The sequence below is a fragment of the Dermacentor variabilis genome, chromosome 1, assembly GCF_050947875.1.
Source record: "Dermacentor variabilis isolate Ectoservices chromosome 1, ASM5094787v1, whole genome shotgun sequence".
NCBI lineage: Eukaryota > Metazoa > Arthropoda > Arachnida > Ixodida > Ixodidae > Dermacentor > Dermacentor variabilis.
Window position 1 is genome coordinate 11,902,565 of NC_134568.1, and position 243,793 is coordinate 12,146,357.

The 243,793-nt window shown below is 44.3% G+C and overlaps 4 protein-coding genes across 6 annotated transcripts; 3 read left to right on the plus strand and 1 right to left on the minus strand.

Moving 5' to 3' along the window:
* Nucleotides 1-12,426: 12,426 nt before the first annotated feature.
* Nucleotides 12,427-41,296, plus strand: LOC142577386 (uncharacterized). Its single transcript, XM_075687236.1, has 6 exons — nucleotides 12,427-12,921; nucleotides 14,573-14,682; nucleotides 27,565-27,686; nucleotides 37,870-38,004; nucleotides 39,376-39,473; nucleotides 40,193-41,296. The coding sequence occupies exons 1-6, from the start codon at nucleotides 12,521-12,523 to the stop codon at nucleotides 40,650-40,652; spliced, it is 1,326 nt and encodes a 441-aa protein (XP_075543351.1). The 5' UTR covers nucleotides 12,427-12,520; the 3' UTR covers nucleotides 40,653-41,296.
* Nucleotides 41,297-57,629: 16,333 nt separating this feature from the next.
* Nucleotides 57,630-78,145, plus strand: LOC142575418 (large ribosomal subunit protein uL1-like). The gene is made up of 5 exons (XM_075684780.1): nucleotides 57,630-57,814; nucleotides 58,082-58,237; nucleotides 65,768-65,916; nucleotides 66,641-66,813; nucleotides 77,872-78,145. The coding sequence occupies exons 1-5, from the start codon at nucleotides 57,810-57,812 to the stop codon at nucleotides 78,040-78,042; spliced, it is 654 nt and encodes a 217-aa protein (XP_075540895.1). The 5' UTR covers nucleotides 57,630-57,809; the 3' UTR covers nucleotides 78,043-78,145.
* Nucleotides 78,146-118,534: 40,389 nt separating this feature from the next.
* On the minus strand, nucleotides 118,535-197,872 carry LOC142575424 (rab-like protein 6). The gene is made up of 16 exons (XM_075684792.1): nucleotides 197,701-197,872; nucleotides 189,008-189,310; nucleotides 186,438-186,575; nucleotides 183,604-183,695; nucleotides 175,581-175,721; nucleotides 169,920-170,025; nucleotides 162,627-162,730; nucleotides 152,317-152,441; nucleotides 146,008-146,321; nucleotides 143,795-143,870; nucleotides 140,455-140,626; nucleotides 138,936-139,114; nucleotides 131,218-131,252; nucleotides 125,132-125,273; nucleotides 121,492-121,619; nucleotides 118,535-120,465 (listed from the first exon to the last, which is right to left on the minus strand). Exons 2-16 carry the CDS (start codon nucleotides 189,260-189,262, stop codon nucleotides 120,232-120,234), a joined length of 2,241 nt encoding a protein of 746 aa, XP_075540907.1. The 5' UTR covers nucleotides 189,263-189,310; nucleotides 197,701-197,872; the 3' UTR covers nucleotides 118,535-120,231.
* Nucleotides 197,873-198,046: 174 nt separating this feature from the next.
* Nucleotides 198,047-240,365, plus strand: Surf1 (surfeit locus protein 1). 3 transcript variants are annotated; one of them, XM_075684870.1, is made up of 9 exons: nucleotides 198,047-198,086; nucleotides 203,733-203,858; nucleotides 207,350-207,471; nucleotides 212,498-212,707; nucleotides 218,008-218,080; nucleotides 224,360-224,407; nucleotides 233,847-233,961; nucleotides 238,246-238,327; nucleotides 240,157-240,365. In XM_075684870.1, exons 1-9 carry the CDS (start codon nucleotides 198,081-198,083, stop codon nucleotides 240,224-240,226), a joined length of 852 nt encoding a protein of 283 aa, XP_075540985.1. In that variant the 5' UTR covers nucleotides 198,047-198,080; the 3' UTR covers nucleotides 240,227-240,365. The 3 variants fall into 3 exon arrangements, with proteins under 3 accessions (XP_075540985.1, XP_075540976.1, XP_075540993.1); XM_075684861.1 differs by lacking the exon at nucleotides 198,047-198,086 and adding an exon at nucleotides 198,263-198,325; XM_075684878.1 differs by lacking the exon at nucleotides 198,047-198,086 and adding an exon at nucleotides 198,897-199,055.
* Nucleotides 240,366-243,793: the final 3,428 nt, after the last annotated feature.

The following is a 243,793-nucleotide window of genomic DNA, read 5'->3' on the forward strand; positions in this document are numbered from 1 at the left end:
TTAAATGATTCCGCGGTATAATTCAGGAAATGAAAATGACCGCCTTCGTGTCGTCGAACCAGGGATTCTGCTCAACAATGCACGGATGCTATACATCACTGCCTTCCATTCAGCTTCGCACAGCATTTAAGTGTTATTGTAACACAGCACATCGCACGTATCTTCCTTTTCCCCCTTGTTCCTCGTTCTACGCGCATTTTCCAAAATGAACCGATACAAACTCGCCCAGTTCACTACTATTCTCAATGTTTTAATAGAAAATTTCTGGGCTTTTAAGTTCCAAAACCACGATACGATTATGAGGCATGCCGTAGTCGCGGACTCCGGATTACGTTTGACCACCTGGGGTTAAATGGGCGTTTTTCCATCGTTATAACATACCGACCGAATCAATTTATCGTTATAACATACCGACTGAATCAATTTATCGTTATAATATACCGACCGAATCAATTCATCGTAATAACATACCGACCGAAAAATATCTACAGCGTTCTTTTTTCTACTTGGGAATATGACAAGCATTCGCGCGCAATCGTCGGCCTGAGCGAAGCAAACCTCCCTATGGCTGGATCTCAGAGTCGAGGCTTCAGAAGGAATAACAGGATCTGTCAAGTCCAGAAGGGGAAATTTATGAAGAAAATATTGTGAAAAGCCTACGCTAGGCACGTAAATGCTGCTTCCGCAGGTGAAGCTTTATGCGCTCCGCCAGATACAACCTTTGCGCAAAAGTTAACAAAATCAGAATTAACGAAAAATAACTCAATACCCTTTTAAAGTGTTGCAGTTATGGTACACGTTTATATCAGAAACTTGAAGAAAGTGTTATTAGAATACAACTCCATTTTGTTTTATACTTTCGGAGATGCGTCTGTTCCCAGATACACGCAATAACAGTTGACGCTCAATATACAAGCCTCGCATTAGTTGGCGGCAGTGTCGACATGAAAAGATTGGCCCCCTCCTCCTCTTTCTGTGACGCAATTGATTGCAAGCATGAGAGTTTTTCTTTTTGCTAGCACAGAGCAGAAAGGCAACTGTAAGGCAGAAAGGCAAGAAAGGCAACAGAAAGGCAGCTGTCGTCACAAGCGTACGAATTTTGGCTGGTTGGTCCAAGACTTTACAACGCAAAACGTAACGGGTCGTTTCTATGTCGGACAAACGGGGCTCTGTGCGAATGGCCGCAAGCGTGAAGACTCAAACGTGGTCCGAAAGAAAGCAAGAGATAGACATTAGTGGTTGCATTGCGTTGAATGTGGCTGCGAGGCACTTTTTAAAGAACGCACCATACCATCAAAATACCACGATCAGCGCGCACGAGTGTTATCTGAAACATTCCACCGGTAAGAGTGACGAGGCGTTCAAGTCCTTCCATATTTTTCAATGGGGTTTACACAGTTTGATTACGATTGAACCCATAGCCGTAAAGCCGTTGTACGGGTTCAAGGATATAAACAAAACTATCCAAATATGTGATAAGCAGTACTCTCACATCTCAAGAGAAAAACAACTCGAAAAAATAATGTTAAAATAGCAAGCATTCATTAAGTAACATGGGATACTGTTTCACAAACGCAACTCTATTTGAGAATTTAACAGAAATATCTTAAACCAAACAAATCAAAATACTTTTAGTTTTTGGATCAGTCGGGTACTAGGGATGGTAAAATTTCCGGAAATTTGGAGTGGGAGAAAAAGAACCATTTTCCCTTGTTTTTTTTACCAAATTTTGGAAATTTTAACAAAACTTGAAACTCCACTAACACAAACTTGACAGTGACTTTACCGTATACGCTGAAGAGGGTGAAGGCGAAAGCCTGCGGGCTCACGAGACGTTCATTATATTACTTGACATTTTCGTTCGATTGCGTCGTTACTTCTGATTACTGTACCTCAATTAATTTCGCCCTAATTAACAGCAAAGGTCCCGGGTTCGACTTCCACCGAAGGTCATGGGTTCGAGTGCCTTAGTTAAGCATATATTAATTAAATGTTTATATAACTTCCGGCAGTGACGTAGTGATGACGTCAACGAAGCAAAAATAAAAGCTAGTCTTGCGCATTGAAATTCGCCACAAAGCGTGTCCCGCCGGCGTTATGAATATTCGTGATAAAGAGCGGCCGCTCGTCGGCTGTAAATTACTTCTCATCCTAAGAACGTTAAGTCGCGACGAGGCAAACGCAGCGGTGATTGATTCCGGGCTTTTGGGAGGCTTCCCAAAAGGCAGCGACGTTTCTTTTTTTCTTTTTTTTTTGAATGCTGCGAAATCAACTGGCTAGGATAATCGTCGGAAACCCTTCCGGAAGCTTTAGCTCGGGCCTAACTACGATGTTCGGCCTCCTCCTCATGACGGAATTTGTCGAGAGAACAAATACATGAATAATAACTGCACTGCAGTTGCCAAAGATGCTGCAAACTAATTTTAGAACGCTACGCACTGCCAAGACAAGTAAAATGTGTATTTTTCATCAAAAAATATGCTCGTATGTCCCAAAAGTTGTGCACGAAAAAAACTGATATCAATGCTTCTTATTTGCCTTTTAAAATGTAAAGAAAATATCACACGAAGTTTAGAACTATCTCAGTTTGAAACCAGCAAAGCAGTGCATGCCGCTGATATGAAGAATGTAAAGACCGTGAAATGAAGAAGTTGAGGACAAATATTTTAATGAAACTTTGTTATTCAAGAATCTTGTTTACATTTCGTACATATTGCGCAGGAGGAGCTGTCACCGGTTGTGTATTGTGAGTAATTGCAGTGAAATTATAGTCGCAACAGAGAGCACACATAAAAAGCAGTAGTTCTGGAAAATATATGAGGGCGAGTCAAATGAAAGTGCACCAATGCGAATGTATGACAAACGGGGCACTTTTTAAAAGTAGTCTCCATGAGCATTCAGACATTTGTCCCACTGACTAACGATTCGGGTGATTCCCGTATCATAAAGCTCGTTGGGTCGCTGCTTCCTAAAGTCTGGAACTGAATCTTCACGTCATTGTTCGACATGAATCTGGTTCCCTTGAGCTGTTTCTTCAATTGCCCCAAATTGTGGAAGTCTCAAGGCGACAGCTAGGGCTGGCCTGTGTGGCGGACGTTGCAGAGTTTCCCACCTGAACTTTGCCAGTTTTGTGTTAACCACATCAACGACGTGGGGACGGGCATTGTCGTAGAACAAGATGATCCAATTACTCAATTTTCCACGTCGTTTGTTCTTGATTGCGACAAGCAGTCGATCCGGCGTTTCACAATACCGGAAACGATTGGTAGTATCTCCATGTTTAGCAAATTCGATCAGTAATGGCTCCTGACGAACGAAAAAGAAGTCAACAACACCTTTCCGGCGGAAATGACGGCCTTTGCTTTCTTCGTGGGTGGTGAATTCGAATGTTTCCACTGTCAGCATTGCCATCGTGTTTCAGGCTCGTAATATTGACACCATGATTCGTCCACGGTGACAATTGCAGACAAGAAGTCGTCACCCTCATTGTGATACCGGATCATATGAGTCAAGGCAGCGCCAAACCTCTGTCTTCTGGCGGAGGTTGAAATTCTTGGGCATCCATTGCGCACACAAGAGCCGATAACTGAGATGTTCATGAATTACGGTGTGACCGAAACCGTGACTGATGTTCATACGCTCTGCCAATTCATCGATGCTTATCCACCGTTCATATTTAATCAGCTCATCAACCTTTGTAATTGCGTTAGGGGTGATTGCACGGTGGCTGTGGCCCGTTCTTGGATGGTCTTTGCAACTTTCACGTCTTTCTTTGAACCGTTTGCTCCAACGCTTCACGGTAGCCAATAAAATACAATGTTTAACGTACACGGCCACAATACGGCCACTAATTTCTTTTCGGGAAACACATTCAGCGTACATTATGTCATGCAACCATGTTCAACCCAGCGTATGAGAGCATTAAAGAACATTTATCCTTACACCTACTTTTCTAACTGAGAGATATCTGTGTGCTACGCGCATGCCTCGCAGATAAAGAACCGAACCATAATTGCGCGGTGTAGGCTGGCTCACTTTCATTTGACTCACCCTCGTACATTAGAAATGCGAAGATACAATTGTATATACAAATGCGAAAATACAGCTTAATAAAGGGCAAAAAGGTGTCACTGGAAACGACGTTCACTGCCTGTATACACAAAACCTCGCAACAAGATATGTAAATATAAGTATAAGTCTCCAATAAATCTACCTATCTAAGAAAAAGTCAGTGTATATAATGCGTCAAACAAGGGAAATAAATATGTTGGGCAATCACAGATTCCCAGATCACAGAATCCTAAGGACCGCCCACCCGCCGGCCTCCCTCCACTGCCCCCGATGTATCGCACGCGGCGGAAGGCGGCACGCTTCCTCGTCGCTTTTCTCCCTTGCGCACAGAAGACTGAGCCACCATCGTCGGGTCACCCATGTCACTCTCCCCCTACTCTTTCACTCGCACATGCAGTATGCGGTGCGCGGTCACAATGTTATCGCCCTTGGACTTAAAACGGAGCATGACGGTGACGGCAGGAATGCGCCTGGAGTATCCATATAATTGCTATCGCAATAATAAAATAAGAGAATCCGTCAGCTGAAGCGTCATGACATGGATGCTTTAGCGCAGGTGAAAAAAATGCTGATATTCTTTTCTGTGACATGACGCCACAAAGGAACCACCACAACGCATCGTCTCATCGGACCTCGCTGCTTACTTTGTCAACTTGTCTGATAGTGTGTTGATTTGGTTTGTCTCATTGTATGGTTCGATGTACGACCTAAGAAAAGTTAATACACCTTTGGCATCAAATGTTTATAACAATATTAAATGCAAAAAGTTCCGGAATTGAAAATCTAAAGCACGTCATTGGAAATGTCAATGCACCTTTCGCATCAATAGTTTATGAGAAATATTTCCCATAAAGTTTCGGAAGTGAAATCCAGGCGCTCCGTAGATTACACGGCCTCCGCGAGATGCCGCGACGAGCCCGCTCGCCATCAAAATGTCCTTGAAACTTTGTGCTTGGATGCGGCTCCTTGGGCGTTATCAGACTTCCGGAGTATGGGCGTTGCCGCGTCATCCAACCCGAGTTTGCAATGTTCACGCCGAAATGTTTTTTTCGAGATCGAAAAGGACATTCTAGACAAAATGCAGAATGATTTCCGGCGCGGGGGGTTGTTTTTGTTGACAATGCATGACTGCACGAAAAATTTTGGAGGGGTGGAGCTGAAGCCCCATAAGCACCCCTCACCCCCCCCCCCCCCCTGGCTACGCCACTGGGCATGACATATGTAGTACTTGCATTGTCGAAGCACTGCCTTGCCACGGTTACTCACATGCGTGAAAGATGGCTCCTATTCAAGATTATTGCGCAAGATTCTACATCCAGGATTTGTCTGTTCGCCATATTATCTACCATGTTGCCGTTCTGCCTTTAAATGTAGCCGCAATGTAGACTAGCAGTTACCGAACGCCAAAAAGGCTGCTCACGTACTCAGAAGCCTCGAGCACAACTCCTCACACTTAACTGCATTCAAGAGTTGTGCGACTGTCGACGACATCATTAAGGAATTTTGGTAATTCGAGGAAGGTGACAATCGACACTAGACACTTTGTTCGCATTCTCATTTTGCGGCAATCGGTATCAGCTATCGAAAAATGACACCGTAGAATGCATTGTAACTAATGTGATGGGGTTTACGTCTCAATTTTCAGACCTATGCCTCACCCTATAAAGATTCACCCTGCAAGACGGATGACTAAGCATCTCACTTATATGTGTAGTCAACAGATAGGTGCCGGGCGCTGGCGTCGGCCATAGAACATACTGGACTTCTCTTCAACACTTGTCGACATTCTCCTATTTGGTACCATCGGATTTCAACTCAACTCTTTCAACAGCCCATTTATTTGTCCCGAAATTTGGCCTTCCTGCCAACGTACGTTATGGTATTTTTTTTATCTTTGAGTTACCTTTACATTCACGTTAGTGCTATCCTCAGATTTCCATCCATTTAACCTGTCCCAAGATGCCGGTATTTTTCTCGGCCTCTGTTCATATTTTGAATTATTTTTAATAGATGTTGAAAGCATAGCACGGCCCCTGTGAGGATTGGGAGGTCAATCCCATCGCTCGTAATCAGTTGTCAAGATTGGAGTCCGGCATGAATTAGATGGCAGCTGCCCCATGCCGTCGTCCAACTTATCCACGCTGAGGATGTTGTTGAAGGGAAGGACTGCTTCTCATCGAGAACGAAGAATATGGGTTTATTTACAGTATCTACATCAGGACGTTGCAGTTCATCAGTCTAGCATGACTGCGAAAGAAAGTACACTGAGCAGCCGCACAACAGCGGTTTATATACACTCGGTCCTCCCTCGATCCCTAGGTGAGGGAAATGTTCGACCAGTAGACGAGCCGCCTCTCTGCCGGAGGGACACGCACACACTTCCGCACAGGTTCACGGCCCCCACCGACGTCAGACGGTCTTCGCAGAGCTCGGGGCTTACGTCAAGAAAGGAGCATTTTATTCCCCGAGCTGACCCCCGCAGCGCGGCCGCCGTTTCTCCATCGTCTTGCGTCTTGAACGGCGCGTGGGAAGGGGGCTCAAACTACGTTCCCTCGGGCACTCCCCCGCTCGCGGCAGACCAGGTCGGTGGTGGCGTGTTCAGTCATAAAGCCTGGTTCGTCGAACTCATCTCGGCACCCGCGACGGAGAGGCGAGTACGCGGCATTGTCCTCCGCACACAGTAGATTTAGTGACGCCGTTTGGCTAGAGCGTAACGGTGACTTTCCAAGAAAATTTGACGCCGCTGTCGCAACTGGCTGGCAAAACTTGCACCTCAGCGGGCCGTTCTTAACATCCCCTGACTATGCTGCTCAAGAAGTCATTTTATTTTCCTGAGGCCGTCTTGCCGTTCATCAAGTTCCTGAATTCCCTATCAATTGTAGCCCATTTTGATGATTACATTTCCACGAAAGTCGGCCATTACGCAACGTCCATTCGATTGAAGTCGTTTAAATCAAACGTACCGTGGACACGACAGCTGCTTTTTCCCACTTCGAATATAACTATTTCTTTAATGAACGTGATCGTTAACCGTATAACTTCAGTCTAGAAAATTATGCGGACGCCTTGCACTGTGGTAATCGATGTAAGTGAAGCTATCAGTGCTGTTTGCTGTGATAGGCAATATCTAGCGATGATGTTGACTACGAATGTTTCATTTCTTCAGCGTTTGTTGCAATACGAGAGTAGTGAGTTGATGATATATGTTACCTTGCGTTTACCACTGCTGTTTGTCTGCGCAGTACACAGAAGATACAGGGAGACGTGTTTGCTTGAGGCGTTAGTGTGCCCCATTGCTTATAACCTATGAGAGGCTTGAGCATTGTCATTGCCTCACATGGCACATCGCATCGGGGCAGAAGTGTTGGCAGGATCACTGCGTTTGTCTCTTGTGGATTGTCTTCTACAACATGTCCGTCACATGTATTTTGCAATAATCGACCTGCAATTTTAATTATTCGCGAAAAGCCGCTCGCGCTTTTGAAAATGCGCCAGCTTCGTGCCACGGCCGCTTGGGGCGCTAGTTGGTACGGGTCCAGAAAAGCTGAATATGTGCAGAGTTCATGGGCACTCTCGACGGCAAGCGCGCGTCACCGGTTCTTCTTTTCCTTCTTTCATTCTTTTTCACGACGCCGGTTGCATCCAAACTTGTTTATGCGCTTCTTTATGCGGCTAGGGCTCCAAAATAAACAAAATAGAACACGCGCTTTCCTGGCGAAAATCGCGATTTTAGCACCGCATCCCTCCTGGGCGACAGGTGTGGTGGCCTCCGAAATGTGACGCCCACTTTGAGATTCTGTGTGCGCTTCAGGAGAAGGGGCAAAAAAATCTTAAGTTAAAAAGTGCCAAAGGTAAACAATAACATAGTAGATAGAGCGGCCTGCTCTCTACTTCAGATAGAGGCGGGGGCACGACTTCCATGCCCCATAGTTGGCGCGGTGATGCTAAAGCTGACTCAAGGTCCTTCGGCCTCCTACGGTCTCTCTGCGCTCTCGCCATCTTTCATCCCCCGCTGCGCTCCGTGTTGGCTCTTTCATCCATCGCTGTGCTCGTTCACTCGGTTACACCGACACCGACGCTCAACGCAGGAACGGACGCCTTAAGCGGGAGACACACGGTCCGATTCGCCGTCCGATCCGGCGTCCGACGAGCCGGAACGGCAGCCGGAATCGAGGTGTTTTGCCGTGCCGAAGCGCCGGATCGAACGTCCGGCGTGCGGCACACCGGGCAGATTTTCATCGTCCGACGCGACCGGCGACCGCACCGTCGTCTGGCCACAGCCAATGACAGCGCGGCTGGCATGTGACGTTCTCCGACGTTCCCTCCACGGAGGCGGCGCTGGCTGGCCGGTTTCTCGCAGTGTGCTTTTTTTTTTCCTTGCCTGCTGCAGTTTGTTTCCGACAAGAAATAGTTACCAGTTCAGTGAAATTATCTCGAACGTGTGCCTGTTATGCAAAGCAGCGCCTAGTACACTAGCACTAAGCTACTGGCGAGATCGGGTGCCGCGACGCGAGAGCATTTCGCGGGCAGACATCCCACACCGACCGTCTGAGCGACGCTGTTCGCTTCGCTTGCACGTTTGCCCTTCGCAACGACTGCGCCGAGTAAACCAATTGTATTTAATTACGCGCTACCTAAGTGTACAGTGTTAATTGTTTTGGCAAACATAGGCGCTCTTCGACGAGCTCGGGTTGGATCGTAAGCGTCGTCTGCCTAGCTAGGCCTACCGGCCCTATCGCTGGCTGTTGGAGTCGTCAGTGGACAACGCGCCGTCGTGAAGTGTTCTGTCACTTGCAGGGGCATGATTTTATTGACAGTGTTCGTGTAAAGCGAAGCAGTGTTGTGCAGAGTTGTTTATATTGCGTTTCTCGACGTGGCTATGAAGTCGAGCTGGGGGGCTGGATCTGGGCGGAGCTTACGCGCCGCTCAATCTTTCGGATGCACGCAACGTGTGCCCCGAATCGTCGTATGCCGCATGCCGGAGCATGCGGCGCCGCACGTCGGATCGGACGCCGAATCGTACCGTGTGTCTCCTGCTTTAGAGCTGCGCTCTGAAGCACTCGGCATATCATACCCAAAGGTGTAACTGGCCAGATGGTGAGTAAATGTGATGTAAAATTGTTTGCAACATCGGCCCCAGCAAACTAAGGGACGATCAATTGTGCAGTTTGCATAATTATTTTGTGGTGCCTGCGTCAAGGTGCAGTGCAGAACAAAATTGTTCATGTATCCATCTTAATACATAAACATATTTTCTCTATTTACAGCTGCTGCGGTAGCTCATGAATGCAAATAGGAAAACTGTTCGGGAAATATATGGGGGCACCTTAACGAAACCGATCAGTCAAAATCAAGAGCCGTCCACAACAGCGTCTCTCATAGCCACTGTGCGACGTTCAGGCGCCGAGTCTTACGAACAAATACAGAAAGTGTTCCGACTGGAGAAAAGCTGCCGCGGAGTGCTTCTGACGGTTAACCTAGCCCGCCATGGTGGCTTAGCGGCTCTGGCATTGTGCTGCCAAGCACGAGGTAGCGGGATCGAATCCCGGCGGCCGCGTTTCGATGAGAGCGAAAAGCAAAACCGCACGCGTCCCGTGCATTGGGGAAAACTTAAAGATCCCCAGGTGGTCGAGGTTATTCCGGAGTCCTCCACTACGACGTCCCTCATAACCAAATCCTAGCACGTTGACTTCATAGTGTTAAAAAAAAAGCCATGATTGCCTTTCGGGAAGCCTCTGGAAAGCGCGGACTCACTCACCGCTGTGTTTACCGTGTCGCGACTACACGCATCTACTGGTGATAATTGATTTTAGTTGACGAGCGGCTAGTTTTTCAGCGGAGCTGCTATACGCTAGCTTCTGCCAGTTTGTGAGCGTAGGCAAAAAACATGGCGACAACCCCACAGCTAAAAGAGCTGAAGCATAAAGCGAAACCGTATCGCCGGGTATGCCCCAGCTGCGTTTAATCGCAAGAAGCGTCAAAATGTATTCTGCTAAAAAAATATCATAACAAAAAAGTAAAACCAGAATAGACAATGTTTGTATGGATTGCGATTTGACGTCACTGGCTCTTTATGCAAACCACGTAACCTTATCTCAGTTCCCTCCCACCCTTGCAATGGGCAGACCACGTGTGGTAAGGACTGCAGAAGAACAGCACGCCTACGAAGAACACTGCCGTGGACAGAAGCGGGAGTGCGCATGGCGACGGCCGATGGCACGTAACACGAACGAAGATCGTGCCGCGAACGCCATGCGTATGCACCTTTGGTTGAATCACCCCCACGCACTCCCCTCACATCTTAATTGTGGGTGATTTCAACATAGACGTGTTTGGGCCAGATGGAAAGTGGTTCGTAGCGTTTCTCTTGGAAAGCTTCGGCACTCACCGTTACACAATCATCAGTGTGCCCACGACACGTCATTGGGCTTGTATAGACCTCACATTGCCCAAGAACCTTCCTAGTGTCGCCACAGAGCCACTGGCCGTATACCATAGCGATCATAAAGCGACGACCAAATAATACATTCAAAAAAGCAAACAAAAGAACGTTAAGAATAAGAAAAAGCATTGAGTAAGCAATTGAATAAAACAAATCGTGGAAAACGAAATTAATTGTGGTATATGTCTTTTATTTTGTATTTATCACCATATTTATCACCATATATACAGCTCCGCTGGTCATCAATTGTGTAATGGCTCTGAATTTTTTCGTCATGAACAGTGATAACGCCGGTGGCACAAGCTTTTTGGTGAAGTTCAGTGCGCAGGGGTAACTTTAATTTTTATGTTTGTTTAGTTTACACCATCACTACGTCACCACGGGAAGTTTGAAAATTTTAAGCTCAATACGTCACGTGGTGGCACACACGCACATAGAAAAACTGGATATGTACCTGGCGGAAACCGCCCAGTAGATATTGGAAGAGGCACTAATCAGAGTCACACTATATAACTGGGATACATAGTGCAAGAAAGACACAGGGACAAGCAGGAACACGGAACGAGTGCTAAAGTGCATTTCTAGTACCTTGGGACTTTCTTATGCTGTTCCTAGCACTCGTCCCGTGTTCCTGCTTGTCCTTGTGTCTTTCTTGCGCTATGTATCCCAGTTTGTACGTATCCCACAAACACGCCCAAAATTCTTCCCTGCTCACACTAAATAAACATCATGGCTCAAAGCACACAACGACCACATTGTGAATTGCGAGATAAATCATCAATTATTCAGTGGAATTCGGCTGCAAAGGGACAAGGCAGCGATAAGTTCTGGTTCATCAGTCTCCTTTTCAATATTATGAACCACCGAACCTGCAGCTATGTGCAGGGAAAGCAAGACCGATAACAGGCGTGCAAAACAGATCACAGGCAAGCGCTGACGGTAAAGTCACCGCTTGCCTGTGATTTTTTTTCGGCGACTTCGGGTTTATCCATGTTTCTGGCTGTTCTCACGGCACCATGTTCCCCTAAATTATGCGTACTACTGCCGGCAATATGTTTCATGTGATACCATCAAAATTTCTTTTGTGAATGGGCATTCTTTTCAACCCTTTGTGAACTAACGTGTGCGGTGGCGCTTTAATCATGAAGGACGTCAACTCGCTTGGATAACTTGTCATGTTTCCAAGTCAAATACATTTCATTGGTGGCGCTTGCCCTACATATACACTGCGTGAACTGCTCCGAGTTTGAAGGCAATTCATCGGTTTCTCTATCGCCTTAATTACCTTTCTCGTGGTCGAGGCTCTTTCCTCACGGCCGCGTACTTGTGTAGAAGAGACGAGGACGCTACGGCAGTACAGAATATGTCGGCGCTCTTGCTTGAGAACACCTACAAACTCTCGCTTATCAGGATTCCCCCTTTTATGGATACACAATTTTAACGCCGCATGCTCTGTGCACAGGTGTTGATCAGTTCATTGTGCCCAACAGAGAAGCGAGACCACGAAGAATATATGGCGTGTAACTGCATGAAAAAGATGTGACAGCGAATAGATATAGGAACCGATGTCCCCAGTACGTTACAAATCAACATACTTCCGACGCATACCATGGGAATTTTCTTGTGTCTTACATAAACTACGGCAGAGCTTCTCGCCATCGCTGGTTCCCCGTTGCCAGAGTTACCTTGAAACGTCTAAGGCGTTCTCGCATTGGCGTCAAACTGGCGTCATATTTAAGTTTAGACTACGTTGCATCAACTTGCTCAACTCCTGGCCAAGTTCACTGCGTCACTATTCGCAAAGTGACGTCACGTAACTGAGCATATCACTTTTCTTCGCGCCAATTTTTGGGAACATATCAGCATTCGCGACGGCAGCGCCACCGCATAACACACTGACACATCGAGCGCATCGAGGAAAGAGCAGCAGGCTACTTTAGGCATCGAGCGCTTCTTGCTGCAACGTGTTCACCTTTAAGCGCTCCGCTTCGTGCTCGTGAAGCGCTCATGGAAACGGCAATGCTCGAGAGCGGGGCGTCGCCGAGGCGTCTACTGTGGGCGTCTATTAGCAGGGCTACAGAGCGCGAGCGTTCGCCGTCTTTTGATGATTCTGGCCTCTTTAAGGAAGAAACGGAAAGCCTCCCACGCTACCTTAAGAAACTTCCAGGCTCCCGTGACCACGAGAAGGGCGCAATTACGCCGTTAGCCCAATCTTCAAGAAACTTCGTGCGACCGTGTCTCACGTCTGTGCCCAACGTCATCGCCGAAATCGTGACAGCGGCTCACTATAAGCTGTTGCAGGATACCCTGATATGTTGCACATATCAAAATGGAATCGACTGCAGCAATGGGAACGCCGAGACTATCGTCGGCAGCGATGGCCTTCTGTCGGCTAGCGTGGACGCAAGGTATACTCTTATCTCAAATGGCCATTTAGCTATTCCTTTCGCTGTGATATTCCTGCTTAAGCGTTGGGCGTGTTCGGACTGCTTCAGGCGACAGATGAAAGTTCACTAGAAAGCTTTCAATCAAGGCTGAATGGGTGTAAGGGCGAACGATGCACTACCATTGACTCCAAGGTATCAACTAGAAACTCTAATTGGTGAGCTGCTCAGTGGCTCGCTTTGCATTTTTTACAGCGAAACTGTTAGTCTCTCGATAGACGGCATTTCTTGTCGGCGTCCGTTAGCAAAAAATCTGAAGGATGCTTAAGCTTCGTCTTTAAGAGTGGACCGCGATAGCATTTAAAGATCCCCGATGGCTTCTCACGCTTCTCGGCAACTGCAGCTTATGTAACCGTAATGTTCACAGCGAAACGCTAGCGACGAACGCTGTGCACGAAGTGAGTATTCCGGTATAAACGCGGCCTGTTGCGTGAGCCGATCCCGGAGGTTGTGCACAGCCGCGCCAAAAAATTACTCATTTACAGGTTTCTTATATTGTTTCGCACTTTTATTTCGGTCTGAAGATTTAACGTAAAGGCATGCGCTATGTCTCGTTAAATTTTTGTGGCCTTTCATTCTCAAAATTTCGAGAAACAACTTTGTCAAGAATGAGAAACTTTAGTGGTATAATGGTGTGGCAGTATAACCCCCATATTCAGCATGTCATAAAGCAAGGCGTGGCGTATGCATATGCCTAAATATCTACGTAAATTCTCGCTCACGGGCGAGTCCGCCGACACCGGATTTTCTGCAACATGAGGCCCTTAACACTATCGCGCTGAAACGCGGGCCTATCCCGGCGACAGTGCAGGGCAGGAGCAGTGGTTCGTACCCCCGTAAGGCAGAAGCTTGAAACACTCGACGGAGTGAAGCGGAACGTGCGTGCTTTATATGCATTACATACATAACACAATTCGTTTCAATGAAGAACAAGCACCAAAACAAGCATCCAAACAACATAATTGATAAGGCGCTCCTGATAAGGACAAGCACGTAGCGCTCCCCGCATGCGTTTCCCTGTAAATATTACTGTTGCGCAAGCTGCCGCGGCGACCGCAGCTTGGGAGGTGCGGAGTGACGTCTCTAGCCTTTCGTGCATAATAGAACCAGCCTAGCAAATGATTTCATTCTTGTTGTAACACCGCTATGGGTACGCAAGGTATAGTTAGGACTCCAGAGCAGCAGCGTGAATGTGAGGAGTGTTAACGGAAAAAAAAAAAAAAAGGCAGTGCCACCAGCGGCGGCCTGGTGCCAAAATTGCAATTACTCCCTTTACTACCTTTACTCTAAAGCATTGCGTACCCCCTCAGCTGTTCTAGTGGTTTTCATCAGCTTCGCTGGACATACTTTCGCAGGGCTGGTATGGCGATTCAGTTCAAGTCCCTCTTCGCACTGTCACCATCCCTTGTTGTCACATTTATTGGTGCCAGTGAGGTCTTCGAAGACCAAGGTATTGGTTTCGGAAGGTACAAATGACCCTTTTACAGCTATGAACAATCAAATGAAGGGAACAATATACAACAGTCCTCAATCCCGCCATTGGTTGGATGCTCGACCGTCGGTTCCCATTAAACGTTCAATTTGGTGAAAGAAAATGCTTTTTTCCCTCGTGCAGTTCCCGCTGCCTTCACGTGCAACTTCACGGCATGGAGGTGCTGCAGCGCTACTTCGTCTCCGCGGACGTTCAGATTTATGAAGAGACAAGTGCCTCGTCTGACGACGTCTGTGAGTTCGAGGGCGCGTCTCATCCCTGTTCAAAATGTTTGTAATATTTTTTTAGTCTACGGCCCTAGAACCATTCTGGCAGGAACAAATTTCCTGCAGCCAAGGTACATAGTGTCACGTAGTAGTGACGGTGAAGAAAGAAAAACCATGGCAAAACTGATTGACGGAACTAGCATTGCATTCAGCGAACTTGTGCCCTCAAAAGCAGGCTACGCTCAAAGAACGATAGCGGCGAACACAGTCGACGATCGTCGAAGATGATCTGCCGGTCAAGCGCGTCGGCTTTTATACACGAGCCATCGAACGTTCCAAGGAAATCGCTGATGCCCGCGTGTCCTTCAGAAATTTCGACACCATTCGCGTCGCGCATACATGCCATCAGATTACACATGGTTCGGTGACAAGAGACAGCGCTAGAACCATCGAAAACATTCCAGCAACTTCCGATACATGCAGGCGCGTCTCGCGCTGAGCAATAACATTTGCAAGACGGTGAAAAAGCACTCACCCAAAAAATACAAATAAGTTCGTCTCAAACCGCTCCTCTCAAAAAGCATCGTTCAAATGCTACAAATAACAGAGCGAAACACAAAAGGAAGCTTATCAAAGAAACAGTCCAAAGATAAACAAGTCCGCCTGTCAGTAGCGTAAAAAAACACAAGGCTCGTGTGACAGGGGCTGGTCCACGCCAGTTCGAGCCGGGCGTACAAGCACTGGTGACTTAGGGAGCGTTTATAGTCCGACGTAATCGGCGCGCGGGCGAGAGTCGCTCGACGCCGGGCGCATCAGAGTGCGTTCGCCGCGTCAGGTTACGTTGGCTGCGTCAGTGCGTCAAGCCATCGGTCGAACCATAGACACTGTTCTCGCCAGCGTGACGTAACGTGCGTGCGCGCTAACGGTACGTCGGGCTATATTTAGCCCTTTACTGAGGCACGCTGTTACGTCAACCTCGTAAACTGTTTGATATGCTATGGTTGTGAGCAAGGCTCGAAAGTACAAGCCCAGCATGGGTGAGGTGCTCAGTTGAAGTTAATAAGTGTAAAAGCACTCGCAGGAACAGACTGCTGAATGCGCAAGTGGTATAGCTAGGGCACCTCACATGCGAGTAAGCTTTTGAACGTGGCGCTCAAAAGGAGGGCGGACAAAGCAAAGCCGAGCACGAAGGAGGATGGATAAACCAATGTCGTTCAGTTTACAGGGAACGGTGGGGCAGTGTATAAGCCATAACTGTCGTCAATGTGAAATCAAGGTCATATGGATTCTGGAGTCAGCCATTGCTGAAGTCGTGCCTATAATTAATGCATTCTGCTAGAAGTGAAGTAAGGATTTTCTACTTTCACGAACGCTTTTTTTGCGTCACATGTTCAGAAAACAGTGCGTTTGTTTGAGTAACAGTATCGGTGCCTTATTCTGTTAAACAACGTCCTGCTGATAAGCACGAGGCCGAAGTTTCCATTTCCGGCTCGAGCGTTACATCCGGAATGCAGACTCATGCGCTTCAATGTGTTCGAGGAAGTGAGGTTATTTTCAATTCGCTGGCTATCAACCGTAGCGAGCGTGTTCATGCTTTTCGACAAGTCAGATTGAAGTGGGAGGCATGAGTGCCACCGTGGGCGTTATTAGAAAAAGTTAAGAAAAATTATTTACGTTTCTACATATTTTTTTGCCATTACTCCTCCGCTATTGGTCAGTTTTCCGGGATGAGCCCACTTATTTTGTGTGAAACGCGATGTCACAAAATTGCGAAAGCTCACCACGTTAAAGTGGCGTGTGCGCATTAAAGATGCATTTGTATGCTGCATAAAACTGGTTTTGAGAGCGCAGCTTTTATGCCCCAACCACTGGCACGCGTCGGAAAGCTACGGCACGCGCCGAAGCGTCGAAAGCGTCGGTCGGGAGCACGGCGAAGCGTGGCGACCCGCAGCGATTATGTGTACTGCCGATGCTAGAACTTTGCCGACGCGAGGCGAAGCTGCGCCGGCGTGCACCAATGAGAGGCTGCGACGCGTCGCAGGCGTCAACCAATCAGAGGCTGCGAAGCCTCCGGCTGCTATGCCTATGATGGCCGCCCATGCGGAGGCGCCGGCACCAACGATCGTCCAAATTCTTTGGACGCACGACGCGCGCGACAGTGTTCCTGAAAGACAGTGTTGTAATAGTAGGCCGACAACGACACGACCGACGACCGTTCGTTGTGGCAACGTGACGTGGATCCGAAGCGACTTCGAACGACGCCGACTAATCCAACCTGCCGACTGGGTTGACTGGGTTCCGCCGGGCTCAGTGCGATCGTCTGCTAAAACAGCCAACCGACTCACGATTGCAGCAACGTCTGCGCTTGTTGTATGTGTATATTGTTGTGCTCAAAACGAATGGAAACATGTTTACGAACTCAGAAGTTCGGTTAATCAACACTCGCCTATCGCCAATGTTGTTTACGTTACGCGTAGGCCTAGCTCGTCCATCGAGTTCGTAACTGGCGGGTGCACGAGCCCAGCTGAGAAACTCTGTTGAAGGAAATGAATTCTGAGTTCCGTTTGTTGCTGCAGTGATTTAAAATATAACACTCCTGACTTCGTGTGATGTGTGATGTGGCGAATTAATCGTGTGGAACTTGAGGTGTTCAACCGCGGCGTGTTTCGTGTGGTGTCGGGTGACTCAAGTTTAACGGGCAAGCTCTGCGCTGTTTCCAGTGGCAAAGATAACTTTCGAAAGCGAAAGATACAAGTAGCCGAACAATGGGAAGTACGTACATAATCAGCCATGCCGCCCGTTTCAGCTGACAGTGCGCTCTTCTATTCGGCATGTGAATCCAGTTCAGTACAAGTTCACTGTACACCTTCACTCACTTCTTTCAAGTGCATGCGTCTTTTGGGCTAGTTGGGGATAAATCGCTCGTGCAGCACTAAAGAACACTGACGCACTGGAGCATACGTGACAGCGCAGTCATGTTTGAGTCAGTGTGTCCTTATACTTGAGCACTGCAAAAAGAAATGATCTGTTTGCAACGTGTGCAGTGCATAGCAGGACCTGCATCATGCAAGACCTATGCATGTAGCAGCGTATACCAAAATTGCTTCGATGCCTGCTTCAGAAGCAGGAAGTACTGAATCAATGAAACTGTAATTCATTTTTATCTCACTTTTTGTTTATGGAAAGTGTAGATGGTGTGAGTGCATTATGGGGAAGGTGAAAAGATGCCATCAGTGCTTTGTGTAGTCGGTATGCTTAAACTGCTCGAATCCATTCAGCTTCTACTAAAATGTTTCTTGCTGCCATACTATAAATTGTAGTCAAGGATCTACTCAAAACCAAGTTACTAATGCATCTTCGCAGAATGTGTTTGATTAACAAGCTAAGGCTGCCGCAACAACCACTATATGCCGACGAACAGCGTATCTGCTTGAAATAGATGCATTGCGTAAAGGTGAACGACTGGGCCTACAATAACAAACTTTGTAGTAGCACTGCAAAAAGTGCTACTACATATGCATATCAACCACAACAAAACTGCTGCGTGTCCAACCTACTTCCTCGGAGGTACCTCTATAAAGACTGTTCGGGCCCTTCCCATTCTGCGTGTAACATTCAGCTCTTCTCTCAACATTTCCGCATGTCACCAGCACTGTATCTAAGCATCGGCCCATTCTTGGGTTTGTGTCCCGCGTCTCCCTTCCCTGATGACCTGCTTTTCCGAGCACTCTACACCTTCTATTAGTCTGTCACTACTTGAGTACTGCTTATCAGTATGGTCCCCGTACCGAACTCGTGACGCTAACAAACTTAAGCTTGTTCAGCACCGGACAACACGCACCCTCTACTCCCGTCTTTAGGGTTGTAACAAGCTCATGCCAGCCTACGAGGATTGTCTCAAAGCCCTCAAGTGGCACACCCTGCAATACCAGCGCAACATTGCACTAGTCTATATTGCAGGGTGCTCGACGGCTCTCTGGACAGACTCATCTTTCTTCTGTCTGAAGAAGTGGTCAGCACAGCCTGAGCTCCCATCATGCCTGTATGGCCCGACACCACAACTCCATGATTATATCTGGCATACAGAGCTTTCTTTCCACCCCCCTGGCCATTTGGATTCTCCTTGCTTGCTCAGATATGGAGAACTGTGCGTGGACTTCGCGTATCACCGCAACAGCGTGTTCCTTTCAAATCCCTCGCTTTGCACCAAGGTCGCAGCGAAATAGACATTGCTGAAGAATTTTGCTCAAGACTTGCCAGCTCGCAGCTCCAACGTGCACTTACACCATGTGCCACTCCTGTGCCATGGGATTCCCGCATGGATGTAATGTTTACGGTAGAGGAGCTTGAAGCGGCACTGGCGACTTGCAGGCGCTCTTCGTCACCTGGGCCGGACGGCGTTAACTATACGGCGCTCGCGAATCTTGGGCAGAAAGCACGACTCGTGCTACTAAACCATTGCAACGAGTCTTGGCTCAACGGTTTGGTTCCACGTGAATGGAAATGCAGCCGCTTGGTTCCACTTCTCAAACCTGGTACATCACCGTTAGATTTGTCCTCATACCGCCCCATCGCTCTGGCCAGTTGCATAGGGAAAATAATGGAAAGAATGATTTTCACTCGCCTGGAATGGTACCTGGAAAATTACAACGTGTACCCAGATGCTATGGCTGGCTTCCGGCGTGGGCGCTCATCCATAGACAATGTCATCGATTTGGTCACGTTTGTTCAACATCAAAAACGTCTGAAACGACTCACTGCAGCATTATTCCTTGACATAAAAGGCGCCTATGGTAATATAGCACATTATGCCATTATAGAGGCTCTAATTGAAGCCGGAATCGGTGGCCGCACTTTTCGGTGGCTGTGCAGTTATTTGACCGACAGGCATTTCTTCGTGATGACCGAGGATGGCGCCTCAACTCAACACCAAACGTCCCTTGGAGTACCGCAAGGTGGAGTGGTTGAGCCCGACGCTATTCAACCTAGTGCTCATTGGCTTAGTCAGATGCTTGCCCAACACAGTTCAAGTTTCAATCTATGCCGACGACATCTGCATTTGGGCGTCTGCTGTAACACGACTGCAGGTACGAGCCCGGCTACAAAAGGCAGCTACCTTAACATCACTGTACTTGCGAAAACAGAACTTAGAGCTGTCTTCAAAGAAATGCTGCCTTGTTACTTTCACTCGGAAGGCAATGAAGCGTTACTCTGTAGGTGTCAACGGACAAGCAGTTGCAAATGCACAGAAACACCGCTTTTCAGGTGTAATTATCGACCGCGACTTATCATGGAGCCCGCACGTTTCATACCTAAAGAGGAGATTGATGACAATAATACATCACCTCAAATTTCTCGGCGGAAAGTCATGGGGCATATCGGTGCGGTCAATGCTGCAGCTTTATAACGCCTTGTTGCTCGGTTTCGCAAGATACAGCGTCCCTGTGCTTGGTAACACCTGCAAAAGAAACCTGCGTGTACTCCAGGGACTACAAGCTCAAGCGCTAAGGACGTGTCTCGATCTTCCTAGGTGTGCGTCTACAGCGGCAACGATTGTCATAGCTCGAGATCACCCAATTTCAACGTACTTGGTAACCGACGCTCTCAGGGCGCATATTCGACACGTTGCCCGACTACTTTCTCCCCATCTTGCAGCTCTACCCACAGAAAGGCCACACGTAACTATCAGTCGCATAATTGTTGCCTATCGTACCTCATTGCCATCGAACTACATGCCCGCAGCAAGACCATCCTCACCTTTATGGCGTCTGCACAGACCTGAAATACGCCTCACCGTCCCAGGAATCACGAAGAAGGCTAACATGCCGTCGTTTGCCCTGAAGCAGGCCACATTAAAACTTTTACTTGAGGTGTACAGTGGCCGCGTACACGTTTACATTGACGGCTCAGTTACATCGGCAAGTTCAGCTGCTGCTGTGGTGATACCATTAGATCCTTCAAAATACAGCTAAAAACGTCACATGTATCATCAACGACAGCTGCTGAACTGGTAGCCTTGCGTGCGGCTCTTCATTTCATTCAGGAGGAACCACCCCATGCATGGTCCGTCTTCTGTGATTCCAAGGCAGCCCTACAGAGTGTACTCTCAGCACTGCGCCATGGATCATATGATCAGAGAAGTACACCATCGCATAGTTGACGAAGGACACGATATCCTGTATTAGTGGTTGCCTAGTCACTGGCATACATGGCAATGATCGAGCACACGCAGCTGCCCGATCTGCCCATGATGGCGTCAACTGCGTTGCCATTCCTCTTTCGACAGCCGACGCAGCGAAAAAACTTGCCGTACTTGCACATGATCTGACGTTAGCTCAGTGGAATTCATCCGATTTCACAAGTGCACGCCTTCATACCCTGGACCCTAATTTACAACTCCGTATTCCGCCCGAGCTTCCACGACGCGACTGCGCCCTTCTAATTCGTCTATGGCTTGGAGTAGCATTTTCAAATGCGTACTCTTTTTTCTTATCGGAATGTCCAACAGCCCACTTTGTGACTTCTGCAGGTGCAATGGAACAATCGCGCACCTTCTTTGTCAGTGCTCTCGTTTCAACCCGCAAAGAGCAGTCCTCTCAGCCACCCTTGACAAACTCGACAAGCGGCCACTGACGGAAAATAAGATCCTTGGAAGCTGGCCTACGCGAACATCAGCGCGATCGGCTATGAAGGCGCTGCTGCGGTATTTAAAAGACACTGGACTTTCTGACAGATTGTGACTTCACTGTGTGACGCAGAATTGTGCGGTGACACTGCATAACACAAGGAACGCCTTTGCGGGCTGCGTGACAGTACCTACGGAAACAGTTTGTGTACGTACATGTGTGTGTAGTTTTTTGTTTTAATTTTTTATTTTAATCCTTCTCTCTCACCTATCGCATCCTCTTGCCCCTCCCCCAGTACAGGGTAGCCAACCGGAGATAGTCTCTGGTTAACCTCCCTGTCTTTCCTTTGCCTCTTTCTCTCTCGCCCTCTCCCTCTCTCTCTCTCTCTCTTGCAACCAGACTGAATTGGCACTCCTGTGTGTTGTGCACCTGCCGACTGTGTGCGTGTGCGTGTGCGTGTGCGCGTGTGTGCGTGTGCGCGTGTGCGCGTGTGCGTGTGCGCGTGTGTGTGTGTGTGTGTGTGTGTGTGTGTGTGTGTGTGTGTCCTTTCTTTCAGCCTTCTTTTTTGTCTAGAGTGCCAAGTTACCACTAAGATTATTATTATTATTATTACTACTACTACTACGACCACATTAACTGTGTTGAAGCCAACGTGACACATAATTCAAAATATTTCTGGAGCTTTGTGCGCCCTCACTGTTCTAAATAGAGTGCCAAAGATGTACGTCTTCTTCATGAAAACAGTGGTGTTGTCTCGAACACTGCTGATGCCTTTGCAGAACATTTCTGTTCGATATATATCATGTCAAAGATGCTTCAAGTAACCTTCCTTCTCAGTCTGGCACAATGTTTACGCTATCGGTCAATGAAAACCTTGTTTTCAAGTGTGAAAACCTTGTTTTCAAGTGAATGAAGTGCCTTAAACCTTCCCTTTCTTGTCGTGTTGATGGTATTTCTACTGCAGAGCTTAATTAAGAAGTATGGAAGCATACTTGTTCCCTGTTCTCACAAGTACCCGCCGTGGTTGCTCAGTGGCTGTGGTGTTGGGCTGCTGAGCACGAGGTCGCGGGATCGAATCCCGGCTACGGCGGCCGCATTTCGATGGGGGCGAAATGCGAGAACACCCGTGTGCTTAGATTTAGGTGCACGTTAAAGAACCCCAGGCGGTCAAAATTTCCGGAGTCCTCCACTACGGCGTGCCTCATAATCAGAAAGTGGTTTTGGCACGTAAAACCCCAAATATTATTATTCTCACAAGCATCCTCAATAGTTCACTAAAGTGTAGTACCTTTTCTAGCACTCGGAAAGTAGCATCGACATTGCCCATGCTCAAATCAGGTGCTAGATGGGCAGTTACTAACTGCCGACCTATATCTATCCTCTACAGTGCGTCAAAAGTGTTCGAATCGATATTGGATTCCTTGCTTTCTGTTAGTGCTAAGAGCATTTTAATAAATGAACAGCATGACTTTGTGTGCCTACAACTATTTGAGACTGTCAGCAGTGTTCACCACTGCATCGACTTCGAAAATGACATTTTTTCACTCTCAAACTGGTGCAGAAACAATAAGTACTCTTATATGCTTCCAATACTATGACATTAAGTTATATGCAGAAAATGCACCATGTGAAATTTTGATACACCCTACCTGATGCTCCACTCCATAGGGTCGATGAAATGAGATCTTAGTGTGTACTTCGAGAGAATGCTAAGCTTCTCTTCACATAGATAATTACACAACATGCCCTTCACGTTCTTGGAATTGCATGCCGTATATTGGATGATTTCCACTCACCTGTTGGGTTTCTGAAATTCTGCTGTGTGCCTCCAACTACTAGAGTATGCCTCTGTAGAAGGGGGTGCAACGAGCAAATCTAATTCTGACCTCATTGAACGCATCCAGAATAAATTGATATCTATCTTAAAGCACCACTTTTGCCATTCTGGCGACCACAGTTGAGCCTTCTCAAATATACTTCAACTCGCACCTCTAGATTCAAGACTTAATTAATCCCACCTTTTGTTCCTGTATAAGGTGGTCCATGACATTATACATTCCCTAAAGCTTCTTGATCATATGCATTTGTTTGTGCCGCAACAGTATACCAGGTAGCATTCCACATTCGCTGCCTCCTTGTTGCACGATTGTGCTATATAAGACTAGACTCCAAAACATACTTCAGAGTTAATTTCCTGTGTTTTGTGTATATGTAGATAATCACGTAGGATTAACTCCCTTTTACTTTTCCTCGTTTCCTTTTTTCCGTATTTGTTTCTCTATCTTGCATTTTTTGTCTACTGCATTCATGTTTTCTCTACATTTTGTCACACATACTGCTCGTTAAGTGCACCAGTACAAAGGCGCTCTAGCTGTTCCTGGGCACTATAATAAACATTTGAATGATTGATTATTATCGTAGTATAAAATCGTGCTTTTTAAGTATGTAGTAGTATACTATTTCAGTGCAGTAGTTTTTGTGCAATTAAAAAAAGGGCATGAATTAAGAAACTACAATAATAATATTCTATGTACCTAATCATAAACATTGTGCTATTAATTTCTTCTGAGTTTTAATAATGGCAGGCTACTGTATCCAGTGTTGTACAATAAAATATGCTACAGCAATTATTGCGTGCCTCGCAGAACAAATTGAATATATCTTTCTCAGGCAAAACATCGTAGCAGGCTGAAAACAAACTGCAATTTTTTTTTGTGGTAACGAAGTGTATAAATTGGGAAAATAACCTGTTTATATATTTCTTATACTATGCAAATGAGCTGATCCCATACATTCGAATAAGCGCTTCAATAGTACGACTTGGCAAAGGGCAACGAAAGACCCCTATTAAAACCCTCCAATTCTCAAACTTGTATTATCTGACGGTATGTCATTTCATTATTGTAAAAAAAGACAAACTTGACATGTGGAAACCAGTTACAATAGAACATGGCCCTTGCACTGTGAAAATGCTTTGTAGCAATTCACACAATGTGAAAGCCTCCGGATGCGGTGTTGATGCATCAAAACAACCTAGAATAATAGAGGTGCTCCATGGACTAGATTTGACAGAATCAAGAATCGGGAGGAGACAAGCTACGAATTACATAAATTTGAGCTATTCTAGATTTTTTTGTGAGTGCTGCAGGTGTTTCAATTCTTCTTTTGCTGATTTTCTCAGAGCCCACTTTTTCACGTTTCTTTCATGCACCAACAAGCATAATTATATTGACACGGATGCTTTATCTGTATCCAGTGACCGTATTTCACCGGCTAAGAAATGTTAAACGTTTTCGCTCGGTGCAGGATGCGCCTGAACGTATCGGAATTTTCACGAATGTTTTCGATGGTAATGTCTGTTGTCGACCAACCTTGTTAATCTGATTGCATACGCGACACGAATTGTGTAGTAGTTTCTGGAACGCGCGCGGGCACCAGCGAATACGCTGTAACTTTCGACGACTGATGTATGCAAACCGACGCGCTTGACCAGCAGATGAGATTTTCGACGGTTGCCGACATTGCTCGCCGCTATCGTTGCGAATAAGTCTGCACTATTTCTTTACCGTCCCTACTACTTGACAATATTTCCAACAGATTTCTTCAGTGATATTTCGCACGTCTAATTCTCACATAGTTGGCTGTGCAATGAGCTACCAAAAAAATGAAATGGTACAACAGTTTTTATATGATATGGCATCGTCGTGCAGGTGTCTGCAAAGCGATCTTGCAGACAGACAACGCGCGAGCGCTGGTGTCGATATTTTGCGCACTATTGTTACTTAAAAAATAAATGACAGCTGTTGCGGCAGGCGTATATTCATTATGCAAAGGTCTTTTTTTATATCTAAAAGCGCATACAGATCACTAATTTATTGTTTAAAGCTTAGTTTACAGCAGGCTGTTTTAGACCGGACTTTGACGGACGCAGACAAAATAGCCCAGCAACAGTGCGCCGCAGCCAAGGAGCGAGCTTCGGCGCGCTTCAGAGCTTCTGTCCAGTGTTTGCGTGCCCTCTTCCTCCCACCAACGCGAAGCGAAGCGTTCGCTTGGCGGCGCGCGCCGAAGCTTGCTGACGCGTACCAGAGGTTGGGGCATTAGGCTTCCGATCCTGCGTCGGTGCCGGCGGCGCAACCGAGCGAACGAACGCAGCGAAAGATGAAATAGCGAACGCAGAGCAAAAGACGAAAGACGCTAGACGCGAACGGCGGAGACCAATGACAGCGGCCGCTCGTACTCGCGGGAAAATGGCGTCATGCGGACCTGCCCGACCGCTCGATGCGAACTCGTATCTGGTCTCAACCAGACCGCTCGTTTCGTACTAACGTCTGCTTGAGCCAGCTCTCGCTCGCGTTTGTTTGGTTTGCGATTGTTTTGTAGCCTGATTGTACGCGCGACACGAATTGTGTAGCGCTTTCTGAAAGCCACGCGGCACCAGCTATTACACGTGAACCTTCGGCGAGTCTTGTATAAAAGCCGGCGAGCTTGACCCCCAGATCAGATTTTTGATGACGGCCGACTCTACTACATGTCTTTCTCAAATTCTTTACCTCAATATATCGCGAAATGCACACATATAGAGCTGCGCTCAAATTCCGCATTAGGGACTCTCGTAATCGTCGGTGAAATATTATATCGGAATAGCCCGAAACCGACCCGTTCCGGAAAGAATAAAAACTGTCTGCCAACAGATCACTCGAACACTGGCTACTCGGAGCTTCTGGCCAGCATCAATTTATTTGCGTCTGATAAACATTTTTTCTTGTAAGTATAACGTTGTCGAGCTCTTGCTGCATATTTACGGCATCACTCTGCCAACTTTTCTTCGCTGAGGATCCGTTTTCGCTCCAATTTTAGACTTCTATTGCACTCCGCCTCAATTTTCTACCAGACACCACAAGCTATAAGCAAGGGGAATCGGGCAAATCAGACGCCAGCACCACCCTCCTCATTCGATGTCTACTTGTACTGCACTAGCTCGGCCCCACCGAAACCTTTTATACTGCCGCGTGCTCCTCTCATCTTGTCAGGCAATTAGAAGAGAAAAGCCGGTCAAGGTAGGCAGCGCTACTTTTTTTAAAGCAAACAAGACGGACCTCCTATAAACGAGAACAGTTTCATTGGTTGGTTCAAACAAAGCTGCGGGTCACCGCACGCCCGGAGCCTGCGTCGGCGGTTACGTACATTTGACGTCAGGATATTGGAAAAGTTTTACATTATAGGGCCCATGTTTGACGTCATTTTTTAGCGTTCATGCGTTCTATACTTCGTCTAACACAGCTTACGTAAGCCACGTAAATGCTATGCCCTATAGAGCACAGTGGGTTCGAAATGCAGAAACGCCCGTGTGTGGTGTATTGGCTGAATGTTACAGAATCGCGGAGGGTCAAAGTAATCTGGAGTCCCAGTGTGCCTCATAATCATATCGTGGTTTAGGGAGGTTACACCCCTGAAAGTAAATTCTGATTCCTAATAAACATTTTGGTAGGCATTTTCTGCTGCGATTCGTTAGCCTTTTTGTGTGTGGCTGGATAGGGAACGGCCACGAACGGTGATAATCTTGAACAAAATGAATAAATGAAAGTCAGTTGTAAAGAACGCTCTTCATGGAAGGTGTAGGATCTCTTCTCTTAGTATGTGTAATTTATCCATGTCTTGCATTAGAATTAGTTTTTTTTTGCCTCCTTTGTTACTAAAAGAAAACCCGAGCAATCAATGACTGCTGTGACTTATGATAGATCGCATGCTAAATAGTGCGCGCCCTCTTCTGTTCAGCAGCCGGAACTGGAAAATTTGGTTGGCGTACTCCCGTTATCACTCACGGCGATATTAATGCTCCTTGGTGATATCTGGGCGCTTTTCGGCCAGCTGAGTAGAGCTTGATCACTTGAATTTCACCAGATAGCGATAACGTGGCCTAGAACTCGCGCTTTTCAGCACTGTGCAGTTGCGCGTTGGCGCCAGTTTACGAAGACTTTTGTGTTTTTAAAAACGAGGGAAAGCCCACAATAGCACTTTTGTTTGGAAAATGCCTTTCACAAACATGCACAGAATATTTTTGCAAATGGTATATTTTTCTGGATAAGTCATTGGGCAAATAGACCGCAGTTTCAGCTTTCATTTCTAACTTTCGATGCTTCCTCCCGGACTCGCCGATTCTTAAGTTTTCGAAGTCTCTCGCTTATTTTTGAGCTTTACTGCTGGCGTTATTATTCACCCCCTATATCCACGAGTGTGTAGTGCTTTGTCTTGCTTAAAATCGGTGCCTTCACTTTTCACGCAGCGTCGTATGTAGCACTGCAGCCAAACCTGCTCGACGGTTTCGGTTGGGCCAAGTCCACACTGCACCTCGACTTGTCTGCGCACCTCAAGAAAAGGTTGCGGAATTCGTCGGTGAGTGTTGCGGCGCGTATTATTTACACCATAAACTACGTGAACGGAAAGGAACGTTTGCGATTTCAATGCACGCATTTGGCTGCAAGCTTAGGAGGGCACTAACGCTATACGGCTTAGGTCACCTAATTCGCGTGCGCCAGTCGAATCTTGCTGTAGCTGGCTGTGATCAGTAGTAGTAGTATAAACTTTTATTTTAAAAAAATCACATTCAGGTCCAGTGGGTGGATCCCTCAGTCCAGGGCCCCACTGGCGATCGCGGCACGCCGGGCTTGGTCGAGAAGGGCCAATTGGTCCTCCCGCACCGTGCTGGCTAGCCACACCTCCCACTGCCTACTGTTGGAGTTTTGCCCCATAAGGGGTGATTGGATTTCTTGTGGCCGACTCTGGCACGACCATGTGATATGGTCAAGAGATGGCCGCCCTCCGCACCAAGGGCAAGTGTTGGGATACCGGGTGGGGTGTATGTGGTGTAGTAGGAGTAGGTGTGGGTATGTACGGGTTTGTAGTCGGCGCCAGTCCCGCATTTGCGCTGAGTCCAAGGATGCGTCTGGAAAGCTATACCGTTGCCTTCTTCGTCTCTGTGCCACCAAGATATCTTTTGCTGTGATCGGAGATTCTACGAGAGTGCGTTCCGTCTCGGATGCTATATTCTCGAGCGAGGCGGTCCGCCCTCTCGTTACCCCTCACTCCGGCGTGCGCCGGACACCACGTAATAGAGTGGTGTTCCGTGAGATTTTTTCCTAGGATTTTGATGGTGAGTTTGGGCAGGGTGCCTGCCATGAAAAGGCGACATGCCGACTGCGAGTCGGTTAGTATTAACGCAGAACGTGCTCTATTTTCAGCGTCACGTATTCAACAAAATTCACCAGAATACAAGAGAACCTTAACAGAATACATAATTACGTAATTCTTTTTCAAAATGCTCAGTACCGAGGCTACGCAGGGACCCATGCAAGTTTATTCCATAAATCCATCGTGCGCGGAAAGAAGGAAAACTTAACACAATCAAGATTCGACCTGAATGGCACAATGTTCAGGGGATCAGATCTTCGAGTACAGCGTGCAGAAGCTGCAACAAAAGAAATGGGTGCCAGAACACCCAAGCCGGTGTGAACTACCTTATGCAGAAGGAAAACGCGATCACAAGTGCGCCGATGTTTTGTGTGATCCTCTAAATTGCACGACTCTAGTAAGATGGAGAGCACAATTAAAGCTAGCGCAATAAAACTCGCATAACCAAGGATTCGGGACACCAACAACTACTGTCGCCAAGCGGCCGTGAGTGCTGACAGCCGTGGTTTGTAAGGGCTGCTTTTGGGCGAATTATCAGTGGGCATCCTTTAGTGACGTCCGGAAGAAAAATTCTGCGGGTTGAGCTCTCGATCCCAGATGCGCATTACTGTATTCCGTTGCAGAAAAGCGTCCAAATTTAAAGAGTGGGAGTCGACGGTAACAATCAGAATTCCGAGGCAATTTTATAGGCGGACGATTTGCGGTTGAATTAGTGTCGCTTTAAATATTCTAGGGCATCTAGAAGTTCAGAAGACCTTATTGTCGAGCCGTATTAACCACGTCTTTAAACAGCCCGAAATTACAAAATTGCCATCATCGTAATATAAGCGTGACGCAATCAATGGCAAAGTGATAGATGCGAGCCTGCAGGAGAGTCGCTGCTGTTTATCGGGTGGTGGCCGAGCGTTTTCATCGAAGGGAGATCGAATTCGTTGATAAGATTAAGCTCTAGTCCACTGCTTCCGGCACGCGTATTTCTTCGCCTCGACAACACGCTGAGATACAGAGAAGCTCTGGCACTGGCCAACGCACTTGCTCTGCACCCTTGACAATGCAGCGAATCCGCTGGCCTTCAGCGTGTGCAGCATGCCGCCGCGCTATCTGCTTCAGCTGCTCTCCTTCTTCACAACAGACCTTCGCAGTTTTTTCGTCTAGCGCAAATAGCACAATGACATGGAAGAGAAAACACGGGCTTACTATTTGCGCTACAGGATAAAACTGCAAAATATTACACCAACAAGCCCAAATATCTCCACTGACAGGCCTAAGTTAGCGATTATCCCGTTCTCTCATCCAGTCTGGTAGCCCTGACTGAACGCGTCGTGTGCCGAAGAAATCGTACACCAGCCAACTTGAGAAGCCGCTGTTACGCGGCCGCGTAGCAGGCATGAACCGAGCTGCGTGTCAATGTCTGATTTTAAAAAAAGACAGGCTGTTCATTGCTCCGTTGTTCGAGGAGTATTGCAAGCTTAAATCGATTGCTTTCATTTTTTGTTTGAAATACTGCAGTAATTGGTTAGTGAAAAAAGTAATTGAATTACATATTCTCCAGTTTACAAAGTGATTGTTGAATTACAATATTACTAACAAACGTAACTGGTCATAAGTAAATCTAATTTGCCACGTACAAGCCTAATTACTATATTATTTTTATATTGTTACTGTTATATAAAAAAGTAGCCCTCACCGTTGGGGGACTACACCCTTCACATTTATTTATTTAAATAGGGTGGGTGGGGGGAGACCTAAGAGAGAGAGAGAGAGAGAGAAATAGCTTCGTGTAGTCGCCTACAGAACGACACCATGACTAAATGGCGCCGTGACGCGGGCCCTGACGTCTTCTCAGCGGGTGCTCTCTACTCAACTCCAGCGCGTGTTACTCCCGCGGTCGGTCACCCTGAGGGGCAACGTTCCGTCGGTTTCGCTCGGCCTTTGTCTTTCAAGAGCCGCCGAGACCTGCTGGATGGCCCAGGTTTGACTTTCGTGGTCGTAGCATTCCGCCGCAGCCGCGAGTCGCGGCGGAATCGTTGTACTTGTCGAAGCTTCGTCGGGGAACTTGGTGCAATCCCATAGGATGTGCGTCAGGGTGGCCCTCTCGCGCTGGCACAAGCGGCACGCATCACTCACATATAATTTTGGGTATGGATGAGTCATTAACACTGGGGTGGCTAAGGAACCAGTTTGCAGTTGTCTGAACAGCACCGCCTCCGCTCGGCTCAGCCCCGGGTGCAGGGGTGGGAAAGGCCTTCGAGCCAGGCGGTGGAACTGTAAGCTCGTTGAACGTCGTCATGCGGTCCTTGGCACTACACCACGTTGGACGGTCGGTTGCAGCGGCGCGGTTGGTTAGCGCTCGCGCCACTGCGTGTGCCGTCTCGTTGTGGTTATCGTGCTTCTCCGACGCATCGTTGCCCGCGCGCGCGGGGAACAATTTGATTCTGATATATCGATTCTCTCGTTGCAGGTCAGCCGAGCACAGAAAGCGCACAGCCTCACCACACACTTTGCCCTTTGCATAATTCCGCACAGCACTTCGCGAATCGCACAACACCATCTGGCACCCGGGGTTGGCAATGGCCAGGGCAATGGCCACCTCCTCCGCCTGACAGGCCTCGCGGACCCGTAAGCTCGCCGCTGCCCTCGTCGCGCCGGACGACGCCTCGATGACGGTAGCTACGAACGCCGCGCAGTCTTCTTGGTATTCTGTCGCATCCACGAACCTTGCGTGCTCGTCCTTGGCGTGAAAGTCGATGAGGGCCTTGGCCCTAGCAGCTCTTCTCACCTTGTTAAACTCCGGGTTCATGTTTCTCGGGATGAGGTCTACCCGAATCCGGCGCCGGGTCCCGTCCGGGACAGAAACGTCGCTACTCGACTTTTTCGCCCCGGGCGTGAAGCCTAAGTATTGAAGTATGCGCCTGCCGGCTTCGGTCATAGAGAGCCGCTCCAGCTGGGCGGTCCGTTGCGCTTCCGCAATTTCTTCGAGGGTATTGTGTACCCCCAGGCTCAGGAGCTTGTTGGTGTTCGTACACTCGAATAGTCCGAGCGCCGCCTTGTAAGCTCGGCGTATCAGGGCGTTGACCTTATTCTTTTCACACTGCATCCCGTTGTGGAAGGCTGCAACGTAGGTGACGTGGCTGATTACGAAGGAGTGCACAAGCCGAATCAAGCTTTCCTCCTTCATCCCGGCCTTGCGGTTGGAGACCCGTCTGATGAGCCGTATTGCGTTGGTAATCTTGGCTGTAAGGCGGAAAATGTTCTCGCCGTTGCCCCGTCGCATGTCTATAATCATGCCGAGCACCCGGATTTTGTCGACCTCCGGGATCACTTGGCCGTTCCTCGTCACGATCTTGATGGCCTCGTAATCCCTCGCTTCGCTCTTGTTACGTCCGACGTACTTCGGTGGTAACACCAGCAGTTCTGACTTGCTCGTTGATCAGATCAAACCGGAACCGTTCAGCTGGTCTTCGATCGCGTCGACGGCTTCTTGCAGCGTGCTCTCAATGTGACCATCGCTGCCTCCCGGAACCCACAGCATGTCATCGGCGTAGATGGTGTGCCGGACGCCCTCGACGCGAGAGTCGTTTGGCCACCCCGATCACAACGAGGTTGAATAGCAACGGCGAGATGACCGAGCCCTGGGGGTCCCGACACTGCCGAGTCTCTTCTCTTGGAGCCGTAGATCGCCGGCGCATAGCCCGGTGGTCCGCCCCGTCAGAAAGTCCTTGATGTAATTGTACGTTCTTGCGCCCATGTTGAATCTGGACACCTGAGATAGGATCGCAGAGTGCTTCACCTTGTCGAAGGCGCTCTGCAGGTCCAGCCCCAGAATGGCCTTGTTGTCTTTCGTTAGGGTGTCATCGTCAATTATATCTTTCTTCAACAGAATCGTCGCGTCTTGGGTGCCGAGGGAACGCCGAAACCCGATGATCGTGGTGGGGTATAGTCCCGACTCCTCCAGGTAATCTTGCCACCTACACATGAGGACGTGCTCCAACACCTTGCCCACGCAGGACGTGAGTGAGATGGCCCGGAGGTTGTCCGTGTTCGGCGGCTTGCCTGGTTTGGGGACGAGGATGGTCTTGGCAGCTTTCCACTGCTGGGGCAGTGACCCCTCCCTCCAGCACTTGTTGTAATAACCGGTGAGGTTTTCGATGGCCACATCGCTGAGGTTCTTGAGCGCTCTGTTCGAAATGTGATCCGGGCCGGCCGCGGACTTGCTGTTTAGTTCGTGCAGGGCCGGTCGCACCTCCGCATCTCCTCGACGCTGATGTCGCGGTCGAGCTTCTCGTTGGCTTGACCGCCGTACTCGGGATGCCTTTCCGTGGGTGTAACCGGAAGGTACTTGCTGTCTATGCGTCTCATTACTTCGGTTTCCCCGTTTTCCTTGACTGCTCTGTGAATGATCTTTGTGAGGCGGTCGCGTTGGTGGGATTTTGTTTGTCTCATCGAGCAGATGTCATATCAAGTTCCAGGTTTTGCCGCAATGCATCTGCCCGTCCGCAGCGTTACAGATCTCGTTCCACTGTTGCGTGCAGAGCAACCGACAATGAACTTCGATGGCGCGATTCAGCTCCGCCACCTTCTTCCTTAGGCGCCGATTTAGTCGTTGCTTTTTCCACCTATTTAGGATAGATTGCTTTGCTTCGAATAAGTGCGCGAGGCGGCTGTCAACCTTGTCGACCTGCTCATCCGTTTCTATGATTTTGGTCGCCTCCTTGACCTTCCCCGCGATGTGGGCTGACCATTCTTCTATGTTCTCGATCTCCTCCATCTCCGTTGGTAACAGGCTACGGAAGGCATCCCAATCCGTAAAATTATGTTTTCTGGTATCCTCCGAGGCCTTGACCTCCTCCTGTATGATGACCTCTACGATGAAGTGGTCGCTGCCGAGCTCTGACCCCGTGTTGCGCCAGGAGATATTTCCCTTTTCGTCGTTCTTCATGAACGTGAGGTCCGGCGTCGTATCCCTGGACAGAGTTCCAATCCTTGTAGGATCAGTCGGGTCTGTGATGAGAGCGAAGCCCAGGTCTAATGTGTCTTGGAACAGGTCTCGCCCCTTGGCCAATTGCTTGTTATGTCCCCATGCCGGTTGCGCCGCGTTGAAGTCCCCGCAGGCGACGAGCCTGTGAGTCCCCGCCACGGGGCTGGCTCTGTGAATGAGCGTCTTGAATTTTTGCTTCCAGTGTGAAGGGCTACTATAGACGTTAAGCAGAAAGGTGCTGTTCTTTTGTTTCTTGCCCGTAACTACCTCGATGAGAGTATTCGATTTTACTGTTGTGCAACTCGTGCTCAATGAAGGTGAGTCCCTTCCGAACCAATGTGCATATCCCTCTACCGCCGCTGACCTTCGGAGACTTGGCGTATACCCGATAACCGGGTAGTGACACTGCATCAGTGCGAGTCTCTTGTATCATAATTATATCCGGCTTGCGCGCTACTTGTGTTATGTGTTGCTGCAAGACTGCCTTCTTGCTAGCGAAACCGTTACAGTACCAGTGCCAGGTCACGAAATCCTTCACTGCTGTAGTTGTTGCTGTTGCTGGAGCGGCCATGATTGTTGCTGATTGTACTGCTGCGTTACTTGCTGTATTGCGTTCGTTAACTGCTGACACGTTCGCTCGATGGCGGTGAACCTGTCGTTAATCATCTTGGTGAAGGCTGTCTTAATATAATCTTCGAGCCCGTCGAGGTGTTCCTCGATTTGGTCGACCTTGTCTTTCAGGTTGTCCACCCGGTCGTTGAGCTTGCGCTCCTTCAGGTTCTCGATCGCTCGTCGCTTGAGTGCCGGTTCCTTCTCAGTGGATGTTGGTGGTACAGCGCTGCTGATGCTGGGTGTGGGTTCACACGATACCGCTTGGGGCGTTTCGTTATTGGTGGAACAAGTCGTCAGAAGCTTCTTGATTTCCACGATCTCGTTTGCCATCTTGCTAATAGTGGCCTCTTGCCTGCTGACTTTCGTCTCGAGCTCGTTTTTTTTTGCGCCTAAGTGCCTCGTTGGCTTCCTTCAACGTCCTCATCGCCTCGTCTTCCCTCGTCTTGCTGTTGTTGTTGCCATCGACGGTCTTGCTGGTGCTAATGGTCTTGGTCGTTGCGGTGGTATTGGAGGTGATGGTGTGGTACCCCCCTGTGCTTTCTTGGCACCGTGCCTTGCTGCATCGGCCCGGCTCACGTGGTCACGTGACTGTGATCGCTTGTGGCTAAGGCTATGCTGTCTACTCTCGCTGGCCCTGCGCTTCGAGACGGAACGTGACGCGCGGCGACCAGCTGGGCCGGCAGATGTTGCGGTTGCTGACATCAGCGATGGAAATTCCTCAGCTCTGAGAGACGCTCGTTGTTGCTGCTGTGCTTGTTGTTCGGCCATCTTGCGCTCCCATTGCCTCTTTGTAACTACGTATGGGACCTCGTACCTATTCTTGCAAACCTTGTCACCGGTCAGATGTGGCCCTCCGCACAATCTGCATGTGGAGGTACATCTATGGTCTTCCTTGGGGTCAACGGCCCCGCAAGCAAAGCAAGCCCTCACGTGAGGGTTTCGACAAACGTCGCGGCGGTGGCCCACCTTTCCGCACTGCTTACATACATCGAATTGTTTCGATATAGGCTGCACTTCGTGAGAACGGGACCATAGCACATGTAATTCGGGACCTTCAGGCCCTTGAAAGCCACGATGACTGTGCTCGAGCTACCAATCCTCTTCGCGCCAAGTGCCAAGGGATTTCTCGAGTTAACAATGTTCCGGTCGATTGCGGCCGTGGAGTCCTCTATTGGGATGCCTCTAATAACGCCTTTAACGGTGCCATATGGCGCGGTTTGACATGCGCCAACCACGTGTTCCTTGCCACCAATGCAGATAGATTTTATCTCGGCGTAACGTGAAGCACGTATATCGTCGGGGGTACTCACCACCATGATGTTTTGTTGCAAGTTGGGGCAGAAGGTGTCCGCTGCTCCGTCCTCCCTTGAAACGTTCGCCGCTGTTATGATGGCCGATGCCACGGTGGCGGTCTGATTCCTCGCGATGTTAAGTCCTCCCCGAGGCCGCACTATCACCTTCGTCTCCTCCCTCGGTAGAGCGTCCGGCATCCTTGCTGCCCTCGTCACTGAAGCTCTCACGTTCCTGGCAAAGTTCTTCGTCGTAGGTCTTGACTGGCGAGCGGCAGTCCCCTCGCCGGCCAAGGTCTTTATACGCCGGCCTACGTGCGACCCGTCTGCATCGTCGTTGAATTTCTCGGAAGAAATTTCTTCCCCTTGAACTTCAACACACATATCGTTGAATTCATCGGAATTCATGGTCGTTGAATTCCTCGGAAGAAATTTCTTCCCCTTCAACTTCAACACACATCTGGCTAATACCGGAATTCGCCTGGTCCCGAACAATGGACGTCACCATCTCGGTCGACATGTTTGTACAGCCGCCGCCCGAAGACGACGACCTTTCCTCGCAGAGGTTAGGCCTGGCTATGGGCAGTTCCAAGCTGTTCGAATAGGCTTAGTGCAACGGTGCCGGCCTCCACGGAAAGTCTCGGGAAATTGGCGAAAAAGCGTACCTTTTGGTAGCCACCGGTACCGGTTGATGACCCGCACTCTCACGGACACAGTGGTAATTGTTATACCGCGATAAAAAATAATTAGCGTTGCGAAATTGGTCATAAAATCCCGAGCCGATGTGAGCACGTCAGCTCATACCATGGTTCATACCCGCAGCCGGGGGAGACAACAAATTATCAAATTTGTGCCAATTGGGGTTGTGCCCAAAAGTTGTCGCAGGAATAGAACGTTTGCAGTTCTCGAGCTAAGTCGCATCCGTATAGAGGAACTTTACAGTAGCAAATTGGGTGTTTGTCGATCGGTTCACCTACCCGCATTCATAATCTCATTTCTCTCCACCAAAAATTCAATCAGCATTGGGAGGAACATGCTGCGAAATTTTCAGTATTTAAGCGCGTGAGCAGCGCCGTAGTAAATTTCTAAGCTGGCGTGAGGGGCCTTTAAAACACTCCTTCGAGCAGTTATGAAATTTTAGAATCGTAACGGTAAAACAATTGTAGCAAATTTCTACTTAAATGTATGCGCACATGTGCAGGAGACCTTCTCGCAGCTTCGAATTGGCCGTAAGAAGGTAGCTTAGTTGCAGTGTTAATCTGAGAGTGTTATTTTTAAGCGGTTTCAAGAGCACCTGATCAACAGCTGTGGCTCTGCTCGTACCCAGACCCAGTGAAGTGGGTGAACGAGGCCGGTGAGAAATTTTTACGGGAAATGGAATAACTACTTTGACTGGAAAATTATCGTGCAGGTACCTCCTGTCTGTCTTTCTGGTGCACATTAATTTGAGTCGCACGTAGTCCGTCGCGAAAGATTACCATAGTGTTATTTTAAATACGTTTCTCTTTCTTTCAAACCCGTACCTGTTTTCTTTGTAGCTTCGTGCTACATTCCGGTGGAAGACAATTTTTTCCTTTCATACGCTACGTCGAAGCACTGCCTGATGCTGTCTTTCATAGAACTTCCTTTGCCGGTTCCTGTGGTTTCCGAAGCTCGAATTTTTCTTTCTCCGAATTATGTCCATGCGTCTAACATCCCCATGACAGCATTTCTTCCTTTGCAGGAGGATATGGAGGTATTGCTTCAGTTTAATGAAGAAATGCTCCGAGTGCTACGCATTCGATGATTCGATGATTCATAAAGGCATATTTCTATAAATCAGTGGCAAAGTTATTCCTAAATATTTCGTTCTGAAGGATATATTGTGCGGTGTACGTCACGTTGGAAATCTGTTATCCCTTCTCAATGTTGTCTGTATTCCAGTAGCAGTACTCCTTTTTCGTTTGGTCGTTCGGGCAGTGGCGACGCATTTCTGCGCAATTCAATTAAACTAAAACCAATATTTTTTTTCTCCTTGTAGGTTTCATACCTAATCCTTTCTGTATGGGTTACTTATTGAACTATGTGTAGGCCGTATTTTAAAGCGGCCGAAATGCACAAGGAGCACTCGTGTACCTAGATTAAGGGGCGCGTTAAAGAGTCCCAGGTGGTCAAGATTTATCCGGAGTCCCATCACTGTGGTGTACCTTGTAATGAGAACGTCATAGCAATACGTAAACAACCACCATTTGTTTTTTATGTGCGTGTCAAATGTTACGTAAGATTAGGTAATCAACACTTTCAAAACGATCGTGTCTTTAGCAGCCCTAGAGTATATTCAGTTTAATACTTTCCCTCAATGGCTGCACAATGAGAGGGTGTGCTTCTGGTAACCTTCTCGATTATTTTCCAGTTTCTCGTTTCGTCGGTTTTGTTTTCTTTTTTTTTTTTCGCTACGCTTACGTTGAGTTTTTTATCTGTTGCTCTCGAGGAAATTTATACGTGTGCGTCATTAACCGTCACTCATTTGTCGCTTCTCTAGATTTCCGACATCCGCTACCAGACGACGGTGCGCATACTCAAACTGTCGGAGGACTGCTGGCCTGTCGGCGCGAAGCCAGTGTTGATTCACCTCAAAGAGGGCTTCGTTCACGAACTGCTTTCCGACAACCCCCAGGTGAGACCATGGTTGAGAAGGCAGCCTCCCACCTTTGTTTCGGCGAGAATCCACTGAAAGCAACCTCGCACAATGGTAATACACAAGCTTGAATGGGAAACAGTGTAAAGTTAGTCCCGCCAGAGAAATACACACATGTCGGTTATATTATGCTTCCCTTGGAATCGGTGACACAGCTGTCCTCGCATAAACTGAACGCGGAAGTAGCAGCTTACATTTCGGTTTATAACCTTCCGGCACTTGTATTATCCAGTTGAACTTACTGCAAACTCTAACGCGATAGCTAGTTGTTCGCAGCCTAAGAATAATTTCGAGGACTGCGTTAGGCAAAGTTGCGGTGACAGACACGTGTCGGTGTCTTTCCGTGTTTCGCGAGTGTACGTTCACGTAAGGCGTGGCGAGCAACGAAAGTATGTGATCCAAAGTGAGGAAGCACATAACCTCCATGTATAAAAGGTATCACTCCGTCCTCGGCACCGTTACTGTTGCCTGTGACAGCTAACGTTAACGGCGCCGACATACTCGGCGAGGGACTCTTAAACGGCTGCTCACCCAGGTTGGGACATCGCAAGCAGTCAAATGTGGTGCGTGGATCCCGCTAGAAGCGTCCCCGCACAGGTGTTGCTGATCGAAGCTGCAAACACAGCTGAAATTTCGTAGAAATGTCCGCACCTTTCTTAAAAGATTCTCCTTGGCCTCTCTAAATAACTTCACGCGTAGAGCGCTTCCGCGTCGTGAGCGTTGATTCTGCAGTGAGGAGTTCCAGTGAGGAGTGCGAACGACTCTGTGGCTTTCATGAAAAGCAAGGAGCCCGAAACCGCCTCTGCAAGTTCGCCGCCTTGAGAGAGAAAAAAAGGGAAACGGAAAGAAAACAGCAATTCCAACTACTTCATTTCTATGCAGAAGCTACGACCACCAATTGTGTGGTAGTATCTAGAGTGAAAGTTGTTGCAAGTAGGTTTGTGTCTGGCACATGCATTACCTATGGAAGAATAGCAGCCGCCGCGGTTGCCGAGTGGGTATGGCATTGGGCTGCTGAGTTCTAGGTCGCGCGTTCGACTCCGACCCGGGCGATCGCATTTTGATGCGGTAGGAACGTACAACGCACTCGTGTGCTTATATATTTAGATGCTCGTTAAAAAAATCACTAGGTGGCCAGAATTAACCTGTAGTTTGGCACGCAGAACGCCAGAATTTAATAATAGGCACGTTTCCGTACTGTCGTGACTAAGACACCTTCCCAGCGTCAGAATTATTGATAGAGCAAATAGGTACTACCATAACTAATTCTGTCTTCTTGAGTCAGTGCAATGACCAATATGGGTATATGTCACTGAATACTAAGTTTTGTTGGTCGATCTTCCTTTGCAGACACTGAACCACCCAGTTGTGTTTCCTTGTCGTATTCAGGACGTCGCATCTCTCGGCGACCACACACCGGTCACTCTCGCTTCGTTGGGACCCTACAGGTTGGTGAAAATACTATCATACTTTAGGAAATGACTCATCTTTTCTTGTGTGTGCGTGTGTGTGAAAACGGTTTCTTTTTTAGCTGATACTATTGCTGCCTCGTACTACTGCGTCATACGAGGCCTGTAAGGACAGTTTAAATAAATAAAAACAAAAGGGCTCGACAGTCCAATTTCGTGACGTGTGTTGAAATTGGCCGATAGATTCTTTCGTGAAACAGAAGTGAGTAGCCTAATGGGCGTTGAAAATGTTTTGGTATGTAACCACAACACTAAATAACGACCACCCTTTATTGCATTACCACGGCATTTAAAAATTTCTGAGGTAACGGCAACAATAGGTCGTATATAGGTAAGCTTGACAAAAGAACGATATTCTGTACCATAAACCATCTGTTTCTCAGCTTATACGGCACAACTATAGAAAGCGTTCTGTCACGTTTCATGAATTCACTAATCTTGCCATCCATTCGCTTGTGTCTAAAACACTGGTCACGTACTGCATTGCGGTGGTAAGAATTGACGACCTGTAGACGAACAGGGGATGCACCAGTCTGGACGTAGCGTTTCGAAAGGGGAATTCGCATTCGTCAGAAGCAAGTCTTAGCCCTGTTGAGCGCAACGTCTTCACAGGGACGCTGGCTCGAGGCTGAGACTTCCCATGTTCTCCCGCCATTAATCAATGCCTGCTTGAAAAAAAATCACCTTGCTTGTTGCAGCTTCCCCTCCCCGACGACGGAATTTCGCGACAGCTGTCCGTGGCAGGAAAGGTTCGACGCACGGGGCACGCGTGGACAGGATTTGTTCAGACATGAGATCCTGGCAGAACCCGTTGCGGTACGGTTCGGCCACCAGGAAAAAGCTCAGCTTCCTCGTTTTCATAGCGTAATTGGGAAGGGCTTCACGTCTGAAGTCGCCCACTGCGACGACGATTTCCCTGTGGACAGGGGCCAGGCTACCTTTTTCCGGGACCTGGACAGTGAGGCCCTGCTGCGCCTAATCCATCTGGACCAGCGCCGTCCTCCAACCACGCTGCCTCCGGGGAGTCGCTGGCCGCAGCACCGGCGTTTTCCCTGCGACGAGGGGAATCCGGCGGTGCGGTTCGGCGTCGGTACCTGCGAGGAAGATCTCTTCGCGGGGTGCAATGCTTGGCCATGGGCTGAGCCGAGGTTTTTTTAGTATTTGTTTTACGCAACTTTTATTCAGTTGTAAACTTCTTTACCGGCAATTTTTTCGTGTAATTATTTCCTCTACTTTACTTTTAACGTTGTTCTAATTGTCTGACCTTGCGCCATTATGCTCGCGATAAAACGAATCGTAGTGGCGTTTGTACGGTGTCAAATAAAACGCTGGCGCATGGCCGAAAGTAGTTTTTTCCACCTTCTGTAGTGATCTTCGGTGTTTGTCTGCGATGATGCGCACTGAAGAGGGTTGCAATTACTTATTTCTTTAGCGGTCGTTCTCTCGTTTAGTCGCTAAAGCGACACGTCATGCAATGTTCCGAGCTGTCTATACTGGTGCAGTAGCATATTGTTTGCAGCCGGTGCAGTTGAGGTGAGAGCGCTTGGCATCCAAAGACACCACGGTATGCCTTAGAAGCGCATCTTCGATCCCTGCAGCCAAACGGAATATACACGGCTGTCTCTAATGGTCACCGGTAGAAGGCTCACGCTACCTTTGGCCACATGCTAGTTTTCGCATTCAGTTTCAAGATGATTTGAGTATCTCTTTCGTTTTACATTCTAAGTTGACCTTGGTCTCAGGTCGTTGACTATTCGGTCTTAAATTATAGCTTTTTACGTTTTGTTGTTTATGAGTTTATCTGAAATAAAATAACGGCATGTTATTGTCTTATCGTTTATCCAAAAGTGCCATGCACAAACGTTCGTAGCTGGCTGATGTTCGCCGGCACAACGGTAGTGTGTAAGCGCTACCCGCTGCTGCCTGTTTCCGACGTAAGGAATGCTTCTCGCAAAGAAAATTCCGGAACCGGAACTTACTACAAAAACCACGACCAGGTCCTGCACATGTGGATCCCCCGTAGCAGCTCTCTGCCTATCGACAAACTGAGAGCGCACGCCTCAGAACCAATCGTCGCTGTGCGATCAAAACCAAGCTCGGAGCAATGCTAAGCGAAGCTGGACAGAAATGTCCGCAAAATTTTCTAGCGTTAGATTGCAAAGACTTATTTCCGTTCCGAATTGTTTCAATAGTTTGCTTCAGTGCACTAATCGTTTGAAGGCAGAGCAGAACTGCCTTCTTCTAAACTTTGCCTTCGAATTTCAGCTATTTTCTTCCTCTCGTATAATGTTCAAATCCTTTTGCCTAAAAGCATCGCCGCATTGCGCGCACCTGCGAAAGTAGCAGGCACATGCGGGGCGCAGAGCATCCTCCTGTTCGACCAACGACTGCGTATATAGCCTGTTCCATTGAGCTCGACGTAGCCCTTGCTGCTTATTCACATCAACGCTGATTCAAATGCGCACGCGTACTTCTGAGTCAGCGCCGCGTAACTTTCATGAATGTGCTGCGTTTGATCGTCTCCCACGACTCGTGCGCGCACGAGATGGATACAATAAGCGGTGGCAAGATATAGATGAGCTGTTTAGCATCAGCTGCTATTTTGCATAAAATTGAAAGCCTCAAAGGCTGTGTCTGGGCAGGATACTCCGTGCGCATGCGCATACACTTGCGGCTTTCGCAATGGCGCTCCGTCATAAAGCGCTGATCGGTCGGTCCACACTCTCGTGAGATTATTAATTTGAGAGCAGGAAAGCTTTGTCGGAAAAAACGTGGTCAGTGCTCCAAGAAGGGGCGGGAATTGTACTCGCATGTCTGGGAGAAACTAGACTGATCAACGTTACGTGACCTATTCGACACTCAAAAAGATGCACAGGCCTAGCGAAGTCCAATCACGCCTGTATCGACACCACCACTACCATCTTCATGGAAAAGTTTCAGAAGTTATTTTCGAAATACCTTTCAGTATATTCTCATTGAACAGACATGATCGCTGCGTATTTTCTCGTAATACAGAGAATTCGCGTCTCACTCACGCGTGTCGATACTATATATGCGAATTAGCTCTTTCTCATCACGGCAAAATAGTGCGAAGGAAATTTGGCGAAGCCGTTTCTCACTGTTTCCTCTTCAACTCGTAATGGTCATTGACCAGAACAATATCTTCCGGTCCATTGCATCTAATAACCTCTAGAGGTTATTAAAGAAAGCGTCTCAATTCAGGCAGGATGTTTTTGCCAATGTTGCCTCGTACGAAGAACAAGATATTGAGTGACTTGCATCGCACATACCTTACGCCCTCTTTTCGTGGCGGTGTGGTAGACACCCCGGATGTCACGAGGACAGCCTTCCCGTAGGTGCAGTGATGACGGCAAGGTGGCCAACGCAGCACGCCTTGTAACGTACTCTAAACACATCCGAAGTACCGCAATAGACAAAATTGTACTATAATTCTCTGTACCGGAAGCTGATGCAGCAGTTTAATCGTAAACAATATCATTTTCCTCTATATTTACCCTCGATTCAACTCCAGCTGGAGCGTGCCCATAATCACGGTACGAAGTTGAATGTATAGCCGTTCCTCCTAAATTTCTGTTGCGGCGGGAAATTCGCAAAGCAGTCCTTATAAGAGCTTCGCCGTAGCAATGGCATCCTCCATAGTCTCAAGTTGTGAAATAGCCGCTAATATATCGCGTGTTTGCGCGAGAGCCAGAAAACATCCTGTTGAACGTGATGAGGCAGTATAGGTTCTTTCGGCGACAAGCGCTCGTGAGTGGTTTGTAGCCGTAACTGAGCGGCAGACGATCCCGCAAGTGCTTTAGGTGCTCCCTTCTGGAAAGAATCCTGGTTAGTGCCCAACTTTAACTTGTTGCGGCTCACTGGGACTCTTGGCAAGATCAGCAACTGATCCGGGCCCTTTGCTGCGCTTTTTTTCATTTATTCGCTTCTTTCTAATGCTTGCCCATTTCAACGAAGTGACGCCCGTTTAACGTTCGCCCTTTAGCTTCTGCCAACTTCGCTTCTTTCGCGTTTGCGTCTTGAGAACTTCGTACACAGTGGACACTGTGCGACAACTTGAGCGTCGAGGACGTATCTCCCTTATGCCCCCTTTCCCAGAGGTAGTGGCTGTACACGACGTCTATGCGAATTTCGGGTGGCCCATCGTCTTGAGAAAACAGGAGTGTCATAAGGCTTACTGCAGCAGAGCTTGCTTTTGACGAGATGCTGCAGCGCCACTGGAGCGCTTGTCCGCGCATTGTCGAAGATTTTGTCAATATTTAAAGAACAAATGCTTTCAAGTAAATGCTTTCAAATAGCCGGAAGCCGCAACATATCGTTGCCAGCCTTAGTAAATGTAGCTATCGCTGCTTCTTCGTTTTGTTACCCATTCACACGGCGATGCTCATAGCACTGAAAAAGGTAAGTGTTTGGCTCCTGAGCACGAGGTCGCGGAATCGAATCCCGGCCACGTCGGCCGCATTTCGATGGGGGCGAACACACCCGTGTACTTAGATTTTGGTACATGTTAAAGAACCTTAGGTGGTAGAAATGTCCGTAGTCGTCTACTGCGGCGTGCCTCATAATCAGGAGGTGTTTTGGCACGTAAAACCCCATATTTATTTCTTAAGTTCTTCATGGAACCAGGAGGCGAAAAAAGGGAGACCGGGAGAATTTGCAATGCGCGTGCTGGTTTTATTTGACACCCCTACATGCTAATTAGTTTAGCTGTGTTCGGTGGTTTATTTTTCAAACTAATATTCAGTTACGCATACTGTATGTACTACCACCACCACGCCCCTTGTGTAAAAGTATCCCCAATGACTCCTAAGTCCCATGTCAATGCAACTATGTTAAGTTGACCGCTATTTTAGGCCAAGATACCTCGCTCCGGCCTGAAGTCAATTGGATAACACTCTCGCCATGAAGTTTCATAAATTGGCCTCCGCGCATTGCCGAAGGCTCTAAGCTGCACACACAATGCTAAGCGCGCAAGGCAAATATTTGTGTTACAGGGCTTTTGAAGAATCTCGAATAACATAGCAGCGAATAACAGTGATATTGACGATTCCATGGTGTAAAATTTCTACAGCGCGAAGCACCGAAGTGTGGAAAGAAAGCTCAAAAAGGACGAAGGAAGCGCTCGTGTTTGCCCTCTTGAAATCCTTCTTCCTTCGTCCTTTTTAGCCTTTCTTTCCGCAATTCAGTGTTTCCCACTGCAGAAATTTTACACCATGGACATACAAGCGTTAGAACTGCGATTTGTACAGATTAGAAAGCACAAACATCCAGGAGCATAGTTTTGTTCGAACGTGTAGCAGCATCGACGTCGGGGAAAATGAGAACGGCGGCTGGCTAGGGACGGGCCATTCCCTAGGAAGCGAAGCGGGCGCGTGGCTCAGATCACGCGCGGCCGGCATGAGGTGGCCGGGAGGTTTCTTCCACCAAGGAATGACCTTCGGCTATGGCCTTCTGCCCAGCAGAAATGTGCTCCTGTTGATTGTGGCTCATCTTCACCACTGATTTTGCACGCCACGAGTGCGTCATATAAACTTCAAAAAATGTTCGAGCTTTCAGCTCGCAAGCTCAGCGGCCATGGAACTTGTGCAAGGGGAGGGTAGTTCTTCAGCTGCTATTCGTTCCAGATGTGAGTGAGCTTGCAGCGAAGGAAGCTCATTCCTTTGACTTTCCTTAGGTTGGGCGTTATTATAAAAAGTTGTAAAGGAGCTCTGCAACGCAAACATTTTCGGTTTCTTTTGTTTCAGTAATTTACCCTCACCTTCACTAGAGAATCAGGATGCACGCATCGGTCTTGCTTAGACGCGAACGCGACCATTGGTGACTTTGCTGGGCCGAATGAATGGGACTGCTTGTCGGTGCAAAAAAATACTCTGCTACGTTATCTGCAACATTCCTAGCACACTTGGCTTCTGCTTTGCTGTTCACGTGCTCTCATCTCATCGTCTTTGCAATTCCACACCACCCACCCCTCATTCAAGTGGCATGCTGCTCATGTGACTTCCGTGATTATGAGTCCAAGGACAAGCAGGCACGGAGCATTGAAAAACACGCAATAATAGGAAATGTCTAGCCCTCTGTTATCCACTTTCGTTTCTTCTTCCGAATTTTCACAGGTACTTTCGTCACGAAAAAAAGTTTAAATTCGCGCATGCGTTCTCCCCTTGGAAACCACCACACGGGTACTGGCGAGTAACGGTAACCACTGGCCAAGAAGTAATCTTTCTTCTACTTTGCACACGGCTTCAGGCATTCATCAGTCTCTCTGATACGGATAGTTCTTACTTGCGCCCTCTACAGTTTCTTCTTCCGGCAGTCGTGCTTTTCTTGCTTGACAGTCTCGGCTGCAGCCGAGACTGTCAAGACTGCCGCAGAATTGTCGATTTCAGTGTTTGTGCGCTCATCCTGTGTGACCTGCGGGGGTTTCGCGTTCTGCTGACATTTAGTAGCTGTCGCCCGTGCACTTCGGTGTCACGATGAACTATAGCGATTACTGGCTGAGATTGTGCTAAGCAGTAAAAGCAGCATGAGCGACGCTATTCTTCGACGCGAGGAGGGATTGTACAGGAAATAACAAAGTAGTAATTTTATACACTGTCGTTAGATGGCACCTCGTTCCCGGAAAGCAGAAACCGCGGCCACCCACTCGCAGTGATCGGAGCGAAATTTAGAGGGAAGTGAGTGGAACGCGCAGAAAAGTGCGTACAACGATCGTTGCCTAATTTTCTAGAGGATGACATGCAATAAAACAGCAATGGAGGACTCGTCGTCGGTATTTCGCAGCTATCGAATGGCCTTACAGCGTCCTAGGAAAGGAAGCTGAACTCTTGCTTTTAACTCGTCCATCTAACGTAGCTTCTATGCGGAGGTTTGGCCATTCACAGCGATAGCTGTTATGCGTTCGCTGCTCTGGTCGCTTTTGTGTCCGCCAGTGCCGTCGCTGGAATCACAGAATGCTTCGTGACAAAATTATAAACAAATTCTCATTCCGCCGTGAAGATTGGAAGTTACAACCAAAGGATTGGCAGTCCAGCGTTATACCTCTCGGGCACTAAGCCGACGCTACAGCTTTGCAAAATATTGGTATTGGAGAGCGCGATCGCGCCAGCAGCTACCGTGACTGGCTAACGCCCGCTCATCACATATGTTATTGGTAGAGCAAGCCAGCGCGCCTTCTTCCCGTTTTAGCAAGGCGCCTTCCCCGCTACGTAGGCGGTTCTAAGTGAAGCTTTCCTCTTGTTCTCGCGTTTGTTGTTGTTGACCTGAATGGTAGTGGCGCATGCGCACTGTATAGGGGATTGGCCATATGTTGTGTTCCAAATTGTTAATTCGCTTCGTATCGTATGCCTTTCTTCCTCTATGTGATGGCAATGATTGATGGTAATAACAATAATAATAATATTACTATGAACAATATGAAGAATAAAACACTTTCAATATTTCTTGTAAAAATACATTCACCAGGCCTGACATAGCCTCATTGGGCTTGGCTGGCAGAGTTTGACCGGCAGCATACAAACTGTTACAATATCAATAGAGGGAAAAAAAGAAATGCCAAAAACGAACAAATGTGTATACATAAACCAATACGCACGTTATACGCATCTATAATACATGCACATATGTGCACATCTACAGGTTTTAGAAGCACATCTGGCGCGTACAATTATCACCATGGCACACGATTATTTTTCATGACACAATAAATCAATACATGATTATAAACATCAAAAGAAGTTGAAAAATAGTAAACGGACCCATTATGCTTAGCAACAGAGTACAGAGAGTGACACCGCATTGCAGTCTCAAATCAAATGCAAGTATAGTCTCGTTTTCTATTTCCTTTTCAAACTATTACGGCAGTATGCGCGAGTCACGAATGGCAACCGTGTTAAAAAAAAGAAATTTATTAGGACGACCACCATTTAGAGAACCTATATATTCCAGGAAAACAGCATGTATCAAGTGTCGCTAAAGTTCAAAAGCACTGCGAAGCTGTTGAAGAACCGACACTGCAACTGGCCATAGGAACCCTCCACGCCAAATATTTATTGATCAAGAAGTTTCTACGTTAGAGCAGTTCGTCTGAACACAAATAAAATTTACGCTTCTCTGTGTGCAACACTGCAGGCAGCATCTATTATCTTGTAAATAGCCGAATGAGTGACTCCAAACTTTAATGGGACGCTCGGCGACATGCGAACTCCGAGTAGACAACGATGGGGTGCCTGCAATAGTTCGTGACCACTGCTGTCTTTACGCACACGCGTCTAGGTGATTGGTCGCCGCCACCTTATCGAACTCGGCGGTGCACTTTGTATTCGCTGCCACTGGAAGCAATCGAACGAATAGCAACATTGTGCACTCTTGCACGTAACCTTTGCGACGACACGCTCGGAAACGGAGGAGCTAACGGCAATGGACCATCGATGGACCTCTACTTGTGATGAAAATTATTGATAATAATAATCTGAAGAATATTATTAACGAATCTCATTGTTTCTAGAAAATATGCATTCACCAGGCCTGCCATAGCCCCATTGGGCTTGACTGGCAGAGTGTGACAGGCAGCATACAAGCTGTTACAATATTGGTGGAGGGAAAAAAAGAAAAAAATACCAAAAGCGAATAAGTGTGCACACGTACACCGATACGCACATTATACGCAGCTATAATACATGTACGTATTTGCAAACACAGTGGTTTCAGAAGCACATCTGGCACGCACAATTATCACCATGCCGCACGATTAGTTTCCATGGCACAATAAATGTGTACATGATTATAAACAACAAAATGAGTTGAAAAAAACTGGAATGCTCCAATGAAACCCTTGCAGAAACAAACTTTGTCGACACATTTTTAACCAAAGTCACACTTAGGCGTAAGATGATGATGATGATGATGATGATGATGATGATGATGATGATGATGATGATGATGATGATGATGATGATGATGATGATGATGATGATGATGATGATGATGATGATGATGATGATGATGATGATGATGATGATGGCCTCGTATTATGGCTTATACCTGTACGGTGGGATAGGCCAAGAATTGCATACTGAAACATTTGCTTCCTCTTTTGAAGTATTACAGATTCGATTAAACCAATTAGAAAAGCATACACAGACAAACAAGTAGCCAAAGAACATTGAAACAGTTATTCGTTTGGTTTATTGTAAGTAACCGCAAACACGTCTCGGTGGCTGAAACCTATACATGACGCACCGAAAGGTAGTATTATTTCTGCTAAGATTAACCCAAATTTAGCAAGCGGAATTTCTAGGTTTTTTTTCTTAACAATTTGTATCGGCGACATAAAAACTAGCGATCCAGGGATTCTGTGGGATAATGTCAGACCAGTCCTGTGTAAATATAGGTTTAAAGGAGGGACAGCGTCAGCGTAATCTGCTGATCACTACTTCTGATTGTCGTGATGGACGCCACTGGATTTTCCACGGAAACTTTAGGCGCTGAAATTTTGTCCATGTTATTATTGATTCAATTACATCTCTATGAATTGAAAATTGTCGATATCTAATTGCTGTTATGTGCGTCACTACTTGAAGAAACCGCATTATAGGTCCACTCAGGTACGCTCTCGCTGATGAGTCTGCCATTTCATTTAAATCTAATCCACATTGACCTGGTAACCATAATAGTTTAAGAAAATTAAGCCGCGGAGGAACTAATGTTAGAAACCTCTTTAGAGTTGGCGAATTGGATGAAGCTGCGAGCGAAGTACAATGAGAAAGGGAATATGTTGTAGTAACCGCACTTATTGCGTTCTAAGAGAGCTTCCAAAGCTCTCAAATTATTGCTAAAAGATCGGCTTCAAAAAGGGGAGCGAAATCTGGCAGTATCGAAGAGGGTGACCAACCAAGTGAAAACGAGAAAATGCCTACGCCCGCCTTTTCGTTGTTCACTGAAGCGTCTGCAGCTATTATATGTTCGCACGTGTGCAAGGTAATCTGACATTACTGATTGAACCTTAGGGTTTCGGGGAAAGTGTATTCAAATTCCACCTTAATACTCTGGTTTGATTCCGTTGATGGAATTACCCTTAGAATGTTCACGTTTAGAGTATCTAAATGTTTTTGAACAAAGACAATCTGTTGAGTGTGAAAACGAGACCAGTTAGCAAGAAAGAAGGTGAATTTGGACCAGTAATAACGGCGTATTCAGATCGCCTAAGCGGCAAGCTGCGAAATGTCTGAGATCTGTTTGGATCGTTAAGATGCGACATCTGCAGGGCAATGCTGATAGGCGCGCTTCTTGATAGATAACATTGTTAGCCACAAACCTGGGGATTCCCTGACAGAGGCGCAGGGCTTCACTCTCCAACAGAACCAGAGGCTTCGTTTTATAAGCAGGGCCGCCGGAGATCAATACACACCCGAATCCCAATATTGGGCTCATATGCATTTTGTAAATCATTAGCAGGTAATCCCTACGTAGTTCATATTGGCGGTTACTCATTCTGCGCAGTATACCTAAAGCACTACACACACATTACACACACATTACGCGCTACACATTCTATGTGTGGACTCCAGTTCAGTTTTCTATCATAGATGATTCTGAAATATTTTAGACTCAACTTGGGGAATGAGATCTTTCTATTAATATATAGAAATTGAAATCAGATCTGCGAGCGGGAACGCTAAGATTGCCCTTTAACTGACATTTATTGACATGCAGATTTGTCTGAAGCCATACATCAAGCATACTTATGTATCTTTGTAATTTTTGGTACAGAGTGTAAATGTCACTGTTAACCGCCAAGAATGCAATGTCATCTCGATACACATAAACTTGCACGTCCTGATGAGTAGGGATGGAGCTCATAAATATATTAAATATTACTAAAGGAAGGTCTGCTCCTTGGGGAACACCGCGAGTCTGTGTGAATTTAGACGAAGAGTAGCCGTCCTTGAAGCAATAAAATTCTCTTGATCGCAAGAATTCTGCCAACCACGAGATAACATAATTTCGGAAGTTGCGACTCTGCAGAATATCCAGTAAAAGTGAATGTTTAACGCTGTCATATCCTTTATCTATATCTAATGTCAATAAAGCTGAATATTGTCTCTTTTTTCCGAGCAAGTTGGATGCAGCTCTCTAAATCAGCATGGGCACACCATATTGAGCAATCAACTCTGAAGCCAATTTGATATGTACTTAATATTAATTTATCCGTTATCCAGATAGTAATTCTGCAATGTAATACCCTCTTCATGAGCTTGACCATATTAGAAGTAAGAGAAATAGGCGTGATATTTTCCAGGTTATAACCTACTGCTTGTTTTATCAGGTATCGTGATTACTTTGGCTACTTACCATTCGTTGGGTAAGCAGGCTTTGTTTAATGAATATTTTATCATTTTTAGAAGGTCACCGGGAGATCGAATAAATTTTTTATCATGTGAACGGCAATTCCATCAGCACCAGGGGCTGACAAGGGTAAGTTACGAATTACTTGAGCTAACTATGGCAATATAACTTCAGTAAACACTGATGTTGGGGCTGGTTTTCGCAAATTATAGGGCATCAATGATGTGAATCTACTCCGCAAGCCTTTAGCAATGAGTTCTAGAGATTTTATCATTTTATCAGACGACCGATTTACATATTCAATATTAATTGGTGATGGCGAAATGTTTCAATATCTCATAACTAAACGACGCTTTTTTTTAGATTTAGAAAGGAAATTGTAGTGTTTTCTATCATATTCTGCTTTAGCTTGAGCGACTGTGCGTTTAAATACAGCAGCGGGAAATTTCTAATTATACCAATTTTTGTGGACTGGTTATAAAGAAGCTGCTTCCAAGCTGTCTGTCGGCGTCAATGGCCTCGGCGTGCAGTCTGTATTCCATCAAGGGCTATAAGATGCTTTCTTTGTATATGTAACACTAAGTTTAGCTTTTTTGTATGTTCTTTTGATTGCAGCGCAAAGTTTAATAGCTTTGGTGTCTTCACGCTCTTCAGAATAGCAAGCGAAATGTACCCTAATAAGATTGGATTTAAACTTATCAGCATTTACAGATACGCATACCTGCGAGCATGATGGCATTATCGGGCAAGCAATTTCAAACATTCCTGGAAAGTGGTCAGTGTTCGTGGCACAATCTAAGGCTATCCAGGATGATCTAGTGAGAAACGAAAAGACGAAACTTAAATCCAAGGCTGAGCGAGACTGATTGCAAATAAATGTAGGAATTCTTGAGTTCAAGCAAGACGTACTATTATTGTCCGATCCCACAAGCGCTTATCACATTGGTCAATTCGAAAGCTCCTACACGCGTGATGGGAGTTGAAATCTCAAACAAGAATTTTGTCCTGACACCATGGAGTGACAGCGGAACCCAAGCATCGAATCTTCTGCACACCCGAAGGAAAGAGTAAATTTACTAACGGGAAAGGTAGGCATTCTGGTACAGTTATATCTTAGGCAAAAATTTCACTTTCGGGAGAAATATTTTAGTATGAGATCTTTGCATTGAGACAAATTCTATTAGTGACAAAGCTAAACATCCGCCTTTTATGGACAGTCCAGTCGGAAAGATCGGTAGTTATTTAATTGAAAAGACTGATGTCTTGAAAACCATGTTTCTTGCAAAGTAATAATATCCGGGGAGAATTTCGATGATAAATACAATGAATCTGTTACTGCAGAGTGAATTTATCGGCAATTCCAATGAAGGGTTTTGAGGACCCTATGGGCGCGAAAGAATTGACTCAGTAACTACCTTACTTAAAATGCTTTCCTTTAAAAAATATTCCCTTGTAACACTGTCTTTCAGATATCTTTTGGTCTCTGAGTGAGTTAGTGTCGTAGCTTTTCTTGACAAAGGGGATCTACATCGTTTTATCGATCCAGGATCCATGTACATTTCATCTGAGCCCTGCGTGTTATCACTGATGCCTCACCATTGACTCTGGTTGACATCTGCATACAGGCCTGCAATTTGAGCATCTTGGGGCGTGAAATTGGGAGTTACTTCATTTGAAGGACGCGGACCATCAATTGTTTGAGAAGGTATACCAATAGGTGGTGTTGTACCGAATATCTGTCCCATCAGATTAGTTAAGATTTGTGTCAAGGACTCCGAAAGGTTTCCAGCTAGGCGCTTCATGGCTTTTCCATTGCCCTTTCCACAGCATCAGCAATAGAAAGAGAAAGATACGCGTCCGTTGTTGCAGTCTAACGGGCTGTGACACCGGTGTATCCCTGTTTCCTAGCCCGACTTTCAGCTATGGCTTCTCTACGGGAACAACGTCTTCGTTCAACGATTTCTAGGATTTGCATTTCCCGTGCCTTTGCTGAGGAATTAGAATAATCAGCAGCATGCGCGTCATTCCAGAGGCAGCTCCTTCCTTCTTTGCTTTTGCACTCGCTGGAATTGTGCTCCTCAGCACTAATTCGGAACCTGGGAGCAGACCTACATTCTTTCAAGGTATGTCCATAATGCCAGCACTTTAAACATTGGAGGGGACGAGAGGACAAGGGTTACACTATGCAGATTAGGGGATATGCCTTAATTTCTAATGGTCGAATTGTCCCAGCAAATGTAACTATGACCGACTCAGTAGGTATCCTCTTTTTGTCGACCACACGTCCACACCGATAAACTGAAATTACACCGGCCAGTGGAAACATCTCCAATACATCAGCCGGTGTCATGTTCACATCGATGCCATGGACAAGCCCTTTCAAGCATGCCGAGTGGGGAGGAATAAATGCTCTCACCGGGTTAGCACCAAACAGCGAACACTTTAGAAGCTCTTGTAGACAGGACTGGTCTGCGGAAAAGCAGAGAATACCTCTTCTGCCAAACTGGCGGGCCTCAGTGATCTTCTGTAAATGGGAGGTCACCAATCGTAATTCCGCCTGAATGGCTTTTCGATTCTTCATCCGTATGACGCCGCCACGGGTTGGAACAAGAGCCACAGGAACTGATGTGCCACCGTTGCATAGAAACAGATCCACAGGTAACTCCTGCGGAGGAATAGGAGTGGACCAGAGGAAAGCCCCTTGCCCTGGTGAAGAAACGGGTACCTGGCTGGTCTGGTTAGCACTAGCTAAATAATGACACTAGTAAAACAGTTGACCAACAGTTGGTACCAACAAGACGGCATGTCCTCGCTGTGGAGGTGACCATGAAGAACGTAGTCGTGCCGTAAGCATGCTGAGGTGCTCTAACTGCAACGGGCCCCATGCGGAAAAATTGAGCGATTGTCCTAAAATGAAAACTGGATGAACAATATTAAAGAAAGTGGTTAGAAACTGGTCTTCTCATAGTGAAGCAGCAACGCCCTCGTAGGAAGCGTGCGCGGAAGCCGAATGAGAGAAGAGCAGATCTGTGAATCGTCAAACATCTGATCTACCTGCATGTCTAGAAAGAACGTGAGGCTTATAGCGCGTGAAAAGACAAGGACGAAAGGAATACGTGACACACACGTCTTTGTCCTTGTCTTTTCACGCGCTATAAGCCTCACGATGTCATACCAACAAGCCCAAATCACTGCATTCTAGGAAGGACAAAATTTCCATTGTGTGGCCTCCTTTGCCGTTATCGAAGTCCTCTCCAGCAATTTCAAGCTTGGCCGACAACGATTCTGGTGTGTGGCTTTCCGTGCCGTCCGCAGATCCTAGTGCACAAGCGTAGCCGCTACCGAACGGACCTGCATCTTTATCATTGGATCAACTAATCAAGGTGATGCTCAGGCAGGTGATTATACTGCCGTGTGAATCTTGCTCGCCTCTTCAAAACACCTCTTGCTGAGGCATCGGATCAAATACTTGAAGCTCTCGAACCACTGCTTGCTGCTAAATACGTAATACCACACAAATGTTTTTTTTTTTCGACGACTCTGGTAACACATGCCTGTTTTTATACAGCACTTGTTTACGCGGCACCAAGAATATGTATTATCCGCTCATGTACTTTATCAGTGTACGCTTTATCTAGGGTTCATTCGCGTATGGATTTAGGACACCGTATAACATGGCGTTAATTGCAATAAGCTGAAGAGTGTGAGTGTACTACGGTGAGTGTACCATACTTTGAACTGACAACTCCCATTTTCCGTAGCATTACATCGTCACCTCATTTTCCTCGTAGCCACTGAGGTAACTTAAATAACCATCGTAACTGTTCGCTGACACATCCGGTATATATACGCATACAATAAAAAGCTGGTGTGACTCGGAGAAGAATGCTTCGCATTAAAAACGCCATAAGTAGCACGCAGGCGCGTAAAAAAAGAGAAGCTATCTGCGCAGTTCACATGCTGCGGACGTGTGCGTGCGTGCGTGCGTGCGTGCGTGCGTGCGTGCGTGCGTGCGTGCTGGGAGGGGTTGAGACTACAATACATTTCTAGTCGTTCGCCTCATCATCAAGGGGGGGGGGGGGGGGCAGGGCGGAGGGATATGCTACAAACAGCGCGGTAATATCATACACGAAAAGATGCAATTGAAGGTGGGGAAGAAATCGATAATAAATGAATAAAGCAGTGTACAATAACACAGGCAGCCTTGCATAAAAAGGTAGAAGTAAAAAGAATAAAAAATAATAACACATCACGCAAAGTAGATGGTCGGGATGAATAAGTGAAATATTGACTGTTATTATTATTATTATTATTATTATTATTATTATTATTATTATTATTATTATTATTATTATTATTATTATTATTATTATTATTATTATTAAATCCTAGAAAGTGTGCAGAAAAATTCGCATCTATGTTTAAACATCGATTCTGTCAAAAGCCTTCCATTTCTATAGAGCTAAGACAGACACTCATGTTACTTAGCCTCACCTTTTGCGACCCTGTATCCAGAGTGCAGGCGCCATATAACGCCCATTCAGAGTGCCTGGATATCTCCATGCCTAATTGTAATAATTTACTGAAAGGAGTTGCAGGAGATTTCAATAAATGAAGAAGAACTCTCATATCTGTTATTTGTTCCGTCATTCTGTAATCCTTTCTTCTGTTTCTCCACTTTTGCTTTGTATTTTCTTCGTGTACACATTTTATGCTTAGTTAAAATCTGTATTCGCAAAATTAACTTATTTTTATGTGTGCGCGCGTGTGTATGGGCACGCACTGTTTTTCCTGTGTACTGTTTTGCCGAGTACGCTAGCACCAAGACCCACGGGGTTGTTCCTAGGCACTTTAATAAACACCTTTGATTGATTTATTTATTTTATTTATTAATTTATGTATGCTGCAGCCCAATTGGGCTATCGCAGGAGTGGGTTTGTACATTGGATATAGGGGGGGGGGGGTAAACTTTATTGTAGAACGACATATTGGATATAGCATCAAAATATTTCTCTGCACAAATCAACTTAACACCGTAGGAATCATGATTGTTTCAAAACAAAAGATACAACGAGTAATAATAAACACAGCATAAATCAAGTAAATTATACAAAAATTTCTCTAAACGCAGTGACCTAGTTTCCCTTGGTAGTAAGTTCCATTTGTCAATTGTACGAGGAAAGAAGCCATACTTGAATAGGTTTGTACGTGGTTGAAATGGTGCAAGGTTAAGTTTGTGGCTATTCCTGGTAGGTTTCAATTTATCAGGAGACAGATAGTTGCTCTTTAATGAGTAGCGTGGAGTGTTAATGAGATTATGCAACAATTTAGGGCATTCACGATCCCGCCGCTAGGACAGAAGTTGTAGACTTAGTGCAACATGGTGAGATGAGGGTGAGAAGTTCTAGTCAAGAGGATTGCTTTTTTTTTTAACTGATTCGAGGGCGTTATAATGCCAGGTACTTTATGAGGGTTCCAGATGGTGCGTCCAAATTTGATAATGGTTCGAATGAGCGATTTATATGTTAGCAATTTTGTTTCACGAGGAGCTTTTCGCAATGTGCGATTTATATGGGCTATTTTCTTTAGTGCTTTACTGCATGTGTATTCAATATGCCTTGACAACGACATGTTAGGTGTGGAGATGAAGGCAAGGTACTTGTATTCAGGCACCCGTTCAAGGAGAGGGTCAATAATAATAATAATAATGGGGTTTTGCGTGCCAAAACCACTTTCTGATTATGAGGCACGCCGTAGTGGAGGACTCCGGAAATTTAGACCACCTGGGGTTCTTTAACGTGCACTGGAATCTAAGCACACGGGTGTTTTCGCATTTCGCCCCCATCGAAATGCGGCCGCCGTGGCCGGGATTCGATCCCGCGACCTCGTGCTCAGCAGCCTAACACCGGGGAGAGTCATTAAACGAATAAATAAACAAACAAATAGAAGTGCGCTTACTAAAAGATAAAGTGACTGTGTTTGCAAAGTTTATATTCATTCGCCATTTGTCGCATGAACTGCGAAATTGTCTAAAAGAATCGTTAAGTGAATGGTGAACAAGATTCGTGTTAATTACGTTATACAGAGCACAGCCATCAGCACAAAGGCGGATTTATGAATTAATTAATTAACGATATATATATATTTGTTTATTTATGTATGAACAAATATATACAGGACTACGGGTTGCCGCCAGCGGAGGCAAGCACGTGAAACGTCGCCGAGGAGAGAGGGAGCAGCCGCCCATCACCGATCGGACTCAGTACACGTCACGTGACGTTGACGTGAGCAAAATCCCGCCTCCGGTTTTAGCAGGCCTATTTAAGCGGCCCCGCAATGTATTTTTATTATTATTCTCTTCCTTTATATCTTTCACCAACCATTGAATAAGCAGTGCAAGTTTCGCACTATAAATCGTCTCGCCCCTGCCTGGTCGCCATGGTCACCGGACGCCTGCAGCCTGCCGACACGGCAGGCTAAACACGGCTACACGACACGGCAACTCACTAAACTAAGAACGACAGAAAGCTGAGCTAGTTGGTAAGGATTCATAATGCAGAAAAAGGTAAGGCGTGCAGACACGGACACAAGAGAAGTGGACAACACGAACGTCGAATATCAACTGAAGGAGCACTGAGGCGAAAAAACAAGGAAGACACAAAACTCATCTGCGCATGCTCTGGAATGGTAGCGCCGCGTGTCAATCGCCAACAATTATCACGTACAATCCGTGCTCCCCCCCCCCCCGACACTGCAGCGCTCCTGCCGGCAAAGGGATGAAGCCCGAACAGAGTTGTAGTCAGCTCGTTCTGCAGACAGACGGCGCCGTTCATACATCCGTCTGTTCTACCGTAATCTAGCCGATCCAGCTGTGTTGAAAGCCTTACGAGTGCTTCCACTTCCGCAAGTTCTTTTGGTCGTCTGCGGTGTTCGCGTAAACGTCGAATCTCAAAGATGAGGTATGTAATCCTTTGCAATCTTTCGGTGCATTAATATACAGTGCTCTGAGTTGTGTAACGATCGATAGTTAGATGCATAACAGTACAGCACATGATTGTATTTTAGTAACTACGGTCGTTTTATTATTGTGTGTTTGTAAAGCTCATACCTATGAGTAGTGCCCGCGCATTCCTTGTATGAACACGAGCCTGCAATCGCGCCCCGCCCGCACTTTATTAAATAGTCGCTGTGACACTCATTGACGTAATATATTGTTCATTCTACAGCTCCAAAGTGACCCGTGACATGCTGTACGACTGCGTCAACGCGGTCTTGCGAGAGTCGGTGCGGAACCGCCGCAAATTCGTCGAGTCGGTGGAGCTGCAGATCTCGCTCAAGAACTACGATCCACAGAAGGACAAGCGTTTCTCTGGAACCGTCAAGTAAGCCTCGGCGCGAGCACGCCGTCTTTGTCCGCCCCAAGCATCGCGCAAAGCTGACCTGAAACGGGCAGCGTTTGGCCGCGTCGTACAGTGCCGTGCACTGCTGTGTAGTCCGTGTGAGTGGCCCGTTTCACGTGCACTGTACGAGGCCACGCCTGGCAGCGGCTGCTCGCTCTGAGGATGTCCGCCCAGAAAAGCATGCGAAGCCTAGTAGACGTGCAGAACGGCATTTCGTGAGTGGCGAGGTTGATAAGCGCCTTCGTTTAACCGAACATGCGCTCGGCTTCGTCGCGCTCGTGGTCTCGCTGCGCCGCGATGCCATTGAATGGCGCGCATGGGCTGATAACGAGCGAACGATCCTTTTGCGGCAAGTGGTGTGCGCTCACTGTTCGATATACCGTTCCTCTACCCCTGTCTGTCAAGGAGCCATGCCTAAAGTGGGCATACGGTAAAGGTGTCGGGTATTCATCGCACGGGGAAAGGTTTCCAGCAGAAATCGCTGACAAGGACAGGAGGGATGATGACACACGCTGGCTCCAGCGTGAGTCGTCGTTCCTTCTGTCCTTTGCCAGGGCTTTCTGTTGGAAACTATTCTTGCTATGTGAAACCTACGGGTTCAGACAACCACTGTTCTGAGGTATTTAGTTATTCTAGCTCCTACATGCGTTATATATAGTCGCCTTATTGGCTCATGACATTATGTTGAATCGGTAAAGACAAATGCTGTTTTTTTTTAAATATCAAGTGACGTGACGAATCGCAAAGGCGCGTACCAACATCATCGGTGAATAAAGGGACACTAAAGGCAAATATTAAGTCAAGCTAAAGTGATAGGTTAATGTTGAGAATCTCTAAGGTATCAATATTATCGCGAACAGAGCCTTAATAATCGAGAATTCGAGCGAAATGCCGGACATGATTAGACTCCCCCGGGCATTCAAGTACTTGCGCGATGACGAATGCACTCCTCAGTTAAATTGTCACTAGTACTCAACCACTCGTTGCACCAAACATCTTTGCATTGTATTATAAGATGAAATGAAATGCTACTCATCCAGTTCTATTTTACTTTTACAAAAACGAACTCATTGAAATAACCCTGACAACGATGTGGTCGGTCGGAAGGTTTCGTTTTCGCTCGACTCCGGGCCGCCCATGCTTTCGCGTTTCAGTAGTTATCGTGTGGTGCTGCGCTGGTTTTTCTGGCTCACGAAACCCGCACAAAGTGCAAGTAGCGAAGAATTCCACTTCCATGTGTTGACGCGCGATGCCCGAACGGTCTACGCCACTTGACCAAAAAGCAGCTGCAGCGGCGAATCTGCCGCTCTGTCTATGCTCGGTACCGCCGTCTGTCGGGCGCCGTCTTACTCACCGACGGCAACAAAGGGTGGCGATGGCGTATGCAGCGTCACCACTCCCCCGGTTCGGTGGCAGGAGATTTGAATTCCAAATAGGTATTCGGTCCCTTCACTTGCAGTTTTCTCGTAAATTAAGGCTTTTTCTTGCTACAAACAAGCGTTGCGAGGTTTCAGGAACGGTATTTAAACAGTCCACGTCGACTTCATATTTGCCTTTAGTGTCCCTTTAATAGCATTGCTCGCATATCTTCTATTAGGCCGCGCATGGTCCTCGGCGCACTGCCTCAGATCCAGCAACCGTCGCATGGCGTGGTCCCGTAGGACGAAGTGGGATGCTCGCGTGCTCTACGCAGTGGACGGCGCGGTACGCTTCTCCAGAGCAAACCATGCCCTTAGACCAAAATTTCATTGTAGCGTGACCAATAAGACGGGGCGGTTTCTCTGCAAACTTTAATGTAAATGTTTCAAAGACTTTGGAGTTGAAGAGATAAATTGGAATTGGCACACCTGACCACCTACAGCGCATGCGCACCTATTCGTGATGGGCTGTGGTAGTGTACTAGAATGGGGAGCGGGTCCAGCGAACACCTTGGCAAGCGCCGAGAGCGATTCGAAAACGCTGAAATTGCGGCGGTGCTACCATCGCCTCTGGCTCTGGCTTTTCGGCAGCGCCCATTGGCTGAGGGGAGCTCACGGGCTGAGGAGCTGTCGTCTGTTTGACGCACCGTCGTTGTTGCGTCATTTGCATCGTTTTCATCGGTCTTCCTCCATTTTATTGGGTGGTGAATATAATCACTGTTCAGGCGCCACCGAGTATTAAAGCAAGATGCAGCAGAATGAAATTCCTGTCAAAGCTCCATGCAGCTGCGGTAGGGTTTCCTACGTGACAAGTGCGCCGCCGGATCGCAGGGCCGCTTATTCAGGTGAAATCGACGGTGGCGCGACCAACTTTTCAACAAAAGCCTCAGCGGGGAGCCCGCGCTGGAGTCACTCCCCCTATGTAGTACTCTAGCCAGGGAACGCTGTGCTATAGAACCACGGCTATGTCAGCTGGTATACCCCCCAGGTAAACTGGAATTGCTTCACAAGCACCAATTTATACCCTGGTGGAAGGTAGGCCATGCTTCTAAGAAAAAAAAGTTAGTGACGTTTCACTTCTTGTACGCGGGTTACGCGCAAGCGTATGGACGCTAGGAACATGCACAGCGAGCACCACGGCGTCGAGGCACAAACGAAAAGGGCGCGGTCGCTACAACTGATCTCCACGGTGCTATACGCCTGGTTTGCCACAAGGAACGCGCCATCGCTACACATGCAAAGAGCACGAAGGCAAGATTTCTGGTAGAAACGCGGCTTCTTGCGTGGGCCGCTTCTTCTGTTATTGTTTCGCACTTTTTAATATTTCAGTTTGAGAAGATTTAACATAAAAGGCATGCGCTGTCGTTGTTTTGTTTCATGTCATTTATTTGTGGGCTGTCATTCCCGAAGGTCCGAGTAATAACATTGTAAAGAATGTAAGACAAACCATAAGCAACTTTGGTGGTAGAACAACTTTAGTGCCGTATAAAAGGGTTCACGGCCTCGGACTAACACTGCTGATTCGAAGGGCTGACCAGTTACGCTCGTGCGTTAAACTAAATAAAATCAAGCGCGCTGTCATGGCAACGGTTCTGTTGGTGCGCGAGTGGGAGACGCCATCCCGCTAGTCTTCTATGAGTTCTCGTCAGACACAAGAGAAGACGAGCGCGGGTTGTTTGCTTTTGCAGTCTGTTTTGTTCCGACAGCTTCGTTCTTCTTGAGATGACAATTTTTTTGTGTCTGGTTGTTCACGTACTATGTGCCAGCAGTGCCAACCGTACTTCTTAAAAGTTTACCCTATGGTGCTTTATTTCGCATTTTTATTAGCAAATTTTGCAGAGCATGAGATGCAAGACACAAAATGATATTACAGAGCTGAGTATCTCGTATCTACAGCTCAAGCTACATTCTATATGCGCATCAGTACATAACAAGGCTTCGCACAATTTTTCTGAATAGCAAAAAGTCATTTTCTTTCTATTTGCATGTGACAATCCTACGAAAGCAAATTGTTGGTAGCAAATTATTTTTGATAACTTGTGCAAAACATCAGTAAGCAAGACCGGTTGAAAGGCTGAAGACAGCACATTGCGCATACCCAGACACAGGCGAGACAGATTCAGGGTAGGTGGAGCTCGCGCTGGGGGCTGCCGGCTGGAAAAAAAAAAATAGGTAATAAGTTACATACTTACACACAACACAATTTCTGGAGCAAATTTCAGCACGTTTATTGTGGTATATTTGCGCTAAAAATATAACCCAAAAATCTAACAAGCCAAGTTCTAACTTTAACTGCTCCTATATTGAAGTAACAGGTTTGGTAATGCTTTCTCAACGGCTGCATGAAAATACTGGCCAGTTTCTGACAGCGAAATTATCGTGATCCATTAATTTCTTAATTCAGGTTGTAATTAAGGCACTGACGGATGAGTTCGTTCAACCTTTTATTTACGCCCCAGATCTTGTTCTGCCGAATGCCTGTTACGGGAACACTAGCTTCCAAAACTTGTAAGCCACTGGTCAGCTGCCTACGAGCATGCCCTGCTCTAGAAGAAATCGTTTCACAAGGGAACAAATCTTTGCGGGAACGCGCCGGGGCGCGCGGCTCGCTAAGCGCCGACGTAAGCACTTTCGTACGGAACGCGCGTCAGCGCGAATTGTCGTGAAGTCGCTCGTTCTTGGCAAAACCTGCTCGATTGCTTAGTTCTCAGTTAACCGCGAACATTAAACATCGCAGATGAATATCTGATAAAGAACAGATGAGCAGGCTGCTTTTCTTTGCGACACGGAAAGTTTCGCTCAGTAACGTAAAATGCGCCCTGCGGTGCTTAAAACAGCGCTTGCGGGGCTTTTTTGCGCCTGCACATTGCTCCTCCGATTGGTTTCCGCACCTCGCGAAGCTGCAGGCGGCTTGCAATATGTAACCAACAACAGGCAAGCACAGCGTTCTCTAACTCAGCCATCTCGTCCGTGCCGCACGCATTCAATTATCTTCAGCAAAGGTTAATAAAACGAAGTATTTGTTTTTTCAGGAAAACAAACAGCAGTCGACGAGATAAAACGAAGCGCAATTTCCGTCAGTGGTTTAGCTATCACTGCACTCGACTCAGGAGCTGATGCCGATAGGTAGCTTCAGTGCCTTTACACACGCACAAATCTACCGCGTACGGAAGACAAACCTTCCTGTCGTCTTACAGCCGTTTCAATAAGGTGAGCGGCTATTCGCTACAGAACTACTGCCTGAAAATCGTGCTTGACTTTCATTTTCATAGAAGCGGAAAAAAGAAGCCCTGCTGTTCGTCCCTGTGTTGGCCCAAGATATAGAGCCGCGCAGAACGCCCTGCGGCCTTTCTTCCGTTTTCCTTGATTTGCTGGAAGCACTGGCTCGTACAGAAACAATGTTGCAACGCACAGTTGGCGTCAAACACGTGTGCTATCGGCGTCAAATGAAACGCGAACAGCGGAGACCCCAACTGAAGGTGTACACAGTGCACGCCGTCCAGTCATGACCATTGACAGGCGTGCACTTCCGGTTTGGCCGCACTTCGCGATGGTGTTCCCGCTATACTGCAATATTTTTGGCTCTTCTGTTACTTGAAAGCGAGAAAACATGACGGCGCACTAATGATTACTGTGCAGACTGTACCACCAGCACCGCTGTTCGTGTTTCATTTGACGCACATAATGCTTGCAGTTTCGCCGCACTGAGCCATAATACTCGCCATATACTGAGATGCTTTAGCTTCTGCTTTCTTTGATGTTTTTTTTTATTTCTAGCTTCTAGGGCCAGGACACAAACGAAAAGGGGGAGCACCATCGCGCAGTGCGGTCAAACTGGATGTGCGTGGCTGTAATGAGTGGACGGCGCGCACTGTAAACCTTCAGTTATGCTCTCCGCTGTTCGCGTTTCATTTGACGCCGATAGGACGCGTGCAGTATGTGCCAGGAGCAGGCGAACTGAATGACAGCCGAAACTATAACCACGGCTTTGGCGTTGCGCTGCTAAGCCCGAGGGAGCGAGATCAAATCCCGACCGCGGAGGTTGCATTTCGATGGGGTGAGATGCAAAAAGGCCCGTGCATTGGGTGTGCGTTAAAGAACATCAGGCGGCCATAATTAATACGGAGTCCCCGTGGAGTCCCCCACTACGGCGTGGCTCATAATTGTAGTTTTGGCACGTAAAATACCATAATTTAACTTGTAGCGAAACCGAGATAGTGCCGCCCGTTAGCGCAACGAATGAAGCGACCAAATACAAAAAGTACGCCAAAAAAGTAAAATGTGAGCAGTCACTTTTTTGTCTACATATAATTCTGTAGTTTTACTTTAATCATTCGTAGGGTTCATTGTTAGAGCTAAGTATATATGCAAAAAGTATTTCATTTTCCGTTGCCTAACAGAAACATAGCGATACCGATCAGCCAAATGCGTCCCAGTCCTAGGACCGCTATTGTTTTTAATTTATATTAATGATATCACATAGGCTAAAAAAGATGTCGAAATGCGTTTGTTTGCTGATTGTCTTCTATTCCGTTCTATTGATTCTGTAAATGACCAAATAATACTGGACCACTCTGTCGATGAAATCACTACCTGGTGTGACTGCTGGGACATGAAATTAAACCCTGATAAAACTGTATTTATGCGTATCACTAATAAGAAACAACCATTTATTTACCAATACAGTATCCAAGAAACCCCTATTTTACTAACAGACAGTTATAAAAATCTTGGCGTCACTAGCCAACTCACTTGGTCCTCCCACATTGAAAAAATTTGTTCTTCCGCACGCAGGAAATTAGGCTTGCTGAGGCACAACTTAAAAGCGCTCCCCCTAACACAAAACTCCTCGCATATAATACAATAATGCGGTCTAGCTTGGAATATGCATCTAAGGTTTGGGATCTGCGCACTAATCTAGCAAAATCTAGCAAAAGATGTATTCTAGACCTAACAGACATCCTTGCTCCGTTATATTCACGTCCCACAATGCGAAACCATTCACACAACTTCACCCCTATCTTTGGCCGTACTAACAATTTTAAATACTCTTATTTTTTCTCACACGATAACAGGTTGTAACAACCTGCCGCATCAAATTTTTTTCCGGAAGCATACTAAAATTCATTGATAATTATTGTGAACTGTGATTTTGATCTTGTACTTTACTATTTTACATACCTTACTATATTGCATACCTGTTTGTTATTTTGCCAAGCCTGTATTATGTATTTGGTTGTGCGCATTTTTTCTGTAACACCCCCACTCCTGCTTGGGCCATTCCTTGGCCTGCAGTCATTTCTAAATAAAAATACCGAAACTAGCCTAGCTGTTTACACAGTGGTAGAACGCTCCGATTTATGAATTCATTGCCAATGCGTACTCGTTGAACGTAGCGGGAAATTTCGCTGGTTGCGATTCCCGAAACGCGAAAGGCTTGTAACGCAACAGGTAGCTCAGTTTTCTGTTAAGGGAAGCCAGGTTGACTTGAATTCAGTCTTAAAACTGCGAAGCTATTGCGCTGCGCCGGCACGAATAATGGCCACCTGGTGGCTCCTAGAAGCCGGCCGTTGTATATGTGACTGTTGCGCTTACAACATACATCAGTTTCTTCGGAGAAGTCGCAGTAGACGGGCGTCCTAAGGCCATATTTTGTAACGATCCATTTTTCGTTCTTTTGAACCCTCGTACGATGTCGCCAATAACGACGTCCAAGTCTGTGACGAAGGGTGCGGAAAATGAAATGGATATAAGGTATGGCTCCCGCACTACTCGCTAGCGCTACGTCCGGAGTGGACTAGTAAGCAAGAATTTGACGTTTTCTGCGTCTTTTGCTTCGTTCAAAGTGTTGTGGCTGTCGCTTTTATGTGATTAAGAAATCTTTTCGGAGTGCTGTGCTGCGACTTAGCTTCAAAATATGCTTCGGTCGTTATAAACTAAAGGGCTGCTGGAGTTGTGTATATGGCTGCTGCGGTGGCTCCAGGATTGGGCAATGAATTACACTGATTGCACGTGCATTTCTGTGCAGTGTGACATTTTCGTTGTGATTGATTTTGGCAATTGCGATGCTAAAGGTGTTCCTTTTACCTCACAGGCTGAGGTACATCCCTAGGCCGAAGTTCCGTGTGTGCATTTTGGGTGATCAACAACACTGCGATCAGGCCAGAGTCAACAATCTCGACTGTATGGACGTTGAGCAACTGAAGAAGCTCAACAAAAACAAGAAGCAAGTGAAGAAACTTGGTGCGTGCTTGCTTGTGCTTTCCGGGGCGCTTGGTACGCTAGCATTAATTTATCTGTGACCTTATGTGTTGAAATTTGACACATGATGTGGTGCTCTTTAAAGTCAAATGTGAACACTGTTGATAGCATGCACTAAGCAAATATGTGGGATGGCTAGTTCAGCTGCTACCAGAGTGATTTGATGAAAACTGCATTTGTCACCTGAAGTTAGCGCAAACCCACAAAATGCACACCCCACCACACAAACGTTGGGTGTTGCGACGCTGTCAAGCGTAGACTCCGGTGACCAGCTCGATCTGGTCAGGAACACGGGCCGGGCGCCCAGGACTATTGGGGTCCTGGACTGAGTGCTTCGCCCACGCCCGGGGCCCTTGAAGGACCTTGCTGTTTTTTCTTTAATTCAATAATCTCTCTCTCTCTCTCTCTCTCTCTCTCTCTCTCTCTCTCTCTCTCTCTCTCTCTGTCTCTCTCGTGATTGACACAATGTAGCCTGAACTGGTAGCTGGAACTGGAAGCCAGCAGCTAACATATGCCTGGGCTAGGTACACTATTTGAAAGTTAACTCGTGTTCAGCGGTAGCATGAAAAAAAAATCAAGCTGTTGTGTTTACCTTTGGTTTAAAAGCTGTTTGCTCTTTTTCTGTGGGCATCACCTAAGCCTTCCTATTGGGCTGCCTTTAGGTCGGGTCCTCCTTACTGATTTCTTTCCATTCTCACCACTTCAGCCAAGAAGTACCATGCGTTCATGGCCTCTGAATCGCTGATCAAGCAGATTCCGCGTCTGCTGGGTCCTGGTCTGAACAAGGCGGGCAAGTTCCCCACGCTGCTTACCCACAATGAATCCATGATGGCCAAGCTTGACGATGTGAAAGCCACAATCAGGTTCCAGATGAAGAAGGTATGCCGTGTAGTCCTTGTTCCGATTTGACAGGATTAGCTTTTTAAGCTGAGTTTCTATCATAAAATTTGTTTGCCTTGCAGCATACAGGAAAGCGCGAAGAAACAATTGTTTTTATTTCGTATAATATTCAGGAAGGTGATGGTAGGGCATATTGTACAAAACTCTGGATATTGACAGATTATATCGATTATATACGTGGTTATACTCTAGTAGACAGATTATATCGGATTTCAAGCAGTCACTCTGGATAACTGCTGTTAGTTGTGGTAGCCCGGTTCGCTGCCTATATTTTTGTTGGTGTAACATACTTGATGCATTGTTCTGTAACATATGGCTAGGCCTTTTTATTGTGTTATAGCAGTCTATGACAGCAGTTTTAGTGAGCTTTGATAGGGAGCATCCTGGTGTAAATGAGTGTGAAATATGTCGCTCAAATATTTATTCAGTGTGGAAAAGTGAAGATGCGAAAGGGGGGGGGGGGGAAGAGATTAGATGAAAGGCAGCATTCATTTTCTTGGTTGCTTGCAGTGGACCAAGAAACCAGTGAACCAAATGTATTTTCCAGTACGGTGAGGTGGTTATCAGGAATTAATGTGTACATAGGACGACGCGCCTGAATAGGGCTCTTGTTGCGGTTGTAATAGTGGCACCTCGTTTCTGCAGGTTTGTGAGCAGTGCTGCTTCCTCATAGCCGGTGTAGTTCGGTGACCAGTTCTGTAATGCAAAGTGTGCCTTGCTCTGCCAGTCGTATTGTCAGTGCGCAAGTTTGTGCTACCGAATGAGCTGCCTTGACATTCCCACAGTTCATTCAGCATAATTCGAATGTTGTGCAAACAGTAGAACGCCAAGGATTAAAGTCTGCATTCCTTGATTCATATTGTGGCTAGTAGGAGTGTGCGAATAGCAATTTTGAGACTGAATACGAATTTAACAGTGTCAGAATGGAATCGAATATTGAATTACAATCGAACGCCTCTACAGCGACATGACAACGAAGGCTTATGTCCCGGCCGAATTCCTACCTTTTAAACGTATCTTGAGCGCCTCTTCAGCGAAGCTTCTACAACAAATTTACCTGTACAACGAAGGAATTTTGGGATCTGCGACGACAATTTGTTGATTTACAGCGAACGCCGCCTATTTGTGTCGCCACTGCCTTCCGCAGACGTCACCGAGGTGTGCTCTGCTCTAGCGTTTACGGCAAAGCCAGCGATGCGCTCGACGAACGTGTAGATGTCAAAAATATAGTTCGTTCGATGACAAAAGTCGAATTTCGCGGCCACACCGTAAACGGCAGCACGATCGAACTACAGCCGCACCTCCTCTGTCCAGAGGCGAGCTTTAAGCCTATTTGCCGTATTCTCTTTTATGCAACGCGCAAATACTTGGACACTTTAGTTTTGCTCACTGACGTGTAACGTAAACTAAGCGGCGTTTGCTCTGGGTCGTGAGTGGCAGCGCCGACTATAGTTGCGCCGGCGACGCTGCTCCGATGTCGAAATGCGGCAAAACAGACAGCAGAAACGGTGTGAGCTACGAAGCCAACGATTCGCCTCATCGATCCAATTCCGCATCGAGGAATGCTTCTGCACCGGATCGTTGCCAAAACTTGCGCAGTGCACTTCGACCCAGCTTTATGCCGCCTCAATACGGGACGTGGCTCATTACGTTTTTCGCTATGTCCAGAGTTTACCAAGTTGTTGTAACACCTGAAAATAAAACATTAATTTCTACATACCGGCAATAATAAAAAAATAAATTAATAATTAAAATAAAAGTAAGCGATGCAACCAGAAGTTCGATAAAGATACTACTCCAGAGGCTTTTATAGCGTTTGCCTCTGCAGCCAGAAGGTGCTCGTAACAGAAAAATCGGCCCCATTGGCTCTATGGATATGTCACTCCCCTAGTATAGACCTGATGCACTGCTCCAGGAATCGATCCATTGCTACAATGCATGTTCTAACGCATCAGTGGTTGCGACGACTGACGAATACGTCGTAGTTGATGATGACATGTGTAACCTTAACTGACGACAGACGATGTCATTAAAGGCATCTAGGGCGGAAAGGACGCGAATGTCACCGTAGGCAACAGTGATGATCCTATAAACGAATCAATTCTGACGGCAAGGCAGGCGATATCAGAGTTCGACTATCTCAGCTTTACTTTGGGTGGCTCCTGCATTTCATCGCGGAGCATATTCTGAAACTCGGTGCAATAACCTTGGCTACATTCGCACATACTGTCAGACGAAGTGGGCAAAAAAATGGCGACTTAATTCACCAAGTATCTATGAATTCGCGTTAAATGTTTGATTGAACGTGCCTAATTAGTCTACTCTATTCAGAGTGGCACGTTTCGCAATCTTTACAACGAAGTCACCCGTATAACGAAGGATTTTGGAGGTCCCGAGCACTTCGTTATAAACCCGTTTGACTATTGTTTGTATAGTTTGTGAATAATGTACATCCTTCTCACCATTAACACGAAACAATTTAAATACTTGGTACTCACAATAAAAAATTTGTCATTACACTCCATATTATAAAGCAGGTTTTATTAAAAGGATGAAGGGATCATTTAGAGCAACTAAACAGATTGTTCGCAAGCTCGGGGTTCTTAGGAGAATACGCGGTCATGTATTAGCATTTTAGAAAGGTAATCTTGAGGACCAATTAATATCTGAGTATTCCGTCTCGACCAGACATGCATGTCGTCTGCGGGCGACGACATAGTAAAAAAAAAAACTTTCTGTAGATTGTCGCGGCAGATAGTGCCACTTTCGTATAAAATATGGTGCAATGAAACGTATTCTGATTTAATCCGCTGAGGACACGGGGTCTGCATGTATAAATAGTACCAAATACCGACTGCCGTATGCTATGTAACATTTTATTGCGGGTGACTGTGTTTAGACGAAAAATTGTGGCTGACTGAACGACGTAGTGTGCTCTAGTACGGTATGTCTACTGTGGATGAGATGAAAACATATCACATTTTCTACTTCAATTTCAAGTTTGATCGTGTATAGTCGACGACGCAAAGTATTCGAAAAGTATTGGACAGATATTCATATGTTCAAATTATGATTCCCTGGTCAGGAATGGCAGCAGATGAAGTCAGATAACAAGGCTGTCAAGGAAAATGGGACGAAGAGGATGATAGAAGAGAGACCTAATATGGCGATTAAGTTATTTTAAATGCTCAAAGGCTCCCAGCTTTCGGGGATTTCTACATTTTGGCGCTGTCGGCTACGGACTTGGACATATGGGTGACGTTCTACGGGACACAGCGAGAAGGCGAGCCAGGCTACAAGCCGGATGGGGAGGACTTGTCTTGTGCTCAAGACAAGACAAGATGGCCACTCCGGTTCTGCTCGACGTCATCGCTAAAGGGGTTGCAAAAATCAACGTGGAACTGCGTGAACTCGTCCTCTGGCCAAGTCGCGGTCTTCCTGCTAACTGCAACGCAACCGTAAGCGTGCCTTACTCTTAAAAAGCTCTTAAAAACCGCTACTTTAATACAAGCACCAATATTCCTCTACCCGTTGCTTATACCGGAAAAGAAAACAGGGAATTAGACAGCGAAATTATGGAATCTGAAGTACGCGCTGTCCTAAACAACCTCAACACTACAGCGGCGGCTGGCGAGGACCGCATCACTAATAAAATGCTACGGAACCTAGACGATCAGTCGGTTACCGAAATCTCCAATCTTTTCAACACCCACTGGAAAGAGGGAACTATACCCACCAGCTGGAAACATGCAAACGTAATTTTCATACCCAAACCAGGCAAGAAGCTGGAGCTAGAGAATCTCCGCCCTATCTCCTTAACCTCTTGTCTGGGGAAGGTTATGGAACACGTAATTTTTAACAGGCTAAACGAGTCTATTGAAAGCAATGGGCTGCTGCCCCATACGTTAATAGGCTTCAGATCAAATCTGTCAACTCAAGACATTATGTGGCAAATTCAGCAAGATATCCTACACCCGTGCCCTATAAAAGCCACCCGTACAATTCTAGGGCTGGACGTGAGTAAAGCGTTTGACAATGTGTCACATGCTTCAATACTCGCAAATCTAGCCCAAATTAATGTCGGGAAGCACACTTATAGCTATATTACAAGCTTTTTCAAGGATCGCATTGCAGAAATACATTTTGGGGACATTAAAAGCGGACAATTTCGATTAGGTACAAGGGGCACCCCTCAGGGTGCGGTCCTCTCCCCTTCCTTTTTAATGTGACTATGCGAAACCTGCCTCCATTACTGGAAAGGATCCCACATATCAAACACTCAATTTATGCCGATGGTATCACCATCTGGACCAATAGCGGTTCCGATGGAGAAATCACGGAAGCATTACAAGCGGCCGCGGATACCGTACAAAATTTTGTGCGACGGAATGGTCTAGCGTGCTCGCCGAAAAAATCGGAACTTCTCGTCATCCGACATAAATCAACCAATCACGCCACCGAAAGGGACGCCACCGAAAGGGACGCCACCTCACCTATACGAGTCAGTATGGAAGACTGCCCAGTTCCGCCCGTACTGACTATAAGAGTTCTGGGCATGCTAATTCAACATAACACATAATTCTGAGGCGATTGCCCGATTACAGACGACAGCCCGCCAAATATGTGGCCTAATCAGACGAGTAGCCACACGGCACCGCGGTATGAAGGAGGCTGATATCTGCCATATGACGCAGGCTTTCCTCATCAGTCGAATTGTGTATTCCTTCCCTTACTATCACCTACGCATTTAACAGCGTCATTCGCACAGCTTATAAAGCTGCCCTTGGTCTCCCGAGGTACGCGAACACCGAACGATTACTTGAGCTAGGTATATACAATACCCTAGACGAACTCGTGGAGGCCCATAAAACAGCCCAACGTGAACGACTCTCCAGCACCGCAACTGGCAGGGTCATTCTAAGTAAACTGGGCTGAATCCCGTTATGAATTCAGCAGGAAGAACAACATTACTCGGTGCGGTCAAACGCCGTTTGGTTATAAAACCGTTACCCAAGAACATGCTCCCTGAGAGACACAAGAGGCGGTCTGCCAGAGCCAAGGCCCTTCAAGAAAGGTACAAAAGCAACCAGCACACCGCGTATGTCGATGCAGCAAAGCAAAATCACCAAACTTAGGTAGTGAGCGTCGTGACAGGAGAGGGAAGTATCCTCAACGCCGCGACCATAAAAACAGTGTCCACCGTGGAAGCGGAAGAGACTGCCATTGCTTTGGCCATCATAAATCCCTCCGTGCAAACTATCATAAGCGACTGAAAAAGGGCAATAGTCAACTTTTCGAGAGGCAGCATAGGCGTCTGTGCAGCGCGAGTCCTACGGGACTTTACAAATGAAAATACTGTAGAACTCGTATGGGTTCCTGCCAATTCGGGGAATCAAGGGAATGAGGAGGCGCACTGGGTAGCCCGAGGTCTAATCAACCGGGAAGTGTGCCCCTCAGACTCGGATCCCATGGATGAGGCACCGACGACATACCACGAGATAACAAACTACTACAAGCAAAAAAAGGCGAATCTACCCGCCTCCAAACGCAAGCCTCAAGCGAGCGCAAGCCTCAATCCTGCGTCGAATCCAAACTAAGTCGTTCCCCAGCCCACATTGGCTGGCCATAATTACCAACGGGCAATGGAAGCCAATATGTCAAAATTGCACAAATCAAACAATGGCTACCCAACATCACATTCTTTGGGGGTGCGAGGGTTTACCCCCTCCCAGGTCGCTCCTGCCAGCTCCCTCACAACAGAGGTGGGAGGAGCTGTTCAGAACGCCGGATGAAAAACGACAGAAAGCCCTCGTTGCCTGGGCCGAAAGGCTCGCTCCTCGTGAGGGGCCATCCTAGGACTCGGGCCTGCCAGATAACTGAGCAGAATCTCAATAAAGTTGTTACCACCACCATACGTCAAGCTCGCCGCCATATCAATAGAACGTATTCGAAAGAGCAGCTATAAGAGCTTTCTGCCGCTGAACTACGGAAGCGTTTAATTACCAGTGGAACCTGAGCCGTTAGACGGTGTTTCGTCTAGCGCCACTACATAGATCGACTATGAGTACGCTTGCGAACGCAATAACTGGTGCATCGACACTGATCGCGTGTTACGCATGTGGAAGTACCTTGGCAGAAATGTTAAAAAATGGTTGACCTTCGCATCTCGGAACACAAGAAGCAGCCGTGGAAAGCATGGAGTGAGAAGTCTGTGTGCATTTAGAGGAAATCCACTTGACTTGCGTGACATGGTGATCGCTTATAACCAGAAAGTTGGTCTTTTGAATTTCTTTAATAACGCTGGTTGTTGCAAATAGCGGTTACCATGCTTCCCGAGTCATCAGTGGTGCAACTTGTGATGCTCGGAATGAGAAGCGATCGAATGTTGGCAGCAAGTCCAAATCAGGTCACTTTCAACTGTAGATGACCTTCTTAAGATATGTCGCCATCTCATACCTACCACCTGCTGTCGAAACCGCATTCCCGACAATAGGGCAGCGGACAGACAAATCGGTTCAGAAAAGGGCGAAGTAACCCAGTGTATATGCATACTTGTGAGACCATAACTTCACAAAGGAGATTGACTGAATATGAGGAACCACTTACGAACTTACATTGCATTGACGATGACGCAATCAAACAAAATCAGAGTAAATTTCTCGTTAAGACATTCTTTTTTGTCCTAATGCTTGCAAATGACTGGAAAATGACAGCGCTCCTAGACACTGATGCATCAGCCTCATAGTGGAAAAAGTGTAGACGAGGCGAACATTACCACTGGAAAGTCAATTGGAGTGTATAGTTACGATGGAGCCTCGGAGAAGTTGAAACGATGGACAGATGTAAAGGTCCAGTTTAGAGACCACGAGATCACGACAAAATGTTTGGTACTGTCTAGGGTTGAGTTTTTCTCATATGGAAGGCCAGACATGAAGCTTTTAAAGATTAATATATTGGGGAATGACGTGATCACTACAGATGAACAAAGCAGAAAGGCCACAGCCACCGAAAAGGCAAGGACTGTGTCATGTTCTAAAGATGTTCTAACTTTCCAGAATTAACATGTGTAGGCATATATCCGCTACCTTCGACGGTTATAGAAGTTCCATTAGAGTTGCGAGGTGTCCGTTGTGAGGAAAAAGCCGTATAGTCTAAGTGAAGAGAAAGTTCTGGCTTAAACAAGAGCTTCAAGGAGTCCTCAATTCTGGTATTAGTAGACCATCAACTTAACCATTTGCTTCACCAATAACCATCGTACCCAAAAAAGACTGATCACGCCGCTTATGCACGGACTACCAATTAATGAACAAGCAAACTGAACTCTTCCTTTTTCCAATACCACGCATAGACGAAATCATTGAGACGAGTGGCTGGGAATGTTTCTCAAGAATAGACTCATGTAAAGGATACTGGCAGGTACTATTTAAAGAGGAAACAAAGTTCACAGCACTTGCCACACAGTTTGTCGTATACGATTACAACAGGCTACCATTCGGGTGGAAAAATTCTGGAGCATCGTTCCAAGAAATGATAATCTGGTTCTAAAAGTCTGTATAGGAAAGTTCTACAATGTCTACGTTGATTATATAATCGTGTACTCGAGAGCAAGGGATGACACGTAATCCACTTATCGGAAGTGCTTGAAGAACACCCCCCCCCAGTCAAGTAAGACTGAAAATTAATATCAAGTTAGTTGTTTTCCAGAAGGTTGTTTTTCCCAGCAACGTTTTTGATGGAAGAACGAAGAGCACCAATGAGGAAAGCGTGCAACGCATCTCGCATCTCGCAACTCGTCAAACCATACGACTTGCACTCTCTCCGAGTATCCTTAGGACTCGCAGGACACTTTCGAGCGTTCATTAAAGACTACGCTATAAAGACAAGTTGCCTGACAGTTTTAACGCAAGAAAAAGTTTCGAAGAATGCGAACATTGCTATGCTGAACTCGTTAGGGCCATTTCATCAGACTCCGTACTCACATTGACTGACTTTGCCTTTCGAATTGTACACTGACGCTTAACGTTATGGAACTGGTGTTGTCCTTTATGGACGAGACATGCAGAAGCCCAGCGGAAGGCAACAAGTGATTGGCTACTACTCCTACACGCTTTCAAAAGCGCAGGTGAACTTCGCAACTACAGAAGAGGCCCTCGCAGTAGTTATGGCACCGAGATATATTGAGATACTTGGAAGGGCGCACTTTCAAGCTGTACACTGGCAATCAAGCCTTGATACACGTTCCACTAGCTCCGACTAAAGGAAGGGTGACCTGATGGATCAGCGAGATCCAGCCATTCACCTTCGAAGTGCTACATCGCCCTGGGGTAATTAAATCATCGGTATGCTGATGCGCTGTCAGGACATCATGTATTCCAAGCAGTGAGTGCCGAAAGCGAAACTTGGCCAAGCGATGGGAGGGAACACAAGACTTAGAAGTGAATAATGGCTTGTGTACGTACCTGAGACACGTTCCAACAATACTGCGTCTGTATCATAGTCCTGAGCCGGGAGGGCACGACGGTTTCTGGAGGACCTACTAAAAACTGACAGATTTATTTGGAATAACATGAAAACCGTGTGGCTAAGTACATCAAGACTTGCCATGAGTGCCATTAGTGTAAGGTTTTGTTCAAACTTGAATTGCTCTAAGCATGTAGATTTAACTTGCTCCAAGGCACTCGGGAAACTCGGGTTCTTAAAACGTACGTTAAAAGATGCAACCAAAAACTGCAAGCTGATGGCGTACAAATCTTTAGTAAGACCTGTACTTGAATATGCACCGGTGGTCTGGTCGCCACACTTCGCCAAAGACATCATTAAACTTGAAAATGTGCAGAAAAAAGCAATAACATTTATATATAAGCGTTATGACCGTCACTTCTCTCCCACAGTTCACGCCCGCACGTTATCACTTGACACACTTCAACACAGACGCACATGTGATCGCATTATCCTACTTCACAAGATTATCAACAAGCATATTTATGTTGACGCCCCCTTTTCTTTCGCCAGTTCTTCAGCACTTGTCATTCGCCGTACCAACCCGCTTAACATCGTGCCAATTATGCCGTTTTTAGACAGCTTAAAATTTTCATTTTTTCCTTTCACAGTCGAATTATGGAACGATTTAGATGCCACGTTGCGTGAGGTGTCTGTTGATGATGAATTTGTACGTGTATTGCCTAATCATGTAATTTCTTTATGATACTGTACTGTTTTCTCTGTAAATCTTTGCACTCACATTTGTAATCATGAACTTTCCTAATATTGTTTATGTATCATCTTCTGTACCACTCCTGCAATGTCCCAATTCATGAGATAGCAGTATTTCTAAATAAAAAAAAATATGCTAGGCGAAATTCAGACCTCGTAGAAACCTTATTGTCATGCCAACCTGCTCAGACACCCCATTCGAAGTAGTTCACCTTGATTTCGCCGAACTTGAAGAAAAGGGAGGGGGGGGGGGGAGTACAAAAGACCCAAGAATTTCTAGTAGGAATAGATAAATGCACCCGATTTGTGGCTACTAAGCCCGGCAAGGAAGCAAGTCTGCGTCATTTCGCTTCTTGAAAGGGATATATTTAGGAAAGTAATTCGTGGTCGCCGACAAAGGTCCCGCTTTTTGTAGCGACAACCTTCGTGCTTGGGCCAGGCAACGCGGCGTCCAACTAAGTTTTCTCACCCCGTACCATCCAGAAGCCAATTCTTTCAGTCATACGTGATCTGAAGACATTCCTGTCTCTTCACTGACTTCAAAGGCAGCTGGTAGCACTCGTCCTGTCTTATAGTCTTCATCTGTGCCCCTTCGCGCTACAAACGAAGAATGTTACCGTACCAGCTCGCCCAACTGTCCATCCTTTTGGAAGTGTTCGTGAGAATCGGCTGTTTTGCATCACAATCGTTCCTACACTGCTGGATTAGGAAGCAGTCCTAATTTCTCCGCTTCTGGAACATTTGTGTGGCTTGCAGCCGATAAGAAATTAGATTATAGACAAGGTTACACTCCGGGAAAAGTCGCTGTCTGCAGAGTAACGACGGAGATACCGCCATACTATGAAAAGGAACTTTGATGAACGGCATCGGGGCTGAGATGCCGGATATAACTCCTGGAGACATGGTTTTGGTGAAAAGGGACCTTGATTCAAGGACTCCATTCTCCGGCCCGTGACATGTTACCAAAACAACCAGGCAACACGGGATCCTGGAAACTGTTTATTACGAAGAACCAAGAGGGAAGACAGAAGCTTCCACCCGAAATGTTATTCCGTATGATCCACGGAGGGATGAGGACAGCAGACGGGAAGGCTATGATTCCCTGGTCAGGAACGGAAGCAGATAAAGATGAAGGTGGATAACAAGGCTTGTCGAGGAAGGAGATCGAACATAGCGGTTAAGTGAATAAATGCTCGAAGGCTCCCATTTGTGTAGAAGTTTCGGAAACTTTCACACAAATGTTGCCTATTCGATTCGAGGACCGAATCGAATAAAATATTTCGCGAGGGTGGAAGAACAGTCATGTTGGTAATTTTGTATTTTTGGTTATCAGCACGACGACCGACGTTGGAAGTGAGCAAAGGGACCGGAATAGTACTGGGGAGTGCGCTCTTTCCTGTCTCTCACTTCCTACGCCGGTCGTCGCGCAGCTAACCAATGACAATATTTGCTTCACTATTCGAAATTTGCGAATATTCGCACACCCCTGTATAAAGTTAATGCCCATGAAGCTTAGTTTTGCATTATTATAAGCTTTTGAAAGATACAACCGTTCTGAATGTTTGTGAGGCAGTAATAAGTGGTTCAATTAGCTACATTTCTTTCCAACGGGTTTTGTGATTAACCGATCACAATGGTTTCAGCATTAAACTTAATAGGACATTTCATTATAGAGATGCTTGTGTTCTGGAAATGCATGTTATGAATTTACCACTAGGCATCAATGGTTTCATTGTTTACGCCTTGTGCAGCTCTGATGCCCATTATTCCCTTCAGTGTCCCGTGTTATGATATTCTCACCGTCAACCATTTTTTCCGTGCTAGGTACTGTGCCTTGCAGTTGCCGTCGGGCATGTCCGGATGAGTGCGGACGAGCTGGTGCTGAACCTCACCCTGGCCATCAACTACCTAGTATCTCTTTTGAAGAAGAACTGGCAGAACATTCGTTCCCTGCACATAAAGTCCACCATGGGGCCGCCCCAGAGACTCTACTGAGCCCTGTTTTGGTGTACAGCGTTAGGTGGCTCATTAAATGCGCAGCACCTTGCGTGAATTGTTTTTCGGCTGCTTTGCAAGCTCTATAAAGTGGATGCCGAGATCTTGTCGCAAATGTCAAGTTTATTTCCACACAATTACAGTTAGGCGGTCGTCGGTCCTCAGGGAGTCTATTCTCGGCACACATACGGTGCCTGCATGGCCGCCACTATCCGCCATGTTGGCTGTTATTGGTAGTGGAGAGGTCACGTGTTTTAACATTTGTGCCGGGAAGCGGAAGTTTCACAAAATGCAATTTTGCGTTTTCATCATGATGACGAAACGTGACCAATTTTATCCACCAATACTTCCTTCTGGTACTTGGCAGCTATATATTGCGACGTTAGCGCTTCAAAAAAGAAAGTGATCGGTAGCGTGCAGAATCCCGAGCAATGCATCTGCAATTTCACGTTTATGTGTGGTGGTCCGAGATAGCCGCCATATCAGCTTGCTAATTGGCTGAAAGAATATCCCGTGAGGAGCTTCAAAGGAAGGTCTGTTTCGTAAACGTCAATTTGACGTTGCATGACGGTGCTCTGGGCCGTTATTGCAGAGACTTTCTGCTATAGCTTGTCGTGCAACAAGCCGCGCAAGTTATCCTGAGTGGTCATACGCAGTGGCGGCCGAGAGGCATGCGTATCGCCGCATTTTCCCAGTCGTTTGGGGCCGTGAAAATGTCTTGTTCATTCGAAATGCCTTGTTCATAACGCATGCTCATAGCACTTGCATCGCTCTCGGCTGGTGTTGGCATTTGTCTTGGGCCACCATTTTGTATTGCGATAGCAACTATATGGACACTCTAGGCGCATTTTTGTCGTCGCCGTGGACTTGTGTATAAAGTCCAAGGGCGATAAGATCGCCACCGCACGCCGTATGCTGTATGTGTGAGTGAAAGCGTGCGAAGGTGAGCTAGCAATCGCAACTTAATCTCTCGCACGGAAGCGAGGAAAGCGGGGAGGAAGGGCGCCGCCTTCCGTCGCACGCAAAGCTCCGGGGGTGCGCATTCTACTCCGTGCGACAGTGCGCGCTTGCTCGGGCCGCTGTATCTTGAAAGCCATCTGCGAGAGGGACACTGTTTTCGCGGCTTAGTTCACGTTCGATGCGAGTGGCAGCACGGCCAATTCGCTCGCTGCTGCTGCCGTGATTCTTCCTCACTCCAGCGTTTTGACAGCGAGTTTCCGCGGTCATCGAGCGAGATGTGTTCATGTTTGCTTGTGCACGCGCGACACAATACTTATTAATTTAGGTAGGTTAGGTGGTTTAGAAGTTTATATGGCCCCTAAAACTACTATCCTTACTTTGTATAGCTAGCAGTCCACTATTTTGCTATGGTAATTGATACTTTGCCTTTCGGGCGAAACTGCGACTTTTTTCACAGCAAATTCCTCAAACGCATCTCAACCAATTCCCTCTAAATCCATCTATATAAATTGAGGCCTGTTAGGTAAGGTAGCAGAACCTAACCCAATCTAACCTGGAATAACCCCCTTAATATCAACCACGTGCGGTTAGTGTCCCGTCAGTATAGGGCTGACGGGTAAAGAAATAAGTTCTTAGTAGGCGCTCCGGGCCTTTCTCTTTTTGGAACTTTTGCCTGTGACTCTGCATGACCATTGTACCCATGGAAGCTGAGCTAGTTGGTAAGGATTCATAATGCAAAAAAGGGGTAAGGCGTGCAGACACTGACACAAGAGAAGTGGACAACAGGAACGCCGACTATCACCTGAAGGAAGCACTGAGGCGAAAAAGACTCAAAACTCATCTGCGCATGCTTGTCTTCTTTCGTGTCTTTCATTTTCGCCTCAGTGCTTCCTTCAGTTGATAGTCGGCGTTGGTGTTGTGCACTTCTCTTGTCAGTGTCTGCACGCCTTACCCCTTTTTTGCATTACGAATCCTTACCAACTATATAGAGCTCAGCTTTCTGTCGTTTTAAGCTTGATTTCTAGTACTCCGAGCCCTTTTCTTTGTTCTCCTGCTTATCTGCACAACCCTGCTTCGCATGCGCAGGTGTGTTTTGTCTCTTTTTTCGCCTCAGTGCTTCCTTCAATTGAGTCGGCGTTCGTGTTCACTTCTCTTATGTCAGTGTCTGCACTCCTTAGCACTTGTACCCACCTTTTGACTGCGCATGCGCGTCCCCTCCATTTTCCTGGAAACTTAAGTAAACTTTAGCTGCAAATAAGCGTTAAGGTGCACAACCAGGAAGGGTCACATCTAACGCGAAAATCTCACATTCAGATGACATATACTGATAAGAGATTCTGGCCTCGTGGTAAACTTTATCAGACATCAAAAAAAGCTGAGCTTCTTCCTTCTCAGCTTTCACCGACGTAACAGCTCGCGTCTGCGAACGGGGCTTACCACATCTGCACCCACGGTTGACGATAGCCGCAACCATGCGCAATGCGGTGAAAAAAAATGTAGTAATTTTTTTAATGTAATCATACATCCATCTGGTTTGATTTTAGTTACATAAGTAGTTTGTTCCCAGTTTGACATTTACCAGCTTTTATTGGTTCCTGCAGCTATATTAGCTGTGCGTACGAAGGCGGAAATTTTTTCTTCCGTGGGGGGGGGGGGGGGGGGGTAAAGATGCTGGGGCCCGACCAGCTTTCGGACCCACCCCACCAACATTTATATATATATATATATATATATATATATATATATATATATATATATATATATATATTCTTTAATAACATTTGCACTTTGAGAAACTTCGTGAGACCTCGAAGAATTGTTCACTGAAGTGGCGCCTTAGATGAGACCGCAAAGTAGGAGACAGTTCAATTTCACAGCCGGAGTCCTCTCGCACCACCAAGAATCTGGCTTCTCTCGGTGGTGTAATCTTCCTTCGTGAACTTCTTTTGTACTTCCCTATCACTAATACATGCTTCGCCTTTCCGGAGAATCTGCAGCATCTCTCTCTCTCTTTTTTGAGTCCGAGTATAAGCGCTGATGCGCATGACTGCTGCTGTTTCTGATTTCGAGTGAAGCCGGCTTGGCCTAATTTCGGTTACTGCGTGAATTATACAGGGTGTACCAACTATCATACACCAAGACTTAAAAAAAAAAAAGAGCGATTGCGTTACTCGAAGAAAACCTAAAGCATATTGTTCCAGTACAGTGTAGTAGCCGCCGGCAATTTTTTTTCGTTACTGATTTTTAATTAGGTAAGTATAATTATCTAACTCGAGAAGCACTGTCGTAATTCTCAGTGTCAATGAAGCATTTATAGGCATCACCAAATGACATCTAGCTGTGGTGTTTTCAGCGACGGGCTAATTGCGTACAATTTTGTCTGACTGGTACAGAAACACCACGCAAAATTTTTAACATACCTCGTGACTGCGCTCCCAACCGCACCATAAAGCAGCGCTCTCAAATAGGCTGATTAAAAGCAACTGCTTTGCCTGTCGCAAACCCAAAGAGACAGCGCAGCACCTTTATAATGGTAAAGAAGGAGCACACACTAAGAACAGTTTACACCCTTTGGCTTGCCCCTTCTGCCACACAAAAATAATCGTCATCTGCCTTGATGCGTTTCCTTTCTTTATCGCTGCGAGCCCAGAACTTTCCAGTAACGAATGGCACGCGCGTTATCAGCATAGAACAGTTTACACCCTTTGGAGTGCCCCTTCTGATAACGCGCGTGCCGTTCGCCACTGGAAAGTTCCGGGCTTGCAGCGATAAAGAAAGGAAACGCATCAAGGCAGATGACTATTATTTTTGTGTGGCAGAAGGGGCAAGCCAAAGGGTGTAAACTGTTCTTAGAGTGCACCAACGGCGGGTTTCTCGGCTTCGCAGCTATTCCTTCCTCTCATTTCTACGTCACACTTATCATCCGTCTCTCAAGGCTGACTGATCGCATTGATAACAAAAGCGCATTGATAACGTGGCCGAAGCGCCCCTTTGACCATGCACGAAATGCGGAAAGCAATGGAATAGGCATAGAATGTTTCAAAATTCCCGCTCTGCTCACACCGCATCGCAAGAGTGTGCGCGCAGCTATATCTCACGGCAGACACTTGTTTCGGACCAAGGCCACATTGAAGTGAAGGTATTTTTCATTAGAGTGTATACGTGCTGCAAAAACAGGTTCGTGGCAAAAAAAAAATAAAAGTGAGATAAACAGACCGGGAAGCGACTCACGTGTAGAGAAAAAAATACACTTTGGTAAATACTTATTTTGTCTATGGTGTGCAAGACACTCAGTGTCTGGACGCTGCTGCTGCTTACTTTAGAAAGGATGTTATAATTGCTGGTGATTTCAACTCGCACCATGTATCCTGGGGATTTCGAACAGATTCATCTGGGAAATGGTTATGGGATCGGGTAAATGACAATATTTTTTATGTTATAATACTAAAGTTCCGACCTATATTTGTGGTCAGTGTAGGTCTGTTTTAGATTTGACATCCTGCAGATCTAGGCTATATCGGTATCATCCTGGTAAACAGCAAGCACACCATCTAGGAACCGCATCCCGGTATTTTTTTTTTATATATCGTGCCTATATTGCTCCAGAGAAGTGCATATTGAACTTTGTAGACTATGCACAATTCAAAAATGCTTTACAGTCAGCTTTGGAGTCTCAATCACACTTGGATACGGATATGAAGGCCATGCGGCTTTGGCGCTCTATGTTCAAAGGCCCCCTGAAAAAAAGATGGAGGACGCTTAAGCTCCGCCTTCAAGAGTGGAGCGCGATAGCATTCAAAGATCCCTGACTGCTTCTCACGCTTCTTGGCAACTGGAGCGTATGTAACCGTAATGTTTGTCGGGAAACGCTGACCGCGAACGCTATGCACGAAGGCGGGATTTCTGGTAGAAACGCGGCCTCTTGCGTAGGCCGCGATGCGGTGAATGCGAGCGCCATATGGAGGTATTGCAAGGAACCGGGCGTGCCGCTCCGTGGCCCCCGAGATAGGCGCCGGCGGGCGCAAATGGCGGACGCCGTCGCCGGTCTATGACTGGTATAAATTCTAGAAAAGGGGTTTCTCTGAATTATAGCGTAAGACAATTATATTTCTACGTATTTTAGCTTGAGAAATTCAATTAGATCAGTAGCTTCCTTGCGCCACATGGAGCGCCTGGGTATGGGTAGTTCAAAAATCTTTTTTGCCGAAACGACGTCCGGCACCGGATTTTCTGCGACACGGAGCCCTTAATGCTATCCCGTTGAAAATCCCAATTACCGATGCCAACAACAGAGGCGGGCATTTTTAACCTTTGGTGGAACTCAATGTGTACGCGTACATACAAAAGTCGAAAGGCCGCTTGGAAGGAGCTTCTGTATAATCAGTGCCCGAATAATTGGAGCGGCTACAAGTTTGCTACTGACACATTTGGACGGACACTTTCAACAGCAAAAGAGGACTTCAGTGAACAACGTTTCCGCTATCTTTAAAAAACTGGCAAGAAGAAAGCCTTATTCAGATTTCTTCTATCGTGTAAAATGATTCCTATGCGAAAAAATATTGACTGTTGTTTTATCCCCACCGGAATTACCTGAATTTCTCGAGAGTATCGCTAAAGGCTTAGGCATCCGTTGTAAGCCCACATTACCTGTTGTCGAAATGGAGCCTTCCGCTGCAAATAATTTCGTCGTGGTTGCTAAAACAGAATCTGCCCAGGTCGTGCGTCTTATACCCAACTCTGCCGCAGGGCCCCATCCGTAGACTGCCATGTTCACAATTTGAATTGTATCCTCAGGATCTACTAAACCTTGTGAATTTCGCTCTTATGAATGTTTGCATTCCTCCGAAATGGCGACTTGCAATAATTATACCATTACTTAAAAAAACATGGAGCTGGTTATAATACGGAGAACACCAGACTAATATCGCTTACATCCAATCTGGTTCAATTAATGGAAAGAGTTATGAGAATTTGTGTCACAAAATTCACAAATATCACAAAGCTCGCGTCTGACGAATTCATGCTAAGCCCTTGCAAATATGTTTTACACCTGGGTGCTCAATTTGGTGTGCTCACGTCTATATAGAGGGCCGTATTCCACTTGCTCGGAGAAATCGGCTGTGTGCTGCCTTGATAACTTTGGGCATAGCGAAGGCATATGATAGTGTTGAGCAGACCATCCTGATAGAAGCATTAGAACAGAACAGTTTGTCAGGGTACATGTCACTGCCTAGATTAGCGAATTTCCAAGAACTCGGGAGTTTTACTGCTTTAGAAGCGACGTTTCAACTGCAAAATATAATCAGGCGCGAGTAGTCCAACAAGAAGCAGTTCTCTCTCCCGTTTTGTTCAATATTTTGATGAGCTCTGTCCCTGTGCATTCAGAAGTTCATGTTTATGTCTACGCGGACGACAATGCGTTTTTTTTATTCTGCGTCCGCGAGCGATAAGCATCCTCTTTATGAAATTCTACAGACATACTAGTGTTAATTTGAGTCGTGGCTAGATGGACTTCATATGTCTTTAAATGTAAACAAATGTGCCCTCCTTGCTTTCCTTTATCTTATTATTTATCTCCTTATTTCCTTTATCTTTTCCTATACACATTTCCCTCAAATATCGCCAAAAAGTAATTCATCAAGTGGACTCCCTAAAATATCTAGGAGTTATATACAATGAAAAACTGAATGTGGCACCCTCACACTGAATATGTGGCGACAATAGCAGCGGTTATTGTAGCTAGGCTTCGCAAGCTTAACAACAGAGGTTGTGCTATGCACAGAAACCTTTATCCAGGGGCGCGATCGGAGATCGTTGTTCGGAGTACGCGTTCAGTTTCGCCTCACGCCTGCGCCGCGCCGACGTCGTCAGCCGCGGGGCGCGGCCACGTTTTTGGTGAAGTCAAAATGACGACGCGCTCCTGTCGATAATTTTTCAACCGAGTACGTCGTCTGCTAGGAGCAGATCGCGACGAGAGGTGTTCCGCTCGAGCGATCACGCGCTCGCTACGGGACCGGCTTCGCATGGCCATCTGGTGAATTGGATTGGATCCGAATGGTGGCTGCGACTACGGAATGGCGCGTTCGGATCTAATCCATAGTCTAATTCGACAAAATGGCACTTGCAATGGAAGCTTCTGTTGTTGTGCTGGCGTTGCTCAAGGAGGAATCAAGGTGGTTGGAGGTGCGAAATGCGTTTGGAGAGATGGCAGAAAGTCAATTTCGGCGTCGCTTTCTTTTTTCGAAACGAACAGTGCATTGAACAGCTCCCTCTGACGCGCCGCCGAGACCCAGGGACCCAGTCGTACTTTTGAAAAGCGCGCCAACTGTTCCCGTCGTGTTCTTTTTTTTTTTTTTTCCGCTGTGAGCGACACCACCTAGCTACCCTGCAGAGAAACTAATAGTAGTAGATTGTAGTAGTCATATGTTTTACTAGTTGAGAGTGTGTTTAAGCTTGAGAAAAAAACATTTTTCATATAAATACTTTATTCAATAGAAGGCAAGAAACATCTAGTTTTGTAATATATTGTCCCCAAGCAGACGTTAAACGAAGCACGTAAACTTCCAGGGAGTTCACCGCTTGCCGAATGGCTGTTCTCTCCCTTCCGTTCTGCACCTCTGCATTTCGCAATGTATCGTTCCATCTTTGTATACGGTCAATCTATCTCCCCACTCGCAATCTCCGTCCTCACCTTCTTCGGCGGCCCCCCAGTTGACGGCACCAATGTTTGTCGCAACCCGGTCGGTTAGCCCTCGAGCTGCGTTGTGCGCCGCCTCGTTGTTTCAGCCGTCCCCTGGTGAGGTCGAAGCATCTGTAGTTCCAGTGGAATTATCAGTGGTGTCCATCGCGCCAACATGAGGTTGCATTTACAAGAGTACGATGCCACATTCCACATATAATTTTTTTTTATTTGCACAGGGCTGGTCTGATGCAGTCCCCTCTCTGTCACTTCTGTAATGAACTGGAGGCCACTGATCATTTCTTCTTGTCCTGCCGTCGATTCTCGCTACAACTAAAAAGACTTCACGAGGCTCCGTTTCACAAACTCGGACTACTATTGATCTCTCAAATTATCCTTTCTGTCGGGGCTTCTGCTGACGGCTTCATTTGCAGGGACGTTGGCCTTACCATATGCAATTTCATTGGCAATACAAAAAGATTGGTGCGACAATTTAATATTATCCTCCTCATTTATTGCAAATTTCTCATGCAAAAGTCTGAGTTTATTTCAACTGGTTTCAATGCATCCTGCACGATTGCTCTTCGATTTCTATTCTTAACACTTCTATTGTCCTTTATTTCGTCATATAATCTCATTTGTCTTTAATTGTACCATACGGATCTTGGCCGATCCCCCGAGGTGCCATGTGAAATAAATCATCGTCATCATCATCATCGGCAGTGGCCTTTCGTGTAGCTTCGGGTTGTGCTGTACAACACGAGATACGCAATTACCACGTACCTTGTTTGCTGCTCTATAAGTTGTTTAGATCTGACTTGATAAAGATAGAACTAAACATGTGCAGGTTTCGCCAAAAGTAGGCGAGTAACACTGCGCCTTCACCATACGTATGTCGTTCGGTTGTGTGGTGCAGTGCTCGTGGCGCTTCTGACACTCCGTACCTCTGAACGCCCTGGGAATTGTGGGGCTCTCGTATACGAGAGTCCCTGAATTCCCAGAGCGTTGAAATTTTTTGGCCTACCTCAAGGACGTCATTTAAATAGGCTGTAGTCAGCGTGGAGGTTGTACGCAACGTAGCCCATATACTTTTGACAAATAGTGTACACTTCTATACACTTTAGTGTTTAAAATTAAATTATGGGGTTTTACGTGCCAAAACCACTTCCTGCTTATGAGGCACGCCGTAGTGGAGGACTCCGGAAATTTCGACCAAATGGGGTTCTTTAACGTGCGCCTAAATCTAAGTACACGGGTGTTTTCGCATTTCGCCATAATCGAAATGCGGCCGCCGTGGCCGGGATTCGATCCCGCGACCTCGTGCTCAGCAGCCCAACACCATAGCCACTGAGCAACCATGGCGGGTGCTTCAGTGTTTGTGCTACGAAATTGACAGCTGTGCTTTTGATGTTTCCATACTAATTCCTGGTACGCTTCTGTGCTCGCGATACAGCGCTGAATACTGTTACTTTGGGGTCACAGGCTGCGATCATGTAGTACACCACCTCAAAGAAACCTGGTCGTCAAGAACCCCAGGTGGTCAAAATTTCCGGAGTCCTCCACTACGGCGTGCCTCATATTCAGAAAGTGGTTTTGGCACGTAAAACCCAATAATTTAATTTTTAACCTGGTCGCCGCGGCCGGGTGTTTAACTCGCGACCCCGTACGCGGCAGCAGAACGTCAGGGTGAAGAGGAAAGAAAGATACTAGGGAGACAGCATGACGTCACGCCGCCAGCTTTCGCGAGCCCTAGGCTCACGCTCGCACGCTTTCATTTGAACCCGCAGCATACGGCGCGCGGCCGCGATGTTATCGCGCTTGGACTTTATACGGAACGTCACGGCCACGGCGTCGAAAATTCGCTGAAGTGTCCGTACAATATCGCATTCAAAAGACTAGGACGGAGCATGATGTCAGACTGCTGGCCTCAGAAACATCCACCTTTCCTTCAGGGCTCATCTTCGCGTTGGCTCTTCGGAAATATAGTCCCTACATTGTTGCTGGCCTTTCAAGAAATTCTTTCGCACGTGCATGGTAGCTCTTAAGGACGCCCTCGCCCCGCTCGGCGCTTGCCAACCGCTCTACTCTCCTTCACACTCTGTGCGCGTGGCGGCTAGAAACTACCGCTTGTCTATCACGTGGTGAGGAAATATTTCCCATAAGCATTTCCTTCATAACTTCTAAACCTCAAAATTCACGCTCCCTCCCAATTTTATTCTTTCCTCCATAATTGCTTCAGTTTTATCATGTGACACTCTTTCCTAGTTATTTCCCTTTTCCCTGCGTCAGGGCCACTAATCCATCTCGGCGGGTGATTAACCGCGCTTTCGAAAGCGAAATGACCTCACTGACGCCACTAGCGAGACATCTGGTTATGAGTTTTACCAGCAAAAAAAAAATGACGTTTTTCCGTCTCCTGCAATTGCGCTCAGCGCATGCAGAGCTCAACACCATGGCCTTTGTGAGATTGGTTTCCTGTACTCTGAGAGGTTCGTCCCTAGAGGATATGCGATTTAGTGGCCACATATTCTTTATCCTTCTTTTTTTATTTTTTATTTTTTACACAACACCAAAGTTAGCTGAGAGCTGCTTAACGAGTGCATCAAAGCTGTCATTGAGGAGTTGGTACGCCGGATCAGCAAGTACGGCGAGATGGTGGAGATGCAAATCGCTCTCAAGGACCTCTGCCTGCTCAAGGACAAGCCTACTTCCTGCATCTTTAGGTACGTTAGACTTCAGACAGTTTGCGAATGAACACCCTGTTTTGGTTTGATTAGCTGATGTACCGCAATGTACAAAGGTTTTAAAGCACTACTGCATATTTCCTACATTTTTTTTGCGTTAGATGAAGATTCTCGACCTAGAGATACTAGAAAAAGTACTCGCAAGCCTCGGAGCACCTCATTAATTTACTGTAATAGCTATTCTACTAAGCAGCTTCGGTTTAGTTTTCCAGGACGTGACGGTGAAGGCAGTCACGTGGGAGCAGAACATCATGATACATAGTCATATAGCGATATCATAAAAACCAACGACCAATGACACCAAGCACCAGCATAGGGGAAATAATCTGCAGTTATTGATTGAATTAAAGTATAAATGAAATGGAAGTGAGAGTGGATGAAAAAACAACTGGCCGCAGGTGGGATACGAACCCACGTCTTCACATTACGCATGCGATGCTATTGCTAGTTGAGCTACCGCGGCGTCGTTTTCCCATCCATTTTCTGTAGTATATTTATGTTTGTCTACTATAACTAACCCTGGGGTTGTTAGCCAGCGCCAACGCTCACAGCCTTGGCGGCGGATGTGGAACATCCTTTCTGCCGTAGTCGTCACGTCTACGTGAACATTTTGGGTGAAGGTAACTGGTCAATATATATATATATATATATATATATATATATATATATATATATATATATATATATATATATATATACTGATAACATATGAAGCCAACAAACAAAGACCCCAAGGACGGCACAGGAGAAATTACTTGTACGTATTAACTGAATTAAAGAAATGGTAAATTAATGGAAATGAAAGTCGGTCCGCCGGATCAGCAAGTTTGGAGAGATGGTGGAGGTGCAAATCACTCTCAAGTACCTCTTCCCTCTCAATTCAATCAATAACTGCAGATAGTTTCCCCTTATATATATATATATATATATATCATGACGATCTGGCGTGCGATGCTCTTACCAACTGTGCTACCGCGGCGCCGTTTTCCCACCCACTTTCCGAGGTATTTATGTTCTCTAGAACTAAGCCTGGGAGTGTTAGCCAAGTAATGAAAAAAGTAATTGAATTGCAGCGAGCCTTAAGGAGTAAACAAAGTAAGCGTTAAATTAGAAAGCTGCCAAAATATGTAACTGATTACAAGTAATTAATTATATGTAATCTGTTACGTACACATCTGTCAGCTGAATTGTCGCCCGCAGCAAAGTTTACAGATCCGCAGTGACGTCCGTCGCGTGACTACAATGACGCGTTTTTTTTTTTACCTTTGCAAACATATTTTAGACCAGGAAAGGAAGAAAACGGCGACTATAGGTTAAGAAGAAAACGCAGCACCTGTGTTGTAGTGTTGAACAAGTCTGCTTGTTTTGTTTTTTTTCTGCGCTCAAGGGTGTATTGTGTTTATTAAATACTAGCTCACCCAAAGAAACACCTTATTAGCTTCCCTCACTCGCAGAAGGAAACAAAGAGATTTTGTCCCTCCCTTACTCTGTTCTTGCTCAAATTTTGCAAGATCGCATTTTATGGCCCAAGTTGTTCAATATAACACTTACCACTGTGACTTGTCTAGCTTGGCAAGAACAAACTGCGAAGTTGCCTTCGTCTGCGCCTCTCAGATGCACCCCCGGGCGATTAATGGCAATCAATCTCAAGCTCAATGATTTGCCGTACTGCAGACACCACAAATAACATAGCCGTCAGGTTTAACACATCACTCACAGCGAAAGGTGCACACGAAGACAAATTCAGTTTTTTTTTAACAAACTAAGCATTAGATGGGGGGCTTCACTGCGTTTAGTTAAGAACTACTTAAGAAATCGTTATCAATTTACAAAAATAAATGGCTCTGGTTCAAACTTAGGAGTCGTTATGCATGATGTGCCGCAGGGATCCATCCTTGGGCCGCCTTTATTCATAACGTACATCAACTATTTTGCTGACACATATTTTATATGCCACTTAGTTTTATATGCGAATGATGCACACATTTCTTTTTCCCAAGTGAAAATAGTCATAGCCTTGAAGTTCAGTGTAACATGCGGTTGCGGCACTTGATGCTACTGGGTAAATGCTAACCAGCTTCAATTTACCGTTTTGAAAACAAAGCACGTTTTGTTTACCACTCGAAACAAAACAAAAATCATGATCAATTCTGTCTTACCCATTAAAATAGTATTATTGAGCGCGCGAGTTTACAAAAAATTTTTGGTGTTGTCTTCGATGAGCATATGGGGGGCGAGCTCCACCACTGGAAAAGCTGGCGCCACCGTCGGCGTGACGTGGCATGAGGGATCACGCGGACACAGCGGCCGCGTCGGCTGCTTCGGAAGCGCCGAAGCGAAGTGAAAACGAAAGTTTAAAGTCCCACCTGAGCTGCCGTTCTGATTTGCGTGAAGTGGTGAAGTTTTCCCGCTTTGGGTGTCTCTTGACAGCATTTGAAAGCACTATAATAGGTAGTGGCTGCCTTTGGAGGCGTGCAGCATGATAGACTACTATTCGGTGCCGCAGTGCCGGACGTACGCAACGGAGCCCGGTGTCAGCCTTATTCATACGTAGCCGTAGGACAAGGAGCTGCGTGAAGCTTGGCTCGCGAAACTTAGAACCGGCAGACAGCCATCGGCTACAACTCGGGAGTGCAGCATGTACAGACGCGAGGAATATTTATGCTACGGCGCCGGCACTGCGCGATGTTCGGTGAGTAGCAGAAAACACGCACTGAGACGCTCGCCTGCGCCCGCTGCCCGGCTAAAGTCATCACGGTTTGGTCTATGAACTTGTTGATTCTAGATTTTGGTAAGTTCACTGGAAAGGAAAGGGAGCGGTAAGAAGCACATTAAAAAAAGGCATGGCATATGGATACGTTTGTGTTATGAATTAACGCACTGGATTACGAAAAAGCAGCAGCGGGAAATCGCACGCTGAGAATACCGATAAACATACAGTGCGACGCAACTTGAGAAATAATATTGAAACGTCGAAGAATTGAATCATCCTGGAGGCACATCTCAGTCGCCATAGGTGTCGAAGTCTCCATAACGAAATTATTCTTGAACAGATCTGATAGCGTCCACATAACTCTGGTTGTTTGTGTATTGTCAAATGCTCATATGCTGCGGTCTAAAGCTCACGGCACGGTGCGTAAACGCGCTCGCAGCGAAAGCAAAACATTGTGCGCGGGCATGCATGCAGACGCGCAGTCGGTCGCTGCGAACACGTGCGATCGCTGCATTGAGGATTCATTCTGTTATGCTCCATCTGGTTATACAGACAGCCCACTATAAGAACATATTTCACATAGTTTACTCTCAGCGTTTGCCTACCTTTCACGCCAGAAGCCGGTTCGGGAGACTCCATCGCGGCGACCGCGCGCAGTGGCGTTCACTGTACGTATTCGGTAAAGAGGTAGCGCCTGTAAACGATTCTGTGCTTTCAGTTTGCTCAAGATTATTATATCGACAGTCAAAAACTTCCCTCGTTTTGAGAGTACCTACATAAATGTCCAGGAGGGCTGCCGCGTGGTGTTATTATTGAGCGCCGTAAGCGAAACCTATGAGGAGCGCTCCGCGTGATCCCTTATACTACGCAAGGGAGGCGCTTCCGACAGATGGCGACTCCGTAAGTTCTTGCAGAGCTTGGTGGCGAAACACACCGCCCCGTTCCAAAGGGGACACTCCATCCATCCATCCATCCAGCCCCCAATAAGCTGGAGCGATCATGTTGCTACATTAAGGATTTCGTTATCGAAATCATTAAGACTTTTAGGTAACTATATAAACGCGTGCTGCCTGTGCGGCTTAAAATAGTTCTATAACACAGCCTTATAGAATCCCGACTGCAATATTGTCCCTTGGCTTCGTTTTTTACAACACAGCGAAATATTTCTGCCCTTCACATTCTACAAAAGCGCGCTATCAGTGCTATTTATTGCTTACACAGGTGTGAGCACTCCATGCCATATTTCATTCGATCGAAGATAATTCCTTTTCAACACCTAAGACAGCTCAAAAGTTCTGTGCTTGTTTTCGCCCAATTTCGTGTTCACCCTGATGCAATTATGCAAAAATATGTGAAATGTAGTACCTACAATTTGAGGGAGACACGATTTGTTGTACCTCGCCGTCGAACTAACTACGGTTCTCAACTATAAGAGAACGTATCGTAGCGCACTTCATCGTATTTCTTTTGTATGCGCTGTGTCTAATGATATGAAATCCATTCAGGTATTTAAATGTATAAATAAATCATACCTGTTACCTTGTTTGTAATGATGTTCCTTTTCTCACTTTATGCTAATGATTTAGAGCTTATACTGTCACTATTTGTCACTATTTGTCGCTGTTAGTCATTAGGAGGCAGCTGCCTCGTATTGCTGTGTGTGAAATTTGTACTGTTTATGCTGACTGTATGAGTGCGTCTAAGGCGCCTGGGGCCTCGTCAGGCAAAGATCTATGCCTTTCATTCCGGTGCCCCTGGCCATTTTTTTGAAGTGTGCGAGAAACCTTATTTTATTCTATTTTATTCTAATAACACTGTCAAATTTATATTGAACGATGCTGCACAACAAAATGCGATCATGCTGCAAATTTTTAGCAAGAACATAGCAGCAGTAAGCGCAATATCTTTGCTTAACGATCTTAAGGGACCCAAGTACGCACCTCTCTGTGCGTCATCATCATTTACTTCTGCGGATGCGATGGTCGCGCAGAAATCCGACCACATTTAATTACAGGGGTCCGCGATAGCGGTTGTAATTCGCTGGCGCAAGCTTGGCGGTCACTACTCTACTGTATAGGGTAGCAAACGCTGCCCAGTGTTTTCCTACGTTGTAATCGCAATTTTGTGAACACTCGCTCTAGTTGTTTTGGAGGCAACATAGATGAGGTTGCTCTTGAGAGGGGGAGAGGGTGGGAGAAAAGGACGCGCATCATGCGGTGGTGCGGCGCACTTCTATCTTCTTCTGTACTGCATGCAGGTGGACATGTCGGCTAAGTTGCTGGTTGCTTAATGACACTAACGCTGCGCAACGACAGAACCGCGATGAAAGACATATTGAAACACGTCACAGTCCGTACTTCATGCACAGTTCTCGAAACTTTGCAAGAATATACCAACGGATCCGTATATTTCCATTTTCCTCAGCCAAGAAGTGTGACTATTTCCTCGGGTCGACGATCGTCATGAAGGACGTCACCAATCTCGCGCGTCCCACGCTGGAGAAAGTGGGCAAGCAGCCTCTGCACTCTGGACAACTCTGGACCACGGCGATCCCTTGCCCGAGAAGATCTACGAGGTCAAGACCACCACGAGGCTCCAAATGAAGAGGGTGAGACAGCCTAATCTCACAGCTCCCAATCCACACCGAAGCTGCCAAGAGGAAGCTTGTGCTCGGGGCCAACTCCAACTTCCCCCATTCAAATGCATGTAAAACGCAGGAATATGCTCACAGGAAACTACCGCTGGACCGATTTGAATGAAATGTCTTTCTTTTCGTGAGAGATAGAGAGAAAGAGCTAAATTACAGGAACTGCAGCAAGCATAATTTTCATTTATAGCCTCGTTTTCTTTACAAGCACTGCCCAAATTCACAAAGTTCAAAAGAAATGAAGCGCGAAGTTTACAAATTCGTAACTCAGCACCAAACAGAGGTATCGCAGTTATGTGTTTCAAATCTTTTAGAGCTTCTAAAGCGGACAAATCTCACATCTGAGCTTACAGCTTACGTTAAGTTGTTACAAGGCTTACAAGGGTTTTACAAAAGTCCTACTCTCAAATTAGTGGCACATCTGAAAGCGGTGTATAGTACATCGATTTCGTCCGCTTAAGATGTCTTAATAGACGTATGCAGTTGTCTTAATAGACGTATGCAGTCGACGCGGTCGCTGTGTCCACGTGATCCCTCATGCCACGTCACGCCGACGGTGGCGCCAGCTTTTCCAGTGGTGGAGCTGGCCCCCAATATATAGGTAGGGTTCTTCTAAAGGGAGAGGGGTAAGGCGGTTGGGTGCGGCAACGAGCGAAGCTGTGTTAACGGCAAGGTTGTAGAATTGAGAATAAAGGAGTGCTGCGCACAAGGCCGGTGACGCGGCCGTCTGTCAGTCACATGTCAACAGCAGTGCGTCAGTCGGCGTGTCAACGGCGCGCACAGCACCCCTCTATTACTTGTTTCGCTGGTGGTTGTGGGTATTGATTGATTGATTGATTCTTTATTGGTTTATCACATATACATGTAATGGGAGGCGAAGAGAAAAGCCATTCAAGGATGGCTTGAGGGAGTCCTTCGCCCCTATACTGGCAAAGACAACAGCAGAGGCACACACGTTTTGTTCACATGGTCGTACACTTTAACAAAAACATCATATTAAACACAACATTGTCATAAACTTTGACAAAACCATAAAATTAAACACATTAGTTACTGACCTACGTAGGGCATCATGCGTTAACATACGTAACTTCACATCAGCATCGAATGACAGCACATTTCATAACAACGTACGCTTAGTAATAGTGACAGTGAAATAATATAATTAAATACCAATCATAAACAGCTCTAGAGGTCAATGTTAGGCTAGAAAGAACGTGTACAAGTCAGATAATCTTGCTTCGCGAATATCGATTTGTTTTTATTAAACTCGTTTAGTAGACGTGGAAGTTTGTTTTGGAACATTTGCCGACCATAGCCAGTGCGACAATACGGAACATTCCATATTTCTGTTGTTCTTGTGGCATATGATGCTTCCTTCGAATGGGGATTTACTAAACCCATGAAGAGAGAATTATGACAGTCATAGTTAAGGCGATATTCACGCAACAATTTATACTTATATGTGTCTTGTACTCTAATTATTTTGATTTTTTTAAGGAGCTCCACAGTAGAATGCCGGAGTGGCACATTCTCAATTATTTTCAAAACTCTTTTGTGCATTACTAATAGCCGCGAGAAATTCGATTGTGTAGTAGTCCTCCAGACCAAATGACAATGGTTTAGATACGAAGCGAAGAGGGCATTATAGATTAACAATTTTATTGGCGTCGGAATTAAGTAGCGGTTTCTGTTCAGAATTCCCGTTATTGCACCAAACTTTTGTATTATCGCATTGATATGCTCATCCCACTGCAGTGATTCTGAAAAATGCACACCAAGTACTTTAATAGACGTAACTAGCTCTATCTCTGAGCAGCGAAAAACTAGGTTACGTACTACTGAAACCTTCCTGCCTATAGAATGAAACATCACAGCCTTTGTTTTCTTTGTATTTATCTTTAATTGGTTATTAGCTGCCCACGTGCTTAATTCCTCTAAAATGGCATTACCTTTATGAAAAAGTTCGGCATCTGATGAAGACGAAACAAATATGCTAGTGTCATCAGCATAAATTATAAATTTACCTCCTGGAGATATATGGACTATGTCATTTATATATAAATTAAAGATCAAAGCCCCGAGAATGCTACCCTGCGGTACTCCTGAGATTATTTGCTTTCTGTCAGATACTATTTTATTCATTGACACAAACTGACGTCTTTCCGAAAGATAACTTTTCAGAAGCATCAGGGGAAGCCCACGAATGCCAAAGTGACTTAATTTGTTATATAAAATTTTATGATTTATGTAATCAAAGGCTTGCGTAAAATCAACAAAAACTCCAAGAACAATTTTTTTGTTCAAATTTCTCCAATATATATTTTTTCTGGTCGAGAAGAGCTAGTTCTGCTGATCGATTTTTTGTAAATCCGTGCTGGCATTTCGTTATCACGTGCTTGTTACAGAAACGACATAGTGGATTATAGATTATTTTCTCGAAACCTTTAGAAAATACAGGCAGTATCGACACTGGTCTATAATTCGAGACGTCTTTTTTGCCTCCTTTCTTATATAAAGCCACTACACGAGCCACTTGCATTTTGAATCGAAAAACACCCGTTGAAATACATATGTTTTATATATATATATATATATATATATATATATATATATATATATATGTGTGTGTGTGTGTGTGTGTGTGTGTGTGTGTGTGTGTGTGTGTGTGTGTGTGTGTGTGTGTGTGTGTGTGTCAGCATAGGAGCAATGTTAATTATTACGTATTTGACTGGCCTTACTTGCAGCCCATCAGCATCGCAACTACGGCTGTTTAGTACTACTACGGCTGTTTCAGTATAGTGTACTGGATTAGTTGTAGGCTATTCTGTCTGCGAAAGAGATAATAGAAGGAGCGGCAGAAACCGGTGCTCGTGAAAAAATATATAAAGAAATACTGAAATGGAATAAACAAAAGGAAAAAAGAAAGAGAGGAGAAGAAAAAAAGAGAAAAGGGAAGAAAAGGGAAACAAGAAAAAATTGAAAAAAGCTCAGCGCCCTACACTCTGTGAAGAAGGATGACCAGCGATTAATGGCGAACTGCACCCCCGCCGCGAGTCAGCCCGGCATTGCACTATCTTTGGGATCGGCCCACGTATGGGGAGTGCTTCAAGGGCCCCTCACCAGGTCCGGCCATTTTGAGTTGACAAGCGCAGAGAATACATTGCGCGATAACAATCGTGTCTGCAAAGTATCACATCGCTACGCGCCGCGGAAAGGCCCGAAATTTCAATCCGAACGCCGTTTCCCTCTTCACTCGCGGTGAATCCACCCGGAGAGGGACGGTGACGTAGTCGGGCTCCTGCGCCTACGTAATCGTGTCAGCAGTGTGACGTCACTCGTGGTGACACGTGACTTCGAGAATTATTCAAGACATCTGTTATCTGTGCGATCTGTTGCTTGAATTGACGAATTGAAGTTTAGAAAAATAATAAAACACACAAACAGAATGTCTGCGTGGTTTTTTTTTTTTTACTTCGCATCGAAGCAAGAGAGATGTACTTCCGCTTCGTCTGCTTGTTACCACGGTCGTGGGGTCACATGCGCAGGTACCGAAACTATGTCATTTTCTACCGTGTTCCGGCGCGTGATCACGCTCTGCGATCCGCTTGTTCTGCCTCAGTATCCGTGTAGCACTGAATTATACCACTAGTCATGTTTCCTTGTGCACAGCGCGCAAAACTCGTGCGCTGCGCGAACGAGACAACTACAGTTATATGCTACCAAAGGTAGCATATACAGTAACTCTAGAGACAGCTAAAGCCCCTTAGGGACTTTAGAGACAGCAGCTCGCGCGCGACGCCGTCGGCGGAAATGCGTAGCGCCGAAAAAAAAAAGCGAGGAGCGAAAAACAAATGAAGGTGAGGCCTGTGATGTTTGCGTCACGCGATCCTCGAGGTCCGGTGTGGGAGAACGCATGGAAGGAATTTCCCTTGCGTAGGCTAGACGGGGCGAGTGGAGAGAGTGTCTTGCTTGGCAGTGGAACCCGCCTGCTGAAATCATGGGTTCGCGGTACTGAAATATTTCTGTCTCGACTATTAATGAGCCGATTTGAAAAATTTTTGCGGCAGAAGGCTCCCTAGAGGACACGTAACAACTTCCAGCGTATAACCAAAATTTGCTATGGGGCCTGGTGAGGGGCCTTTTAACGCCTGCTTCATCTCCGCCGTGGGTCAGGCCGTTATTGCACTATCTTCGGGATCGGCCCACGCCTGCTTCACCTCCGCCGCGAGTCGGCGGCAGTGCACTATCTTCGGGATCGGCCCACGTATGGGGAGTGCTGCTTCACCTCCGACGCGGGTGGGCCGGCATTTCTCTATCTTCGGAATCGGCCCACGTATGGAGCCTGCTTCACCTCCTCCACGGGTCGGGCAGGTATTGCACTATCTCCGGGATCGACCCACGTATGCGGAGTTTTTTGCTTACGACACGAAAATGTCCTTGGACGGTATAGAGGTAGACAGCTTCACTGCAAAAACACTAAGCAATCAAAGTAAGTGTCGTTGCATATAGCTTGAAATTTGCATAGAGAACAGATTCTATAATTCTCTTAGAAATGTTTATGCCTATTGGTTGCAATGTCTTGGAACTTGTGGATAAGGTATGATTCTCTGTAGTTTCTTTCGCGTTCAGAACGGAAATTTGATTGTAGGATGTAGAGTTTAAGCTCATCAAAGTTATGACCTGATTGGCTGAAATGCTCGGCGACGGCTTTGGGAAGCTTCTTAGCTGTGTACGCGTGATGTCTGTTTAATCTGACGTTCAATCATTGTCCCGTTTCGCCGATATATTGCTTGTTATAGAAGGAACGTTCAATCATATAAATCACATCCGAACTTGTACAAGTAAAGCTAGTTTTGACTTCGTGTGTATAATTACTGGCGGTGCTTTTAATTTTAATGTCACTTTGAAGGTACCTGCAGGTTCTGCATCTGGGGCAACAACGTGCTTGTATTACGGGGGAATGATGTTGGCTGACTTTTGCGAGCACTAACACGTCTTTAAAGTTTCTCTTACGGTTATAGGTAACCCTTGGTACATCCGGGAACGCTTTTCTCAGACGCTCATTACTTGATAATATTGAGTGGTACCTTCGTAGTATATATATGTTGTTTATGTTTGGGAGTGCATTAGAATATTTTGTTATAAAGGCTGGCGGTCTGTCAGGTTCTGGTGTAGGTTGTTTCTTAGCTAATTCCGACTGTCTCTCCAATCTTGACGCGACATCGTAAGTTCTATTGAGAACAACTTGTGGATAGTTTCTTTCTGCTATCGTTTTTTTAAGGTCATTTAGGTGGTGGGTATAATTGTTACTTCGATGCAGATTCTTCTTATTCGTTTCGCTTGTCGAAAAATTCCTTGCTTGCAGTGTCAATGACTGTTGTAGTCTAGATAATGCTGGCTATCCGTTGGCTTCCAGTAAAGTGTCGTTCTTAGTTTTTCGTTTTCTAGGTAGACCGTCGTGTCGAGGAAGTTTATTTGACTAGGAGGGTGGTGAGCATGCAGTAAATTTAATACTCGCGTGAAAGCGATTAAAATCGCTAATTAAGCCTGTTAACGAGCTTGTGCCATTTTCCCATATTATAAGTATGTCGCATCGCATCAAATATGTTGCATGGAGGGTCAAACATGTACATTCCGCTGGCGGGAACAGAGACGAACTTTCAGTCTCAGCGCCAAATACTTTTTCGACGCCGGTTTATATATATATATATATATATATATATATATATATATATATATATATATATATATATATATATATATATATAAACCTTGTATGTTGTTTGTTATGCAGAGTGTAATATTAGTGAACCTTTGGTTGCCACAAAGAAGTTTAACTTTACCGAACACTGTCTCCCAACTGCAGCTAGGTTTTTCTCACTGAGACTTCAGAATTGGAGTTCAGCAGATATGGTCGTATCAAAAAGCGAATACAGCCTTCTCATTCAAATACATGATTAAATCAATTCTTGTTAAAAAACATTCAGTATTTTTGTAGCTCTCTCTGCCGTGGTTAACATCTGTTAAATAAAGGAAAATGAAAATGCATTTGCGTCATCAGAAAAAGATTGGCAGTGGCTTAGCTCGGCTATGCCAGGATATACGTAGCTAAAGTTAAGGCATAGCATGGTTAGCCTTGGTTATTCTTGATTGCAAGTCCAGGTTAATCTGGTTGTCTAGCTATTTTGCGGCGTTTAGCCAGTCGTTCGGCGCGCTGTTCGTCTGTTTCCTGGGCGATTCGTTTCCTCTTCATCTCGTTCCGATGTCGATTCCAGGCTTCCTCCTGCTTATCAGAATTGTCGCCGTCCATACTGCCGCCTCAACTGTGGTTGCGGCGCACGCGAGCTCTCCTTTTCAATCCTCCGACATGTTATCGGGCATGCGACGCAGCTGGCGAAGCGAGCGGAGGCGAACGCAACGACGAGGAACGCGGTGTGACGTCATGTGCCTCCTCGGAGCACGGCTACGGCGAAATCGCAAGTTCGCGGCCAGTAAAGCTTTCGCTTTAAAAAATAAATTTTCAGAAGGCTTATAAATATTAGGGGCAGGGGGGGGGGGGTCGTGGTTACTGCCATAATAGAAGGGTCACGTATTGATAAATCGGGTCACGTATTAGTATAACGCAGAAATGCTCTTCTGAGTTAACCCCTGGGCTGACTTTAATGAAAGTTGTTTTAGTGAGGAAGTCAAATTCTATTCACTGTTGGTGGTGGAACTTTGATTTAGGGCCTGATATTTATAAAAATAAATTTGCCGAAAATCGATAAGCTTGAAAAAATAGAAGACCGAAGTTTACAAATCCGTAACTCTGCGCCCAAACAGATATTGCATTTCTGTAAACTGCATCCATTAGAACATCTAAAGTGTACAAATGTTGTATATTGTTATTTTATGTAAATTTTTTACAGCGTTAGGGTTTTGCAGAAGTCCTACTCACATATCAGCAGTGCATTCAAGAGCGATATATATTGCATACATTTTGCTACGCTATAGATGTACTATTAGATACAGTTTACAGAACTGTGATGTCATTTTTCGTTGCAGAGTTCGAGTTGTAAACTTGACAGTATCATTTTATGAAAATTCACAATTTTCAACAATAATTATTTTAAACATTGACAGCCTATATAAAACATCTGTTCTCAACAGTCACTAGATTATAACTTTCTCTTTTAAATGCCACAAACCTCATCAAATTTGCTGCAGTGGTTGCCGAGAAAAACTATTTCTCCTTTCTTATGTGTTTAGATAGGAGCCCTCAAGCTAAAACTTCCTCTTAAACATTAGGACCCAATTTGTACACTGTAAAGTCAATGTAGTTTACTGGGTGCATATATAAAATATGAACCTTGCACAATATACATGAGTTTAATCATTTACACAACATTAAACGAATCTCTCACCATCAGTGCACCACCACTTGAATGCTTATCACATTACAACGATAAACATCCCCAAAGAATAGGTTCTGCCTGCATTTATCTATGTCCCCTACATTCGGCTGCAATGCAAAGCTGGAATAACGTGTCGTGATATAATCACCAAAGTACATGGGCCGGAACGTACACTTCATCTGTTGCTCTGAGAGCACTTGATGCAGCAGCAAAGCTTCAATAACAGCATGAACGAACGTGTTTCATACTTTATTACTATTTCCAAACACAAAAGAAAAGGAGCGCTCTGACAATAATGCTGCCCACAAGCGAACGTAACTTTACAATTTGGTTGGTTGTCCAGGCTGGCTGCTTATCTTTATAGAGAGTAACTGTGCTGGAAGATGGATGCAGGTAACAATGCTAACATTGTGCCTGAGGCCAGATAATGATACATACTACAAGCACAAAGACTGATGCACTCATGACAGTGTGCCTTGTGGTCACCAAGATTGCCACATTGTGAGTTGAGCAGATGCAAGCAAAAGTACGCTACTATAATTACCGAGGCATGCATTTTCCAGCCAAAGTATTTTAACAAAATTGCTGCCTAATGATGAATCCCAATACCTTAAACAAGGATCAAAATTCGGTGCTAAGGATCCTCTCTCTGGACCAAACTAGTGAAATCTGCCTATCGGGTTAGCCAAGGTAATTGCCACACTAGCATTTATTTTAGTTCCAGCTGCACAGGCACATCATTACAGTTTTGAGTCTTTCAGCATGCAGCAGGCAAATGCTATGATGCACAGTCATGTGCATACATGAAGCCAAAGTACACAGTTTTTCTTTCTTCATAAGTGCTGTAATACAGAGTATGATAGTGTAAACATCAGTGTAAAAACAAATAATACTGCCTTACAGACCTGTAGATTAACACCGCATTTTTGCAATAGGTGTGCAGATGAACAAAGCAGATTAATGCAGACAGATCTGCTTCAAGAAAGAAAATGCTAGCCTAAAACCAAGTGGTAAGCAATAAGATAACCTAGCTGTTACTATGTCAGCCAAAAATGATTAAAAAAAGCAGCCAAGGACACACATGGAAGCTGTATTCATGTTAGCACTGTGCATGGTATGACTACCTATTCAGCGAACATCGCTGCACTACTGGTAGTCTGTAGTTTTCTTTTAAAGCACAATGAAAGAAACCACATGCTTTTCTTTCACAAGTGCTTGATAACTCTACAGTAAGGTCAACAGTGCCTGCAATTTGAGGGGAAAAACATTACAACATTTTTGCATTGAGGTATATTTTGGCACATATGATGGGAAATCCTCTCTTTTCTGTGTCACCATGTACTCATCCAACAGAACATGTAGGCCACTGATCCTTCACTCTATTTCACAATAATATGGCACTGAAGTGGCAGCTACAGGGCATGCTGCAGCACTTGGGATTGTGCTTTAGGCTGCACAGACGACACGCTGTTGTCGAGAGACACATAGCACTGGGATATGTGCATTCAAATTATCACATTCATGACTGCCTGACACTAGCTGTAGCTTCCACTCAGGTGCCATATTATGAAAGTGGGTGTCATTTTCATGTCTGTTCAGAGTGATTGTGCCCAGGTACCGTTAATACATTGCTGTTCACACTGGGGTTAGCCCTGCTTCCTAAAAAGGCAAAGTTCACTCACAACACTGCAAGATGCCCGATAAATTGGACTTCTCAGAGAGTTCAAGATATGAAGGCAGCAACTAGAACTGGAACAGAAAACTTAGAGTCTTGCACAGAGCATAACTAAACTTGCACTGTCTATGCAGCTGTATAATCTTTTGTGCCCTTTGTTGAAATGTTCAACAGACAATGACAGTGGCACTTTTAAATTTACTGGCTCAATCAAAGTGTGCCTGTGTTCCTTTTTGGTATCAATGGCTGCTACAAACATTCATAAGGATCTCAAAACTAGGATGCAGTGGAATACACCTCAATGAGACTTAAATGCACACTTACAATAAACTTCAAGTGAAACATGTGCTTTATGAGCGAACATTAACTCTTGCACAAAATTTGCAAGCAACATCATGACACGTACTCCTCCAAAGGGCAAGGAGCATCATGCCTGTGAAAAGGGATCGTTGCACTCTGCCTACCAATTCAGTAAAGTGTAACCCTCTTGCTGTGCAATTGAAGAGCACAGGCACCACAAAAGCCTCTGGTTCCTGCAATGAACACCAGTCGCCACTGGTTGAAGTCTGCTTTTGGTGTAATGTGCAGTCCCGCATTCACCAATCAAGGGCCGCTGTGGAGGTGAAAATGGCTTGTATCCTTTCAAGGTGCATGCACTCACAATGAAAACACTCAGCACTCGTGTGCAAAGTATAGCCATCACCACTTCCACTTTGCACATGCGGAAACCGGTTTGTTTCATCCTAACTTCCAAAGTGTCTGTCATCATTCGGGAGGGCGATTCGTCAGTGAAGTGGCAAAGTGCACAAATCCTTTCTGTGCAGCTTCCATGTTCTCTTTACCATTGCAGTTCTGTAGCCTGTTATAAAGGACATCCCGACCATGGAACCAGTGCATTTGAAGTGCGCAATAACGCCTTTTACAAAGACATTCGAAAAATGGAGAGCTGTCAATTATTTTCTAGACAGCAGAATCAAAGGACTATAACATTGCACATCACTGGGTGTATACTGGGTGTCTTATTTTAACGTTAACATAATTTTCAAGATCACCTGTGGCACATAGCACAAATCTACTTATTAATCTGCATTACTCAAAGATGCAGATACTACTTCAACTAAATATCTAAATGGGTAACTAATTAACAAAATTTCACTAATCAACTTCCACATTTTGCAATGCATGAATTGAAGCCAGTGATTTCAAGACACATCCATTTAGAATGAATTTTGAAACTAGCGCCAGCTTTGAGACAAGCGCAGTCAAAATTGTGGTAAAAATGTACTGTTCCACTTACATCTTTAACAAAACCCCTTTTTGTGCATTAAAGCTCAAAAGTTACTGGAACACTAATGGATCTCGTCGAAAACTTTGGAAATGTATATCTTAAAACTAGCGTCATCATCCTCAGAATTCATTCCAAGTGGATATTATTTTGAACGTCGCTAGATACATTTAGTAAATTGCAATATGTGCCATGAAGTAATTAGTTTAAAAGTTCATTTGCAAACAATTATTAATTAGACAAATATTCATTTTGATTTCTTGTGCAAATAATGCCTGCCTCCGAGAGTAATCTAGCTCAAGAAGAGCTATGCTACATGCCACGAGTGATATTTAAGAGTTCCGTTAACGATAAAAAGGCACCTCACATATACATTCATACACGTCTGCTCTTGTAAAGACCCTACAGCTCTGACAGTTCCACTTTCTGTCCTTTCTCTGTCTCATTCAGGTCCTTCAGAATATTAATTATAGTCATGAATTAAACATGTCAGACATGCTAAAAATGGCATTATAGCAAGCTTTTCAATTCCGATCATCCTCTGATAGTACTATGAGTAAAAGTATGCAAAAAACGCAAGCAATCACTTAAGCAAACTGGAAGTATGAGAGCGGTCTCATGCACACATACAAATGCAGGTCACTCTCAAAGCTTCATTGCAATGTATGGTAATCCCCTGTGGCCATCTATTTTTTTTTTCTTGATGTATGGTAAAAACTTGTCAAGCTACTGTACTAGCAGACATTTTCAAACTAGCTGCAGCATTGCTCAGATTAAAAAAAGCACTAAAAGCTAACCAGCGCAAAAAATTAGTAGCAGTACTGACTCCTTTCAAATGACAGACTGAAATCTGTGACTTAAGTATCACACAAAGAATGTTAATTTTTGTTTGACCACATCCTGAGTAATAAGTTTCTGACCAACTGTACTTCTTCACAAAGAAATTATGTACATCCAATGCACAGCTTCGAATCTATGTAAAGTGAAGCTCTCGTGAAACAGTTAATGAATTGCTACAAGTTTGCCAATTTCATTCCTGCATCTTCTGTGTAAACGAAACTGCCGCATGTGCATGTGCTCTCGCGTACCCATGCTATGCAATGTGACACACACAACAATTGTCTCAAAAAGCTAGTTGGTATTGGCACGAGAGCAGTAGGCATGCAATTGTGGTCCAATGGTTAGAGCATCGGGCTGCTGTGCTGGGGGACCGAGTTTCAATACCACCATCGAGCCTGTAATTCGTTTTTTAAGTATGAGCTATTCGGCAAGACAGCAGCATCATCCAGCAGCCACGATCAGGAAAGTCTAATAATAAAGCTTGTGCACATGGTGCACAAGCTTTATTAATAATACTAATAATAAATTGTGCACATGGTGCCTGAAGGGGTTAAAGCAAAGCTTTAACCCCTTCAGGCACCATGTGCACAATTGAGCAGTCCAAGATAGTGCATCAAAAGCAACAGCACTGATGAAAATAATGTATTAAATGTGTTGCATACATCTTGATACACTTTTGATTAAACCTGTGCTAGAAGTTTGAATAATTTGTGTTAAGGTTTTTAGTCAAACGAATTGGGACTAGACGGCTAGGTGTTTGCTCTTGGTGCTATGTCAACATGTAGCGGGTTCACTCTATAGCTTTTCTTAATGTTTTACATTAGGCATATCTTTCAAGTGTCTGGTTGGGTGCTTTCAAAGTACGCCAGGGAAGAAATAGTTGATGTTCTCGTATATGACATCCCTGTAGAGAGTTGTCGCATAGAGTCCACATTCTGTAAAAGAACTCACTCCTTTCTGCCGCTATATGCTTTTAATGATTCATAAGATGCAAAAAACGTGGTGAAATTAAATTTCCAGTGGATCAGATTAACTGCTGCCTGAAGGGGTTAAAAACAAAAAAAGAAAAGCTATGTTGAGGAGCTTTGAGGCTAATGTGTCTGAAAAGTTCTCAATCAAAATAAAGAAGGGAATTTTAGAGTCTTGGAAACAACTGCATTGCTTCGAAATCTGAAGGCACAGACCTTCTTTGTAAACTCACATTCGGGTCTCGCACGTGCTTTCAGATAAATTTGTGAACTTGTTCCCTCGTAGTAGTATGCACATATGCATGCCACATGAACCATGCCTTTGACTCAAAGGGCACCGCTATGTAACAGAGCTCACTTCCTCTGTAGTGCCTGCCAGACCCATCATAAAGTAGTCACCCCAATTCATAAGCATTGAAACCGTACACACACAATATGATGCCTGGCAAAGCAGCACCCTGCACACGTTTCAGTTGCTAGGAGCACATATCGCAAGTGGGTGTGTGTGTAACAAGTACAAAAGGGTGAGCATGCACTGTGTCGAAGGATGTATACCAGAGCTGCCCGAAAGGGAACATCAAAGTTGTTTCCAAGCAACAATTACTTGTGACAAGGGATCATGTTTCACGTAGCCATGCAACTTAACATTTTGTCTTGAGGAACATACTATTTACATTCAACAGATATCTAGCCAATGTGGTCCCTTGAATGCAAATTATAATGTTTCCTTTCATGCTGCAAAGAAGGGCACATATGTCATGCACTGGCCTAGACAGCAGCTGCTTGGTGTCAGATGACATGGCAATTCATTTTAGATCACAGCCACTCTCTCTATATGCTGCTCTTAGGTCTACAGTCTGCATGCCGTACGTGGAGAACTGTACTACGGATGCTCTCACTCCGATCTCCAATCACTGCTTGTGTCCATTAAATGAAGCAACCTTTTCAAGATAAGACTCTGCGTGGTGCTTTTCCGTGCTGAAAACTCTAGTTTTTAAGAGAAGGGCTCACCAAAGAAATTGTCAACGGCGTCATGCACTAGTGCCGAAAATCTGACACTTCTCTATGACAAGTTCTCTGAAACATCTTGCATACAAGCATGGACATGTCGAGCATAGGGGCATCTACTAAGTCGTAGCAAGCCAGCAGAGTTAATAAGAAACACCACTGCATGAGCATCTCTACTAAATACAGCAAGAGTTTACTGCATCAAACAACATCACAAAAATTTAATTCTCAATGTTTCCAACATATGCATCCCTGAACTCATATTGTGCGTATGCAATGGTGAGAAATATGAGAGAGGTGCATAATTAAGTGATTGTACACCAGTAAAACACCATCTGCAACTTCCATGAACATTCTAGCAATATGTCTGATAAGTTTCTACTGCCTGACGTGTATTACTTGCAAATGAGCAAGAACTAAGCATTCTCTTTCAAAGCACTCTTTCCATAGACCTGTACATAGGTGTCAGTGTTGCACAATATTAAGTCTCAATATACACCGATATCAGAGCACAAACTTTTCTGCACATACTAAAACTTCCCAAGCAACAGCTACCTTGCGGCTCAACCCAGTCCCTTAGCACATGGACCTTTTCTATGCACACAGTTTACAGAATACACACTAGCAAAGCACAACATACTTGAATAACCTTAATTGACACCTAGCCAACAAGATGCGAAGTACAGTCTTTCTCAGCAATATATAAAAATTTCATGGCAAACAACATGACCAAGTACAGAATGTATACACTTACTCATATTAGCCCTGAGCCTAGATTAGTAAGAATCGTTTTACTGGCACAAGTTAACACTTGTGTAGCATTTGTGCAATAGATCCTCTACCTTTGTCATTAACTTTTCAAAAACCAAAACTTTAAGTGGCCCAAGATGAGAAAAGAAGACATGTGATTTAGGCATTGTCATCTGTTTCAAAGGTGACATTTTAGTGCAAATTTTAATCCATGACATCAACCAACAACTCCACACAAACAAGCCAAGCGTGTGTATTTGTCATTTCACCTTTAACCTACAGGGCACGTCACACACTAATGAACTGATAATTGCAGTAACAGGATTTCTGGGCAACATTAATGTGCTAACATGTGCACATGCAAAACTCCACAAGCAGACTTCTCTAGATAACTGAAATGTCACCTCTACTAGGGTAGAGCTCATGACCGGAGTGGGTACCAAACAGGGAATGCAGTATTAGTATGTGGCACTTGTCGATGACGTTATGTTTTTTTTTTTTTTTTTACAGGTACATCAAAAAAATTCCTTGCCATTCTAGCTCTCACCATGCGAAATCCACCTTCACAGTGTTCACAGTGCTCGAGCTTTGCGGAGAAGCCTAGTTGTAGAAATTTACAAATGGATCATTAGAGCTGCAGTTCCATTTTTTAACCGCTATTGCCAAGTTTCAGCATTTAAGGCCCACAATGTACTTCTAAGGACTCAATACTATGGTTTTATCCATACCTTGCATCCTAATAGCACCGAATCATGGCTCTCACTAATGCATAAAGGAGCGACGTTTCTGCATTGCCCCCAGTACAGGTGTTTCACAGTGAGTATGCTGCTTAGTTCAGATTTTGTAGGACCAGTGCCTAGACAGAGTGCAAGGAAAAAGATGCACACACTGTGCATCCTTTTCCTTGTGTTTTATCTAAGTGCTGTTCTTACAATATTAACTATGCTACACTAACCAGACCCAAGTCTGTCTTATGGGAGTATGCTGCTCCACCACTGTCATTAAGAGTGCGATCACAGGCACATCAGTGCTTTGTATACTGTTGCTGGCAGATACTTTACCAGTTTCTTTTTCCCTTCATTTGGTACACAGAATGCAGAATAGACTGACACATGATTATTGAAAGACACACACAGCATCATCATCCAAAATAAAACCGATACATGCAACAGTCCTCTTACACATGCATGCACACCAACATGCACGTGTTCTTGCAAATGATGGTTTGTGGAAATCAGATGATATGTCACACCTTACACCTAATACCTTGATCTAAGCTACACTCTTCTTTAAAGGTTCCCTGAAACAACTTTTACACAACTAAGTGAAAGGTTGACACGAAACATATTGCCGAGATGTTGCTAGCTTACAAAAATATTATCACAGCATGCTACATTAATATAAATATACATGATTGCAAATTGCCCTCCCTCACAACCCACACCCTTTCTTCCATCAATTTTATTCCACAGATTTTGTTCCATATTACCCAACATATCGGGTATCCCATCATCTGACAATGCTGGCGCTGTACACTTTCGGTCTTATAGCGCGTGGCCACTTCCCACAAGCACCTTCCAGGCAAGATGATGTTGCATTTGTTTACAAGCATCCTTAACATGGAGCCTAATACAGGGCTGACAAGTCGTTTCATGGCAGGTGCATGTGGGGACTAGTATATGTGCATCTGCTGTGTGCCAGAAGACATAGCTGCCTCTGGTTCTTAGCAGAAGACAAAACCAGATGGCAATTCAAGCCTACATCTTTACCACGCTGTTATCAACCTTTCTTGCTTTTATTTTCACTTCCTCCCCTTCCTCAATGCTACTAAACAGGTGTTCTATGAAAGTTACACAGCGCACACCAGCAGATTCAAGCAGACAGTCCTTGTCCTTGGCTGTGGGTACACCATATCCTTTAAGAATCATATGTCTCTCTCACTGCAAGCAATCAAAGTATTAAAGGGGTCCTGAACCACTCCTCGGCCTTTGTGAAAGAACACAGTTAGCGAATAGCACATGCTGCTGTGAACATCGTAGCCAAATTTTACAGTCGTACGCAGCTCATGGAGCTCACAAGCGGAGTGTAAAGTCGCCTTTTTCTTAAGTGCTCTCTTTTCAACAGAAGCTTGCTGCTCACTCTTTTCTGTATGCTTTATTTTCTAATACAGCAGATTACCATACGTGGAGCTATTGGCCAATAGCTGACATCAATCAAGAAGGATGTTTGGGTCAGTGCACTTCTTCCTGCTGTTACTGCGTATATTTATTTTTGAAGTTTAATAAACAGGCTGAAGTAAGCAAAAATCTGCTTTTGAATTCCGATAATAATTACGTACTTCCAGAAGAAGCTGCCTATCATCTGTTGACGTTCGGCCATGGCTGCTCGTCAGCAGATGATAGGCGGCTTCTTTGAAAGTACGTAATTATCAAAATTCAAAAGCATATTTTTGCTTACTTCAGCCTGTTTATTAAACTGCATCAATAAATATACACAATAAATAAACTTTGGCCACTGAGCCTATTGGTGTAGTAGCCATTCGGCCTCGCTGATTTCGACTAGTTTTGAACACTCAACTCGCCTTGAACCACGTGAAACTTAAGGTCAGACCACACGCATGCTTGCCAGCAAACGCTCACTCCTGGCCACTCCTGGTTAGATGCCTTGGAAGACTTCACTTCTTACTGAGCTATTGATAGCACTTAAAAATGCACAAGTTGGATGTGGCTACTATACGTCGGTCAAGCTGGCGCAATACAAGGCCGGTCTGCACCACATAGCACAGCCAGGTTGGAGCATGTGAGCACAAGCGTGCACTCAAGCCTGGTCACGCACAAAGCAAACGCTGTGCCTATGCACTACAGTTGCATGTAGCTGTGGTCTGCTACGTAGCGCAGATACCGTGGCCACTACGGGGGTGCCGCATTGAGTTCACAGGCTGAGCGCACTGTAGCTCGATAAGCACAACTGCATTTGGTACGTTGTAGGTGCTGAAATAGGAAACTGTGGAGCCTACGGGAACATCCAAAATTCAAATTTGCACTGCGTACCATGGTGACATTCAGTAGGCACACATTCAGTTGTGGGCACGCTCCGTTCAGCCATAGCCTTCGCAGTGCAAGTCACTGAAGAAGAAGCAGATGCACCACGAACGGGATGTCCGATTGCCAATGATTCCACTTCAGCTGAATGCACTGAAGTACTTTTTGCAGCAAGGTATTTCTGAAGTAGTCTAACTTAAAATGCATTTCTCGACTTAAATAAAAAGTGGTTCAGGGCCCCTTTCAAATACTACTAAAAAGAATATTCGTGCACTGCTATGCTGAAAATATTGCAGATCATATACAGTAGACTTCCGTTCATTCGACTCTTGTTAATTCAATTTTTTGGTTACTTCGATCCCAACCAAAGGTCCCTGCTGGTACCCATGTATTTCTATAGGCCCAAACTGTCATTATTTCGAACCTAACGTTTGCCTTCGCCAGATAATTCAAACTTGACCAGTTAGCATGCATGTGCCTGACCCCTATAGGGAGCCGGATAGTGGCCTCTTTAGTGGCAATGCCTGTCTCAGCGAAGCTTAGGGGACAGTGAATGCGTTGAACACACGTGATCTCTCATCAAAAATGCCATTTTTGGCCCGCCTTAGAAAGATTTTTTAGCAATAACCATAGCTCACAACATCTAATTGTGGTATTTACCAGATTCTAACGCGCTTTACTTCTTTCTTTAAAAAATTCGGGCAGAAATTTGCCAGTGCTGTGTAATCAGACACAAAACCAAGCCCACCTTCCACAACAGTCATACACGTTACCGCATAAATCGGATGTATCGTGGCAGTGTCGACTTTAAAAAAAAGACGAGGTAGGAAGGCAGCTTCCCATGTGCAACAATCATTCTAGCTAAAAATTGGGTGTGTATCACTTTGTTTAGGAGCTTTACTGTCATTCCTACGTTCGTTGTCTACTTTGGGCACCTAGAAAGTGGGCACGTGTTTCATTTGGGGGGCGTTAGAATAGGGCAAATCCACATGAATCAACGGTATGTTTTGGTGTTTTTTCTGCATCTTGTTTAATTCTACCAGCCGGATAATTCGATCAATTTCTTTAGTCCCATCAGGGCCGAATTAATGGAAGTCAACTGTATAGAAAGCCACACAGGAAGCGGACAAGATTGTTTGCCTGCTTGACAAGTCACCCATTTGCGGTCAATGGGCAGAAGTGGGTGAAAATGAACGGAGTAGGGCTACTATTACCAGCAATGTGCAATCGTTAAAATTCATTAATAAATTATTGGTTTAATAAGCTTGACGTGTCTACAATGACTTCCCCCAATTATTTAGGGGAACCAACGCAACCAAAATAATGTTTCAGGGTCCTTTTAACGCATTGTTCTTAGTGCTTCTGTGTTTACGACAGTTCAAGAGAGATATTAATAAAACATGGATGCATCACTGTACAATAAATGAGATACTCTTCTGTCTTCATTATGTTTTTTACAGTAATTAAAGTGTCCTCACTACTTACTTCAATGAAAGACAAGCTGTTGATGCAATTCTTGCAGCAAGCGCTAAAGGAAAGTGTTTGTTGGCGTTTCTTGAGCCAGTCACAGCGTGCTTTTAATGTTTGTTTTATAGGCAAACCAAACAGAGCGCATATTCGCCAAGCTTCTTTTTATGTCACTTCCAAAAAACATCACTAGTCATGCTCTATAGTGCTCTATAAATACAGGCACACAATCAAACTTTCTATAAGAAAGCAAGGCAAGAAACACACAAAAAAAAGAAACTGTACAATTCAAAGCTCACAAAGTAACCCTGTTAAATTTCCAGGCCAAGCAAGTGACTGTCAGAATTTGCTACCATACAGGGGTGGGACTGCCCAAAGTCATCTTGGAGCAATTTTTGTAGCAAATAAAATTGCCTTTTGGAGAACTTTGGAGCCAACAAAATTGCATTTTGGAGCAATTTGGACCAGATACAATATTATTTTGAAGCAGTTTGGAGCAGGCCAATCTGAATTTTGGTGGATTAATGGAATATGGAATATGGCAGCTCATTTCGAAACCACAACGTAACAGAATAAACCAACAAGAACGCTCTACTGCAACTGTCTTAAGCAACATCTTAGGCTGAATTTAAATTCTGAAGCAGATTACTTCGATACTAAAACTGTCTAGTGCATCAAAATTTTGGTAATAGTACCTGTAGATTTTTAATTAGTGATAGCGCTCACTAAAGCATGCATCCTGCAATAGCAAGTCTGAAATTTCGAAAAGTAGCACAATACATCTTTTATAAATACATTTTTCTTTAATGTCTCGACAGTATGGGTGAAGTGCCTAGAAATGCGCTTCACCAACGCACCGTACGGAGAAGCCAGCGTTATGAACTACTGTGGTTTATTATTGCAATAGCAATTACATGGACACACCAGGTACATTTATGTCGGCGTTGTCAGCATCGCCATCGCCGTGATGTTCCGTATAAAGTCCAAGAGTGACAACACTGTCACTGCGTGCTGTATGCTGCATGTGCGAGTGAAAGCGTGTGAGGGTGAGCTGACGATAGCGGCTCAATCTCACGTGTGCAAGGAAGGAAAGCGGGGAGAAAGCACGCTGTCTTCCTTTGCACGCAAGGCAATGGGAGGAGGGGGGGGGGGCGTTCTACTCAGGTAGCTGCTGCGTATGGCGTGGCCGCATGGGCCCTACCTTGAAAGCGATCTGTGATGGGGACAGAGTGCATGCGCTGAGTGCTGATAGCTTCGTGTGCGCTGTGTTTTTGCCGCTTAGTTCGCACTGAAGCGAGGGGCAGCATGAAAGTCAATTCGCCCACTGCTACTGCTGCGCTTCCTCATTCCAGCGTTTTGACAGCGAGTGCGCATGGTGACCGAGTGAAATGTGTTCACATTTACTCGTGCATGCGGCATCATGCTTAATTTAGTTAGCAAGTAAATGTTTACAAGTTCATACGACTGATAAGGCTACTACCGTTACTTTGTATAGCAGTCTGCTAATTTGCTATCACAATTGATGCTTCGCCTTTTGGATGAAACTGAATTTTTTTGAAAGCCATTTTTACATAATAGACTAAGGCGATTGCAAAGCACCTAATGCTTAACTTTCTTTATAACATAAAAATATTCCAAAATGTTTTGATTACAAATCTGCCATTAGCCCTTCATGATTGGTCAAAATAGCTCAGGCGTCGTCCATACGGGCAAGATCACAACTGATTAGAATAGTTTTACGTTAGGCACTGGGGACAAAGATGCCTGCCCGCTGAATACGCCGAAGCACGCCTCCCTAATATCAGAGTCCTTCCATGTTTTTCTGGTCACGAAACTCGGCCGTCACGCTATGGGAGAGGTTCATATGCTGCCCAAAGGTGCCGCGACGCGGCGCCACTGTGCCACAGAGGGCATCGTTCGCGTACCGAAACGCGTGCGCAGTGCGAGGCGAGCTCAGTGCTCGGGTGCGTTCTGTGCATGTGCTGCGCTATTTTTCGAGTGCTGGGCTGTTTAGTTGAAGTTGAGGGGTGGGACAACGAAGCCGAACACGTGTTGCAGGTAACAGCTGAAGAAGTAGAATGGTGGTATCTCTAACAAGCCGTTTAAAAAAAAATTGCTGTATTTGTGATGTGGCTACTTGCGTTCGTTTGAGAGTTGTTTTGCCATGTGTTATGAAATGCTTATGCTTTACACTTTCTTGTTTATAGAAACAATCGATTATGCATTCCGTATTTATTGCCATTCGTTTGCTGGTGTTTGTTTCCTGCCCCCCCCAATGCATATATCTCACGTTTGATGTTATTTCTTTATGCTTATTATATCAGTGTCATGCTTTTAACCAACTTCTTGCATTGTGAATGGTGGACCATTCGTGACCCGACGTGCTGTCTGTATTTCGCTCCGCTTATTTACATGATAAATTATCGTGCTTGTATGTTGTTTTTGCACCAACACGTTCTATTTCTTTTCTTAATCGGATTATAAAGTTTTTAGCATATTGTAAAAAGTTGCCCATTAAGAACCAAAATACCTAGTCTCGTCGTTTCTGCGTCGGAACCACGAGCGGCGTGAATAAGTGCTGGGCTTCCTGACGCTTCTAAACGACTGCTTGCTACGGCAATTGCCTAATTACAATACAGCTAGTTTCAACTGTGCAAGTCCTAACACTTCACGTTCGCCTTAATCCGTTGCTAAAAGGCGCACCGAAGACATTCAGTAGCGAAGTTTGTCTTGCATTAATCCTACCTAAATCTCATTCAGAAATGGCATCGCTTCGCAGAGAAATCTTAAGGGCACGGAGCAGCTCAATTTCCTTTTCTTTGTCATTAAGTATTCTACGGCAGCAGCCCTTTGCAATAATAATTTCATTCTTTTGATCTCCTTATAAGATGCTGCCCACAGTCAGAGTCCTTCTCTGCCACAGTTTAACAGAAAGTGAACAGCTGTGCTCGGCGAACAATCTGGCGCTACGCGCAACGGAGAGTTGGCGCTTACTTACGGGTAAGCGGGGGTGCAACAGCCCATATGTTTGCATCTGGTGATAAGTGGGACCACTGGCGCTTTGTTGCGAATGCGCGGTGTTTAAATTAAATTATGGGGTTTTACGTGCCAAAACCACTTTCTGATTATGAGGCACGCCGTAGTGGAGGACTCCGAAAATTGCGACCACCTGGGATTCTTTAACGTGCACCTAAATCTAAGTACACGGGTGTTTTTGCATTTCGCCCCCATCAAAATACGGCCGCCGTGGCCGGGATTCGATCCCGCGACCTCGTGCTCAGCAGCCCAACACCATAGCCACTGAGCAACCACGGCGGGTGCGCGGTGTTTAATTTCAGGCAAATATTAAAAAGCGGAGCCCACCGAAGTGTTGAGGCGAACGGCGATGATGAAGAAATCTGGACCGAGACCGCCCGGCCGTGTACAGCGGACGCATTTCGACGGGGGCGAAATGCAGAACACCCGTTTATTTAAATTTAGGTGCATTTTAAATACATTTAGTAGCGAAGTTTATCTTGCATTAATCCTACCTAAATCTCATTCAGAAATGGCATCACTTTGCACACCTTTAGGTGCATTTAAAGGCATTTAGTAGCGAAGTTTGTCTTGCAATAATCCTACCTGAATCTCATTCAGATATTTATTGATATTTATTTAAATTTAGGTGCATTTTAAAGGATCCCAGGTGGTCAAAATTAATCCTGAGGCCCCCACTACGGCGTGCCTCACCATCGTATCGCGGTTCTGGCTCTTAACATCCCCGATTTTTAAAATTTTTTTTTGGTCTTAGACCGCCGCAAGCTCCATGTTATGAGCAGCTTTTTTTTCGTCCCGAGCGCTCATATAATGGCAGAAGACGCGCTCAGGCAGTAATTTAAACATATTCAATGTTAAAAATAGTTACGTGAAACTAAACCGACGGTTGAGGAAGTTGAGAAAGCTAGAATACCGAGGCTGCCCCACACACAACCACAGCGGGCGGCGTTCGCATGCCCTCTCATGCACGGTTGCGCCTCTAGCGGCGGGCGCTGGCTCTATATGAAACTGAGGCGGCAGTTTCGTGACCAGAAAAAAAAATGGAAGGACTCTGCTAATATCTAGTTCGTTCGCAGCGCCCTCAGCCTACTTTTCATTGTTTTGCACCTCAGCTAGGGAGCACCACGCCACTCAGCCCGCTCAACTATATTCCAATACACTCTAAATACAGCCGCACTGGCTGTTCTGACAGCAGCAACAACAGCCGGGAGTAGCTACTTAGCAGACGCCGATCACTTGCTGGAAGTGTCAAAAAGTCCAGTGTTATAAGCATGAAAATTATGAGAAACTGTGAAGGACGCGGCATCACGTGGTGTGCGGAATGTGACCGGCTGCATTCTTTTACTGAGAAAAACGTTTTTTTGGCGAGCCTTTTTTTTTTAATCTCATCATTTGGAATAAAAGGAAAATGGGCTCATACTCCGATAGGCCTTCTCATATTCACGCACAAGTAGGCAGGAACCCGGTCCCACCAATACCCAAAATTTGGATACTCTGACTATGGATGCAACAAAAAACGCACAATCATGAAGTTATCAATTGGCTTCAGACGACATCCAGGCAGCTAAATAACCTCCACAGAAGGGTGTCGAGTAGGTGGCATGGCGTAAAAGAAAAAGAAGCACATCAACTAATACAGGGTTTCCTAATCAGCAGGATAGCTTACGTGTGCCCACACCTGCATCATAGGGAAGTTGACCTGGACAAGACCAACATCCTCATCCGCACAGTCTATAATATAAACAGGCCCTTGAACTGCCAATATGGATCAACAGCGATCGGCTGCTAACTCTTGGCATTCACAGTACGGCAGAGGAAATTATTGAAGCACAGAAATGGTCACAGATGATCAGACTATGGGGAACTGCCACAGGACAGGAAATACTCTGCGCTCTGGGCACAATCCTGTTTTATACATCCCACGTCACTGCTGAATTCCTAATAACATCCGCACCAAAATTAATGCTACCTCTTTTCCCCAAAACATGGGAAAAAACAACACGGATCGACGTAAAGTCAGGGCGGACGCTCTCTGACGAGGCCATAAAAATAAACTGGCCATCTACGTGGGCACTGCTTGCGCAGGCAATGGCTGTTGCACAATCACTGCCGTTGATGGCGGCGGTCGAACCACTAGCTCCACCACAGTCAACATGTCCTCCATTGTGGAGGCGGGAGAGGCCACAATTGCCATGGGCACGTCCCTACCTGATGTTAAATTTGTTGTGTCCAACTCTAAATCGGCCACAAGAAGCCACTCTATTGGGGCAATCAACCCCATTGCAAGCAGACTTAAACCTCAAGACACTATCCATCTAATGTGGGTGCCAGCTCATGCCAGTAACCCAGGTAATGAAGCAGCTCAGATAGCTGCCCAAGCAGCAGATAACCGGGAGGTGGGATGGCTCAACCCGGATGGCCGGCTTGAACCCCATCCTCACATATCACAAATTAAATAAATTTCAGAAGGATTTGCGCAGAGCATATCCGTTCCCGAGCACGATAATCTCCCGGGAGCAGGCCATGACTCTACAGTGGGCACAGACTCGATCCATGCTAAGCACCAAAAGGTTGGCTAAAATTTCTAGGCAAGACTTTAAACCTAACTGCAGATACTGCGAAGCACTAACCACAGACCAATATCGCATACTTTGGGTGTGCCCATCCAACCCCCCACCTTAAACGATTCTTCAGCAAGCTCCCACACTCAAGGCCTGGGAGCGTACGATAAAGACTGATGACCCAAACTGCCAAGTCATGCTGACAGAGTGGGCTAACCACATCGCGGCCACATCACTTCCACACTAGCTCCTCTGCCAGGGTCTCAACAACTAATACATCTGTAATAAAGCTTACTTCCCTCGCTCTCTTCGGAGAACGAATTCACTCACTGTTCACAGTCACTGCCGGAGCACACATGCCAAGTTGGTCTGGTGCAGTCTGGCGCAAGAATCTGTGTTTGTATCAAAGTGGCGCAGGTCCCACCCCTGTTCATAGCAACTTGTGGCCAGCTGGAGTAATTAAATGTATGACACTAATGCCACAAGTATATGTGATCTGGACCTTGTCAAATGTGCTTTAGAAAGTTTCAAAATATGAGGTTACAAACTGAGAAGTATGAAACACAGTAAAAGGCAAACAAATAACAATCAATGCAAACTTTGAGAGGAAGTTGTTCAAAGTGAGGACAGAATGATGCCTCGAGATTTTTCTATTCGCAGGAGCCTCCATAAACAGAACATTCTTGTACACAACAATCAAGCATTCAATAAGGAGCGCTCATCACAGTGACCATACAGGTCCATAAAAACAAGATGATTTGCATTTAATCATGAAGACATACATGCCTTCCCACAGCGAAGTTCACCAATAACTTACAACAACAGAGCTAAACAGTACTTAGATTTGTTAGCTTCACTGCAGCAACAAGCAGTATATAGTACCCGTTGCATGTTTCAACATAGTTGCAAGCCTGTAAAGCGGAGTTACATAAATGTGCCCCTGTTTTCAATACGTACAAGTCGATTTCAATACCTGCAGGTGTGACAGCTCTGCCCTTGAAGAGTGTCATTGGCTGGCACATAAATACAACAAAGTTCATCTGACATGTCAATGTCTCCTGTACAACATGTTAGCAGGTTAGCTGTAGCACACTCATGCTATGCAGAGGACAAATTTGAAATCTGTTGTGTACACAATCCAGGGTACATTTCTTGGCAGTCTTTTCCAATTCAAAAGTTGTTTGTGGCCAAAGAGATGCCTTGTGAAATGTGCTGCCTGAAACTCTACTCGGAACATACTACCTCATGGGAGGAACAACAAATTCATGCATGTGGCTGCCTTTCAGGCACCACCTGGGAATCTTAGCAAAAGGGTTACCAGACTATCAGCACTTGGAAGCACGACCTGAAATGACCAATGGTGGTACTGTGAACAGTGAATAACCAATGTGTTCCCGCCCCCTGTTTTATATAATTAATCAAGCTGGTGCCTTGCAAACAGCGCTTGGAGTGTGCCTCAAAGATAAACACTTTTAACCATGAACAGCTATCTACAATGACTCTCACAGAAAAAAAAAAAAAATTTCATTAGTCATGGCCATTTTCTGATGCTTCCTGAATGTGAGTGAACATCGCTTTCAGTGCACAAAACAAAATGAGATTAATGATGCAAACAATTTATCTGCCTGTCAACCACTGAATACTTTACTTTGCAAACACTTTTTGGATTACCTGCTGCAAAGCCAAACAGCATAGGTTACCGTCACTCCTTCCACTGAAAGAAGCATCACTGGTAGCAGTAGTAAATATTAGTTACTCGGCATCAACACTGTTGGCTGGCACATGAAAGACGTGTGCAGTGTGCCGTATATAACTGCCTAGTGCTACAAGTTCTAACTGCAACCACTACTTCAGTATGGTTCATAACACTAACCCAGGCTCCAACAATACTTGCCGCATAAGGATTCACGCGCTAGTGACTGTATTGCCGGTAGCCAGCAGCATCATTAGGCAACACAGTGCCACACTATTCAGGTGCCGCATTAGGCTAGTGCCACAGTGGTAGCAGCAGCACAGCACTCCACATACAGTTGCTCAGTTTAAGCACACGAAATACAGCTGAGTTCTGGCCTGACAATCTTTTGTGTACCACTGCGTAGGTTAAGCAATACCTAAAAAGCTGGAGTATTGCTACCTCACCAGTGATATCAACATGCTATTAGAACAAGCAAACTGTTGGCACAAGTCCTTTAGCATCAGCTTTAACAGCACCTTCAAGTTGATGCTGCCATTGTCAGTAGAAAGGAAGCTGCTGATACCAGAAGTTATGTTGTCAGTCCAAACCTAAAGTATATCTGTGGGATGTTTCTCTGGTACATACATCTTTTGTTATGGTAGCATGCATGTTCCTGCTCTGTCACCACTGACACTCTGCACAAACTAGTATACTTCAACACCACTATCTACAAAGTGGATATGTCACAACGATTCATATGCTTCAGCCGCTCGCTCTACACCGATGTCATCAGCAGCGCCCAGGAAAGCCTCTAGCCTTTCTGCATCTGAAGAGCTTTCTTCCACTGCCTTGCGATGCTTGCGGTGAGGCTTTTTCTTAGCTTTGTCACTGGATTCATCGTTGCCTTTGTCCTTATCCCTGCTTGACTTGTCCTTGGTCCTCTCTTTTCGATGCTTCTGGCTCCTCTCGCTGTCATCCTGCATGTCCCCAAAGCAGACACATTTTAAATCATTCAACACCACTTTTTCACCACAGTACTGCACAAACTGTCTGATCAATGCAGCACACTGTAAGCGAGATGGGATCTCTGTGCATATTTATTCCAGCATCTTAGAAAGAATTGTAATTGAGTAGGACTTTGGCAAAACCCCATGTTTAAATGAGGTCATAGCAGGGAAATGAAGGCAAGGTGATACAGACCTAAACAACAACAAAAAAGTTGCCACAATCAGTGCAAAGTAAAGCATGTGATTATTAAAAAGTAGATGCCACATTTGATACTAAATGACCGCATCATTATAACTATAGAGACCTGGTGCCCAAAGTTAAAATTCACAGATGATCATGCAAAAGTGACGGCATAGTATTATGCTTCAAATATAATGTCATGATTTACGCCACTTTAGGGCAGTTTATTAATGCAGCTGCACACCACAAATAACCTTTAGCTGCAACAATAATTCACCAGGGTCATGCTGTTTCATCTGATGGCAATAATTTACCTCCTAATAGTTTATTCTATTTATTTTTATTTATTATTAAAGTTTGGAAAATAATAGCAGCACTTCTATCAAAATAAGGGTAAATGCAGGTAGAAACATTAGTTTCACATTCATCCTAGGAAAAGTGCTAACTAACGCAAATACTCGATGATGAATAGCTTTTTTTTTTTCCCACAAGGAGAAGCTGTGTGGGTTCAGAACGTGTGACCATTCTGATAACTATGTACACAAGCCCAAAACCTACACGAGAAACTGGCCCATGGAAATTGCGCATGCTATGCAATTTCTTAGAGCTATCATAGTCATACAGCAAATGTTGCGAATGAGTAACATGCCAATGTGCATGACCAAAACTGTTTGTATTTTCCTCACACCTAAATGAATGAAAAGACTGAGAAAAACCAAACACATGCCACTGCAGCTGGTTATACAAAGATTCCAGTACTGGTGTTCACAAATGACCTCATAAAAGCAAACTTCAGTTCAGCAATAGACAAGTACCTTTTTGGACTTGTGCTTGTGCTTCTTATGCTTCGTGATGGAAGCATCATCATCCTCGTGAGTGTCACTGGCTGCACCAGAAGCACCACCAAGCTTCTGCTGATGTTTTGGCACGGAAGTGGCTTTATCTTTGCAAGATGAACAAAAAGTTGAAAAGAAGATAAGTATTAAATAGAGACAAAAACACTTTTAGACAAACATGACTTGTCACTAGTGACTGGTTATCAACACCAGTCAATAGCCTATGATCTACCTGCGACTCTAAATAAATACGCTAATGCTAGAAGTTATAGTCGAAACCAACTTCAGTTATACTTTGTTCAGTTCCAAAGAGTTCTTTATATATATATATATATATATATAATTTTAGGCTGCGTAACATTGAGAACATTGCATGTGAATGTTAGGTCATGTTTAGTCATACTCATCCTAATTGAGTCGTTTCTAACTACAAATTTTTGATATGGAGAAGCACTTGCTTTCTTCTGCCTATGTATTGCTGTCAGTTTTGATGCACAATGATGTTGCCTTTTTATTGTTGCAGTCCTAGTTTTAATGCTGTTAATAATCTTTTTATATAATTACTATTTTGTTGCACTATGTGTATACTTGTCTTACTATGTACTATGCTGACATTGCTATGCAAGGTCTTATGGGCCCCATCAAGCTACTGTCGTAGCTTTTATCTTAAAATGATTGTCCAGTTTTTGTTTACTGGGAAATAAAGATTGATTTGAAAGTCTCTTTCTATGATCTGCTTTACTTATCAGATAAGTACAGTTAGAAAGCTTTAAAAGACAGCAAGCTTTCAACCATGAGTGCTACATTTCACAATAAACATGCAAGGCAGCATCAACACTGATACTAAAATAAACAAAGAATCTACTCGGAGTGAAATTACTTTACAGCTCCAGGTTAGATAGAGTGTACTCTGCAAAATACAAACCCTGTGCTGCTCGAGTCCCACTGCCCAAACTGAAGAAAAGCGACTGCATTTCAAACCTAGCCTAAGACAATAATGCATATTTCGTTTCTATGCTATGCTAGCTACCAGAAATGAAAATTGGGACAGTCAACACCACAATACACCACTAAGACAGTATCAGCGAACAAAAGTAAACAACACTTGATGTAAATAATGATGTGTTTAGCATCAACGAATGAAACACGGCTGTAATTAGGCCATCACAGAGCAGTTTCGAAATGGCACTTCATCTTAGATCGGCAAACTTCCATTTACGAAACACCAGGTTAAAAGCAGGACAACACTATGTGGAGATATATTACTAAACACTGCAGCTTTCTTGTTCACGTAACGTAGCATTCACTACACTGGTGGCACTGGTAAAGAAGTTATCCATTAATAGTATCTTGGCACTGACATTGACACTGTCATTTTGCATCTTACAATGAATGAAAATGATGCTCTTGGAAAGTGCCCATGCCAACAAATTTCTTCAGTCACGTCCACATTCACTAATTTATCCGACCTGTGCCTGCTGCAAGTGATATACTGTGTATACTAGAGTAAGGATCGCACTTTTTTCCCCAATTTTTGTACAGCTACAGGCATAGGCACACACACAAGAGAGGTGAGGGGAGCCTGGGTCCCCCCTATGGGCTGGGCAGGGGTGCAAATCTTGTGAAGGCAGGAAACATGACAGGCGTCGGAAAGGGCACCAAGGAGGCATGAAAAAGGCAGCCCACACCGTGCGAACAGAGACAAATTACCGTATTTACTCGCATAATGATCGCACTTTTCTGCAAAAAAAATTGATGCAAATTCAGGGGTGCGATCATTACGCGGGTTAAATTTCCCACGAAAAGAAACATTTTCTTTTTTCATCCCACATTTGCTGTGGGATGACAAGCACGCAGCTGCCGCTGTCACTGTGGAACACCAAAACAAAAATGGCGGCCAGCGGAGCAAGCCGAACGCGCCAAACGCAATTCTTTTTCTTCTCGTGAGTACATTACGCGCATTGAAACAGTTTTTTCCGTATCAGTAATGAATAATATCGTTAATATCGGCAAGTTTGCGACAATAACGTAGCCATGTACTCTTTGAGGGGACAGAAACAGAGATGGGCACGCTCAGCTGGCAGTGACAGAAACACATGACGGGCATGCTGCGGAAACTGCGGCATTTGTCTTCACTGCTATCCTAATATGGCATGCTTCCAGTAAGGGTGGGCAAATATCTTAGCTGCGTTACAAGTGTCGGCGTATGAATAGGGTGCACATCTAACATAGAGTAAACGTGGCCACTATCGTTGCCGCTCGCGATTTGTTGTGTACCCACGAGTGCAGATGAGAAGAATCGAAAGGTGCCCTTTATGTTGTTGTTGCTGTTGACCAAAACCATTGTGAAGCCTACAAATAATAAAGCCGAGGCAAGTTTGGTTGTAGCTCTATTTTCATGGAAGTGCGGAAAGTGATGAAAGGAATGAAGTGGGGCATCTGCTTAAGAATGTTGGGTGCGTGCAGACCACTTGGTATGTCTTCAAGAGTCGTTCGCGTAGTATATGACAGATGGTAAGCACGATCATCATTAGCTAGACTTGGCACACGACATATCGCTGTGACAAGTTCAGGGTGCGATCATTACACGGGAAAGAAAAAAAAAAAACGAATTTTGACAACAAAATTCAGAAGTGCAATCATTACGCGAGTGCGATCATCATGCGAGTAAATACGGTAGTAGGTCACTGCAGGCAAACAGGGGACACCTGCGATTTCGCAAAGACTGTTTCTACACATTAACAAAGCTGCATACCTAAAAATTTGCTGAATGGGCACCCATCTGTGTTGAGAAATCTGCCTGCAAGAGAACCCTCCCCCACCCATTAACACGTACGTGGTATGTACTATTACGATTCGCGCCTGCTCTTTTGTATCGCAAAAAGACCAGTCTACAGAAGCCCATCACAGCAGCACAGAAGAAGCAGCAGCAAGAAAAACGGGTTCGAACTTGACCTTCAGGCCCGTCACCCAGTCATCCTGACAAAGGGGTATGTCCAAGCAAGCAGCCAATCACTAGGTACGAGGCAAATCTACAATGCCAACGATGAACAGGACGAACAAACTGGGGCTGTTTCCACATGTCTGGAGGTGATAACTCATCTTTACCAATGCCCACTAATGGCCTAAGAAGCAAGCCAAGCAAGCATGTGGTCCTTTTCAACCACGCCTAAGTAGCTATTCTCAAACAGAAAGTAATAATCACAAAAGTAGCTTTTGTGCACAGTGGCTTGCTAAGTTAAGTTGGTTTGAGTAGAGTCCAGAAAATGACACCACAATTTCCTTTTGTTGCCAGGCGTTCCCGCTGGAAGGTGGTGTTTCAAAGGTTCATCAGTACCCATCATATGTATCAAATGGATTTCAGTAGCATCTTTTTATCAAGAGGTTGCTGATGTTCTATGCTCACCTACGTTACTTGTACAAAATAAGCAGGTAATCCTTTTAACAAACACCATCACATCTTAACAGCTGTTACACAGCAGATCCCTGCATTTGAAGAATAAAAGTTACATCAATTTATGTGGTTCACTTCTCAAAGCTACAAGTGGAAATATACTATTTTTACCTTTACGATGAGCCTCGGCATGACAGCATGTAAATGCTTAGCAAGACAACTTACCAAGCTGTGGAGGAAGGCCAGTGTACCTCTTCTCTAAAAAGTTCAGGTCCTCACTGGGCATGCTCCAAAATGTTGCCTGCTCCGTTGGCACATTCTCAGGAGCAGCTGGTGATGATGTTCCATCAGGATCCTCTCGACTTATCTGCAGCATTTTTCACAAACCATCATGAAAATTAGTGTGTACTGGAGTTGAAAAACCCAGCATTTAAATTGAGTGAAGAGCTTTCCACCCTGAAAACCATAGTTTTAGAATAAACAGCATACTTAATTTGGAGTATATACACCTGGTGGTCCTTGTCGTAGAATTGAGTTTTCATTTCACCTCAACACCACCAGTTAAAGGGTACCTAACCTACTGCTCTGCCACAGCATACCGATGTGAAAACAAAAGAATGCCAGTTACGAGGTTAACCACGGTGCATGTATTCTGATTACCAGAACTCCTCTTCCAGCTAACCACCATATGTTTGTCACTGCGCACAGAGCCTTATAAGCAGTACTGCGATATAACCAAAACAGTGTTTTTAGGCTCTTGCAGATACCAAATGGGCAACCTACCTTTCAAACACAATTCATGGCACCTTTCACACACACAAAAAAAAGAATATTCACAACTATGCAAAAAAGTAAGTTGTCTTCACAAGTGCCTCATCAGCTGAAGAATGCTGCGATTTTTGTATGGTGGTGTCTTTTTACTGCACTTCGAGTTTTGCTCAAACTGTTTTAAATGCAGTACATTTTCACTTTGTCCAGGCATTTGAGCACCTCTTTGCACGGCACATCTGGTGCATGGTCCTCATCGTCCCCATCGCCAGACTAGTACAGCTTCAGTCGCAAGCTTCACACTACTGCACACCGCTGCGGCAATTGCATTGTCAGTGCTTGCTTCTTCACAGACAACCAGCTCATTTTCACTGGCACTGACATAGTCTTCAAAGGTGCCTCTTGCGGAAACAAAGTTGCTGTAAATGAGGCTGGACCACATGCTTTCAATTGCCACCAAGAACTGACCACTATGCCGACTGCATTCCTTAAATTCACTTTCAGAGGCTCGTGCTGTTGCATAAACCCTTTTGTAAATGCGTTTCTTGTAGAGCACCTTTACGGGTGGCGATGATGCCTTGGTCAAGGGGCTGACTCTTAACAGTGTTGTTAGCTGGCGAAAATTCCAAGTTGACTGCAGTCAACTTTGGCTCGACATTACGAACTGTGCAACTGTCAACGATGAGCACAGCCCGTCGCTTTTCTGCCCCCACTCTCTTCGTGAAACTTGCACAGCCAACTTGCAAACATCTCTTGCATCATCCATGCTTTATTGTTTGCTTTGCACATCACTGGCAAGCACTCCACTTCTTAAAGCAATGTGGCATCGCTGATTTACCAATGGCAAACGGGTGATGCTTGTCAGTGCCATCCATACTTGCACAGAAAAATACTAATGCATTCCTTTGAAGCCTTCAAGCCAGAGCAGGGTTCGCCTCTCAGCACGAGAGTGTGGTTCGGCAGCAAATTATAAACTGTGCCACCTTCATCGGCATTATAAATGTCTCTGTCCGCTTATGCTGACAGCATGATCTTCAAATTTAAGCGAAGCCAGGCTTTGATGGACGCATCGTTCCCATCACTGCTTTCATCACAGATAACTTTACAGCTGATGCCATGTCATTGAAGTTCTGGATATAACCATTAAATGGACTAAACTCGTTGCAGCCCAAAAGAGTACCGTGGAGCCTAGCTTTCTGATGGAGCATGCGGCCACTTACTGGGATGTTCTGAGCCACCACTTCTTGGAACCACCTGAAGAGTGCCACGTCCACATCCCCAAACTTTGATGCACAAATCGTTTTTTGTGACAGTGAAGAAGAATCTTGCTGCAGCTGCTGCCGCACCTTGTCCCGGTTCTTGTAAATAGGCGAGACGGTTGTGTCAGATATGCCATATTTTACTGCCACTGATGCGATTGTAATGAAGAAGAGTAGCCTGCCTGCACCACCAACACCATTGCTACCGGTATAAGCTCGTAGTTGCTGTCCTTGGCCGAACACTTGTGACTGCTACCCATTCGCCTGTGCCTACTGCTAATAAATCTCTTAGCAAGTGGTGGAGGTGCGGAGTATCACTAGAAGCCACTTGCGACTGTCACAGAGGTAATTACGACGATAAAGAAGGTCGTCGTGAATGCAGAAGTGGGTAGCCTGGCAGCGAAGAGCGTGAGATGGTGAATAGATGGATGGATTAGAAAGGATGCTGATGAGAGCACTGATCCAGGGATCCTTGCGCTGCTGCGACGGTGTGTTGCGCAGTGCATGAGATGTAAGTGTGGGCTCAAGGGCAGATAGGCAAGAGCAGTCAGCGGAGACCGGTGAGCGGGAAAGGGCGTCAGCATCCGTGTGTTCGAGGCCAGAACGGTAGAGAACGCGGATGTTGTACTCCTGTAGCTTAAGGGCCCAGCGAGCAAGTCGGCCAGATGGGCCTTTAAGGGTAGACAGCCAACAAAGGGCGTGATGGTCAGTGACGACATCGAAAGGGTGACCATACAAATAAGGACAGAATTTTCCAAGGGCCCAAATAATGGCTAAACACTCTTTCTCTGTAACAGAGTAATTAGCCTTGGCCTTTGTTAGAGTTCGGCTCACGTAGCAACAACATATTCATCAAACCCCGCTTTTCGTTGTATGAGTACGGCGCCAAGTTCGACGCCGCTGGCATCGGTGTGGACCTCTGTGGGGGCTGCAGGATCGAAGTATCCGGAACGTAAACCCCGCAAAGAAAAGAACTCCGCTCTCTGCAAACAGTTGAGGGTGTCGTCGATGCGCGGTAACAGGTAAACGTCCTTGTGCATTATCTTGTTCAGACGTCGGTAGTCAACACAGAATCAAATAAAGCCATCCTTTTTCTCAATGAGAACGACCGGTGATGCCCAGGGACTGTTGGAAGGCTGCACAACGCCACACTTGAGCATGTCAGCAACCTGGTGGTCAATGACACAACGCTCAGAGGCGGATACTCGGTAAGGGCGCTACCGTAAAGGTGCACGACTGCCGGTACCTATCTGGTGAAAAACGGTCTATGTGCGGCCCAAATCGGAAGCATGGCTGTCGAAAGAAGCGCTTAACTTCTGCAAAGAGAGCGATAAGCTGGCTTCGTTCTGAAGATGACGTTCCCTCGTCGATGGCGCAGTGGAAAGCGTCGAGGAGTGACTGATCAACCGCAGGGTCACAAGTAAGTGCGCCAAGGTTCGCAGAAGTAGAAACAGCAGGAGCGTCAAAGATGCAAAAGATGTCGACCGGTTGAACGAGGCCTAGGCATTCACCATGAAATAAAGGTAAAGGGCAGGCTGTGGGATCGCTGACGACCATTTTCGTGACGCCACTGCGAAGAGCAAAGGGCAGCGGAGAACATCGGCGGCGGATGAACACCTCGGAGGGCATAAAGAGAACTGTGCCATGAGAAATAGCGGCGTATGACACATGCACAAGCAGGGAAGAGCGTAGAGGGACGGCATTGTCTTCGGACATAAACAGTTTAGCACAAGAAGGGCCGTTTTCTATAGTCTCAAGGTCGGGAAGTACAGAAAGTTCGAGTTCGGCGTGACAACAGTCAATAACGGCGTTATTATTTGCAAGGAAGTCCCAGCCTAATATAATGTCATGGGAACCCGAGGGCAGCACGACGAATTCGACGGTATACAGTAGACCTTGAATGAAGATGCGAGAAGTACAGGCAGTGAGAGGCGTTATATTTTGAGCGTTCGCGGTTCGAAGGGAGAAGTCGGAGAGAGGCCTCAAAACCTTTCGTAGAGTGTGGCAGAGTTCGGCAGAAATTACGGATACGGCGGCTCCTGTATCTACAAGTGCCAGGACGGCAATTCCTTCGACAGACACTTCAATTACATTGGCTGGAGAGGGACGAGGACTTGGGCATTGCGACGTGGACGCAGTTCATGCCTAAGGAACTGCAGCCATCATTTTTCCTGCTCAGTGGACACGGGACAGCGCCGCATCAGAGAAAGCGAGCGACGACGGAGAGATGGTGAGTGGCGGGTGGAGGCGGTTGGGCGCTCAGGGGAAAAAGAAGAGGTAGGAAGGCTAGAAGGTGAAGAGGAAAATGGAGTGGGGAAAGGTGGCGCTCGCCAGATGTTCCGAAGAGGAAGCATGCAACGACGACAATGGAGCGCCACGTGACCAGCACTACAAGCAAAACATATTGGGCGGTCATCGAAGGTGCCCACTGGTGGGGGTAAGGTCCGAGTCGTGGTTGAGGAGTTGGAAAATGCTGTCGGTCGGGTAGCGGCATAGGAAAAAAATGACGTCGGTCGTGAAGCAGTATAGATGGCGGCAAAAATGTCGGCGGTCGATGCATAAAGGGCGGCAAGAGCGTTTGTGGACGAGATCGGGAAACTGCTTCAGCTTAAGTGAGAGGTGCAGTGACTGGTGTCTGCTCAGTGGCTGGAGGAACAGCTTGAGACACTCGCTCTTGAATGAAGTCGCGGGTCTTAGGAGGCAAAGCGGGTGGTGGTTCCGGGACAGAAGATATCAAAGATAGCTGTCGGGCGACCTCTGTGCGAACGAATTCCTGAATTTTTATGAACAAAGCAGCATGGTTGTCGTCGACTCCAAGGCTTGACAGAGACTCGGCGGGCGGAGTGGGATGTCGGGTGTGAAGCCGTTGCCTGCGTAACTCGTAACTCTGGCACAATTCTATCACTTTGGCGACAGTGTGAGGACTCTTCGATAACAACATTTGAAACGCATCGTCCTGTATACCCTTCATTATATGTTCGATCTTCTCCTCTTCTGACATCGACGCATTCACCCGTTTGCAAAGGTCAACAATGTCTTCAATGTAGTTCGTGAAGTTCTCTCCGGCCTCTTGGGATCGTGTGCGCAAATGTTGTTCTGCAGGAAGCTTTCGTACTGCTGGCCGACCGAAAACTTGGATAAAGCTGGTCTTGAAGACCAACCACGAAGTGAGGTCGGCTTCATGGTCTAGAAACCATAGTTTCACAACGCCCGTAAAATAGAATGCGACACTTCTCAACTTGGTAACATCGTCCCACTGGTTATGCGCACTCACTCACTCATAAGAGGAGATCCAATCTTCAACGTCTTTGTCATCTATGCCGGAGAAGATAGGGGGATCTCGCTGACGCAAGGCACCAGCACAAACCAAGGTGGCCAGCGCCGTTGAAGGAGTTGGAGGAATGCATGCGTCGTCAGGCATGATGGGGGGTAGAGTGCGACTCCGAAGTTCCAGGGCGGTCGAAACTCAGCACGTCCACCACTTGCTAAGAGATTTAGTAGCAACGGGCGCAGGCGAAGGGTAGCAGTCATCCCTTCTCCTCACCCAGCTTTAGTACCATCTTACCTTTACATAGAGTCCTTTACTTAACCTTTACTTTTCTTAGACTGCACTATCCCCAGGATCGGCCCACATTTTATGTTGAGTAAAGCCACACTTCCAGTTCCGGTTTTAGGTGCATGTAGTTTAATCGAGCACATTTGGGTTTCATTTCAGCCTTTCTTTGCTAATTATGTACTACTGCTCTGTACATAGCTCTGTGCCAACTTGCTGTATCTTTTTCATTCCAGGCTTCATTTTCCTGTCTTTTTCATTGTCCTATGTGCACTAGAAGGCTTCATATCATCTAATTAACGAGACAAAGGTGGTTAGATACCCAGATTCCACAAACCCCAAATCAATCTGCACTCATAACAGAAGACCTTGTCTTCAAAAATAAAGGAAGGCAGGGGGTCCCATTCACTCAAGCACACAACTGTACACAATGGGCTGTACATTGCGCTCACACAGCATGTTCCAACACTGAACAGTTATCCACAACACTTTATGGAACATGGTGGCTATGAAAGGAACAAAAAAAATGAAAGAAACAAAAAAATAAAGACTGCACTACCTTCCAGGCAAGGCATGCTTCCTGAAATTGACAAGTGCAGCGCACCCATTCATTTCAGACAGCTTTTCCTACCATTTTTTTTTCTTTTCTTTTTTTTTTACAAGTGCAACAATCTACAAACTAATGGTAGCACACCAAACCACAGTTTACAACAAAGCAATAGATCACATACCTCTTCCCTTGATAGAAATGATTCCTCTGAAGGCTCTGAAACAAATTGAAAAAATATCTTTTACCGGGGTGAATGCGTAGCCTAATCTACCAATTAAAAAGTGAAGAAGCTTGAACATCATCTCTAAATGAAAACTCAATTTACCCACTTATAATCTTAGAATCTTGGCTCTACAACATTATCATTATCTTGTGCAGCAGTAAAAGCTAAATGCATTGTCCCAACTGTAGCCAGTGTATCCATTTTAGTTTTACCGGAATGAGGACGGGAGGCTTGTCTACAGCAATCATATTTGTTCCACTGGAAATAAAAATTGCCCTTTGAAAAATTTCACTTTCTTGTAAAAACTTAAAAAGTATGACTATGGGATAGAAAAAAAAAAAACTTGGACTTTTGTCCAACACAGTCAGCATGTTATTTATGGACCTATTCTACTATGGAATTAAACTACACCTTAACAGTAAGTGCAACCGAACCTCCATGAAAGCTTGCAATAGTGTATGTAGTCGCAGTTAATTACTGCACAAGGTTGTCCCGATACTACAGTCGAACCTACTTATAACGATACCAGTTTTAACGATATATCGGTTATAACAATGAGAAGCTACTGCACCGTTGACTTTTGTATGTTTTCCATTGTGAAGTAACCCACTTACTACAATGCCCCAATGCCGCATTATAGGTTATAACGATGAAGTCCAAGCTGAAAGGTAATGAAAGGCGAAATCCTTGAAAAGAAACAAAAGAAAACAAGAAATTCGAGCCACTGCACAATGGGCCGCTGCTCCAACAGCCACCGCTCACTCATTTTCCAGCCATCTCCGCACGGCTCTCTCCCGTCGCCCTTCGACCCCTCCGAACACGAACGGGCTGCACCCATAACTCTATGCCTACCCACCCTCCAAAACACGAACGGACCACGCCAACTGTGCCGCTTGCAGATTGCTCGCATGTTGCTCACTGGCTCCTCATTCCACGCAGTTCTGTGAACTGCTTAATCGCTCGCGTTCGTCTTTGTTGGTTGCGTCGAAGTCGTTCCTGGCCATGCAGTTTCTCAGCTTCGCTTGACTCGCCGCCGAAACAGAAGATAGCTGATCCGCCCGCTAATCATCAGCAATGCACGACGTTGCCGGTGAAAATAAACTGCATGGCTATAGATTTGGAAACTAAGTGCTTCTAACCGATGAGACGATCGTCACGAACGTGCTTGCATCAGATAGTGACGGCGGCGACAGCAGTGATCACGTGGTAGGGCAGGCTGCCTCAACGTTGTCCTTACAGGAGGCCCTACAGATGATTCAGTCTCTCTGGGGCTTCGTTTTCGTGAGGAACCTTCCACTGCACAACATGGAACACTTGGATGCCTTGAAGAAGGATGTCGGCAAGCTTCGCGTAAAGCATGCATGGCTGACAGACATAGGCTTTTCTCGTGCAAGCCAGTAAGAAGTATGTGGCGAGATGCTTGTGGCGATCTCTCCTCAGCATTTCTTCTGGATTTCTCAAGCTGACAGGCTGCCAGGGCAGCCTTCTCACAATTCTTAAAAGACCCCTTTTGGAGACACCAAAGCGATGCCTCGGCGGTGCTCTCATATCGCTTGCCACCCGTGACACCCATTTGCATTTGTTATAGCAGTGCCATTCTTTAATGCCAACAGCCGCGGCTTGGTACACGCAATCGGAGTGCCCAGGAAGCACTTAAAACGAATGAATCAGCAGCTAGGCAGAGGAAGGTGTTGGGGAGGGGCACTGGCCTCCCCACCTATATAGCTTTCTCACATCAGCTCTGCCATCCCCCTATGTTGATTTTTTCATGCAACCCAGTTATAACAGTTATCGGTTATAACAATGGAATTTTTGTGGCACTTGAATGTTGTTACAAGTGCGTTCGACTTAATACTATCCCAGTCAGTGAAAATCAGAGCTTTACTGGCAGTATGTAGTTTTGTTTTAAAGTAGAATGAAAGATGCCAAATGTTTGAGAACTCGCACAGCAAGGTCAGAAATGCCTGAACATTCATGAAAAAGAAAACAAAAAAAATCATTGCAAAATCTTTGCATTGAGGTATACTTTGACACACATGATGGCAAACCCTCTCTCCTTGTTCTGACAGGCCATCATTGCACTTCTTCAAGCCAATACCCCTGTCAAGCAGGCAAGTTATGTACACTTACGGAGAGTGTCACTTGATTTAAATGCACTTTGCCAAATCTAAACGTCGCAAGTTGAGTGTACTTGACGAATAGTGCACTCCGGTCGGAGTGCATTGACGCAACGCACTTTGCTGCCGAGTACATAGCCTCGCCACTAGCGGTTTGAATGGTACAAAATGTGATGTATTAAAAAAAGGACACATAAGTTCATTTTAGTTCTTTAACAGCTTTTAACAAAATAATCAGAATAGAACTCACTCATATTCTGTTTTAGCGAGATCAAATGCAGTCTCGTCGCATGCCACAATGTTTATCTGGATTGGCTAGACATTCGTCTTGGCTGGCATTGACTTGTAACACTCTTATAATTAAAATATTTTCATTTTTTGTTGAGAAAATATACATTATGGTTGTTTCTATCTATAACACAATGTGAAACAATAACCTTGTATAAGTTTTTTCGTTTTTAATGTACATTTTCAAAAAACGTGGTCCGCGACTTTTTTTGAAGTTCGAGTGAGCTCCATTTTTCCGTTTGGCAACTCGAACCTCAAAGTGTCACTCAAGGTTGTGAAGTGCGCTCTCCGTAAGTGCACTTAACTTGCCCGCTTGACAGGGGTATAACATTCAAGGCTTTCAGGGCTTTGTGTTTTGCGCTGAAAGTGAGCCACTAGCTTAAGCCCAAGATCAGAGGTCAGGGTGATCTTGAGTTTTAAGTACATGGCTAGACCTGCTACAGCACCTTTAAGGGGCACTGAAGGCAAATAGGAAATCAAGCTCAAGCAAGAGATTAGTGCTCAAGAATCTCTAAGGCGCCAATATTATTGTGAACAGGGCCTTAGTAATAGAGAAATTAAGGTAAATGCCAGATATGAATAGAGACTCCCCCAGGACATTCAAGTAATTGCCTGATGACAAAGGCACTCCTCATTTACATTCTGTCACTAGTACTCAACCATTTCTTATAAAAACATCATTGTATTGCATTATAAGACAAAAGAAAATGCTACTTGTCCAGTTCTAATTCATTTTAGATGGAAGAACTCATTGGATTTGCCCTTGACAATGACGCGGGTGGTCGAAAGGTTTTGTTTTCACTCAACTCTGTGCCACCCACACTTTCGAGTTTCAGTAGTTACATTATCGCGTAGAGCTGCGCTAGTTTTGCTGGCATGCAAAGCTTGCACAAACTGCAAGTAGCAGAGAATTATGCTTGTTTGTGATGTCGTGGATGCCCGAACAGTTCATGCCACTTGGCCAAAAGCAGCTACAGCGGCGAATCCACCGCTCTGTCTTGGCTTGGTTTCTCCATGGCCGTGCATTTGTGTTTTGTGCAAAAAACCACACCACCATCTGTCAGGTACCGTTTTACTCACTGACAGCAGCAAAGGGCGGTGATGGCGTATGCAATGTCACCACTCCCTGGTTGAGCGGCGGGAGATTTGAATTGTGATAATGGTATTCGGACCCTTCGGATGCAATTTTCTTGTAAACTAAGTCTTTTCTTGGCATGAAACAACTGTTGCAAGCTTTATGGAATAGCATTTAAACAGTCCACGTCAACTTAGTATTTGCCTTTAGTGTCCCTTTAATGATACAAAGTGCCCATTATGCAGAAGCACGATGGCAGAATTATTTTCCAGTCACTTCATCACGAAACTTTAGTTAATCATTATTTGCTAGGGGAAGATTTAAAATGCCCCTCATCACACCGTGCTGGAAATTTTGGTTGTCCATTAGAAGTAAAGCACCATCGGGGCAGCATTCTACCACAATAATTTTAGAAAAGAGTTTATTAATAGTAGAGATGGAAGCAAATGAAATGTTGCGAGGTCATATAAGCAAGTGAGCTACGATCCCCGCAGCATAGGCTCTCTCCAATTCCTTTCACCAGTTCCTGCTAGCAACATTCCTCCTCTGCTTTCTCCCATATCAGGGCCGAGGGCACACATAATGCTTACATCACCATTCTTCCCGCGCACCCCTGTGCCCCATAAGTTTTCCTCCTTAGAAGAAAGGCCATGGCATATTTATATAGTGACTGCGTGTTTATGGCCTGATAAGCCAAAATCAGGCTGAGAAGCACTCACAGCACACACCTCTTATCCTTCAGCTTATGTAGAACTGACATGTACAAGACAGTAATTACCGATTCTCTCTGCTGGCAAAGCTTACATGCCATGAATATGAAGCCCAAGTCATTCAAAATAATCTTGGGTGCATGGTCATCCAGGACATGTAAGCTTTGCCAACATAGAAAAATCAGAGAGATAATCTGAAATAAATGCATGCATACAGGCAGCAGACGGTCAATGTTCCAAGCAAGATGTATGCAACTGCTTCCTGATTTGTCAATAAACTTTGCTAATGTGCATACAGCACTGTACTATTACGATTTTTCTGACGATAATGCACCCATGATTTTTTCCTAATGACATTGGCTTCCTATCCAGGGCACGTAAGCTTTGCCAACAGACAGATAATTTATGGTAGCCGGAGAGATTAGCCTAGCTACAGGCTTGGCATGATACTGGAGGTGTAGTGCCTCTGCCAAAAATGTCTTAAGATAAGCACCATATTTTTGTAATGTAAAAGGAGGCACCCTATATCTTGTTAAAATGCACTACACCAGAAACACCAACTACATTGGTTTTACACCAGCAGACCACATTGTGACGGAGGACTTTTCAGTGAATTTCTCACTAGAATGTCCATTTTATGCTCATCTAAATGACAAGTGGTATAACTATGAGCAATTGTAGTGGCTTTACAGATTGTTTTAGTCGAACAGGCAGTGGGTAACTGCATTAGCTGTCAACAATTTGCTGTGCCTTTTAAAGCATTAACCATTCTTGCCATTCAATTACGTTTGTATTTTACTAAACTGTCAGCCTCATTCACATGTGTTTTTCATATTTCTTGGAGGTATGAAAAATAGCACTTTCATATAGCTTACTTTTGAATATTTCCAAGTAAGATTATTCGTTTATTTTGTTATTTAGTACATAATGCAGATCAGAGGCCTATGCAGGGAGGACACAAACTTAAACAAACACAGGAACAAGAGCAGGCAAAAAGAATGTTTAGATTATCATCAATGAGTAACATGGCATGATGAAGCATCTGAAGAATTCAAGTCAGCAATATTTCGAGATGGAAATGAGTAGTTAAATGTGCCTGTTCTAGCAAACCAGCATCTCAAGGCATTTTGAGGATGACGTTGAATGTGGTCTTATGGGTATAGTTAGAGGGGTCTCGCTAGTAAGAAGCTAGCAAAGGAACCCTAGTCGCAACATCTTTCTGCATAGTCCAAGCAACAGAATATTGTGGCAATTCATTAGTTCTGTTCGGGAGTTTTCAAAAAACAAAGACTGAAAACAAGGAACCCTAAGTAAAGCACAAGAAGTCACAAGGCTTTATTGCTGTCTGCTAAAGTAAGCAAGCAAAGGAAAAGACCAACAAACATTCAAATGCAAATTTACTTTGCTGACGTGCAAGGGATGCTACGTTACCAGCTTGCCCACATAGTAAGTGGCACTGTAGAGGAGGAGCAGCAACCACTATTATACACCCGTGAAGTGTTAACACACGCTGCCATATTACCAGTGCACCAAGCAATGGTAATGTAAATATGATCCAATGAAATCTAGGCCAACATCTCTGTTTTATCATTGTGGATGAGCACTAGTTCACCACACACTGCAGGTTATTGACTGACATGAAGCCTGGAAGTATGGCTCTTTTCCATCTCAAATTAGGTACCAAAACTGCTAAGCTATAGCACAGCCTGCAGAAATATTCTAAACTATGCATGCATTAGCATAATCATCAGCAGGCACATACTCTGACTTCTCCATGGCAATCACACTGCAGGATAGAGGCCTCTCATTCTGCACTCCAATTAACCCTGTCCTTGTACCGACTGTGCCCTTCCAATAACTGCGAATTCCACAATTTTTTAATTCCATCTGGAAATCGTACCTTGGTACCCAACCATTCTAAAAGGCCTCTAGTTATCTGCTCTGTGCGTTGTGTCTTGCAAAAGTGAAATCCTTTAATTAAATTTCAACTATCATATCACAAGCTCTCTTCTCTAATCCCACTCCTTTAAGAGCCCCAAAACCACTTTTAATAACTAAAAAAAAATAATTGCATACTCTTCTCTGGTCTTTTCTGGTCCTTTCTTCACATGCCATGATGCCAACAGGGTCATGCATGTGATGTCGGCAGAGTAAAACCTGTACATTATTCCAATAAGAAACACATTAGTTCTAATCGATCTGCTAGCAGGCCTGTGCCATGCAGTCGCTCGTCCGCTCTACCTCGTCATCCCGCATGCATGTAGTGTACCTCCAGCAGTCTGTTTTGCAGTGCCCGTGCAGTGGCAACAGCATGTAGCCAAAAAGTGCAAAGTCGTGATAAGTGGAAGGTGTTTTCAAACAAGGAAAGAGTGCCAACGTGAGTTCTGGTACAGACATAGCACCCCCGAGTATTCTAGGGAAGAATGCAGCGAGGATGAGAGACATCGCTCGTGGCAGAGAATAGCGAAGGTGAGGTGAGAGTGAAGCCACTTGCTCACCTTCGAGCTCAGAGTGGTTCGGGGCCCTTTAACATTCTTTTCCAGTCCCCCATACCTTTGTACTGCATTCAGTTTTAATTCAAGCCACCCCCCCCCCCTTTTTTTTTTATCATCCTGGCTACGCCCACTGCAGGGCACAGCCCTCTCCCATACTTCTCTAACTACCCCGGTCATGTGCTAATGGTGGCCATGTTTTCCCTGAAAACTTCTTAATCTCATCCGCCCACCTAACTTTCTGCCGCAACCTGCTACGCTTCCGTTCTCTTGGAACGAATAAATAAAGTTGTTTCTCTCTCTCTCTCTCTCTTGGAATCCAGTCTGTAGCCCTTAATGACCATCAGTTATCTTCCCTCCTCATTACATGTCCTGCCCATGCCCCCAATTTCTTTTTCTTGATTTCGACTAAGATGTCATTAACTCACGTTTGTTCCCTCACCCAATCTGCTCTTTTCTTATCCCTTAATGTTACACCCATCATTCATCTTTCCATAGCTCGTTGCGTCGTCCTCAATTTAAGCAGAACCCTTTTCGTAAGCCTCCAGGTTTCTGCCCCGTACGTGAGTACTGGGAAGACATAGCTGTTATACACTTTTCTCTTGAGGTATAATGGCAACCTGCTGTTCATGAACTGAGAATGCCTGCCAAGCGCACCCCAGCCGATTCTTATTCTGATTATTTCAGTCTCATGATCCGGATCCGCGGTCCCTACCTGGCCTAAGTAGATGTATTCCCTTACCACTTCCAGTGCCTCACTACCTATCGTAAACTGCTGTTCTCTTCCGAGACTGTTAAACATTACTTTAGTTTTTTGCAGATTAATTTTTAGATTCACCCTTCTGCTTTGCCTCTCCAGGTCAGTGAACATGTATTGCAATTGGTCTCCTGAGTTACTAAGCAAGGCAATATCATCAGCGAATCGCAAGCTTTTTTTTTTTTAACCAGCCTCCAAATTTCACCAATTCCCGCAGACTACTTTAAAACACCTCACCTCGTGCGCTGTTGCTAACCCCACACAAAGCATCTTCTTCATCTTGGGAGTCTCTGTGGCTCACAGGTACCACAGAAGCCGGCAAGTCACCAGCTGCCCGACCTGGACGAAAGTCCTCGGGGTCTACATCGTCCTGGAATCCGGTGACTAGAGGGTTGCCACCAGAGTCATCCTCATCGCTGAAAGCAAAAGAAACCAGGAAGGTAGGCTTGTTATTCAGCTGGCTTGGAATGCTACTGACAGCTGCAACAATTTGGTACTACTCTGCACTTTTGCAGGCCAGACAAACTAACTTGCAACAACAAAATGATTAGCTGGAAGCAAATAATGCTGCAACTGTAATTTAAAAAAAGAACACATAACACCACCAGTAAGGCAATGAAAGTTTTAACCTCTCTTTTCAAGGCATGCAAGTTTGAAGTGGCAGCTGTAGCAGCGCCTACATTGCAGAACTATACATTGAAAAACAGCCACAATCATTTCACATGATCCATAAAACAACTAATGGCCAGGTAGGTTATGTACTGAATACACTCTGTCATTTTTATGCCATGTGGAAAAATTTCATAGTGGCACAAGTCGACCAACTAGAACAATTACAAAAAATATTACTCTTTTTGACCAGCTGCTTACCAGCTCAGACTTGATTGACTAATTTGTATTCAATGCCATAAAACTATGCCTTGGCTATACCGTGGTGGTGAACTCTAGATTAAATTTGACCATGTGGGGGTTCTTGATTATGCCCTACAATCTCAGCACATGAAAATTTAGCAACCTGCCCTGACCACCACCCAGCTCAAAAGTTGGTACAGTAAAAAACGGAACATAGGTCCAGTGAAAATACTAAAATATAAGTCGACCCCTTAACTTGCAGTGAAAAAAAGTGAAAGAAAAAAAGAAAAAAAATCACCAAAACATGTTTATTTTCACCATGGTACTGTCACCGGTAGCGGCCGCACACGAAGCTCCCACACAATCTGAAAGTGCGTCCTCAAGCTGTGGATGCACTGCACGATGCCCATGAAGCAACATTTTACATAGGTTGCACAACAACAGTTTTCCTTTTTGTGCCCACTAATATCACATGCTTGTTTCAGAAACATCATAATGATGATGAGCAGCCATGTTGCCATCAGCTTTGGCAAAGTTTACAACTGTTGTCTTAAATGCCGCTGAAGGTTGTCTCCGTGTGCCGCTACTCATCGCTCACCAGACAAAAAAACATCACACACGAGTGCCATTGGAAGAGCGCACACAATAAGACACAGTGACATGAAAGAAGAATGCCAGGAATAACATTTGGAATTGAATACAGGTTTAACTATACTTTAACTATGCATTCACCAACATGCATGCAGTAGGTTGCCAGATGACTCACATTCTACCAAACACTGCTATATTAAGACGAGGAGTGACTTTAGCCTGCTTTATTCAAGAAAATATCTCAACTTATATTGTGGTTTATAGGGTACTTAAATATAGTTTATAAATACAATGAATTGTGCGCAGTGTTCACCTGACACTTTCATCGTCAAGGGCAGATGATGCAGCAGCACCAGTGTCAGCATCACGTTCTTCTAAAAAGCTGTTGAAGCTGGCATCACCATCTGGCACGAAGTCATCAACATTGTGAACAGCCATGGATGAAGAGCTCATTGGTGGCGGCACATGCACGTCAGCTTGCACCACTGTGAGACAGAAAAGTCATTGCATTAGTTGACTGCATTTGTTGGAAACTCTTGCTTACTAATCACTGTCACATAGGTCGCATGGTCACACGGTAACACTAGGTCACACGTCAGGCATGCAGAAAATTACCTGGATAATTTCGGCTTAAACTTTGGTTGAGATACTTTTCAAGGTTCAACAAACTTACAGTTGGTGGCCCATTTTTTTTTTCGGATTTCTCTATGGCACTGTAACATGTCCCACAGAAATAAAATCTAAGGTGTCATGTGACATTTCAATGATTTCTTTGGATACAGACTGCACATGCCACACTGCAGACATTGCTGCCAAGCTTTGTCTGTGTGGTTCGATGACTTCTCATAGCCTAATTTTTGGTCGCACCAAATTCTGTTAGGTCATAAAGCTTAACAGCAGTGATCAGTAGCAAACAATGTTCATTAAGGAAGTTTACAGTTGTGAGGCTGAGATTACTGAAATCACCAGTGGCTACTCTCCTGTGCCTACATCACAAATACTTGTTCAGGGCTTTCTTTGAGCAACATCTATTAGGCATGGCTTCGGGCAAATGTTCCGAAGTTGTAGATTTGAAAGATCCCAAAGCCACTGCCCCTTTAATGGCCGAATAAAGATAAGGTCATCATGTGTGGCCACCTGCATCAATCATTAACAATACATGAACTCACTCATACCCTTTTCACCCCTTTCATACTTCGAAAGCAGCCCTTTAAAAATCCAGTCAAAGTATGCTGTCCAATGAAGCATCAAACAAGTAGCAAAATGAGGTAATGCGAGAGCTTGTAACATGTTTCAGCTCTACAATTAGATTATCACAGCTACTAAATAAAATATTGTAGCTACTGAAGGAAATACCTTTTGAGTATGCTTGTTCTACAATGGCATTTTGTGAACTACTGCATAAGACAGACTAGAATATTGTACTGTTTCATTTTAGCTGCGTAAATATGTCATCGCTTATGGCATGCTACCATATGCGTTGAGACAACTTATAAAAAATAGATGTGTGCTGGAAAAGAAGAGAAAAAGGAAATGAAAAAAAAAGGAAGCTGACAAAAGAATGTAAACCTGTGCTTGCACTGTGCTGACTTGAAAGAATATGTAGCGGTCAGAATCAGAATTTTATTACTTCAGAAAAGCATTGATGCTTTTGTAGATATCAGTTAACATTTTAATGGCACAAAGAAATTTAATTTTTCTATTTCTAGTTTCTTTCTGTTCTTATTGTTATTTAAATGCAAAACTAGGTTGTAATATTCAGGATTAACACAGTTCTCAATCATGATCAAAAGCATCAATGCTTTGGTGGGCTGATGATGTATTCGTACGTTTTATGTTAAAAAACAAAGAATGGAAGGAAGAAAATAAGCAAACTGCTGAAAAAGAAAACCTATGCCTTGGGACTATATTCGTGTAACAGGTGATTAGCAGATAAAGCAGGCATCTTTTTTTTTTTTTTTTTTTTTTTTTGACAGGCTAGCCGTAGCTCCTCTTGGACATATGTAACCCACAAAAAGGGGTACTTTTGTACTCCTTTAGCAAGATGAACTCATTTCATTGCATCAGTTAATGCCAATGCACATATTCTGGGGTACTATATTAAAGCTGCAGGACTAAGCTATGTTCTTTTTGGTGCTGAGCTATATTTCAACTTGGCACAAGTTAGAGGCATGAAGCCATGGCATGACCAAGAGCTAATGAAACAGTGAGACTATGCAGGTAAATGTGGGGCAAGTCCTGCCTAAACCATTATACATGTCTGATTACTTTATTATTTTGTGCATGTCAACAAGAAACAACCAAATGACATTTAGTGTTACCATGAACTCATGAAACATTACTGCATAAAAATTTGCTAAAAAATTGCTACTTTGAGTTTTGTTTAAACGGACCATCTACTGTCTGCAACATGTCCCAAGATTATAATGTTGATGCAAAGATGTCTAAAGACAATTAAAATGCATGGTTTTATCCTTTATACAAATAATTTCATCCTTTAAAACAGCACAAAAATGGCATGAGGGGGCACTCTGAAGCAACATAGTGAACAAATACATTTGTCTGCCATGTTACCTCCCATAAATATGTATGCAATGGTCACTGCAACATAGACTCTGCTTTTCCTTGGAAGTTATTTGCTAGCACTACTACCTTTTGCAACTTCATATTTCCTTTTGTATAAGGAAACTAGAGAGTGTTTCTTGTGCAAAAATGGCGCTACCTTCTCTTCATACATTGCCACATCACCTACACCATGCTAGGAGCCCACTATGTGCAGCATTATTGTCCACTCACTGGTTCTGCTTTGAAACATTTACTATGTGCTGCGTGTCCAAATCCTTCTGGTTCTCTCAAAGATGATCTTTTCTGCTCTCTTGTCTTGTCAGTTTTCTTGGACCCCAGCCTCAGCAATTTCAAAGTTCAGGGGGCCCCCCATACCACCCAGTTAAACAGCGCTGGGATACATAGAATGCATAAGAAAAAAGAAAGTGTACATACTACATTACAAGCTTCTGCAGAGACTTCTCGAACTTTGCAGGCATAGTAAGAAAAAAAAAACTGTTGCATTGCAAAGAACAAAACAGGAGGGTAGAGGAGGGGGGGGGTCAGTGTCATCAAACTAAAAAGTTAGTTTTCTTCCTCCCAAGCTGTGCTCGTTCAGCAAACAATTTTTTAGCACTGCTACTGCAACTGTTCTTAGTTTCAGTCTTTCTGGGGGTCTGTACGCTCAAATAAATTTCACAAATTGAAAAAAAATTTGTTTACAAACTTTCCACACATTGCCTGAATTAACCATTGTCTGGTACGGACACTGAACCTATTTGATGATAAGCTTTCCATCCCACCAGAAAAACAGATGTCCTTAAAGATTGGTAGATGGTCTCCCCTATTAATGTTTGGCTGTATCACAATGCCCTATAATCTAAACTTTTGCAATGAGCAATTTTATTTGCTCACTTGCTTGTTCAGTGATTTAAACTTTACATTTAGCCTTGTCAGGTTGCATTTCTACATCACCACTAGCAGCAACTAGCAAGTGACAGCTTATGACATTTTTTAGCCTACTTTTCACTTTTTAGAAACTAAAAAAAGATTAAGCAACATAGATGTTAGGAATGAAAATAAATGACACGGGGCCTCTCAAGACTCACCCATACATTCCTCCCTCTCTGGCTTCTTATTGAAAAGTTTTGACATGAGGCTGGCAGCTTGTTTTGTCGGGGTGCCCTGCGACAAGAAAGAAAACAAATGGCAGCTCCAAGCGCCTTGTGCTGACATTATCCGATAACGCACGCCGGATACATCGTACAGCATGGCTGCCCTCTGCTCTCAAGTATGCTTGACTTTGTGTACAAAAGTACGCGCCGAGCCAAAGCAAAGAAAGAGATGATAACCAGTCAAGCAAAACTGAGCAGAAAAGAGATGTTACAGGTGAATGATACAGACTGAGAAAAGCACAGATAAGGAGGCAGCACATGAGATAACAACAACATTTCGTTCAATCTCAAAAGACTTGTGCTATGGGGAGGCAAGCTGAAGAGTGTTATATGCAAACTGTTGTTGCAACAATTGTCAATCCTGTCTAGATGTGTTATAATGAGATCCAGCCCCCCAGGCATGTACAAAGGAATGGGGGTGAGGCAAGAGCAGTAGTGGCTCACCCCCTAGAGCCATTAGATAGGAAAGGAGCAGGTACAGGTTTGCCTTGTAGTGTTTAATCTGCTGTACAACTAACTCTGAGAATCATGAAAGACAGGTAATCCAGAACAATGTGTTGCATGTCTGTCAAGTTGAAGGTGCCAATTAGTAAGAAAAGATTGCATTCCTTCATTTTCGATCAAATATTCTTCCAGTGGCCAAAAAATGGCTTGCAGCGAAGGTGCTTGGAAGCTTTTTAGAAGGGTAGTATGGGGCTAACGTAAGCTGCTGAAGGTAACCTGGCCCCCTGTACACACCTATGTGCAGCATCCACTTAGTGTGCCTTCCTCCTACCTTCCTCCGTTTTACACACTAAAAGGGATTTTTCCTTGCCTAAAGAATGTTTCACCAACCAGCCCAAGCAGCCACCCTTTTGCTTGGTACAAGACAAGCAGGGAGGCCAAGATATTCAGCACCCTTCCCCACTTACACCAAGGATGTTCAACTAAACATAAGTATACCTACAAGTAAGTTCAGCTCTCGACCTGTCGTTTCTTACTCACCCTCTTAAGTCTTTATTTTTCTTTTGGCGCAACAATGTATTCATTACACCTTCAATCCTGGTTTACAATTTATTATCTCAGTGAAGCTCCACCCCTCCCCCCACCACTCTTCTTCAGCACTTAAGATATTTTTTTTTTTTTCAGTTAACTTTAGGCTTCTAATTTTCCAGCATGTTTTTACCTTTGCATGAAATTTTTTTACAGACGTGTGCAACGTTCTATGAAACACATCAGGAGTTTACCTCACAAGCGCCCAGTGCTAACATATACATTTTTAGTTATTGCAGTGGAAACATTGTGCATATTACATACCTCATTATAGCCATGCCTTGGCCACTGATGTCATTCTCCCCATGTGCCATGCCACACCAAGCACAGTCTCCAGCGCATATCTTGCTAATAATTGTGCTTTTAATTTTGTTATTCTTAATGTACATGATGCTTTTTAAGATCCACATTAGAATGTACGATTTCACTGGGTTTATGCAAACAAACACCTTCTCTCTCAGCAGCAACTGTTCACAAATCACTAACATACTTCTATGCTGTATAGACCCATTTGCCTGAGCATTTATGTCAACTTCATTTGTTGTTAGTGCTGTTCTACTTACCCCAGCACACTTTCGACAGAATTGTGTCTGTCCACACTCTCTGCACAGTATGTCTATGAAACGCTTCGGCCAGCTACCCCAATTCCTTTGCTTACAGTAGTCACTTGAAATTGTTGAGCTAGTCAGAGGCCACACGAGACAGATGCCGACACAACACCTGTGTTGTGTCTGCATGATGTCAGTTGCGACTTCTGATGCAGCAAAAAAAGCACTTTTTTTTAATCTATCACTCCTTCATTAGGCATAATTCAGATTTCAATAGGCGCATGTGATTGACAGATGATAGCCCTGTCTATGATGACTCGGCTTTTGCCAAGGAGCTGGAAATAGTAGTACATTCATTGTGGTTCATCCACCTGAAAGCATGCTTTCCCTTCACCCTGACTTTCATCCCACTCATTTTACCCCTACCCACAAAAACAAGTTAATGAGTCAGCCTTGTACAAGTAACTCTTATGTAGCTTATCAAAGCAGAAAAGCTTGATCATCAAATGAGATTTTAAAAAATGAAACAGCAATTTGTATTTCACATCCTCAAAAATGCACACTCACTACTGATGCTGTCGGTGATGGTGCACTTCCTGATGATGCTTTAGTAGAAGCAACAGCATCACTATTTGATGCAGTTGGTGATGCTTTTTGAACATGGTATCCTTGTTCAATTGTAGGTGAAACAGCAGGCTTCCTGGGTGACTGTGTTTGCTGAAGCCGCGAATGCTGCTGTTGGACTTGTGGTGGATGCAACGTAGCTCCTACCACCGCCCTCTGTGCTTCGTGTCCCAGCGAACTAGGCACTGACACGCTTCGTGAGGGTGCTGGTCCCACCTTGGCACCAACAGAAGGTCTCCGGCCTGCCTCTCCCACCACTGCGCAGTTATGCGTGTGTAAATGACACTTGAAGAAAGTATCGTACCAGCTAACCAACAGTCACACCTAGCACAACTATCACAGCTATACCATTGAGGTCTCAGTGAAAACGAAATCAAATTCAAGCATTCACAGGAGTAATAGTCCAAGTTGGTTGTTTTTAAACTGGATTCGGCAATTTCAGTTTTCAACAGTGGCAAACCACTTACGTTTGTGCTCAGTTGTTGTGAAAGTTGGGTTAAAGTATATAAAATGGCCCCTACTAGTAGGTGGCCAATGAAAAAGACAAAAGTGTATGTGAACGGTGTGTCGCACAGAGCATTCCAGTAAAGATAAATAGGCAAAAGATTAACAAGAAAACTGTGGCAGTTTCAAAACAACATTCTCACTTCAATTACCACCTTATTGGTTCCTTGTGAGCAAGTAACATATAAGGGTTCAGAGACCTCAACCTTCCAACTTGTCCCTTCAACTAGGTTATTAACTGTAATTAACACCTTTCTAATAGATCTGCCAAGACTATTCACTGAACCACTGAATATAAACTCAAGTTTGAACAGCTATGCAAAAGACCAGCGCATCCACTTCTTTCTCTGTGGCATGCCGCATGGGCTAGTACAGCTAGACGTGGCCTCTATAGTCGCATTGGCATAGATGCAACCTCAGAGGCCACAAGCTCGCCAAGCCAAGCCAGCTTGGTGAGGTTCACTGGCCTCCTAAATCACACAGCAAAGCCTACTGAGCCACGTGAGAGTAGCCTATTAGCCTGGATCCACGGCGTAGTCTGTGCCATACATGGGCTTCCTCCATGGTGCCATAGATGATCTCCAGGCATCCTGTATTGTGTGCCACATGCTGCTCTATTCTATGTGTTTACACAGTAAAAGGAAATAATGGATATAAACAAGTCATTTCAGCTACCCCTTCAACGTCGTTTTAATGAGGCTCGAGTGTATTAATATGTACTACAGTCGATAACCAATAATTCGGACTCCACGGGGACCGTAAATAAGTGCAAACTATCGAATGTCCAGAAAAAAAAAAACGAATGTATCCTAAAAAGATCATTTCATTTATGTTTTAGGACCTCTGTGCAAGGAATAAGTGGTCGATTTGTTGCTGCACACACATCCACTTATGCGCAACCAAGTACGCCTGTATTTCTGCCAGTTTTGTGCTGTCGCTGTACGCCAATGCAAGGACTGCAAAGGCTAAAGTCCACATGTGAAGGCTCTGGGGCACACGGCACATCATCATCACCCGAGTTAGAGTCATTGTTTGACGGTGGGAGAACTTGCTCAATTATTTCATCATTGTTCAGTTCGGCACACTGCAGGCTAGCAGGTTATCAATGACGTCTACATTTGAGCACATTGTGGTAGGTGGCAGGTTCAGGCTCTTCAGTTGTGGGGTCATTCGGACTGAGACTTGAGACTCATTCCGAGTCTGACTGCGAGGGCACCGCTGATGCCATCTGATGCGGCACGTCGATAAGCTGACGAGAAAGACTTCTTGGAGACAGCAAAGTGCTGTTTGGAACGCAAGCTAAACAACCAAGTACAGAATAGTGGAATGGTATCCGAAAGATTAACTCAACAAACATAACGGCGAGAGCAGGCCATGTGTGGGGTTGCCAGAATGTGGTGTAATGTGGAATGTGGTGATCGCAATGTTGATGCGACCTATAATTCAGGCAAACCTTCCAAGATCAGCATTTGCAGTTAAATCTCCGATTGCTGCGACCAAGGTAAGGCCTCACGGATTAACATCAAACGTGTAATCTCTGAGGCCATACTTGATGTCTTGTCGAGGTTGCCAGAGGAGATAATGTCAGCAGAGTCCGCATACGCTGCAGCCCCAGATGGAGTTCGAATAGTGAAATGTAGAGCTCGCGTAATCAAATGTGGAGCTCGCGGCTGTCCGAAATATAGGTCAGCTTTACACGTTTAGTCTACAGGGCCATTGACGGTGCCGTGAAGCTGTCCGAATTACCAAGCATGTTCAGATCATCGGTGTCCGATTTATCGGTCCGCAACTGTATTGTGCTCAATACGAATTGCAACATGGAACCTGTAGCCAAAGGAGCTTCAAGACTGCATGATGGCACAAACATGTGAAAAATTGACTGACCAAATACCAGTAATTTCGGAGTACTGTTTAGTTCACTAATTTTTCGTATGTCGGCACCACCATGCAGTCTTGGAGCACTTTTGGCCATACACATGCTGCAGCCCATAATGAGCATGACAGCACTTGAAATTTCGTAATGATTGAGGTTCCAGGTGTACTTTACGCTTTCCCATGGCATAGACCCATAAGTGTCATGTATCGTCATGAAGCACAGATACTGCTAACGTGACCTTGACTCCGCAAGCGCTGTCAGTCGAGGCTGTGAGCTATGCAAAACCAGTTTGGAGCTTTATTGGCTTTATTCTCCCATGCGAGCTTATGCCGTTCCATACAGTAAGTGCAGAAAACAGCGACCCCTTTAGAGGCAGCGTCTGTCTCGCTAGAGCTCGGGGGACAGTGAATGTGTGGAGCATGTCAATCTCCCATTGAAAGTGCATATTTTCAACCTTGCCTAGGAAGATTTTCAAGCAATAACTGTAGCTCACAATGTCCGATTGCGGCATTTCCCCTCTCTTTAAAGCAAAGCTTTCTTTGCATCTTCTTCCGACATTCCGGGCACTGCTGTGATGGTCTTGCCGCGCGTGCCGCTGGCTTTCTTAGAACACCACCAGATGGCGCTTGCCTCCGCACATGCCGGCCGGCGCCGCCATGCGCCGGGTTGCGTAGTTTGTGCATACGGCACATGCTATGCTTGCATTCCTATGCAACAAAAATGCGGGGGGGGGGGGGGGGTATTTTGTAAGAGTCCACCTAGTGGACAGTCCATTTATGCCCATAATGAGCATGACAGCACTTGAAATTTCGTGATGAATGAAGTTCCAGGTATACTTTATGCTTTCCCATGGCATAGACCCATAAGTGTCATGTATCGTCATGAAGCACAGTGAAGCACGCAAGGTAACGTTTAACATCAACTCACCACTCTTGTATTGGACTAAACACTGAAGAAATACACATTTGCCGCCAACACCACTGTCAATTCATCATCATCATCAGCCTGGTTACGCCCACTGCAGGGCAAAGGCCTCTCCCATACTTCTCCAACTACCTCGGTCATGTACTAATTGTGGCCATGTTGTCCCTGCAAACTTCTTAATCAACTTTCTGCCGCCCTCTGCTACGCTTCCCTTCCCTTGGAATCTATTCGGTAACTCTTGATGACCATCGGTTATCTTCCCTCCTCATTACGTGTCCTGCCCACGCCCCCATTTCTTTTTCTTGATTTCAACTAAGATATCATTAACTCGCGTTTGTTCCCTAACCCAATCTGCCCTTTTCTTATCCCTTAACGTTACACCTGTCATTCTTCTTTCCATAGCTCGTTGCATCGTCCTCAATTTAAGTAGAACCCTTTTTGTAAGCCTCCAGGTTTCTGCCCCGTACGTGAGTACTGGTAAGACACAGCTGTTATAAACCTTTCTCTTGAGGGATAATGGCAATCTGCTGTTCATGATCTGAGAATGCCTGCCAAACGCACCCCAGCCCATTCTTATTCTTCTGATTATTTCAGTCTCATGATCCGGATCCGCAGTCACTACCTGCCCTAAGTAGATGTATTCCCTTACCACTTCCAGTGCCTCACTACCCATCGTAAACTGCTGTTCTCTTCCGAGACTGTTAAACATTACTTTAGTTTTCTGCAGATTAATTTTTAGACCCACCCTTCGGCTTTGCCCCTCCAGGTCAGTGAGCATGCATTGCAGTTGGTCCCCTCAGTTACTAAGCAAGGCAATATCATCAGCAAATCGCAAGTTACTAAGGTATTCTCCATTAACTCTTATCCCCAATTCCTCCCAATCCAGGTCTCTGAATACCTCCTGTAAACACCCTGTGAACAGCATTGGAGGGATCGTATCTCCCTGCCTGACACCTTTCTTTATTGGGATTTTGTTGCTTTCCTTATGGAGGACTACGGTGGCTGTGGAGCCGCTATAGATATCTTTCAGTATTTTTACATACGGCTCGTCTACACCCTGATTCCGCAATGCCTACATGACTGCTGAGGTTTCGACTGAATCAAAGGCTTTCTCGTAATCAATGAAAGCTATAAAGGTTGGTTATATTCCGCACATTTTTCTATCACCTGATTGATAGTGTGAATATGGTCTATTGTTGAGTAGCCTTTACGGAATCCTGCCTGGTCCTTTGGTTGACGGAAGTCCAAGGTGTTTCTGATTCTATTTGCAATTACCTTAGTAAACACTTTGTAGGCAACGGACAGTAAGCTGAACGGTCTATAATTTTTCAAGTCTTTGGCGTCCCCTTTCTTATGGATTAGGATTACGTTAGCGTTTTTCCAAGATTCCGGTACGCTCGAAGTCATGAGGCATTGCGTATACAGGGTGGCCAGTTTCTCTAGAACAATCTGCCCACCATCCTTCAATAAATCTGCTGTTACCTAATCCTCCCCAGCTGCCTTCCCCCTTCGCATAGCTCCCAAGGCTTTCTTTACTTCTTCCGGCGTTACCTGTGGGATTTCGAATTCCTCTAGACTATTCTCTCTTCCATTATCGTCGTGGGTGCCACTGGTACTGTATAGATCTCTATAGAACTCCTCAGCCACTTGAACTATCTCATCCATATTACTAATGATATTGCCGGCTTTGTCTCTTAACGCATACATCTGATTCTTGCCAATTCCTAGTTTCTTCTTCGCTGCTTTTAGGTTTCCTTCGTTCCTGAGAGCCTGTTCAATTCTATCCATATTATACTTCCTTATGTCAGCTGTCTTACGCTTGTTGATTAACTTCGAAAGTTCTGCCAGTTCTATTCTAGCTGTAGGGTTAGAGGCTTTCATACATTGGCGTTTCTTGATCAGACCTTTCGTCTCCTGCAATAGCTTGCTGGTATCCTGTCTAACGGAGTTACCACCGACTTCTATTGCACACTCCTTAATGATGCCCGCAAGACTGTCGTTCATTGCTTCAACACTAAGGTCTTCTTCCTGAGTTAAAGCCGAATACCTGTTCTGTAGCTTGATCTGGAATTCGTCTATTTTCCCTCTTACCGCTAACTCATTTATCGGCTTCTTATATACCAGTTTCTTCCGTTCCCTCCTCAGGTCTAGGCTAATTCGAGTTCTTACCATCCTATGGTCACTGCAGCGCACCTTGCTGAGCACGTCAACATCTTGTATGATACCAGGGTTAGCACAGAGTATGAAGTCTACTTCATTTCTAGTCTCGCCGTTCGGGCTCCTCCACGTCCACTTTTGGCTATCCCGCTTGCGGAAGAAGGTATTCATTATCCGCATATTATTCTGTTCCGCAAACTCTACTAATAACTCTCCCCTGCTATTCCTAGTTCCTATGCCATATTCTCCCACTGCCTTGTCTCCAGCCTGCTTCTTGCCTACCTTGGCATTGAAGTCGCCCATCAGTTAATTATCGTAAATCAAAGCAAACAGCATACAAAGCTCTGCTTACATCGATTCCCACAATGTGTGGGATCTGCTTTTTTTTTTTTTTTGAGAAAGTTAGGCTGAAAATTGCCTGAGCACGCAACCAAAGTCGCCTTCACTGCATGTGCTCAGATGCCTTACCGCATAACATAACTGTATTGCGGCGAAGTTGACTTTAGAAAACCAGCTGCCATTGAGCAACACATATTGTTGCCCGTTTTTTCCCTTGCCCATTTTTTTTTTCTTTCTAAAAAATCGTGTTTAAAAAAAGGGTGCGTGTTTGATTCAGGGGTATGATGACATCGGGCAAATATTGCCAAATGAATGAACAGTGTGTTTTGCCGTTTTTTTCTGAATCCTCTTTAATTTGACCCACTGGATAATTCAATCACTTTCGTCAGTCCCGTCAGGGTCAAATTAATGGAAGTCGACTGTAGTACCAAATTGATGCACAGCTCACTTACAGTTGGCTGTGGTGGCACTGGAAGGCAATCCATTTGGCATAGTGGCTGCTGCCTCTGCAAACTTAGAGGCTGATGAGAGCTGTTCAGCCATCTGCCGCCGCCGATTGTTGAGGGTTTCAACAAACCTGCAAAACAAATAAACCAAAATTGCAAAATGTGCAAAAAAGCAGCAATAATCATAGCAATGTCAAATGTCTCTCAATTAATGCAATTTTTCATTATGGAAGGACTTTAAGGGACACTAAAGAGAAAAATAAATCTAGCTTGTACTATTCCGGTAATTTCCGGTAATAGTAATATTCTGGTGATTCGACTTTGGTTCATTTTGTACAGTGGAGTCTCATTGATAAGATCTTCACGGGAACTGGAAAATAAAATGTATCACCTAAAAATCGTATTAACCAAAGCAAGCCCTGAAAAGTATGAAAATAGATGTAATCAGCAACAAACTCAATAGCAAAGGTTCGTGTGGAGTTGAATGATACTGCTCTGCATAACACGTTATGGGGAGCAGCATCACTCGATGCCACATGAACTGCAGTGAATGCACTTTTATTTAGCAATGTTGAAACTGCTTGACAGTTTGCGCTGAACCTTCTTTTAAATGGCCATAAGGAGGTCCTGGAAGTTAGAAAAAAAAAAAGCTTCCATTCCCTCACTCAACTGAGCAGCGGCACACCGCCAGTCGGTGTGACCGCAGTGCCTCAGTACCGCCGCTGGCATGCTGCATGCGTTTTCCCTCCAGTATGCCTAGGTCTTAACACATTGTTCGTGGGTTGTTGGAATGTTATTTAAGCTGGAGCACTGGAATATGAAGCGATCAGCTTTAGAAATACCAGTTAAAGCCCACTTCTTCAGTCATATCATCCAATTTTAGGTGAAAATGCGGTCGCAATAACCGTATGAAAGTACACTGCTCCTATGGGACGTTGGCCGGGAAAAGAAAAAGAAACATCTCGAAAAACGTAATATACAGAACCATATCAACAAGATTCCACTGTACACAGTTTGCTGTAGAGTGACCATGTTCTGACCCTGCAGCAATATCTTGCTGATGGCTGGCAAAAGGCAGATTATGCCAGTTATCAGGCTGATTATGCATTACATGGAGCAATGCATGAGTAACAGCAATGTGCCAAACAGCACAGGACAGATGCGCTATCAACTGACTCTATTCGAAACCATAGCGCATAGATAATACAGACATGACAAATTTGAAGATGCCCCTTTGAAAGCCAGTCAAGCAGCTCACTTAGTATCATGCATTTGTGTCTGCAAGCTTGTCATCTTACACATACTGTATGGCTCTGAACAAAAGCTGTGGGGACGCAACTCTCATACATCCCCTGGCGTTTTTTCCCTGCATGGCTCTCGCACCTGCTAATGCCATCTGACAGCAGAGTTACTCAGGCACAAAAAGAAGTCGACTCTACCACTGTGGCTTGGGGTTGGCTGCACGTGCAGATGTTTTACGTGTGCTCAGGCATGCTTCGTGGGATTGTCCCGCTTGAGGCTTCGGAGCAGGGCACCACGATGGACGAACACGATCGTTCAAATGCATCAATGTTAACGTGACTGTACACACGAACAATTAGATGTTGGTGTCCGGCTTGGTGTGAATGTATTCGCTCTATATCCTGCCGCGGTGAATCAGACTTCCTCGATTCATTAGTGCCCATCGGCATGTTCCATTGGTTCTGATTCGGCTAGATGAGCTTTGGTGCATAGAAATTGCAATAAATGCCCTTTTGTTTGTTCCCACTACTCTGTTGCTGTTCCTTTGCCACAAGAGCATGTTTGAGACCCCACAAAATCAGTAGACAGAAATTCTGTCCCCTTTATACGGCTCCCATCATCTGCCATGTTGGCCATGTTGACCATGTTGGTCATGTTGGCCATGTTATGGGAAAATTGATGTATTACTGTATTTATTCAAATATAAAGAAAGGTTTTTCCCAGAATCTTTAGCCTTGAAGTCACCCCCGCCTTACATGCGAGGCTGATAGATTCAGTTACTGTTTTATTATGGCAGCAGCATGGCCAATTTCCAGCAATCCTGATTTTAGACAGCAGTGCAAATTGTAGCAACTAATTAACTTTAGTAGCTGGTGAGGCAGTATTTGCACCATCACATCAATGCAAAGTGAATGCCGTTGATCATATCACCATTAACAAGCCATTAAAGAACAAAGTGCTGCCTTGACAGCTGGTGGAAAGCAACAGTTGGACATGCCAGAAAGCAACATTTACCGTATTTACTCGAATCTAACGTGCATCTTTTTTCCTATAGAACGGGTCCAAAAACTGCATGTGCGTTAGAATCGAGTACAACCCTAAATCCGCGTTACCATATCACCATCGACATTCGAAAAATGGCCGCATCGTACACACTTCTAGCCTAGCTGCCGTAGCTTCCTCCATGTGCATACCTCCATGTTGTACGTGTAATGAGTCGCTGGTGTAACTACCGCCTGTCTTCCCATTTTCTGTGTTTATTCAATCACCATGGAAGCGCCTACTGCGAAGACACACCGAGTCCGCCATGACGTCGCATTTAAAAGGAAAGTTATGTGCACGGAGATGGACACAAATCGGGCCGCATGGGCATTCGGAGTTCCCGAAACTTGCGTGTGGGACTGGTGCAAACAGAAGAATATGTTAGCCAGCAAAGCAACAAGGAAGGGTTTCATAGGACCGAAGCAGGGCCGCTTCGCTGAAATAGAAGTGCTGGTCATGGAATATGTGCAGGAGCAGCGAGCGGCACAGCAGCCTGTGATGACTGATCTGCTCAAAGTACAGGCGATGCAGTTAGCCCTACAGAAAGGGCTAATGTGGAGTGACTTCAAAGTGAGAAGGTGCTGGCTATCAAATTTTATGAAAAGAAAAGGCTTTTCTCTTTGAAGGCGGACAGGGATATGCCAAAAATTACCCGAAGAATATGAAGAGAAACTGCACAGTTTTCAGCATTACATTTTGAAGTTGCGCCATAGAAACGGCTACCACTTCGAACAGACTGGAAATGCCAATCAGATGCCGCTCTTTTGACATGCCTGCCACCACAACCGTTGAAAAGAAGGGGGTGAAGTAAGTGCGCGTTTTGTCTTCCGGCCGCAAAAAAATTAGAGTCACCGCACTGCTTTGTTGCACTGTGGATGGCCACAAGCTGCCCCCGTATCTTATCTTCAGACGGAAGACGCTCCCGAAAGAAATAGTGTTTCCCAATGGCGTGATTGTGCGCGCAAATCAAAAAGGTTGGATGACGGCAGACTTGGTCGCTAAATGTTTGGCGGAAGAGACCCGGCGGCAGTTTGCGTCTGCGTGGGATGCTTGTATTCGACGCGTTCAGGTGCCACCTTGACCAGCGCATCAAGGACAAGCTGGCTGCATGCAACACCGACCTTGTCGTAATATCCGGCGGCATGACATCGCAGCTCCAGCCGCTCGATGTTTGTTTAAACAAGTCAGTGAAAAATAGAATTCGGGCGCTGTACACCGAATGGCTTGTCAGTGGCTGCCACGAATTCACGCCTGCCAATAAAATGAAGCGTGCCTCACTGCAGGACTTTGCTGGATGGATGAAAGATGCATGGTGCACAATCCAGTCTGCCATGGTCAACAAGCCCTTTAAAAATTGCGGGATTTCGAATGCCCTGGACGGCACCGAGGATGAAATGCTTTGGTCTGTTGATAGCGATAAGGAGTTGTCTGATAACGACGACGAGTGATATTTATTGCCCCACGCGACTCGTACCAGCGCAGTGAAACTCTTGGTGGTTAGGTATGTTGCTTCCATTTAAGTTTTCATTCATCGCAACCTTAGAGTATTGGAAATAAATGTGTTTTTTCTAAATGAGAGAAAATAGTATTTCTATATGAAAGCACGAGGTGCGCGATCTTTCCCTCTCTCTCCCTTTTCTTTTTTCCATGGAAAACAGGTGCGCATTACAATTAAGGTTTTCATTTTTTTATTTTTTGGTCACGGAAAACGGGTGAGCATTACAATCGAGGGCACGTTAGTTTTGAGTAAATATGGTACTAGGATGCATTGATTTCATGTTTTTTTTTTTTCTGTTAGACTAGAAATGAACTAAACTGAGTCAGTTGCTGTCGCCAATTGATTCGTGGCATTGCCATTAGTCCCCATTAGCCACTCTATACGAATGATGACTGTAACTTGAGACACCCTACAGCGCACTGTTCAATCTTTTGGATTGCACTTGTACGACTGCATGAAAACTAGGGCGCCACTACAAGCAGAATGAGCGAAGTTTTAGTTTTGCAACATTGCCAGTGCATTCTCTAATTAAAAGTAGTGAAATGGCACTTCTGGCCCAATCCATAGCCTAGAGAATCCCGTACAGTGGAATTGCGTTGATACGATCTTCACAGAAACCGGAAAATGTCATCATCATCATCATTATCATCATCAGCCTACTTTATGTCCACTGCAGGACGAAGGCCTCTCCCTGCGATCTCCAATTACCCCTGTCCTGCACTAACTGATTCCAACTAGCACCCGCGAATTTCTTCATTTCATCGCACCACCTAGTCTTCTGTCTTCCTCTACTGCGCTTCCCTTCTCTTGGTACCCATTGTGTAGCCCAAATGGTCCAACGGTTATCTAATCTGCGCATTACATGACCTGCCCAGCACCATTTTTTTCTCTTAATGTCAATTAGAATATCGGCCATACCCATTTGCTCTCTGATCCAAACTGATCGCTTTCTGTGTCTTAATGTTATACCTAGCATTCTCCATTCCATCGCTCTCTGTGCGGTCCTTAACTTGTTCTCAAGCTTCTTTGTCAGTCTCCAAGTCTCTACTCCATATGTCGGCACCGGTAAAATGCACCGATTATACACATTCCTTTTCAATGATAATGGTAAGCTTCCAGTCAGGAGCTGACAATGTCTGCCATATGCGATCCAACCCATTTTTATTCTTCTATGGATTTCCTTCTCATGATCAGGGTTCCCTGTGATTAATTGATCTAGGTAAACGTACTCCTTCACAAACTCTAGAGGCTGAGTGGCGATCCTGAAGTCTTATTCCTTTGCCCGGCTACTTATCATTATCTTTGTCTTCTGCATATTAATCTTCAACCCCACTCTTACACTCTCTCTGTTAAGGTCCTCAATCATTTGTTGTAACTCGTCTGCAGTGTTGCTGAATAGAACAATGTCATCGGCAAACCGAAGGTTGCCGAGGTATTCGCTGTCGATCCTTACTCGTAAGCCTTCCCTGTTTATTAGCTTGAATGCTTCTTCCAAGCACACAGTGAATAGCATGGGAAAGATTGTGTCTCCTTGTCTGACACGTTTCTTTATAGGTATATCCTACTTCTTTTTTTTTGTGCAGAACTAAGGTAGCTGTGGAATCTCTGAGAATATTTTCCAAGATATTTACGCAAGCGGTCTCTACTCCTTGATTACATAATGCCTCTATGACTGCTGGTATCTCTACTGAATCAAATGCCTTTTCGTAATCTATGAATGCCATATAGAGAGGCTGATTGCACTCTGCGGATTTCTCGATTACCTGATTGATGGCAAGGATGTGATCCTTTGTAGAGTATCCCTTCCTGAAATGTGCCTGTTCCCTTGGTTGACTAAAGTCCAGCGTTGCCCTTATTCTATTGGAGATTACCTTGGTGAATATTTTATATAATACTGGGTGGGAGTAAGCTAATGGGCTTATAATTTTTCAATTCTTTAACATCTCCCTTTTTGTGGATTAGTATAATGTTTGCATTCTTCTAGTTTTCTGCGACCCTTGCAGCCGACAGACACTTCACATAGAGAGTCGTCAGTTTTCTAAGCATTATGTCTCCTCCATCTTTGATTAAATCGGCTGTTATTCTATTTTCATCTGTTGCTCTTCCCTGTTTCACGTCTTGCAAGGCCCTTCTGACCTAATCACTAGTTATAGGAGGAGTTTCTGTATCCTGTTCATTACTGTTTCGAATGGAGTTATCCTGAGTCCTCTGGGTATTGTACAGGTCAGCGTAAAACTCTTTCACTGCTTTTACTATACCTTCGAGATTGCTGATGATATTACCCTGCTATCTTTCAGTGCATACATCTTGGTTTGTCCTATGCCAAGTTTCCTTCTCACTGATTTTAGGCTACGTCCATTTCTTACGGCTTCTTCAGTCTTTCTCATGTTATCATTTCTAATATCACTTATTTTCACCTTGTTGATCAGTTTTGACTGTTCTGCGAATTCTATCTTATCTCTTGAGTTGGCCACTCTAATTCTTTGTCGTTTCTTTATTAGGTCTTTTGTTACTTGAGAGAGCTTGCCTACTGTTTGCCTTGGATCCTTGCCTCCCACTTCAATGGCTGCCTCTGAAGCCAGCCTAGTTACGGTTTCATTCATTGCCTCTATGTCATCTTCATGCCTCTGTTCTAAGGCTGCATATTTGTTTGCAAGTGCCAGCCTGAATTTGCCTGCTTTTACCCTTACTGCTTCTAGGTTGTCCTGTTTCTTCTTGACCAATTTTACTCTTTCTCTCTTCAAATTGAGGTGAATCCTAGCCCTCACTAACCTATGGTCACGGCACTTTACCCTACCTATCAGTTCTACATCCTGCACTATGCTGGGATGGGCAGAAAGTATGAAATCAATTTCATTTCTTGTTTCACCATTAGTGCTTTTCCAGGTCCACTTTCTGTTGCTACGCTTCTTGAAAAAGGTGTTCATTATTCTTAGCTTATTCCTTTCTATGAATTCTACCAGCCATCTCTCCTCTAGCGTTCCTAGAATAGACACCGTAGTTGCCAATTGCTTGTTCACCAGCGTGCTTTTCCCCCACTTTTGCATTGAAGTTGCCCATCACTACACTATACTGAGTTTACACTTTTCTCATCACTAATTCAACATCTTCATAAACCTGGTCTACTTTCTCATCATCGTGACTGGATGTTGGAGTGTAGGCTTGTACTACCTTTAATCTATACCTCTTACTGAGTTTGATTATGACTACAGCTACCTTCTCATTAATGGATGGATGAATGGATGGATGGATGGATGGATGGATGGATGGCGGCTATACCCTTTGTAATGGGCGGCGGCTGGCGCCACCTAGCCTTTTGCTCCCCCTCCGATTTTTTTTCTTTATATCCCCGTCTCCTTAAACTAGTTCTCACTCCCCTCCTCCCCCCAAAATAAATATCTAAAATAGTACAGAAAACATTTGCTTTATGGTATTATCTCTCCCTTGATTTCCTCCACCAATCCTCTAGCCTCCCCTTCGTTACTGCCACTCTTTTCTCGTCTATTTGCCCTCATTCCCCGGAAGAACCTAATGCCCCTTCCATATCAGCCAGAGTTGGACGAAGGTCTGTGAATCTCAGCCTTATATGCTGCGTGGTCTCAATTTCGGCTCCGTAAGCTGTGCATAAAGGGCCCACATCTTCAAATTTAGCCCTGTATGTTTCCATTCTCAAAACCCCCGTCCTAGCTTCGAATAATAGTGAGCTGCCCCGCAAGTTATCAAATAAGAGCTCTCTCTTTATCACCTGTTTTTGTGTCCTATACACAGCTAGCGCTGGCTTTCCGAGCATTCTTTCTTCCCACCTTTTTCTTTCTGTCTCCTTCACCTCCTTTCCCACACTAGAACCACGTTGGACACCCTCCCTCGGCTGTAGGTATCTAATCCGCAGCTTCCTAGTTCTGAGTGTCCACTTTGTGTTCAAACTTTTCATGTATAGGTATTTGTACACTTTTCCCGCCCACCTTTTTTCCCCCAGTGCTGTGAGTCTCTGTTCATATTTTAGCTTACTGCTTCTCTACCTTCGAATGACGTCCATCCCATGTCCCCCTGCACTCCCTCATTAGGGGTGTTCTCCTAATGCCCACTATGTCCTCATGGATTAGGAATCCTACCTTGTATTGCTTATTATCTAGGAGACCTCTATAGCAGAGGACATGTCCGTAATTCAGCAATGTATAAGCCTCACCAGTTCTTCTAATCTCACTAAGGCTGATGATATCCCAAACGATGCCTGATAGTTCTTCAAAGAGTCCTGCTAAGCCAGCCTCACTCGAGAGGGGTCGGCTGTTAAATGATGCAAGGGTCAGTTTCCATTGGCAGCCTGTCCGGACCCAGAGATTCTTAGCACCCTCTGCTGCATTACAGGTCTGACCACCGCCTTGGTCACGTGCTCCGCAGCTGCTGGGGACTGAGGGCCATGGGTTAATTGTAGGAATTAATCGTATTGTCCAACGCAAGCGCCAAAATGTATGAAAACAGGCGTACTCAGTGACAAACTCAATAGCAAAGGTTCGTGTGGCGTCGAGTGATAATGCTCTGCATAACATGTATGCGGAGCAGCATCACTCGACACCACGCAAAGCGTAGCCAACACACTTTTTGAAATAGCTTATCAGTTTGCACTGCTTTCTTTTTTTGACATCCATAAATAAGGAAGTTAAAAAAAAGAAGCCGCGCCATTTCCTCACTCAACTAAGCAGTCGCTCACCGCCAGTAGATATGGCCGCACTGCCACAGCAGCGTTTTACCATCGGCGACATGCTGCGCGCGTTTTTCTTCTAGTGTGGCTGGGGCTTAACACATTGTCCGTGGGTCGTTGGAATGTTACCCGAGCTAGTACTCTGGAATATAAAGCTACAAGTTTTAGAAATACCAGTAAAAGCCCACTTCTGCAGTTGTATTATCTAATCTCTGGTGAAAACGCGATTGCAATAACCATATGAAAATACATTGCTCCTATGGGATGCTGGCCGGAAAGAGACGGAAAAACGTATTATCCCAAAAAACATATTAAGCAGAATCATATCAACGAGATTACACTGTAGTTGCACGCCAAGCTAAAGGGCCAAGCCAAGCCAGGGCTGGCAAGCTGCATATTTGCGCGCACGTCGCACACTTATCACATGTCCGGCATAATAAACAACAACAGGGTCTGAGGCAACTTTGTGGTCTTCTTTTACTAGTTTTTGTCACTCAGAATCATTAGACAGCTACACCCTTGCTGTCTATGCCAACACAGGCCGTGATAAAGCAAGAGAACTGCCCCTCAATGAAAGTTGTAAACCTGTGATCGTTCTGCTCGTGAAAGGCGGTGAACCTCTCCAAGTTTTCAGGTGATGAAAATATTTAACGCAAGCTCTGACTGTACTTTCCTGTGTCTATAGGGACTGCATGACAATGATACACTGACATGGTCACATGCACACACAGCATCTTATCTGTGCGCACACAGATAAGTTGATACTGTGCAATATCTTTACTGTTCTGGTGCTTAGCTTACTTGAGTTTCTAAAAAATGTACATACAGTCGCCGACAAATTCTTTGGACTCCAAAAACTCGAACTTAATGAATATTCTGGACGTATAAATGTGCCATCAGTATTCCCATAGAGCTAATGCATTTGTGCGACCGATTTTTGGACAAATTTAGGACCCAAAGTTCAATTTTCCGGACTAAATCCCTTGTTTTGAGCCACGCTACCCGATCCTAGAGGCTGCTATGTTGGTTATTCTGCTGGCTTGGCCAGGCTTGTTAGCTTCCAATGGCCCGCTTTATAACCTCCAACATTGGGAGGCACATGCTAGCAATAGGGTGTGCACTATCCTCCAGTCTTGGAGGCCATGCCCACTCTTCCTTGGCTGACAATACACTCCAGGAGATGCTTTTTCTTCTTTTTTTTTTCCCCGTCAGCACTATCACCATAATCACTTGGTATGGAATCCCTTCTGCACTTGGTGTGTCCATAGAGAAAGCGTGCCTTGGAGACGTCGCATGTTCATGTGTATTTGTGTGGCTGCACATTTGTATGCTCGGTGCGACCTCCTGTGCCTTCACGAAGGTGAAGTGGTGTGAAGAAACCTTGCTCATTTCTATCTCCATGGCGATCTCCGCCAACATGGTGAAGCTCTTGTCAACTGTATATGAAGACGACGTCACTTGTGCACAAATCTGTTCAAATGTCATCACCTCCATACCTAGTATGAGGCGGGGCATTATTAGAGATTTTTTAAAATGCTCTAAGCCTAATAAATTTAATTTTTTGAGTGATCAAGTTTTTCAGATTGTTCGATATTACAGACTATTTTTCGTTCTCCACGAGGTCCAGAAAATCGGCCGGTGACTGCACATAGTGCTGTGGATATTTATAGGTGCTGTATGGCTCTTATGAAACATGCCATGTTTAAAAACCTAGGTAAATAAAAAGGAAGTGTGGCCACATTATTTGCATACCAAGTGCCCAGCATGCATGCAAATTCCACATCACCAATGCATTTCATGCGCCAATGTGAGATGCTAAACGCATTGAGCACTTACAACTCATAGTTCTGCTCCTCAGATTCCTGCAGCATGTCCAGTTCATCGTTGGTCGCATTTGTCTCCTGGCTGTTGCGCTCCAGCTGCAGCAGCAAGCTCTCCCGCTGCGCAAATAATGTACAGGCAGGGTCAATCCAGCGTAACCAGCAAGGCAACAGTGATACAGACTAAGACCACCAGAGACATTTCCAAACTTCACGGACTATGGGTGCATTCCAATTCTGACCAGCATTGGAGACAGTCTATGTTGACAGGTACGAAGAAAACTTTGAGATCAAGTCATGGAACACATCTGGAAGACAACTTGGCGACTTGACACTGTCTCGCATTGACAAGAAAAAAGCTACGAAGAACTATGAAAAAAAAAAAACACATAATATCGCTGCGTTTCTAACACTTTGCCTGCACAAACCTATGATAAACACAATGTAGCTTACATTAAGTGCATCAGGAAGTGCGACATGTTCCTGTGCACATGTGACCTTCGTGTCTTGTTTCCAAGCATTCTGCTCAGCCACTATTTTCTTTGGATGGCAAAGTAGCCTGCATCATTTTTTACATCAATGCTTTCTTGGTGAAGCTATCTTTGTGAAGCTGCCATTTTTGTGATGGATTATTTTCACAATACTCTGTACACAATGGAAGTGTTCATTTAAAATATGCAAAAAAAATGTCAGAGGTGGTTTAAAGGTCCTTTAATGGTAACTCATACCGACACGTTACTTTGGCAAATAATTTGTTAGAATCTTCAGACATTATATTATCCTTTCTTTTCATTCAGTCAGCCAGATAATTTGACTGACTCATGCACTCCTGTTGGGATCAAATTAATGGAAGCTTGACTGTATTGTTACCACAAAAACATGCAGAATGAGCCCAAAATAGAAAAAGAAAAAAAAGGCTAGCGACTGTTTCTTGAAAGACACACCATGTCTGTCTGTTTTTCAGGAATCAAATACAAAGCAAGTGACGATGCGCAGTGCATCACGCACAAGCAAAGGAGCAAAAGAATGGGCAACGGCAGAGGAAAATCACGATGACACACCATGTGAATGTGCTTTTTATTTAGATTTGGGGATGATGAAATGAATATTCTCTATGTACAGTATGTAATAGGCATCCCTGAAAATCTCTGGCCAGCAGCCTCTTGGCCACTTAACCCTTTCAGTGTCAATGACGTAAATATACGGCACCGCAAACAAGTCCAAAATGGTTGATGCCGTATATTTAGGGGCGCCATCTGTATGATTAAAAAGTGCGCCAATTTCCTAATTTTTTCTTTCCTGGCATGTGCTGCCACTATTTGGGAATACAGGGAATTTTTTTTCTCGGGTCTCCCTCTCTCAGTTTTCATTGCATGGTTTGTTTTAGAGCCATATTACTCCAGCGCGTCTATATACTACCGCTCACGCATTGGCGCATGCGCGCGCAGGCGGCGGTTCGGGTTTTGTTCTGCGGGCAGTTTCAGCTTCTTGCGCTCGCAGAACTGATGGCTATCTCATTACTAATCGCTCAAAGGGCGGCCGCCTGTTTCTCACTCGTTTAGTGCTCAGAGCGGTGAGCATAGGAAGGATGTTGCCGTGCATGTGTTTCCTTTCTTTCTATTTTTTTTGGGGGGGGGGACTCGCGATATCTAATTGCCTCTGGTTGGCGATAAGATGAAGATTAGTAGAAGTTTGTCACACATTTTGCTTTTTTGAGGGGCACAGAACCATGCAGTTTTCTTGAGTGCACTCACCTATGAAGTTCAATTACGCTATGGATATAAATATTACTGTAAGAGTCGGAACATTTGAGACTTGCGAAATATTCTCATGTGCACATATTCTAAGCCATGAACTATAACAATGCATCAAATTTTTAATTCTTATAAGTTTATTTCCTTTTTTGTATTGTTGTTATCCCTGACTAGAGAGTACATATATACCAATGCAAAATATTTTTTTCTGACTTTACGGTCACCCTAGAAAAATTATAGTAAATTTTTTCGAAATAGGTCCCTCAGGAGAATTGGAATCTGCAATAAAAAAAATATTGACCCTGGGCGGTCGCATATGGCAAAAAAAAAAAAAAAAACGACCCTGAAAGGGTTAATGTGGTATCTACCAACTCCTATGGTGCCTCAATGGCTATGGTGCTCTACTGCTGAGCACTAATACCTGTGTCACACGGGCACATTTGGAAGGCCTTCCAGTCGACGGCCTTCGAAATGCCACAACTCTATCGACTCAAAGGAGTTGTCGTGCTGCTACACAGCACTTTTGAAAAGCCGTTGAGTGGTTCAGGCATTTCTCGTAAAATTGTGTGGCGCTGCGGATCTTTACTTTCATTTTCATGTCGCAAAAAGTTAAGCAACATTAAAACCACTTAAAAGTGCTATAATTTCTTTTATGTTTGTTTATACATTTAAAGAAATGTTTATACATTGCCATACATATATGTTTAATTTTTAAGTTGTTGAGTAGCGAAACTGCGGCAACGTTTGCGTCGCTGCATGTCGGTGTTGTCGAGAGTATGTGCAGTTCGCACATATCAAGTGGCAAAAATAATTTATTGAATAATTATTAACACTAATATATAGTATTTTTAGAGCATTTTGGTTTGACTTGTTCTTTCTAACCGATAGTATGAGCACACTGTGAACGAGAGGGCATGTTCGCACTGTTTCCGTTTTCGTTGCTCAAAGGCCATCGAGATTTCGATAGAGTTGTAAGGTGCTCCGTTGACTCGATAGACTATTGACTCGGCGGCCTTCGAAACCGCCTGTGTAGCAGCTCGAACTTGACCTTTGAGTCAACTGACTATCGGTTGGAAGGCCTTCCAAACGCCCGTGTGACACGGGTATAAGATATAGGTTTGATTTCCGGCCATGGCAGCCACATTTTGATAGGGACAAAAATACAAAATACGAAAGCACTCATGTACTTAGATTTAGGTGCACATTAAAAAAAGCCCAGGTGGTCAAAATTTAGTCTTCCACTACAGCATCCCTCATAGCCCACTGTGAAGCTTCGGGAGGTTAAGGGGGGAACAGAGGTGAAATTCTTTATTTTTTTGTAGTAGAGCAATGAAATGCATGCTTTTTAGGAAGTGCGCTGAATGACTAATTACAAAGTTTCATTAAGATACCTCCAGTAGTTTTGACATAAATTTTTACTTTCATCATTGTTGCACCAAACTTGCAGAAACCCTGGCGTGACAAAAAAACATGGTAGAAGCCCACAGTTGCTCTTATATTTTAGCTATAAGAATGGATCATGCAGTGACATTCTCCAAATATTTTTATCACCCCGATTATTTTTTTACACAGAACATTATACCCAGGTTTGTATAATGCAGTCGTTATTGTCATGTCAAATTAGCCGAGTAAAAAAAATGAGATAGTAATTCAAAAACACACTAATGTCACAATAGAGAATTTACTAAGCAATACAGTAAAACCTCGTTAAACATTACCCGCTTAAACAGTAGTTTCGTTTTAAAAGTAGTAAAGTCAAATCCCCGACTCAACGGCCATTGAACATAATGTGTTTTGTATCCGCATAAACCGTACCAGCTTATTGCGTATGTGTCGGTTAACACGTAGTGTTTCCACTTTTCGTCGTGCAAACAAGGCGGTGCGTCGTCTCTATCGGGCGGACCGGCAGAACAACAAGCCTCAGAGATCGGAACAACGGCCTCCAAGCGCCCTGTGCGTTTGCGCGTGAAGCCACATCAACATCATTTCGACACCGTGCCAGAGCGTTGTGGCGTCGTGCAAACGAGGATTCGCGTCATGCCGAAGCTCGGATAGAAAAGACGCCGGGTGCTCAGCACAGAAGAATGGACATCGTTCGTGCCATCGAACGTGACACGAAGAAGTCTGCGCTGGCATGCGACAGGGATCTGCTGTTGACTACGGTGTGTGGCATTTGGAACGCGAAGAAGTTGCTCGCCAGTGCTGCTGTGACCGCGAAGAGATGTTGGCTACGAGGTTTGACTTTTCGCCATTGTTGCCGAAGTGTGGACTAGCGACAGTGATGAGACACGGAAAGCGACAGCACGGGTGATTCAGGCTCGACAGTGGCAGAAGCTGTGCATTACGTCAGCCTCATGAATGCAATCGTCGCGACGAGAACAGCAACCCGCAATGAAAACGGTGCGCTGCGACTTCTGCAGCACTACCGCGCGCGTGCACGGAGAATACGTAACGCCAACAAGGAATCTGCCATGCGAGTGTTTGCCGAGAAGAGGGGGCTGGCTGAAAAGTTGGCACGCAGCTTCAGTAAGTTTGACGCTGCTATCGTCGCTGCTAGGCCACGGCGGCATCAAATGAAAATAAAACTTTTGTCGCGCGAAGTGAATAAATACTGCATGTTCTTTTCCCCTTTCATTGCACTCTCTCCGAGTTCCGTGTTCCGTTTTCGACAGGCAAGTGGGCGCGATCTCATGCTATTTTGGCTAAACAGTACTACCGTTTAGTATGTACTTTTTCCAAGCTCCGGCCAACTACAGTTTAACGAGGTTTCATTGTACAATGCAACAGACCTCATGAAAATCCATCAAGCCATAGTCATGCTACACTTTCTGCAAGCAGGACAATTGGGTCAGAACACACTTCTGAGAAAACTGGCACTAAAGTTGCACAGCCACTACATGTCCATCAAAATGCCCTGGTGCTTTGTAATATTTAGCGTCTTTGCTTGCAGGGGTCTTCTTATGTCCTTGCTCTCATATTTTTCTGCACTGCGTGCTTTTCTCTTTTTTTTTTGTCCTTTTCCTCAGCTCTTTGAAGGGCGAGGCTACCACATTTGATGCCCACAGACTTACACATTTCAGTGTAGGCATGCAAGTAGCATGCAACTGTTTCATGTACTGCCGTCTCCACTGTAAATAATGAAGCGCGCTGATTCTTTGAAGTCGCTGACCACATGACTGAATGCAGGCTTTCTGTCGCATTCTATGTCTTGTTGTTCCTGCACCACTCCAGCAGTTGAGGGTCAGACAGGCGTTGGTAGACCGGCAGCAATGCCTCTGCTACTCGTCTCGACATCGACAGCTTGTATTTATAAGGCGGTAGTGGCTCCATTTCGGCCTCTGCTGACTGATGCCTGCACCAACTATCAGGGCCAGTTGGGCAATGCTATGATGAGGCTCGTCATCTGTAGAAGTCACATGCTAAGATGTGGCCATCACAGCTTTTTGCATGTCACTGACATCTGTATTTCTGTGCGAGACGAAGCCATTGTAGCTGGTCAGTTATTTAATTAGGTCCTGTGCGAGTCCACCTTTTCCACACAATGGCTCCCTTTTCTTTGCTCTTGTTATCAGTGTGCCGAGAGCAGTGCCCATACTCTTCTGCAGATGATTTATACAGTCCTCCTTATTCAAGGGTACAAAGCCATACACCTCACCTTTGCAGACTGCAAGATGTGTCTGGCTGTCACCATCGCATATGATATTCGTGTAGCGAAGGCCATGACTGATGCTGCTCAATCCAAGTGTGAAAGCTAGGGTCACTTTCTGCTGGTCGCTGACAGCACCCTAGACAGAAGTTAGAAGTACGATGCAATCCAGCACAAGCCTGATATAAAATTCAATAATGCAGCCTACACCAATGTGAGAGCTATGGCCTCATGTAAGCCAGATGCCATCATAAAAGAATGTGGTGTTACTTGGGCTGGATGGCTGCATCTTGCTGCAGACACCTTTTACTGCAAGTACAGCATCTGCGAAAATGTTTTGTGCAGCTTTGTCTGCTCCAGGTGTGGAAGTTTTTTTAGACGTTCCCAATAGGTTTTTTGATGCAGCCCACAATGTGAGACGTTCATTGTAGCCCAGAAGTCATTCAGGTCAGTGGGTTCTTTTCCAATGGTCTTGATAGCTTGCATAGCTCTTATACTCACCTCAAAAGCCCTTCCTTCAGACTTTCTTTTTTATAACCAAGGTGAATCAATAGGGCCACAACCAGCAAAGAAAAGCACCAATTTTACTGCTAGGCCCAATGTTGTCTCATGCTGCACTGACAAACTGTTTTGAAGACAATTTGAGCAGACTGCAGGCCCTATTAGTGAATTAATTGCACCAGCCTGTATTAATGTGACCAGATCCTCTTTTGGTGCCGATTCTTTCTCCGTCCGCTGCACGAACTCGAACTTGTGCTTCGTCGTAGACACCACGCAAAGTATCACAGATGCTGCATGCTTGCTTCTCGGCTGCTTCCAAGGACACAAAACGAGGTTCCAGCTGCACCTGAACGGTGCACTTCCACTTAGGCAAAAGTTCGCTGTCATCCTGAATAGCTGGTGCCACGTCGTCACTCGCCGTCGCAAAAACGTAACTTTGACCACATTGGAACTGCGCCGCTACGTCACGACTAGTCGACCGCACCAGGTCTTCAGATTCACTGCTGGGCATCGATTCCGAACGCAGGTTGGCTTCCGACGACACATTGGCATGACTGGATAGTGATGCGGTCCTCGGTTCATCCAATTCAGTTGCTACTGACTTCTTTTTCAGAAGAGGAGGCTTGCGTTTACCCTTCCCATATGCATACTTCATCCCGTACTTCTGGTCCTAAGACGCTCCATCGCTAGCACACATACGAAGCCTCCCGCAACCGAAGAGTTGACGAAAATGCAAAACGTACAGCAGCAGTGGATTCACAAACTACAGAGTTTTTTCGGAGCGTGCGCGGAGCAAACAACCAGAGAAACAGCATGCCTTTCAGCAGCCACTCACAGGGCACGCTGAGTACCACATGACTAGAACGACCAATAGGCACCTAGCTGTGGCTTTGTGTAGGCCGTCAAATTTTTCACATTGGTGCATTTATTTTTTATCGTACGCAAGCACTTCCATTGGGAGAAGTACTGCGGCGAAACAAGCTTTCCAGTGATACCAAACTTTTCGCGAGTGGCAGTGAAGGTGTGGAGGTATCGCGTTCGGAAATCAGTCATTCTTGCACAGATTTCGCCCAGTTTTTTGCTACCCGTGGTCAGAAAACATTTTTTCGGCATACTTTCAGACTGTTCTCAGCGGAAATTTTTTTAGCTGTGCCGAATCCGAATCTGCCCTTTCCTAAATTCAGTTTCTCACAAGAATTTTGAGATTTGATCCCCGCATCCCTCCTTATACTCAACAAAACACTTTAGTGGTTACCTCTGTAACTGTGTGCCATAACTTTTTTAATACCAGACAGTATTGTTTCTAACAACAACCTTCCTGTATGTGTTTGCACTGGCCTACTGCAAAATTGAGTTCAAGACATAACATCGTTCAGGAGACGTGGTGTTGGAGCCACTTGTCACCCACCTGCAGCTGGAGGAAAGGCAGGTTGAACCACTTGTACAGGAACTTGAGGCCAAAGCCATTGCGCAGCGAGGACTCCGCATAACGGATCTGGGCACTGCCCGGGGGCCTGCATATGAACAAGAAGTTGAGTCGGCATTGCTAGGGCTAAACTTTCAGTCAATGACAGATTTTTTTGGATGCCAGATTTCTCAGGACGTGCCTGCAATTCGAACGCCTTCATGGCACCGCCATGTACTCGATAAAGTCTACGTATAAGGATGTTTGAAATTTCGGATGCCAAAACTCTTTTCCGTGCGATTTTTCGGATTTTTTATTGTGATCGCACATGCAAAAAAGCATGAACTGAAGCCACCACCACCTCTATTTTGATTATCTCGCAGCCTCGAACCAGTGCTCTCGCACATCGATCACTGGCAGCCATAGTAGTAATTTTGTGCTGTTAGGCCTAGTTGCTTCGACGTTAGCTATCAAGCTTACCACACTATGGTGCCATGTTTTTCATTTAAAGGATCTGTCATTGTTGGCAATGGTGCCGACTCCACCCTCATCATCCTCACCAATGGGGTCAAAGTGCGGAAAGCATTGCAAGGGTCTAAAGCATTGCATAATGCCGGTTTGCGAAAGTCAACTTCATCACAATGCAGTAATCAAATGTGGTAAAGCATATAAAAAGTACAAAGGGGCCACTGTCACAGGACAAAATGTGTTCCTAAATGTGTGCATCCGTAATCTCCTGTCACAGTAGAAGCACCGAGACGACCAATAACTGTACTAGTGGCCTTTAACTTTATTTCAGATGTGGCTGTGGTGATTTCAGCCCTTCGTATGCATTTGTTTTTTCGGAGTGCCAGACTTTTCAGACGTTTTCATGGTCCCAAGGTAGTAAAATAAAATCTGACGTTGACTGTATCTACACTGTTATGTACACAAATGCTAACCATTCTATCTCTTTTTATTTGGGAAGGGAGTTGACTTTATATACTGAAGCAGTGCTTCCCGAGCTCCTGATACTTCATGACCCACTGAAAATATACTACAGTCGGCAACCGATTATTCGGACATGCCCAATTATTATACATGCTCAAATGTATAGGACGACCAAAATTCTGGACACCTTACAGTGCGCCATTTGATAATTTAGACTGCACCTGCATGAATGCATGCTAATTTCACTCCCGAGACAAGCAGAATGAGCAATGTTTTTATTTATTTACATCGCCGGCACCTCCTCGAAACCAAAACTAGCAAAGCCTGGTTGATACAGTAGTCACCAACAGTGCCCATACCAAGGAACAAGCTAAGTTAAGTGAAGCAGCTAAATTGTAAAGGTCACATTTGCAGTTGTAGTGCATGTCTCACGTGTGCAGCATTTCTTTCTTTACAAGTTAAATAGCAACATGGTCTCAGGTGACTTCGTTGTCTGTTGTTACGAATTTTTATCACCCAGAATTGTCAAACAACTTCAAATGGCACTTTAGCTCCACCCTCGATGTCAACACCAACAATGGTTGCAATAAAGCCAGGGAAGTGCTGAGTAACAACTGTTGTGAAGAAACCTACAATCATTTGATTGTTGTAGCGTAGTCGACCTCTGTTCAAGTCGCCATGGGTTGGATATTTGATTGCACACTGACTGTACTTTTGTCTACCTGTAGTGACAGCATGAAAATGGCTGAAATAAGGTCACATGCAAGCTTATGTGGGTGCAGCAATGCACTGACAAGCATTTTAGCCACTTATGAAATGAGTACACTTATTTTCTGGCAAATACATTATTTTGGACTCCCAATAATTCCTATTTAGAGGCGGTCCCTGCTGAGTCTGAATTATTGTTTGGCGATCGTAGAAATACATAATGCACATACTGTAACCAGAATTGCTGGTTCCCCTAATCAATATTGACTACAGGTTAGCTGCTTTCCCCGGATAACTAGCAAAATTTTTCTGTAATTTGCCATGGCTCTGGGGCTTGTTGACCCTTTGTCCCTGCCGGCTTGATGTCGCTCTCACTTGCTTTCCCTTTACTTGAGTCCCCAAACAACTTTGGAAAGCCCAGTTGAAGTGATTCTACCTAACAACTGTCATGACCAAAAAATTCAGAAACACTGCCTAAGGCCTACTATTGTGCACTAGACTTCCACTGCTAAAGTAATCATATAACATGATATTTGTCCTTTATGCTACTTGCTTTTATGATACGAAAATTACCATGTTTTAAGACAAGTCACAAACAGTGGTAGTGTGGCAGCGTTATCATGAAGCATCTTTGACAAGAAGCACTGCACAAAATACATCTGGTTCACAATATGAAACACGCTTATGTGTCATATTAAGTACCATATTTACCCTTTATGGACAAGTATTGCCTACAGGCAACACACAAGAAGGTTTTTTTTTTTTTTCCGAGTTGGGGTACCGAGTACGAAGTTCCTGGCTAAATGTCTTCGACCAACACTGAATGACAGGCATCAAGTGTCATTTGTTGGATTAGAGCAGGAACAGAGGACAAAGATGAAGTTTGGCAGGCGACTCGCTGTCTTTAGAAAGCACAGTCAGAAGAGACAGACCGAAGCAAGATTCCCGGCTTCTGTGGTATCGCACATGTAATGTAAAGCAAATCCAATGTACATGGTGGTCCTTTATAAAGGGAGCATGCGATTGCGTGGCCTGTGCTCTTTGGCAGCTGCTTAATGTTCCAGCAGGTGGCAGCAAAAGGAAAAGCGTCCACTTTTGGCATCATCTATTGGTGGCCATAACACCCAGACACGGCTGATAGGCGAGCTCCTGCTGGGCTCCCGTCACCTCCAGATGAATGCGCAAGGGGTGGGGACCGCAGTGCAGCGTCTGCAGCTAGCAAACCGTGCTTGGTGCCTAGGCCAGTGCACTGTAAACGTGGAAGTGCCAACATATGCTCGGTAGTTATTAGGTACTCCCAGCATATTTTCTGTAGCACACAGCTCTGGCTTCCCGCATCCCCGCATAGCATGAATAAACCTCAGCTGATTTGGAGCGATTTATGAGAGAGCAATGTACACAAGTCAAACTATGGTGGCGTTAATTAAGCATAATTAAATTTCATTAATTATTTAGTATGGCCTACTTCAGTTTGATGGCAATAATTTCCTAATGAATTAATTACGCTTATGAATATATGGTAAATAGTTTGCATAAAAATCTATTAATAAATTAAATAACAGTCATGCATTATTAATTTAACATTGATTAATTTCTTTTGGCTTATTAAGTACATTACATTACTTGGCCTAACTATTCTTAATTATGCTCAATTATTTCATCATGATTAATCTTATTAGTCCATTATTAACCTTAATAACCCTTCACTACTCACTATATACAAACACAATCATAAATCTCAGTAGTCATATGTAGTCATAAGGCATTCTGATATATAGGACCCCATGCATACCTATGGAGCACATCTTGTTATGTGTTACACAGATTTCCAAGGGAAGTAGCCCTAGAATGCTTACGCATTAAAATACGCTGAGAGTACCTAATAACTACCGGGTGTATTTGGGCCCTTCTACCGAATGTGGTTTGTTAGCAGCAGATGCTGCTATACAGGCCTCACCCATTCTGGAACAGACATGTGGGGGAGGAAGTCCAGCTAAATACAGCAGGCACTTACTTACTGGCCATGCCTGCTTATTCTGGCCACCAATAGATCATGCCAAAAGTGGACGTGCTTCCTCTTGCTGCCAATCGCTGGTGCTATAAGCAGCTGCTGCAGAGTACAGGTTAGATAGTCACGTGTCCCCTTTCATAAAAGACCACCATGTACACCCGTGAGCAAAAGTATACGGACCAGGGATTGCGCAATAAAACTCGTTTTCTCTTCTGTCTGTGAACACCACTAGAAATAAAAAACTGCAGTCCAAACTTGGCATTACAAATTTTCCAGTGCACTCATCAGTTTCCGCTTATGCGTGTTAATTATTCTGTTTTTTCGGCGACCCTGTGGTCTGTATACTTTTGCTCACGGGTGTACACCTATGCTTTATATCCAACAAGAACTGGCTGTACAAGCGTCAAAGCTATAGGTGCTTGGGGTGAGCTCGCTTGCAGATACTGCCTGGTGTTTGTCCCTCTATTGCTTAGAAAATTTCCACAAGGCCATTTTTCTTTTTGTTGAATATCCTTATACTTGGTGCACTTTGCACATTTAAATTAAAAATAAACATTTCGGGTATTTATATGGCTCGTCCTTAAAGCGTAAGTGCATAATCAGTTTTCAATTTACCTCTTAGAAACTACCTCGACCTTGTGGACTTTCATAAAACTCATATGGCTACGATACTGCCTGAGCATATCTATCCGCATTTATTCTTTTTCTGTATAATATCATCTTAGAATACTGGCCTTTCCCAGTAAAACTGAGTTTTAGAAAACGAAATTTATACAGTAAAGCTTTGTTCATTCGACCCTCGTTAATTCAGAAAATCAGATAATTCCGGCACATCCTCTGGTCCTGGCAGGCGCATGCATTACTTAATGGAACCAAACTCTCATTAATTTGGACATATTTGGCCCCACTCTGGATAATTCGGACAACGCTCAGAGCTTGACAAGAGCAGAGCGGCGCATTGTGCAGCCCAAGTGAGTGAAAGCAGCACTAGCTTCCTGTCCAGCCAAAACGAAGCGACGGAGTCAGCATTGCCATAGCCATAAGCTGAAATCGTACGTGACAGGAATGCTGGAACACTTCATGTCTATTTGTGCTTTTATTCTTGGATTTACCGCCATGCATAACACCACATTGGCCAAGTGCCTTCATAACGGCATAGTGGCCATCCACGATAGCGCCGACAGTGACCACAGTTTTGTCCACAACGGTTGCGGCAAACTGCAGTTTCGTTTTTACTCAGTGTACATGTCGGCCGCGTGCCTTTAGAACTGTGTGGTCACCGTTCATGATCGCATTGATAACGACTGTGATTTTGCCTGTAGCAGTTGCAGCAAACAGTAGTTTTGCGTTTTGGCTCAGTGCAGTGGCTGCATGTGTAATGGTACAAACACAGTGGAAGCTGTTGAAGATGAAGAGTGCTGGCTACATCACGATGGATGGACAATCAGCTAGCGACTAGCTCACTGGCAAAAAAAGTAATGGTATGTGCGTGCATCAGTGAAAAGCGTGTCCCGGATGAAAGCGCACGCCGCGGCTGCACTACGAAGGAAGATCTTGAGGGCTTGGCAGCTGCAAGCGCTGTAATCGGTCAATTGCAGCTCTCGCGCTGCTTTTGTGCAAAATAGAAACTGGATTTGCTGATTCATTCAGTAAATAAAGACATGTTGACAATTTAAGCATTTGTTTGTTTTCTTGATACTCTCAATAATTCAACATTCAAGTGATTTGGACACTTCTTCCGTTCCTGTGAAATTCAACTTAACAAGTTTTTACTGTGTACCACTATTGGTGTTTCTGGCTTTCAACCAAAATGTTCTCTGGAAGCTAACAATTGTACACAATGTCCAATAAAAGAAGCAAAGAGAGAAAGAACGTATTGGTTAGAGGTTACAATATTATGGTGCCTGACAGATATGCAATCATGCAATCCCAAGCATCCAACCTCATACCAGATAGCCACCACAAGAAGGCAACTAAGTTTATAACTGAAAGGAATATGAAGGGCAATAACACACCGCTCTACGGATTCAACATAGAAGCGCACTTGGTCCTCGGTGATGTTTCGGTGGTGCTTCATGTCTAGATGGTTGGCCAGAACCAGAACTGGAATGTTGGCCGGAACCTTGGGCAGCTCGCGCTGCACATAGTCAAACGTCCTGGAAGCAAAGACACAGGTAAGCTATATCAGCTTATAAGCCAAAGGAGCATGTATACCTGCCCAATCCCTCAATAATATCAGTGCAGCAGTGGGTTGTAGTGGGGTAGATGCAGTCACATTAAATGAAATAGCCTAGCAGACGGCACTGTGACTCGCATGCACTGAATGGAACTTGATCACATCTGCACTGACACGCCAATATTAATAAAGGTGCTCATATTGTCTAGGAACTGGGCAGCTGTACACCCCACAACAAAAGTTCTCAGCACATGCAATTCAAGAAAACATTTAATTCACTTGCAGCCAATGTATCTTTTTTCAATTTGAAATTAACAATGGACATTCTCCTATCCCCCCTACACAGGGTGTTTCACGTTAACTTGAGTCAAACTTTTAAAATATGCAAATACTACGTAGCTGGACAGAACCAAGGTAATGTTGTTTGTCGTCACTTGGAGATGCTCGGATTATTTCTTGCATTCTACCTAATTGATAATTATTCTTAATTAATCAATTTCTCAATTATTATATTTAGATTAAAAGTGTCAAAGAGAAAATTGTAGAGCAACACGAAAAACTCCCAATACGGCCTTCTGTTGCTCAATACGTGCTGCATAAAAGTGTTTTTCCGAGTGTGAAAGAAGTCAGCAAGCCCGCTCAAGGCACTTTTCGTGTATTCGTGGGCTTTTTTTCATGCTCGTAAGTACACCTTTATGTAGCACGTATTGAGCAACAGAAGGTAGTATCAGGATTTTCTCATGCTGTTTTACAATTTTCTCATCGAAAAGTTTCACCGAATTATAATAATTGAGAAGTTGATTAATTAATTAAGACTAAATATCTAATGAAGTGGAATGCAAAAAAATAATCCAAGTATCTCCAAGTGACAGCAAACAACATTACCTTGGGTCTGTCTAGCTACATAATATTTGCATAATTTCAATGTTTGGCTCAAGTTAAGAGGAAGCTTTAGCTCGGGTGCTCCTATCTAAATGCATGTAAAAGGAGAATTCATTTTTCTCGGCAACCGCTGCACCAAATTTGACGAGGTCTGTTGCATTCGAAAGAAAAGCTTAAAATTTAGTGACTGTTCATTTCGAATTTTTGAGTTAGGTCATCAATTTTTTATTAAAAAGTGGCAAAAATATAAAATTTTCAAAAAACGAAACTGTAACTCAACAACGAAAAACGGTAATACAATTCTGTGAATTGCATCTAATAGTACATCTAAAGCAGACAAAATTGATATGTTACACATGAATATAAAAAAAATTTAGCAGTATTGAAATACAGATTTTGCAGAATCCTTGTAACCAACGTAACAAATTCCCGTAACATGTAAAATGACATATCCAATTTGTCCACTTTGAATGATCTAATGGATACCGTTTACGGAATGGCGATATCTGTTCTTGATGCAGAGCTTTGAATTTGTAAACTTCGTGCTTCTATTTTTTTCGATCGGTCAAATATTTGAAAATCTTTTTAACAAAATTCAAGCCTTAAATCGAAATTCCGCTTCCAACGGTCACTAGAATTTAGCTTTCTCTCTCAAATGCAACAAATTTCATTAAAATCAGTCCAGGGGTTATCTCAGAAAAACATTTTTGCCTTTTACATGCATCTGAATAGGCTGCGTCAAAGTTGGGCCCGAGCTAAAGCTTCCTCTTAAGTGAAACACCCTGTAACATGTACATAAATTCTAGGTCGGGTGGTAAAGTCGCCTGGAAATTTGGCTTTTTCAAATTCCATGCTCCGACAACTTTTGTGGTTCACTGTACAAGAGACAGAAATGCCTAGACAAAGAAACACTATGGGGCCTTCTAACAAGCTACAGCAACCAAAATGCTTGCATGCACATAACGTCAAATGACTCAACTAAATACCAATCTTATAAAAAAAAGAAACTTGACTTTCGTTTGCATGACCTTTGTGGGACATGTGGAAATGGTTCATATGATGCAAAGATTTAAGGTTTTCAAAATTCATTGAGCTACACCTACATACATCAAAAATAAGTGTTGATGGTTGTCTGTGCTAGTACAGTCAAGCCTACTTACAATGATCCCCATTTAGAACAAATTTCTAGATACTACAAACAGTTTCTCGATACCAAAGGAGTTTTGCAAGGAGCCTGCAGAAGAGCAGTCCACTTATAACGACCTACTAGCCTACTCTGTTCAGTTATAACAAATGGAATGAACCATCGAGTGGCAGCATCTCGACAAGCTGGGGCAGAAGAGAAGGCTGCATGGGCAATCACAATTTACGGTTTATTGCTATCAGCCTGTCGATATTTCTTAACAACGTGGAACAATCATTTTTTTTTTTTCTTGTGGGGTGCTTTTCAACTCAGTTTTGGGCTGCTGTTACAGAGAGCGGTGCTCCTGCCGACGATGGTGTACATGCCCAATCAGAAGAAAGCATCTCTGAAGAAGTGATTGCTGGAGAGACGAACCAGGCAACTTCAAGAAATAGAGCCCTTCAGTGGCAAGGATTACCAGGAAACTAGCACACCTTCTACTGGACCCGAGAATGGTTAGGGGCTTTCTCTACAACTATGTCAACAGCTTGAAGAACTTCAGAAGTGTGATTATCAAGTTTAAGCTACTTAAAGGAACTGACAGATGGCCGGAATGCGTTGCAAGACGTTGATGGAAATGAAATGACCATGATTTAGGGATAGAATCCAACATGCTATTCGCGATTGAAATAAAAATTATGATGTTAAATCGGCAAAGCAAGTCTCAAAAACCAGTATAAGTGGCGTGGCCTGATGGAGAAACCTTGGTACTCCTGATGTAGTACCTAAACAAGATTACTGACGGAGAAATTGTGGTACTCCTGATGTAGTAGTACCTACGAGGGTCATTCAAGTCAATCCGGGACTTTCTTTAATAACAAATAGAAGAACAAATTTCGAAGTGTGGAAAGTGGACTTATTCTTCCACATAACCTTCAGGTACAGTTATATACTTATCCCAGTGTTTAACAAACGCCTGAAATGCTTCGGCATAGAAAGATTTATTATTACGATGGAACCATTGTAGGACACCATTCTTCACTTCATCATCAGTGTTGAAATGTTTTCCTCCAAGGAATTCCTTCAGGGGCCCAAACAGATGGAAATCACTTGGTGCTAAGTCAGGACTATAGGGGGTGTATGGTAATATCTGCCAGCCAAGTTCCTGGATTGTATGGTATGTGCGTTGAGCGGTATGCGCTCGTGCATTGTCTTGCAAAAAGACCACATCCTTTGCAATCAAACCCGAACATTTCTTCCGTAAACTCTTGTGCACATCACGCAGAACACGGCAGTAATACTCACTGTTGATAGTGACACCATGGGGTAAAACATCAATGTGAATGATTCCCTGTTTATCCCAGAATACCCTTCCCACCACTTTACCAGCAGACGCAGCTGCTCGAAATTTCTTGGGGAGTGGCGATTCCAGAGATGCTCTCTTGGATTCTGGGGTGAAATGGTGAACCCATCTTTTATCACCTGTCATGATGCGATTCAGAAAATCCTGGCCTTCCCTTTCATAGCGTTCCTTCAATTCTCTACAGACTTCAACTCTGTCTGTCAAAAGCAGACAGCTGCTTTGGGACCCAGCGTGCACTAATTTTTCGGAACAACCAATGATCACGAATTATTGTGTTCACTTTTCCCAATGACAGATTACACACCCTTGCAATTTTACGACAGGTTATGCGACGATTGTCCGCGATCAGTTGCTCCATGCGCTGAATGCTCTCAGGAATGACTATTGTGGGCTGTGATCCACCATGATCGGGATCGTCAGTAATAGAGATATGGCCATCTTTGAAAAGCTTACATAATTCAAATGTCTTACTGCGACTGAGTGTCACATCACCATACTGAGCCTGAAGTCTTCTGTAAATTTCAGCAGGTTTTACGCCCTCGTTCACTAAAAACTTAATCACAATGCGCTGTTCCACGCAGATGTTCACACTGTTGTCCACCATCTTGAATAACAGTCTATCCAGAAGCGCGAGAAATGAGCGCCGTCTACCAGTAACAGGACACAAGTGCCAGTTTCTACTGCATACAAAACCTCCAGCCTAGGCGTCCATTTAAACTGGGGAAAGAAAAAAGTCCCGGATTGAGTTGGACGACCCTTGTATATGAGGTTACTGTACATAAGTCGGCTGTGATTAAGTACAGCATACTTTTTGCTAAAATGGCAGTTCAAATATAATTAGACACTTGCGCTTTATTCTATGCATATTATGAATTTAAAAATTCAGCAGATCCAACGAGTTAGAATCCATATACAGCTGAACCTTGCAATAAAGAAATCAGCAGGGAAAGCGAAAAAATTCGCTTTTACAAGAATTTTGTTGTTGCAAAATGAGACAGCACACACACAGGTAATGTGTCACAGAATGAAACTTTATCTTAAAATTCCATTAGCCTACTTTAGCAAATTTGCTCAAGGATACGGAACTGCATTTTCAACATACAAAGTGCGCCACATGCGTCGATCAGCAGTGGCAACACTGCCGTGGAGCAGTATTCTCTGTCCATTGCTTTCCAAGACACGACAACATTAGCGAGATTTTGCGTAACTCTGCACCGGATGCTGAGCAACACTGCTCCACACATGCATCTCCAGTGCAAGCCGTCACCCGTAGGTGCCGACACGTCCAGTGCCAAGTGCTAAAGTCATCATATCTCATATACCTGAAGGCAATGGATCTAGAATACAGCCCCTTCATGAATCTACGTCCGGCACTAAATCCGCACGCGATGCCTGTCGGGTGGCACCAAAACCAGCGTTCTTGAAGCAAGGAATGCGTATTCCCGGACGATCACTCAATCACTGCCCGATATGTGGCATTCCATGCTGCAACCGCCATCTCAAGTGCCATAAACAATTCTACGCCGGTGGGACGAGGATTTCCTTGTTCTTGCTGAATTTTTCTAACTGAGGCGCACATTACGTACTGCACTAGGTGTGCAAAAACCGTCGTCACGTGTCAGTAGCAACATATGTGCCACTTCAAACGAGCGATCAACAAGCAAGATGGAGGCCACAACGCGTTTCCAGCGCACGTGATCGCTTCCGGCACTTGGTTGTTTTATTGCAATTATATGGACACTCCAGGCACATTTCTGCCAACGGCATGGGCGTTGCCTTGAGGTTCCATGTTGAGGTTCCATGTAAAGTCCAAGGGCGATCAAATTGTCACTGAGTGCCGTATGCTCGATGTGCAAGTGAAGGCATGTGAGGGTGAGCCAGCGATCGCGGCTTACTTTCACGCACGCAACGGCGAAAAGGGGGAGGAAGCATGCTGCCTTCTGTCGCACACAAGGCTTCGGGGGAGGCGGGGGGGGGGGGGGGGGGGTATTCTACTCCAGACAGCCCGTGCAGCCGCGCACACCTGGCTGCTGCATCTTGAAAGCAATGTGCGAAGGGTACAGAGTCCCCCGCTGCGCTGTCTTCTCGAGGCATATTTCGCGCTGATACACGTGGCTGCACGAAGGTCAATTTGCTCACTGCTGCTGCTGCGTTTCCTCAGTGCAGCATTTTGACAGCGAGTTTCCGTGGTCGTCAAATGAGATGTGTTCATGTTGGCTTGTGCATGCGTGACACCATGCTTGTTAATTTACTTAGTATGCCTATGTTTACAAGTTTATACAGCCGATAAAACTGCTATCCTTACTTCATATAGCTGTCCACTAATTTGATATCACAATCGATGCCACGCCTTGCTGACGAAACTGCAACTTTTTGTAAGCAAAAATGGCAGTGCCCACACAAGTGTACTGTGGTGGTATTTTACATAATTTTAGTGCAAAGCAATTGCATTTGATCACAGTTTGGAGCCTGCTAGCCTTGCTCGAGTAGGTAATATGTGGGGTCACATTCCGCAAATTTCGTTGATGTGGGATTGTAGCACAGCGACATTTCGTTGTCAAGAGGTATGAAATGCATTGAATCCTATGGGAGTTCGCTGGGGATATGAAAATACTTAGTTGTTGCAGGATTTTGTTATTGTGGGTTTCAACCGTACAGCGAAGTTTTATGTGAGCGCATAAAGAGTCGAAACATGAGTTTTTGTTTATTGAATGTCCACACAAAGTGACATGGCAGGCTTTAATCAGGCATTTTAGAGAGGCTAATGCAATGCCACCACCGCTGCCGCATATGCGCAAAGGCAAGCTTTCTGTTTGTTTTTTCTTTCTCCCGCATGGCCACCACTGCAGGTGCCACGGATGCATGGAGGCGATGCAAGGAACCCAGCAGCATGCGCAGCGTGCATTGTCCTCTGTGACTGGTCGGCCTATTCAGCAAAAGAACAGCCAGGCCCCGCAGCACCCATGATCATGAAACCCAGCGAGGTTTGCAAAGAAAAGGTTTGCGTTTAAAAGTCCATGCTAACGAGCAGCACACACGTCCCATAATGCATAGTGGCGCACATGCTGTTGTACGTGCGCAAGTTTGTAAATAAGTACCCAGAGTTGTGCGATCTCCCTGTGAGATACAAAATGCAGTCAACTAGTTGTGCCGTAAATGGATGCCAGCACTACGATATTAGCCCACGCATGGATGCAGCAACACGCTGAACTGTGTATCATGTGTAAAAGCGTTGTTTTGCTTTCGAGAACTTAACTTGGCTTGGCTAAAGAAACCCTCTTGACTGGTTAATGACCAAAGTAGTTGGACAGGAAACCACGAAAAACCATGTATTATTGTAGAAATAATTTAACACCCCAGAAAACATGAATCACAGGAATGTAGGCTTGCAAAAAAAAAAAAAAAATTCACAGCTACAGCTGCACTTGTTTGCCTCCCACAAGTGCTGGCTTATAATCATAGCCCTCGCATATCCCTATTTTTATCTGCAGTGAATGACTACATCCTCACTGCAGATAAAAAAGTTCCAATAAAAATGTTCCATGGCATTTTCCATGTTACCACTTCATGATTAGACACTTTGACCAGTAAACTTGCCATTGCAGTAAAAAAGTACCATGAAAATAAGTTGTCAGTTCCTTTAAGAACATACTTCACTTATAAATTTGTGCCAGTAAGTGCTGTGCACATCATTTTTGCAAACATACCATCTCTTTTGCACCTTACTAAAATTTTTATCGGTAGTTTTGAAGGAAAGTTCAATTATAACGAATTTCTGTAATAGCGGACACATTTTGTGAAATGAAGGTGTTTTTTGTATCCGGATTTCACGGTATATGCAGAAGAGGCACATTCAAAGCAACAGTTCCAAGATTGAGGCACCCACTTGTGCATTTTTATACAGTTTCAATACTCCAATTACACTGCAAAGCAATTTACTAGCCCATTGAAGGCAGAGCACTCAAGAAAATTGACAGTGCAAAGAGCAGTGAGATGCTTGGCAATTGGGTGACAAAGGATGAAACAGTGAAAGTATGATGTCCACCATGCAATGTGTCTGTGTCAGTTGCTCTGCAATGGGCACCTAAAGAACAATGCACTTTGCATAAATGTTGCCCTGTGTACATAGCCAACATACCACACATCATTGCTGAACTCTCATTTTCGAATGTTCAAGACAATTGTTTGCACATATAGTATGTCTGAAGCATCTGTATGCGTGTCTCTTTAGCTCAAAATAAGCATGTAGCAGGCAATTAAAGCCCTCTGAAATGTCATAGCTAAGTGAAAAATTAGTAACTCCTGACAAACATTTCCACAATGTCTAGCATTCGCGTTCCTGAGCATCTTTTAACATTTGACACACATTTTTTTTAGTGAAGATTACATCAGCAACACCGTGATAGGCAATCTCCTCTATGCACAGTAACAAGATACTTTGAGCATCTGTTAAGGTTTCACTAAACGATAAATCACAAATCAGTGTGTACTCACCACTGTTTGGTGATGTCTAGCATCATGACAACCCCGTTTGTGCCCTTGTACACATCGATAAACTCTGCATCCAGGGCAGCCTCCTCGGGTACCTGCCACACAAGAAGGAAAGTACTTTCATTTCTACACTGAGAAGAAGCTGCATGGAGACTACATATCTGTGCCTATAAAGAAATATATGCCAATGCACTTAAATGCATAACATCATTTTTTTTTGCTTTAACACTCTTGACTCAGCAAATATTACAGTCAGCCTAATAAGGCCTTTACCATGAAACAAATGAGCTCCGAGCAAGCAAGGTCAGTAAAGATCTTGCAGTGTTGACACACATGCAAGCACTGTAAGCAAAGGCACTGGTGTCTGTTGGCAAACCCTTAGTGTAGCGTAGTGCACATTTTAACTGATCTCTCCAGACTGTTTTACAGATCAAACCAAAAATAAAAATAAAGCTGCATTAATGTCAAACAAAAGGTGACAGTACAAGCAAAGAGCTGTGCTCCAGGAAATCACAGAGGACTACTGCAAAGCCCATATACAGCCCACAACAGACCACTGGCAGAGAAGAGCATGCTTGCTGGAACAAGTGTAAGGGTTGCAAGTGGACATTTGTTTAAACATGACCAGCAGCTGTGCTAATATGCAGTGGTTCGTATACTTCCCTTATGCAGGAGTGGGTGTGGTAGGAGACGAGGAGAGCACTTCTTCATCTCACAACGTTAACAATGTGAATGCAAGTAAGCTCCTTCAGCTACATCTGCTGTCCCCTTTTGCTGCACAAGTGATTACACTTTTGTACCAGTGCACAGCTCAAACTACAAGAGGAAGGTGCCACTGAAGTTAAATGACAACACAACAGAAAGCATTAGCTGAGCTGCTTTATAAACTTGGTGCATTCAATGAGAACGGCATGTAGTCAAATTTCAAAGGACCTTGGTCCCTTTTCACAAAACATCTCTCATGTAAAAGCATTTCCTCAATGCCAGGCATTCCGGTACTTGCTGCTCATATGATAGCAACAGGTGGGATAATGAGGTTACAGCCATGAAATGGCCAATTGCAGATGACCCTTACATAAGAAAAGTTTTGCAAGTAGGAGCCCAGGTTAGAAGCATTGCTCATAACTAAAAATATATATATGTATATATATGTATGCAAGGGATGACATGGCACAGTAAAACTCCATCACGAAATGCATTGGGGCTGCAAATATCCTGCACTATGTGGATTCATTCACTATAAAAAAATTTTTTTGCCTAATTGTGCCCCTGATAGTCCTGGACACCACAGAGAACAGGGCAAATGATTTTTAGCTTCACATAATGATTAAATGTCAATGTTTTGAAAAACCCTGAGCCACTTGCACTCATTTTAGTAGGCTATAAGGCAATAGCGTGGAATTGAAGAATGTTGCAACAAATGTACATGTGAAGCAGCACCAAAAGACAGCTGCGGACAGCATTGAACAGAGTTATTGTTGACTTACTGCCTGTTCATGATCAACGACTGTACTGTTCGTCATTTTGACTACAAACCATAGTGTTGATGGAGCAAGAAAGCAATATTGCCTAGACAGCACGCAGCATCTTCCGAGCCTTTAGCACCCAGCACAGACAAGGATGCACAATGCGAAATCATCAAATGCAACAATACATCTACATAGATGCTGTCTTATGCCTATTCAACAAACGTACTTCATACAGAAATACATATTTCACTTAATCTTGTGTGCTTCAAATCCACCAGAACCAGCAACTACCTAACACTTATTTCCGTGCACCTGACAACAGAAATGTGTAAGCAAAAGTTAAATTTAACAACACGGTTCACATGAAGACACCGATCACTAGCACTCTGCACATGCAGAACAAGATCAGGGCAATGTAAACATTTGCATTTTTATGCTTGCACAGTTATCAGAATCAATAAGAAATTTATTATTCAAAACAGCCTACATGGTTGGCGTTAGGATAATAGGCATAGATAAAAGATAAACATAGGTTAATTTATTAAACAGGTAAGTTTATTGCAAAATTTTTTGCTTTAGCAGTACTCACAACGTATACCGTTCAGAAAGCTTATAATGTAACTGCACATAGACATGACTAGACATAATGCAATCATTTATGGCTCCTGTTTTTACTCCCTTAAAACTGAAAGCATACCACATACAAAGCTGCCGTGTGAAGTAGAATACTAGCTATAGTGCAGTAGCTGAAACACTGTGTAGGCCTTTGTAATTTGTTGTGGAGGTACTGTGCTGGCTTGATAAAGTACTGGCTTTGACTTGACTTGTGCATCAACAGTGACTGCAAGTCCTGGAGAGACATTGCCTTCTAAAATTAATTTACCATAGTAACCAGCTACTATTTTATATCACCTTTTGCAGTGCAAATCAGTGAACATAGAACACTGTATTGAACATAGAAAGTTTAGCAAGTTAAGCTGACCAATGGCAATACCCTCAAGCAATTGTGAAACTGACCTTTGCACATGCCCACCACAAAGATTTCGCAACATGCTTACATGATACAGCATTGTGCCATTCTTTTTTTAAATAGACGATTTTACTTGACGAATACTCTACGCCCAGCACCTACCCTAAGTTGACCTAAAGGGAAGATGAACCCCAAAACTTGCCTTAAATTATTCCTCTGCCCAACTTGTGACACCCCTAGTACCATTTAAAATTGCATCTGAAGTATTTTTACATAATAATGTATGGTATTACATGTAACGGCACTTCATTATGCAGCAGCAACACAGCTGCACACCATATATCACCAGCACACAAGAAGCCCAATCAGCTGCACTAAACACCACCACCATTGCTCACCCCTTGAGCATCAGCCACCGAGTTGTCCAGCTTCAGACCCTTGATGGGCTTCCGCTTCTTGCCTTTGTCCACTACATCCCAGACCTCCACTTTGACGATGTCATCTGTGGCCTTGTAGCTCCATTGGATACTGGCCACCTGGGAGAACGATGCCATGAGGTGAAAGAGGTTGTCTACAATACCTCCAACCCAACCTTGCTCACACCAAAGCCCACTGGCATCACTTCTAGTTTGAGCTGGCTACCTAAACTAGTGGAATCAGAGGTGATAGGAAGCTGTGTATGGGTACCCACTTCCTGAAATCATCATTACTTTCACTTCATTATCGACTGCTTTGAATGGATGGGTTACATAAACATCAGGATACCTATACAATGCCCATCACTACGGAGAAGCCCTGCAAGGGATCTTATGCCACATGAAAATGTTGCCAGACGTAATTGACTTAGAATATGGCATCACAATTTGCACAATATAAAGGCCTTTTAGCCCGAATATAGGGGCTAAAAAAGAACAGAGGTGACCTCTGCACCTGTAAATTGTCAGTAGATATGCATAAAGAGAGGGAAAGAAACAACTTATGTTTTCTCCTAAGAGTGTCTAGCATAACCATTTGGAAATATGCACTAGTTAGCAGATCTTGGTTCATATAGAGAATACAGAATGTGCAAGGCCTTTTTTTTCTATCCTGTCTTAATCCCACAGTTTTCTACTGAAATACAGCTGATAAATATCATGATCACATTCTAGAAGACTGAGTTTACTGTTAAAGAAAACTATAATGTGGCATCAAAAATGCCTAACACTTTCTTTCCAAAAAAGTTTAAGCTATGTATACTATGTGATCATACAAAAATGCCAAAATGACAATGCTGTGTATGTTACCCCACACGATTCACTTATGTGCATCACGGCAGGAGCTTCAGCCTCAGCCAATGCAGGCTGAAAAAATGTACCTTTCAAATACTATGAGAAGATTTTTAACTTGTACATGTTTGTAGGTTTTCAATCAAGTATTCACTACTGTACACATAATATGAGATAATGTTACTGTGTTTTGCAAATCCGTTGCCGCACAAGAAGACCCAAGCATTTTCATATACTCAGTACTAGCAGTGAGACAGAAGTTGCACAATCTCAGTCTGAGAACATCACGTGCCAAACCGAAAGTTACATAGTTCAAGTCAGTGAAGTATAGCTTTCAAACGTTCCCATAGACAGCTCAGAGAGAATTCTTTGAAGCCAAAGAGCAAATAATACAAGTATCATGTTCACCTTGACCAGAAACAAAGCAAGATGTACCCCCATCACAACCTTTCACAGTGTTTCCATGATGGAAAATGTGTGCAGTGGTAAGTGCCAATAAGTCTCAAAAGGCCACATGCAGCTATGGGCAGAATGCAAGCAACCCTAGAAAATATTTTAAAAAATCATTCTGGGGTTTTAGACGCTAAAATCATGATCTGATTATGAGGAACACTGTAGTGGAGGACTCCGTATTAATTTTGAACACCTAGGTTTTCTAACGTACACCCAATGCACAGTACACGAGCATTTTTCTATTCTGCCCTCATTGGAATGTGGCCACATTTGAACCCACGACCTTGTGCTCAGCAGCGCAACACGATAGCCACTGAGCTGCCAAAGCGGGTGGAAATCAAAGTTAGAGTCATGCCCTTAAAGCAATTGCTCAGCATAGGAGCTCAAAATTCAGTGTACACTGCTCGTAAAGCAGCGCATATTCTATGCTTCAGTGGGGCTCAAGCGCTGCAGGCACACTTTTGTTAAGGAGCGATGTTTCCATAAAGAAAAGGGTTAGGTAACGCGGAATAGCCGGTCAAAAATTTACAGGCTATTTTGCAATTGACTCTTAGAAGCCCAAATTCGAAATATATTTATGTGCTTCAGCTACTGCTGGTACTAATGAAATAACATGACACTGGCCGCAACTTGCAGAAATTTCCTACATGTAACATTGTCTGTTTTTGTATTAAGTACTGCTTTCACAAAATGTAACCAGGCAGTGCTTGATTGTTGGAAACAATATAAAAGGAGCACTCGCTGAGCACAGAGGGACACAGGTGGCTGCTGGACAAAGGTCAAAGGTAGTTCATGGGAAGCAGTTTCAGCAGTTTGCCTATGCAGTTTGCCTATGCAGTTTGCCTCAGCAGTTGAATTGCAAGTATGATGGTGATGTGGTGTCACTTCTCATATTGTCAACCTATATGGTAGCTCTCATTTCTAATGCTAATTAATTTTGTTGCCGAAATAAATACTTCGTTCCAAGTTTGCCTTCTCTCAAATAGTACTCACATATCTGTAAAGCAGAAGTACTGCATGCTATAAACAATGAAAAACCATAAAGAAGGTAAAAGTTAACCCCCTCACTGTCTACTATATCACACTCTATCAAGTTAAGTTCATAATGAAAACTGCTCTCAAACAATATTTTCAGATAAAGATATTTAAAAATGAGACTGCGGGCCAGGAATCTATCTAGAGAGAACTTTTCCATAGACGAACACCCAATTGGGTGCAACATGAGTCAACATTCGCAGTGTGCTTCTCACCTGGATCTCGTCACTGGGCAGATACTCCTCCTTGAATGGTTGACCCTGCAAGCGTAGCAAGAGACATGACTTTCCCACATTGCGGTCTCCCTTGATGACAATCTTCATGTTGTACTGGACACCTCGAGCAAAGCGCTTTTGCAGGCTCTGCTCCATGGCTTGCATGCCCGACGGGGGCTGGTGCTTCCCTCCACCAGCGGCGCCTCCTCCCCCATCGCCGCTGTTGCCCACTAGCTTCTTAAAGGCTGTGAGCATCTTGCCAGAACTTCACAAGTGCTGCTCTGCCAAGAGGACGGCACCGACCTGCAACATGACCACAAACAGTGCGCACAGTGAACAGCAGCAAATTACTAGATTCCATCGAGAAACAGGCGACTTAAATGAGTCAGGTTTCAGCTTCACATTATTATTCATTCAACAGTGAGCGGATGACAGGTAATATACAGATGAGAGTCCCAAAGTCAGAGTGCAAGGGGACCCTCAACAGGTGCCAACAACTATTTATTTGAAATTGAGTTTACAAACACATATGCAAATTTGTGCACAAGCATACCAGACTGACAATCCAATCATTATCACTTTTTTCCCTAGTTCTAAAAGCATTATATATTGCACTTCACTCCCATACACATCAGCAAGTACACATTTAAGCTCTGGACCTCTATTGAAGAGTTAATACGCAATGTTCTGACAATAACTTTACAAACCAGCACCTCTACGGCACTGCTCCTTACTCTCTCCTCTACAAAAAAAAAAGAAGAAAAGAAATTACACTTAAAGATTTTTTTTTTTAAAGAAATATAGCAGTAACTAATCTTGAATCATTTGGAACAGAAAAACCTTGCTCTGTGCTCACAACCAAATCCTCCCCACTAGTTCATTTTTGTCCCAGCATAGCCTCCTTAGGCCCTCCAAAATTGTAAGCTTACATCAGAATCCTACATCATGGTAGCATAGATATTTTTTTTTTTTGCTACAGTAAGTTTACACACCTGGCTGCAATGGCTTTTTGTGCCATCTCTCTGCTGGCATGACCTGTTCCTATGGAGCTTACTGCAACATTTGCAGAATGTTTTCAGTACTGACATCACAGTATCAACAGTGATGCACCAAGACAGTACAAAAAAAGGTTAAAGCAATTACTGAGCAAGTGGGGGATAAATGATTTTGAAAGTTGATGATAAACAAGCGAGATTACCTCAGATATTAGATGAACAAAATGAGCACCATTGAAGAGCGAAGGTACCCATGCTGAGACTTCACACACCAAAAACAAAGACAACCCATACTGGTTGCACACAAAGATAACGAAAGACAATAGCATACTGGGAGGACAACAGCACACTATAATGGTTTAGACTAGACAGCCGGAAATAACTGAAGGGCATACAAGAGTGAGATAAGTTCAAACTGTCACATACATGCAAAGTGGCAGATGTTGACAAGAGTGCCCTGTGCCATGATACGGAGACATGTGTGTCTAATGCATTTTTTTTTTATATGACTTTGACTACAATGGCTGACAGGCACAGTGTCAAAGCCATTTCGCACGTCACAATCTGGGTTTACAGCTTCAAGACTACTCCATTTTAAAAGTGGTAGTGAACAAGCTTTGCCATCTGCACTGCACGAAGTTTGCCACCAACTTTACCTTGTCTATTTAGGCAATCTCTTTTCTGGCAAATTTCACGTAACCATTTGCTTATAGGTTAAAAACAGAACCTTTTTAAAAGGGCTTTGAAAAACTGATCATGAGGACCTTTCAATTATGCCTTAACTAGAATGGACAGTACCATGCCTTGTAGTTCAGACAATTTAGTGTGATGCTTCACAGTTGTTTTATTGAAATCTTAGAGGTGAGACATGGAGGGTGCAAAATAAATACGACAATGCTTTTAAAAATATACAAAACAAATAAAACAAAATTACACAGAAACTACAAAACATTAAAGCCACTCGAGAGGCAAGTTAGTATACCATTGCTTTATATTAATTATACAGAACACAATGCTCAATTTAAAGCGACACAAAAAGAATATAACTTCAGCTGTATTAATAAATTATCCTTCTACAATACCAAAACAAAAGCCACTTTTACTGCAAGAAGCTTTGTAAGCCAAAAGGATGCAAATGTGCCACCCGTCTTTTTGCACCAGCTCACCAAGACATCATTCATTCTGGTGGCGTCATCTGGAGACTAGTTAAATTTTAATATATAAAAGACAGTTTTAGTTCAGCGTATGCTACAATCTAGTGGGTCGTCACTGTGCATGCGCAGAATGCTAAAAGACCCATAGCGTGTAGCGTACGCACGCTATTTCTCAGATTTAGCGTTAGCGTTTTTGTGTGGTTTGCGGAGTTTGCGTGAAGATGGCTGCGGTCCCGGCTGCCTGCTTCGAATTGAATTTGGCATTGTTTTTGTAAAATGCACTTCGTTCGTAGCAAATGACTGTGTAAACAGCTTTCGCTTAGTCTCAGGCCGCTTCGACGACAAAGTATTATGGATAACCTTGTGGTGTTTTCGAGACCGCTTCTCTTTTTGAATGAGTTGAAGCCTAACGAAAGAAATGGATGGATGGATGGGTGTTATGCGCGTCCCCTTTGAAGGGGTAGTTGGTTGCGCCACCAAGCTCTTGATATTATACTGCCTAATGTCCTACCTCGGTATACGAGAAACATCCGAGATGTCAGCGCTACCTATCGCTACAGTTGGGAGATAGCCGCAATGACAGCATATGGCCTCTGAGATCTGAATATCTCACAGGCCAACTAAAACTGTAAAAAACGTGCGCTGCTTAGCGTACGCTATAGTTGCATACGCTAAACTAAAACTGTCTAAAGATTGACTACATTGTATTTTAAAAGAGCTAAAGTCTGAACTTAGCATTTTAACGAACTTTTATTGAGCCACAATGGCCCAAATACAAGAGAATGTTGACCTTTGACACTACACTGACATACTGCAGAAAAATTAAATTAAAAAAAAAAAGACATTTCACCTTCAATTTCTCCCCCAAAAATCAACCTATTTCCGTAAAATTAACACACATACAAAAAAAGAAGAGAGTTCTGAAAGAATACTTTATCAGTAAGCTGACTTAGTGTTTCTCTTTAGTGTCCCTTTAAGCACGCCTTGAACTCGCTGGTTAATCATAAGAGTATGAGAAGAGGCGACATGACCCAGGGCATTGTGATGCTGCCTTTTTCTTATGTCCTCGATAGTGCCAATACTCTATTTAGCTGTTCCATTTATCTATCATTCATGAGGGGAAAAATATTTCTGAACAAGTAGTATAGGGGCAGAACAAGAAGAGGAAAAGAGCACGAATCACAGGTCTGAATATAAATGGGCAGCCATTTTAATTTATATTTGCAAGTTGTTTTTGAGGGCATCAATGTTAGCTTTTGTATGGGAAATCCACACAATGTGGGTACATTCTAATTTAAGCCTAATGAATAATGTATATGCTATATCACGTGAGAGGGTGAAACCCCTCGCACATACATGAAAATTTCCTGACCAAATTATCCATCACATATGACGTGTACATATATGCAAATTTGAAGCTAACACTCAGTTCTACTCACTTTTAATAATTCCTATTTTAAGCTTAAGCAGAGAATGGGTGTTAAGAAATCTAACTCATTATAAAAGAAAAAAAAAAGTCATTGGCAGTTTTTAATTATTTCTGAAACTCATTCCCAGAGAGTCTTCATGAGCAGTATTGCAAACATGAGATCACAGCTGAATCAATGAGTAAGGTGTTCAATGCTTAGTGGCTTCCTTCATATGGCACCGTGCGATGCTCTACCAGTTGAGCTACCGCGGCGGCATTTCCCCATCCACTTTCTTGGGTATTTATGTTTCCTAGTAGAACCCTGGGAGTGTTAGCCAGCACCCCAACTTGCAGACCTTGACAGCGGACGTGGAACATCCTTTCTGCCACAGGCGTCACGAGAACGTGATCTTTTTGGGTGAAGGCAACCGGTCAATAAACCCACATATGCTGCCTGAAGGCATCCATGTTGCCGGATTCGAGATCCTTGTTATGTAATAAAAAAAGAAGAATTAATGGAAATGAAAGTGAATGAAAAAACAACTTGCCGCAGGTGGGGAGCGATCCCACAACCTTCGCATATCACATGCGATGCTCTTGCAAATGAAATGCGAAAGTTGTGGGATCATTCCTCACTTGCGGCAAGTTGTTTTTTCATCCACTTTCATTTCCATTAATTTATCGTTTTTTTTTATTTCATTTATTAAGCACAAGTAATTTCCCCTCTGTTGTCCTTGGTGTCAGTGTTTGTTGGCTTCTTATGATACGACTAATAAAAATCGGGCCCCTCGGTTAACCCCCTTTCTTCTCGTTTATTACATATGTACGGTTTTATTTTGATTACTACATTTTCCACTTAATACACCAATCAGCAATGTAGTCTAAGTTTTGCTGTAGCACAATACGTTCACTTAAATTACTAATTGTTCTGTAGATGACACAGTCATCTGCAAATAAGCGTGCCTGGGATAAAATACCAACACAAATGTCATTGATATAAATAAAAGAAATGATAATGTAAAACATTTTCACTTGAGGTGTCTGCACATTTCGTAGGACAATAAACGTGGTTCTTTACTGTAGTTAGTTAACCAATTACTAGATGCCCAATTCCTGTCACCACATTTTGGTGCATTCATTTAGCCGCATTATCAATACACATATGACCGATTCCCGATCCTGCTAGGCCCACTGCTTACACAACACTGTGTATTGGCAAAGAATGCAGTCACACCCCTTGATAAAAAGCAGCAATTCAAAAGCTATCATGTGCTACACTGACTTTAAATATAGTACATATTAACAAGATTAGCAAGAAGAGTGGCAACCTTCCATATAAATGGTACACACACACACACACACACACACACACACACACACACACACACACACACACACACACACACAAAAGACCAGAAGCATTAAAATGTGGACAAAGACAGTCTAACGAAAGCAAAAGTACTACGAAATATAAAATGTAATGACTGAATACTTGTAACCACATGTACAGTAAAAGCATTACCTAGCATGACCGCTAGGTAAATTAGCGAAAAAAGGATGATGGTACATTTTGGTGGCAAAGGCAAAGAAACAAAGAAAAATGGCTTTTCGATAAGGCTACTATAGTGACAGTCTGATTAAATGAAACATGGGAAACACTGCTCCTCATGCAGCACTGTGCAGCAATGTCTTTGCTAGAGTTAAAGCCTTTGCAAATGTGACTGATAAACCTACCCAATCATTAAATCTAACTGTTACAAATACCTAAGCTTGAGCCAAATTTGACATCTTTCACAGAGTGCAGATAGTATACAGTCCCATCCAATATGCAGTTTACCCTTTCTCGCAGCTGCCTCGAATTTCCACCATCTGACAGGTAACTTGCCTTATAAATGTTCTGATAATAATTATTGACCAGACTTCTTGAAACATTGCAAACAGTTTCAGCTCACGAACAGCAAGAGTCAGGCTGAGCAGAGTGGTAGATAAAGAAAACAACCAAAGAACAGAAACAAAAGCAAACCACAGCTAGACAAGTGATGAAGAAAGTGGAGCGAGTTAGATGCATGTATGAAACTGTGCACCCCACGAGAAACTAGAAAGAATTTGAAGCATGATACCACATGACTGGTTAGAGTGTCACAAACAGGTAGTACTTTCAACATAATGGAAATGATGAGAGGAGAGGTGGTGAAGGACCACATTTGGCTGTCTGCCCAAGACATGATACATATTGCTTTGGAAAAGTTTATGCATAAAGAGATTTACAAGGTACAGGTCCCTTCATACCCGAGCGACTTGGCGAAGTTTTGCTAATTCAATATAAAGTCTTACAGGACCCCTTATTTTAGTGGGGAAAAAAAATAAGACAATCTAGGATAAACATTGCTTCCACCCATGGCAATGCTAACTTTCTTGCCAAAATATCTGGAACACATATTTGAAGTCCACTCCACAAAGATTGCTGCACCCATTTTCTCATGTTTTTCACAAACCGGTGACCAAATTTTAGTCGGAACTGAGAGGGTCATCATTTATTCCATATTAAGCAGCTGTGCAAGATGTAAATCTACACATGGTTAAACTGCAGAATGTGAAATTCCTGTCACGTGGAACCACCACTGCAGTCAAGTACTGCACTTAAGCATCTCGACCGCTTTGAAACACACCACCATTACGGCAAATGCTGACACATCTTAAACACTTTCTCTACCGCTGACGAGTATAGTCATAAATGGAATTTGTACCAATATAGCCGACGATGAGTATAGTCATTGTGAGGCCATGTTTCCGAGTATCACTGGGAAATTTGGCACACTTTTTGTAATTTCCTGCAGTACGAAAAGGTTAAACTTTATCAGCAGAACTGAAGCCTTGGCATGAGATGCATTCTCAGAACTCCTTTGTGCTCTCTCTCCTGCCCACTGAACTAAGCCAACTATGGGCAGACAAGCACTACGTCCTCCACTGCAAATCTGTTAACATTTAAACGAGTGGAGGCTATCGGCTGCTTGGTTCGCATCCTTAAAACTGTACTCAATCACAATAAACAATTCACCATTGTACAAAAAACAAAGTAAACAAAACATGACCTTTTCTCAAACAGTCAAGCCTAACATAGTCCAAAGCATTGCACAAATGTCATGGCACATGCATAACTGACTTCTGTGATGCGCACAAAAGGCAAAAATGCATGTGTCATGTCTTGGAGAGCAAATGTCACATGCAGCAAGACACTACTGTTTCCTGAGACAGTATAATTTAACACCAGAGCTGCAAGCACTTTTGCTGTCCAGCTACTCACAATGAGCCACCTCATTCTGAGAAATCTAAATGAAAGCCACTCAGTCCAAAAACCTTGCCAATTAAAAATTTAGTATCTGCTAAGAAATTCTATATTCCACTTAAGTGTTAGTACCAGCCTACGATGCCATTCCAAAAAAGGATGGACGGACACTGGCTATCTTCATACCACGCTGCGTGCTACTACACAAAATACAGCCTTTTGCACAGTTTTAATGTCCTACACAGTAAAGAAATGCCGTTTGTGTATATTCTACAATGTAAAGAAGGTCAGGACGAAGCAATGATCCATTCGTCCTTAGTGTTTTACTGTTTAGGCCAACTATATTTTATTACGAACATCACCAACTAGCCCAATGAAAAGCATTAAATTCTGGGACTGTACTTGTCAAAGCAAACATTTGATTGTGAGGCACAATATAGCGGGGGTCTTTGGATTAATCTTGACCACCTGGGGCTCTTTAAGTGCCCCTAAATCTAAGTAAATGAGCGTTTTTTTTTCATTTGAAAATCGAGTTTTAAAGATATGTACTGAGGCCTGACGCATATATTTTTTTTTCATCGCATCCAAGTGAAAGTGCTATAAATTAGGGCATCTAGATTGGTTTTAGCATAATAATATGGTGCACCATGTATGATACAAGGGGTTTTAAGAATTTAAGAAAAAAAAAGCACTGCATGTTTATGAAGGTTGTTTTACACACTGGATTAGATTTGCTCATTCTTTTCGTTTGCTGCATTTGATCTCTTCCTGACAAGCACTACAGCTTCAGTTAAACTTAGTTAATGCTATTATAGCAGCTATATTGCTATCTAGCTTCACCAAAATGACGGTAGAAGCATGACGTTGCTTCTAGTGCCATCGGCTGCGACTGAAGCTTTCACAAGACGGTCATGCTGACCGATGCTGTGCTGCTTACAATAATCCTTAGCCTGCCGCTGAAGCTAACTTCAATGTTGACACATATCAAGGAAACTCAAAAAGTTGCTATAGCTCATGCGAGTTCCCTAGATATGCGACTTACGAAGGAGTGCTGTATCCGCGATGTTTCAGCTGTATGAACGACTAGTGCCATTGCCATGTTTAACAAAACTCGCTCCACGACAAACAGATGCCGTAGTTCGACGTCCAAGCTGTCAAACACGAAAAAGAAGGCGGACATTATCGCGATAATGAAGGAAAACTCCGGACCCTGCTCGCTGTCAAAGTCAGCTGCGTGAAAAGCCGGCGTAAATAAACGGCCTACGCGTGCCAAGAAGAGACACAAATGGGAAAGAATCAAGAAACATTTTTCAGTCGCGTCATCGCAGCACATCGCTGGGCGTCCACTGATTAGCAAAGCGAAAAACAACAGGCAAAAGCGATAAGAAACGACTTTGTTTTCTCATTCTCAACTTCGACGCCCAGACCGCGCTTTCTGCGATCTGACCTAGTTAAGATGAAAGCCGATGAAGAGAGGTAAAAAAAAAAGTACAAGTAAGCGCTGGTTCGGCAGAGTGGATGCAACCAAAATCGTTCCATTGGCCCAAAGTCTCATTTTGAATCTATTGAACGGTTAATCATGCACTGGTTAGAGACACGGCGACAAATCTCATCGTGGGACGACCTCGCGCGCGCGAGAATAAGAACATCTTCCCATTGCCAAACGTTCCAATTCGTGAAGTACGTGGGCCCTGTGAGGCGGCACTGACAACACGATAAGCTCGATAATCGCACGATAAAAAATAAAAATATTAACAATCAATCAGAATTCGAGTCGCAACTCCGCAAAAGGATAAAAGCGGGCACACAATGACGCACGACGGGGAACAAACAGCTACATAATGCCTTACCAAACCGCCTTTCAGGCAAGCCGAGAAGCCGGTGCTCCCCGTGTTTCACAACACATTCGGCGCGTGTGTCATATCACGATGCCCGTCGAACGTGACGCCGCTCCATATGCTCACGGAACATCCACGTATGCTGCCGATCCCATCTCTCATATCGACAGCGCCATTTTTAAAGTCCGCAAGAACCGTGCTACACGAAAACCGCAGTTCCGTATTAAACCTAAACAAGCAAGCGTTCTTAAAAAATAAAAGAACTGAACAAAATAATATTTTATATTTCAATTTTCTAAGATCCTTGTAGCGTATAGTTAAGTTAGGCCATTCTAGGGGATTTTAAGTGCGAAAGTGAGACTACGGCTTCTCAACTACCTATTAGCGGCAATATGCAGGTAAAAGCATGTGTTAGTTGTTGTTTGCAGAGTCAAATATATGTGTATTTATATATATATAAATATATTTGAAGAGTTGGGTGCTTAATAGCCTTTTCGTGGCAGCATTCGAGCTTCATGCTGCTACATAAACTTGGTGATTCACCTTACACTAGCTATCACCGTTTCAACAAATGCGCACCTTTTGCGCTATGGTGTTGGCAGACGACGCATGTTCGTTCGGCCGAAACCTCCCCTGGGTAAATGCTAAGGTTAACGTAATTTATGGTACTAAGCAGCGGTGACCAAAAAGCAGTATAACTGCGAGAACAGCGCTTAGTGCAACCGCATCGGCCACGCAAATCAGTGCACTGCGTGCTATATTGCGCGTTCCTCACCGATTTTTTGTTTGCATCAGCATCAGTTAACCGCTGGTTAAAGTGACTTTCTTTTCCACCACAGCTGTCTGTCGTTGCGTCTGTAGTTTAATATGCATACACTTCTGCTGCGCTCGCGCCATTGGTCCTCAGAGTTGTCACTGCGTAAATTCGCGACCGGTTTTAAAGAATAGATGTCGCCTTTATTTACAAGTTGCTTATATGGGGCAGCAAGTGGCGAGCATGCTTATTTTATCTGATATATACTGCCGATCCCATTAGGGATTGTTAGAGGAAGGGCAATAGATGAAGAAACATGTAATAGTACTGCCAGAGTATTTGTAAAAATTGAGCAAAAAAGTAATTATACGGAACAGTAAGAAAAAAAAAAAAGGTTCTACATTGAGGTTAGGTTAACTTAGTAGAACCAATGGCACCGTGTTAGAAATTCGACTGGTAATAAGTGAACAATATAACGTAATACAATCAGACGTCCGGGCAACGAATTGACAAAATAATTATACAAAGCAAAAATAATTATTAAAGTAACAACCGGTACAGTAATTTCTTGCATGTGGCCAGCAAATGGTTTCAATTCGTGGCTGTCGGACGTGTAAGTAATCTTTCAAAAATGGCAAAAGTTTTTTTTTTATTTATAAACTGTTATAGATGAGGGTAAACTGTTCCATTACCTTATTTCTAGTGGGAAAAAATGAAAACTTAGAGCAATTGATGCGGAAACGGTATTCCTCTGTGGTGTGCAAGCATTTATGTTGTCTTCTGAGCAAGTAATAGTAATGCACTTTGAATTATCAATGCGTAATTGGTGCAGTAAGTTGAATCGTGAGTGTGTGGCACGATTCTGGAGTGTGAGTAATGCAGCTGTTCACAGTAATTCTGTTATTGAGTCTGTTAGTAAATTCTCTTATTGAGTCTGTTAGTCAGTGCTTATTGAAAGTGAATTGAATTGCTTTCCTTTGCACCCCATCTATTATGTTAATCTGTTTGTTAATGGAAATAAACCAAGCCATGATTGCGTATTCTAGTACTGATCGTACTTTATAGGCTAATAGTTTAGTTCCGAGTTGAGCTTGAAGAAGAAGCCTTTTAAAAAAGACAGTCATTTTAAGGCTGCTGAAGTAATGTAACTGATATATATATAGGAGGAAAATACATTCCTTGCCAGTCCTCCACAGTGTGCATGCTTCGTCAAATCACATGCAGAAGGCACACAATGAAAAATGTCTTGTCTGATACTCTGAAGTTGGTGTGCAACTATTCCTGAGGGCAGTTGCAACAACATGAAGAATAATTAAGCCGTAGCACAGACAGCACTAGCAGGACATTCTCGAACCTGCACTCAAATCAGGTGGTGTAAGTTCTTACATTGCAGTGATAAGCAACAGGCCACCAGAGCCAGCACCCACGGCCATAGAGCCGATGAATAATGTGTGGATGGAGCCTATATATGGCAACAGGTAGCAAGAGGTTACATTTTCTATTTCATTAAAGAACAGCCAAAGGTGTGTAGTCAGCATGCCAGACAGATAGATATAAATAAATTATTAATGCAAAACCATTAAATGGCTCATGAGGACGAAAATCCAGCATTGGTTGCATGATCACATGATGGTTCATAAAGGCCACGAACCCTTGACCTTGGGTAGAAGTCGAACCCACGACCTTTGGTGTTAATTAAGATAGAATTAAAGAACTCAAACCCACGACCTTTGGTGGCAGTTGAACCCATGACTTTTGGTGTTAATTAAAACTACATTAATTATGGCGTAGTGAATTAAGGTAGAATTAAGGCACTCGAACCCACAACCTTTATTGGGAGTCGAACCCTCGACCTTTGGTGGGAGTTGAACCCATGACTTTGCATTGTAGCATAATGTCTAACCATCGCACAATGGTCGCAGTGCTTTCGCATTCATCCATGTAGAGATAACTAAGCAACCCCTGAATTTTATTTATTCATTTTTATATTTATTCTAATCTGATATTTAAGGCGGCAATATATAAGAGTGGCAAGTTTGTTTATGAATATTCAGTTGATAGTTTACTCCATTAATCACTTACCACTCTCTGGGGCAAAAATTACAAGGTTTTTTTTCTTTAACTTTGTAAGTGATCGTATAATGCTGCTGCACCTACAAGTTATCACACCTTGATTTAAGGGCAAGTTCTCAGTAAGGTACTAGTGTAAATATTCAACAATGTACAACACCGCCTCTTCTTAAGTTAGTCTGGCATATTAAATACAAGTACATAGGTTGGTTATAACATGTCAGCTGTACCACTTAGTAGCCCCCTATATGTCAGTATAACAAAATCTAAATGGTGTGTAGATTGGCATTTTTTGCTGTTGTTTCAGTTCTTCCTTCAGTCAGTAACGCTTGGATGTATACCGTATAATCGGCAAATTGTGTGAGGTTAGATGTTCCTACATCACCGACACGCCAATATGTCAACAGAAAAGGAGTTCCTCTACCCTTCAAATCATGAAGGCATGGGCCTCTGAACCTAGGCATATTTAGTCCTTTCACTGCCATTTTTATTCCCCTGATTGCTGACCATCCTGTGCCAAGCTTTTTCACATGTTTATTCAGCGGATATTTTGTGCTACATAGAACGTAGTTCCTCATCATTGCTTTCATCTGAGTCAGAACTTACCAACAGTTCATAAATTTCCTTCATCTATCAAACCAAGGACAGACCTGCCAGGCTGACTCGCCATGACTGCCCTGCCAAAATGAAACAAAAGTTAACCAAAACACAGGCTCCACCTGCTGCAAGAAATATAATCTCCGAGCTCTGTGCATTTCGCTTACCTCTCTATGTATTGCACAATGGATCCACAATATTTTTCTTTTTTCCCCCTTTTTTTTCGCAAGTTGCTTCAGGAGAGGCAGGGAGCGTGCTGTAAGTGCTAAATCAATGATATACTTATTAGTATCGGGGAGTGCACACAATGGGGCCTCGCAAGTTATCTCAGAAGTGGCAGTCTAAGGGTTAAGGATGCATTCATCGAAGAAAGTGGGCCTGGCAAATAAATGCCTAGCGCTTTCAGATGTGTAATGTGCACATATTCTTATTTCTGATATTCTGCTTATGATAGTTGCACAGGTGATCACAGATATAAAAAGGACATTCATTTAGGATCTTAGCATCCCACTGCAGGAATACCCATGTTGGACATCTGAAGAATATCTGTGAAAAATCCACTACTGGGGGGCGATATCCACGTACCACTTACGATGGACACACAAGGAATGCCTATTAATGGCCCAAGTGATTATGCTAAAATAAATATAAAATGTGCAAATTAATGGTCTGTGCTTGTCCTTGCAAATAAAAAATGACATGTAAAATGTCAGTAACACACTTCTACTTTAACTCTTGCACTCTTGCAATATATCTTGCACACGTTTTCTCATCCATTAGAGGGTACATCACAGAAAATGTATTCATGAAGCCAATTGGGCTGTGAAAATTATGCCAAAGTTACCATGAAAATCCTCAATTAAATACTTTGCAGTCCAGTCCGATCAATCATGTAAAGTATGTGCTTTCTTATAATTGAAGAAATTCTGTATTACCCATTTGTTTTAGAACACTGGTACCAGCATGTGACCCAAGTTTAACTGGAATATATTAAGTTTCAGCCAAGGCGGAGTGTAGTGCTTAAAGCTACATCATCATCATCAGCCTGGTTACGCCCACTGCAGGGCAAAGGCCTCTCCCATATTTCTCCAGCTACCCCGGTCATGTACTAAACGTGGCCATGTTGTCCCTGCAAACTTCTTAATCTCATCCGCCAACCTAACTTTCTGCCGCCCCCTGCTACGCTTCCCTTCCCTTGGAATCCAGTCCGTAACCCTTAATGACCATCGGTTATCTTCCCTCCTCATTACATGTCCTGCCCATGCCCATTTCTTTTTCTTGATTTCAACTACGATGTCATTAACTCGTGTTTGTTCCCTCACCCAATCTGCTCTTATCCCTTAATGTTACACCCATCATTCTTCTTTCCATAGCTCGTTGCGTCGTCCTCAATTTAAGTAGAACCCTTTTTGTAAGCCTCCAGGTTTCTGCCCCGTACGTGAGTACTGGTAAGACACAGCTGTTATACACTTTTCTCTTGAGGGATAATGGCAACCTGCTGTTCATGATGTGAGAATGCCCGCCAAACACACCCCAGCCCATTCTTATTCTTCTGATTATTTCAGTCTCATGATCCAGATCCGCGGTCACTACCTGCCCTAAGTAGATGTATTCCTTTACCACTTCCAGTGCCTCGCTACCTATCGTAAACTTAAAGCCACACATGTGATTAAATATAGCGTCTTCAAGTCCATGAAAAATGCATGAACTCTACATTCCATGGAGTTTAGGTAGAAAGTAGAACAGGGTAATCATTACCTTTCTATTTTTATTACATAAAAAATTTAATTTGGGCATCCACAGGGCATGCAAGGTGGTCACCTCTGGAATTCCACTGGATAGTGGATATGTCTGGGACATCTATCCACTGGACATCCGCTGGATATTCACAATATCTAAACTATTTCCAACAGTCATACTACATGTCTAGTGGATATCCATGTTTACTTGAGTGTGTAGGGACAGATTAATTATTGTTTCGGAAGACTTGCTGGTAGTAGAACTGCAGGTGAAATGCACAGGATTTGTAAAATTTTTTCTTGCTTTGTGCTCACTTTGCACTCAAGAAAAGCTGTGTTCTCAACAACCAAGTTTATAAACTCTTGTGCTCCTCTCGCAGCCCCCTGATAGGAGCATTTTAAGCGCCCCATCACAGAACTGTACACCATGTTTGGAGCACTTGCTACAGTATTTCATTAGCTTTTTCTCTACAGAGGTGAAGTGACGAAGTTTTATTGTAACAACTGCAAATGAAAATGCTGCACTTGCCGCTGCCTTGTTTTCACTGAAATTTCACAAGGTGCATTTTCTTGTCTAAACAATAAAACACTTGGTGTCATTATTTGCCTGATTCATCGCAACTTGTAATTGTGCACAGGCAGCCAAACCAGTCATCTCTGCTGCAGCTCACATCTTCAGTGGCATAGACTGCAGATTTTCATTTCGCTAGACAAACCAGACAATCAAGAATTCTAAGTGTATTATTCAGGGATGCAGTTCAAAAGAGGCGATCCTGCTGCAAATTGTGAGCACAAATGAACAGCAGCAAGCACAAATTTCCTTCTAAAAGTGTTCGACACACATTGCCATAATTGCAAATATCTGACTTTGATGTGTTTTGCAGTTCGAGCGGGCACTTCGGCCTTTGCTGAGACTCCGATGGCAACCCAAAATAGGGCAGCGGTGCCGCCAGTACACTGGCAGTTTCAAGTTACCACGAGATATTGGCATGGCAGGGTACTCTCTTCTGGTAAGTGTTGTGAGTTTGCAAGCAACTTTCAACACATAACTCTCAAAAAGTATGCTTGTCGGTCCTATGTTGGCAATTTCCCATCACGTAGGTGACCTTCCCAAGCGTTCAGGTCCCGTATTGGCCAAGCACCTGGCTGGGAGCGTGATTGTTGGCTCAAGTTGGGCCATAAGGAAAAAAAAAGCCAATTGTATATAGTCTTTTATGGCATAATTAAATTTGGCAGCAACTGATATTGCAGCTGATAGTTCGTTGCACCACCTACATATTGCAGTTGGACTATATGTATAGGCATTATTTAATGGCCATTACAAACTGTAACCTAAGAAAATGTATGGATGTAGTGCAGAAGTAAATAATTCTGAATAAATTTCCACGAAGTTATGTATGTTAAAGTGCAGCTGTTTAGGATATGCCATTTTTGCTGTGGGCAGCATTATTATTATTAATCATAAAAATATTTTCAAGTTATTTTGTTGCACGAACTAAATTACATAGCTAGTGGTAGGTGTTGCTGGGCATGTTGGTTCGTGCTGGACAGTGTGCAGCCGTCTGAACTGCCTTAGCATGGTGAGAAGCCATTGGACCTGTTGTGCTTTCCCAAACTATTGTGTGTCCACTTATTATTACTATAGTCTGTAGCTTTTGTCAAAAATATTCAGCCTGGCACGGCTGGGCCCATAGTAGGCTTAGGGCCGTGCTGGGGTGCTGCAGTCGATGGCATGCACTAAGGCCGAGATTATGGAGGGTGAGGAGCCTGCAAATGCCTGCAAATGATGGAGTCGCATTATCTGCTGAATAACAAGTGCTCCATTTGCTTTCGCTATCATTTTCCCTTGTCCTTGTCTGCTCTCTGATGCCGCTTGTCTCGGCACCTGGTCAAAAGGCTGTTGCGCAGCACTGCCTTGCAAGCTATACAAACATACTGCTGCTTGCAGCTTGACCTGCAAAGCCACGAAGTTCTTTCTTTTTTTTTTTTTTAGAGCAGTGGACATCACTGGGGACTTCTGCATGTGAATCTTTACATTCATAGAATGCCGAAATGCTGTCGCCATATCATCATGGCAGAAGCGGCCACAGGAAAGGCAATTTTTCTGCAACCACGATCTGAACCTGGACTGGTGGCATGCGAAACGCTGTACCATCATTGGCATTGTCTTCACATGCTCCTCATCGGTATTCGCAGTCATTCTTGCTGTGCTTTCGTCAAGATCATCCTTTCTGTCAGGCCAGCTGCTACTGTAAAAAAGAATGCTTTGCAGTTTTCCAGCTCGAGATGCAAGCAGCAGGATGTTGTAGATTTCACATGGCGGCACCAGCAGAGCAACACCCTTTTGACCAGGTGCTGAGACATGCGACATCCAAGAACAGAGGAGGGTAAAAAATGGTGTACTTACTATACAGCGAACACCATGAATCCTTCACCTGTGGGCATGCAATGGCAAAAGTGGCTACCTGCTCACTCTCGGTAACCTTGGGCTAAGAGCATGTAGCGATTGGAGTGCCCCATACCTGCTACAGGCGCAGTGGCACCATGGAGTGCGTAATTTTTACAAAGGCTTCACTTCCAACTGGACATCATTGTGTGTTATAGTGTTATTAAGACAGTTGCACTTGGGCATTCTTGTGTGTCTTCTTGGAGCATGTTAGGGGCCAAATGTTTAGCCTGCATGAATCCGTGTTGGTCACCTGGTTACTTAGGAAATTCCACAGGCACCAGTAGTAGCACATATATCAATTTTTCTCAGTAGGACATCACAAAGATACACAATCTCATTAAACACCCAAGAAGTTTATAAATAGAACACTAGTGCTCTGGTGTGGTCAGTGGAAAGCTGCTTATGCTTGTCTATAAACTACAAAATCTGCTTACAGAACATTAATACTGCTTGTTTAGAAGCACTGACACTGCTGGTTTATCCAAATTTTGTTGAAATATAACTATATATTAGTGAGATTGTATCTTGTTAAAATGACAATGTACCTCTTTGCAGTGGGTTGTTAAAGAGCCCCTCACTAGGTCTGGCCATATTGAGCCGACAAGTGCAGTGCATACAATGCGCGCTCACGATCGTGTCTGCTAAGAATTACATTGCTACGCGCCGTGGAAAGCGCTGAAATTTCAAACTAAATGCTGTTTGCCCTTCTCCCCGCGGACGCCGCGCTCCAAGACGGGGGATGACGTATATCAGCAAGTGCGCCTATGTACATGTATATGCTGTGACATCGCTCATAGTGACCTGTGACACTTAGAAAATTATTCAAGGCAACAACTGTTATTTGTGTAATCTGTTGCTTCAATAGACAAAATAAAGTTTAGAGAAATAATAAAACACACAAACCGAATATCTGTGTGTTTTAGTTTTACTTCGCACTGCAGCAAGAGAGATGTACTTTCATTTCGTCTGCTTGTTCCACGTCATGCAGTCGTATGCACTGAGAGTTAAACTATGTCATTTTCTACCGTATTCCAGCATACCATCATGTTCTGTGATCTACTTGCGTCTGCCTCAGTGTTTGTGTAGCACTGACTTATGCTGCTAGTCAGGTGTTCTCGTGCACAGCATGCAAAATTGTGCACTGCACTAAACGAGACAAACACAACACCTCACACACGCAGCCGTCAGCGGAAGTGCGCCGTGGAGCGAAAAAGCACAAGAAAAAAAAAAGAAGGCAGTGCATGTGACGTATGCGTCATGCGATCCTCGAGCACCGGTATGGGAGAACACAGGGAAGGAATTTTGCTTGGAGAGGCTAGACGGGGAAAGTGAAGAGAGTGTCCATATTGGCGGTGACGCTCCCCTCTTTAAATTATTGGTTCACGGCGCTGAAATATTTCTCTCTAATCTATTAATGAACCAACTGGAAAAATTATTGTGGTAGAAAGCTCCCAAGAGGGCATGTAAGAACTTACAGTGTATAACCAAGCCTTGCTATGTGGCCTGGTGAGGGGCCCCTTAAGTAATCTATTCACCTTGGAGCAAACTTCTGGAATTGAGTTCAAAATATTCAAGTTATACTACGTTGCAAACATTGCAAAGATCAAGGTTATGTTCTTCTGCTGGAGCAAAATATCTTATCCAATCCAGTCAATTCCGTTTATGTACATTTGGTTTGTCTAAACAGTTATTTCATCTCTGTTCTGATTACAAATTATATTTTATTCTATCTTTGTATACAACTACCATATTGCATGCAACTGATGGCAGCATATATCAATGAATTAGAAAAGCTTTATGACTGTTCTGTTCTTTTGATGGCAATAAAAAGATCCTAATATGCAGCTGAAATTAGTTGTAGCTACCTTTCCTCTTACCATCAAATAATACCTACAAGACCACTTCTGTGCCTGGATCCACCATTCTTCTTCACCAATGTGCAGTAACTGCCCAGTTCACTCGTACTTGAGGACCATTGCTTCAGCAGATGGCACTTAATCCTACCCTCATTGTCGCAGTACCCCCATCATACTTTTCATCTGGTTCATGCAGGCAGTCCCCATTGCAACCTTTGGCCTGGGAACATGGCAGGTGCAAAGGCGGCAATGGAAGTTGCAGCTCATTGATGACCTTACCAAGAAGACAACAATTCCTGCTGTAGACCTGCCAGAAGAGTACTGTGGCTTTTATCTTTATTGTTGCCCAGCTGAAGTCATCTCCATGTTGGAGTGCTAGTCATGAAGCTGCTGCTCCAACGCAGTGATGATTTCAAAAATGGGCTAAATCTGCAGAAAAGTAGGATGCTAGAGCATCCTACCCCTTTCTTTTCAAAACTTATTGTAAGGGTTAGAAAAGACACCATATCTTCCGAACTATAAGTCGCACCTTTGTATAGTTGCATCCCCCCTTTTTCGGGAGTTATGAAGAAAAACTTTGTATACAAGTCGCACAGGTGGATAACACGCACCTATTTTAGCTCGGTTGGCATGATGAAACATGATCATGCACACTTGTACACTCATCACAAAATGTCTACTTACCCATTTCAGGGCACTAAATTTCCGTTACCGAAATTTTTATGAGCTGCAAATTCTGGCAGAAACAAAACTTCAACCGACACTCTTCTTAGGCGCAGGACACCAACATTTATTCTACTTCACTCGAAGCCATCGAAGGTCTTATACTCCAACACAGTCGAAAAGTTCAGCTACTTTGGCAATCGCTGGGTCACTATCGTCGGCCTTTGAATAACCTTCATGAAATGTTGTAGGCAGGTCGTTGACATTGCCTCTGCGGGATGGCATGCTTGAGAAAAAGGAAACGCTCATATTGGTCATCCCAGCACGCATTCCTTTATGCATATATAAGTCACACCATTGTATAAGACCAACCAATGAAAATTTTGCACAAAAAAGTCTGGCTTACAGTCTGGAAAATGCGGTATTTAGCTTATAACACCTAGTGTCTCATAGGATGCACAGGTACAGAAAGAACAGAAAGGTACAGGCACAGAAAGGACAAGGAATCTTGAACAGTGCCTATGTGTAAATTTAAGGGGATAAATGAACACAATGTTCTTTGAGTTTCGATCACTTATCGTTGAGAGTAGCTCCATTAGGAGGGCATGCTGTTTGGGTGAGTTGAGCATGTGAGAGAATTAGCAGTAAGTGACTGTAAAATAAATCTGAGCCAAATGTGGGCAAAGGGGGTGGGAAGATGTTGAAATATTTGCCCCAGCCAACCAGGCAGATAACCCACCACACATCTAAACATTCGTTTTTTTTTTTTTTCAAGATTTGGTACCAGGATTGCAGTGGTAAGAGGAAGACAATGAATGGAGGCTGTCGCTATGTGTAATTTAACCCAGACGGAAATGTGAGGCACTACAAATGAACAAACTTTGAGCATAGCATGCAGGATTCATGGAGGGGAACCGACATTGCCAGGAGAAGGGCCATGTCGTGGCAATACCTCATAAAACTTTAATACAACTTTGCTCTTGTCTATTTGAACAGTGGCATAATGTATCAGAATAAAATTGAGGGGCTGGTCTGTGGAAAGGAACACTATAAATAGGGGGTGAACAAATTTCATTCAGGAGCCTCTCTGTTTTTTGTGCCTGAAATAGCTCGTGAAACTGTTCACATCTTTTGTCTCATCATTTTTATACAAAGCCAGAATGGTGTAGTTCATTGACTGTTGGACAAGCTAAATAAAAGTAGATTCTTTGATATTTATTCTTTATGTTTTTTATGTCTGCCAGATGTAGTATAGTTACAATTTTTATCTTATGTAATTTTCAGAGCTATTGCTTAGCTACGTTTTATGCTTTTGCCAAATACATCAGTGTAACAGGAGCCACAATAATGAGGCAGAACGGCATATTGTTGCAAATTGCACAAATGAGCTAGCATTATTCAGCTAAATTTGATTAGCTGAAGAACATTGCATAGCATGCACTTTAACAATGAAAACTGAGAACTGCTGGCTGAAGAAAATTGCAGATAATAAAAGCTGCACTGACAGAAGAAGACAAGATTGGAGTACTATTGTTTTTTAAGGAAGCACGTTGCAATATAGGCAAGTCTACTACAACGTTTGCCTTCTTGATTTTATATGTCAGCACTTTACTTTGTCACGAAGCATTGACCATGGCGTAACTTCCTATTCTACATGTCAACACTATTAGCAGTGCTCCACATAGTGGCCATTACACTGTAGATATATTTTTTATGTTGCTAGAAAAACATGCTGATCTTAGAAGTAATTACGGTAGGGAATTTCTGCATGAATGCGAAGAAAGAGGCAGCTTGCAAGAGGACACATAGAAACAGTGTAACTGCATGTGTAACAGGACTTGCACTATTTCTGTGTCCTCTTGTTTGTTGCCCCTTTCTTCACATTTGTGCAGTAATTTCCTACCCTAATCATAGACCAATTTGACCGTCAAAATGTTCTTCGTTAAGCACAGCATGTGTGCTGAATAAAAATGTTCTGTTTCTGCGGCGAGAGCAGTTAATAAGCAGTGGCTACACATCCTTCCGAGAAAGATGTTGCCTTTCTCGAAAAGATGCAGTGGACAATATTATAGTGGACTGCAGGCGCAAAATGCAAGTTCGCAAGAGTAGACGAGTAGGCTCGTTAGTACTCTACACCAGGGGAGCGTGAATATTCAAAAATTGTGAATAACGAATCGATTTCGAACAACGAACTCGATTCAGTCTTCTAGTTGAATCATTGGTATTCATAAATCTGAATAATAATTTTTTTAATAGTCTAACGCCTCTAGTGTGTGCAATCAAATGTAATATCGTAGCAGAAGTGTGATAAATTTCACCCAGACTGTCAGGCATAATGGAAAATGCTGTACGTTGCAAAAGGAGCCAGACATTTCCTTTGAAACCGCGATTATTTGCACATTCCAAAGAATTCTGGGTATTTGAACAAACTGCCTATTCATTTTGGGTTCCCCATTTGAACTTTGAATAAAAAATGCTTCATAATGTTCTGACAGAAACTAGCTAGCACTGTGAAGAGCAATGAGCATGTGAGCATCGTTTTATATTAAAGGCAAAAACAACCTTTTTGTTTGAGAACTATTCGAAAAGTATTCAATATTCAATTTGATTCGATTCGTCTCTGGTACTATTCGATTCATATTCGATTTGTTCTCAAAAATTATTATTTGTGCACCCCTACTCCATACTAACAGGGCAAAATAAGGAGAAAGAGACAGAGAGGGATGCTACAGCATGGTACTTCTGATTGTTATTGGCACAATGGTTGAGGCAGAAAACATTGCTTACTTAGTAGACAGATGTGTAAATACCCCTTGTAGCTGTCTCCAAAATATAGCTCAGCAGCCTTGGCAACAAAAATCGGTGTTAGTTTGCCCAATTTTATGCCTGGTTTGCCAAAAAAAGAAATATGAAGTTGCCTTTATCTGTGCTTCTCATGGTGTCTACATTGCACCCCCCTACCCCCACCCCTCAGTGCTGGCTTCTTCAGAATGATGGAAACCAATCTCAAAGGCATTTAAAGGCACTGAAAGTGATAGGTGATTTGATTGCCATCATCAAGCAAAGGCAGCCTCGCTTTTTTTTTTTTTTTTTTACGAACCAGCCAAAGAACAGTGCCAAGCGTCAAACTGAATGATTCATACCATAATATGCAATCTTGCTGCAAAATTTGAGCTACAGCAAAGGAGCGGTAAACGCGAAATTTTTTTCTATACTTATTTAAGTTAAAAATGACAGGTCACCATATGTTGATTGTCATAGCTCCACCTCTGTGATGACTGCTTAGACACAGGTGTGGCCTACACATGGGGCACCTTTCCAAATTAAGGTTGCTAGAAGTAGCATGCCATGGTGTCCTGCTCTGACCTGGGATTTCGGACTTTGTGTTTTTGCGCTTTAGTTATATTGATGCCAAATAGAGTTTTGCAGCCTTTCCTAAAGCTACAGGCAAGCTATCTTCTTGACTGAATAAACAAATGTCTTATTGAGCTGGAGTCATCTTTATATTTTGACAAAAAATAAATTGATAAGATAGTCTCATCATCTGTACAAAAAGTTCCGAGGTATAATTCTTGAAAAGAAAAAGAAAAATGTAGTGTCTGCTGCGTCCTTTTGTTGTTACTTATCAGTAGGATAATAGACTATCATGCAACATTAGTAGAGAGTCATGCTTAATCTATGTATGTTCCAAATGACAGTTTGTGTAGCAACACATGGTCACGACCAATTCTAATGAAACCACCAGTGATTTGTGGCACTTCCATTGGAGTGTTCAGCTTTGCTGAACTGTTTTATGGGCGTGCAGCAAGGTGTGTGTGTGTGTGTGTGCGCGCGCGCGCGTGTGTGTGTGTGTGCGCGCGCGTGTGTGTGTGTGTGTGTGTGTGTGTGTGTGTGTGTGTGTGTGTGTGTGTGTGTGTGTGTGTGTGTGTGTGTGTGTGTGTGTGTGTGTGTGTGTGTGTGTGTGTGTGTGTGTGCGCGCGCCTTCATCAGAAAATTCTGTCTGCTTGGCTACATATGGTGCTACCAGTCTTTCAGGATGCAAGGTAACTAACAGAATGGATCCTGAATGCTCATAATTAAGGGTCATATTAATTACTAATTTTGGCTGTTAAACGTCTACATTTTACCTGACTTAGGAATAGTCTAAACATCTGCTTTGTTATTGACTCAACACAAATGAGCTGGATGCACTGCAGTGTCAGCTACATTTAGTCGAGCGAAGCAGACACCTTTGTTCACTGAAATTTATCTCTACAGAGATACTGGCGGACATCAACATCAGCAATTTTATTGGTTGCCTGTGTGGCATTTCAGAGCAGTATGACATGTCGTAATATGTTTAGTGTTGCATCAAACACCCTCATCGTGTTGAATTTCTTGTTTCTTTATGTAACGATCTTCTTCTAGTAGGTGGTACAACCAAAGCTGTATTCAGAGTCATGGTTGTTTTTGCAATATTTGGTCTATATATGTGGATTTACTGTTCTGGAACAACCTGAATGCTTGTCTTTCAACTTCAGGGCAGATTATAATTGTGACAACTGTTGCGTTGATTCAGCTTTCTACTAGGAACGAGCCCACTTATCTTTAAGATGGCCACACACGTTTTCATCAGTAGCCTTCACGCAGAACAGAATTTCTAGCGAACTTGAAGCCAATAACTTCTCTTTGTGCTGTGCAGTCTGAGGGAGCTGAATGACATGGAGTACCGGCAGGTGAGGGTTACTGGTACCTTTGACCACGAGCGGGAAATGTATGTGGGCCCGCGATCACGTATCGAGCTAGAGGAGGACTCAGAGGCGGGCTCACGCAAGAGGAGAGGTGGCATCATCACTGCACCAGGACAGACAGGAAACCTGGTCATCACACCTTTCAAGCTGAAGGACCGAAAGTGAGTGCTGCTGCGAACCATGGTGCCGTCACTGTTGCTGCCTTTAAGCTCTTAGTATGTAGCAAGGTAAACAAAGGTGCCAACTCATTGATGAATCTTGATGCATTTAGTGTACCACTTAGTGCTGGGGTGACATAACATTCCTAGGGTACTGTGCTTCTCATCTGCAGCTAGAAAGGCGTATACAGTTAAACCTTGATATAACGAACTTCAATATGAAGAAATTCTCAATATAACAAAGCATTTTATATTTCATTAGTTGTCCATAGAACACCATGTATTTAGAACATTAATATAACCAGGTGTGTTTATACACAATTGTGTTTATACACAATTGTGTTTATACACAATTGTGTTTATACACAAGCAAAATTTCACTGCCGCCACAGAGACAACAAATGGAAACTTCCATGAACACAGATGGTCAAATGATTGAATTACAAGCGGCTGCTTGTGAACACACCTGTCGAATTGTACGTGACCAAGAGCAACTGCCAAAGCGAAGCCGCGTCATGTTCCTTGTAAAGTCCAAGTGCGATAAGATCCTCTCGCACCCCACACGCTGCATGCTTTGTGTGCGAGTAAAAGCATGCGAGGGTGAGCCGAGAAGGATCGTGGCTTGATGAGCGCTGTCTTGTTGAGTGAGCAAGGAGAAAAGGGGAGGGTTAGTGTGAGCTCGCACTAATGCGATCAAGCGCATGTAAAGAGGGGAGGAACTGGGGGAACAGGTTGGTGCGCGTCTCCTTTTTCAGCGCAGCCATGGCTGCGCATGGCTGTCAGCGCAACTGAGCACATATGCAGCCTGTGTACCCTGTTTTGGAAGTAATCTGCCACGTGTGCAAATAGTGGGCATGCTGAGATAGTATGGCATTATATGCGCTGTCTTCCAGTGCATTTAGTACTGAAGGATGCATAAGCTCGAGTTTCGGAGATGTGTTAAAGTGAGAGGCAGACAAAGCATTTGCTCCCTACTGTCGGCACTTTTCATGACAGCGTCTTCCTACTGTTGCCCACACTACCAGCACCGGGGGTGGAGTGGACAAAGTATATGTATGCATGGTCCTTTAATGGCAGTTTGTGGAGGCACCGCTGTGGCATCTACATTTTGCGGGGGCCAACTTCTTGGTGGGAAAGAAGTCGCAGTTTCGCCTGAAAAGCGAAGCATTGATTGCAATAGCAAATGAGTAGACAGCCAAGGATAGTAGTTTTATCAACTAACTAGCTCGCCAGTGTGTGTTAACTAAATTAACAAGCACAGTGTCACATGCACACAGGTAAACATGAATACATCTCGCTCAATGAGCGCGGAAACCTGCTGTCAAAATGCTGGAGTGAGGAATTGCGGTAGCAGCAGCGAGCAAATTGACGTTCGTGCATCTCTCACTTTAACGGGAACGAAACATCGAAAGTACAGTACGTACAAAGCTACCAGCACTACACACACTCTGCAAACATCGCAGATTGCTTTGAAGATGAGGCCCACGCTGACATGCACTTTGGCCACGTCACAGATTGCTTTCAAGATACGGCGCCCACACGGCTGCGCCATAAGCAGCAGCCGCCGGAGAAGAATGCGCCCTCTCCCTCGCCTCACCCCCGTGCTTCGTGCGCGGCAGAAAAGGCCACGTTTCCGGACTGCCTTCCTCTCTCGTGCACATGACATTGGGCCCCTTGAGCCGTGTTCACTGGCCCACCCTTGCACGTTTTCACTCACACATACAGTATATGACATGCAGCAAAAATTTCACCTCCCTTAATTGGACTTTATATGGAAAAATGCGCCTGGAGAGTACATATACATAATTGCTATCGCAATAAGATCGATCAGTGACTCTACTTATTTGCATAAGGGTTGACTTTCAATACAAAGAAATTTCTATATAACAAAGCAAATTGCCGATTTCACCGACTTTGTTATATCAAAGTGTAACTGTATTTCTAAGTTTGAAACAGTCCAGTGTTGCCAACTTTGCATAAGAACACAGTGATGCTGGCGTACCCAGCTGCTATTAGTGTGATAAGGTGCAATCATCTTCATCTATCCCATATATTATGAAGCTTTAGTGTCATTCATGCCTTATTGATGAGCAGTGCTCCTGCTCATCATGCTCCATGACCCAGAGAAAAGGCTGGTAACAGATGTGTGCATTGAACTGTGCGAATGCAAACAGGTGCTTCATGTTGCATATGTCATTTATTACTTATGTGCATGGAATATAGCCTTGTCTTATTTTATATAATGTAGAAAATATTGCTATATAATGAAGAAGGCTTTTACAAAGCTCACATGCCCTAGGTAGAAATTTCATGCAAACTCTCAGTTATGTTGATTTTGTCTGCCATAAATGGTCTGTCAGGTACACTTAACAGAATTGCAATTTATTTTTGTAGTGGATTTAAAGAGTTGTAACTTGATACTCCAATTTTTTTCACCTTTTTTTAATTGTTAATAGTAACTATTAGATATGTAAAATTAAGTTCCAAGGCCTAAATAAAACATCTATTTTAAATGCTCACTAACACTTTACCTTTTCTTTCAAGTGCAACAAATTTACGTCGTATTGGTTCAGCAGCTGCCTAAGGAAACAATTTCTGCTTTTTACATGTGTTTGAATAAGAAGGCTAACAGTTATACTACTCACTCATGGAACAGGAGTCATGATCATGATGTGCTCTGACCGTATGCAATATCACAAACTTTAAGATTGCTTTGTGTTGCTCTAGATGAATCTTTGTTAAAAGTGCCAGCATAATGTTGAGTTTACATCTCTCTCTTATTGTAAGGTTTGCTAGTATCTCTCAAAACAGCACTTGCTCAAGCACAATAAAATATCCAAGATACAGTGGCAATGATGATTATTCGTTGATGTAGTCTCATAACAAGTGTGACGTCAAGCCTTTCTGTCATTGGTACCACTGTCAGATTCTCCCCTTTATAAGCGTTCAGCTGTGTTGTTTATGAGTAATTCTTGGTTTGAATTGGGCAAGACTAATATGAATCAGAATGAGCAAGTTTAGCTTCTCGCGTTGCCCTAATAGTTTTACCATATATAAATGGCTTAATTACTCTTTTGGGGTAGAAGCTATCCGAATTGATGACAGGGTGCATCACCTCTGGTGTCTAGCGTGTCTCTACACACTTGGGCCCATGTGCTCTAATGCAAGCCATGCCACTTTTGAGCGACAAAGAGTTGCAAGAGCTGTTGTTTTTGCCAATCAAAATTGTTGATTTCAATTGCTTCGGCTGCTCAATAAGTGTTAAGCTGCTTTTCGGAATGAATGCACCGGGTGTCTACCAACCAGAAAAATTGGGGATTCTCAGGGATTTTGAATGGCCTGGAAATATTCTGAGAAAACTCAGGGAATTTATGCTTCTATCAGGGAAAATGAGCTGTAATTTTATTGAACGGGAACGAAAGTCGCAGTAATGCTGGCTTGAGTACGGAGAGGAATCGTATCGAATCATCTTTGACGCCGTGTCCGCTGAAGGAGCTACCAGTGTACAGTCAACGACCGACTTTCCGGACGCCCGATAATTCGGATGGCGTCGCGGCACCACCACGTACCCCATAGAGTCAATGCATAAGAACGTCTGGAATTTCGGACGCAATTAAGAACCCTTCACCGTCCGATTTTCCAGACTTTTTGCCGTGACCGCAGATCCCAAACGGCATTTATCAAAGCCACCACCGCCGCCATTTTGATTACCTCGCCGCCTCAAACGCGCTCGCACGCAGATCCGCTGGCAGCCGTAGCCACCACTGCGCAGTTCACTGTAACTGCGGCAACGCTTGCGCCTAGCTACTTCGACGTTCGCTATTAATATTATTGCCGTTCTGTGCCGTGTTTTTCATTGAAAGAATTCACCGATGTCAGCAGTGGCATCGACTCCGCCTTTTTGGTCCTCGCGATTGGCTTCGAAGCTTGGAAAACACGGCGCGTTGCATAATGCCGGTTTCCGAAAGCAGCTTCGCCTCTGTACAGAAGTGTTACGTGGTGAAGCATACGCAAAACTACTGCGGTGAAGCATAACGAGCGCGGGAAGGGGCAATTGCCACGAGACGCAGTGTGTATTCCTTAATTATACATGCGTGCACCCGCCATCTCCTGTCACAGTACGAGCACCGATATGTCTAATAAGTGTACTGGCCGGCCTTCAGACCTTTTTCAGATGTGCATGTGGCGATTTGATCCCTTAAGGGCAGTAATAGACATTGCATTCATCTTTTCCAACTGGCCGATTTTTCGGACGTTTTTGCGGCCCCTAGGGAGTCCGAAAAATCGGATGTTGACTGTACAACTGATCGACAGGATGCTTCAAATGGTGCGTGGAGCGAACGCGCGGTGGAAGGGACACGATAACAGAAAGGACCTACGCATTGAGAAATGAACGGGAAAGGAAGCGTGCCGCCGCCTTGAAGGAGCTTGAGCTCAAAAAACAGTGTTGGCTGACGCTGAAATGCAGGTGTCCCTCATCCAAAGCAAAATAAACTTTAAAGGAGTGAAACGCAACACTGAGGCACTGTGCGCAGGCTGAGAGTATGTCAGAAGTCTCAGGACAGTTAAGGTTTACTCACCAGCTGTTGAGAGAGAATCTCACTTGTGACAAAGTTTGGGCTTCATACCAATGAGCTTGCTACCAGTTGATATAAATAGCTCATATTCGAAAATATTTCCTGCTATATGCATCTCCTTTTTATTCGTATTTGATCGAGAATGTTCGACTTGATTTGCAATGGGTTTTGCCATTTTTTTAAAGACATTTTATTCGCTGTACATTTTACTAACCCCTCCCTTCTGTTCTCTTTTTGAATAAAATAAACACCACTTCTTATTATCAAACTGGTTTAAGTTGTTTTCTTTTTCACATGCTTACTAGAGAGTGACAGCATCGGGCGATGTGGTGTCAGCCCGTCTTGACATAAAACAAAGTTCTGCGTCACTCAGTCAATATTGCAAAGGCACTCGGGGAAAACCTGGAAAACTCAGGGAGTTTGGAAATGTCAACTTGGTAGACACCCTGTGTGCAGGTACACATTGCATAAAGCAGTACTTAGACAGTGTCTGCTTCTCATTGTCATAATTATCATACCAGCCCTCCCTCATTTTCCTCCTTTATCTTCCTACCCCATCTTTGTTGTTCCCTGTTACACAGTGTTACTTGTTACGCAATGTGAGGTAGCAGGCTAGAGGCACGTCACTCAGGTCGACCTCTCCAGCTTTCTCCCATTAAGGTCCCTCCCTCTTTTTTTCTCTCCTTCTTGGTTTTAATTTCTTTTTTTTTTGTTTGGCTTTTCAAGCTTCACAATCCTCGTGAACCGTGGCTGGGTCCCAAAGTCCACAACACCTCCCCATAAGCGGCTACAGGGGCAGGTATGTAAAAGATTGTGGCAGGTTTCTCACATCTTTTTCTTTTGAGACAGTAGAAAAACAGTGCTATGTTGCAGTATGACATTTGCTCCTTGTTTTTGTGCGTGTGTGTTCCAAATATTAATCACGCAATGTCTTCCACCCCAAAGAGTTGTCTAGTATGACAGAAGCCTACAATGATGTCACCGTTCACTGTACCAATTGCAACAAAGTTTAAATATATGTCAGCAAATAGTTTAAATAGTGTTATGGGACACTTCCTTGGAGTAATGAATCAGACAATGATCGCCAGGATGTTGTGCGTGATTCCTCTTCGACCATCTTGGCTGCCTCTATCTGTTAATAGTCTGTACATAAAGCGTGCCTTACTTTTTATCTATTTGGCACCCCATCACACACTGGTGCAGGCATGTTGCTCGCTGCCTTCACTGCTGCCAAAGACTGCAAAATTTGCATCTTGGATCCCACCAGTCCTTCTAGTTCATCCTTCGTTCCAACCACAACCAGTTCCTAGTGCATTGCCCTTGCCGGAATGATACGTGCTGATCTTTCTGGACTCATACAATGGCATCTTTGACTTTGATAATCATTCTATAAGCCAAACATCTGTCATCCAGCATAGAATTTGTACAGGTGACGTGAGCTCTATCCACTGCCACCCTTATCATGTCTCTCGCCAAACGTTGTGTTATCCAAGGAGAAGTCAACAGAATGTTCACAATAGCCGTTATCAAACCTTGTTCCAGCCTGTGGGCGTCCCCTGTAGGGCTAGTAAAAAAAAAAGAAGAAGAAGAAGAAAAAAAAAGAAAGAACGCAGTTGGCTTTGTTTTGTTGATTACCGACTCTTGAACAACATCAAGCACAAGGACATATACCCACTGCCCCAAATCAGTGATGCCTTGGACTGCTTCCACAGAGCCACATACTTTTCCTCCATTGACCTGCACTATGTCTACAGGCAGATTGATGTTGATACCATAGAATGTGAGAATACTGTGTTCACCATGCTGGATAGATTCTACCAGCTCAAGGTTATGCCTTTTGGATTATATAATGCCCCGCTACCTTCACACGAATGATGGATTCTCTCACTAGGGGCTATAAATAGTCCACTTGTCTGTGATATCTAAATGACGTCAGTGTCTTTCCGCCTACTTTTGAGAGACATCTGGTCCACCTGTCAGCATTCTTGTTGTGATTTGGCGAGCTGGCCTGCAACTTAACTGTTCCAGGTTTTGTTTCGCTCAACGCCATGTCATTGTTCTCCGATACCTTGTGAGCGTTAGCAGTGTCCAACCTGAGCCTAAGAAAGTGCGCCAAGTGCAACTCTTTCCTGTTCGTTGCTCAGTCAGAGATGTCCGTAGCTTTGTTGGCTTATGCTCTTATTTCAGTCACATTGTCAGAAATTTCACCGACATTGCCTGGGCACTTGCCAACTTACTCAAGAGAAGGACATCTCTTTTCTGTCCTCTCCACCCTGGTTTGTTTGCTTACAGCACTGCATATTGTGACACATTTTGGCCCTTCGGCTCCTACAGAAGTTCATACCGATGTCAGTGGCCACAGAATAGATGTAGTCCTTGCCCAACACCAGCACGACCATGAACATATCATTACCTATGCCAGCTGCCTTCTTTCAGAGTGGAATTTTCTTATAACTGAGCACAAATGCCTCGCTCTAGTCTGGCCTGTGGAAAAATTCCACCCCTACTTATATGGCCGCATGTTATCTGTCATCACCGACAACTGTGCCTTTTGCTGGCTCTCCCTTTGCTGGTTTTCATCACTCAAGAATCCTACAGGAAGGCATGGTCACTGGGCATTATGGCTACAGGAGTACACCTTTGACATTATCTGCAAGTCTGGTAGAAAGCAACAACACTGTCTCTCAACACTACCAAGCAGGCTACTGATAACTTCGTTTTGTCTATTTGTGATCTGGTCAACATCTGCGCTGAAGATAAAGGCAATGCCATGTTATGGTCTATCATCAATAGCCTCTATTGTCATCAGTTGGACCCACCACTTCTTCTGTTCCGAACGAGAAGAAAGGGGGTTAACCGAGGGGCCCGATTTTTATTACTCATATCATAAGAAGCCAAAAAACACTGACACCAAGGACAACATAGGGGAAATTACTTGTGCTTAATAAATGAAATAAAGAAATGATAAATAAGTATACAACAACCCAGTGTATACCCAGTGTATACTCAACAACCTAAGTATACGCAGTGGCACTAGGTATGGGCCACTGGGTATGTGCAGTTGGTCAGGTACCTCGGTGTAGGTTAGCATTCTTGGCCAATCCTTCAGAATGGGTACATGCCCGAATAGACAAGCAGAACAAGAGGCAAGAAGTGAAGAAGTTGGCAACAGAAGCAACCGAGCATGGAGAAATAAGTGAAGTGAACAGAATGGTACCAGAGTGTGCATTGAGCTTTGAGCTACATATAAGTGAAGAAGAAAGAGAATTGAAGTGAGGACATTTTACTCTTAGTAAATATCAAAGAAAGCTTTGGTTATCACCAATGCACGCATATGCATAAGATATGCGAATCTTTTATTGTTTTTTTTTCTTTCCTGCATAATATAGAAAAATGGCATTAAAAATGAGAGGCTTAACAGCCCAACAGTGACTCTTGTTGTGTGTGCAGTTCTGCACTCAGGCCATGGAATGCCTTGCTTACCAACGGAATGCTCAACACTGCATTTCATCTTTCATCTGCATCATTGGTGACTTATTGTCAGAAACCACATGGCAGACATTAATGCCCTTCTCGATATTTCTCCATAAACAGTGTAATCAATGCATTTGATGGCTGCAAGAGGGTTAGAAATCAAGTGGAATACCGTATTTACCCGCGTATAACCCGCCCCTGCGTATAACCCGCACCCCTAACTTTGAACTCGGCGGAAAAAAAAAAAAAAACTCGCGTATAACCCGCACGTTTACCTGAAAAAAAAAAAATGAGCGCTAGAAAGATGCAGCTCACACTCAGTGATCATTTCGTTTTCAGAACATTTATTCAAACGACCGCCACCACGTCACTGGTTATCCGATTCTTAATCGTCGCCGCTCTCACTACTGCCATCCGAGGCTTCATCGCCACTCTCAAAGACGTAGTCGTCCTCGGAACCATCCAGACTATTACTGATCGCACATTTTTTAAAGCTTTTGCGCACCAAATCGGCCGGTATCGCTTTCCACGCATCCACGATCCACTGGCACAGCAATGGAATATCAGGCCTTCGCACGCGTCCCGTCGGTGTGAGGGCGTACATGCCGTCGGCCATCCACTGGGCATACAGCCGCTTCACGTGTGCCTTGAACGGCTTGTTCAGGCACACGTCGAGTGGCTGTAGCATGGACGTCATGCCGCCAGGTATTATGACGAGGTCGGTGCTGGTCTCGGCAAGGCGAGCCTTCACCGCATCAGTGCAGTGGCCTCTGAAGGAATCTAGTACGAGCATCGACCGGCGTGCCAGCAAGGCACCTGGGGACGTATTCTGAAACGTTCGCCGCCGCGAAAGTTTCGCCCTGGCCACGCCTCCGCCGTTGCGGCGCGCGCTGAATGGCTGCTTTGACAAAACCGGAAATTCAGGTGGCGCAAGTGAATTTCCGGTTTTGTCAAAGCAGCCATTCAGCGCGCGCCGCAACGGCGGAGGCGTGGCCAGGGCGAAACTTTCGCGGCGGCGAACGTTTCAGAATACGTCCCCAGGTCTTCGCTCCCAGATTACTCGAAGCCAGTCACCGACTAGGCCACTGTTCATCCACGAATTTTCTTCCGCACGCACAACGATTCCTGGGGGCAGTGGAATGCTAGGCAGCGTCTTGCGTTTGAAAATCACATACGGGCGCAGTTTCGTGCCGTCAGCCAAAGCGCATAGCATGACTGTGCAGCGCAGCTTGGCATTTCCGCCGGTCAGCACGCTGACTGATTTGGAGCCCTTTTTTTCCATGGTCGTGTCCATCGGCATCTCAAAGTACACAGGTGTTTGATCAGCATTTCCCACCTGAGACAGCAAATAGCTGTGCTCCTTCCGAAGTGCGATCACATATCGTTGAAAGTTCAACAACTTTTCCTCGTAGGCTTCAGGAAGCCGCTGGCACATGGTTGTTCGCCGCCGCATAGAAAATCCATGTCTTCGCATGAAGCGCTGAAGCCATCCACGGCTTGCACGAAACTCACGTGGAATGTTCAATTCCCGGGCCAACTTCAGGGCTTCCATTTGCGCCATCTCAGTCGAAACAGCGTGGCCACGACTTCTCTGCTCCTCAATGAACTTCGCAAGCTGCGTCTCGAGGTGGGGGTACGCGCCAGTCTTCGGACCCCGAAACGCTCGCCTGTTCCGGTTCGTTGCTTCGAGACTCTCTTTTTTCTTCCTCCAGTCGCGAATGCACGACTCGTCGACGTCATGCTGTCTTGCAGCAGCTCTGTTGCCGATTTCTTCGGCAGCGGCTATAATCTTTAGCTTCTCTTTCGCTGTGAAACACTGCCGTCGAGTCGCACTCATGATGCCAAAACAAAGCAGGCAAACAGTGCAAACTGGGGTAAGTACACTAAACAGCGCCTAACGCGAGGCTCAACAATGCTGGCCTTTCGTTGGCCCTTCATCGGCTTGACAAGCGTCGATGACGATGGGGATGGCGGACTACACGGGGAGGCTGCCGCACATTGCGGTGAAGCCGACCCCCCCCCCCCCCTCCCGAGGAAAAAATTCGCAGATAACCCGCACCCCCACTTTTTAAACGCGTTTTTTCACATTTTGGTGCGGGTTATACGCGAATAAATACGGTACCTCCACTTGATGGCTCGGTATCCATTTCTGCGCAATTACTAGTAGCTTGACATCTTCAACCCCTGAGCTCTTTGTTTTTCTTCCATACTTTCTTCATTTTTTTTTTTCATTTTCTATGACTACTGTCATCTGAGATTTGATGAAACGAATGTGGCTGCAGAGAAGGCACAACAGCCTGATGTGAGAGACCATGGAGGCAAGAGAAATTGCTGGCCTTGGCGACATGTCCATCAATGTGGCTTCCATTCTCACTGTCAGGAAAGGAACCTAAATGTCTTTCTTAGATGTGTCATGTTGTCATGCCTTCATCTGGCGCCCAACGTGGTTTTCTTCTTTCTCGTTGTTTTTTTTTTTGTTCGTTCTGGAGTACGCTTCCGCACCGCAGGGACCACGAGCACGGGAACAAGGGAACCGCCCCCATCTCGAGGCAGCTGGCAATCCCCCCTAGGCCTACTTGTTTCGCTCCGACATCGGGCCCCACGTTGGGCGCCAGATGAAGGCCCCTCGCCTTCGCTCAGGGGGTCCGCGAGCCGCGACCAGCACGACAAAGGACCAAAGGCGCAAGGGACAAGAACCGCTTTAATTTACGATAGAATGTAACACTCAAAATGACCGCAGCCTCGCGGCCAATAGCAGAAAAGAACAAGGCAAAGAAGCAAGCAGTAAAGAAGCAAAGCAGCAAAAAGCAGCAAAAGCAAAGAAGCAAAATAGCGAGGCAACAAAATATACAAGCCAAAGGGAGCGACGAAAGAACGGCCGCTACAAACCATCAACCAACACAATCTTTCGGGCGATAACAGAATGCATAAAGCGCAGAAAGCAAGCAAGCACCGAACCAGGCGCACAGATAGTCCCAAAAGCGAACAACAAGAGCACTCTTTCATGCAGACACAATACAAAGACGCTTTTCCCCCTGCTCTGTAGCACGCTCGGACAGAAACCTAGACGGGCCACGCCCCACCAGCGCCTCCCCAAGCCCGCGCCCCGCAAAAAGCCCCGAGTGCCGTCTTCGCTGCCTTCTTATCGGGCAGCTCCCTTCCCGGCAGTCCCCGCACGAGTTCTTACGATAACGCGATCGGTGCGCATGCTCCATGCGACGAGTGCCGTTGTGGCGCGCGTTTCAAAGGCTTCCCCCGTGCGCGCTACAGAGAGGGCCTAAGGGCCCGACAGGCTCAATGTGTCGACAGTGTACTTTTCGGATGTCATTGTTTCTATGATTACAACACACACATTCTGCAGAATCGAACAATAAACTTTAGTTAATAGTTGGTGCTCTCTGTTGTTGTTTATTTATTTGTCGCGTCTCTACACTGGAAATAGTACTTTGTCCAACCAACTTGGCCACTGATATATTATTGCACTTTTCAAATTTTTATTCCTTGTACCACTGCTACTGAGTTTAGTGCTTCACTCTTGACTATACAGCAGCTCCTATAGGATACATGCTGATGCTGGTGTTCTGTCTTCATTTCTCTTTTTCAGATAGAAGGCGAGGTAAACCTGGTCGGCATTGTGCGCAAGTCAGAGAAGGTACGGACATAGCAGCATGTGGTCTGCCTCAGATTGAAGATAATAGGCTTTAGTATTAGCATCTTGATTTGCAAATTTCTTCACATGTTTATTGGAAAAATAATATTGCTACACCCGTGTGGTATTTGTTTGTTTGAACGAGGCATGTGGGCACCATCACTCCAGAAAAGAGGAGGAAGAACGAACTGGGCTCGCGCGGTGAATCTAACCGGTCACCACTGCAACCGCTGTTGTAAATATAACCTGTAAATAGTTGCTCATCTTACTGACTCGTCCTTCGCGTAACGATATGTACTGCATTAAAAGGCTGAGTCCCTGTTGAATACCAAAGGGTATCTGTATTTGTTTGCAGCAGTGGCTCTGACGTTTCAAGTTGGCATGGATACCTCAAGAAGTTTTCTCAATTACAGCCTTGTCAACACGTTCACAAGCTTTATTGAGAACATGTAGATACTAAGAAGCAATGATGTGATTATGCTGACACAAATTAGCATTGTCACTTGTTTGCTGTTATAGCATACCAGCTTGCTTATCTAGAGACTTGTGATGGGCATGCTGCCCTTGACGTGAGCTTTCCAGCTCATTACTGTCATCATCACGATTGTGCCCAGATAGATGTGCACACTTCTGTGGCTACAGCACAATGCTTTGAAGCTGATAATGATGGTGGCCTTAAGACACATGGTGCAAACTATCCCTGGCATGGTTTCTCTTCAATGGGCCAAGTGACATGACATAGCACACATGTGATGGCACAGAAATATGGTACATTGTGTGTCTCACTTTCTCACAGGTAGCTGTGATTTATGTAGATATATGTTGGGGATCTTCCTAGCCAACGGAGCAACTCTTAGTTTAGCATTTGTGCGAGTACTGAGGGGTTGCTTCATTTATGCTCAGTCCCTGCTCTGTGATTGGCTTTCACTCTCTCTCTCTCTCTCTCTTTAGTGCCTGCATTAAGTAAGACACGTGCATTGTCAAATTGTCAGGTTTAAGTTTATTTGCTTGACTGGTTACTACAGTCAAACCTTGTTATAACGAAATTACAGGTGCCACTATACAATGACCTCATTATATCCGATATTCAATATAAAAGTACACACTGATATCAATTTTTAAAAAGTCCGACATTGCATCTAAGTGAGAGAAACGCAAGCCTGATGCTGTGTGTTGGCATTTTAAGCCACTCAGCAAGGGTGGTATTCTCAGTCATTCACTTTCGGAGATAAAATTGCTTTCGTAACATTTTGTGTGTCATTGTGTGTCACTCATTGGTGTTCGTGTCAAGAGGTGAGAGCTGGCTGACATGACTGGAAAGCCACTACACTGTCATTATTGCTGAGATTGGCCGCTCGGTGCCATGTGGCCCATCCCAGCGATAACGACTGTACGGTGGCATGCCAGTCACGTCAAAGCCCAGCAAAATTCATGCTTGCATGATGACTTCAATCAATTGCATGTGAACAACACCACACGGCACAATGTGTGAACCTGCACACATTATTTTTAAGAAAACTTAATTATGTGTGTTGCAGTTAAGTGCTAGGTGCGCTGGAGAACGGCCCTGGCTGGAGCTACCGTTTGCTAGACATGTTCAATAGTAAGCGACGACAATGCCGCTGCTATGAGTACCACTTCGCATGACTCATGCAATAAGATGCTTTAGAAACTATAACTGCTGCAGTCAAGGTTAAGAACTTCGCGACGTTTCAGGACTGGCTCAGTCCCTTCTTCAGGGGGTGGCTGAAATGGCCAAAGAAACAGCGCCCTTTAAACTCTCTTCTTATTTGTGTTGTGATCTTTCCTCTCCGTAGCGTCACGAAGGCCGTTTGCATACAAAGGGGGAGGGGGGAGCATCTCCAATGACTGATTGATGTTGCCGGGAGTATTTTGAATGTGCCATGACTCAAACAGGAGTCTTCTAGCCAGGTTGGTCTCGATGTCGATCACAGAGGTGCCATCAAAATCAATTGCATGCTCATGCTTCTCACAATCTTCAGCAAGAGCGCTGCACTGGGCTTCGAGTTTCCATACGTTGTTCTTGTGCTGGTGGATTCTGTCAGAAAAACTCTTGGGTTCACCAATGTAGGTAAGTGGCGGGGCACTTAGATCGCGACACTTTGTAAATAATCCCCTGGCATTTCTTCTTGGATGGTCAGTCCTTTGGCCGCGGGAGCAACTGGGTGAACGTTGACAATGGCTTGTGCACAACCTCGACACCTTCTTTCGCCGTCACCCTCAAAAACAGTTTCTTCAGCAGCTTCAGTCACTCCCTGAATAATAACCAAGCCAGTCCCGAAGCATCCGGAACTTTTTGACCGTGGCTCGAGCGAATTTCACTTCTAATATTTCCCACCCAGCCAGACAGATAGATCCCTGACTGACAAAGATGTTTACTTTTAAGCAATAAGATGCAGCATGCTTTGGTCGCACTGCCCATATATTCTAGTTCACCGTACCCAGGGGCTGTATCTTCAGTAAATTCCTGTCGGAATTGATCACTTGCGTGAGATTTCACGTGACTCGGCATGGGAAGCGTGTCACTGTTTGTCTACAGGTGATAGCGCTTCTCTCACAGTGCCAAGCACTCTATCTTGGCACTGAGCCAGAAATCCTGTTGCTTGTAGATGCCAAGATGTTGAGGCACTGAGTTATGCAAAAGTGACTCTATCTCCCAAAATCATTAGAAAGTTTCAGCATGTCTGGTATTCTGGTATCATTTGCAGATTACCTGGTTAGCAGAGGCGTAAACGTGAGTGGCTTAAGTGGTGGCACAGAGCTGAGCCAGACAAACACGGAACTACTATTGCAGTTACCAAGTGTATTCTACTTCGGTGCTGGTGTAAATATTCAGCAGCGGGGTGATCATGAAAATGTTGCTTTTTTAAATACTTTAAATACTTTAAATACTCAACGAAACGAACACGAAAACAGGTCTATAAGGCACTGTGGTTGGATGAAGCATCACAAGACATTGCTACCAGTGTCCGCTGACCCGGTATTACACAAACACCATTGCGTATACCAGAATGCTGGAAATCTCAAGCTCTCCATTGACCGAGAATATCACTCCGGAATGCCTGCCTTCTGAGAAACATGTTTTGAACTGTGAGTGAGAAAATATTCACTTCCCTGTACCCGATAATGCATTTTATCTATTACTTTTGGTTTCATTATAGCTATAGGTTAGCCCTTTTATATAAAACGTGGCCAACTGGAATTTTTATTTACGTCATTGTATCCAATAATTCATTATATCCATGTTATGCAATACTCACATATTTACACATTCCTACTTATCAGCAGATTATTTTATCTGTTTAGTAGGAGATAGGATATCAGCCACAAAATATGCAGTACTGTTCGTACAAAGTGAATTGAACTGTTACTAAGCTGGCATCATGGCCATTTGGAATACGGATAAAAATTCATAGAATAAAAGCTTATGTTGCACAACCTGAGGCACTAGCGATTAGTATTGCTGTTTCAAGCTCAATTAAATGTGAGAAAACAGCATACCATGTGCTGAGCTACTAAAGATACATGCTTGTTTTTGTAAAAACTGATGACAGACATGCTGAACTCAGACGCACAGAATGGGCTGTAGATGTGCAGAATGTAAACAGAACCATAATGGTGCAGCTGAAATAACATTGGGGCTCCTTGCAGTAACAGTAAAGAAGCAAGTGAAGCCTGTCTGATGACTTCTGTGATTGTCTCAGCTAAACTAAAGCACTCTCAAAGGAGTACCAACACAAAATTTATCTCTTGCTTTGTATTTTTCTGTATCTATTGGATAGGGGTCAACTCCATAATTATGGTAAGTAGTCTTGAATTCTTCAGCGTGCGACAAATAAGTATATAATCTTTTCATGGTCATTCGGTCGGTCTGGTCGGTTAGTCGGTCGGTAGGTTTGTGATTTCCAAAATTTCCGTCATGCAGAATATCTGAGGGAACAGTAATGGATGGTACCTTGTTACCATCATTCTCTATTTCTCCATTGGGTGCTGGATTGCATGTGTCATTTTCATTGTCTAGATCACTCAAAGGATTTTTTTCCACTTTGTTTTTCTGGATCTGTTGCTTACCTGGGAAGCTATTCTGTAAGCGTCCACCTAGTGGACACATTCATTTTGTCTGCTGCTGAAGTGCTGATTGCATGAAGGCACTGGGTCACTTCTGACACTGGGTCTCCTTCTGATGCATATCCCAGTCCAGCCAATCAGAACTTCAGCAGCAGACAAAATGGACATGTCCACTAGGTGGACACTTCCAGAATACCGCCCCTGATTTCTACCATCTTTCAAATGTGCTCACCTTGACTTGCAGAATTACGAGATTCAGCTTCACTTTTGCATTAATAGCACCTTCTTCATATTCAATTATTCTATTAATTTCATCCTGAAGTCCTTGCAACTCGATAGTATCCTGCACTTGTCTGTGCATTCTCTTTCAAATGCCAGATTTGAGAAGCAAGCTCCTTTGGTATGCAAAGATCTTGCCGACAGTGGTGCTGCCTGCTGCAATATATATGCTGCTTGATTTTGAGTATGAGCACCGTCACTTCTTTCCAGAGAAGGCTCTGCATTTTGATGAGGGCCTTCATGACTCCGCCTGATGTCCTCAAAGTATCAAGAAATGACACTGGGTCTCTCACTGGTGAAAAAAGGTGGTTCATAGCACATTGGGAATGGCTGCTGCTTAAAAAATCAAGATCTACAAAGTAGATGGTTCCAGTCCGTAAGAGCTCCCCTGCTGTTCTGCTGCTGAGCATGGCGTTATGGGTTTGAGCCTGGCCGCAGTGGCCACAATTCAATGGGGGCAAAATGTGATAATGCTCATGCACTTATATTTAGGTGCACCTTAAGGGTACCCCACGTGGTCGAAATTTAATATGGAGTTTCCTACTACAGCGTGCCTCATAATCAGAATGTGGTTCTGGCTCATAAAACGCCAGAGTTACACTTTTAAAATGTTTTCGAACAAGGGATATCTCAGGCTGGAGCCAACATTTACACTATGGGGCTTGCCTTCATGCACAAGAAAAGAATGAAACAACTCGTGGCCACCAGCAGGTGCAAGTGTGATGTGTAGTTGCCACGTTGAATGCCATTTGTTAAATGTGGAAGATAAACAGGCATTTTGTGACAGTTGTAGAGGTCGCTCAAACCTTGCAACAAACGCACTTACATGACACAGAGGGCCAAGTTCATGCAGAAATGGAAGCATAATAGACTGCATGCCAGCAAAAAAAGACAAATGGCACATGACAGTGTGGTGCAGAGCAGTACTCTACAACCCTTGGTTTCTACTACAAAGCATATTGTTTTACTGTTTGGAAGGAGCAGCAAACTGAGGGACCCAGTTAGGTTAAATAATTACTATAGAAGCCAACAGCCACTGGAGACAGAGAAAGAATAGAGGAGTCACGTCTTTTATTGTAAAGGAGAGCATCATGTAAATGTAATTTTTCATACGTGATAAATTAAATGAAGGGAAAATAATGAACATTTGGGGGAAAAAGCAACTTGCAACTAACACGAACCAATCTCACAACCTTTGGTTGACGCATGCAGTGTTCCACCGCTTGAGATGTCAACAGCTGTCCCTCCCACCGCTTGTGAACATGTTTGTTTCCTCACATTTTTGTGTTAACGAGCACTTCTTCAGGCTGCTGTGGTGGAGGTGGAATATATATTGACACTTAGGAGATGTGCCTAAGAGATCAATTTTTGTTAATAATGAAGCTAATTGTATGAAATTCATACAAAATATAGAGTACAATCTCTTATGTTCTCAGATTTCCTTAGTCTTTTTTCAATATCTTATTTGGTTATTTTTTGGTGACACCTGAAAGGGGGAAAGGTATGGTCACTTGTGAAAGGTTTGGGCTTCATACCAGACATAGTCAAGTGTTATAAAATAGCACATATTGCTTCTTATGGACAACTTATTGCAAATAAGCTCAAAAATAATTTTGTTTTAGTTGTAATATTAAAAAAAACTTTTTTGATCCCAAACTATTGTTATTGAGAACATAGATGACTGGTTTCCTAAAATGCATGTGACCAAAATTGTCAAAAATTACAATAGGACCTAGATACTTGCATTCTACACATTTTTATGCATGTGCATGCAATATTTGGCCAAGATTGAGCCAAATTAAGTATATAATAGTTTAGGTGCGCAAGAAGTGAATATAGCAGAGATTGATAAAAAGAGACTGAATAAAGAGAAAAAACGAAGTTGAAAGTTCTAAACATTCCTTTTACTGTTATAAATGGTCGATTTGCATGAAATTTGGGCAGAATGCAGACCAGTCTTTGCAGAAGTGTAAAACTTCAAATCTTGCCTGCTGCAAATGTGGTACCCCCATTTCTCTTGCGAGCTTTCCTCCTGCTTTCTTTGCTGCACTGTGATGACGAGATTTAGCTACAGCTGTCTGTTTCTTCTCTGTCTTCTCTGTTTCTGTCGTTTCTTCTTCAGCTGTCTGTCTGATTCTTCTCTGGCCTGTCTGGCTGCTCAGAGTGAACCAACTCTCGAGTTGCAAGGACGACTAGCTCCAGTAGAACTTCCTCAAAGCCTTTGTGGCCTTTGCTTAACCACAGTATGGCTATAGAAGTGGCCATCTCCACGACAGGGCGTGAATTTGACTGAGCACTGGTAAAATTTGGGGAATAAGCTGGCTATTGCTCACTTGTTCTTACACCAGGAAAGCTCACCATCCAGGCAAAACTTGTGGGTGTGAATCTCACTAGTCGAGCATGAATGGAAAAATGAGGCCCCTACAGCCATCTCGATTAGAATAATTTTTTGCAGTCTTGTGGCTAGATGAACACCTTGATTTCTTTTGCAAATGATAAAACAATGCTGAAGCATAATTTTGCAACCAAGATCTTTCAAAAATTTGTTTTTAAAAGATAAATGCAATTTTTGGACTCACATCTCCAGTGCTGACATCTTGTGTAACGTAGTCTCAGGAGCAAGTGACCAGGAAACCTTCTTATTTAACATAAAGCAACAGGAATGTAAGAGTCAAGGTCATAGAAATGCAGGGCACAGGAACGATTCGGGAAATTGAGAGTAAGAATACAGTAGTCGTCAAAAACAAGTGGCTTCCCTTGTCTTCAATGAATGTTCGTGCCTTCATTTTTACTGTCGTGCCACACAGGAGGAGGTTACTGTTAGAGCAGTGCAAACCATACAAAGTACACACAATTTAACTTAAGTGAACAGCTCCTTTTTAACGTCCTTGTGGTGAGAAACCATCTAGCAAGCACCTCAGCTTCAGTATACAAAGACACTGGCCACAGGGCGATGTTGAGCATGGTGGTGAAGAATGGTATGTACATGACAAAATTAATGCACTCTCATTCTCAAAAGTTTCCAGACCACTGCAGTCATTGCCAGAGTCACTATGAGGCAGCACAGCAGCACTCTGGTAATGTGTGCCTGTTCTAAGGTTATAGGACAGGCCAGCACTTTAGCTACATCACAGTCTTGTGCTTGCACTGGCCGCAAGTACAGTGGCTTTGGATGGTACCATTGGCCTCAAAAGCTTGTGAGGCACGGGAACTGCAAGGAAGCTTGATTGCCACATAGCCTGGGCACGTTTGGCCTGTGGTAGAGCGTGCAGCAAACACCCTGATCTGTGTTTGACAAGCTGCGTGGCAAAACTGTGTGGGAATTCGGCTTTCTTGCAGAAGTCATACCTTGTAAACATTTGACATTGATAATGCGTACAAACAGCTTAGTGCCTGTACCTTTTTAAGTCTTTTTGTAGAGCATAATAAAAATGTGTTGACGAGAAATCGGGTTTTTCCGTTTTCTCTTTGGTCTGTGTTCTGGGTCAAGGTATATATTCAGTGCACTGTCATGCTGAAATGAAACACAAACATGAGAAAACAAACTTAAAGGTGCATTTCCCTTCTTTTACATTCACCAGTGTGTGCACGGTACTGGTGTGATTCATTCACAGGTGCAAAGTTTTGGGACTAAAGCACATGCATAATTTGTTTATGGCACATTTGCATATGATGATTTCAGTTAAGTGTACCATTAAGAAGAGCTCTACATTGTTTTTTGTTATTTTGTTTTTGTTTTTTCCTCTAGAAATTTGTCAGTGATTAGACAGAACTGCCCTAGAATTGCTTTTTTTACTCTGATAAACATGAGCTTCATAAGAGGTGTTCCCTTCACACTGAGCAAGCTATGCATTAATTTAATGCAAGCTTTGTTGTGAAGAAAATGGCCTTTGATACCGAAAACATATTGTCATGTGTCTTCAAAGAGGACTCGCGACGTTTAATGAAGACAGCTGACTCCCGAAAAACACGGCAGTGGGATCTGGCTATCAAGCGGCAGGGGTAGCATGCGCACTTCTTCCTTCTTGTTCTTCCTGCCTCATCTTTTGCACTGTGCCCACTATTGCAGGTAGCATTTTCCTCCTCCCTCAAAAAGAGGATCGGCTCGATGGTGAAGAAGCGGTGTAAGAAAAAGAGGGGGGAAAAGAGACATGGTCAAGACAGATACTCGCACAAAGAACACAGTCACAGTGACAGGAAAACCACAAGTACAGCAGTGGTGAAGCTTGACGTGCAGAGCCTCAAGAACCAGATAGGTAACTGCATTAGCTGCAAATATGAGCACAAATATAAAAAATTAAGAAATGAAAAAAATAATCACGAATGCGCAACATATGGCTTCATGTGTATGGCGGGAACGATGTCAGGGCTAGGTAGTCGTCGACGCCGTGTTTGAGCCGCACAGTCCGGAACGACTTCGTAGTTTAGGTCACTAACGTGGTGCAGCACTTTGTATGGGCCAAAATACCGGCTGAGCAACTTTTCACTAAGACCGCGGCGGCGAATGGAAGTCCACGCCCACCCTTGGTCGCCGGGTTTGTAGCATACTTGCCTGTGGTGGATGTTGTAACGCCATGCATCTGCGTGCTGCTGCTGACCGATGTGCAGCCACGCAAGCTGGCCAGCTTCCTCAGCGCACTGAGCAAATTCATCGGCATCAGTAGTTAGGCACTCCTCGTCTTGACACAGTAGCATAGCGTCTAGCTTCGTCTGAACTTCACAGCCGTAAAGGAGACTAAATGGTGTAAAGCGCATTATTCCTTGTATGGCGGTATTATACGCAAAGGTCCCATAAGGCAAGATGTGATCCCATGTTTTGTGCTGGACGTCAATATACATAGAGATCATGTCCATGATGGTCTTGTTTAATTGCCCCGTAACTCCGTTGGACTGCAGATGGTGAGCAGTCGTCTTTCGAAGCCTGGCGCTACTCAGTTGAACAATTTGTGCCCACTACTGCAGGCGGCAATATATATGTATTTTTTACTCCAGTTCACTTACTGAAAGTTTCCATTAGTTGCATAATATTCGAGAGCACTGAAATGCTGCTGTTTTCTTACATTTTCAACTTTAGAGGCCACCTCTTGGCCCTAAGAACCCGAGCACAGGCCGCACCTGGCATTACAAGGATGTAGAACAGATGGCTCAGGCCTGCGGAGCTGCACCTGTTCTTCTTGATGCTGTCCTTGGTGAGCTTCATTTTTAAGACTACTCATTACAGCTCTTCAAGTTTCCACTTCAGAAGGTTCAGGCAGATTAAGCACAAGTGTAGGCAGGCTGTGATATTAGTGGTTGTGTGAAGCTTTGCAAGTTTGGAAACTGATAGTATGAAATAAATATAATTTGGTATAATTTGAAGAAGTAATTGTACTGTGAAATGTGATATAGCAGCCTAAACCTTGAGCACTTTCTTGTACTCAGTACATAAGCTGAGCTGGATCAAGGAAGCCTTGCTAAAGTATTCAATGGGTTTCTACTGTGACCTTCAAGAAGAGTCTGAGCAAATACCGCCTATTTCTGCGTGACTCTGTACTGATCTGGATTGTGATCATGTTATTCACTGTTCAGTTGTAACCTGAAGTTTCTTTTATACTGTTTCACTTGATTGAAACAATGTCACATATGGCTGTTTCACTTCTACAATAGGCTCTGGAGTAACAGTACACTCTCTTTAGGACAAGCATGAAGTGAAAGTGAAAGTTTATTCATTTTCAATGAAAAGAGGGCACCAAGACAAAAGGCAAGAGCCTGACAGGATCCTAGTGACCTGTAAAACAGTTGGCATTGAGCACAAGCACTTCACAGCAATTTTACAATTAACTTTACAAGCATGTAAACAGGATGCTGCAGTAAGCCAATATGCATCAAATTTGTACAAGAAATGTAAACAACTAGAATACATACACAACCTATCGTATGAGAGATATAAACTAAAAATGCATTACTTTTTTTACAGATATATAAAAAATGTCAGTCATAAAACACAGAACAATATTTCAAAAAACTGACACATGCTGTAAGAGAAAACCATTTCAAAGGTAGCAAAATGAATGTAGAGTATATGAACTAAATAAATATCTCATTCCGTTTGTTCAATTAGTTGCTTTTTAATGATAGATATAAAACATTTTTGTAAAATGTAATATTCAGCTTCAAAAGGAAATCAATTTATTGCTATGGGAACTTGGTAGCTTAGTGTTTGCTTGCCATAATTAGTGCTTGTGATTAATAAAAGTTTACATTTCGTGCGGCAAGCATATTGGCTGCTGAAATAGTCTGGACAAGAAAAATACAATTGATGATGATTGATATAGTATAGGGACACTAAAGCGAGACACTAAATCAGTTTAGATGGATAAAACAATATATGAAAACTCTGTTGTCATGTATTTCGAAATAATTGGATGTTTATTCGAAGAGAAAATGAAGGTCAAAGTTACAGTTTTTGAATTTTGTGCCGAATCCTCAACGCCGGTACATCACTATGGTGTCACGGATTCCAAAGAACTTTTTTCGTCTTTAGGCTGAGCTGGCTCAGAAAAAGTTCCTGAAACCCCCCATGTCCAACCTTTGGCTCCTTTAGAAAAACACGATGTAGTCCATGTTTACCGCTAAAAAATTAACTAGTCCCTAGAGACCCAGTCAAAATCCATGATGTCACAGTGAGCTGGTGCGTGAACTTCAAGGAGGAGTCGCCACCTGTATTTTGTTATTGCACTTTTTCTGGCTTACCAAGCGTCCTATTGTGGTAAGAGTGGTGTTTGTTTTGTTTTAAAGAGGCCATGTTTCTGAAATAGTAATGACACGGGTAAATCTGAAGGTGTGCCATAAAACCCCTCTATTGCATGCAAAGCACATGTGTGAGTTGAAATGAGCTTTAGATAATTACTGGGCGTCATAGTTCCCCAAACAAGAATGCAATACAATAACCTTGAGTAAACAAGTGCGTAATACATGGATATCTTTAACCAGGGTGGCAACAAGTGAGAGGTTTTATACAGACAACCACCTGTTTTACTCAGGTCAGACACTAATTTCATGGTGTGAAATTTCCAAGAAAGATTCTCATTAAACCAAACACCAAAAAATGTATTGTTTGAAACTCACTTTACCTCAGTACGCTTGTAGACAATTTCCAGAGTGATACTTTCTACTGTATTGATTGGATGAAAAATAATGTAGTTTGGCTATGACAAATTAAGGCTTAGCTTGTTAGTCATGAACGAGATATGTAGTTTTCTTAAATAGGCATTTACCATAGCTAGCTTCCATTTGGGACAAGGAACAAGATCAAAAAACTATATACGTGTCATCAGCATACACGATCGGATTAGGAGATTCAGGTATGCTAGCGGTAACAGTTATAATGTATGCTAAAAGCAGTAACGGTCCTACTATTGATCCTTGAGGAACACCACACTGAATTACCAATTTCTCGGAGGGTAAAATATAAACCTGAACATACTGCTATCTGTTATTCAAATAGTTCTTAAGCAAGTCAGATGCAATACCACATATGCCATAACTGTTAAGCTTATGTAGCAGGGTGACCTGTAAAATAAATTCTTCATCATATATTAGTTGAACAGACATGTGCTGAATCCACAATAAACAAAACAAATCTAAACTATTGAGCTTATCAGAGCATAAGCCTTGGCAGAATTTGCCTTGAACAGATTTTCTTTAATAAGCAAAAATTCACTATATTTTCTTAGCAGCATTCCATTATATATCCCTATGTTCATTCCTTTTAGCAACTAAACTTAAATTACACTTTTTTTCCCATGCTTCTCAATTTTCTGATAGATATACAGTCGACTTCCGTTAATTCGACTCTGACAGGAGTGACGAAATTGGTCGAATTATCCGGCGGGTAGAATGAAACAACATGCACAAAAAAAAACGACAGAACACACCGCTGATACATTTGACAGTATTTGCCCGAGTCTAACACGCCGACGATTCAAACGCTTGCCCACTTTCTATGTGTCAAAAATTGGAGGACGCTTAAGCTTCGCCTTCAAGAGTGGAACGCGATAGCGTTATCGCACCCCGTTCGCACCGCCTACTCAAACGCGCTACACCAGCCAAACGTCGCGATCGGCACAGATAGCCGGGCCGCGACGCGCCATGAAGGCGGACGCGATCATGGGGAGAGTGGCGCGCCACGTGTCGGGGCAGCGTCGTACATGGCGAGGAGGGGGTCTTCTGTGTTTGCCGCAAGATGGCTCTGCGTGTGCGCAGAGCGCAGAAGAAATGTAGCGGAAACGTACTTCACTACTCGTGAAACGGCGACTTCTGTAAGTTACATGGTCATAATTACCAATATACACCGCAGTATAACTTTCTACTGCACGTTTCTAAGGCAGCACCGCATTCACTAGAGGCGATTTTGTCCCGTTTTGAAGGAACGAACTCGTGGCTGAGTGGTAGCGTCTCCGTCTCACACTCCGGAGACCCTGGTTCAATTCCCACCAGCCGATCTTGCAAGATGTTCTTTATTTATGAAGTGCCTTCTGGGATTTATCGCTCACGGCCAACGCCGCTGACACCGACGCCTACGACACCGGTTTTTCTGCGACACGAGCTCCTTAACGCTGTCGCGCTAAAAGTAGAAAACTAAAGCAGAAATGACATTAAAGCTCCTAACTAAACTAGAAATCTAACGCGCACCTAGTTTTTTAGAATGGCGACCGGTTTCCTAAAGCGAGCTTCTCCGCACGATAATTAAAGTCAACTTAAAAGGGTATGAATGCGAGCTAGTTAGTACGAATCCACTTGGAAAGAAAACACCACTCAACCTTGACAATAAAAGCTTTTTTCTCTCTCTCCCTCCCTCATCCCCGCGTTAATTTCGTGCTGTTTTTTCACCGATGGTTTTAAAGTCAGCTTCGCCGCAGTACAACCGTGTTATGCGGTAGAGCGTATGATCGCCGCGAAAGTAGTTTTGGTTTTGTATCCGATGGCACTGCGCAGGCAATTTTCGCCCCAATTTCCTTGGAACACAAAAGGCGCGGGTGATAATCCGGTAAATACCGTATTGAGATATTGTGCGCTACCATTATTCCTTGAGAATCTTCCTAGGGTGGGCCGAAAATAGGTGTTTTCGACGGGAGATAGCGTGCATTCAACGCATTCACTGTTCCCAAAGCTCCGCCGAGACGGATGCTGCCACTAAAGGGGTCGTTATTGGGGTCACCATAGGGGTCAGGCGCGTGCGTGCTTACTAGTCAAGTTCGAATTATCTAGCGAATGCCAATTTTAGGATAGAAATAACGAACGTTTGGGCCTGTAGAAATGCATGGGCACCGGCCGGGACCTTCGGTCGGAGTCGAATTAACAGAAGTCTGCTGTACATATTTTTCATTTTTCATCTTGTACTCCTCATTTCACTTGCCTTTCTTTTTTTCCTGCACAATTTTCTTTCTTTCTTTTTCTTTCTATTCTTTCATGCCTTGTTATACACGTTGCAGAGAGCACTGTGGAAGGAGGACCCATTGGAGGTCAAACAAATGTGACTCTTCGAAATGAGCATGTCTCATACATTATCACTTGGTAAGTATTTCATACTTTGCTATTGTATTCTGAAAGTACTTGAGTACTGATTTATTAATTCATTCTCACTCGAGTCCTTAGCATTACAGAGAGGAGTGGATAATATAAAAATGCAAACAAATGAAAAATCAATGGATTGCAGTGTAGCACATTTACAATATTCACTGACGATGGGTGTTTTGAAAACGGTAGTTGAAGTAGGTGACAGAAGCAGGAAGGTGGTTCTCCTTTCATAGTTAAAGAATCGGCACTTATAAAGTGTTGTGCTTCATTTGGTAAACCCTCAATTTTGTTGCTTGTTAACTGCTATAGGCAGAAACGTCCTGCCTTCATTCTGCATCTCTAGGTTATAGAACACCCAGCACATGCATATCCCACCCTCCTATTTGTTTTCTACATTAATGTGTAGCAGTTGTTATTGCTTTATTTCATATTATGGTAAGTGGGTGAAAGAAGCACTTACAAAATACTCTACACACAAAGCTAAATGTATATATAAGTTAAATTTTTATTCCCAGCTTCATGAAAGGGAAAAATGGATGACATACGAACAGCTACAACACTGTAGCTAGAGTGTACGTCTGGGCCCATGCATCAACTTTGTGTGACAAGATGCTGCAAGACAGGAGACTGTATTTCAGGAATGTCTCAGTCATACAGCACTTTATCGTACATTGACAACCTAACACAAAACAACATCAGCAGAGATGTGGTATCAAAAAGAAGAATAACGGAATAAATGAAAGAACAACATGTAGGCTACAGATTGGCACTTTCAAAGTGTAGCTTGAAATGCCCGAGACATAGTGTAAACTTCTACAATATGTATACTATTTGTTTACCGGTACTGGCACAACGAACTGTAAAATTTGGTTGCCATAATTTGTCCTAGTTGAGTTACTACCCATTCTGCCCATCTTGTTGGAAAAGCTTTTTCTTTATCAATAAATCTGGCAACAGATCTTAGGTAAGTGGAAACTACTGTCAGTAACATAGGAGTGTGTTTTCTGCATTACTCCAGACTCACAACTTCATTTTGCAAATGAAGTGTCTGAGTAAGACTTAAAAGGAATTTTGTTCTTGCGTTGTCAACACTGCCTCATTCCTGCACCATAAAATTATTTGTGTAACTGTTTCCATAATTTTCTGTGTCTCGCTGCCTTTATTAGAGTGTCACATCTAGGCTTTTTCCCACAACAAGAGCAGTTTGAGGAGAACTGAGTGCTAACCGGATGTTCTTCTCGCACACCATCTAATTTCTCTCATTTTCTTGAGGGCGCAAGGTTTCTTTTTGAGGCTGGACTGATCTTGGGGAATGCAGTGACACTTAAAAATTTGTAGTTTTCAAATTCCATTCATACTTTTGTAAAAAAGAAGCGAGTTACTCACATTCCACTTATTCTCCTGAGTCATAACTTTATTTCTATTTTGATGCTACCATGTTGAGAACTGGGACTAGGCAGTGAAGTGATTGGTTTCATTTGTTTCTACTATTCATTTTCATTACGGCAAATGGTCAATGCTGAGGATAACATCAGCGGGATGATGATGTGCAAGTCAATGAAGAATGGAATTAGAATGGCATTGTTATATTATTCATGGCCTTCGAAGGTTCTTGCAAGTCTCATGTATATTCACTTTTGTTTGCAGTTAGGCAGCCATGCTTTCTGCATTGCACTTCTTGAAGAACATTCAAGAGTGACTTACGTCACAACTTGCATGCTGTGTGAACCCCTGGGCCTTTCTTTTTCTTGTATGTTGTCTTGAAACACGTTTTTTTCCTCTTCAGAAGCAGTAACTAACCACACAAAACTTTCCTCCTATTATAGGTACTCACTGAGTGCTGCCACTACGTTCCTCTGGTATCACAAGTACATTCGTCGTCGGCCTCTCATGTGATGGCTGCGAAATAATTGCCAGTGTGCACGTCTGTTGAAGATGTTGTAAGAAATTGTGCCGAGAAAGTCAACTAGGCAAAGCTGTAAAATAGCTGTTGTGTGAATCTGAATTAGTTAAATAAAAACCATGTCACCTAGCATTCTGTTAGCATTTTTGTGTGTGCAACCAGACTATCTGTGCTTGAGAGCAAAGGTGGGAAGAAGGGAAGTTACAACAAAGTGGTGGTGGTGGAGGGGCATTGACCTTCCTTGCTTCGGTAATTGTTTTGGTGTCATGTGATAAAAGGCAAAAATAAATAAAATAGAAGTCCTGGACTTCAGCAACTCTTTGATTCCTCTACTACAAATAACAGTTATGAACTCAACAACTTGGTATGTTTTGACACTCCCAGGTGATATACAGGACAACTCTTGTTACTGCCATAAAACTTGGGAGAGAATTCCACTGTCATCTGAAGCATTTGAAATTTCTAAACAATGTTAAGGAGCTCCCTTACAATTTGAAGAAGTATACAGCTTGCATAAAGCTGCTGGCAAGTGCAGTCTACACTACTATTCTTTGGAAAGCATGTTTGACAAGACAAGTCCGGTTAGCAAGCTTTGAGTAAGGTGACCTTTACTGCAGTGTTGCCACAGCTAATGATTTATCAGTAGGTCTACTGTTCTTTTTTTTTTATTGGTTTGTGATTCATTGATAAGTTTTATAATTTACTGATTTTTGGTATGTTCCACAAAAACGATAGTGAAATCTACTACTTTTTCAATAGATAACTGCTAAAGTGCGATCAACTTTACTGCGCATGAGCAACAAGTGAAATGTGCTTTTTTTTCACCCATACACTTAAAGGACCCTTGAAACGGTTCGGACAAATTTTGTAGATGCATAGGGTACAGCTAAAGTTAATCATTCGCACCACAATTTGTGTGAAATGTCTCATATTAAGAGAGCTACGGACGATTACAAGTTACCTTCCTCCATAGTCATGCATTTTCTCCTCAACTCGTTTGCCGAGTGATCAGGGCTAAGCTCCACCTTCACTGGCTCTGCGTCATGATGGCACATCGTGTCGTCGACTTCCGGTTCTCTAGGAGCGAGCATGCGAAGCCTCTCCAAACTCTCCGCCAGCTGCTTGGCAGTCGACCCCAAGCAAGAGCTCTAAAAGCAGCGCGCCTTGCGAGCATTCTGTCGCAGCGCTGAACGTGTCTGGTATTACGGTAACCACAGGCGAGCTGGGCATATCTACGGAAAGGTGGAGGCATAAACTCAAGCTGATGAAGGAACTTTAGCTTAGACGTACATGAGCTGCCTGATCGTTCTCCACGGTCGAGCCACCCATTGGCGCAGAGCTTAACCAACCAAACAAAGAGCTAATATTGGTCTAACCAAGTGTAAAACATCTTAAACATTTACAAAAATGTGTTAATGATTACACTCCTGCGAAAAATTTACATCAGCAGCAAAGAAGAATACATTTCGTTACTGCTACTGTGTGTGGTTGAGCTCTGTGCCACCAGGTGGCTGCACCATGCAGACCATTCACATTTGCACTTTTGCTCATCCCGGGAACGACATGGTCAAACGGCCAGGCCCGGTTCTCGGAGCTGTCGTCAAAACGGAGCACGTTGTAACACAAGCAGACGACGCTTGCTGTGTGTCGGAAGTGCTTAAGTGCAGTGAGAAATTGTTCTTGTGCATTCTCTTTCTGTTACTTTCTTTTTATAGAAACAAATTAGCTAACCTTCCAACTATTACGAACATCATTTGTCCACCATAAAGATGGAAAAATTATCGATGATGCATCCTGGGCAGCCAATCGGATAGCTCACCCTACTGACGTCAATTGGGTGATTTACGTCATATGGGTAGGGGCGGCTGAAAATTCCGCCGAGCAGTGTGCTGCGATCGGCAGCGATGTGCATTTTTAAAACCTTATAATAAATTACACGCTTTACTCGGATTACTTAGATGCATCAAACAATTATTAGAAGGACCTACTCTAACGACTCAGTACTTTTGTACAAAATCGTCAAAATCATTTCAGGGTCCCTTTAAGCATAGTCCAAAACTCGCTGAATACCTCAGAATTTAGGTACCAGGAGATGTATTCTGGGACGATCACTTTCTCGGCCATCAGGCGCATGCTGATTGGCTGGTTGAGTAAACTCGGATGAGCTGATTGGGTGATTGAGCACTACGTCACATGAAAGCGGTAGTATCGCCGTAAGTGATTGTCCGATAATATTACCCCAGGTTTCATCTAAGGCCCTTCAAAAGCTATTGTAAAGGTTGGAACAAGGCACCTTTTACAGCAAAGCTGTTTTTGTCTAGACTTGTGCGTAATTGTTTTCTTTGTCAACACAATCATCCCGAACCACACATCCTGAACCACGCAGGCCCTCCAGGAACCTACTGACATGATAGCATTGGATTGTAATTTCAATGCACGAGAAAGCATAATTCTGCTAAGGGGGAACTCAAGCAAGCTGCCCTTTGAGGTCTGTCTGAAAGTAGGAGTGGCATGGCCCGCTCACTTCCTTGAAACGCCATCAAAAATAGAACCACAAGCTCACCTTCGTGCATAGCGCTTGCCGCCAATGTTCCCAGGAAAACATTATGGTTACATAAGCTGCAGTTTCCGGAAAGAATCAGAAGCAGTCAAGTATCTTTGACTGTTATCGCGTTCCACTCGTAAAGGCAAAGCTTGAGTCGTTCCAAATGTAAATATGTGTCAGTACCTTTTGTCATGATGACCACCGATCAAGATAATGTGCTTGTACCTTTGTTCAAAATGGGGTCACTAAACAACTTCGCTGGTTATCCACCTTCACAGAGTGGAATGGCTCATGATGTTTTTAATGGTAATGGTGTTTGAGATTTGCTGTGTGCAGTATTTTATTACTGTTTTGCACATGGCACATTGTAAAATTAACAAGCATTGGACCTATGCCAGCAAAACTTTGTTTAAAATACCTCTTTTGCCCAACACAAAAAAAATTACCGATTTCTACAAATTTTTAATCAACAGTCTACTACTATTTTTTAACGACATGTGGCAAACATTGCATGTTTACGAAAGCCATCTTTACTCCTGGTCAGTGGCGTCACTGTACTCGCGGACAACTTTCTGTGGCAATGAAGGGAAAGCTACAGAGGCAAAGCGCGCACGAGAGCGCTTCTGAAAAGAGTCCTGTGTTTTCATACATGTTAGTTTAAGCTCGGGAAGAGAAAGCATAAACACCTTATTAGCGGCAGTTATATAGGACAAAACACACCACTGAATGTAAAAGTTTACTTATTCTGTGGCTTTTCCCTTTTGCGTCTGGGCAAATGTGAAACCATTGCACGTGGAAGCTGCATCGATTCAGCACCTGTTCCGAGCAACCAAAAGCACTTTCAAACACTGATAGACTACTTGGTACGGTAACACATGTGCAGGAGCTCCGCCCCCGTAGCTTTCCCTTCATTGCCACAGAAAGTTGTTTGTGAGTGTAGAATGAGCAGCGCCTGGAGTGGTGGCCCCCTCTCTCGTTCCAAACAACAAAGCACAGTTTTGTCGCCATGGCATGC

Excerpts from the sequence above, each read along its gene's own strand:
- LOC142577386 (XM_075687236.1), top strand. The coding sequence starts at position 12,521 with ATGGAAACGGCAATGCTCGAGAGCGGGGCGTCGCCGAGGCGTCTACTG. Across the intron at positions 38,005-39,375 it reads TGCTTTCCGACAACCCCCAG|ACACTGAACCACCCAGTTGT; the intron begins GTGAGACCATGG and ends CTTCCTTTGCAG. Across the intron at positions 39,474-40,192 it reads GCTTCGTTGGGACCCTACAG|CTTCCCCTCCCCGACGACGG; the intron begins GTTGGTGAAAAT and ends TGCTTGTTGCAG.
- LOC142575418 (XM_075684780.1), top strand. Across the intron at positions 58,238-65,767 it reads CGTTTCTCTGGAACCGTCAA|GCTGAGGTACATCCCTAGGC; the intron begins GTAAGCCTCGGC and ends TTTACCTCACAG. Across the intron at positions 65,917-66,640 it reads GAAGCAAGTGAAGAAACTTG|CCAAGAAGTACCATGCGTTC; the intron begins GTGCGTGCTTGC and ends TCACCACTTCAG.
- LOC142575424 (XM_075684792.1), bottom strand. The coding sequence starts at position 189,262 with ATGCTCACAGCCTTTAAGAAGCTAGTGGGCAACAGCGGCGATGGGGGA. Across the intron at positions 175,722-183,603 it reads CTAGACATCACCAAACAGTG|GACGTTTGACTATGTGCAGC; the intron begins GTGAGTACACAC and ends CTTTGCTTCCAG. Across the intron at positions 143,871-146,007 it reads CATCACCGACAGCATCAGTA|GGCACCCCGACAAAACAAGC; the intron begins GTGAGTGTGCAT and ends TTCTTGTCGCAG.
- Surf1 (XM_075684861.1), top strand. The coding sequence starts at position 198,278 with ATGGTGTTGGCAGACGACGCATGTTCGTTCGGCCGAAACCTCCCCTGG. Across the intron at positions 203,859-207,349 it reads TGGCAGGGTACTCTCTTCTG|GCAGTCCCCATTGCAACCTT; the intron begins GTAAGTGTTGTG and ends TGGTTCATGCAG. Across the intron at positions 233,962-238,245 it reads TCTTCTTGATGCTGTCCTTG|AGAGCACTGTGGAAGGAGGA; the intron begins GTGAGCTTCATT and ends TACACGTTGCAG.